This window comes from Neolamprologus brichardi, chromosome 16, assembly GCF_056152115.1.
Source record: "Neolamprologus brichardi isolate AB-2024 chromosome 16, ASM5615211v1, whole genome shotgun sequence".
Taxonomy (NCBI): Eukaryota; Metazoa; Chordata; class Actinopteri; order Cichliformes; family Cichlidae; genus Neolamprologus; species Neolamprologus brichardi.
Window position 1 is genome coordinate 25,822,407 of NC_142119.1, and position 245,635 is coordinate 26,068,041.

General features: G+C 39.9%; 8 protein-coding genes and 1 long non-coding RNA gene across 17 annotated transcripts; 7 read left to right on the forward strand and 2 right to left on the reverse strand.

Moving 5' to 3' along the window:
- Window positions 1-2,594: 2,594 nt before the first annotated feature.
- Window positions 2,595-7,426, reverse strand: tank (TRAF family member-associated NFKB activator). Of its 4 annotated transcripts, none has more exons than XM_006788534.3 (8): window positions 7,240-7,426; window positions 6,153-6,294; window positions 5,790-5,898; window positions 5,513-5,583; window positions 4,797-4,855; window positions 4,587-4,705; window positions 3,702-4,084; window positions 2,595-3,023 (listed from the first exon to the last, which is right to left on the reverse strand). In XM_006788534.3, exons 2-8 carry the CDS (start codon window positions 6,249-6,251, stop codon window positions 2,856-2,858), a joined length of 1,008 nt encoding a protein of 335 aa, XP_006788597.1. In that variant the 5' UTR covers window positions 6,252-6,294; window positions 7,240-7,426; the 3' UTR covers window positions 2,595-2,855. The 4 variants fall into 4 exon arrangements, with proteins under 4 accessions (XP_006788597.1, XP_006788596.1, XP_006788599.1 ...); XM_006788533.3 differs by having other exon boundaries at window positions 6,153-6,306; XM_006788536.3 differs by lacking the exon at window positions 7,240-7,426 and adding an exon at window positions 7,069-7,213.
- Window positions 7,427-17,804: 10,378 nt separating this feature from the next.
- rbms1b (RNA binding motif, single stranded interacting protein 1b) lies at window positions 17,805-41,263 on the forward strand. Its single transcript, XM_006788537.3, has 13 exons — window positions 17,805-18,143; window positions 20,852-21,027; window positions 23,199-23,257; window positions 25,781-25,872; window positions 30,177-30,334; window positions 31,254-31,333; window positions 31,901-32,016; window positions 35,010-35,059; window positions 35,165-35,252; window positions 35,553-35,603; window positions 38,502-38,612; window positions 38,739-38,819; window positions 38,907-41,263. The coding sequence occupies exons 1-13, from the start codon at window positions 18,093-18,095 to the stop codon at window positions 38,976-38,978; spliced, it is 1,185 nt and encodes a 394-aa protein (XP_006788600.1). The 5' UTR covers window positions 17,805-18,092; the 3' UTR covers window positions 38,979-41,263.
- A 2,661-nt stretch (window positions 41,264-43,924) lies between these two features.
- On the forward strand, window positions 43,925-49,915 carry cd302 (CD302 molecule). The gene is made up of 6 exons (XM_006788538.3): window positions 43,925-44,072; window positions 46,933-47,058; window positions 47,179-47,295; window positions 47,936-48,118; window positions 48,237-48,257; window positions 48,361-49,915. Exons 1-6 carry the CDS (start codon window positions 43,994-43,996, stop codon window positions 48,561-48,563), a joined length of 729 nt encoding a protein of 242 aa, XP_006788601.2. The 5' UTR covers window positions 43,925-43,993; the 3' UTR covers window positions 48,564-49,915.
- A 5,500-nt stretch (window positions 49,916-55,415) lies between these two features.
- Window positions 55,416-107,889, forward strand: baz2bb (bromodomain adjacent to zinc finger domain, 2Bb). Of its 5 annotated transcripts, none has more exons than XM_087852918.1 (38): window positions 55,416-55,620; window positions 81,939-82,097; window positions 85,285-85,467; window positions 85,639-85,770; window positions 86,566-86,741; window positions 86,825-87,019; window positions 87,380-88,045; window positions 88,759-88,820; window positions 88,899-89,344; window positions 89,537-89,827; window positions 90,264-90,324; window positions 91,288-91,396; window positions 91,532-91,633; window positions 91,949-92,159; window positions 93,535-93,627; window positions 93,711-93,772; window positions 94,033-94,098; window positions 94,848-94,913; window positions 94,998-95,135; window positions 95,244-95,270; window positions 95,980-96,045; window positions 97,912-98,052; window positions 98,569-98,823; window positions 99,543-99,766; window positions 101,342-101,416; window positions 101,517-101,751; window positions 101,837-101,899; window positions 102,523-102,667; window positions 102,776-103,440; window positions 103,635-103,920; window positions 104,085-104,240; window positions 104,415-104,569; window positions 104,722-104,927; window positions 105,093-105,228; window positions 105,640-105,786; window positions 105,953-106,230; window positions 106,439-106,582; window positions 106,709-107,889. In XM_087852918.1, the coding sequence occupies exons 2-38, from the start codon at window positions 81,941-81,943 to the stop codon at window positions 106,854-106,856; spliced, it is 6,768 nt and encodes a 2,255-aa protein (XP_087709044.1). In that variant the 5' UTR covers window positions 55,416-55,620; window positions 81,939-81,940; the 3' UTR covers window positions 106,857-107,889. The 5 variants fall into 5 exon arrangements, with proteins under 5 accessions (XP_087709044.1, XP_035762634.2, XP_035762636.2 ...); XM_035906741.2 differs by having other exon boundaries at window positions 105,096-105,228; XM_035906743.2 differs by having other exon boundaries at window positions 95,091-95,135.
- A 2,206-nt stretch (window positions 107,890-110,095) lies between these two features.
- On the forward strand, window positions 110,096-126,626 carry LOC102779634 (WD repeat, SAM and U-box domain-containing protein 1-like). The gene is made up of 12 exons (XM_087829652.1): window positions 110,096-110,326; window positions 110,992-111,176; window positions 112,302-112,489; window positions 113,014-113,100; window positions 114,506-114,599; window positions 115,121-115,154; window positions 115,324-115,364; window positions 115,756-115,862; window positions 116,420-116,449; window positions 120,881-121,057; window positions 126,144-126,278; window positions 126,409-126,626. Exons 1-12 carry the CDS (start codon window positions 110,096-110,098, stop codon window positions 126,600-126,602), a joined length of 1,503 nt encoding a protein of 500 aa, XP_087685778.1. The 3' UTR covers window positions 126,603-126,626.
- Window positions 126,627-128,975: 2,349 nt separating this feature from the next.
- On the reverse strand, window positions 128,976-242,390 carry tanc1b (tetratricopeptide repeat, ankyrin repeat and coiled-coil containing 1b). Of its 2 annotated transcripts, XM_087830075.1 has the most exons (26): window positions 242,294-242,390; window positions 230,195-230,288; window positions 209,580-209,786; window positions 198,962-199,066; window positions 185,073-185,206; window positions 182,370-182,559; window positions 177,305-177,631; window positions 168,650-168,772; window positions 165,953-166,234; window positions 165,568-165,722; window positions 162,049-162,280; window positions 161,772-161,938; window positions 156,180-156,787; window positions 153,991-154,099; window positions 153,631-153,753; window positions 152,160-152,396; window positions 141,714-141,899; window positions 140,990-141,068; window positions 136,112-136,245; window positions 135,813-135,936; window positions 135,541-135,716; window positions 135,202-135,334; window positions 134,276-134,367; window positions 133,633-133,779; window positions 132,028-132,128; window positions 128,976-131,938 (listed from the first exon to the last, which is right to left on the reverse strand). In XM_087830075.1, exons 2-26 carry the CDS (start codon window positions 230,253-230,255, stop codon window positions 130,345-130,347), a joined length of 5,826 nt encoding a protein of 1,941 aa, XP_087686201.1. In that variant the 5' UTR covers window positions 230,256-230,288; window positions 242,294-242,390; the 3' UTR covers window positions 128,976-130,344. The 2 variants fall into 2 exon arrangements, with proteins under 2 accessions (XP_087686201.1, XP_087686202.1); XM_087830076.1 differs by lacking the exons at window positions 209,580-209,786; window positions 230,195-230,288; window positions 242,294-242,390 and adding an exon at window positions 203,310-203,990.
- On the forward strand, window positions 134,087-135,487 carry LOC118454028 (uncharacterized). The gene is made up of 2 exons (XR_004843551.2): window positions 134,087-134,447; window positions 135,227-135,487. It is a non-coding gene; the product is annotated as an uncharacterized LOC118454028 (long non-coding RNA).
- On the forward strand, window positions 143,292-145,274 carry LOC148098276 (uncharacterized). Its single transcript, XM_087829677.1, has one exon. It carries the CDS (start codon window positions 143,415-143,417, stop codon window positions 144,726-144,728), a length of 1,314 nt encoding a protein of 437 aa, XP_087685803.1. The 5' UTR covers window positions 143,292-143,414; the 3' UTR covers window positions 144,729-145,274.
- LOC148098277 (uncharacterized) lies at window positions 147,991-149,804 on the forward strand. Its single transcript, XM_087829678.1, has one exon. The coding sequence runs from the start codon at window positions 148,114-148,116 to the stop codon at window positions 149,425-149,427; it is 1,314 nt and encodes a 437-aa protein (XP_087685804.1). The 5' UTR covers window positions 147,991-148,113; the 3' UTR covers window positions 149,428-149,804.
- Window positions 242,391-245,635: the final 3,245 nt, after the last annotated feature.

A 245,635-nucleotide genomic window follows, 5' to 3' on the forward strand; every position in this document is an offset into this window, starting at 1 on the left:
TGCACGCAGCTATACTGTGCATGCTTCTTCCCTCTCTTCCCTACTTAGGAATGACTATAGTCCCCTGAAGCTGGTGACTTCCCTGTCTCCCCGAACTTGCTGCAGCACCGACTGATGGTGCAGAAGCACTGCTGATTAGCATGCAGTAATGATGGTGAGCTGGGCTCCATTGTTCTAACACCTCCCCTCTCCTCCGCACCAATCTGTCACCATTCAGTGGGCTAGAGCTGCCTCAAATGCTTCTCTCCACAAATGAGATGGATAATTAGTTGCCCCTCACGAATGCTGCACTCTTCTCACCCCTGATTGCTTTCACCTTCTTGCTCCTGGCAATTTTGACACCTTGTAATCAGCCTGCTACTTCTCCATCTCAATCCATATCCTTCTCTCTTTTTTTTTTCATCCTCTTCCATTTTTTTTTTATAGCTCTTAAATATATTTCAGATCTACCAGCTCCGTTAGCAAATGCCCCAAGGAGAAAGATGGATCTCGTATTTTTCTGAAAATGATGACAACAACAGTCATTACAGCTAAAGCGAACTTTTCACAAACAGTTCACATTGCTGTATACACCCGTGAGTAAATATAGTGTATGGAATTATCAAAAAAATAAAATAAAAAATTATAGCTGTCAGTACGAGTTTCCTCTTCCAAATAACAATGAATGACAACATAATTATGAGCAAGCAGCTGTTCATGATCCCAGAGAGAAAAGCATGCAGGCAGCACAATGTTCGACTGTTCACAGATTAACCAGAGAGGATCATTAGGGATATGTATTTGCCAAAAAAAGGAGAGAATAAATTCTCTTCTCGGCTCTCATGATGTGATGTGAGAAGAATTATGCGGTTTATATCACTCCAAAAGAAACATGCATTATGTCTGACACATTACGTCAGATCAATATGTAGGTAATATTCACGTTTGTAATACTCCAGTTGGCTGGTCTTTTCATTATTTCCCTCTACAGAAAGGTTGCATTGTGTGAGAATATTGCATTAGTCTAATGACTCATTAGTTTAGGGTAGTTAATATCATTATAACATCACTTCCTTACACCCTTTGGAGCTATTTATATAATACAAAAACAGGCTCAGCAGCAGATATCATTTAACCTCCTAGGATCTGGCGTCCACATATGTGGACATCACATTTTGGGTTATTTAGACCAAAATACTGAATTTTGCTCTACAAGGGCCTGATATCCACTTATGAGGACATTATACTGCTATTGTTCTATCACAATTTTAAATGAATATCCTCATATGTGGCTCTTATTTTTATTAAAAACAAAAATAAGGTAAAAAAATAAAATAAAATCAGGTAATTCTTTGTTTTTACATTCATCGGGCCCCAATGTGACCAAATATCAAAGAGAAATTAAAAATGCATGCCGTGGAAGAGTTCGGGTCTTAGGAGGTTAAATCTGAACTAACAAATCAGTCGGTCTTTTAGGGGTACTTGATTGTTGTGAGTGAGTTCTAATATTCAACACTTGTAAAAAGAGAAAAAAATGTTGTTTGCAGTCTTCACACCAGCTCATCTATCCAGCACAAGTGTTACCAACCCAAAGCTGAAGGTCTGCAAGGGCCTCACTGCACAACAAAGTGTTCCAACACAGTGTCCCCGTTTTCTCAAACATCATCACACTGAATGGTGAAAATCACTGCAATCTTTGCAAAGGTGTGAATAAATGCTGCGGTAGTCATGAGATGATGCTGCTGTTTAAAAATGATTCAGGTTCAGTCAAATGATCGCTACACACTGTAAAATATGAACGTGTATTTATAAAACACCTGTGTTTCCTTGTTCGGTCTCTTTTAACGTATCAAAGGGGGGAAAAAAACTGCCGTTGTTTTCCAGTCACATGACAGTGTAGCGGTGCAGCAGTGTAACGTAATTTAAAACTGGCACATCTTCAGTCACTTTATTACTTTGAATAGCACAGTTGAAATGAAAGAAGACTCATATCACGTTCCTATAATCATTAAAATAAATGCGCCCATATAAACAGTTAAATATTGCCTGTGATAAAACAATAAGTAGCAGATAGCAGGGTAATTTGCCATCTAATGAGTGAGAGTATCTCTGTGGACAATATTAATGAACATATGGTCATAAAAGTATCTGAAAGTTGGAAATGTTTCTACACCGAGATAAACAGCTGTTTCATATTATTCTGGCTTAAGTGTAAAATGGGGAGGAATGACGAGAATTACTACGTTAATCATTCCAGATATCATTTATGTTTGATTAATTTAATACATATGATGGGCATTTCTAATACATAATATATTATTATTCCTTGAGATCCAAAACCCACCATAAATTGAGAGAGGTGTCTTGTTTCAGAAAAAAAAGTGTGTGTGTGTGTGTTTGTGTATGTATGAAATATTATAGCTTTAGAAATGTGATATATCTTTGAAAGTTCATTATTTTTAAAATAAAAATGTATAAACGTGCTAAAGATATAATAGGAAGTAATATCACACGCACTCTTTGCTATGTATGGATGCATATACCAATCTATATATTATATATTCATACTGTATTATATATTTGCAAGTTGAAAACAAATCAAGTAATAAAAAATGTTACGAGTCTAAATGTGTTTATTTGCTCACATATACCATACGCATCACTGTAAAATCTCAGTGGGATTTTAGAAAAATATAATGGGCAAAGAAATGTACCATTTAATTCTTCAGTATTAAATAAATGAATTCAAGTCTTATTGCAGTGTCATTTGAAGTCCAGTACAGCGCTTGTACTTCATGGCAGGCACGGCTACACCATGAAAACAGTAAAGTCTTGAAATAGTTGTGGCTTCTTCCCATCAGTCTCTGCTTCTACTGTCACTTGTCTGCTTCATTCTTATGAGAGAAATGCAAGTAGAGGTGGCTGTTCATTTGGTCTGGAGGGACCACAGCATTGCAGAAAGCACATTCAGGAGTGCTGCTCTGAGGTGTCTCCAGCTCTGTCCCCACAGCAGCTGCATCACACAGATCCGGTATCCAGACAGACTGCAGAGCAGGATGAATCAAAGGGGAAAAAATGTATTATTTATGCTCTAAACTGTCCTTACAGTCACTCTACGCAGCCTACTACTAAAGTAGGCTGGACCACTTGGCCTCAAAATTGCAGTATCTGTTGCTTTAAAGAACACATGTCCCCTGTTAACCCAATAGTTAGAACAAATACTAGGCAGAAAAGTAAAGGCAAAATGCTATTCTCAAGTGTTTAATTAACTTACTATTTATGAATACTGTGTTCAAACTATCCAAATAGTCATACCTATTATTAATGCCTGTGTTGGTGTAATCCAGCGACTGAATCATATAATGAAAACTGGACCAACTTGCAGCCCTTAATGCACGTCATTCACTTTTTTTACCCTATTAGGCATTTAGACACATCAGCAATAAAATCCCTCTTAACCATCGTACTTGTTTCAAATCACATTCAGACACTGTAATGTGCTTCCATCTGGCTCACACTTTCCAGCAAAGATGCCAAATATAACTAGAGCATCCATGCTTAAGTAAAAAAAGAATCAGCACACATTACACAGTAATACGTTTCAAGTTTAGCCAAGGGGATATTTTTGGACTTCACACTGTTTCACTCCTCCATTAGTAAAGACCAATCAGAAACTGATAATTTGCTACTAGTTTTCTCAGACCTTCTCCTGTGATTCTCACCTGCTGGGGTCCCCGCACGCTCTCCTGGGAGAGTGTAGATGATGTTGTGTGGGAGGGGGAGTTAGGGTAGACAAAAGGCACGGACTCCTTCTCTGTCAGTGTGGAGGAGACATTACTGAGAGGTCGCGGGACAGCCATGGGTAGACCAATCTGTCTATCTGGAGCACTGTTCAGGAAGTCATATTCACTGTCCGCAGAGGGCGGGAATTTGACGCTCAGTTTGGTGAGAGATTCTACCAAGTCCTTGTCCTCCTGGCTGGCGCCACGGGATGCCAGAGAGGTAGACATGGGAGAGATATCCACTGTCCTTAGAGCTGAGGAAAAGGGTCCCTCTGAATCTGCGGTACGGTCTGTGCATTGGATGGGCATGGAGAACCGCTGATCTGTTGAGAAGGCAGAAAAATAAAGATTCTTTTTTATTTCCAAGTCAACACGTGGACATAGATGTGGTTTAAGGACATTTGAAATTGGCAACGATTTCACAAGTTACACACATTTTAAAAAATGCCTAGTTTGTTTTTGCATTCCTATTTTCAAGTTGGCCTTTCAGTACTTAGAGGTATATGTTTAATATAACCACATTATTTTTTTTTATGTAGCATTATGCAGAACTTTCATTAAGCATTTTGTCAGTGGAATTATTAAATGTGTTTATCCACCTTTTTTCAGAGGTGGCCAGCTAAGGTTCGTAGGGCAATCAGGTATTCATGTACAGTCCGTGTCATGGTGTCGTTATCCAATTAAACTACAAGACAAAAAGCTAGTAAACTCGTAAGCTGTTATAAACTACACAAGCCTATTTAAATTAAACACGCTTTTTATTTGACCAATTCAGATTCAGACACTGAAAAACAGAAGGTAATAGTCAGTAAATATTAATATTACCATTTGATGTATCACTTCCTCCATGGAATCTTTTTAAGTAATCTTTTTGTCTTTTGGTTAAAGACCGGATCTGTCGAAATTTCCCTTCAATGGCTTCAAACGCTTCCCGCATTTCCTGACTGACAAACAGATAAAGCAGGAGTAAGGAACAAAAAAAATCCATTCTTTTACCATAATGTTCATGGCTTTAAAAAAACGATTGACACATACTAGTCAACGTTGCTGTTGATTGGCATATTAGGAGCAACGGCAACAGAGCCCATATTCTCCTGAAAAAGACACATTAAATTTATAGTGATCATTTACAGCAATTACACAAGGGCATATTGTTCATACATCTGTAGCTTTATTTAAACATCACACATTTATATTTCCTAGTGAAAAATAATAATAACTGTAAAACTCAAGCTGCTGAACTGTGCAGCGATATTATCCTCTAGCACCATCTGGTGAAGTAAAAGTGGATACACTGAGTGAGGAGAGCAACAGAGAGTAGATACTATTACAGTAGCAAAGCAGGCTTGAATGCCTGAACGACAGGAAAACAAATAATCAGAACTATGTAAAATTACTAAAACATCATTTTGATAGGGTTTATAGAATATCTCTTAGCTTTCTTTAAAGTACATGTAAACTTGACACATAAACACTGTCACACAACTAGAGTTGTGTGACAAATCTGAATAAGCAATAGTTTAAGCTTCACAGTTAATACTGTATTCACAAAGTGTTCTTTTAACATCCCTTTACCTTAACACACATGCAACATAGTAAAGCAGAAGTACCATCAACTTCTACATATGCGAGAGGAAGCCATATGCGATCACGTTTCTGATTTCCTAACGGGAAAGCTGTTTTGGAAATACAATATTGTAGTTTTCATAAAGCCTAAATGCAGAAAGAGCATGTTATAACTATAAACATACCGGGTACTGTAATTTCCTATAAGTGCTGGCCCCGTCAAGAAGATGACTACATGGCTCGCATTTCATTTCTCCTGAAAATGAAAACAATGAAAATGACCAGTTTATAAAAGAGGAAATTCAAATGAATTCTCAATATAGTCTGATAGTCCATCGCTTTGTTTACATCTCAATCCACAGAATTGAAAGCAATGTGTAAAGTAAATCCTTACTCAGTACACCAGCTGGGAAAAAAAGCAGTAAAACTAACACATCAATAACAAACTAACACATCACTAACCTGATGGTTGCCTTGTTGCTGACAACTTTGCTTCAAGTTCTGAAATCAGTTGCTGTTGATCTTCTATCTGCTTTTGAAGGTCTCGAGTATATTGCTCATAATACTCAGTCTGTAAAATGGAGGTACTGTTATTTGTCTAGAACCAGCATATCCACTGTGGTCTAAGCGCTGTGTTGTAGTTTCATATCTGGAAGCAGCCTAACTAATAATAATTCTATATATGGCATTTAATAACATAATTAGAATAAACATTATTTGTTTGGAAAGCTAGCAATGTAATTTGCTCTGGGATGTGTTGTGGTATATTGTTAATTCTTGGTCCATTTTGCAGAAAGTTTTTAAAAAGTTGCTCTTCATCATTACCACTTTCTGCAGCTCCTTTTTAGCAATGTCCTTTTCAATGGAGACCTGACGATAAGCTTCAAATGCTTTATTGAGCTGGTCTCCGATGTTCCTTTCCATGCCTTGTGCTCCACAATCATCACTGACACAGCACACATGAGCCCTACGAGTGAAACTACAAAATGGTGTAAAACATGCCAACAAAAGGAAAAACACTCTCAAAAGACCCCGTGAAAACTATTAGACCGGTTATAAAACTAAAAAGATTTCCTTTTTTATCCCCATCCCGGCCATTTTTATAACATTTCTACAAACAACTGTCAACTAGTCTTCGTGCACTTTAAAAATATTTTTTGAAAAAGTCACGAAATCCTTAACGTGCTGCCAAATTGTTTTGGCTGCTTTAAATGAGCTACTGATCCAAATGACAAAACCATGCCAAAACTGAGTAAACAATCTTCAAAATATTTGCTTATTACCAATGAATGTTGGCAGGTCTGGTAGAATTAAAAATTCCCTTCGTATTTCAACCATTAAAGCCTTGTTCTAGTTCTGTAAGGAATTATAAGAGCTGAAGATGAAGATCAAGTATTGTAAAGTAATGACAAATAAAGTTACTCAGTGCATGTGTAATATATGAGTATAACACTGGTGAAACAGACACTCCTTCTTGTTAGTACTGATCATCAGACAGCATTAAGCAATTCTGGGACGGCTGCACTTCTGTCAGAAAGCTAAAGTGATGCCTATCATCATCTTAACTCCTGATAGCAGTCTCATAAAGAGCCGCTCAATTACGGAACAGCCTTCCTAATAAATGCCATAGTAACGCAGTACCTGTTAGCGATACTACACTCCAACAGCTCCTGGATAAGTAGCAGCATGTAGCCACAGACTCAGTAAGTAAAAGGAGAGTAACGCTAATGTTGAAGCCTACCGGGACAAAGCCGTGGGTCATTTTAAAAGAGTCGCTCAAAATCTTCTTTAAACAGTTCCGTATTCTTTAAAGTGTCTGACAAGCCGTAGCTTCAGCCGGCGTCGGATAAAGCGACTGAGCGAGAAGTCCTGAGATGAGTTTACCTCGCTGCCAGTGCGAGTGTCCTCTTACCTTCATTCGAGTAACTGTTGAAGTCGAATTTATTGTTGTGACACTACCGCAGCGTCGTCGCCTAATCTTGAGATGCAAAGTTACCAAGCGCTGGAGAGGATATGGCAATGTATGTTTTACATAGCCTAGTTGAGTTGGGAACTTCCCTCGGGGAATCCCCTCATACTGTAGACTTCCGCCTTTACTCGATTTTAGCCAATCAGCGCGGAGCTCACGGGAGAGCTGGGTGGTTAGCTGGTTGAGGGTTCTTCCAGCCTACGCGTCTGCAAACCGACTGTTGTGCATGTGAAAACTGTGCCCAAACTCGAGTTAAGTTGTGCTCATTTTGCTTTTCACACACACACACACACACACACACACACACACACACACACACACACACACACACACACACACACACATATATATATATATATATATATATATATATATATATATATATATATATATATATATATATTACTGAATATTAAACAGGTTCTGTCAAATGAACCCAGCCTGTTTTGTTTTGTTTTTAAGTCTATAACTAGAACAAAGTTCTGAAGGGACTGCTTGCAACAAATACTGATGGGCCTCTATTGTAAGCTTCCATTTTCTTTATAGGCTACAGTGTCAAATGACACTGTAAGCAGGATATGGATTAAATAGAACATTTAGAGACCCCAGTCCTTTAATAAATGAGTACATAATTGATTCAGTAAACTGGAAGCAGTGGGTTTAGGTTGACCTCTGGGAATCCTGAGCAGTTGCCTGCTCAGCCTGCTTAGTTGGTTATTCTGGCCTGAAAACATGCAATGCATGTGTGTACCACTTCAAACTACAGGCTGTTTCAAAATGCACTGCATAAAAATGAGAAGGAAATGAGACATTGCAACAACAACAACAACAAAAATGCACATTATAATAGTCCTGGAGTATTACCTGGATTTAAACAATGATCAAGCAGCAGTGCTTGTGAAAAAATACATAAACTGGATGTGCTATGAGATATGTAAAGACCTTCTGATCCTTCACCAGGCCCAAAATTAATGCATGCTGGTTATTTTCTAATTAAATTACCATGTTATGTGATGCAAAATTATAGCAAAATCATTAACACATTGTTGAGCCTGGGATAAGAGTTATTCAATCAGGAGTCAAATTTCAAGCTCATTGCTATTTTAACAGTCACTAAAACTATCAAATTCAATTCAATATGTATATATGACATATTTTCAAGTAGGTTCTCAGCGAAATATGACTGTAGCTATACTATTTATAGTACTTCCTGCTGTCTTAAAGTCCCTCCTGTTTGAAGAAAGTACATCCTATAACATTTCCTATTGTTTTGTGTAAACTGCATATGACTGCAGTGACATATTTTTGGAGTAAAAGTTCTGACCTACATTACTTCTAGCCTTGACAAAACGCTCCCAGACTGGCCAAAGGAAAGTGAAGCCAAACAAATACAAGAACAACCAGTAGATGGCAGCTGAGTGTGAATTACTGAGATGACGCTCTTAATTTCTTACTCTGACTTTAATATAAAGTAAGTGAAAATTCTCGGGAGATGAAAGTTCAGTATATTTTGTAACCCAGTGAAGCTGTATACGTACAGTTTTTCTTTTATACTAATGGATACAAGTCCGTAAATTGTCTGCCGGGAGCACCAAGGCATTTCCCGTTGTTCTGATTATCGCCGTGGTCCACAGTGAACAATTCATTTAAGCAGCGATACTATGAAAAAAAACCCAGCAATTTAGTTAGCAGGGCTCTCAAAAGTCACGCACTCGTCGCCTACAAACTATATATGCCTGTGATGCGCAGGTACTCTCCCCAAAGACGCACACAGACACGGGCACGCAGCCTTCCTCTGTCAAATGAAAGGTGAAGCAGGGAAAGAGAGAGAATAAATAAGATGAATACAGAAATATATGTGCCAGTGAAGTCGGATAGTTTTTTTGGTTGTTTGTTTGCTTGTTTTTTTCTGTTTGTTTTTTTTGATTTTTAATGAGTTAATATAAAGATAAGGCTAATTGTGTTGTCTATCTGGCCTGGTGCATTTGTATGCTTTGAGTCTTTGTATTGTTATCGTTTGGAAGGAACACCTATAACGTCACCTTGAAAACTGGTTCAGAACAGGCAGATTTTGTTTCCTTTTCTAATAGTGATACTACTAATAATAATAGTAGTAGTAATAATCTCTTTTTAAAATAGTAAACAGGTTTGTTGTCACTACTGAAGATAACCATGATATTTACACATAAAATATCATGCTAATAGCACACATGAGGTCTTAAAAATTGTACAATTTTTATTTCCTTTTAGTTTTCATAAAGTGAAGGATGACTCTCTTCATCTTGCCTTACTTGTATTTTGGGTGTATTTCATTGGGCAAAGTGATAGAAAACATAGCCGGTCATTTTTTTTTAAATTATTTACTTATTTCATTTCTTTTTTTTTGTTTTTGTTTTTTTGGGGGGGGTTCTGATATAATTTTAGCCAATAAAACTAAGCAGTCTGTTGTTAGTTGAACAGTGTGGTTAGGGCTGGAGTCAGTTCTCAGGTTGACCTTTTTTGAATCTACTGAAGTATCTCTTCAGATATTTTATTTTGGTCTCTCAAGTTTTGCCATAGGTCTAACTGTTTTACTCAAAAGTTATATGTTATTTGACAAAGGGAGGTATATCTTGTCCTAAATGAGCCGTCAAAGTTTTCTCCTTCTTGATCTGTAATGTCTACAAATGACAAAGCAGGGTGACTGTATGAGCATGTCTGCGTATGAACTGGTGGAGACCTCCACGTGACCTGTCCATCACAGCTGGGGTTCCAGTGAATGGACTCCTGACTCATCCAAAAGGTCATTTCCCCGTGACCTTCTCTGACCCTCACTGACATTCCAACCTCCACCTTTGCTCCTGCTGAGTCGCCTTACAGACCCAGACGGCCACAAAAGACCTCAATTCATAGCACCAACTTCCTCTAAGAAAACATCATGTCTTTTTGGTTTTCACATATTTTTTTTTCATGGTTGCTTTGAACTCGTAGTAATCTGACATAACCCTAGTCTTGTGGTTCTGGTAAAGAAAATTTTCACTGAGACTGTGGTATACTGATAAGCAGTGTAGCTACAACGAAATACTGAAAAAAGCATATGACTCATTTCATTGACCACACAATCATTCACCTCAAGTACCATTTTCTCTTTCTGTTCAGGCCTCAATTCACTCTTTGTTCATAATTCCCGTTGAGGAAATTGTATTACTTGATTGGCTGCTCAGGACATGATACCAAAAACATCACAAAATGAAATTAAGTATGAAGCATTTGTACTCTTCGTGACCTGTCTGGGGGTGAAAGTAAACCACGCTTAAAGTGAGAAAACTGTAGACACCGGTTCGTGAGCAGTCAGTTTTCTTTCACATTGCAATTTGCTCTCTTTGCTTCTCTGTTCCTCCAAAGTACTGAATGCACATTCTTCCCTCTCCCTTGTGTGTCCCATAAATCATAATTGCCTCTAAAGGAGCTTCACTGTGCATTGCTGATGGCTAGGATGAAAGGCGTGTGCACCATAATTTATTTCAAATTTCACAGGAAGAATTTCCGTCAACAAGATATGCATTTCCTGGATGGTGAGACCACAGTATTTGCACGTACTTCACTAAACCCACAGCTACTGATAGAAAAGTTTTAAAAGAAGTAAAAGAGGAAAACGCTAGTGTTGCTACCTTCATATCTGTAATTCATTTTAATTGCATGCAGCTATTTAATACAGACATACAATGCATGTCCTTCCCAAGGCTATTTTTACCTAATACCCTGACCTCAGCACTTACACTGTGGTGTCAGTGGTGAAGAGTAACCTCGTAAATTTTAGCAGAAATGATCTCCGGGGAAATGTTTTGTCCTTCTCCACCATCACTAGGGTATATAGATTTTTCTGCCCTTTGTCCAAAATAGGATGATGGTATGTGTGCTTCAATGAATTATAAATGACCTCAGCGAGCAGGATTCGTAGACTGTTGTCTACCCAGTGCTATGTTGTATCAATTGATATAATCCCCTAGCATTACATTACCCAAGCAGACAATCCCATTGTCGTTAGTAATGTGCCATTTCTTCAAAGGATAAAGAGCTTGCTGTTAAAGGGAGTCTTGTTCTACATACAGATGACACGGGAGCCTGGCTTAACAGTAAATCTTGAGCCAGTGAAGGGTCCATCCGTGTTTCCTCCATGTCCAGCAAAATAAACAATCTGCTGTAGGTCTGCAGAAACTTGAGACCAGACTGAGGGCAGAGCCAAGTACTCTGGCATGCAGGAGGTTGGGAAAAGGGGGGTGGGGAGAAACACACAGATCAGATTTCAGAAGTCCGAGAAGAGGTGAAGAGAATAAAAAAAAACTTGTCTTTCAAGAAAACCACAACATTAAAATAACAATAATAATAATAACAATGATGAAACTCTGCAGGCAGTACTCTTCTAACTCCAGGTGGGTCCTTGCTATTTAACATGAAACTGCAAGTGCTGAAAATATGAGATGTCCTAAACGTCCTGGACTAACCTAGGAATGTGATCTAATTTATGTAAAAATCACAGTACTTATTTCTGCACACACTGTGGTCCATAGAACAGAGCAAAGCTCTCGAGCAAATAAGGTAATGACAGGTGGCTCGAGACCTTTTGCACAGTATAGTATAGAAGACATTGGCACCATGCAGAAATGCTGCAACAATACTTTCCTGTATGCTGATAGAATTGCCTGATTGATAGTGAGAGGAAGTTCTCTCCTTGTTCCTGTATACTTCAGAGCAAGAAAGCAAAGCTCTCATTGAACAAAATGCAGTTTGCATTATAGGCAAGTCCCGCCATCCCTGAATATTTTCATTTTAGAGACTTTACCAACTTTAAATATCACTCAATCTGTTAGATCTGGAGTTTTGTTTTACTTTGGATGATATATTTTGACACCACTGTGGTAAACCCAAACAATTATCATATTTTACTTTTATCTATTACTTTTACCTTTTTATTTAACTTTATCCTAAAAGAATTGATCCTGAACAGTCAAGATGAGCCAATAACTTATTGTTGGCTGTGCTCAGACATGTGCATTGATTTCTAATTTGTCAGGTTGAGATAAGGCAATCTGGAAACCCACAATCAATAGTCACGTGGAAAGGAAGAGTCACTTTGGTTTGTGAGAGGGAGCTGTGAATGATATTGTGATACAGATACAGTGGGAAAATTTGAATAACTTTCTTCATGGGAAAACATTCTCAAATTTCTGGGATTTCTGGTCAGAGTATTTGGTTGCATGTACTGTATGTTTTCAAAGGATTTTTTTGGCTCTGATGAGGCATGTGGAACATCCCTGAAAACTATCTGCATGAATTCAAAAAGCTGGGTTTTGATGTTACAGCTGTGATATAAATATAGCATGTCCTTTCATAACATCTTCAAAGGCACAAATCGGTATGATTCATTTTCAGAAGTGAAAACATTAAAGAAACCGACTGAATATTAAGAATCCTGGTGGGAAGCATACAGCTTGTAGCATATAATAGTACAAAGAGTCAGTGTGCATGGAGCAAAACTAAATAAATGAAAGGGCATATGAGGTTAGAATGGCTAGGAAAGTCCCTTGTTGACCTGTGGGCATCTCGGCTCACATAAAGAGCCCTCTAGTGCTCCTCATTACTCAGGCTCATGAAAATTTTATCAGAGACTTAGATTCCAGATGGATATCTACGAGCAAGAGGAAACACAGCATGTATTCACTCTGCTAGTTATCATATTATGAAAGCTGTGAAAATCATGCTTTTAGGTGTATTTGTACATCCTCAAACACATGGATGGCTGGTAGGACTGGTATCTGACATCACCAAAGTGTTTAATAAAACAAAGAACAATGAGTGTGTAAAGAGTGAAAAGGCTATGGTGACATGCAATTGATGTGCAGAATAATCTCTTATTGTGATCTTGATAGAACTGCACCTGCCATCTGTATCCAAGTCTTTGAATTTCCCTAAAATTCATTTGTTGCTTCTCATTTTTCATTGTTACATAATTATTGTAAATGTCTCTTAGACTCCACCAGCCTAAATTTTAATTAGCAAACTTTATTGTCAAGGTGAATGCATGAGGTGCAGCAGTGGAACCGTAGACAATAGTATAATGCAAAGACTGAACAGCACCACACAATGTTTACAATATAGCTTTGAGAGTTGCCTGGCAGCAGAATGCACACAATGGAGCAGCCCAATGGTTATATGAGTATCAGGCATGAAAGAACTTCCTTTTGCACGCTTACTACTGCAGGACATTTGACATTAACAAAATGAAGGTCAAACTCCACGATTTAACCTCACTTGCAGTTACTTCCTCTTAGAAATTTTTAAGCATTAAGAAAAGCTTCGCATATATATGGAAATGTGGCAGATGTGAACACACAAACCCTTTATGTGACGACACATATAAAGAGATGATGCGTGGTCTTTAGGAGGCATGTATTTATAATTCTATCTTTATGATGCTTTTACATCACTTCATTGTGGCTTCTAAGGAAAAGGTCACGGCAGAAAAAATTTCAACTAAACTATAATTTATTTGCAAACGCTATCATTTTTATGCTATTGTTTTTAAGCTATCATGACCTATTAGTACTTTAGATTTAACACTGAATATTTCCCTGAGAAATAGTTGCAGTGACGTTTTTCTTTCAATTCTGGATTCTTCATTCATCAATTGCATTGCCATGCATTGTACAGTGAATGCATGCAGGTCTCTACAAAATATGCAATAAATGTTAAACAACTGTGTCTTTAATCTGTCTCTTTCATACAAAAACAGATGTGTTCTATGATAACTAAAGGATCACCTAACCAAAGGACCTGACAAATAATGGCACTGCTGCAAACTGGGTAATAATCCAAGTCCTTTATAATGCTGTAAGTCAAACACAGATATGTACCATATGGTGAGGGTCACTGAGGAGTGGGGAAGACATCTCAAACATCTTAATGTATGATCTAATGTATGATGTCATTCTTAGCCACTAAAAGGGATCATCCTCAATTTTTCATTATGGAGCGGGTGACTCAGTCATTTTGGGATAACTGATAGGAGTTGTCAGGAATGCCACCCCTACCAGCACCTGAATTAAAGACAAACACACATAGGCATTGTCAGCTTTTCTTTCTTTTTTTTCCTGTGGCTAATTTATAGCCAAGAGTCAGGGGAAATGACTCTATTGCTACCAAAGAGAGTTTGTGCACCCCCACCTCAACCCAAGCCATGCATCCAGGCAGGAAGGTACAGAGCTGTTACTAACAGCTTCCCGGAGCTGCTAAAACTCCATGCAACCCTGATTTGTGCAGTGCCACTTGTCAGGAGTCTAACGCCGAGGGGGAAGTGAGGACAAACGTGTCTCTGGCTTTCACAGGTCGAGTTGTGAGGCTGTAATTATTGTTAGAATTTGTGAGGGCAAAACACTTTTTCTTATATTCCCCTTGTTTGCTGGTACAGACTGTTTTCATGAGTTCAGGGAAGAGCGAGAACAAGTAGCCAAGTAGCACAATGTCCTAAAATAACCTCACTCTCTTATTTCCCTTGGAAATACCCAGAGTGAGTGTGAGTGTGTGTCTCTGCGTGTGTATGAGAGAGAGAAAGAGTCAGAGAGAGAGAGAGTTTGAGCTTGTCTATCTGTGCGTATAAAGGTTTGTATGTGATCTTTTAATCTTTGCTCGTATGCAAGTTTGAGCCTGTTTGAGTGAATCTGCATGTGCAGTCTAGGCTGCACCACAGCTAATGGTGTGACATGCACTCTGGACAACTGTTACCCTACCCTAGCCGTCTTTAACTGATAGATTGGTATAAATAAATTCAGAATAGTTTTCTTATAAATAATGGAGTTGAAGATACAGAGTTAATTTAGGTTTTTTTGTTTTGTTTTGTTTTGTTTTTTTTAGTGCTACACACACGGAGGAAGCTGCATTAACCTTTCTTTTCACCGTTTCATAAAAAGTGGTAATTTAGTTGACTCTCCACCCCACCCCCCTCCAGTGTCCTGAGTAGACTGCTGAATCAGATCCCTCCCTCTGTTTCTTTTACTGCTGAACCATTGACTTCTGTTGGCCTGGCGAGCCTTTTTACATTACCGGTGACCTTTGGTTGGTCTCATTAAGGAATATTTACCGCACATTACATTTATCAATACAGATGCCTTCATTAAAAGGACAGTGATATCATGGATTCAGGATCGCTTCAGTGACTTCAGGCCCTGGGGACCTTTTTCAATATACTCCACCACAGTATGCCTCTCGTTTTTGCAAATTTGCATTTTGATGAGATACTGGTAAAGAATACCATGTGCACCTAATACAAAACAGCTGCTAGCCTAACCCAACTGAAATCTAGACCATGAAAGAAAGCTGTTTAAGCAGCCTATAAAGGCATATCTGTACAGCGGCTATAGCATAACACTTTCTCCCAAAAGCATTGTGTTTTCCAATCAGAAGCTGGTGACAGTTAGGTGGATTGATTTGATTTTATACCAAAACCTGCCCTTCTTACCTCAAAGAAAGGCAGGCTTCTTGTTTTCCATTTTTGTTTTGATTAGTACCTTTTAAAAATACACAGTTTTGGTGTTCCACAGGATCTGTTTGAAAATACCCAATTCCACCTATGCAGTTTTAATAAATGGAACTATTTATTCACCTAATGGGTACAATTAGTCTTAAATTAAAGTACAAACTAAAGGAACACATAGTATCCAGGAGATGTAGGTGCACTCTTTCATTAAAGAAATACTCAGATGCCATTGCTGCTTTCATCATCTGAATGGGGACCTTTCCAAGCTCAGGGTTATCAGAATGTTGGAGATGTTGCTGGATCTACTGTACCTTTGAGAGTTTAGACATGACCTGGTTACGTCGCACACAAAAAAGGAGAGCTGATAGCGCTACAACACGCACCCCAATCTGCACAGCAATGGCCCTCTTGGAAGTGAGGAAAACCACCTGCTGGTGTGACTGTCCAATGCTCAGCTGGATGATCTGCTGGAAAAAGTTGCTACCTTTGGTCCTGAATCACAGACAGCAAAGTATCAATGCAGTCCATCTGCAGCTTCATACTGACCATCAACCTGCAGAAAATGTCTGTTGCCAGATGGGCTAAAATATCAAAAATGTGTGGTACAACCAGTCTGTGGGCTACTCCTGCTTTGCTGCTGTTTGTGCATCAGGTAACCTGGGTGGAGAGTTAAGTTCTGAAACCAAGTGTTAAACAATGAAAAGTATCCACTGCGGCCACTGTTTATCCATTTTGTATTTTTTTATGCTTGCTGGAACTTTGGAGAACTGCAGAGGAGCATTTTTGTGGTGGCTGAAAACCCCTTTCCGTAGGCAAATACTTCTCCAAATGGACACTACCACGGTAGCATAAATTAAGCATAATGGAGACCCCGGAGCAGACCAGGAACATGCGGTAGAGATTACATCTCTGGGCGGCCTGGTTGCATGTTTATTTAAATTACACTGAGGTCAAAAAAGATGGATTGATTTCCCCCTTTAAATACGACACTTGAAATTACTGAAAACTAATTTATACCAGAATCAAAAGTGATGCCAGAATCAAAGAATGGTAAATAAGCTTTTATTTAATAGTATGGATTGCACTTTGCATAAAAGCTGCAAGCTGTATAAAAAATTTAAAAAGTACAGATTTTAGTTTTAAGAAACTTGCAAATTGATTGTACTTGTAAAAAAAGGGGGAAAAAATTCTTTAGATTTCATTATTTGCATATGTGATAATACTTTTATTATTTCTTTTTTTGTTAATTTTGTTTGCTTTTTATTCTTTTGCTCTTATATTTTTGGTTTTAATAGTAAATTCTTTTTGGGTTCCCCGGGGTCTCAGTGGTATTCCATGTATGCAAAAAATGTGGTTAGGTTGAGGGTTAAAGGGTCAGTTTACCAAAATGAGGGAAAACATATTATCTTTAGTATTTTCAAGCCAGATATGTAGCTACAGTGTTTGAGAGACCTTATAAGCTATGATTGTAGGTAGACACAGTATTTTGTTTTCAGGTTTTTATTAGTGTATCCCAATTTCTTCACTGTGACTGGTGGAGTTGGCTAATGGCTAATAAATGTGCTGCTTGAGGTAGGGTGACGCATGACCCTTAAACACTGGGTTTCACTTTGATGACAGATGGCTGCACCTAAACTGAATGCAATTAATAGCACAGATCTTGTTTTGCCCTTTTGTTTTTCACGTAGAACAATACCAAGGTAACACATCCAGGACGGTGGATGTGCACAGTGGAACGTTTGGTATGTAGCCTTGAATACGTATAACGACAACAGAGGGAGAAACAGCGCCTTGGTTTCATGTGTTTAGATAACGAGGACATTGCAGATAGTCTCGCACACATGAAGAACAGTTAAGCTATAATACATGACATATATTTAATACTCATTAAACAAAAAATGTGGTAGCTAGAATTAATTGTGGCTACCTTTCATGAACGCCAACCCCCCTACGCCCAAAAGCATAAATGGTCTCTCCCACCTTAGCGGCGTCTGTCCTGTGCGGCGCTGACTGCAAATCAATGAAGCCCGTATAGTCGCTAAGTAGAAAAGAGACGGGGCTGGGCGACTGAAGTTGGGACAATTTGCGGAGGTTTCTGTTGCCAGATAGTCGACGACAACAAGGATATGTATACAGCGAATATGCGCAGAAACCAGTTTTCTTGTCTTTTAGCGGAGTAAGGAGGATATCTATCAACATATATTCTACTTGTACGTGGAGTTTGGTGCATTTCACCTGAAATCTGTAGCTTTAGCAACAACTAACACCCACTGTCCAGTTGAGGATGATTTTTGCCAATACTGGAAACCCGATAAGGACTCCTCATCGCAAACAGGTAAATAAACAAATATTTACTAAAAACCAGGCTTACGACGTAAAGTTGGCTCGTTGGCAGCCTTATGGAATAAGTCTGTATGAGAGAATCGCACAGCGCACATAAACCGAATGTGAACCGAGAAAACTTTTTTACTTGTTATTTAAAGTGGCAGCGTTCACGTTTTGTGATGTAATCGCCACATAGGCTACTTATGAATAATGAGAATACTTGCTGCTCCTTGGCTGCGGTCCAGGTCCTGTAGTAGGGACAACATGAACTGGCCATCGACACCACTTTACATAAACTAAGCCACGCATAACAACTTCTAGGGTGCATGTTTACTTGCACCAGTCTCTATTTTGTTTGGTTTCTGTTTCATTACGCTCTCTGTCAGCGCAGTAAGCCACTGGCTGCTTTATCTATTCGAGAGTAAATGCATCCGCTGAGTTTACTTGCTGAAGGCTACAGATCTTCCCCTCTATAGCGTATAATTACACAGTATGGATGCCTCATTGCCCGCTGATGGATTAACTTTGTGCCAGTTACATATAGATGTCGAAAACACCCCTTGAGTCAATGGTTTGAATAAGCATATTTACTTTGCGCTGCTCATGCTGTTATCCTGTGGCTAGAGCTCCATGGGTGAGGCCTGTTACTGGAAACACTGTGTATATTTCCGGCTAGGATATGACGGGCTCCGCTGGTCTGTAGCTGGCTGATAAGATGTCGTCCTCTCCCCCATCTCAGTCTCTCCCACTCCTGCATCAGCCAGTTGTCTGAAAGCCAAATTCACTTTCAGCCCCACAGAAAAAGGGAGGTTACAGCCACCTGAGTCCCAGGCTTTGAAACATGAAGCTGTGGTCTTTGTGGCCGGAATCCTCTTTTAAGATCGCCTTGCCTTGTGTGTTGGTGTTATAAACGGTCACCGAGGTGCATGCATATAGGGCGTGTAGGGCATGTCTCACTTTATATTATGTGGCATTTAGAGCTGAAAAGAGTTTTTGTTTTGTGTTTTTAAACAAAACTATTATTTGGCAGTGACTCTGCCAAGTTTAAAGATATAACTTGGAGCTTTTGGTTGTTTTTCTTCATCTCCTTTCCTACTGTTTAAGTTCTTAATATGACAAATATATTTGTTAATTATGTACCCAGAGATAGCATCAGCTATGCTTTTTTTCCAGGATGTGATTCATGTCTGCTTAAGAGTCTGTCTTTTGAGAGACCACGAATTTAGCTTTAATAAGACTTGTTTTATTTGTTATTCTTATTTTTGGGTGGCACATTAGACTGTTGTATCACAGCAAGAGGGTTCTTGCTTTGTGTCTGCTGACTGTGTGGAGTTTGAATGCTCTCCCTGTGCCTCTCTTGATACTTCCTCCCAGAGTCCAAAAATATACTTGTTAGGTTAATTGGTGATGCTAAATTGACCATAAGCGTGGCCGTGTTGGCTCTGTGATGGAGTGGTGACTGGTTCAGGGTGTAGCCACCCACAGGCTTAAGTCCTCCCATAACCATCCACAGGAATATAAAAGGATTACGTATAGTGTATTTTAATGAAACTGAAAATAAAAAAGATACAGGAGGTGTAGTAGCTCGTTAAGATTGAACGTGGATGATACGGTACTTGCAGAATTCCAGTAAGGTAATTATTGTTTACATCTTTTGGCCTGACAATATGTGAAAAATCTGTGTTTGCTGTTATCAAGAGACGCACCATCTTAGGCGATTAATAATTTGACTTTTATCAGTTGTTCCCATTAATCTCATTCTGTTCAAATTGTGTAGCAATCTCACCATGCTTCGAAGAGTGGGTGACTGGTGGTTAAGGGTGAGGGAGATAGAGACTTTTGCCCCCAGTCAGTGGGAAAACAGTAGGTCAGGCTTGTTTCATGGTGAAGGCATGTGAGGCAGGCGACCAGTTGGTCACAAGAGAAGATCCTCTAGGCTGACGTCCAGATTTGGATTGCTCAATCCTGTCACCACTTCGTGCTTGGGATGCCATCAGCTTCCTCTCAGCGTGTGATTCTTTAAAGAGGGGGGTGGGGGGAGGGATTGGAGGTCGGGGGTAATCACTGTCAGATAGTGAGGAGGGAGACAAATCCCCAAGGAGAGAAGTTCTGTCAGACTGGGACATCTGTGTCTTGTAAACACAAAGCTCAAAGTTGCTCAGTCGCCAGAGGACTTTTACTTTTGCTTTTTTTTATATTCCCCGCCTTCGATAAAGAGGCTCAGTGGCTAACAAACACAGTGCTGACACTGAAAGCGTTGGTTCACTTTGTGAAAAGACTGTCATACATATATATTGAAGTCTAAAAAGCCATCCCTAAATAAGTAAAGCATAGCAGAATATTGAGGTTAAAGGGTTTAGAGCTACACCTTAGATGGCTGCAGATAGCTTATTCGACACCCTGAGGCATTGTGACGTTAGTGTGATGCTGATGTCAAAGCTACAGGTGGCTGTGTGGGCTGATTATGCTGACTGCAGAGGTATGTTGGGGATTGCCCTGTATCTATGAATCAGTGGTATGCAAAAAATAATAATAATAATAATAATTCTCACACTGGACATTACATGTTTCCATCCTGGTTTCCAGGGTTCAGACAGATCCTTGTTTTTCCCCGTGTATGTGTCTGTTGTAACAACATGTATGAATGGATAATAAACCGTTTGCTTTTGATGAACCCTTGAAACGAGTCTAACCTATTGTTTCCCTGACGTACAACAGCAACCTGCTCTATTGTCACATCCCATGGCTCCACCCAGCCCGAGCACCAACAGCAGCACCAACAACAGCAGCAGCAGTAGCACTGCAGGCTGGGAGCAGCTCAGCAAAACAAACCTCTACATCCGAGGCCTGTCCCCTTCAACTACAGATCATGACTTAGTCAAGCTCTGTCAGCCGTGAGTACCACCGTCCTGCGCTGTCCTTTATTATCTGCCATTGATCATTCATTGATTTATTTTAGTTTGCACTGGTTGTGACTAATGAAATACACTATATGGACAAAAGCACTCTGGAATATCGCACCATGAAAGCCCTCAGTGCACAATTTTTGTCCTGATGTTTATGCAGGGGAGGTTTAAAACTCTGCCGTTGCTGAGTCAGCAGAGCGTTGACGGCTCTCTAACTTTACGTAGTCCGCCACTACATGGCTGAGTTGCTGTGCTTAGACTTACAGTTAATTGTAGAATATCCAGAAGGAAATAAATTCACAAACCTGTTGCAGGGGGGGTATCAAATAACCAGTTCTTTTACAATTGCTTGTAATTGCTTGTTGCTTTATTTTTATACAGCTGAATTCAAAGATTAAGAGGTGTGGCCCAGTGCTTTTGTTCATATACTGTAAATTTATGAGAATGCAAACAGGTTGATGTAAGAGGTAAATGTGTCATTTTAGCAATATAACAGCAATATTCAAGGCTACACTTCAATACTGATTTAATAGTTATCTCAAGGACTATACATGGAAAGAGATAAATAGAACATAACTCAACTTGACAGCATACAGGGCACAGAGTCAAAGAATTCATATATCGTATGTGTGGGGGGAAAAAAAAAAGGTACGCACTGAGCTCATTCACAGCCCTCTTTGCATCCTGATTGCTTTTTATATACCAAGGAGACAGACCATGGCGCTTCAGAAATTTCATTTCCTTTTCTCTCTGAGGCCCCATCTTAAAAATATGACAGTGAATAAGAAGGAAAAATGTGTGGTTCATTTGTATGCAGAGGCTTGTAGGTAAATTTCGGGTCCAAAAGAAAATTTTTGACCCTGGGGATTTTTTTTTTTTGTTTTTCCGAATCATGTGAGGATGTAGTTGGAATCATTTTATTTGTCGTGGTGTATATAGGTGCATCGCAGAGATCACATCAAATGTGCTGCTTACCACTTCCTTTGTAAATATGGGAGCAAACAAGACTTGACTTGTGCATTCAGAATACCTCACTGGATCACAGCGAATGATCTGAAAGTTGTGATAAGCGGTTACGTGTTAGGTACATGCAAATGTTCTGCATTTTGATGGTTCTGTAAGAGAAGTAACAGGATCTGTAGTTGAGTAAATTAAAATTAATGTTCAGGAGAAAGAGGGGTCATAAGTTCATGCTCTTTCACCCAGTTTAGCATCTGTAGCTTATATATCCTCCAGTTTGTTTCAGGTTACATTGTGTCCTGAAGCAAGGGCATATAAACCCTTCAGATTGGAAAATACTGTACAATTTAAAAAAAAAAAAAAAAAAAAAAAAAAAAAAAAAAAAAAAAACTAAACAAAAAAAAAACGAAATAAAGATTCTGGAGATTTTCCTTTTGTCTTGTTATTCCCATTTTGGTCACAGATTTTATTACTAACCCTTTTCTAGTTTGAAGAGGACTAAACGTTGTACCCACAAAAGCACTTTTTATCTCTATTACATAATATTTGTGACAGAGCAATTTAGGGTTTTGTCTTAAGTAACATGGAAATTTAAAAGGGAAAGCATAGGAGCAATGTAGTGAATGGAAACTGTGGTGACCTGTAAGCATGACATGCAATGCAAAATGGTCAAGTACACCACTTTGCATTTGCTAAACTAATTCAAACTTTCAAGCGATGGATAGGAAAGACAGCTAATGCCAAGAAAGAATAATTTGAATGCGATAATCTTTGTATTTCATGAGGCATGGGTCTGTCAGTACTTTAGAGAAATCTGTCAGTGAAAAAGTCTCCTGTGAAGACAGTTTTAATGTGTATATAGTTCACTAGTAAGCCTAAATATAATCTTGAAACAGCCTGTGACACAGACTTTGCAAGGATGTTGCCCTTCAGCGACCCTCCTTCTTGCAAGAGACAATGAGACTGTTAAAAGTTTAAAACGCTGGTTTAGGTAAAGGGACTATTTGAAATTGGAGATTACTTGTTTGCAGCACTGTGGGGTTTTCAGCACCACATGGAAACCACTTCCTGTTTCTCATGTTTTTACAGTGATGTCATGGATTGTTGCTCAACCTTCTCTCAGTCAAAGTGTTTTATAACTGGCTTTGTCTGGTGCATAAACCTGCTAACAATACCTCGCCTTTCTGCTTCTCCCATAGGTATGGCAAAATTGTATCAACAAAAGCTATCCTGGACAAGGCTACAAATAAGTGCAAAGGTGTGTCATGTTCTTTTCTTTTTTTTTGTCTTACCAGCACTGCCCTCTTTTATCTCTCTTGAGATTCAATATGCATGAAAGAAACCTGCCACGCAAGATATATAGCACCTACACATTCCTAAAATTCTCCAAAAACTGCAGCATCCAGGGTGTGACTTCTGTCATTACAGAAAAATCAAGCAGACATGTAGTTTCAGATCATTTCAGGAAACAGACAGTCAGGCTGTTTAAAGCTGCCTCTCAGCTCATGTTATTTTAAGCAGTGGCTCTTGTCGCTGGTTTGTCGCTATCATGCACGCTGCCTAGGAGGAAGACGCGCCCAACTCTTCCTCTTCTTGCTGATTGACACTGTTGGTCTTATTCCAGTTCTAGTAGATTGCCCACCTGACTAAAGCAGGGCTTGCTGAATCTCTAGGGGTAATGGGATTAAGAGATCGCTTTGTCACTCTCTACTGGATTATAGAGATGCCAGTAAATCAAAGTCCTTCAGTGAAATGAGAAACCATTAAAGACCTTGCGAGGCTCTGACTGAATTTTAAATAGAACAGGCTTTTGCGATGACCTTACTTATCCGCTTTAAAAACGGCCTTATTTGGCTTTTTTACTGTTTTCATAAACTGTCAGACCGGATTCACATAAAACAGTGTGACCCATTTTTTTTTAGCTGGAACTGTTCTGATACATTCATCATGACTCATTTTAAATGTGTTCTATATATCAAGAGCAGTAGAAGCTATAAACTATGTATACACCCTGTTTGTACCCCCATTACAAAGAGCTGAACTGACCCACTGGTATCTGCAGCCTCAGCACTTTCCCACCCCCCACCCCCCCCCCCCCCCCTACTTTCGAAAAACATGCTGTCACACGCACCTACATACACAAATCAAGCATATTTATATGTACAAACAGAAAGAACTATATCATGTAATATACAAAAATACACATTTTAAAGTTACATCTTAAAATACAGAATGAATAGTTATCTCAAGGATAGCTATTGGTGGTTCTATCATTATCTGTTCCTGGTATAGAGAAATTCCTTGTAAGAGCAAGTCCCATCACTTGACATCGATCTTTGAAATGCCTCTGAGTAGTTATTTGGGCAGTTATTGTGATGACCCCTTCTAAATGAATGAGGAGAAGGCTGTAGGTTTAATTTCAGTGTTTACTGGGGCATAAAAACTTCCAGTCAAATCCAGTACAAACTATTAAAAAACCTTTGGCATAAGTTAAACTTTCCTAGTTAAACTTCCAAATTTGCAAGTGTATAATTTCACAGCATTGGAGCTTTATTGATGGCTCAATTCAGAAAGCCAAAATGATTCAGGTCTACAACTTAATTTACCTACAATTTAAAATACATTTTGAAATAAGTGCACTTTCCTATATGTTTGCTCTAATGAGCGAGGGGATACATTGGTGTTAAAGTGTTTGCCCCTTCCTGATTTACTAGTGTTTCACATATTTGACATATCAATAATTTCATTGATTAACGTAGAAAAGTTATCCAAACTTACCTGGTCCTGTATGGAAAAAGTAATTGCCCCTCTTGTTAAGTTGTGAATCATAACACGATCTAAAGAAACACTTGAGAAAGTCACTGTCATCTCTCTGTCTGGGAAGGGTTACAAAGCAAATTGTAAGGCTTTGGGACTCAATTGAACCACGGTGAAAGCTACTATACACATCTGGAGAAAACTTGGAGCACTGTAAACCTTCCCACGGGTGACCAGCTGACCGAAATTACTCCAAGAGCACATCAATGACTTATCCAAGAGGTCACAAAAGAACCCAGAACAGCATTAAAGAACCTCAGGCTTCACATCTCTCAGTTAAGGTCAGAGTTCAAGATTCAACAATAAGAAACAGACTGGGCAAAAATGGCGTGGATAGCAGAGTTCATGTAGAAAATCACTGCTGACCAAAAGGAACATAAAGGCTCGTCTCACATTTGCCAAAAAACATCCTGAGGATCCTGAAGACGTTTGGGGAAAATGCTCTGTGGACTGACAAGACAAAAGCTGAACTTTTTGGAAGGTGCGGAAGGCTAACACAGCATTTCAGAAAGGGAACATCATTCCAACAGTGAAATATGGTGGTGGTAATGTGATCGTTTGGGGCTGTTTTGCTGCCACAGGACCTGAAAGACTTGCTGTAGTAAATGGAACCATGAATTCTGCTCGTGATCTCACGCTGAAGCACATTTGGGTTCTGCAGCAGGACAATGATCCAGAACACACCAGCAAATCCACCTCTGAATGGCTTAAGTGGCCTAGTCAAAGTCCTGACCTGAATCCAACTGAGATGCTGTGGCATGACCTTAAAAAGGTGGTTCATGCTCAAACACTTTTTGTATGTCACACAGTTTAAACTGTCAACAACATGTTTCTCAGTTTGACTGCTGAGTGGCTCAGAGGGTCCCTTGTAGATTTATTCAGACTTTGTTGAGAGCCATGTCTTCTCCTCATGTAATGTCTCTGGTCTAGAATGTCATCCTAATTATGTGTTTGATCCCCTCAGGATATGGCTTTGTTGACTTTGATAGCCCCGCTGCAGCTCAGAAAGCTGTGGCTACCTTGAAGACAAGTGGTGTCCAAGCTCAGATGGCAAAGGTAAGGATTCATTGCAGACTAATCCTGATATCACATCAATACAAATCAGCTTCACTCTTTGTCCTCCTTCTGGCTAGTTGATCAACTTAAAACTAATCCTTAAGGTATTACATAGCAGGATTACATGATATACGTTCCACAACCAGTATTCTCATTGGCTCTGATCACTGAATTGAATCATACAGGAAGTGTGTGCTGAGAACAGTCTCTATTTGTGTAATTACTGTATGTGTGACAAAAGTAACCCATGCACCAGTTTGTGGCAGCCTCTAGGCTGCTGCATGTGAATTATACAATTACTTGTAGCAGGGTTGTCAAACATAAGGGCCAAGGGACAGAATTAGCCCGCCAAAGACTCCAATCTGGGCTACTGGACAGGAACAGGAAAAACAGGAATATGGGACACAATGTGCAGTGAGCTACCAGACCTTTTTTTTCTGTAATTTTATACATTTATCATGTAGCAACACTAGCTTTTATTGTCATATCTCCGGGGTTAAATGTCTTTATACTGCCAGAAAGGGAAGTTTCGCTTGTCTGGCCAAGATCAAAGTGGGCTGTATGTGGCCCTCAATGTAAAATGAGTTTTAATGTCCCTGGCTTGTACGGTGATGCTTTGCAAACAAGATTAGTGGAACAATAAGAAACGGTACTGTACAGTAATACAGGCTGAATATGTACTCTGCAGTTGTTCCATTTGCAGTAATTGTTAATGAACAAAATGGTAGGTTAATGTGTAACAGGTATTTCTGGTGTGTGTGTGCTTTAAACGTGATTTAGGAGTTGATGTTCAGTGAGCTGGGAGGTCATAGTTCATGTCTTGTCAAAAGAAAGTAGTAAGTACTTTTACTTGACTGCTGTCAAAATGACTCTACCAAGACATTTGCTGAATCCTGATTTGAGAAATCCTGTTCTCATATATGGATGAACACAGAGCATTCCAGAAAACTAATTTGTATCTGAGCTTTAAAAATAATCTGAAAGTTTGAGGATTTTAAACATTTAAAGAAACAACAACATTGTGACATGTTTGCTGGGATTGGTCAGTATTTCTTTGACTTGTTTTTCTTCTGTTGAAGCTTGCAATCAGTTGATGCTCAGCTGGATTGGCTCTACTCATCAGAAGCTTGTTCAAGTAGATCAAGTTGCAGTTGTTGCTCAGCTCCTATAAATATGGCTGTGAACTGTGTTGCGCGTTAAGTAGCGCCGTGATGATGGGAAACATGACATCAGGACAAAGTGACTCAAATTGTTCTGTGTCAAATTCTCAGGGCTTGACTGAACGTTTTAAAGGTGCATGAAACTCCAGTGCACTTTGGAGAAACAGTATCAGTTATACTAAAATCGCAGTGACGCAGACCAGAAGTTACTACATCATTACGAAATCGATACATAAAGCTTTTTTCACAGATGCATGATTAGCAAAATAAAAAGTCAAAGATTCCAAAAACCAACAGAAGGCTCTCAGAATGTGAGTAGTGATCTCTAAACTGCATTTAAAAAGAGGAGAAGCCAAATTCTCGTGTAAATATAAGGAGTCAAGGGTACTACTGTGTATCAAATACTTTGTGACACATTGTTTTGGCAGTATTCAAGAAGTTATACTACAGCAGGACAATGTTCCAAAATATAGTCAACACTTTGCAAGAACCATTTTAACACCAAAGAAGACCACGGAGGACTTCACTCCACGATTACATGACCTTAACCCGTCTGAATATTTATGGGGACACTTGGCTACGTCCACATGTACACGGGTATTTTTGAAAACGGAGATTTTCCGTTTTCATTTTTAAAAAATAATCCCGTCCACACGTAAAGGCAGAAATGAAGGAAAACGCTGCTAGGAACATGCCAAAGCAGCAGGTGGCGCTATATTCCTAACCTTGCAGAAATGTTGGCCAATCAAAAGTCTAGAAGCCTCGGTGGGAAATAGTAAACAAAGCTGGGGCATAGAAGCAGAACCAAGTTATATGTGTGGAGGGACAGTAACTGTATGTGTATATGTAAGCATTTAAACACTGCAGAGAGTACAATTAACAGTAATAGTATTGGTGAAATTCATTTCACCGAAACAATAACGTGGCGCACAGTGTGATGTCAAAAAATGCACACACCTTTGACCCACAGGTAAATGCAAAAACGGAGTTATCAAAAATATCCACCCTGCCCGGAGTTTTTAAACATCTCCGTTTTCAGTGACCAAAAACGCCGTTTACGTGTGGACGAAAGGTGCAAACGGATAGAAAAATCTGCGTTTTCAAAAATACCCGGGTACGTGTGGACGTAGCCTTAATTAATGAGAGAAATCGAATACATTCCTCGTATCGTAGGACGTTTTTTCAAACTGTAGTGGGATGACTTGGATCATCAGGCTTTGTAGAGTACATATCAGATCACGTACATGTTATCATTAAAACCACTAGGGGGTCATACCAAATACTAAAATAAAATTATTTGGTGGTCTGTTTGTAACAAACATTATTTTCAGCTTTTATAAATGATGTTAGATTCGTTTATTAGAAAAGGCCCTACTCAATAATACATGAAGCAGAAGCAACTCAGTCTGTTAACTTGAATGAAACACTTAAAAAGGAACTGAAGTTTGTGGGAGTTTAGAGAACAGACCATAAATTCCTGTTAAATTTGAGCAAAACAAAGCAGATTATATTACAGCTCTAAACAATATTTGTGTTTGTTATGTTATTTAATGTTTTATTTGAAATTGCTATTGTCTAAAACAAAAAGTAGTACTGCGAGTAAAATTGGTGATGGTGACACAGCTCGATTATTTTTCATCACTTCATGTATATCCATGTTGATGTGCTCCTACGGTATGTCTGTCCAGGCTGATAATATTCTACCCACTTCAAAGACTTTTCATTAAGTCTCCCAATATAATCGTATATTTGTACAGCAGTTCAAGTTAGAGTTTTGAATATTGTTAAATGAATATACAGGAATATAAAATAACAGATGGTTTGTTGGTGGGCTCTAAAGTCATGTTATTTTACTTGTGGCTTTATATCTTTCAGAAAAGGAAATGAATAATTGAGAGTTGGTTTGGTAACAGTGGATTGTCTGGGAAAAAATAGTTCACCTTCCCACACAACACTGAGCAAGGAGCAAGTGTCCTGTGTCATTTCCGTGTCTTATTTTTTTTTAATAGAAACATTAAAAATAAATGTTTCTTAAGGTTTTAGATACTTCGTCATGTGCGTACCATTGTTATTGTTACTTCGATTTGGATCATTAAGGCAAAACTGAATCCAGATAGAAATAGATAGGCTATTGAAGTCGACTTACTGGATCTTTAAAATGAGGTCATTCACCTCAATCTAACTTCTGTTTACATAAGTCACAAGTAACGGTAAGTACTGGGTCAAAATTCCCCGTGAATATTTACAATTAAGTCATGTCTAACAACCATAAAAAGAAGCTCACTTATTGATTGGTTTATGGGTGTCCACTCTGCCAGCAAAGATCTAACAGTTTCAGCAGAACCTGTGTGAACTTTCGCTTCATTTCCTGTTCTTAGCTGAAAGGAGTACAACCCGCTGTTTGCTTCTGCTGCTGATGTGTGTTTAGAGATGCTCTTCTGCATATGTTGATGATAATTGGTCTTGCTGTTAGTTTAAAGCAATTTGACCGTTTTCCTCTGACTTCTAGCATCAACAGTATGTTGGATATTTTCTCCTTTTCAAACTATTCTCTGTAAACCCTAAAGATTGCTGATCTGCTGGGATTTTCCCACACCACAGTTTCTGAAATACTCAGACCAGCCCATCTGGCACCAGCAACCATTCAGTTTTGAGGGTTAAATCCTGTGTTTGAACACATTGCTATTGTTTGGTGTTGTCTAAGCTGCAGCTAATTTGTTGTCATTCCATTTTCTGTTATTGTTGCTGTTTATGAAAAACACAACACAGATGCCTATAGTGAGAGGCCTCTCCCCAGGGATTCATAGCTATCTCTTGCATTTCTGCTGATGCTCTTAAAATACATCAAGAAGCCAGCTGCGAGCCTTAAGCCACCATGAGCCGCATGCAAATATCTTCTTATCAGTGCTCTTAGCCAACCCCTTATTACTGAAAGCTCCCCCATTACTGAGGATAAATAATATTGAATTCCTAAGGAAGTGGCTCCTTTCCTCTTCCGTCTACACATTACTAAAAAGTCAGTGTGGATGTGATATTACAAAGGAATATTTTTTCAGGTGTGTTTAAGGCATTTCTGGTATTGCAATTACAATGTTTTGATATATGTGCGTTTTGTTCTTTTTCTCTTCTTCTTCTTCTTCGTAGCAACAAGAACAAGACCCAACAAACTTGTACATCTCCAACTTGCCTGTGTCTGTGGATGAGCAGGAACTGGAGAACATGTTAAAGCATTTTGGCCAGGTCATATCAACTCGCATCCTGAGGGACTCCAGTGGAGTCAGCAGAGGAGTGGGCTTTGCAAGGTTGGATTCTTTTGTAATTTATTGTCAGATATAGAACTTGAAATAGTATTGAGAGGTTGTTGTTGTTGTTTTCCCCCGCTGTGCATACCGCACTGGTATGACTAAACCAAATAGGCATGTGAAATAACTGAAAAACTTCTCTGGCCTCTAACTAGCATTGTATATTGTTTGTTGAAAAATTGTTGGTTTGCTTCCTGGCCAAAAGAGGTATATTTACAACTATATCTTTGGCCACTAAAACATAAGTGTTGTCAAGGCCAGGAATAGAAACATGTGGCATGGGCCTTTCCAGACAGGCAAGAAAATCAACAGGAAGTCTGATATTAACTTATTATTAACAATGCCACAGTCTTAATCACATTTGCTATGTTCTACTTGGTTTTTACCAGTCATAAAGTAGAAATAAATCTTTATATCACTAAAAAAAAGATGATTCTTGTTGTAAAAATCTCAATGCCCTTTTCAGAATTTGTTTCACTTCTTAAAAATAATACCTAAAAACAAATACACTGGGGCTGTTGTCGATTAACAAAGAAACTGTTCATGTATGGACAAATGGAAACGCCTTTAAAAATAGTTTCACAATGACTGGTTTATTTAATTGCAGTGATAATAATAGCTTCCGCCAGTCGTACTCGCATAACCTGACATTTAACTAAAATACCTGACAGTCAAAGCCATGGTCACGACGGGCAAAACAGAAATTATCATATTTCATCACGGGAATCTTTTTGTGCATGTCCAAAACCCTTCAAGTTGATTCTACAAAAGATGCACGCTATGAACTTGTAGATAAAAATCACTTATGACAAACCACCGCTTCCACCAACTGATAAAGAAGTCATTTTAGGAAAGCACCTGACGCCTTGTTGCTGCAAATGTCACTTCTGTTGTTTTTCACTCTGTTTTTGGGCTTCAGGATGGAGTCAACGGAAAAATGTGATGCAGTCATTTCACACTTCAATGGAAAGTTCATTAAGACACCTCCAGGTGTACCAGGTAAGAACATACACTATACCTATACTATATTTGGTGGTGTGTATTGTACAAAATACTGCATTTAAGGTTTAACACCTATGTCATTAACAAAAAGATGTGATAGAAAATAAAGTCTATTAGGGCTAGTCTGCATAAGATTGGGTGGAGTTGTATGGGCAAGATGAAGTGACTGGCTCAGTGGTTCATTCTTCCAACAGGAGTCAGTGAGTCTGCTGGTAAAGAGCTCATATACACTCAGCCCTAAGAGGCAGAGCATAGACAAAGAAAATGAAAGAGCTGCTCTGTGTGGCTTTCACTCCCTCTCTAAGCGTTTTAATTGGATTATTAGACTGAAGTAGTCTCTGCTGGCCGTGCCTTGGTCAGGAAGGGGAGGGGATTAAAGCTCCACAGCTGCCAAATTAGATGTCTGTGTTCCCAGGCTGGCTAGTAAATGTGTACTCCTAGGCTTCAGAGAGTGACTGACTACACAGAAAATAATGGCGAACAATGAGTCTGTGCAATAGTGTTTGTTAAACACAAATCTCATATTTCATTCTCTTGCCATGCCTCTTTCTTTTTTCTTTTTAGCGCCAACTGAACCTTTGCTCTGCAAGTTTGCTGATGGTGGACAGAAAAAGAGACAAAGCCAGAATAAATTTGGCCAGAATGGTCGATACTGGGGAAGGGATGGTGACTCTAGACTGGTAAGTTGATGGAATGGGTCTCAGCTACTGATCCATGGGCAGATAGGAATAATAATAAAGGGCAAAAATCTGAGGCCTGTGCTATGAAGCAGGATTTGAAGCTCAGCAATGGGAACTTCAGATTTACTTGGTAGCTTGTTTTTTTTGTTTCATGACAATAGTTTGGTTTTTAAAGGGTTACGTTGCCATAACAATTTAACTTGAAAACTCATCTGCTCCAGAAAATAGTGTCACTATTCCTAGAAAATCCCGTGGATTTTGGTGCAAAGATTCCTTAGAGGGTCTCTTAAGAGAGTTTTTAGAGTCAATCTTGGGTATCTATATAAGAAATCAGATTCTCAGTGGAAAGACTGAGGCCTATTGTTCTATGGGTCTTTGTATAATTATATGACACATTTAAAACACTAAAGTCTTGTATTCATCAACGTCATAAGATTTGCAGATAAACCTACTCGCCAGTTTAAATGTTACATTCTTTTTCTTTTGCTACCATGAAATTTGGATAGTATACCAGCTAGGGGGGCAGCTCAAAGAATAAGACAAAATCTGTGATGCACTATAAAAATACATCTAAACAACACATTATTCATTATTTCTGCCTTAATGGTGCCTTGCTGTTTTCTTCCTTGCTTTAGCTGCTCATTTGCTTGCGATTACATTTTGCTTTTCTTTTTTTTTTGCTTTTTTTTTAATGCAGCTTACAGGTCTGTAAGCTTTTGTGATGCTGTGCCCATCAGTTCACTGATCACTAGGTTTGGGAAGTCCTGGGTTTAATCATGGAGATGGCACTGAGTAAGATAAAGGCATGCAGTAAAAGCTGTCACATTTCACAATGTTGTGTTCAGCTTATTCAGAAAGGAAATGTTTGGCTGCTCCGTTATTCACGAGGGGTCATCACAGCAGGGAGCTCCGCATGTTTGATTTGGCAGACTTTTTTTTTAAATGCCGGATGCCCTTCCTGACGCAACCCTAAAGGGAATTCTGTCTCCTCCCAGGATCAAACTTGGGATTTGCTTGTTAGGGAAATGTCTAAATCACTACACTATGGAGCCACTTCTTTTGCATGTACTGACTGACTTTTTTGTTTGTTTGTTTTAAGCCTGTTAGTAGCCCTCATCACTGCCAGCCGAGGTTTTTTATTCCCCTCCAAATCATTAATGCCTGTAAAATTGTCTGCTCATATTCAGTGTCCACCTATGTCATAGTTCTCTCAGTTCACTGACAGTGCTTCAGATGATGCTTTAGGCAGAGCTGGTAGAGGACAAATATCTGTGGAGTCTAATCTCAATGGCACTATTCTGTGGAGGAAAGCTAAAAAGTAGTACCCTTGGTCAGTACACCAGGTGAACTAGTAGATGAAGTACCTTCATAGATCATTATCAAACCACCTTGCTTTGTGACTATTATCACACAGTCCTTTCAGAGAAACCTGCAGCAGTGTAATAAACACTCCTTGAGTGAGGGAGTGTTTATTGCATTTTGCATTGCTTTAAAAGCAATGCAAAATGCAATAAAGCAAGCAAATGCCGGGGAATTTAGTATTTTGTTATTGAGAGAAGAACGAGAAAGCTTGGTTGTGTCTTATTTTAGAACTGCAAGCATTAAAAATGTCAGAAGTTAAAAATGTATATAGTAGGCTAGGAAATGGAGTTCCTCAATCAGTTTCACAGAGACTAATAATACACATGACCGCACTGCATACTCAAACATGGTGAACTTGTTTGCTCTGTCATTCACCCTTTGCACAGTCACAAAATGTGTCAATTGAGCATTAGCACCATTTCAAGATGAATGTATTTATATATTACGCTGTGAAGATAATCGGATTCCTTGGGCAAGCGCCAGAGAAATGCAAATGTACAAGCATGCTAGTTCTGTCATTCAAGCTCAGGGCTTCTTGGTGATGTTGCAGAAAAGCTTTCTGGTTCTGAGAAGACTGGGGTGTTTTTTTTGTTTTGTTTTGTTTTTTGTTTTTTTTTGGTCTGTTTGTTGTTTTGTTCTGTTTGTTTGTTTTGGGGGGGGGGGGAGTTACCAGCTAGGCTTTTCTCATTAACTGTTGGAACAAACACTGACTGACTCAAAATGCTACAGCTGGTTAGAATAATCCATTTCTTGCAACTCCATGGTATTTAAACTGCAGAGCAAGAAAGATTGCATATTTCGGCTGTCTCTACTGTGGGTACTGCATTCAGTCAGCGCTATATCAATAAGCTCTTTTTAAAGAGCAATTTCCATGTCGCTGATCACCACTGAACTCTTTTGTTTCATCGTATGGGTGTAACACTCCTGTCAGCAGATTATCCTGTCTTCGTTCCTAGACTCAGCATTAACTTGCGCTAAAGGTCTGACTCTAGTTTTAGTTCCTGTTCTACAGGGCATGAATGTATGTGTCATACAGTGTGTGCTATACCAAATGAATGAACTAAAAGGGAATTATAAGTAATGACTGCAACTTCTGTTCCCAAAAAAGAGGAACAAAGTACAACACCACTGTTGGTCTGTTTTTTAATGGCAAAGCGGTTTCATCTGCAAAAAGAAGCCATTGTGAAGGCTGGAGCACACTCATCATCACAGGTTCTTAAATTCTGGGATAGAAGTGTCAATTGATTCCTTGATACCTCATACAATGTGCACCCTACTTCACGGAGCACAAGTTATAGCTATAACCGCTGTAACGTTATTAGTCCACAGCATGTGCTGTTCAAGGCACTGCATTTCTAGTGCGTGGTAATAATTTCTGGTTAGGTCTAGTGCTTTACACTTTGAGAAAACAAAACAAACCACCATCAGCTGACTGTGTTTGGTCAGTCAGTACAAACAGTGTTTATTTATAAAAAACAAAAACAAAAAAAAAACAGATGAACATCTTCTGTTCCCAACAAACAGAAGTGTGTGTATATAGACCCAGTGTCACACCACAGATGATGGTTTTATGTTATTTAAAGTTGCAGACTTCATCTAAGTTGCTTAAGTCCTGTCTTCTTTTCCCTCAGGCTGGAATGACACTCACATATGATCCCAGTTCAGCTGCTATGCAAAATGGGTAAACTAGATTAACATGTATAATGCGTTGTTGTTGTTGTTGTTGTTGTTGTTGTTTCAATATGTTTATGTCATATAATATAATATTCTCAATACACTTTGACAGATTTTTTCCAGCACCATACAGTATGTCAAACAGGATGATTACTCAAACTTCCATGTCTCCCTACATGTCTCCGCTTTCCACATATCAGGTTTGAATACTTTTTCTATTGATAAATATGCACTTTAAAACATATGTATGTAAAATACATGAACATTGTAATAGAAATATGTGATTTGGTTTCAAAACTATTTGTAAAACATGTGTCTTTGAGATTTGAAATAGGTTTTTTTTTTGGGGGGGGGGGTTGGAGATGTAGGTCAAGTATGTGACAAATGCCAGTATAGCCTTTTATGCTTGTTTATGTGCCAATTGCAGTAAGACGTGATTGCTGGAAATAGCATTTGCTCTGAGCCACACTGTTTACAGAGCGTGTTTGTTGATGTTCCAGATGCAGAACCCATCCTGGATGCCTCATCAACCTTACATCATGCAGCACCCAGTAAGAACAGGAGTTCTCCATATTTTGTTCTGCTGTTTCTCTTTTAATCATAATCTGTTAGTCACCAAATATGTCTTTGGTTTAGTGTAAACAGACGGACACATAAAGTAGTAGTTACACACAGATGACACTGATTTTATTTATTTATTTATTTATTTTGAGGACTGAGCAAGGTGTTTGTCTATGGGTGTCTAAATGACTGTTTTGAATAATAATAATAATAATAATAATAATAATAATAATAATAATAATAATAATAATAATAATACATTTTATTTGAGGGCGCCTTTCAGAAACCCAAGGTCACCTTACAAAAAACACAATTAATAAAAGGAACAATAGTCATAAAATACATAAAATAAGTTAAAAATTACAAAACAGAGCGTGACAACAGATAAAATCAGCATTAAAGCGAGTAAGCCAGTTTAAACAGGTGTGTTTTGAGCTGTGTCTTAAATACGGAGAGGGAGTCAATATTTCTTAGTGCAGGAGGAAGAGAGTTCCAGAGCCGGGGAGCAGAGCGACTGAAAGCTCTGTTCTCCATAGTGATAAGGTGTGAGGACGGAACGGTAAGATGAGTAGCAGATGATGATCTAAGAGGGCGGGAAACAGTGGTGATATGGAGCAGGTCACACAAATATGAAGGAGCAGATTTATGGATACATTTGAACGTGAGAAGTAAGATTTTAAAGTTTATCCTGGCTTCTATGGGCAACCAGTGAAGCTGCTGAAGAACTGGGGTAATATGAGCACTTAATGGAGTACGGGTTATGATCCGAGCTGCAGAATTTTGAAGAAGTTGGAGTTTATGAAGGGACCTTTTAGGGAGACCAAATAGGAGGGAAATATAGTAATCAATACGGGATGTAATAAGACTATGGACAAGGATGGCAGCAGCATGGGGAGTAAGGAAGGGATGGAGTCGGTTAATATTACGTAAATGGAAGTAAGCAGACCGGGTTATGTAATTAATGTGAGACTGGAATGAAAGAGTATTATCAAGTATGACACCCAAACTCTTAACCTGAGAGGAGGGAAGGGTGGGAGAATTTTCAATGTTAATGGAAAAGCTGTGGGATTTGGTTAAGATAGATGGTGTACCAACAAGTAAAACTTCAGTTTTATTACTGTTGAGTTTGAGGAAATTGGAGGAGAACCAGGATCTAATCTCAATAAGACAGTCTGAGAGGGAGGGAGGTGGGAGGGATGAATTGGGTTTAGAAGAAAGGTAGAGCTGGGTGTCATCGGCATAACAGTGGAAAGTTTATATTATATTTTCGGAATATATAACCAAGAGGAAGCACATAAATAATGAATAAAAGAGGCCCCAATACTGAACCCTGGGGCACACCAGCAGAAACAGGATAGAGAGTTGAAGAATTGGATTTAAGTTGGATAAACTGAGTGCGGTCTGAGAGATAGGAAGTAAACCAGACAAGGGGGGTATGACTAATACCAATGGAAGCTAACCGGTTCAGGAGAATATTGTGAGAAATGGTATCAAACGCCGCACTAAGATCAAGAAGGATGAGAATGGATAGGAGACCAGAATCAGCTGCCATCAGAAGGTCATTGGTAATTCTTAACAGAGCAGTTTCTGTGCTATGATTGGGGCGGAAACCAGATTGAAATTGTTCATAGAGATTATGGTCATTGAGATGTAAATGAAGCTGGGCGGCGACAACTTTTTCAAGAATTTTTGAAATAAAGGGGAGATTTGATATAGGGCGAAGATTATCAAAGTTATTGGGGTCTGCACCAGGCTTTTTGAGAATTGGGATAACAGAAGCCTTTTTCAGTGCTTCAGGAACAATTCCAGTGTTCAGGGAGGAATGAATAATATTGGTTATGAGAGGTGCTAACGAGGGAAGACAGGCTTTAACTAACACAGTGGGGAGAGGGTCAGGTTTTGTAATTCTACTGAACAATGAATAGAGGGACCTGGAGTTACCTTCATTAGAACTAATTAAACCAGAGTAGTAAGCAGATTTGGCTGAGGCAATGCAGTCCTTATAGAACAAAACATGATCATTGTGAATTTCTTTATGTACAGTAAGTCTGGTTTTCTTGAATAGACGTTCGAGTTGGCGTCCTTTAGCTTTAAGGTGACGCAGGTTGGAGGTAAACCATGGAGCTGAACGGGAAAATGAGACAGTTCGATGTTTAAGGGGAGCAAATATGTTAAGAAGGCTATGAAGGTTGACATTATAATGACAAATGAGTTCATGAGGGGTTGAGGAGCTGTGGATAGATGGAAGGTCATGGACGGCAGATGAAAAAACAGCTGGGTTGATATTACTGATTTTCCTAAAAGTGATATTACGAGAGATACAGGTTTTGGAAGCGGTTATGTTTGCATCAAAAGAAATAAACATATGATCAGACTGGGGAAACAATGTGGCTTTACAATGGGTGGGGGTAATGCCAGAACAACAGACCAAATCCAGGATATGACCTTTGGAATGGGTAGGAAATTTTATGTACTGTAGAAGCCCAAAACTTTCCAGGCAGGAGGTAAATTCTCTGGAAAGAGGGATTTTATTATTGTCCATATGAATATTGAAGTCACCAGCAATGATCAGATTTGGAGAAAGTACAGAAAAATGAGTGAGAAGAGCAGAAAATTCATTTAATTCATTTGATTTAAATTGTCGTCAGCAACTTAAAAAATATAATAAAAATAGTAATAGTAGATGATACTAACCAGTGAATGGACTGTATGAAGCTGTGTATTTAATGACATATGCTAAATGATTTCTAACAGATTTAAAATATGATAGTCTTAGTTTGAAATGAGTTGGCAACAAAATACAAACAGTGTCTGATGCATCAGGCTAGTTGAGATGTTTATAGCCAACTTGCTCAACTTGTAAATTTCACCTTCTGCTACTTCTGCAGGGTACAGTGATATCGCCCTCTATCGACCCATCTCTGTCACTGCAGCCTGCTTCCATGATGGCGCCTCTCACTCAGCAGATGGGTCACCTCTCCTTGGGTAGTGCAGGAACGGTGAGAGAAACCTGCATGAGATTAACTGAGAGATTGGCTCATTATACTTTTGTCTTGGAGAAAAAAAAACTATTAAGATATGCTTATTTTGGTTTGTGAATAGTCTCATTTTCCATTTTCTTGCAGTTTATGGCTCCCAATACAGCTATGCAAGGAGCATATATCCAACAGTATCCACATCTGCCGACAGCCACTGTTCCTGTGGAAGTATGTGCAGCAACAAAATTGCAGCCTCACTTTTAGCAAAATATTTTGCCCCCCCCAAAAAAACTGAGTTATTACTCTTTCTTTCAGGAAAACAGTGGACAGTCACATGTGGAGTCATCCGGCAATCATTCCCCCTATTCCTATCAACAAACCAAGTAGTGCTGAGGTAACCTTTGGACAACAGCCCACACAACAATGTCTACAAACGCAGCGGACGCTAAGGATCTTTCACTGTTTTGCTCAAATGTTTAAAGTGATACTATTTCGGGTATCGTTTTCAGAGCATACACCTAAGTTCATCAAAGGATTCAAAGTTTATTTAAAGAAGTTTTATTTTCATACTAGAACGTTTATTTTTTACTAGGGGTCGCACAGGACACAAGAAAGAATCACGTGTCCAGTTGTGCAAAGATGTTTTCTGTTCACTTTTTTTCCTGAGGATTTTTTTTTTTTTTTTGCCAAATATTTGAAAATGACTTTTTTGTGCTTGCTGTGTGAGTGTTGATATGGTGATGTGTTTAGTGTTGTTTTTTCTTGTAAAGTGATTTTTTTTTTCTTCTTAGAACTCAGTCTTGCTGTCTGAAAATCTGCCTTAATAGTTTTGATACATTTCTTGAACAGACCACCACAAAGCAGCAATAAGCCAAAAAAAATTTGATAAGAGCTCTCACCTGCAGGCGGTCTATTTTTTTCTTTTCTGTTTTTTTTAATGGAACATGTGTTTTTGCTCCCTTCCTCCAAAACCTACTAGAGCAGCAAAAGAAATTTTCCAAAGATGATTTTATTGGATGGAATATTTATTTAGAAAGAAGGCTGTGCATTCGTGTGGATGTTGAAATGTGTTTTTTTAGAATAACTAAAATTAAGCTTGGTGGGGTGGGTGTAATTTTGTTTTGTTGGCTGTGCTTTCACTTTTTAAAGGTGGTATTGGAAATTGTCGTTTTGATGAGGTAGGTATTTTTCACTTTGCAAAAACAGGAAACATGGACGTATGATTGTGGAAAATTAATTAATCAAAGCCTTAAAATAGAACTTGGCCAAATGTTGCAAGAGTCGAAGGGTAAAAATTTGATGAATATGTGTATTTTATTGCGCCTCACTCTTTGATAGGAAACAATCAGACTTGGCACTTTCAGTTGTAGTTTACATCACCAAAGCTTGTGAGGAAATGCCATCATTTGTCTCTTTAACAAAGGTGACCATGCAAAAAAAGAGTGTAATTTGGACAGTGTGCCTTTTTTTTTTTTTTTTTTTTGTACATTTACACTTAGTTCAGTACAGACACACAAGTATGAAGGAAGGCTCCAGCAAGTGCCACAGATGACTTTCATGGTAACAGGAGAAATGGGATGGTACAACACTATAGTAAAGATTCATTTAAAAGGAAAAAACTGATGGGGTGCTACGGAAGCAATCTGATATGAAATAGTGCTTTAAAAATAAGTGGCAATTTGTTAAATAGTTGATTGAACCATTTTAACTAAGGTGTCCTCTAGTAAGCCTGTGATTCGACCTGGTTGTCAGTCAGAGCAGTTATCTACCTCAGTTTTCTTTCTCCTCTGTATTAGGCCGGGTTAGCAGGTCCAGCCCGTCCTTCCAGACCAAATCCCACACTCAGGAGCCTGTCACCCTGAAAGGAAACAGCTGTTTTCCTTTAGGTTGTTTTTTTTTTTTTTCTTAATACTCTTTGATTTTCCTCAAACCTGTTTCTTTTTTTTAATCTTATTATGATGAGTAACATAGTCACTATTGGGGACAGCTCTACTTGCGTTCACTCACTCAGTTTCATAGCCTTTATGGCAGTAGATTCCACAGGCAAATGTAAAGGCTTTTCCGATTATCACTGACAGCATAGCTTTTGTGGTGTTCACTCAATCTGTGCTCATTTATACAAACTTTGTGTTGAATCTACAAAGAGCAGCATTTCCTCTGTAGTTCGCTAGGTTGTGCAACAGATACAAAGGGCCAATTCTACTTGAGATTTTTGTGTAATGCCTGAGACTGACGAGTAATACTGTCCTGTGAGGTTAATGCTGCTAGCGGTGTCTGAACCAAGTGCCATAGTATCTGGGTCAAGAGTCGAAGAGGTGCATCAATAAAAAATTGCTCGTATAAGCAACCACCGTAGTGAACAGACATTAAGTTATATGAAAAAGTTCTAATTTATGAAGATTTTTGTACAGACGGCTTTAGGTAATAAGAGATTTTCTAGAGCTATATGAGTTACATGTTTTGTTTTTTTAACTTGTGCCACAATTGCCAGACTTAACTTGTTTGTACAGTTTAAGGGATCTCTCCTCTTTATTTCTGTTTTATTGTGCTGTTTTATCGTGTTTGTTAAGCCCCAAACTTCCTTTTGTTTTTCCACCCTAGTAGATTGTTGCCCAAGTTTTATTCTGTTAATTTCTTTGACTTTTTTGGATTAAAAAAGAAATCTACTTTTACTCTGCCTCATTATTTCCAAGGAGACCTGATCTTTTTTTTTTCTTTTTTTTTTTTATGGTGAATCTTGAATACAAATCTTAATTGAGTTTACTGGTTGGTAACCTTGCATTAGTTAATTATGTAAAATACGTAATTTGTGCGGTTTGCCAGCACAATATTTTTTTTTAAAACGGTCAAACAATAAATTTTAATATGATGGTTGTTATTGGAGCTTGGCTGCAGCTTCAGAGGGCTGAAATCCAAAACGTCTCTCACTTAGTCTCTCACTTCCAATTGAGGTTTTATAAAGAAACTGGCCTTATTAGAATTTGGAAAATATATATGCGTTAACGAGTTACCTTTTCTCAGACAGCTTGGAAAAAAAAAAGAAAATCTAGCTCAAATTGGCAAACAAAAAAATATACATGCCAAAAGAAGCATATGCATAAATATCCTAAAATTATCTTTATAGTCATTTATAAATTATTGGTGGATTGACATTGTTCAGCAGCCATATAAAATAAAATTTAAAAAAACACGCACGCACAAAATGCAAGGAAACGAACATCTGTTTAGTTCCCCCGTCAACACAGCAGCTGATAAAGGTCACTTTGCTGTCAGTTTTCTCCCAGAAAACACACTCAACTAATGTGACCATGCACATCTCCTTCCTTCCACATTAATCAGTCTTTCAGATATCCACTCACTGAATTAATGAGACATTATTATCTCATGCAGCTGGCTCAAAATATTATGTCTTGGACTATATATATAAAAAAAGTTATGTATCAGAAGTGATCATTTAGGCCTCCAAGATGTGGTGTAATATGAAATATATCCTGTATTTTTATCTTAAGGTAACTGTAAGACAGTTCAGTTTTTTTATTATATTAAATATCCAGGCTAAACTGAAGCTCTGACTTTCTGACACTAATATAAGAGGAAAACAATAGGCTTCTTGTTGAGATGGTCTACCAATATTTATGAATTGCTATGCTTTGAGCCCAGAAGGTTAGGACCTGGTAGGAAAGATATTAACTCTGTCACATGGTATTTCTGACAACATGCATGGCCTGGACGGGGTGAGTGGGTGCACTGGGGCGCTCTAGAAGCTTGGATGTGACTGTCTGTGAGCAGGCCTTGCCATGGCAGATGGGTCTCCGCAGTCTCCTGCAGAGTGCTGAGCCACCCTACGGGAAGCCACCGGCTCCAGACGAGGAGCAAAACTCACGCTCCAGCTGTCTGTGTTTTTGCCACATGCGCCTACAAGCAATGGAGTTGAAACCTTGTTTTCCCCCCGACAACAACCACTCTTTGCCTAAATGAGGCCCTCATATCCACTCCCTCCTTTGCTTACATTGGAGGCATCCTATATTCATACCCATTTTGATGCAGTGCATTGTTTTCTTATACCAGCTCAGGGTGTTAAAATTGCAATTAGATTTTGAAAAAGCCATGGATCAGTAAACTCATGTAGCATGTTCAAGCCAACTTTGAAATCTTCTGAACCCTGTGATAAACAAGTGTAATAGGTATCACACAGAAAGTTCTGAAGTTAACAGTACAAATACTTATGAAACGAAACCACTTATTTAAAAAATTAAATACAATACAATTTTATATGTGTATATCTGGAGTGACTAGGATGATAAATTTACTAGGAAATTAATTTAAACCTCTTTAAGAGGACAGATAGACAGTGAATTGTTCATGTTTACATAACAAAACAATTGCAAAGGCTCCGTCTTCAAAAACTTGTTTTGTTTTGCTTTTGACAAAATAATGGTGATGGATTCTTCTCAGTTTTGAAACATGCAATTAAATAAACAATTAACAATTTTAAAAAATTAATTTAAAAAAAATTAGATTTCATTTAATCTGGTTACTAAGTGGTTAAATACAGAGGAATAATATAAGCATGATACAAACCGTTTATAAGCAGTAAGCAATTTTTCAGATGCAGGGAGGGGACAACAAATCGATAAGAATGTCTGAATAAATGCACCTTTGCCTATATGTGAGCTGATAATTAAAATAAAAGTATGTAAAATAGGAACCAACAACCTTTTGACATTAAAATTTTGACACATTTTGTCACCTGGTGGGTTACTGTTACTAATAATTAGTAATTATCCTTTTTCAAAGGACAATTTGAATACAGTAATTAACAATATCATCTGAAATACTTCACCACATCAGCAAAAAGAGTAACGGAAGTCTACAATTACAGCAATGTTAACTCAGAGAGACCCTTTTATCGTATGTTTGTGAGTAGCAATAGCAGTGCATTGCCCTGTTGTGGAAACTGGACCTGCAGCGCCATCTAAAGGCTAGTATGTGCAAATCGTGTTGCAAAAGCTCTTCCGAGTGGACTACACTTGTTTGTTTGTGACAACACAAACGAATTATATTCACAGAAACACGGAAGATGAAACTTTTCCATTAATTTGCATCCGTTTGCATTAATTGCCGACGTGCCGTATTTTGTAATTACAATGGGCAGGAGATTATATTTATATCGTTCTCCGTGTTGTTCAAGCCATTGAAATAAGCAATAACAACCCCAAAAAAATGCTGCTTTCACCATCTCCCACTGATAACCGCGGTGTTTACTCGTGTTCAGGCCGTGCTGTGACTCGTGCGTTGTGCTTTTGCTGTGGGTGTGTGGGTGGGTGGGATTTCGCTCACGCTGCGGCTGACTGGACAGAGCAACAGTCAGAAAACAAGTTTGGTGCTACAAGATTTCTGACATGGAGTCGCTGAAGAAAAGTCACCGCTTGTTGTTGTGGTGTGTCTTCGTGCTGTGTGTTCAGCTGCCTTTGACGGGAGGTAAGGTCTTAAAACTGAACCTCAGCTCAAAGCTAAAAGGAAGCGATATGTTTTAAAGGCATGCTATGGTTTGTCCGTCGTTACACCGCTGGGTTGAACAGTGCGTAGGCCTGTGTTATTTGCGCTCTCTGGTGTGTGTTTACTTTGGGTTTGGAGGGGTTCGTGTTTTTAGACTGCGGGGAGAAATGTAAATACATTTATTAATGTTACCTAACCAACTTTCCTGAATGTCGACACTGTATTTTGCTTGTATCACGTAACTTGCGAACCAACGTTAGCACACTGCGTACATGCACGTATCCGAGTAAAAGTGCACGTCTGTCGTTTGTTTCGAAAGACTCTTTAAAAGAAAGAATCAGGGCTTCACCTCTTTTTTAACCTCGTCTGAGTGCTTACTGCATTAGCATTCTTTGTATTTCGCCTCAGGGTGGCTAATCACCGCAGATTTGAAGTGAAAACACAAGTTTTTGCGCCTATGCTGTACTAGAACTCCATATTAGCACATAACCTTATTTCCAAAAATAAATTGATAAATAAAATCATGCCACCATTTGCCAGACACAGAATAGAGACGCTAATAAAAGAGGAACTGTGGTCACAAGTTGGAAACAACCAACTGGGTTATGACGCAAAGCGTCTCAAGTTTTATGAATTTGACTGCTGATTTCCCATTTTTGTTCTTATTAATGTGCTTTAAGGGCATCGGTTTGAAATTTAATAATGGACATAGCTTTACAGGCCTCAGTTTTAGTTTAATTAGCTTATCACGATGCCAAAACAATTGTGCTTGCTTGCATTGTTCTTTAAACGGAATACCCAAAAGTAATTGGACACCTGGCACCTAAATGATTGTTTGACATCTATAGCAATCTATTCTAAGCCACATGGACAAAGAGGAGCCCGTGTTGCTTAGAATAGATTGTCATTTATATTGAGGTGAAGTTGTCTCTCACTGCAGGATAATAATCAGACTCAAGTAAAGCATTAGTGTGTTTATAGCAGAGGTGGGTAATTAATTTACCCAGGGGGCCCAGTTTCTCACATGACCCGTTGGGTAAATTAATTGCCCACCCCTGATTAGGGAGCTGTGGAAAGGCACAAGGCTTTTTGTGACTGAACAGCAAGGAGATAGAAGTACATGTTTCCTTTTCAGTTATCTTCATAACCACAATCCTCAGAGGCTTTGCACAAGATGCAAATGGTTTGAGATGTAACAAAAGCAAAAATGTGAGGTTGTTGCTCCCAAAACCTTAAAAAAAAAGTTGTAGTGGGTAAGACCAAACAAGTGGCATCAAAATGGTGAACAGATGAAAGTTGTAAAGCAGCATCAAACATGGTGGAACATGTCTAGCTAGCAATAGCGCATCACCCTGGCATTCATTGATTTCACTGCAGACAGGAGCAACAGATTGAAAACAGAGGTTTGCTGGAGTATAGGTCATGTGATGATTCATGACAGTGACACAAAGTGGAATATCACGAAGACTGAGATTAGTCGGTCAACTAATCTAAGTCTGGCTGTGTACGCCACACAGTGGGCTGCATTAGTCCTGGCAAAGAATGCTAAAGAAGATCCAGAACCTCGGGTAGTTGTAACCAGGGTTTTAATAGTTTTGCAATTTTCATTAGTTTTTATTTTTATTTAGTTTTGACTTCAGATTTTCAATTTTATATCAGTTTTAATTAGTTTTTACCAATTGTTTGCTAGTTTAGTTTAGTTTTTATTTTTTTGAAAATCCTTAGTTTCAGTTTAGTTTTGATTAGTTTCAGTTATAGTTTTAGTTGTGTTTGCAATAATTAAGTGTAACAAAATCCCAGTTTCATCATATCAGTCATTCTCTTCTGCTTATCCTTGGGTATGTTGCTATTCCAGCTACCATACTGCACCCTGGACAGGTCGCCTGTCTGTCGCAGGGCTAACATGCAGAGACAGACAACTCACATTCCCACCTATGGGTTCTTTAAATAAATAAATAAAGGCCGATGAACAACCATTGATACCAGGCAACTATAAAATGTATATCTTGGCCCCAATGAGACTATTAACTCTCGCAGCACCGGGTGTTCGTAATTTTGGTTCAAGTGAATTGATAAACTTTTTGAAGGTAATTGACTCACACAGTTGTGTAGATATCCCAGTCCTGTTGTCTCGGGATGCATCACGCTGCCTTGCCTGGGGTTAGCTTCTGTTATCTGGGGATGAGGGTTGAGTGTGCTCCCTTACCTTCTCAAGGTAAGCTAGGTTAGCCTTCTTGTGTGAGCTTTTCAAGTGCACTTTAAGGTTTGTGGGATTTTTTTCCCTTTAGAAATGTCCCTCATAATTTGTCTGTTTCCACTACAAGACACTTGCTTTATCCAAAACACAGTCATATTCAAAGTAATCCCAAATTGGACTCTGGCGCTTTCTTCCGACTTTTCCTGACATGATTCTGCGCGTGGATGGAGCAGCAACACAGACGACTCGACTAACGTACTTGCCACCTGCTGGCATAATGAGACACAGCAAGAAAAAAAATCTGGAAACTAAACTTCATTTTCACCCTTGACTATTGTATGACACGCACACATCAATGAAAACTAAACACATTTTTGCTATAAATTCAGTTAATTTTAGTTAGTTTTGTAAACACTCATTCCAGTTTTAGTTAGTTTTCCTTTTTTTGTTTTTATTTTTATTTCCGTTAACAAAAATGTTTTTTCACTTCTAGTTTTTGTTATTTCGTTAGTTTTCGTTAACGATAATAACCTTGGTTGTAACCCTACAAACTTGGGGCACTTCTCCGACACACTTCATTGACAGTGTTGGTTTAAATTGTCCTGAACTGTAGGTCTCAGGGTGGCTCTCCATTGTTTCTTTCAGGCTGCCCCGCAGATGGACGAACCTGGGTGCCCTTTAAGGACAGATGTTACCACTTTGTCCATGGAGACGAAGACAAAATCAAAAGCTACAGCTTTGAAGATGCAAAAACTCAATGCAAAGGCTTTGGTAGATGACCGAGCCATGTTACGTTCAAATGTTTCCTGTGTTTAAAAACAATAAGTCAAATCGACTGCATTATCAACGCGTGTGATTACGCGTTCATATTTACTGTGATTGTTTTCCTAGAACTTTTGACGATCCAGAGTGAGGAGGAGAATAAATTTGTCATCGACTATAGCCCCAAAGTGTGGAAAAACAGCCTGCCGGTCATCGTGTGGCTTGGAATGTATTACGACTCAAACAGTAAGTTTCAGGAAAATCTTTTGGCTAGTTTCATAACTAATTAACAGCATTGTTTGGAGGTCACTAGGTGGAAAACTGACAACAAATCTTGCGGAATATTGTGTGTTTGAGGTTTTTAAAGAGCGCTGTATCAAAGTCCATTATATTTTAGTAGCTGTAATTTTCTTTTTCAGTAAGGATTATACATAAATATCAGGGATTGTAACATCTAGTCATTTTACTGAATCAGAATAAATATAACAACAACTTTACCTCTCTTTTTTTTCTAAGCAGTTGTAGAATATATTGTGTCAGCTAAAACTGACGGCTTTTTTCACATTTGACAAGTTCGACATGGACTATAAAACATTGTTAAAGTGACCTAAATTTTCTGCTTGTGCCAGCTACTTTTAAAAGCTTGCATTACAGTACAGCATTGACTCATTCTTTTCTTTACATCCTAGCAAAGTTTCAGGAAATCCTGTGGGGGATGTACCTAACCTAAACGCACATCAGTAGTGAGGGCAAAAAGATGGACATCACTTCTGTGTCTGTCTGTGAATGCTAGAGGAATGCTGAAGCTTAATGAAAATATACTCTTTAACTATAGTTGCCCTAAAACCTCTAAATATGTGAAATAACGATTCATGTGTCTGGTCAGCTCAAAACATGACGTGGCTTCACGACAACGCGGTGACTTTCTCTAACTGGGAGGATGGCTCTTTGACGTCAGATCTCGTGGCCATGGATAAATGTGCAGCTCTGCACACAAACACAGGAAAGTGGGAAATTGTCAGTTGCAGTGGTGACCTGGAGAATGGGGTAATCTGTGAAGCCGCCCAGGGTGAGATTTCTTTTCTTTCTTTTTTTTATGTTGCACTGGAATTTGAATCTGTCACTTCAGAAAACAGGGCTGCGATTGGTGCCTCACATTGTGTTTTCTGTCTTTATTTGCTTTTCAGATAAAGAGAAAGCCAAGCGGAGTAAGTCAACCTTTGAGCTTTATTTGCCCACGGTTTCTGTGGTTTTCCTGTGGTTTTTGGTACTAATTGTGACCTCCCTTATTTTGTTAATCGTCTCCCTCAGAACCTAGCGCAGTGCTCTCTGCCCTCGTCATTCTCAGCGTGGTGGCTATCGTGGGAGTCTCAGCTGTTGTTTGGTTTCTGCACCAGAAGCACAACTTTGGCTCCGGCATCGTCACGGCATTCGAGTACCACCCTCCGTTCCGAGTCCCTGACACAGACCAATCGTGCCTGGTGGAGGCTGAGGAGACTGATAGCACACCATAGGAGAACGTTCGCTCTCTTCCTAAATAAGAAACACCAAACCCTTCCCCATGGGTGGCTGTTTTTTCTTTTTCTTTTTCCTTCCCATTCAATGAGAAGTCCACTCTTAAAATTGTTACTCAAGCAGTTTGGGATTAACGCATGTCAGTGGCATGACTCAGAATAATGTTTGTTTGGGAGACATGTGATGCTAAGCATTTCTCTTTTACATCTACGTGCTTTTTAGTCACCTGCACTAACAACAGATCATTTGTAAATATCTCTGATTGGTGTATTTTCCTCAGCTACCACTGGGCGTTAATGTCAGGTTACACGTCAGACACTACAGAATGGTCAATAGCGGTTCCTATTTTGCAAATGCACTAATGGTTTCCTTAAGTGGTGTGCAAGATTATATGAGGAGTGTGACTTTCATGTGTTTTGTGTGCATGCAGGAATTTTTGTTACAGAGTTAATTCAGCTTGGTTTGGAGTCCCGCAAACTTGAGGGTGAACAAGAAGGGATATTAACAAGTTTTGGGGGGGATTTTTGCCACTTTATACACAAGAGATTTATGTATCTCATGTGTTTTTTTTTAAAAAATGCAATCAATAATGTTTTTGTTTTTTCCTTGTTGTTCAGATTATTCAAACTCCTACTTCAAGCCAAAGCTAAGACAACCTTGTAACCTGGTCAAGGTTACGTTTTATACATTTAAGTGTTAACAGAGCTCCGTATGAGCCATACTGGAATATAACAAATAAAAAGCTTGAAACTTGCTTTAAAAAAAAAAAAAAAAAAAAAAAAACCTACAAAAAACAAAATAGTCCAGTATTTCTTCCAATAGTTAGAGGACTCTTTTAATTGCTTCATCCAAACAAGAAAGCATGAGCAGCCACCTTGTTATTTCATGCACAATGATGTTGCAATTTAGGTGAACAAAAATCCACAAAAATAAAAGCTTGTCCTAAATGACTGTAACTTTATAAGACTTTAAGGTAACTTTATGAGATGTCCTGGCAGAATGCTTTTATATTTGTTTTCCTCTGCTGTTTCTCGTTTATGGAAAGCACATGGAATCCTTTCTGTCCCGACTATACAGCCAGTAAATATTTAAACTGTTAATTCATTCCAGGATTTCAATGTGTATCACACTTTAAAGGGTTAAAAGACTGTGGGATTAAATGTTTACTTGCTGCCCTGTGGAAAAGCCAATCTTACTATTAGAATTTTTAGAAAAAAACCCGAGTGTGAATGATTATAGGGGATTAAAGCATGATGTGAATATGGAATGAGTATATTGCAGAAGAATGGCAGGAACCTTTGTATGATGCTGATTTTGTTTTCTCCAATAAATTTGCACAAATTTATTAAAATCATATTTTGTCTTTGTAATAATGGGTAATCGGGGGAATATGGAAAAGTCCACTCAAATACACAGCACATTCTTTTTAAAGCACTAATGCATAATATATAAGATTCATTTGGTATGATTTTTAATAGTATGCCACAAGTAACCCTATTGCTTTTTTAGTAATGCCATTTCAGAAAATAGGAATACTTTCTAGTCAGTCTTATATTTCCCATTTATGCTAGATATATAATATCTACATGTCCCTGCATAAATTAGACTGGAAGAATGACCTGGACTACCAAAATCAGAGTCTGTGAAAATCATTCTTAATCACTGTCAGCTGAAGGGTGTCTGTCCCTGTAAGAGTCCATCGGTTCTGTTGACATTTTAGTGTGAAGCTGAGATGAAACAGAATTGAAAGAAGTCAGCAGGATATCCTTCACTTTCATGCACGTCTAATTTCAGATTTCCAAGAAGCCTGCAATCCATCAAAGTTTCTTCAGAAATTGTCAGCGGATGCCTCTTTGCTGGGCAAATACACTTTCTTGATATGTTTTTTTTTTAACATTTTACAAGGAATGATTAAAAGCAGTTGTGAAGCAGCATTTACTGATGCAGCACATTGATAGAGAATCTTTGTAAACACCTTTTCTTTTCTTCCTGGCAGTCAAGGTAATTTCTAGATTTGGCCACAAGGTGGGATAGTGGAACAAATGTATCTTGAGTCTGTTTATTATGGTCACTGGAAATAGAACATTTCTTCCACAAATAAAAAAAAAAGGTCTAGAAACATATAAAACAATTAGTTTTAAACAGCTTGTGTTAGTAATTAATAAGAATGATTTCTAGCATGTCTCTTAAGATTTCTATTAGAATAAAGTATTGTTCAGCACAGGTTATGTGTGGTTCTTGATTTTAAACTGTTGTAGTAACAAAACACTGAGAAATTAAAGGATTATTAATTTAATAAATGTTAAATCTGAATACATTTTAATTAAAAAAAACTCACTGGACACTTTATTATGTACACGTTGCTAGTATCAGGCAGGACCTACTTTTGCTTTATGAACTGTCCTAACTCTTTGTGGCAGATTCAGAGAGGTGATGGAAACATTCCTCAGACATTTTGACTCATTTTGACATTATAGTATCACACAGTTGCTGCAGATTTATAGACTGCACATCCAAATTAGAATCATCTATTCAACCACATACCAAAGGTGCTCTACTGGATTGAGATCTGGTGACTGTGGAGGCCATTTGAGTACAAGGACCTTATTGTCATGCTGAAGAAATCATTTTTCATTATCCTGCTGGAAGCAGATATACACTGTAGTTATAAATGGACTGAATGGTCAGCAAAACTACTTGGGAAAGCTTTAAACAATGTTCAGTTGGTACTAAAGGTCTCAATTTGTGCCGAGAAAATATTCCCCACACCATTACACCACTATCAGCCTAAAGTCTGTTATAGAATAGGATGGATCAATGACTTCAGGGTTTTTTTTTATGTTAAATTGTCAACTTAATGCCCAAATATTGCAGCAAAAATCAAGAATTCTCAGAACAGGCAACATTTTTCCAATCTTCTGTTGCCCAGTGTTGGTCAGCTTCTACAAACTGTATCCAAAGTTTCCTTATATTACAGCAGTGGCTACATCAACATGTTGTGTGTTCAGAGATGCTCTTCTGCATTTGTTGGTGGTGTTGACACCTTTTGGTGGATATACAAGCCATTGACATGTCTCCTCCTCTTTATTATCCCAGCTGATCACTGGATCTTGTTCTTTCCATTCAGCTGAGTCCTCAGGACTTACCCTCTGAAGCTTGCAGCTTTCCTAGCGGCCTGTTCATGGTTCCCATTTGCCTGTAGGATTCACAGGTACTTCTAGCTGTCCTCAATGTTTGCAATGTTGCCTTCTGGTGCTCTATCTACCTGCCAATTTCTTTCTGTGCCCCACTCATGTATCTTATTTGCTTCCACGTGGTACTGAGGCAGGTTATTGGTTGGTAGTTGGATCAAACTGTTCCAGGCTTCAGTTCCGCCTCCATTAGCAGCTGGTTCATCTGTGCAGCCAGATGCAGGGTCCCATTCTTCATACTGGAGACCTTGTGATAGTTACTGGATCCTGTTCAAGGAGGTTGCATGGTCTGGGTGATGGTATCACCCCCCCCCCCCCCCCCCCCTTGCCATAGCATTTGTGTTGTACCTCATCAAGCAGTTCCTTCTTCCGAATGTTGGAACACTGAGCTACTAGTTATTTTGACATCCGTTTGGATGCTGGGTATCAAAGATTCCGTAGGTCCCAAGTCCTCTTCATGCAAGCCCTTCTGCTGGGGTTACTTGTCTAGTAGCATTCCATCAACGCCCTGTTCTTGTCTGTTGCCCACTTATGCCTCCTTGTTCCAGTAGCCCTCTTGTCATCAGTGTGTCCTGGTTCCTCAACACCTGACACAAACCTTGTTAATCTGGGCGACATCCTAGCTGGTATCGAATATTGAACTAGTTCATTATTACAAAAGCAAGGGGAGGCCATGTACTGTTTCAGTCCAGTGAAGTATTTAGCTATTGGATAATTCACATTTTGTCAGTAGAATGAACTTAATCTGTGATTTTATTTTTTAATGGCTTTACCAACATATGCAAGTCCACATTGAAGGGTGTGTCGAATCTATAACATGAGTGCACTAGATAACAATGTGACAGCATTAACTGCATAGTCATGGTTTGGTTTCAGATGTTAATGCAGTGTTAAACAGCATCATAAATTTATAGCTCAGGTCTTTCAAAGTTACAGCCCTGTATATCTCTATGTCCATATTCATATGTATTAGTTATCCTACAATCGAGTAGTGAGTTAAAAGCATGCAATATAAGATAATTTATTAGATATATAACTATAATGCAAGTATTCAGCTGGAAATGTGATCTGAATCAGTGTCTTAAATTTTTTAAACAATTATTACAGTAGGATCACTGATCACTAATCTAATTTTTGAAGTTCCAGTTCCAAACTTAGCTTAGTCATACTGCTATATCCTCAGAATCCATCTTTCTAGATACACTGTAGATATTTTGCTGTCATATACTGCTCTGTTTTCTCATCACAAAAGCGGCACTGTCTGATTTTCTCTCTTACAACAGGAAACAAATTGAATTCACACTTCTGCCACACCACTGCTCAGAGCAGGAAGAGGTCAACCCAGAATGATTAATTAAAATGAACACTTGTACGTGTGAATGAAATACGCCATACAGTAATGTGACAGAAAAACACTTGAAGCCAAGAAATATCTGCATCATGCACTGAGTGAACTTATGTATCAATAAAATATGGCACAGAAATGAAATGCATGACTTGCTCATAGGCTTAGTAATACAAATACACACAGCGGAGCACTGACTCTTTATGCATTAAGGCCGTTTCCTGCCTTACGGGTTTTGGTTGAACCTTTTGTCTCTTTCTCACGATTGTGTTGGATATCAGTTATTTCTGTCTGTGCTCGTTTTCTATTCATGTGCCTGTCCTTCCTGGGAAAGGTGCCTGTACACAGAGCATCTGTTTCTCTTGTCCTTCATTCTGGTCATCTCATGTTTCTCCTCCATTTACTATCCTGGAACATGCTCCAATTAACAGAAGAAAACAAAGACTACTATGCAAATGACTGCTTTCTGACCAGTCACTTCACTTATTTGCACCCCACGGGACTGATGTGAATTATATTACATTTTGCATGTCTTTACTCTTATATAAATTTCATGCAGTACCACATACCTTATGATTTGATTTGTTGTGAAAGCCAAACTAAATGCTAAAAAATGAATGAAAATGATCACAATGCAGTTTTAGTTTACACACATAGCTGCAAACTTAAGAGATTAATGTACAGGTTTAGCCCACTTTAGCCCACACTGTGCAATATGCTAAATCAAATGTATGTGCTGGAAGGCTTAGGTGTGAAAAGGATCACAACATTGTGCACTGACATAATTTCAATGATTTAAATATGACAGAAAAACAACAGTGGCAGTGAGTCCAATTCTTGTGTCTTGAGGGCATTCTGTGTTTTCTGTGAAGTGATAATAATAAGAACAAAACAAACGCACATCTTGTTTTCTATCAATCTTTCGAGACATCATCTTTGCTGCGTCTTTGATATCTAATTATACTTTCTAATCAAGACTCTGTAAAGGGGACTGACTACTTGCCCTTCCCCCCGCTTGCTGCTTTGCACCGCAGGCACTGACTGGGATTTTTATTTTAACAATTAGGATGACATTTTAATTTTATGATATGAAAAGCTGTGGCCAGAAAAAGACGTTCCTTTATCGTCGCTGTAAAAGTAAAAAGCCCAGCTATGCTGTGGCTCGGAGGACAAATGTATGAAATCTTTTCAGCGTGTTTGTCCATTTGGTGCTTTCTGTGACGGCTGCATAATGGCAGAATTAAAAGGAGGAAAATCAATGGCCGCAAGGGACGTGGAACAGGTAAAGAAACATGTTATAGATTACAAATGCTGATGAGGGGGTTTGTTTCTCTACGTCTTTAATTCAAACATGCCTTTGTGCCTTAATTATTGTGTTTAACTGGAACTCATAACTGGAACTCATCTCTTTTTCTTTTTAATAAACAAACAAACGAAAAGATAACTACCCATTTTGTGTGTGTGTGTGTGTGAAACAAGCTGAAATTTCAAATCACATGGTTTTATCCTTATTTTTATAACCTTAATCTGCAGTACTAGTAGACATAAGCAGCACATTTCCCTATAGTTACATTCTTTCTAGGGAGTGTAACACTTTGTTTCCTGTTGCCAGTTGTGCGCTGTGATCAGAAAAACTAGAAACAGAGGCAGATGGAGGTACTGCCACTCAGAGAATAGTCTCTGTAAACCCTAGAGATGGATGTGTGGGAAAATCCCAGTAGATCAGCAGTTTCTGAAATACTCAGACCAGCCCATCTGGCACCAACCAGTATGCCATGTTCAAAGTTACTAAAATCACCTTTCTACCGCGTGATGATGCTCAGTTTGAACTTTAGCAGGATGTTTTTAGTCATGTCTAAACAAGCCTAAATGCACTGAGATGTGAGCAGATGGCCACATACTTGACCAAATGCAGCACTTTATTGAATGACAATATCACTTTTCTATACATTTTATTCCAGGAACCATCAAAGTAATAGTACGCTGATATTTTCTTTATAGGAGTCAAGACTTTTGGAAAGTTTGACAAGATGCACATGTAACTACTGGCATTGATACAATTGCAACCCCCTTAAATGAACTGTTTTACTGGGTACCTTACTTTGAATGTGTATTTATTTGTTTATTACTATAATTTGTATCCTTGCTAATACTGATGCTCAAGATCCACGATATGTGATCTTTACTGAGCTTGGTGTTGCATAATGTTTAGATGTATATGTTTGCAATGCTGCCATCTTAGAGACTACGATGCCACACAACTTTGCATGGTAGCCTCTTCGAACCCTGGAGCTGACGTCACTTCGCTCGAGTTGCTTGGAGAGTGAATCAGGAGGAGAGGCTCTTCAATCTGCGATCAGAGATCAACACGTTCAGCAGCGCGTTACCGACCAGCCGGACTCAATCACTGACCACTTCGCCTCTCATCTCTTTCAACAGCCCTTAAACTGACCGGGACGTAAATGAACACCTTTTCCTTTCCGCTTCTCCTTTTTTTAAGGAATACAAGACGATAATCAGGTGAGTTGACAACCTTCGCTCGTTAGGTTCACGCATGTCATGTATTATTTCACTCTTTCGCTCGTCTGGGATGGCTAAGCTAACTTCACCAGCAGCATCCTTTTACCGTACACTTGTCTTCAGTGAAGCTGTGTCCGCTCGGTGAGTTATAAAAAAAACATGAAAAAGTTGGTATTAAAAGTATGTAGAGCGGTTATGAATGCTGCTGCGGTAAACTTTGTTAAGGATATAACTGCTGTCATGTTTACACTGGAACTTGTGTATAAAAAGAAGACTTCGGTAAGCGGTTAATGCTAACAGTGATGTTCAGTACCTGGCGGCGGTGTTGCTCTCCGCGAGTCCGCAAACGTTACTGGAAAGTTAGCTATTAAATTTATAGCTCACTTTAGGCTTCTTGTAGGAGTGTGTCATGTTTAAAAGTAACGTCTGACTGCCCGCTTGTGTGGTATTTGTCGTGGGTTTAAGCTCGTGGCGTGTCATGAAATTGTCCAACAGCTGGATATAACACAAATGAGCTTCCGTAATGTTTAGCTAATAATAAATGATTCTGCATTAATGTGGCAGACGGGCTGCTCGCTCCCCACCTCTTGTCTTCCTTTTTTGTTTCTTCCTCTTAAAAGGAAAAGCACAGCTAACGCTGCAGCTGTGGTCTGAGCTGAAATGTAACCTTTGAGATTATGACAATGCCCTCCATTTTTGTGCCAGCTTTCATATTAACCACAAGACATTCGCCATGTTGGGCCATTAAAATAGCACCCTCTATTTAGACGCTGTGTGTTTATTACAGTAATGGTAGTAAACGAGTCTTAGAAAAAGAAAAAAAACTACCTGTTTTGAGTGAGATTAAAACAGTGCTTTTTTGGAGTTGAGGTGAGTTAGAGTTTTGTTAATGACATTTAATAAACAGTTTCATATATGTGGGAAGTCATAGAAATTGAGTTTGTTCTTGCTTGTTTTTGTTTATTTTTAAATTAATTTAAATTATTATTATGATTCATTTTTTAACCTTGCAGAATGTTATAAATCGGGTGGCACAAGCAAAAACTTGGACTAACTTCCATCACAGAAATCAGGACATTATAACATTGTCCCCATTTGTTTCCTGCAGCACACTTTTAAACACACTTAAATTAATTTTAATTCGGAAAATCTTGTCCTCTTGTGAGTAAACGCAAATGTAGCCTATCTGGAAAAACTACTTACAATCACAGCAGAAATTTAGGAAAACATGAACAACTGTTGCAGATCTTTCCCTTCAGACTTTATCATGATAATATTTATCCCACTTCTTAAAGAACAAAAAAAACCCCTCAATGCAATCCATAGAGCTTATCCTGTCACTGCACATCTTTTGTTTGCCGCACACTTGAGTAGATTTGCCTTCACAGATATAATTGATATTAATAAACAAGGATGTGACCTTCGTGTTTACAGTCTCAGTGAAATGGCAGCGAGCGTTAGATCTGCTAAAGTTCATCATTTAAATGGCTTCAGTAGCCAAGGCAGCGAGATAAATCAGATCACAGCCTTGATGTGTTATGCATGCATCCAGTAACTGCCAGTGAATCAAAACACAGGTAGAAGGTCACTCATTTGGCTCATATTTATTCAGTTCACATGCCCTTGAAGAGCTCTGCACACAGAGCAGTGTTGTTAAGCTCCTAATATGAGCCTTTAACACAGAGAAAACAATAGAGTCAGCAACTTGGCATTTGGGTGCTACGAAGACTGTAGGGCTTTGCTGTCTGGGCTCCAAAGGCAAATTTAGCTCGTGATTTTCAACTCAATCATTCACCTAATTACAAGTTGTCTAAAAGAACTGCTTAGCACACTTAAATTGCCATTAGCAATATACATTAGTGCAAGGCGCAGAGTGAGTTTTTGTATAATTTATTTATTTTCCTAGACTACTAGGTGTACTATATATGATTTAAAAACGCATATATAGTTTTATCTTCCGTTTCTGTTTCAATGGCCTTTTAAAAGCAAGTGTGGAGAAAAACAACAACCAGGGTCTTATAATATTTGCATTTCACCCATTTTCACCCTGTCTCTCCTATTCTTGCCCTTTCCACAAGTTTGCACTCATTAATCAAAGATGCTGGACTCCAGCTGAGGGCTGAGGTGCAGGTTCATCAATTTGGCAGGCAGCACTTTGTAAGGAACAGTGCAGAGGCTCTTAACACACAAGCATAAATAAATCTGTGGTCTTTATATGCAAGCCCCGAAGGTTAATGCTGCATAATTCAATGTACCCTCTTTGTCTGCCGTGATTGATGTTTTTAAGCATGTAAGCCTTGACAGGAGTCCCTTTTTGTAGGTCAGTGTTGACACTTTATGATTGGGTGAGCTCGAGGGGAGCGGCACAAGGGAGGTGGATTATTAGGAATATGTCGGGGAGAATACTCTTTTTCACTCATCTTCCTGGTCTGTTTTTTTTTTTTTCTGCGCCTGGAGATGCTTGTCGCAGTGCTTAATTTGAACCACTGACGCTTCTGGATTTGATGTCTGCCTTCTGTGTTAATTGGCTGATGGCTGTTTAGTATTTATTTACCCCCTCTGCAGCAAAAAATAAAATAAAAAATAGGTCAGCTGAGAATGAATGATTTGACTCCATATTCATACTTCTTGGTCAGGTAGGTGCAGTATTACAAATGAATATAGACCTTTAGATCACTGCTGTTGTGAACTGTTCCACTCTCATGCAAAGACTGTGCTTCAGCAGCCACCTTTTTTATTGATTCTCGTGCATTTAAAATCTGCTCACTGCTGCCACAAATATTTGCCCCTTTAGCTGTCCTAAGCATGCTGCAGCCCTCAGTTTTTCCCCCTTATCATTGTCTGGTCTTATTAGAAACTTGTAAAAAGAAATGCATTCCTGAAAACGTTTGGCTCAGCAGAGGCCAAAGTGAAAGAGTTAGTAAACATAACTGCCTTCTTTAAATGACACTGCTAAGGAAACTACACTCACTGGACACTTTATTAGGTACATTTATTATCACTTGTGTGAATCTCGTTTTGTTTTCAGAGGTGTTTTAATTCTATGTTATTCAACAGGGTGCTGAAAACAGTCCTTAGTGATTTTCATCCATGTTGAGATTTGTCAGCTGTGCATCCGTTGCACCACATCCTACAGCTCTACCGGACTGAGATATGGTGACCATGGAGGTCATTTGAGTGCAGTGAACTTGTCGTCATGTTCAAGAAACCAGTTTCAGATCAGTTTTGTGGCCGGAAGCTGCCATAGGATGATGAGAGGAAGATGTGGTAATAGAGGGATGAATATGGTTATTTAAACAATACTAAGTACGCTGTGGTATTTAACCAATTTTCAGTTGGTAGTAATAGGTCTTAAGTGTGCCAAGAAGGTGAGAATAGGCAGTGTTTTCCAATCCTCTGTTGTCTAATTTTGGTCAGCCTGTGTAAACTGCAGCCTCAGTTTGCTGTTCTTAGCCTAACAGGAGTGGGGCCTAGTCTGGTCTTCTGCTTCCGCCTGTCTGCTTTTAAGTTTAGACATCTTGTGCATTCAGAGATGCTCTTCTGTATTTCTTGGTTGTAACAAGTCTTTATTTGAGTTTTCTTGCCTTCCTATCATCTCGAAGCAGTCTAGCCATTCTCCTCTGACCTGACATCAACAAGCATTTTTGCTCTTTTTTTTTTTTTGGTGGTTCTTTTTCTGACCATTCTCTGGAAACCCTAAAGATGCCTGTGTGTGTAAATCCCAGTTGATCACTAATTTCTGAAAAACTCAGACCAGTCCAACTCTGCCACGTTCACAGTTGCTTAAATCACCATAATTATAATGCTTGGTTTGAGCCTCAAGTTGTCTTGACCATGTCTACTATCATAAATTAAATGAATGGCTGTCATGTGATTGGCTAATTAGATATTAGTGTTAACAAGCAATAGAACAGGTGTAACTAAAATAGTGGCCACTGAGTGTATGCTGCAACATTAAATTAAAATACCATTCAGCTTTAGGCATAACCAGTCATTATTTGTTATTATGAACAGGTGTGATTTAAAGCTTATGCTGTTCCTATAGATCAGGTGCAGTAGATTATGTTGAAGTGAGCCATGCAGTGTTTCACACAGATTTAAAGTCTGTTTGTGGTGTTGTGAAGAGGGGGCGGGGGCAGTTTGTTGTTTGTAATTATTAAGGAGGACTATTTCTAAGTTTCTTCTTATCAAAGATTTTATCTGCCAAGCTTTTTGTAACAAATACACGAGCAATATAATCAGCTACCTCTCTAATAATACTCTTAACCTATGGACGCAATCTTAGATTACAAGGCGTGACACTGCAGCCTAAGTAAGTTGGCATAACAACACAGAAGTCTCTTCTTGATGGATTGCAGAATCTGAATCGAGCTGTTTTTCAGTTTGGCATTGACCTGTAGAGCAGAATAAGAGCAATCACAGCTGCAGTCCAAGACAGTAGAGTTGGAAGTTCATATGACCTCAAGATGAGATTCTCTAAAGGGAGAAGCTGTTGTGAGTTGATATTCTGGACTGCCACAATCAAACACGGCTTGGCTAACGAGTGATACAAAAGGAAAAATATAAGCTGGGAAGGCCTGGGGCAACTTAACTAGCATTGACTGAACTCGCAAAATAAAAGCAAGGGAATTTCCTGCTAGTTAACTGATCACGGATGACGGCATTCTGAGATTAATACAATAAATTGCCAAATATACTTGTGCAAACACAAATACCTCTGGGTGGACCACCCAACTAAAGGGAAGCACTGAAGGAGTTACAGCAGACGTGCAATACACAATCTGACATCGTTGAGAAAATAATTAAGTAATGGGGTTGTTAAAATTTTGAACTTAACAGGCGTTTCCTACTGACAGAATAAAAATTAATACTTTTGAAGAAAAAAAACACTATGAATATAAAGATGAGATGCCACAAATGCCACATTTCAGCAAGCAAATATTTAATCATCAATGTACTCTTTGTTTAAATTGTCAAAACGTTTATCATTAGATAACATCAGCTAAGAAATTATCAGATGGATAATTATATGTAATTAATTATATGTAAATACTTATATGTAATTCTATAACTTTATTTACTTTGGTGATTGCTTCTGGTATTTTCTAATAGGTGCTAACACAATAGCAGTATTTTACACTAATGACATTTTGTCAGCGTAGTTGAAAAGGATAATATATGTGCTTAATACACAACAATGCTTAATAATAAAGGTATAGTACCAGAGGTTATACCAGCAGCATTTCTTTAAGAGTTGTGATATTCAGACATAAACATCTATACTGACAGAGTAGTGACACAAACAGAAGAATAACATATGCACACCATTTGCAGAGCAGATCCTGCTTCCACTATAATTAATAAAAGCGTGCTCAGCAGGCACGAGGGCAGCGAGTAATTGGTGCATGCATGCTGCAGAGGGCTGCTCCTTTAACGTTAAAAAAATACCACCTGTTTTGTTTTCTGTATTTTCTTTTTCACATGGAGGTGGGCACAGTCATTTTAAACATGCACAGTTTAGAAAGTGCTCAGGATTCTTTAAATAAACATGGAAATTGCATCAGTATTTTTAAAAAAAATAATAATTTTTTTTTGCTATTATGGCTGGAGTATGTAGATATTTTACTTACCCATTTTACAAAAAACATCTGAGAAATACCTTCATTTTGACAGCACAGGTCCTAAACATAAAGGCACAAAGCAATCCCAAAGCAAAAGGCCAGCTTCATGTTTTGCCCGTCAGTCACACAGCACTGTGTAGAACATGCACTGCAAGTGTAACCACTAAAAAGAGTGGATACACGCCATGATAATCCAAATAAGCAGCACATTCAGTGTAGGGTGAGGCAAACGCTCATGCTGCACTACATGAATATTGCAAACATAATGATAATATAACTTAATGTTATAAGTATTTAAAGGAGAAAATGATGACATAGAGATGTTAGTGTTTTAGAGCCAAGAGGGCGCACGCTCAGTAGTATGGTTCAGTGCAGGGCAGTTAAGGAGTCTGTTGTTACAGAGGGTACCTGTGACTGTTATTTCCATGACTTAGTAAGCAGCTCTTTGTTGTTGTTGGTTTTTTTTTTTTTTTTAATAAATCATATGAAGCTAAATCGGTGAATAGCTGAGTAACCCAAGTAGCCTCAGGCTTGGAGTAGTTCACATAGTTCCTGCAGAAGCTGTTGATTAAAGTTACCTCTGTCTGTGCACTAGTATTCAGAACACACAGTGGCACAGCTGGTGAGATGATGTGCAGTACGTGATGTACAGTCAAGTGCAGGTGATGAGAGATCTGCTGAATACAGTTCATTTTTATTGGCAGCGAATAGAACTGGAGGGTAACAGCATCTGTATATCTGAAAATGTGGTGGATGAAAGTGACATATTAGCTCTTTCATTCTAGATCTTTATCCACCAGCTTTATTTTAAAGCTTTTTCTGTGTTTTCATGAATGTTTAAAATTTTTGCATTTTGGATCCGATATACCTGTAACAGCTGATCTTCAAAAACAGAGTAGGGAGGTAGCCATCTCCAGTAGGAGTCCACTCAGATATAAAGTAAATAAAGTGTCAGCTTTAAGAACATGTCTTCCATTTTTATTAAGATTAGCCATTAAAATTTAAGTACAAACAAACTAAAAACATCTTCGGGTAAAAATAGATATCTCACCAACATCTGTATCTGGTGTTATAGCTCCATCTTCCTGTTTTGCAGAGAACGTTTATGTATAAATATAGGTTGTGAAACATGCTAGTTAATCCCATGTTACGTATGCTAATTAGCCAATTGAGCTGTGGTTAAAGCACGCTGGTCTGGTCTGCTTGATCGTTCAGGTAGAGTCTGCTTCAGAAAGCAGATTTAACAAACTGATAACTTTTTTTTTAAACTTGTTTTCTGTTCCAGATAATTAGAGTTAATTATGTTTATCTTGGGTTAAGTCTGGCTGGGTAATTAAAAATAGTAGGCCTTCAATACCAGAATTCACCATGGCAAAAGGTAAATTGAGCAGAGTGTTTCTTTTCATCAAATTGTTATTAAAATGTTGGCCAGTTTGGACTGTGACATTTTAAAAAAAAAAAAAAGAAAAGAAAGAAAGAAGTATAGATTAAAACTCTGAAAAGTTGACTTTTGGAACCACAATTATAAAGTTTGGCCTACTGATAAAGATTTACAACTGAAAAGGTGTTGAGGTTCAATATGATGGCTGCTTTACTTGTATTGTGTAGCAGAACATGACTACATTTCAAGTTGTGTAAACTTTTCAACATGAAATGCTGACAGGGCACATTAAGCTATCTCCTGTCTATATTCATAAGTTGCCTGGGGAAACTGTTTGCAACCTGGAAATGTGTTGGTTGCAACGGTAAGACGGTAAGGTAGCAGAGCATTCTTTGTTTCTTATTTGCGTTGCACTTTTTCACGTTTACTACCACTCGGCGAGTAGTTCTTAAATATTTGCTAAAAAGTCAGCATCTTTAACTCAAAACCTCAGGTGACTGCTGTGATCTACTAACAATCAAAGCAATCATCATAAGGATGTTTTTGACGTGGAACCTCTTCAAAGTCAATTTAATTCATATTTTTCCCAAGCAACCGGCGATTTCCAAGGGGCCGCCAACCCCCAATATATCATACTCCTGCTAAATGAGGATAGTATTAGATCCCTCAGCAATTATTTAGATTTTTCCATGGTATTGGTAATGATTACTTAAGAGTTCTAGAAATGTTAGTGGTTTTAACACTTGCCACACTAAGACTTGAAAGGATTTAAATGATTCAGACTCAGGCAGGTCTAGGTCTTCATTTCCTGTACATTCCAAACAAAATGAAGCCAGATGGTAATGCATGAATAGGATACATGTGCTGACTGGTTAGAAATATTTGCAGTTCCTAACATATGTGTGTTAAAACATCTTTGGACCAAGGGAGTGGCTATGTCTCAGTTTCTGAACAGAAATATCAATAGAAGAGTTGGAAAGTAAATCTCATCATTTTCGCTGCTTTGCCAGAGGAGTTTTAGTGTGCTTAAATTAATAACATTGATTTGATCTAATACATTCCTTATTATAATTATTGATTCACTGTAAAATCCAAATGTTGGCACCATAGCTCCAAAGCCACTCTTGTTACACAGTAGGTCATAATCCAATATCTTAAGTGTTTTTGTCATGTCCCATTGCCCTCTGTTGTCTCTAGGAGTAGAAGCTTGATTTTTCTACTGATGCTAAAATTTCCCCAGGGGTCCATATTATCATTTTTATTACATTTTCATGTGGCTGCCAGATAGGAAGAATGCTGAATGGGTAAGTCGATAAAATCAAACAATAAATGACTGTTGTTGTCTTGTATTTAAGGCGGCGAGTGGCGATGTCACAGCAGTGAGGAAAGTCTTATACAGTATTTTGTTGCATTGGCATCCCATTGTTAACGTCCACTGTTAGGCTCTTTGAAATGCTTGTTTTTATTTCTATATTTTTAAATTAGAAAAGCAAGCCTGTGCTTTGTAAAACTGGAACATGTAACTGATGAATGGACATGCTGAACTAGGTGGATCGCCTCATTTTCAAGTCTTATTTGGGGATGGGATTAAGATTTTTCCAATTAGGTTGAAATATAACAAAGTCCTCCTTTATGAAATTAGTCTGTGCTGCTTTATGCTTTGCTCTCATTTTTTGTGTGTATCTAATTAATTCCTATCTGTCTTTGCGTTAAAGTGTTACGGCTTTAGAGCATATTTAAATCTCTTGGGGGAGGGAAAAAAACTTTTTTGATTATGGGGTATATTTAAATGACTATGGTCCAAATAGGGGTAATTGGTGTTATTGGAGCTATTGTTTGCCTTTGTTTTAAAATTTAATTTGGGATTCACATATAGTAGCTTTATATCCTTTTTTTTTTTTTTGAGCTCCTGTAGAAATAGAAATTGCTGCCTTCACAGCTGAAAAGTACATCAGATAGCAAGTATATCACTTAGTACTAATTAGAGGTACAATAAGAAAATGTTGGGTTTTTTTTCTTTGACCGCAATGCCTGATGGTGATTTATAAGAGTTATTACAAGCTTGCAGGTACTTCAGTTTTTCTCTGTTGTGCATCAGTGTTTCATGAGGCAGGCCGCAGGTGTATAAAATCAAGCCTCTAGCCATGCAGTTTGCTTTTAGAAACATTTATGAAAGGATGGATTATTCTGAAGAGCTCAGTGAAATGTGGCACTGTAATGCAACTGCTGCAACAAGTCATTTCGTGAAATTTCTTCTCTCCTAGATATTCCACAGTCAACTGTAATTGGTGTTACGGCAAATTAGAAGAATTTTAGAATTATCACAACTCTGCCACAGTGTCTGATCAAGTAAAGTCACTGAGCTTAGTCACAGAGGGTTGAAGTGCATAATGTGTAAAAGTCGCCATCATCAAAATCACTCCAAACATCAGCACCCAAACTGTGTACTGTGAGCTTCTCAGGTTTCCATGGCTGTAATATCTGCAAACCTCACATTACATCACCCGGCACAATGCAAAGCATTGGATGGAGTGGTGCAAACCCTGCTGCCAATCAACTCTGTAGCAGTGGAAAAGTGTTCTGTGAAATTACTAATCGTGCGTTTCTACCCGATAGTCCGAGTATTGAGACGAGCGAATGCTAGGAGAGCATTACTTGCACGTCTGGGAAGTTCACTGGAGAAAGGATAAAAGCTATGGGTTTTTTTCCTGGTGTTTGCCTCGGCCTCTTGATTTCAATGATGGGAAGTCTTAATACTTCAGCTTACCATTTTGGACAAATTTCACCTTCCAACTTTGTGAGAACAGTTTTGGGTGTGGGAGAACTTGACTGGCCTGCACAGAGCCATGTTCACTTTTGGATTGAAATAGAATGGCATTTGTGACCCAGGCCATGTCACCCAATATTAGTGTCTGCCGTCATGAATATTCTTTTGGATATGTGGGCAAAATTTTCCACTGACACTCCCCAAAATCTTGCAGAAAGCCTTCAGAGAAGACCAGCTCCATAATAATGCCTATTTAGAGGCAAATGCCATGAAGACTCCTGTAGGTGTAATGTGTAGGTGGCCTAATACTTCATATAGTGTATATTCCAGGCTTTTTTTTTTTTATTGTAGTTTTTAATTAATTAATCAGATGTAGTTCAGTGATCAATGCATACCATACACATTTACAGTGGTGTGAATTTAGTTTAGCCTGTCATAGAATTAGTAAAAAAAAAAAAACCCTGAGTATTGGGCAAAATAAAAAATTTGGTCCATTCTTTAAAAAAAGTACTGATAACAACAAAAATTGTCCAGATAACTTCATTAGACAACAAAAGTGGATGATCATTGAATCTCTTTCTTAGTGATACCTATTAGGCTTTTAGCAAACGTCTACAATTCTATCTTCATTAAGTAAATACACAGGCAGCTTAGTCTTTGCTAGTAAACATCTGAAAAGTGTGTCCCCCATACTGATGGATGAAACCAAGATTAACTTGTTCTAAATGATGGCAAAAGGAAAGTATGGAAAAGGAAAATAGTGTCTCATAATGCAAAGGCTTACACACTAGCCTGTTTAAAAATGATGGAGGCAATGTAATAGCATAGCCATGTATAGCTCTCAGTTAAACTGGGGCATTGTTGTTTATTGATGATGTGACTAAAAAAGCAGCATATAGAAGTATACGGCCTCCTTAGATTTAGGCAGATGCTGCAAACTGATAGGATGGTGCATCACAGTAGTACACATTAGTAACGGGCCATGGAAAACAATCCAAGAGCATCTTTAAGCAACATTTGAATGGGTTTTTTGTGTTGTTGTTGTTGTTGGTTTTTTTTTAAATGTCTGATCAGTCATCTGTAGAGCCCAATATTAGTTATTTGCTAATTTAGTGGTGTGGGTATTTCAGGTGGCTGATGATGGCTAATAAATTAAAATTTAAAAAGTAAAGAAGTGCTAGAAAAAACACCCTTCAACTGTGTTATGAGTGTTGATGTTGCATAGTTTTTTACCAGAGGGCACTCTGCAACTTTCTTGTTGGCGGCGTGTATGGAATGCTACAAATACAACAACTAGCTGTTTGAATTGAAAGACTGTGTAAAACAAGTTTAAAAAAAAAAACAAACGACTAAATCTAAAACATTTAATGCAATATTTTTCCCAAACCTCATGAATTAAAACTGAAAGTCTAGTTGCAATTGCACAGAAAAAATAAATCACTGTCCCAACATCTATGGCTCTGACTTCATCTTCTTCGAATATTTATGAGTCAAAATATCTATATATTGAGAAAGTCAACATACCGCACAGACCTATCTTCGTCATGAAATTCATGACATGTACACAGTCCCCTTGTTGATATAGAGGAAATGACTGACTTTTTGTGGCTGACCCTAGAAAGACACGGGTCACTGAGGCATGGCAGACAAGCTGAGCTGAAATGGCAATAGCAAAATGAGCCTCACCACAGGAATCCCATCTTCATCTAAAGCTGATCTCTCTCCCTTTCATCTGTGTATATGGTAGAATCCCTCAAAGATTTATTGTAACAGTTACCAATAAGCTTCAGTGTACCTAAAAGGCCCAGCAGTTAATTTCTTGTATTGTTGCCAGACAGAACGGCTGGTATAAATTAAGATGTTTTGAAAATAGTGAAATGTGTTTTGTATCATTATTTCTTCTGTTTATGCTACATCACATCAGGTGTGATTCATTTGTGGGTTGTGAGGAGGTGAGGTCAGGCTTTTTCTGGGTTAGTGTGAAGTATGTACAGTGGGGCAAAAAAGTATTTAGTCAGCCACCGATTGTGCAAGTTCCCCCACTTAAAATGATGACAGAGGTCAGTAATTTGCACCAGAGGTACACTTCAACTGTGAGAGACAGAATGTGAAAAAAAAATCCATGAATTCACATGGTAGGATTTGTAAAGAATTTATTCGTAAATCAGGGTGGAAAATAAGTATTTGGTCACCTCAAACAAGGAAAATCCCTGGCTCTCACAGACCTGTAACGTCTTCTGTAAGAAGCTTTTCTGTCCCCCACTCGTTACCTGCATGAATGGCACCTGTTTGACCTCATCATCTGTATAAAAGACACCTGTCCACAGCCTCAACCAGTCAGACTCCAAACTCCGCCATGGCCAAGACCAAAGAGCTTTCGAAGGACACCAGGAAAAGAATTGTAGACCTGCACCAGACTGGGAAGAGTGAATCTACAATAGGCAAGCAGCTTGGTGTGAAAAAATCAACTGTGGGAGCAATCATCAGAAAATGGAAGACATACAAGACCACTGATAATCTCCCTCGATCTGGGGCTCCACGCAAGATCTCATCCCGTGGGGTCAAAATGATCATGAGAACGGTGAGCAAAGATCCCAGAACCACACGGGGGGACCTGGTGAATGACCTGCAGAGAGCTGGGACCAAAGTAACAAAGGTCACCATCAGTAACACACTGGGAATCAAATCCCGCAGTGCCAGACATGTTCCGCTGCTGAAGCCAGTGCATGTCCAGGCCCGTCTGAAGTTTGCCAGAGAGCACATGGATGATACAGCAGAGGATTGGGAGAATGTCATGTGGTCAGATGAAACCAAAGTAGAACTTTTTGGTATAAACTCAACTCGTCGTGTTTGGAGCAAGAAGAATACTGAGTTGCATCCCAAGAACACCATACCTACTGTGAAGCATGGGGGTGGAAACATCATGCTATGGGGCTGTTTTTCTGCCAAGGGGACAGGACGACTGATCCGTGCTAAGGACAGAATGAATGGGGCCAAGTATCGTGAGATTTTGAGCCAAAACCTCCTTCCATCAGTGAGAACTTTGAAGATGAAACGAGGCTGGGTCTTCCAACATGACAATGATCCAAAACACACCGCCCGGGCAACAAAGGAGTGGCTCCGTAAGAAGCATTTGAAAGTCCTGGAGTGGCCTAGCCAGTCTCCAGACCTCAACCCCATAGAAAATCTGTGGCGGGAGTTGAAAGTCCGTGTTGCTCGGCGACAGCCCCAAAACATCACTGCTCTTGAGAAGATCTGCATGGAGGAATGGGCCAAAATACCAGCTACTGTGTGTGCAAACCTGGTAAAGACCTATAGTAAACGTTTGACCTCTGTTATTGCCAACAAAGGTTATGTTACAAAGTATTGAGTTGTATTTTTGTTATTGACCAAATACTTATTTTCCACCCTGATTTACGAATAAATTCTTTACAAATCCTACCATGTGAATTCATGGATTTTTTTTTTCACATTCTGTCTCTCACAGTTGAAGTGTACCTCTGGTGCAAATTACTGACCTCTGTCATCATTTTAAGTGGGGGAACTTGCACAATTGGTGGCTGACTAAATACTTTTTTGCCCCACTGTAATGTTGTTTATCCAAGTGTGGCATGTTTTCCATTTACATTATTGATCTTGAGTGCTGGCACGTGGCATATGTTGTAAATGGAAGCTCTAAGTCAGGTTTATCCAAGCCTCTTTTTTTTTTTTAGTTTCATGTGCAGCAATTAAGTGTGTAATTTCCCTCTATGTAGAAAGTTATAATTTGTAACTTTTAGAGGAAACCAAGCAGAAGTTTGCTGTCGTTACGTAATGTGACATGATAGCAAAAAACAGTATGCTCTGTCCGTTCTTCGCTTATTTCTGTTTATAAGTAGTGGTAATGAAATGCTTACCATTCCTGAATAGCACAAATACCACTTAGCAGAATGAGTCTTGTCGACATCCTCCAGGGCCTGGACAGAGGATCTGTGGTGTCAGCGCTCAGGAAGGTTTGGAGGGGACATCAAGGTGAATGCTGAGTTGTAGAATGGTAGGAAATCATTGAAATTCAAACTCCGAGGCTGCAAATGGCTTGGTGGCAGATGGAGTCTTTGTCAGGGAAGAAAAATGGCAGTTAGGGAGCATCAACGCCATTTTCCCTATCAGCTCTGCTGGCGGCGGTGACCTTCTGTCGCTCACGGAGATCCCCTAGCACTTGATCAGTTATCTCTCCTCTAAGCTAGTGGGAAAGGATTTAAATGTCATATTTAAAGGGGGATTAAATGTGTAATCATTAAGCAGGGTGTATGTGCATAATGAGGGAAATTGTAGGCAGTGAACAAGCAAGCACTTGCATTCTTGAAACATTTAAAATGAACTGTATTTTAGAGCTGTCCTGTATGCAACCTGTTTGTCTTGGCAACCAAAGCTTGAGACAATGGCTGAAAAAAAATCACAGAACACATAAGTTAAGGCTTATGAAAGGGTTGTGATTTCAGTTTTATTTTCATGTAAAATGATTGGGAGAAAAAAAGAAAATGCTTAATTTGTTGTTCCTCTCTTACACATTGCTCAGACTCAGTCTTCATGCTGCAGCTCACCGAACAGTACAGTTAGAGGTATGCCTGTCTGAGCAGATGGAAAGATTTGGTTGTCAAGAAATTATTTTGTTTGTTTGTTAGTGTTTTTAACTTGGTGCTGTGTGAAGCTCTTGAATCAAAGTTGATAAACTGGCAAAAATAAGGCTAAATGAAGCCTAAATGATCACTGCGCTGAATATGAGGGATGTCAGGCCAGATCCAAGCTTAATTTACAATATACAATTTTGACATTTTAAAGGATATTTACAGTAAATACCCAAAATTGAAAACCTAATAACTATTCAGCAAATGAATACCTAATTATTTGTGTACAGCTCTATAGCTTCTATATAAATGTGCAGGAGGGGATAGAAGAGCATTGTTGTTATAGAATTACTGAAAATATTTTGACAGTTAATGGGCAGTGATTACTCAGGGGTATGAATGGCATCTATTTGGCGGCTGGTTTTCATTAACATTATGTGACACAAAATAAACAATTTGCTAAGGTGGAAGGGTTTGTAATGATTAGAATGTTTATGCAAATTATATTAATGTGGTAATGGCTCCTCTCATTACTTGAATAACACACATGCACAGAATAAAACTGCGCTATACGCGTATTGTTCTTGACTGCAAACAAATCGCCATAAAATATCGGGTGAACCTGGGGAAAAATGAGGAAAATGAGCAAACGATGCAAAACGCAAATGACATTGAGACACTAGTTTAATATGTATGGATTTCAGCTTGATGGTTGATTTCATTAGCAGATCTCATTGTTATGCATTGACTGTCCTCCTGCAGTAAAATGAATATTATATTCATGTAGCCTGAATGTCCAGGAGGAAATGTTTGGATAAGTGGCATGCTTCGGGAGGGGGGGGAGGAGCAGAGGGTCCATTGCTCTCATGGTAATTATTTATTATTTGATATTCATACATCAAACTGATCTTTCTTCAACAGTTTTTGATTTCGTATACTGAAAATATAAAATCAAAATCAAATATCGAAGACAAATAAAACATCTGTGTGGATTTTTTGAGCTGTGGTGCAAAAAGGCTTTTGGTGTTTTCATGGAGTCGTAAATTTAGTGGATTTTTGTGTGTGATAAGAGCAAATTCAAATTATTTAGTTTTAGTGTTACTTAAACCATAATATTTTTTTTTGTCATGTAGAGATTGTATGTGCATTAATGCTATTTCAGGGGAAAAGGGCACCAAACATCAACCCTCCTGCAGCACTTGTGTGTAGTCATATCGTTGTTTTTGCTTTGCCTGCTTACCTGCAGGAGTGCACTTTTATCTAAAGATTTTTGGATCTTGTCTTCTCTGCACTTCCACAGTTTTTCTTATGTGACAGTGGAAGGCACTGGTATCTTTTTATATCTTTGTCCTGCTTTGTAGGCGTCAATTAGTTTCATTATGATTCCACACCAGTGACAGCTGTGGCCAGAGGCATTATGTTTTCACGTTGTCTGATCCTCCACATCCAATTCCCAGAAACACGATATCTCAGGAGTGCCTAAGGGGAATTTCTTCACATTGGACACAAAATCATCACTTGCATTTGAGAAAGAACTGATTAGATTTTGGTGGTCAAAGGTCAGGGTCACCGAGGCTGCACAAAGAGCTTTTCTGCCATATCTGAAAACTTTATCTCTTAATTATCGGCCAAAATTTTGTTATAATTGGTGTATAAAGTGATGATGTCATGAGACTTCCTGACCAAAAGATCAAAGGTCATAATTACAGTTATATTGTAATGTTCTGCAAAAACACTTTTTTGACATTTTTCAGAACCACAACACTCTCATTTGGTTGGATACAAATCTTTGCTGCCCATCTATTGCATTTCTTCAAAGCTTATATTAAAGTAAATCTGTAAGTCTGGACAAACATGGTGAGCGGGAACTTGATTCGCACACTATCGCAAGGTGTCTTTCTAATTTTGCATACAGTGTCACTGTTGACTCAAAGCAAAGAATCCTGAATCAAAAATTTATGGGGCAAATCAGAGCTTACCCTAAAGAGCCAGAAATCCAAATGGGAAATGTCAGTCATCTTTTTGTTGTTACGGCACGTGCACCTAGTAGAGGTTTGTGATAGTTCTAGCTGTGTGGTGGCAAGCATATACCTCTGCTCCTTCCCATAGTAAAGAAGTAGCTAACTGTGCTTATTCTGTTCGTAACGTGAATTAGCATGTCATTTGTTTAGCGCTGTTGTAGGCTCACTGGATTCAGCTTAGGGCTGTTCGATATAACAATATATATCGGATGACTATATAAAAACGTCTATCGTTTCATTTTACGCTATCGTTTGTTTTGTGGTGTCGCAAAATAAACTCTTTACGGCAATATTTTTTCATCGTTTTGATGGTCACTGTAGTGGCTATATTAATTTCTTAAAGTTCTCTTTTTCTCTTATATTTAATATAACCACACTACAGACGGACAAGCGCCTGTTTGTATGCGTTGTGGTTAGCAACAACGATGGTGACACCATTGCGTGTCCGCTTGTTTATGTTCCACATAAACCTTTCACAATAAAGCTCAAGATCCTGTTGAGACTTTTCAAAAATAAACTGAATCACGTGAAAGAGCAGATTATTTACGGATGAGAAGTAAAAAAGAGCCGCCAGGTACTAAAAAATAAACCTTAGACTCAAACGTTAGAACAGGCTTTTCCCCGCAGCACGCGTGTAATAAATACTCACAAAGAAAACGGCGGCCGTTACAACTTATGTCTAAAAATGTATAGTTTCATGCATCGGTTAAAACACTCGACTCCAGCTACATGACGCGCAGCTGGAAACACTTCCTGCAAGACAAGCTGCCCGAGATTCACAGAATTTACAGAAAATGTTACATTTTTGTGATTTGTATCGGGATATGAGATTTTGGTCATATCACACAGCCCTAATTCAGCTGTTAATGAAGTAACGATATTGTGAAACTTTGCACATGTATAGTAGTTTAAAGGCCTTTTTTTTTAACCTTTTTCAGCTCAAACAGTAGAAGGACTGAGAAGCTGTTGTCACAGCGAGGCTTAACTCAATGAAAGCAACAGTGCTTCTAAACCAAGAGCATGTTTAAGCCCACATTCCAATTATATACTTGTCATATTTGTTAGTTATAGAAATTGGCCACTGGTTGTTGGCACGATTGCTGGTATGGTAATAATTCAGAGTTATTAAACGTTAACCTATTAGTGTTGAGTACGAAAGTCAATGGTGGTGTTATATGGCAGTCTGAAGCAGTGCAAGCAGGTGATGGAAATGTGCAGTCAGCTCCAGAGGAGAAGCTCTTTCTGTGAAGATGGCTCTGAGGCAGACAGGAAATTAGTTATTTTTTGCTGCACATTCATCAAAATAAAAATAGTCTGAGTATCCCAAGTGACACTCGTGGATCTATTGAAGGCACAGCTGCATGTACCGTGAGCTTAGTATTAACTCTCCAATGAATTTCAGGTGTTTTGAGTGCTAATAAAAGAAGCCAAATGTTTTTCTTTTTCCCCATCTTACAGCCATTATCTTGCTTCATTTCACTACAAGTACCATATTTAAAAGAATAAAATGCCCTTTTTAATTTTGTAACCTCTTCCTGTTAATTTTCCTAAAATTATGATGTTAAAAGCCAGGCACATCCTGGTGCCAAGAACAAAGAACTCTGAATGGAAAAACTGTTTGATATTTTCCTTCACCATTTCTCTGATAACCTTTGCTTTAATGGCTCACAGCAGTGGAATGTCAACAGGGATTGTCTGTTTTCAGTCTGTTGCTCTTGTGGAGCCCCAGACAGTGACATGCAGAATTGGTTGAGCATTAGGGAATAAAGTGCATGTTGGCGTGTATATAGAATGTACAGTGCCGTGAAAGAATATTTGCACATATATCTGCTGATTTATTTTTTCCATATTTGTCACAATTCACATGCTTCAGATAATCAAGCAAATTTTAATATTAGACAAGAATTATACCATTTTTCAGTGCTAATAGTCCCCCTCTCTCTTTTTTTTTTCTTTTCTTTTGTTTTGTTTTTTCATTTGGAAAGCTGTACTGAGTTTCCCTAGCCACACCCATGCCTGATTACTGCCAGACCTATTAAATAATGAATAACAAAATTAATAAAACCCCTGACAAAGTGAAGTAGACCAAAAGATCTCAAAAGCCAACATATCATGCAGTGATCTAAAGAAACTCAAATACTGCTGAGAAAGAAAGTCATTGACTAGTCTGAAAAGGGTTATCCAAAAGTGGAGGATTTGGGAAGGTTAACCATTGTTCCAAGAGTGGCCAGCCTACCAAAATTACTCCAATAGTGTGTTGACGATTCATCCAGGGGGTCGCAAAAGAAGCCAGAAAAAAATGTAAAGAACTAGAGACCTCATTTATGTCAGTTAAGGTGAGCGTTCCTGCAAAAAACACTGTTCACCAAAAAGAACACAAAGGCTCATCTTACATTTGCCAAAAAAACCATCTTGATGATTTTCAAGACTTTTGGGAAAAAGTGGACTAACAAGACAAAAGTTGTATCCCTTTACATCTGGTGTAAAACTAAGACAACATTACTGAAAGAGAACATCATCCCAACATGACAAATATGCACTAAAATAAGAAATCTGGAAGTAGGAAAATATTTGTCACGGGACTCTACCTCGGAATTTGGATTACAATAATATTTTGCTTAAATAATCAATCTAATATATAATGAGGCTTAACTCAAATGTCAGCATTCATTTAATTTGCACGGTGGCACGGTGGTTAGCACTGTTGCCGCACAGCAAGAAGGTCCTGAGTTCAATTCCAACATCAGGCCGGGGTCTTTCTGTGTGGAGTGTGCATGTTCTCCCCGTGTTTGCGTGGGTTCCCTCCGGGTACTCCGGCTTTCTCCCACCGTCCAAAGACATGCAGCTTGTGGGGATAGGCTAATTGGATAATCCAAATTGTCACTAGGTGTGAATGTGCGAATGAATGTGAGTGTGAATGGTTGTCTGTCCCTGTGTGTTGGCCCTGCGACAGACTGGTGACCTGTCCAGGGTGTACCCTGCCTCTCGCCCTACGACAGCTGGGATAGGCTCCAGCGCCCCCCGCGACCCTGAAAAAAGGATAAGCGGAAGCGAATGGATGGATAGAATTCCATGTCCCATCTTTCACAGAAGTAGGCAATTATGATTTCTTTGGCTTCATTTTATTCTACATTAGGGGAAAACGGTGCTAGTCCCATTTTGAGTGAACTAAATAAAACTACGTCTTTACTCTTTTCCTTCATACCTAGCAATAAGTCAGAACTCCTGGGCTTATTATGCTCCTGGACTTAGCTACAGCAAAATATACTTAGTCTATCCAAATGCAAAATATAAACACATTTCATTGATGAAATTCAAGTTGGAGGCTCATTCATTACTCTAAGCACGACCAGTTTAGCTACCTTAGGGTCTTTAGCCATGTAAGTTCATATTATGTGATTTAACTGCACATATTTTTATATTAATATATTAATCTAATTCATAACATAGCTGTTAGTGGGTTTTAATTGTCCCTTGTGTTTTTGCTTTGCATTATACAGAGCAAAAACACAAGTGTTGTTAAGCATGTTCTGCAATAAATGACATCATAAATTGTGCCAAACTGTCTTAGAAAAGATGACCTCACCAGTCACCGAGATCTATGTTGTGTGAGCCAAGTCTCTGAGCAGAATCTATTAATCCTGCACTACCCTGTAATCATTTGTGTATTTGGTTTTGAAACACTCCCACCACAGGCGTGGGAAATTTTAGAATTTTCAATCTGTACTCTTTTCTGCATGACTTTGTGGAAGAAATGTTTTTATTAATGGGAAAGAAAACACAGAAATGGGACCAGAGCCACAGCTCAGCATTAAGTGTAATAAAACACAGCGAGGTGATCTGGAATTCTGTAACGCTTTCAAATTCTCTTATTTAATATCGTCACTGCTGAGTCAACACGTAAACAAAGATGATCCTGTCCCCTTTCGTGTTTGCCTCACAACCATACATGAGCGTCATGAGTCTAACAGTTTGACATTTCCGCCCAATTTCAGGCTGCTTTTGTGTTCTGGTTTGAGGAACTAGTTGTTTTTGCTGCATCTGTCTTTCTATCTGTCTGTCTGTCTGTCTGTCCATTATCTGCTGCTTATTCTGGGCTGGATTTCAGGGCCAGTAGTCTAAGTAGAGGTGTCCGGACCGCCCTCTCCTCGTCTACCTCCTTCCCAAGTCAACTGCAATATCTCCAGTGTGTCTTGGGTTTGCTCTGGGTCATCTTGTTTGGACGTATCTTAATCACCTCACACAGGAGATGTCCAGTTTAGTCAGATCACTGAACCAGCTCAAGTAGCTTCCCTTCAATGTAAAAGAGTAGCAACTCTACTTTGAGCTCCTCCTGAATAGCTAAGCTCCTCAACCTGACTACAAGGCTGAGCCCAGACACCCTTCAGAGGAAGCTCATTTCCGCTGCTTGCGCTCACTATCTGATTCTTGCAGCCATTAGCCAGAGTTCATGACCACAGGTGAGGGTGGGAACGTAGCTCGACAATTTCACTTTCACACTCTCTCTTCACCACAACACACCAGTACAGTGTTCACATCATCATAAACATCGCACCAGACATTGCTGGCTATGAAGATATGAATCAAATACCTCAGAGGTGTTTAAGCAAGATAAGTGCTCAAAAAATTGTGGCTCACCACCAAACTTGGTTTTAGATGGACTGAAAAGAGGAAGACTATAACTAACTAAAATAAAGTAAGCATTAACCTTTAGTCAAGGTCCTTTAAAAATAAGAAGCCTGGTTTTTAAAAGGTTGCCGCTTTCTTGTCTTTCCGTCTTTCATCTGCCCACTGCAGTGTCTTTTGAATGTGTGAAAGCTGGAAGATCAGTGCTCTGTTATAAACATCTTAATCATGCTCTCCCTGACATTGCGACATTGAGGGCTCTTTGGTTTCTCTGCATCACTCTAATGCAGAGATGTGTTCACATGTCCATTAGAATGGTGATTTAGAAGATCAGCTATTAAAATTACTGTTTTCATTTTACAGCCTGAAATTTCATTATCGCAGTGTCACATTCTAAGGTTAAAATCATGGATCCCTTTTTGTGACCTTCATATAGGGCATTCAGCATGTGCACAGATGTTGGTTTGAATGTAACCAGAATCATCTGCTTCAATAAAACAGTGGACATACGGACACAGTGTCACTAATGCCTTGAAAGGCACACTCAGGATGTTTTTTTATTGCTTCATTTGGCACACTACAGTCCCACCTCCCATTACGGTTGCCATGTGATTTATGTTGTGCTCTTTGGAGAGTGAGACAGACGGGAGCTGGGAGTGAAAATACTGTGATAGCTTTGTTTACCTTGATCTTGACTGCCTTTTATTTCTTCTTGGACATTGACAGCAAGGAGCAAAGGCTTTAAAAACTCTCTTAGGCCTCATATTTTCACATTTATAAATGCTGTTTCCTATTTAGAAAATGCAGGTTGTTGCAAATGCAGTGTCAAACCATAAAGACTTTTAAAACCTTTTTACATATACAGACAGATTTTGCAAGTTCTTTCTAATAATCCACTACGTGATCCCTTTACAGTTGATTACTGAGTAAATAAGCAATAATCATAATAGCAGGGGAGTCTTTTGTTCAGTGGAATAAAAAAGATATCCGTTACTCTGAAGCAATTATTTTAGCAAGCTTTGTAGCAGCAGTGTGCTCGTGTTTGATTTTTACAGTTGTTTCCTGTTGGATAATTGAACCTGATTTATATTCTCAGTATTTTTTCCCACTCTTTATATGGCTTACGCACCTTTTCATAAAATTAACTGACGGACTGAGTTGGTGAATTCCTGTAAGACTTGTGTGCCAGTCTAAAGCCAAGTGAAATTGCATAGGAAAGCCTTATTTCAAATGCTATTTTAAATGCATGTTCTGCAAAGTATCAACAATTTTTACATCTTTTTGTTATATGCTCACAATATCTCAGTTTATCATAAACAAATAATCATTTTGCACCATTGCTGAAGGAATTATTACAACGATTAAGTATAGAGGATGTGGTTTTCAATAACAAAACAACAGTGTACATGTGACTGTTTGTAATAGGAGTTGGCTTACCTTACAAAATAAAGACATGCATATGTTTGGAATGTTAAGGATAATTAGGCAATGAACAGGCATACTTTATCTTTAATTTTTACAGTTGCCCTCATTAATTGTAAGTTAATGTTGTAAAATATACTGCTTTAACAATCATTTCACAATGGGGAAAAAATAAGTAATTGGATGGCGTTCTCCCTGTCCTAGCCAACAACAGATTAATAGCATCTGAGGTGCATGAAATTATTTGTTCTTTTCTCTCTCTTTACCCCCTCTCTTCCTCTTTCTCTGTATGCGTCTAATTAAAAACTGCAGGCACAGCTACACAGTTTATTGCCAGTGCTTGCTGTTGATGGGGCAGCAGAAGGCAGGAGCTCAGGGAATGTGTTTTTGATGGATGTCAGACTGTGTAGAACATGTGGGACTCCTGTTTCGGCTTCACGTCCCAGCGCTAGATCACTCCTCACGATAATGATCCGCATGCACAGTGTGAAGGACAAATGTATCATTTGAATCGTTTGTCATGCTAAGGCCTCATGCCATTCGTCAGAGTCAATTTGCCACCTTAACTATGACTGTTTCCCATGTGGTATTCTATACTTGTTAAAAACAGTCAAACAGCCCTTTTTTGGCACAGGTAAAACAAGGGCTTCTTGTTTTGTCTGTTCCAAGCAAAATTATAATAAAATCCCTGTGCCTTTTTTTTTTTTTTCTCCTTTTTTTTCCCCCTCATGCATTTCTCAAGAGCAAAAAGTGGATTATTATGCTGTTAGTAGGAGCTCGGGTGGATCTTTTTGCTGACCACACAGACTTTCTGGTGGTGGTGATGGTGGTTTGAGGTGTGTCATCGTAATGACAAGTGCTGCAGTGTCACAGAGCAGTCTGTTCTGGGTTTGTCTCCACTGGTCAGTTTTGTCAACAAGTTTCTCCATAATTGTCTTATTTATCCACACCCACAAGTTTTGTATGAGCTGTTTGTTCTTTATGCCAACTTGACCCTTACTGATGAACACAACATCTGTAGAGCACATGGATTGTTTTGTCTCTCACTATGCCAATAAAAAAAGGGGTCATTGCAAACCTGAGGTGAATAGTAACCTTGCTCTTGCAGACTATTGATAATGTAGCAGTGCAGTTTTTTGTTTTTTATGTACCGACTACACAGTTCCTCTGTCATGATGCCATGCTTAACATATAACATATACCAGTAATGTTTTAGCAGGTTTATATATAGAATATTTTAGATTGGGCATCATAGTAATTTAGTTAATTATAATAATCACCTTATTCCGATGTCTAGACTGCAGCCAAATGAGTGGTGTCGCACATGTACTATTTTCATTGCTTCACACCTATCACAAGAAAAAATTTCTCAGTACTGTCATTTATGCAAAATATAATTTTGTCACTGTTGTGTCAGTTAATTTAAATAATCAGTCACAGTTGATTTATTTCTATTACTTTTCGAGGAGAAAAGCTTCTGTGGAAGCCAAGAAGTGTTTTTTCAGATGATTGATATATTTTTGTACTGTATGATTATCAGACCAAGCAGGCAATCTTTTGCCTCAAACATACTTATCTGCCTTACTGTGTGAGTAATATACTGGAGATGGTGCCATGTGCACCTGATGTAGGTTAGGCGTCTTAGCTGGTGGTATTGGTCACACATGGCGCTTTATCATTCTTCGGGTGGAGTGGGAGTCGAGGCAGGGAACCATAACTTGTATTTAGACGACATGGGTGGAATGAGGAACTGACTGAAACTAATAGGAGTATGGACTTCCAACTGATCTGTGGGTGTACCACTGCACTTGTTATGTACCTACAGTGACTGCTGACATTCTCACATAAAGGTCTGCACAGCATCTCCACATTTTATGTGTGTACATATACTTGGGGTAGGCTAAGAAAAGCTTCACATAACTGGCTTTAATTTATTCTCTACTAATTTCAGCCACTCTCTTCACTTGAAGGTTTCAATCACTCTTGGCTTTTACATTTCCCTATACCCCATGTTAAAAAAAACAAACCCCAAGAACAAACATTCACAAGAAATGTATTGTGCTGAAGCAAAGGATGGCACGTTAATGTCTTAGAAGATGGATTTAACATTGTGAGCTGATGCTAATTAGAAGGGGACCAGAAATGTTTTGTTTTCTTTTACATACTCATTCCACATTCTTCATAGATGGGTAAAGAAAATGTAGAGCACCTTTGTTTTGTTCAGCTCTGTCTCTGGTTAAATGGTTTTCAGGCTGTTGGTTACCTTTTTTGTCTCTAGAGTGTGCCTTCCATTAGCTGAAAACGACACTGTCTCTGCAGTTAGATTACTGCTGATCCATGCTGTTGACTGTTACTGATTTATATTTGTTAGCAGCAGCCATCTGTTGTGCAAAAGTAACATGTAAATAAGGAGTACATGAAGTAAATGCTTTAATATATTTATGTAATTTATATATGCATATATATGTTTTATGTTTGATTTTATGTTTTCTTTGCTATTTGCATTTAGTTAGTGAACCAATTGAAATTATCTGCGTCCATGGAACTTGGTGTTTTTATTTATCTATCCATTTTTGGTACTGTGTGTCATCTCTGGCACTCACACTTAAACCAAATTCACTGTATGGATTTTAAAGGTATGTCATAAAAAAAACAAACAGAATATTGTACTCGCTGCTGTATTGAGGGAAAACACAGGTTAATTCTGCACTACAAAAATTCCTAGTAACAAACAGTATCTGCAGCATGTTGCAGTAACATGAAGAAACAAAGTAATTAAAATCTACTGTTGAGTATTTATAGTAAAACTGCTCAGAATCAACTATGATGTTGAATTTTATATTTTACTTAAACAAGCAATTCATAGGTAATTGGTGGAGAGAATTGTTTTCATTAGCATACTAAACATCATAGAATGAAGGGAAAAGTATAATGTAGCGAGGTCAAAGTAAATGTTTCTTCCCCCCTAATAATGCTTTATAAATATGGAAGCGCCTTTGTTCTACACAAACTCGCAGCCAGCCATTGTAGCGAGCGTCGTCCTTTCCAATGAAGCATGGCTGAAGCTTTCTTGTCATTTATCTCTCATCAGTGCTGTTCCTGGTGACGGATGATACTTGATATTCAGAGGGTCACTTTGTCTCCTTAAATTAATCAGATGCGCCTGAGAACCACCAGGGAGAAATCGTTGGTGTAATGTAAAATACCGTAACAAAGGCTGGCTGTAAAACACAATATGCAAGTATGTATTAAAAAGATTTTAATGGAAAATCCATGCTCTTTGTGAATCTCTGTGGTGTGATTTGGATGATAGGCAGGGAGGGGGGGGGTAACAAAAGTCTATGGGTCATGAGAGAAAACTGTAGAGATTACTTTACCACTCTTTTATTCATCTGTATGGACTTGATGTAAAGGTTATAGAAGGGAAACTGAAAATGGGTTTCCTAAGAGGCTAAAAAATTCAATTTTCTCTCATGATCACAGTTTATATTGCACTAGTTTCACATTAAAGAGCTTTGAAGACCTTTTCAATATGAATGACTTGTCACAAGTATAGTCTAGGCCTGTGTCTGCTTGCAAATGGATTATGTGCCAAGATTTGACTTAATGATACGTCACTGTTAAGGTATCAGAATGCAAATGCAAATTATTTACTGATGTAAGGAATTATATTCCATTTTAATGTATTGCATGGGACAAAACTCTCAAACATATATAGTAATAATTTTAGTCCAGTGTTCTAATTTATTTAAGGTGATGTGGTAATTCTGTCTATACAGTCTTATAAGAGTCTCAGTGGTATGTTGGCCATAAGTAGGTTTTTCTCCTTTGTTTTTCTTTTGTATCTTATGTTGACTAAATTGTGTTTGACAGATATGGAGTCTGGTAGACCCCTGGCTTCATCACCTGAACCGTTCTTCCTTCATATGGCCTCATCTAAAGCCAGCTCATCCCCTGCTCCACCCCAGAAATTCCACACCAAGTCCAGAGCGACCCCTAGTCCTATAGTCAGCTCTCCCGTCACCATTTCTGGTATGTATAGACAGTATAGAGAAAATTTTACATTAGACTTAGATGTGCTCAAAGTAATAGCACAAGGTTACAGTTAGTAAGACTTTCAACATTCATTCAAGTGGTTTAGGAAAAGTATTGCATTAGCTGTGTGTAAAACAAAAAAAAAAACCAAACAAAAAAAAACAAACAAAAAAACCCCAAAAAAAACAAAAAACAAAAAACAATTGCCTTACAGAACAGTTTCATGGCCAGATGAGGCCTGTGTCCCTTACAGTTCTACGACAAATCAAGGAGATAAAACATGTGGAGTCGATTTTGCATTTGGTAGACGTTCACTGAAACTCTCTTTATATCCAAAAAGATGTCACTGCACGTGAAGGAGGCCATCATTAAGCAGGAAGATCAAAATAAACCAGATAAATCAAAGAGAGAGCAATTTTACAAGTGACCAGATCAGAAAAGAAAGGAGGCATTTGCTGGCTTAGCAACACCAAAGGCCATAGAAGATAATTAAAGTACATGTTCACAGAATTATTTCCATGGTTAAGAAAAACCATGGAAACAAACTGCTCTTTATACAGAAAGACAAAATTATAAACATCTTAAAATATGTAAAACACCTTACCCAGTCCTGGTTAACAACAAGAAAAGAAAACTTTGGCTAGATGAAACCAGATGGAAGTATAAAAAGTAGGGAGAAGGAGAGAAACTGCTCCTGATCCGAAGCATAACAGCATAGACTTAAAACATGGTCTAACATGATGGAAGCAATGTAATGGCATGGGCATGTTTGGCTACCAGTGGAACAGAATTACTAATCTTTGTTAATGATGTGACTGCTGATAGAAGTACCAGGATAAATTATGAAATGTACAGGGCTATACTCTCTGCTCAGATCCTGCAAAATTGAATGAACAACATTTCACAGGGCAAATGGACCCAATGTAAACTACGAAAGCAATGCAAATGTTTCTTAAGGCAAATAAATGGAATATTCTTCAATGACCAAGTCAATCACCCGATATTAATCTAATAGAAGATCCTTTTCAGTTACTTAAGACAAAACTGAAGGCTAAGAGATCCACAATCGTGGTAGCCAAAGGCAGAAGATTTCAAGGCAGGAAAAGATCAGCATCTTTTTCCTCAGCATCAGGCAGTAATTGACTGCAAAGGAGTTTCATCCAAGTACTGAAAACAATTCTTGTTTACAATTGTTAGTTTGTGTAATTCCTTCTGAATCTATGTTTATTTTTATTTCAACTATGTATAAAAATTTCTGAAATTGTCAATGCAGTACTTTTGTTAACCCCCTTGAATTAAAGGTTAAAGGCTTACAGACTGGAGCGTAGATCTTAATTAGATCACTCTCAGATCTTAATTAATTATTTATTCAGTTATTCTACTCATATTTCAGACAGAGTAAAAATATATAATAGAGAGGTTGAAGTTCAATAGTGCAGTGCTGCACGCAGAACCCGCAGTCTTCAGTTCACTAGCTATGAATATAAATTTTAAACGTATCCATCATTCTGACTGACTTTTCAGACAGTCCACAAATTATAAATGCAAATTTATTTAAAGGAGCCATCCAGCTAAATTCTGCAGAAGAACTGAATTCAAATTTCACAATGCAGTCGAGGATTTAAGGCACCTTTCCTCCAGTCTTTAACGTGTTATAGTTTTGATAGAAATGAAAAGGCCATGGAATTAATGAATGTCAACAGTTAAAAAGCTGTGTGTGTCCTTGTGGATTTCTTTTGACAACTTTTAGTTCCCGTTTATTTTGTGTGATTTGACACGTCTGTCGGCCTCACACTGTGCGTGCAGCCACCAACATCTCTTGGTTTCTCTGAATACTAATTGTGGCCAAAGCTATTATTAAGCAACAGTGATGCGTAAGCTGTCAGATGCCCCGTGACCGCAAAATAATGTGCAAATTTACATATCTTGGTTTGTAATTATTTTTTCCTTCATGATAAGATGCCCGCAAAACCAGTTGTGGCTTTGGTGTTTTTTTTGTGCGTGTGTGTCATGCTATCACCATGCTATCACAATAAAGAACAGACACTCTCATAAATAATTCATTTTTACATCCTTACACTCAACGTGCATAGAAATTTCCCAGATAATTTATTTTGCACTGAGCAGTAACTGCTGAAAGCGCACTCACACCTCTGTAGTCACATCATTGTTAAGAGTATTAACTAAATTGAGTTCCTTCAAAGATTTCTCATCCCCTTTGGGAGGTATGTATCACAAGCCCACTGATGACAACACTCCTTTGAGCAGAATTATAGTCGAGCATTCCTAAGTTTGTGAGCTTATCTCTGAACTGTTTTATTCAGCACCACCTATTATATTTAACAGTGGAAGAGCAAGTGTCTGATTCAATACTGATATCTAAGAAAATTGCCCTATTTTGGTCATTTTTTACATTTTTAATCTGGTGAAATATTTTATCACTTTGTTGACATATGAAGTCCGAAGCTTAAGACCAAAGAATAAAGGTGTTTTTATGTTATTCAACTAACCAGAAATAAAATTTCTCTCTCTTGATTAATGGAAGTTTGTTCCTGTCTCTGATAACACTTATTAGGCCACTGTCAGTATTCACTGTACTACAAGGTTCTGTTCTTTGTCCTCTTATTTATTTATTTATTTTCAGTCTACACTTAACTAAATACTGAGAGGCTAATTCTGATTTAAGAAAAAGGGAGTTTGTTATTCATGCTTGTGTCAGTCCCAAAGGTGCGCAAAGCCCTAGTTCATTTTCTGAGGCTCTAAGCGATTCTTTAAATCGCTTGTGACCAGATACAGACTCTGGACCAGCAGCTCCTGTGTTTAATTTGATCCTGCTTTTTTCCAGCTTAGGTCTGTTGCAACGCAAGCAGAGATGATGATTAGTCATCCTTTTATTTTAACTCTCTAGTCACTCGTTTTAGTAAGTCAGTGGCTAAAATTCAAAAGTAAATTCAAGTTATTTTTTGTCTTTTATTTAATACGATCTCTGTCTATTGGATATTTTTCTTTTAAATGTCATCATGAAGCCCATTGTGATGTGTGATAATACATTCTTTATTTAACAATATAGTCACTGTATTGGGAATATATTGTATCAACATGTAGGCGTGTAAAGATTTGATAGGAAGCTGGATGGTGATCAGTAGATTCAGTGATTCTTATAACTGTTTACTTTGCTCTCCAGGTCATTCGCTGCGAATAATGGAGGATGACTGTGTAAATATGTCTGTCAGCCCCAATGGTTTGAATTTAGCCAACTCTCCTGTCGCGCTCAACGCATCAAGTTCAAGCTGCTCTGAGTTTGGAGGCCTAGGATGTCTCGGTTTGTCTGCCTTGGCTGCTCCATCACAGCTTGGTACTTTTCCAGGTAATGATGCTTAAGATACTTATATATTTCATATTTTTCTTATTTTGATAATGGATGTGAATCTAGTGAATACTGTGAAATAGGGCTGTTATTAAGTTAAATCCAGTTCTCCACTAGTTCACTAACAGATTATTAATGCCTAACTGTACGATGTCTTTCTCTCGCACTCAGATTGGTGGCGGACATCTGAGACACAAACCAGAGCAGCTGCAGCCTTCTTCCCCCCTCTTTTAGGTCTGCATCCCTTTGTTTTATCAACCTTCAAGAGCCACGATCCTGTTGATTTCCAGTCACAGCCTTCAGGTAAAAGATCTCTTGAGAAATTATTCCCTAGTCTTACTTTTGTGCCCTATTAGGCAATAAAAAGGACGTGTAAATTAAAAGTGATTAACAAGGAAAGCGTATGCACAAATTACATACTGCTTTTAATATCAAACTTGCCTTGTTAAGTGCAATTACTGTGTGGTCGTTAACCTCATATATGTCTGTGAAGGTTCTCAGTCATCCAGGTCATCGTAGTCAAAGGAGCTTGCAAAGAAAAGCGTCTGGACTTCTTTAAATTCTATGATCTATGTCCACTGTGAGCGACCATCTTTGAACAGAGGCGGTGGTTTACGACACCAACTCTCTGCCATCTATAATCCAGTTTTGAGATCCCTTCCCAGACGCCTTAAGGCCCACTCACACCCTGGGCCATCTGACCTCAGGAATTCGCATGATAAGGTGGGGCCAGGTTTCACAATGAACTCACCCGAAACTCTGGCTGATTGGGACCCACACCCAGTTCCACATCTTGGCTCAGGCGATTAGAGGATCATCAGGGGGTCCTTTTGTCCCTCTGTGGGGGGACACTCCCACCAGGTTTATATCTGGGACTCCCCACCATTTGACCTTAGAACTGAAGAAGCCTCTCGGATGAGAGGTGAAATGTCTTCAAGTAACTTAAAGAAGTCCAGACGCTTTTCTTTGCAAGCTCCTTTGACTTAACCTCATATACTTTTCTTGTTCCTTTTAATTGTCCTCTTAACATGTTGATAGTAATATGAGTCATATTACTTGTTCTCATAAGTGTCCACTAAAATAAATGTGTAATGCCAGTTTCTTTAGGTGTTAATGGAACAGTGAATGGCAGGAGTGCTTCCTCTCCTGCTGGGAACGCTCCTGCTATGAACAGTAGTTCATTACTAGCAAAGGGAAAGAAGGAGACACCTCAAGCCAACAGTCATGAGCCGGGCCAGCTCCATCAGAAAGCCATTGAGAAAGCAAACCAAAAGGTTAATATTTGGTCTATTTATTGCTTAGTCCCTCCTCTATAACCTAATGAAAAAAATGTTGACTTTGTATTATTACCATTAAGAAACCCAACAAAAGACCACTAGAGACATCAAGCATGAGTGGCAGCCAATCAGAGTCTCAGTCAGAAATCTCCAGCGATGTTGAGGAAAGCAGCAGCGACCCTGACGATATGGAAGAGGAAGATGATGATGATCAGAGCAGCGACAGTGAAGAGTCCGGTTATGAAAAACAGAGTCCAGCTAAGCAGAAAGTCAAAGTAAGTGTGTCTATTGAACTGCTCTGTAAACAGTGTGTTTAGCTAAGCTCTGAAAATCCATTAAGATCAGTTTTTGCTGAAAACGTTCTCAAAATATTTTCCTTTTAGTCTAATAGTTGATTAATGTGAAAAAGCTTGTTTCAGTTTGTTTCTAGGGTAAGAACAAATAAAGGTTAATTTGTATTTGAAAAATAAAAAATGCTTTCTGTTGATTAGATGGTAGTTGGTTTGTCAATAGCAGCCTCTTTGGTGGGTGTCAAACGAGGCTTTGTGCCAGCTGACAGAGCTGCCACCATGAGGCTCTCAGTAGGAGCTGAAATGACATTCTGTCTTCTCTGTTTGCCTCATCCTCCTACTCAGCGGCTGACACACAACACTCCCGAGAGTAAAAAGAAGAGACCTTGCACAGTTGATGGCAGCTCAACTCAAGACGGACATTGTAACAGTGTTCGTTTGACTTCCTTTTATCACCCCCAGTCTTATTCCAGTCCTGCTGGCCTGCTTCAGTCTGCAGCACTGTTTCTCCAGAGGCCCAGGACTTCACAAGAGGAATGCCAGCAGCACACCAGTGTCATACAGGCCACAGGACTGGCAGTTAGCAACAGTCCCTTACCACAATCCCAGAGAGAGGCTTGTCCTCTGCATTTTAGATCTTCTCCCAGCCTCATCTCCTTCTCCAACTCATCAAAACATTTGGCCACTTTAACATCAGCAAAGCGCTTCCATCCTTCATCCTCACCAAAGCATGCTTCTGTCTCCTCTTCTCCTAAACCTCTTGCCCTCTGCTCCACTAAAAAGTCCCTCTCTCAGTGTTCCCCACTGAAACCTCTTTGTTCACCCAAACCTCCTTTCCCGTCATCATTACCCAAACCACAAACACTGCTGGCCTCAAAAGGAGAGTCCCATATGCCAAAATTTTTGATGCCCTCTAACAAACACAGACATCCCATCAATAACACGAAGGACAGCAGTGGAAACTTCCCAGATCAAAGCCTGTTACTCTTACACACATCTAAATTGAAACAGGTGAGTTACAGTATCGAAGCACATGAAATAAATGACAGCAATGAAGCCTAAAGCGTTTCCTCCTCCGCATCCACGCACACATAATCCTGTTTGTATTTGTTTATCAGCCACCATGGTTTCTGTCATGAAATGATTGTGTTCTTTCACAACAGAGAATAAGTGCTCACGCGCCTTTATCTGGGCTTTTATCATACTTGGTGAGCATCTGACCACTACATCACTAGAAGTGACAGTGTGTTTAGCTCTTGTGGGAAAACTTCACAAAATTGACAAGCAATTAGCTCTGTTATGCTTTGGGCTGTTTATTATCAAGAGAGAGAAACTGGCCTCTTCTGCAGGACTCTGTTATTGTCACTATCCTAAGAAGGAGGGAAATGTAGCAATCTGTAACAAGAGGGGTTTTAATTCGGATGATGGCTGTACATTAAATGCATGCTTTTGATTGCCAGATTTTGACAATGGCAACAAATAGAAGATGACAGCTAATGTCTCATGATGGCTGTAAGCCAAACAATTTGAAAATATTTTTCCCATAGCCGCCCGGGTTTCTTCATTGTTTCTGACAGGCTCGAGCCATCTCTTCATTGTTACTGTCACTTATTACACCTTAAATTCCTTAATTTACAGCCCACAGCAGTGTAATATGAGTGACAGTTGGTGTAATTATTTCCTCCTTTTTGTGTGTGTTCCTTTTTATTTTTTTATTTATAAAGCCCCTCAATTCCACGGATTCTGTGAAGCAAGTTTTCTCTCAGCGACCAAAGAGCCAAAGCTGGTAAAAACAAAAACAGAAAATCACAATTAAACGTCCACTTCACTGTTGCTGACACCACCTGAATTATAGTCGTATCAGTGAGCTGTTTTCTCTCCACATCAGCAGTAGCAACATGTTCCTGAACCTTTATCCTAACGGAGCGATCAACGGTGCAGTTCAGGATGCCCCTCTGGCCCTCATCACTAAGCCCCGCATCCAGAGCAGCACCCCCAACAGCAAGCCTCTCTTAGCAGCCACCAGTCCTCCCTGCTCCATGCCTATCAACTTGAGCACTGGCACCAAGGAAATGTTGGACAGCTCCGCCTCCCCACTTAAGACTTCTGCTTCATCGGAACCCAGATCAAGGAAAACTACCAAGATGGTGCATTCGGGAAAGAGCCTCACCAGAACCAACACATCCTGTCTGCCTGTAGATTTGGTCAGAGACAGTGAGCCTGATATCCACAGCAGCAAAAACTCGGACGACTCTTTAGGAGACGATTACGATGATGATGAGGATGAAGATTCTGGGAGCAGTTTTTCAGGTTAGATTAATTAGACCTGTCTTTTAATTAAATAAAGAATAACATGATCATACTTTATTGCTGATAGAAGCTGTGAAATATGACGTAGGTCCTGGAAATTAGCTGTGCTCAGTGTGGTTTGAATGTGTGTGGACTGTTAATTAGGTAATAATTTATCTCTCTCTGTATGTGGCACACTGGAATCCCCCACAGAGTCAGAGAGCATCCTGGGGAGCGACTCTGATGCCTTTGAGGATGATGTCAAGGAGTCCGTTGAGACAGAAGCAGATAGCGATGCAGAAAGAAGTCCTCTGAAAGTAGCTCAAACCTCATTGTCTACTCAAAAGTCCTCCTCGAGCCTCTCAGCCACCCCCTCCCTGCTCAACATCCAGATTACCAAACCTCCAAGTCTACATAGTAGTTTTTTCAGCCCCACCACCAGCACTGGAGCAATGGGCAAACAAAGTGCACCATCACCACCCTTCACATTTGCTTCGCAGCCAGGTAATAAATAATAAATCCATAATCCAGATGAAATATCAATTTGATATGAAACTCAGCTACAATTTAGGCTTCAGTGAGAGGAGATGACGCATTTTGAAGTAAAATATAATTAACGATCTTGTCAACAAACTTGTGAAGTAAAAATATTATTAGTGAATTTTACTCAATACTGCATATGCTACTTGTACTGCTGAACCACTGGGGCATCTGTGAGGTTTGCACCCTCCTACAAAACATTAAAATGCTGTTTTGTGTGGTGTTGCGTATCGATACCCACATGGGGACTGTAGTTTAATACTGAAAACCGTTAGCCACAACAGGCATCAAATATGTCTCCTTGAAGCAGGATTTATATTTTAACGGATGGCGGGTTTGCGGGTCTGCTCAGGTCCCTCAGAAGAGAGAAAAGCGCTGAGTCATTTCTCCTGTTTTCTAGGATCAGGGAGGAGGAGGAGGGTTACGGATGAGAGAGTTCTGCGATTGCCTCTTGAGTTTGGGTAAGAGATTGAGCCTGCACTTTGTATCAAAAGAGCCAGATAAAGGTTTGATATTCTGACCATGCCCAATTTGTTCTCAGTGTCATATTTGCTGTAGTGTTGGTGTTTAGGCTGTAGGTGTTAAAGTAAAATGTCAGCTCACTGATGGCTGAAGAGTGACCTTTCGCACATCAGCTGCAGCTAACTTTTTCTTGGTGGAGCAGCTTAAATCGCACAGTATGGGCACCAACAGACAGTGAAGTTATATTTGCAGGTCTGCCACATCGGTTAAATATTAGAGTTTTCAGTTAAACCTAAATTAATGACATATTTATTATTTTAACAAATCATTCTCTCCTTTACCATGTTATTTGTCTAATTCGCTTTTAAGATTTTGCTGACTTGTGTAAACAAGACACACTCGAGATTAAAGTGGTAATCGTGGGGTAAAGACTGCAGCTGGTACTCAAAAAAACCCTTCCAGATTTGAATGCGGTGACATCTTCATCAATGTCCAAATAGAAGCAGACCACAAAAATATACCTTCTCTCCTTTGGGGACTTTGTGAGTAATACATCATAGTGGGATGGAAATTAAATGAGGCCTGTCAGTTGGACAGCAGTTGGGATTTAATTGCATCCAGCCTCAAAACAGACATGCAACATTAGCAGCTCCCTGCCCACAAATTCTGCAGGCTTGAACGAGGACAGCCTTTCATCTTGTAGGGATGTTTTTCATTACCAGGTTCACAGGAAGCAGAGGCCGCAAAGCTATATTTCAGCCGAGTTTTGCTGTCTGGGATACGATCCTACATGTGTTTTCTGTAAGCTGTAGTCCAGTGGAGCTCATGGGAACTGCTGGGCTAGCCAGTGACCATTTATTTACACTCTGGTGAACAACAAGGCCACAGACTACACCGTGAGCATCAATTCTATATTAACTATGTTTTACTTGGTGTCTTTTTGTTTTGTTTTTTCCATTCAGGTGGCAGAGAGAGACACGCATCAGGACCGTAGCGGGGCGTCTGCAAGGCGAGGTGGCTTACTTTGCACCGTGTGGGAAAAAGCTCCGACAGTATCCTGATGTAGTGAAGGTAGTGGTATTTTCTGAGAAGTGGATTTAGAGCTTTTAATGATTGCATGTACTAATCAGACTGTTGAAGGATTATGTAACGTTTGGTGGTTCCTACCTATGGATTAATTAGTGTGTGTTATTCTTTTGTCTGCAGTACTTAATCAGGAATGGAATAACTGAAATCTCACGAGACAACTTCAGCTTTAGTACAAAAATTAAAGTTGGGGATTTCTATGAAGCCAGAGAAGGGCCCGAGGTAAAGGCTTCTACCTTTTCATGTTCGTTTCTTACAGACGTGAGCTCACAGTAACAACAGTGATTATTATATGTGCAATCTTTGGTGTACAGTTAGTAGATTTTGTTAATTTTAGCCTCTCAGTGCTGATTTTGCAGAACATTTCAGCTAATCAGAAAATTACAAATACATTTATGTGAAAGTCGCATTTTTAAACCCAGCGTCTTTGGAAGGTTATAGAAATGGACTAAGATCAAAATGACCCTGTATATGGGTTTTATAGCGCTAAGCTAGCCATTTTTATCCTTCTGCTTGTATCTACTTCAAATTACCCAGGGTTTACAGTGGTTCCTACTGGCTGAGAATGAGATTGCTCCCAGCATCATAGCGATGGATGGGAGGCGCAGCCGGCGCACAAAGTCTGAGCACCAGCCGACAGGTGATAGCACTGGGGCTATACAGTGGAAACCTTATCCTCTAAATGGTGGTGAAAATAACTTCCAAGATGTCTCTGATGCCAAGTTACTTCGTAAGCTGGAAGCTCAAGGTCAGTTAACATGGAAAAATGTTTCCATGGCACCTGTTAAAGGTGGGCTTTAGACTGCCAGGAGACTCAGAAATTATTGATAACCTTTTGGGAACCAAGAATTCTTATCAGAAATTTCTTCACAGTAATTTTAATTAACTTCCGAGTTTAAATTATAGTTAAAGTCTAACTAAATTATCAGTTTTCATGCAGCTTTCCATGTTACTGATAATAACTATTAGCATTAGAAGTTGTTTTAAAGTCAGTGCAAGCTGGAAGAAGTGGGTAAACTTTGAACGTCTTCATTTGGAAAATGTCCTTTAGGTGCAAAGGCCTCCATCACGTTTTCTTATAGCTTAGTTCCAGAACAGTGAGGATGAAGTTTTACCATTCCTGCCTGCACAACTGTTAGAGTGACATGGCTTTCCAAAATATGAACATGGTTCTTTTCCATTCAGTCTCTGGTTGATTTACTTAAGTGCCTTGATCTTCCTTTTTCCAGTTGAGGTAGCGGAACAGCTTTCAAACTACATTGCTCCCTTCACCATGTTTCACATTTGGGAGTGTACAATGGCATTTGGTCCTCCAAACATTGGTAACGTGCAAAAAAAAATTTTTTTGTCACAACTGAGACATTTTTGTCTGAGTTGTGCCTTTTCTGCACAGAATGTACACAAAGAAATGTGAAGCATCCAGTTAAGCTTTTTGCACTGCTGTGATTTTATTGGTGTCCAGTGGTTTCATTTGTGGTTTTCTGCTGGTATTACCTGTTACCCTTCGACTGCTTTTTACTTTTTACTGCTTTCAGGGATTGCGTGTTTTGATCTTGGTGTGATCTTCGCAAGGCTCTCATGCCTGGGATGGATGGCAACAGTCCTGCATTTCCTCAATTTGTCCATCTTTTTGGACCATTTGTCTTAAATTTGACAGATTAATATTTCAGGTCTTTAAAAATGCTTGAAAATCTTGTAATCGAGGCAGGCTTCACATCAAAAATTTTGTTTGAAAACAGTAGTCTTTGTCTGTATTTATATGCCTTTATAAACCTGTTAACTGTTCCTACTTCATGCTTAAAGACATATCGAGTGTTTTGCTGTTTGATTTGCTGTCAACAAGATTTGTTGTCTTATTGGACAGCCACAAATGGCTTTGACTCTTAGTCTCCGACCTAAACTTCCAGTTGTGATTACACCTTTAAAATCAGCCTACTCTGTTGTTTGCATTTATGGCAGTGTTTAAATTCTCCAGTTGGTGCCTGTTTTTTGTGACAAGCTGTCTCTGTAGGTTGTTTAGAGTGATTTGTCAGGTATGTGTGGGTCAGGTTTTTCTAATATTTTGAGGACCTTACAGCATGTGTGATTTCATGCTTCATATTTCATATTTCATCATGTTGCAGAAATAGCACGACAGGCAGCTCAGATCAAAATGATGAGAAAACTAGAGAAACAGGCTATAGCGCAAGCCGCAAAGGAGGCAAAGAAACAACAAGGTAAACTTCTGTCGTCAAATCAGACTCATTTGTAACACTAGATGACATGCTTTGTGCAGACCAGATTTTCGTGTGTTTTTCAGCAATAATGGCTGCTGAGGAGAGGAGGAAAAAGAGGGAACAGCTGAAGATTCTTAAACAGCAAGTAAGGATTTATGTTTAATTTTCCACACAGAGCTTGAGCCACTCTGCTCTTTACGCACTCCAAGGTGAAAAGGTTTTAAGCACACTTGAATAGCTTTGAAACCGTACAAGAAAGTTGCTGTTCTCCACAATGCTGCACCTTTCTCATCTGCATAGAGCCACTGTACGTCTTCACCCCCACACCGTGCTCCCCTCCACCGCTCTATAACATGCATGACTTAATAGTTAATTCATTTGATCTCGCCCTCATCCTTTTACCAGGAGAAGATCAAGCGCATTCAGCAAATTCGTATGGAGAAAGAACTCCGTGCACAGCAAATTCTTGAGGTTTGTCCTGAAAGTTATTGCAGAAACATTCTTAAACACTTCCTCTCTGCTGTTGATAGGATTTATAGGAAGAAAAAAAAAAAAGCAACCAAAGGCTATTCCTAAATTATGTGGTCCTACTTTTAGTCAGTACATGTGACTAATGCTTAATTGGTTTTTTGCAAAAAGTGCCATTGAATATGAAAATCTCCTCAGACCATGCTGGAGCTTAATGCAAAATACAGTATTTCATTAAGAAAGAGGTGGACCAGAGTTTACCGTGGCTAGGTGAAATACCTACTTTGCATTCCCTCACTAATAGAAGCTGTGAATATTTTAGCCTTCATAAATCAAATTTCAGTTGACACGCTTGGCAAGTGGCTCTTAACAGGATTTCATTGGGGCTATAATTACTGATAGAAATTTTGCTTAATTTATTCTCACTGCCTGCTGGTGTTTAATAATAACCACTGCCATTTTGTCTTTCAGTCTTAATGGGAGGAAATAATTATCTCATTGCTCAAGATTTCAGTCTGTTAGATTTGATATTATCAGGGAGCCGCTGGCTTTAAGTTGACTGACAAACGGCAATTTTGGATGTAACAAGGAAATCACTCAGTTTTAAAGTTTTCTCTGTGTGATATCTTAGTTGAAAATGAGTCAATATATTAGTCAAAAGCATTTGATAGATATCTCAAAGGTTTGCTTCAGTTAATAGCATCGTTTGTTTGTGCTTGAATGAGTGCGTCGGGTCTGTTTTGCGCTTGCAGGAAAAAAGAAAAAAAAGGGAAGCAGCAGCGAGTGCCAGGATACTGGAAGCTGAGAAACGTAACAAGGTGAGATGAGGTTAATGAGCTAACCTTTGTTTGATTTGAACATCTATCGCTGCTTACGTAATATTTTTGGTCTTTGCCTTTTAGTTTAAAAAGCACTGCATTCCACACGCATGTATAAATGAACACATGATTACATGTGTGTTATGTTTCCTTTCCACTCGAACTAATTTTGTAAAGGAGAGGGAGATGCGAAGACTACAAGCCGTCATACTGAAGCACCAGGTATTGTTGCCTAAGTCACACGCGTTGGAAATTTCTTATATTAGTTTCAATTTTTTTGTAATGTGTAATTTTTCTGTTTCTTAATATTTTGACAACTCTTTCTGCCAGGAGTTGGAGAGACATAGACTAGATATGGTATGAGTATGCTTCTATGTGTTTTGATAACGTATTGTGAATGTCTTGTGTTATATGGCTGCCATCGCAATAATGGTTAACTCCTAGTTTTTGCTGTAGTCAAACAACATCCGTCTGCATGGCTTTTCCAGTACAGTGCACCGCTTATGTCTGCAATATTGATCTCTCAGATACACACATCCATTATCTGCCCAGAATGATCACGAATGAATGCAATATTACTCTAATAAATATTTCTATTGCACTGTTTGTTTTGAAACGATGTCATGTGTCTGCTTTCATCCTTTTTATGCGTATATGATTGTATAGATATGCAGCAATAATAATATATAATCTCCATGATGTCTTGGTACTTTAATATGATGTGGTTCATCAGTTTAGTGAAGATGCATTCATTATTTTGCTCGTCACTGCAAAACAATATCTGCTGCTTGCGGTTAAAACTCTCAGCCTGCTTCTCGCCAACACGCTCAGATTAATTTTGTAATGGCTGTGTCTAACACTGAGCTTATGCTTTGTGTATGCATCACTGCCCTCATTTTCTTTTTGTTTATCGCCGTGTCCCATTTTGTTTAACCGTTCCATAAAATGTACAATGTGCAACACGCGCCGACTGTGACGTCTTTGTGCATGTCATGAGGAATGACATCTGTGAACAAATGTCTTTCTTTGAAAATGATATATAATCTGTGTGTCTGTGTTCTACCAGGAGAGGGAAAGACGCAGGCAGCACATGATACTCATGAAAGCTGTCGAGGCCCGCAAGAAGGCGGAGGTGAGTAACTGCTGATGTCTCACAGCTTGTTTTTGCAGACTTGCTGAAGGAAGGATGAGTGAAACAAGGAAAGTTCAGCAGTCTGCTATGATGGGACATAGTACCATATGTACAGGGGCATAGGCGTGCAACGATACACAAAATTCACGGTTCGGTTCAGTTCGATACTTTGGTGTCACGGTTCGATATCTTTTCGATACAAAAAAATGTTCATGCTTTTTTAATTTGTCATTTATTAAAATTATAAATATATATTTTAACTCAAACGTACAGTTTTTAAATTTAATGTTGCTGAAACAAAGGGATAAAATAATAAATCTATCTGATCAAGAAATCACTCATCTTTGGAAAAGAGTTTATTACAGAGAAATGGCTCTTTCCAAAATAAAAGCTATACTATACGCTTCTTCTGGGCTATATTCTCAGCAGCATATTAAACATATCAGGTCCCCATAAGGAGAATCATGTGCTAACGGCTGTCTAAATGACTCGAGTAAAGTTTGTAGCATGCGTGCTTGTTGTTTTTGTCTGCTTCCACTTGTCTTTGCACTAGGATGATGTCGGTGTAAATGTGCAGTCATATTCGTTGTGTTCCCACTAGTGCTGTCAGCGTTAATCTGAAATGACGTTAACGCCACAACACTGCAAATCTCCGTTAACGAGCTACCGCGGATCGCCCCGTGCGTGGAGCTGGACGGCGTCAACACGTTAACGAGCAAACTGCGCTAACGCACTAGTTCCCACCCATGTAAATGAGCATTGCGTGGCACATCCGACATACTGTTTTACTTTTGTCTATGACGCGCTTACCTTCAGGGTCATACGTCACATGAAAACCAAAATAGTTCCAAAGGCCAGATCTGAATGAGGGTGGGGGAGGTTCAATTTGCCATGTTGCAACGAGCTTAGCTTCTGTCTTGCTAGCTTGCGCTGTGCTCAGTGGATCTGCGCTGCCTAGGCGGAGTAGTCGAACGCAGATCCACTGAGCTCTCAACACAGACAGCATCATCAGAAGAAAAGTTGATCAAATAAATTAAAAAAATTTGTATTGTTCGATACATATGTGTACCGAACCGAAAGTACTGTATCGAACGGTTCAATATCGATACGAGTATCGTTGCACCCCTAGTATCACATAACGCCAGAAGGGCTTTAAAACAAAAGTTAGTTTTGACACAGATTCCCAAAATCTGTTCTTCTTTTAGAGAAATAAAAAAAAAACACCCTTTATTTCCAGTTTCTTCTGATCGTTTCAAATAATAGTGCACAATCTCTCACAGGTGTCCTGTTATTTTGAGATCTGTTGAAGGCCTTACCATCATGGTTAAATTATTTAGTAACCCCTTTTTGACTTGTGGCTGAGAGTGTTATCATCCTGGAAGAGACCACTCCTGTCAGAATAGACATGTTCTTAAGAAGAAGGACGTGGAGAAGTGTAAATGCTGTGTTAGACTAACTGCACACAAAGATGGGTTGAGGAAATCTGTTGAATATGGTGTTGTGGTCCCTCTGTGTGCACATAACATGAGGTGTGACTGAATATAAGAGGTGAAGAATAAAATAAATTTTATTCTTAGACTCATGTGTTTGTTGGATTGTGTTTGTGCTTGTTGTTTTGTTGAGCATCTCGTGGAACATCATGTGCGGTCTGTTTATGACTGAATAATTTCATGAGGAACTGGCCATGTAAATGACCAGACATGAAAATAAAATTATAAATTCATTCATTCACTAATGCAGAACACAGTACAAGAAAGCACATGGTGATCCTAAAAGCATTTCTTTTTTATTTCCTTTTTTGTTCTTCACTTTGTAAATCAGTGTAAATATAAGTATATTGTTTGTAAGGATTTAACTTTCCTTTAGGAGAAGGAACGTCTGAAAAAAGAAAAGAAAGATGAGAAACAGTTGAACAAGGAGAGGAAACTGGAGCTCAGAAGACTAGAACTGGAAAAAGCAAAGGAGCTGAAGAAGCCAAATGAGGACATGTGTTTAGCGGATCATAAGGTATACACGCTCTGTGTTAATGTTGGCTGAGATGTTGGCAAATAGAAATAAGAGTTCATATAGCCGTCTTGAATAGTGTCCATCTGTCTGAAAGATCAGATTTCCCACCAGTCCAGTGATTATTTTGATATAGTTATCAACCAGTATAATCATTATTGGAGCTGTGCACATCCTTAAAGATTAGAACTGCTTTTGGTGATTTATGGTATAATTGTTTCACAATCTGTAACAAAACAGATGTTTAAGTTTAATTTAAAGCATCTGGAAATCATGAAAAGGGTTAAAACAGTGCCACAGTGTGGCTGCTCGTGTTATAACACTGACCAAGTGTTCAAACTAGTCCTTCACTGAAAAATGTCTTGGAACATGCACCCCATTTTTAATTTCAAAATCAGAGCAGTTTGCAATAATGTTTGATAAACTGCAATCCAGTAACTATTATAGTTGTATAGTTTTGTGTATAATTTCTGTGTAGGTTTTATCATACTTTAAATTTTTATTTGCATTTCTTTACAGCCTCTTCCAGAGTTGTCCCGTATCCCTGGTCTGGTATTAGCAGGAAGCACCTTCTCTAACTGCCTGATGGTTTTGCAGTTTCTGCACAGCTTTGGAAAGGTGCTGGGACTGGATTTAAATTCAGACCCGCTCACTATAGGTGACCTTCAAGAAGGGTTACTGAACATTGGGGAAAATATGGAAAAGGTCCAGGACCTGTTGGTGACCATGCTCCTTGCAGCTGTGTGTGATCCTGGGGTACCTGCAGGTCACAAGGTGAATCTGTTGTTGTAATTGCAGTTTTGATTTTTGGAAGTGTAAATGCTTCCTGTGGTGTAAATAACACACACAGACATACAGCACAGACATGCTACTGTGTCCCTTTAAAATGTGGTGTTTCTGATTTTTAAATATTGCATTCTCACTGATTTGGTTATTACAATGCTGAGTGAGCTGTAATAACTAAATAATTGACAGCAGTGACAGTAGACACGTATAAATGTATAAGGAAATGTTGGCAGCGGCTTACCTTGTAAACAAGACCCAAGCTGTTTGCTCCATATGTGTTTTTAACTTCAGAGATCTAAAGTCTTTTGGTGGGTAATTATTGTACTTATGCCCCATTTTAGTTTTAAATCACAAATTTAATTCCTCCCCAGACCATTCCACATTATTGTGTAGTTGGATATAAACATTTCTTTGATTGACTGTACTTAAATGTTCTCCTAAGAAGCTGTGTGCATGCCAAGAGAGATATACAGAGTGTGTCTTAATAATCTGCACATCCCAGATGTGACACATCCTGTGAGACACTTAAGCACTTAACATCAGGAAGGGATAATTGCTTGAAAGGACAGTTCTCTATCAGACACTTACAATATTGTGATTTTTTTTTTTTTTTTTTTTTTTTTTTTTTTTTGCGTAAGGCTACAGAACATAAAAAGGAAGTCTCATGTAAGCTTACTGATTTTGGTTTTTATTTTTTTTTTTTTAAGAGCAAAACCATCTTGGGGGACCACTTGACTAATGTGGAGATCAACCGGGACAATGTGTCTGAGATTCTGCAGATCTACATGGAGGGTCACTCTGAACAGAAAGAGGTGGCCATGCTGGCTTTTAGCCTCAGGACTAAGCCTTTCCAAGCCCACAGTCCATCACAGAAGGCCTCTGTTTTAGCATTCCTGGTAAATGAGCTTTGCTGCAGTAAGGCTGTGATCAGGTGAGTGCCCTGCCTCCAACTGAAATTCATGATGACAGTGTTTTCATTTCACCCCACCTAAAAAAAATAATAATAATCATAAATAGTAAACTTAATAACCACTGAAGTAAATGCTTCCTTTAAGGGTTTGCATCTTATAGAATAGAATAGAATAGAATTCAACTTTATTGTCATTGCACATGTCACAGGTACAAGGCAACAAAATGCAGTTTGCATCCATCCAGAAAGTGCTTTAGCCATGATATAGATATATTACAAATATATATTAGCAATAATATAGATATGTGGGTCTATTATGGTATGTTATAATGTACACGGTATGAACAGGATATAAATATGAAAAACTATACAGAATATAAAATAAAAAAAACTATACAGAAATCTGAGTTATACAGTTATACAGAAATGTGAACTGTGCAGGTTATAAACAGTTGTAGATTTAAAAATTATCGTATGTACAGAATGATTATTTACACAGAATTATACAGTAGTGCAGTTAAGATAAGTGAGATATGTGGATCATTTCTACAGAGGCTATATAAAGTGCTAGTGGTTGTGAGTGGTGGTTCAGTCCATGTTATTATTGTGTGTTTGAGGGTACAGTTGTCCATTGTGTGTGTAGGTGGTTGTGGGTGTGTGTATGTCCAGTCCATGTGTTACGTGGGTCAGATGTTAGGAGGCAGAGTTCAGGAGTCTGACAGCTGTGGGGAAGAAGCTGTTCCGGTACCTGGTTGTCTTAGTCCGGAGGCTCCTGTAGCGCCTCCCAGAGGGCAGGAGAGTGAAGAGTCCATGTGATGGGTGACTGGGGTCTTTGATAATTTTCCCAGCCCTTTTCAGACACCGCTTCCTGTAGATGTCCTTTATGGCAGGAAGTGGTGCTCTGGTGATGCATTGGGCAGTTTTCACAACCCTCTGCAACACCTTCCGGTCCGAGGCAGAGCAGTTACCAGACTGTTATACAGTTGGTCAGGATGCTCTCGATGGTGCAGCGATAGAAGTTCACCAGGATGTCTGAGGACAGGTGGTTCTTCCTCAGAGTCCTCAAGAAGAAGAGGCGCTGGTGAGCCTTCTTGACCAGCTTGGAGCAGTTGATCGTCCAGATGAGATCCTCGGAGATGTGAACTCCCAGGAACTTGAAGCTGCTCACACGCTCCACAGCCGTCCCCTTAATGTAGATGGGTGGATGTGGGTCAGCATTCCTCCTGTAGTCCACGATGAGCTCCTTGGTCTTCTCAGTGTTAAGCAGCAGGTTGTTTGTGTCGCACCACTCAGCCAGACGAGTGTGTGTTAATTTTCTTTCTGTGCCTGAGAGTGGAACATTCAGGCTTGTTTTATTCATGGAGTCTTCACTTTTAATGGAATAGCTGAAGTATTAAAAGGAATATGACAAATTGTGGCCTGATTGACAGTTTCACAAGGTTGCATCAAACTACGTGGCATCAATTTTTTATTAGCTCTACACTTTGAAGCACATCTGGTGCACACTGCAATCCATTGAAAATGCCTCATCCTCTTGCACAAAAAGGTCACCGAAATGTCTGTTTCGACATTTTTTTTTTTTTTAATGTTTTTCAGCGAGATCGACAAAAACATAGATTATATGACCAACCTGAGGAAGGATAAGTGGGTTGTTGAGGGAAAGCTTCGGAAGTAAGTATACGTGATTTCAGCTGTTGTTCAAAGATTCGTGTGCATGCACTTGGACATTTTTTTCCTATGTTGTTGTTGTTTTTTTTTCTTTTTTTGAAAGACTGAGGAGTATCCACACCAAGAAGACGGGGAAGAAAGACAACAGTTGGGCAGGAGAGAACAACCATGCCTTTGTGCTCGCCAGTGTTCAAAACAAATCCAAGAGGAAAGAAGGGGATAGTGAAGAAGAGGAAGATGAGGACGATGACAGTGAAGACCAAAGAGATGACGAGGAGGAGGAGGAAGAAGAAGCAGGTGGAAAAAGAGGAAAGAAAACAGACATATGTGAAGAGGAGGTCAGTGGAAACATAATGCTGTTAACTTGAGCCTCTGACTAAATCTGTGCTGATTATGGCAATAGTCCGCTTTTTTCCCATGTAGGATGACAGTGTACGCTCTGCCAGCATCGAGGAACTTGAGAAACAGATTGAGAAAACATACAAGGTAAATGAAACCCCAATCTCAAGAATGACTCATGAACGTAAAGCGCCCAGGAGTGGTAGAAAAATAATAATAAAAAGATGTGCGCACATCAAGGTAGCATTTAACTACACTGAATGGTTGAAATGCTACTAGGTGAACCCAGGAAATAATTGGTTACAATTTACAGATTAATATTTACTTAACAGTCACATGATGCATTTTATTCTCACATTTTGACTGATTTGTTTGCCAGAAATAAGATGTAATATGAGGATCTATTATAACAAACCAGCATGAAGTGCACAGCATCGACCACTGAACTTCAAACATGTTCAGTGATTCTAACTTAACACAGCAATGACTCATAAGCAACATAAGCAAAACTCTGTTATTAAGATAAGTACTGAGCGACAAAACAATTTTCATAAATTAGCCTTTAGTTTCCTATTAGAACACGGGTCTCCCTGTACACTTGGTTTGCGGTTACAAATTAGAAGAGTCCTGTTGAAATTCACACATGCAATTGGAATTTTGTGTGCTTAGTGTAGTAAAATGTGGCCTTTATAATGTTTTTTTCTCTCTGTTACCACTCCCAGGCTCTGTGTGAGTGGGTTAATAACTTCCTGAACTTTGTGTCTCTCTAGCAACAGAGTCAAATTAGACAGAAACTGTTTGACTCCTCCCACTTACTGCGCTCTGTGATGATTGGCCAGGACAGATACAAGCGGCGCTACTGGGTCCTTCCACAGTGCAGTGGCATTTTTGTTGAAGGCACTGCGAGCAGTGAAGGTGCAAAACAAAACCGATGTCTCCTTTAGTCGTTGTTTGGTGTGTTTAGGATTAAAATGCTTACTGATTTCTTTGTTTTTGACATTATTTTCATTTTATGTTACTTAGGCTGTGAAGTGGAGGAGGAGGAGAGAAGAAGACAGTGGGCTACTGAGGTGATCAGAGTAAAAGGGGAGCAGTTGGAACAGACAAAGCCGGTGGTCTCCAGCTCCACACAGAGCACAGACAATGATACAACCATGCCAGAGAGCCAGCACGACAAAGACAACCTCTTCCTCCAAAAACCTGGCTCTTTATCTAAGCTCAGCAAACTTCTAGAAGTAGGCAAAATGGGTCAAGATTCAGACATCAATACACAGAACAGTCATTCTTTTAAAGTTCCCACCACTGCTTCTTATCCTTCGTATCCTGCCTCACAGATAGTCCCTACTCAGCAGGGTCTGATGGATAAATTGGACACTGCGGTGCCATTTCTGCTCAGTGCTACTCAGCTAAAAAGCATTCACTGGGTGACCCAGAGTCCTCAGTCCAGCCTTCATTATGACCAGCTGTCCAAGACACTGACTGAAAAAAGCAGCCAGTGGTTTAGCCTATTTCCTCGCTCTCCCTGCGACGAGTCTTCAGTGACCTCTGGTTCCAGTCCACCAGTTTCGTCCTCTTCTCCACAACCCATCAGAACCAAATCCCCCTCTTTCCTCTCCACTAATCCCTCAGCTACAGATAGCTACAACACTACTCCTGGGATCAGTAACACAGAATTGCCTATCTTTCAGGTTGGTGGATAACATTAATGCATCTCCATCTCAGATAGAAGGATCAGTTCATGTGTTTTTAGAGCGCTGATAAAAGTGTTGCAAGAATTAGTCCATATTACATCACAATTTTTCCTTTGTTGGACCATGCATGTGGCATTGGAATAAAACTGTAATCTTATCATAATTCTGAGTGTATGCATTTTTATTCTCAGCAAGTAAAGCCTGGCATTCATGAAGGCAGACTGACACAGCATGACATGTCTAGCTCAGTGGCAAGTCCCAGCCTGCCCTTCTCTGGCACACCTCTACCCCCTATGGTGGATCTAGCTTCACAGCATGCAGAGGGTCATGGAAACGAGGCCTCTTTTCTGGAAAATAACTCTATCAACAAGTGCGAGACCTCAGAGTCCCCAAGTGACAAGTCCACTTGTGCCTCATATGCTGCCATAGAGGGGGCCAAAACCCAAGACTACCCTTATCCTCGGCCCATCCCGGAGGGTAAGAACGGCACGCTGCCAGTATGCACAAATCAGATATGCTGGACTGAACATATCTATTGCCCAGACAGCAACAGAATATGCCGTGGCGATTGTCAGTCGAACAAACAAATGTTACTAAAATTGAAAAGCACAGTCACTTCTCCAATTTGTGTGTGTTTCCAGAAATGCTGCATGGCTGGTGGAGTGTGTCTGACATGGAGAACCTGCACAGTCTGGTCAAGACCCTCCATTGCCGGGGCATCAGAGAGAAGGCCTTGCAGAAACAGATCCAAAAACATATGGAGCATATGACCAAGCTCTGTGAGAACAGCAAAGATGGTGGGTTCACATTTCCTTTGAGATTCAGCAGACATTCAGCATTTAATGATTTTTAAAAGTATTGTTATTTGAGTTTATAATGTGATGTGACACATTTGGCTATGGAATTTCTTTTTTAAAAGCGTTCCTTAGAAAGCAGTTTGCTTTAATGTTTTAATACATATTTGGTGGCAGCTATTGGTGTGACAGGGATGGAAAAGCAGGAGGTAAGCAAGGAGGCAGTGGAGAGCTGGTGTGTTGAGGAGAAGGCCATGGAGGTGGACATTCGCCTGCTGCGACAGGTTGAAGCTCTGGAAAGGAAAGTCATCTCCGCCAGCCTGCAGGTCAAGGTAGTGACGAGCCTTTCAGCTGTTTAGAAAACCTCAATGTTTATTCTAATTATTTTCTCGGAAAGGCCATTGAAATTTTCTTTAATATATATATACCTGTGTGATTAAAATAAGGTGTTGTGATGGCCATATTTCCCTGATATCTCTGTCAGGGTTGGATGCACCCTGAGCCCCAGTCTGACAGTAAGGATCTGGTCTATCATGAGCACAAGCCCTTCTCTTCCCTGGCTCAGGAAAACAAAAGAGAGCGAGACGCCAGTCAAGAAGATGTTCCTGGCTCTATGGTGCGGCGGCCCAACAATCCCCTTGACATAGCGGTCACCAGGCTGGCAGAACTTGAGAGGAACATTGAGCGAAGGTACTTTACGAGATCTTAAAATCCCACCTGTCCGACACAGGCCACATTGCCTGTCTTTGTATTAGAAGTAGAAAATAACAATGCAAGATTCAGGACACCAGAAAGAAGAACTTGCAACTTTTTTTTGTACAATTGACTTGGTCTTATTTTCCGTGACCTTTTAAGCAGTGAGGAGGAGGTGGCTCCTGGGATGAGACTGTGGCGCAAATCCCTCGGTCAAGTCCGCAGCTCAGCTCAGCTGTCACTCTGCATTCAGCAGCTGCAGAAATCCATTGCCTGGGAACGAGCCATCATGAAAGTGGTTAGTGTCACCTGATTTCACTGCACGTTTCTCTCTCTGTCTTCACCACAGATTTGTTTACCTTATTTGATCACATATAATAAGAGTCACCATGCAGTCTTATAAGCTGCATAGCTTCTCATTCAGTTTCAAGAAAACTAATTTAAAAATATACAATCCTTCTTAAAAACAGTCAAGGATACCAACGCAGGATGGCACAGATAGCTGGTTAAAGCTCTGGAGAAGGTTTAAATGCAGGAAAGATTTGGTAGCAGTTATATACCTCATTCACAATAAATCACTAATTTTTATAATCTTTTTCAGTATCTCACTAATCTGTTTTAGCTTTAATTAAACCAGTTGGGGTAATCTATTACAATTTTTAAAGAGGGATGCTCATTTGCCTGCACCGTTTGTTGCTGTTGTTTCCAGCACTGCCAGTTCTGTCAAAAAGGAGATAATGAAGAGCTGCTCTTACTCTGTGATGGCTGTGATAGAGGCTGCCACACTTACTGCCATAAACCCAAGATCAATACAGTGCCTGATGGGGACTGGTTTTGTCCAGCTTGTGAGTCAAAGGTACATCAGCGTCCCCTGAGGGATTGATCATAGAGCCAATATTCTTTTTTGTGTGTGTTGTTGTTCTGGGTTTTTTGCTATTCATTTTTCAGCTCTCTGTTCATATCTATCTACCTGTGTGATGTTTAATGTGGCTCCACAGTCCTCTGTGTGTTCTTTCATACAGGAGAGCGGTCAATACCCTCATAGTAGGAAGCAGCAGAGCCGAACAGCTGGAGGAGGGAAGGAATGCGTCGAGGGAAAACGAAGCATTAAGCCATCTGTGGATGGAGAGCTCATCAGTGAGGAGGATGCCAGAAGCAACAATGTGCCAAAGAAAGGTACCAAGGAGGTCAAAAAGAGGAAAGCAGACAACAGCCCACCCAGCTCCCAGGCCAAGTTTGACAGCCCCATCTACTGTGCAAAAAAAACCAAAACGCACAGAGATGAGCTGGGAATATGCCGGTACGCAATTAGATCCTAGAAGCTTGTTAATATAGCTTATGTCATTGTTTAAAATTATTAGGCTCCTGTGACACATTTTTATAATAGAATTCACATTTTAAATCACTAAAGGGTAAACAAATCAGACCGTTGTAGTGAAAGTGTGTTTAAAAAGTCATATATTTGCAATGCAAAAAGCTCAGCTGTGTCTGCTCTTTGTTCCCTGCAGAGTGCTGCTGGCTGAGCTGGAGGCCCATCAGGATGCCTGGCCTTTTCTCACCCCAGTCAACCACAGAGCTGTTCCTGGATACAGAAAAGTCATCAAGAAACCGATGGACTTCTCCACCATCAAGGAGAAGCTAACCAGTAACCAGTATGTGGTGTTGTAGTTTTTAAGATTTTTAGGATGTTTTCATAACATATCTTATTCCTAATTTTACATTTTATGACTCGGACAGTGCTCATGAGTTGAAATTAAACCCATTTCTAATCGTTACAGGTATTTAAACTTGGAGACATTCATCATTGACGTGAACCTGGTTTTCGATAACTGTGAGAGATTTAACGAAGATGACTCTGAAATCGGACGAGCCGGCCACAGGATGAGGAGATTCTTCGACAAGCGATGGACTGAACTTTTGCAGTGAACACATTCCAAAGTGGACATGTCCAACTTTGTCATGGGTGTTGGAGGCCTTCTCTTCACCTCTGACTCCAAGTGACTACACGGTTATAATAAATCAATGTGCAGTTTGAAGGACAGGACTGTGGTCTGTCTGCAAGTGTAGGCAAAACATTTAATGGATTTGTATCTTCAAGTGCAATACTGTTTTGTTTATTGAAACACACTGACTGTTCGGCTCAATGTTGTTTGTGCGAAATACAATATTGAGCAGGGACTTTACTTTTTTATCATCGGTACTAAGTTATATCTCTTTGTGTGCTGTATGTGTATTTATTTTCTCAACTACTTTACATTGCATTCTTTTCAAAGCAGAGGCACGGGACTTACAATGTAACAACTGTTGAATAAATAAGAAAAGCATTACTAACCACACCAACAGTTCCTCTGTCTAAATGCATTCGCGAGTTCACTGAGTAATGCAAAGAGGGATCACTGACACATGAAGTGTTAATTCTTTCACTTAAGTCATAGTTATTACATGTTAAGTGTATTTTTACTCCACGGTCTTGATGAAGATGATATCGTTGCATAAGGATGGTCGTAGCACTTAATCTGAATATCCACTCAAAGCACTCCTCAGAATTGTAGTGCCTGACTCTGAGGAGGATGTTTTTCTTTTTCTATATGCAGTGTGTGTACTGTATGTGTCCTGCACAGTATATCGTAGGAAACATTTGCAGGAGCTCTAATAGGAGCTTTCCTCCTTTTAAATGTGGTGCATAGTGTTTCATCTCCAAGCGTTTCCTTCAAACAGAGCCTTGTCAGACATCCCATGGACTGACGTGACACCTGCATTGGAGCTTTAATCCATCGGGGAGTCAGTGTCACGGACCGCTGGAGGCATCTCAAGACAGCTGAAGTCAGAAGACTTGAAGTAACTGCATTTTATTATGAAAATTGTGTAATGAGTAGTGACTTTTGTAGGAATATTATTTTTGAACACTGGTGTGGATGGATTAAATAAACCCGTTTTTCAAAATAGCAACACTAAGCCCTCACTGCTGCTGCTGTTAATATTTTTCTTAGGTACATTTTTCTTTTATTAATATCTCATATTTTAATTGTTTATTTTCATCAGTTTGCTAAAGCTATAATAAAAAGTCATATGCATGCACTAAATACACACACGTCTGTACCGGCATATTGCCAGCACATTTTTGTCATCTTTGTGGGTTTTGGCTTTTTTTGCACAGTAGATGGGGCTGTCAAACGTTGCCTGGGAGCTGGGTAGGCTGTCGTCTCCTTTCCTCTTTTTGACCTCCTTGGTACGTTTGTTTGGCGCGCTGTTGCTGCTGGCATCCTCCTCACTGATGAGCTCTCCTATCACAGATGGCTTAATGCTTCATTTTCCCTCGCTGCTTTCCTTCCCTCCTCCAGCTGTTCAGCTCTGTTGCTTCCTGCTGTGAGGGTATTGACCACTTTCCTGATTGAAAGAACACACAGAAGACTGTGGAGCCACATTGAATATCAGAGGCAGATAAATATGAATTCAGGATTATCATCTTTGACAGAGCAGGAAACAAGAGGTACAGGCAAATAAAGAGTGTTCTTTTCTATATGTACCTGGAACTTTATGTTCAAGTGACTGTGGGGTAATTTATGACCTCAGCTGTATATTTATATTATAAAGAAAGGGAGGGAAAAATATAGTTTTAATTTAATTTTAGATAAGCAAGATTTAGTGCTGTAGAGTCATTGAGCCTAATACCTGATGTCCAAAGTTACAATGAAATGTGTTAATGACAAGATATTTGTTGTAATTTTTGTTACAAATATGAAAGTTTGTCGATATTTTTGGTGTTAAAATGGCTATATATTTCCCCCATTGTTACTAAACCAGCAAAACTTGTTACATAAGTGACCACATTTTACATAGTTATAAATCTCTGTATCTCTCTCTGTTGTTATCAGTCATGAGGAGGTGGACAATGTTTACATTGCAGTGATTTTATATAATGCAGTCTGAAGTCATGACCTATTACTTGCTTAAAAACACAAAAGAAACCCCCAAAAATCTGTTAAACCTGTAGGTAGTTACATCTACAGCTGGTTTCCTCTGTGTATAGTATGCATAGCTGGATGCTTTCATATCAAGAAAACAAAGGAAAATCGAAGTGTCTTTTGTGAAAATGCTTACACTCAATGTACAGTGTGTAAGAAACAACATGAAAACATCTTAAATGTTACATATTATGTACAAACTCTACCCAAACAGGAGTAGGTGGAAGTTTAACACATATTGAGACCTGCTCGTTTTTCACAAAAAAGAGAAGAAACTCAATATGTTCAGCTTTACTTCCTCTCCATTGATCAAAAAAACAGTAAAGACAAGGCTTCAATTGATCACTGAGAAGGCTATCTATATACCAGCGTGAGTCCAGTGTCTTGGGAGGACTCTCTTTAGAGTCATACTGTTTGGCAAGTGTCACTTGGTAGGAAGAAAATCCTCCCAATGTTTGCAGATTTATGTAGGTGATGTGGTCATTTCCAGAAGGAAACTGTAGGATTTTTTTTCTTTCTCTCCTTTTTCTTTGAGCACCACAATGCGCTATTTCTAGTCTAGGACAAAGAAGACATCTCTACACTCCTTTATGTGGAAACAGAGGACAGGAGATATGTAAACATACATAAATGTGTATATATGCTTAAATATATATTATTTTGAGTCAAAAGTATGGAGTCTTTCCGTCATATAATAGATAAACAGCACTACAGGGCGGAGGAAAAATGCTTACATTATATGTAAATGGATTTAGATGCATCCAAATACTAGTGTTTACATTTTCATTTTATTTTACTATTAGAGGTACTCAAAAAAAGGCTAACTTATCTCACTGCATACATATTATATGCAAATATTATTTATATACATGTATATAAAATCTCAGGTTATAGTCAATTAAATTATACAAAATGAAAACACTTGACTGTAAACATTGTGTAACTCCGTATCACATGACCGATAACAGCGAGATACACAGATTTACAGCCGAGTAGAAAGAGGAAGTGGAGAAGCAGTTGCTGAGCCATAAGGAGCAACAGGTTGTGGTGACAGCTTTGTTACTTTGCTCTCTTTGGGCGAAGCGGGTAGGACAGCAGGGAGAAGAGGCGAAATCAGCTGGTTTCTTGCAGGAATATCTGAGTATTTTGCGCCACCTTGTGAGCGAACATCTTCCAAGCCAACGGCACATCTGTCACAAAATGGAGTCTTTAATTTGCACTCTCAGACATCATACAGATGAGGTCACCTGCTGTGCCTTCTCTCCATCCCTCCTGGCGACCTCCTCCGGTGATAAAACGCTCCGTGTTTATACCACGGCCGACTTCTCGGAGCTTCCCTTGTCTCCTCTCAGGGGTCACGGCTACGGGGTCCACTGCTGTTGCTTCAGCTCCTGCGGCAGCTTCCTGCTCAGCTGCTCCACAGACTGCTCTGTCGAAGGCTGTGTCCCAATTCAGGGTCTGCAGCGTTAAAGGCCGCATTTTAAGGCCGATTACGTCACCGCGACGAAGGCTGTCCCAATTCGAAGGCTGCTCGAAATGCATCCCTCAAATGCGTCCTTAATTTCCCTGAATTTTAAGGACGGCGGTGTAGACTTCGTGGCCCAACATATCTCAGAATGCATAGCGCAGCGGTGGGTGTGGATAATTTTGCCGAAAAAACGACGGATGAAGGGCGCTGGAAGTACTGAATATCATGTCAATTATTTATGTGCAAATGTTTAATAACGAAGAACATTAAAACATTACTGTATGCCACATGTCAGCAAAGTTATGTGACATAAGTGACGTTTGTACTAACTTGGTTTTACAGCCTTTACTTTAAAATATACGCCGTTCAATAGCTGACCTTAATCTTACAGAGAATGATCAAAGCTCATGTAGAAACAAACAAACGAACAAAAGATTTTCTCCTTCACTTCTGTCAAACAAAGCTGTATGAAACGTTTCCAGCTGTTAGAATCATGGTTGCTAGGCAACCTGGGCAGCGCAACGGAGGCTAGACCGTCCCATTTCACAAGCCTCGCACTTCCGGCCTTAGCGGTCTTTAAGTATGCGGCCCTTGGGGTTCGTTGAGGCTGCGTACTTTAAGGCTGCAGATCCTGAATTGGGATACAGCCATTGTGTGGAGCGCCGAAACAGGTGAGGTGAAGGCTACGCTCGAGCACCCAGGCCGCAGTCCTCTCAGAGTTTGCGCACTGGCGCCAGACTCCTCTCTCCTGCTGGCAGGAGCCTGCGATGGCACCGCGGCCCTCTGGGACTTCCGCTCCAAAACGTTACGCAGGTACAATAAACATCACACAGGGTCACGGTGACAATTTTAGTATAGTTAATGTAATCTTCTCCAAATATGAATGTCAAAATGAGCCTTAGTTAATATTAAAATAAGAGCTAAGTAGTCAGACTCTTATCCAATCCGAGGTCATTTTTCTCCGTGTTTCCAAATAGTTTTTTGTCCACGTGACTTGAACAAAAAAACAAACTACATCTTCACACGTGAAAAAAGATTTTCAGTATTTTGTTCAAAACCAATAACTGAGTCAATAAAAAATTTGCTTACTGATAAATGTCAGCTATCTGAACATGGAGTGCTTTCTTAACCCCTCTCTGTGCTGTCTTGACATAACAGTTGTACAAGTTGAGACTGGAGGTTAATAATTGAACTGGGAAAGTCTGAATCACGCTTTCCACCTTTAGAAACATCTCTCAGCCATTATCAGCAGATGGAGTCATCGCACACATCAGTGTCTCTTCAGATTCTCTTCAGATTCTCTTCAGATTCTCTTACTTCATGTTGCACAAAATGTAACTTGAATTTTCTATTAGACACACAAATCAAAACGGTGAGAAGGGAATAGAAAATAGACTAAAGAAATGATCTTGACATAAAGGAAATGATCTCTTAATACATAAAACATCTTTCTACAGGATCTTTAAGTAACTGAGCTCTTATAAAGTTTCGAACCTTGCTTTGTTAATCTTCAACAGACTGGAGTAATTGTCGTAAAAGTTATTGCAGGCTCGTCCTCAAGTTACAGCTCTGTCATCACAGACAGATGGAACAAAATCACAGAGGAACCAGCTAGACAAACACAGAAGCAGCCAACTCAGTAATTCTGATTAAATAAGCCAATTAAAAAAGCATTTTATCAGGATTATTTTGTCTTTTAATCCTCTGATTTTTCACTTTTGTGCTCTGGAACAGCTTTTCTGAGCACCCCTAGGCCTGCTGTGTGTCTCTGATTAATACCCACAGGTGGTTTAAATAATTAAACTCAGTGCGGGACTCCACAGCCTAAACAAATTAAATTTCCCTCCTTCGAATTTTACACACTTCCTGATAAACCTCGAAGTCTAAAACGAGTCACACTCAAGTTGGTGCCAACATCCCCCTCCCCCCCCCTCGCAGATGTGCCACCGTAAGCGAGGCCAGCGTCGTGGCTTGCTGCTTCTCTCCGTGTGCCCAGATGTTTGTGACCGGCTGTACCCGTGGAGACCTCAAACTCTGGGATGCTCACACCAGCCTTCTGCATGCTGAGAAGGACGCCCACGACCTGGGAGTCACCTGTTGCTGCTTTGCACCCCAGTTCATCGTTAGTAAGTTCTCTTCATTTGTTACTACTGTTGTAGAAATTCATCTAAAAAATAAAATATGAGACATCAGCTGCGTTTATTGGTTTTACGTCAGGGTAAATGGGATTTCTATCTATCTTCTCACATTTTTCATGTAAACGGTGCTGGTAAATTGAGTCAAATAATCTTTAGAACTACTCAAAATAAAAGTTGACCATCTCAGTTACTCACCTCATTTTCTGTGGGGCTTTTTCCCTCATCAAAACTCTTGCAATTTCATTGCTTTCTCTCGCCTTCCTCAGTTCCTTTTGCATTGGGTTCATCTTGGGCAATTTTCAGTTTAAAAGCAACTTGCAAGTAATCCTAGAAGCAAAGTACCTGGCTCCAATAAAGACACTCGTTATGTTAGTGTTACTGCTGTATGTGCTGTAATGATTGGGTTGCACCTAAAAAGCAGGCCGTCAGATAATATTTGCCGCCCTCTGCTTTCAGACGCATTCAAGCATGAATCTTAACAAAAAGGGGATGTGGCTTCTTTGGCTCTGCAGATGGCTGCTGTGTGGTGTTTCGACTGGCCTCCTGCGGTCAGGACAGCCAGCTGAAAATATGGATTGTTTCCCAGCGTGAAGGAGCAGGTGGGCCGACCCCTCTGCCCCAGCTTCCCCACCTGAGTGCTCCCTCACTCGATTGCCGAGCGGGAGAGACGGGGAGGGAGAGTGTGCTGACTGCTTCAACCTTGAAACCTCTCTGCAGAATAGAAGAATTTTATTAGTGTGTGGAGTAAATCAGCTGCAGACTGACTCATTAATAATGGATCACTTTAAGACATTCTGCTGAAATACAGCAGCAGCAGCAGAGGACTGTGTGTGTGTGCGTGTGTGTGTGTGTGAAAGAGTTGGAAGGAAATCAGGTGCATGTATCCATGATGACATTTACATCTTGTACAAGCAGCAGCAGAAGAGGAACATTTGTGTATGTTCACACGTACGTACCCTGGCTACAGACTGTATTTTTTGTTATGTATGTGAACACACCATGTTGTTAGGTTCCAATATGTGTTGCTATGGTAACAGCCATTTCTTGGGAGGATTTGATGTGTCCCACGTGGTGACCCAAGTCCGTGGAGATTTTTTTTTTCCCTTTATCGCCGAGGGACACCAGACAATGTCTATCCTCATTTCATTATGCTTTAGATTTTTTTAAAAAAATTTTTGTCCTCAGATGTGAAGGAGGTTGAGCTCTGCCTTTTTTGAAATGTGCACTTATCTTGTCTTGGCATGAGGACTGTGCGCTCGAACCTCTCTTCCACTATTTTATGAAAAAGAGACTCAAGTGTACGTGATTTAGGGAAGCGAGGGGCGCATTTCAAAGCTGAGATTGCTGTCGAAATGGGACATTTTTTCTAGTCGCTTCTTTTTTATGTGTGTAAGTGTGTACAAGCACCATATGTTCACGGAAAAATCTCTCATTCCAGCTTTGCATATTAGCTCCATGGGTCAAGCCTTTAATGCTGTCAGATCTGAAGCATTTCCTTCAAGTCACCTATCAACACTTGCTGACATCTCCATTCCACACATCACATTTGTTTAGTTTATTTTGGTCTCACTCGTATAGTTAAATTGTCGGGTTTAATCAGGCGTTACGGTTTTCTACTCCACTGTGGTGTTTCACATCAATCAGGAATATGCCTGGAAATAACACATTAACCTCCCAGAGAAAATGGTGTGTTTGTTTTATTGCTGAAGAGAAAAAGGGAGGAAGGTTTGACTTAATACATGTGTATTTGCAGGATGATTATATAAATGCTGCTGCAGATCAGTTGGTTTTGACATGAAGAATTAATGCACAGTCGATGTGAGTTTATTGGCAAAAATAAAAATCATTTGTTTCCAAGTAGTTGTCAGCAGGGGGCACAGCTACAAGGGGGGTGAAAAAGTCATCTACCTCTACTTCTTTTTCTGGACTTCAGTCAACTGCTGAGATCGAATACAGACACAATTTAACTTTGGTCTCATCTGGCTTGTGTGTGTTGAACCCCAGCCTGTACCATGAAGCTGCTTCAGACTCTCACCAGGCAGACGGCCCCAGTTCTGTCTTGTGCCTTCTCCTCTGATGGAGAATGGATTGTCTCGGGGTAAGACGCTAATCACACTCTCTGTCACAAACATACACACACATGAAAATCACTTCCTCCAGTATTTTCATCCCATAATTCCCCCTGCTTCGGCAACTAATTATTGATATTTGTACCTTTCAGGTCACGTTTAATATTCTATTTGTGTTATTAGTTCCTGTGAAGTTGCTTCATAATTTGATACAATTCATATTCAAATTTATTTTTTTCTGTCTGCATTTTTTTCCCTGCGCTTTAAACGGCCGTGCCATGGTGAGCACTGATCGTGCTGTTCTCTCAGTCGACCACAGGAGGTGTGCATTTTGTTATCATATAGCTTCTGCTCGGTCCTTCTGTTGTTCCTGGCTGAAATTCAAACACGCTGAAGGTTAATCTGTGCTCTGCGTGGTGGGTTTTCGTGTGTGTGTGTGTGTTTATTTTAGAAAAGAATCCCTTTTTTCTGCTCATTATTCTATAATGTGAATGCACGCATATGCACGCCGCAAATGAAGTTGACTTTGTTTACTCTAAATATTCAACAGCTCCGTGGATAAAAGTGTCGCAGTATATGATGCGGTAAGTAAAGCGCAAACACGCCACCCATAATATGGGGTTGGGGGGGGAGGTTTGTTGTTGTTTGCTGCTATAGTTAACTGTGGTCGAGGACTTCTAAACAATAAATCACAGCGTCCATAAACACAGATGTCAAACATTCCCGTTTCGTGTGTTTGGACTTTGTGTACAGAGCCTGGGAACCGTGCTCCAAACTTTGAAACAACATGACAGGTAAATGACCCGGCCTGACCTCCCACCGCAATGCAATCTCTGCAGCTATTAGACAAACAGCAGAATAGGAGTCCTGGTGTTTCAGATCAAAAAGTGTGATTTTTGCTTGATTAGTTTTTCCCAGAAGCACCGGGTGCAGTGGTGCAAAAGTATATTCCCCGGCACTGCTTTTGCACCGTCATTGATGTGGCACCACAGGTAAGAAGCAGCACACCGCTTTGATGTCCTTGAAAGAGTTTAAGATGCTGCACGATCTAAGGCTAGTTTTTTTTTTTCATTTCATAAGTGTCGAGGGAACCAGATTTTTAAGGCCGCTCTCTTCCTGTGCCAGTTTCAGTCAATTACACACACACACCTTTCACATTCCCGTTCCTCTTGCTCCTTCCTGCAGGTATGTAACCGCCGTTGCGCTATCTCCCACCTTTCCCTGGATTGCAACGGGCTCTATGGACAGACCGGTAAACGTGTGGAGAATTGGAGATGGGGATGACAGCACTGGTAAATACTCAGCAGAGGATTGTTTAAGTTGGCACCAGCAAATGCACAATCACTCCTCTTTTTAAAACAAAATGTTAGCAGTGGTACAAAGCCCAGAAGCCATTTGCAGCGCCAAAGATTCCCAAAAGAGTGTTTTGGGAGTTGTCCAGCCAGAGAAGCTCCTGTTACATGTGTACTCCTGTCTGGCTGCAGTGTCTAGAGGAGGAATTGTGATTGATGTTTATTAGTGCAGCAGGGCAAAGTACCACTGAGCCTTGGAAGGCTGTTCCTATGGAGGCAAGCACTGCTTAAAACCAAAAAAAAGGTTATACCACAACATGAAAGAAAATATTTGGAATACTAAATGAAAACGTGCAATCGTTAGACATCTGGAAGCCTTGAAGCTTCATCATTGCAGCTTCCCTATCTGCCATAAGTCAGGCTGATGTTGACAAAGTAAATTCCATCTCCATGAAGATCTGCCTTTTTTTTTTATGCCTCTCTCTATCTCCCCTTTAATCTTGTTTCTTTCTCTGGTTTCACACATTGAACCTATTCCCTTTTATGTTTTTCGGCAGCAGCTGAATCAAAGGAGACACGGTGCCAAGGTAAATAAATGCATCACACTGTTTTGCCCTTAGAAATCTTCAGTTATTCAGCTACTCTTTCAGCTTAAACCAGTGCTGATTTATTTTAATTCTTCACATGCTTTATGGATGGTCCAGGTCTCAGCATCTAGTACAGCTGCTTGGATAATTCAATTTGTGGATCTACTGTTTTGTTTTGTTTTTACTTGTGATGGTTTTTTGTTTGTCGTTTATTGTGCAGCGCTGTACAAAAGTCTCGAGCCGACCCTCATTTTTCCATATTTTGCTACTTTCAAAGTTCTCTGGATGCTGGCTGCCTTTTGTTCTGACTGATAGTGTCCCATTGTGTGTGTGTTTTATATCTAGGTATGCTTTTACTGCATTGACGGTGTGTTTGGGACCATTGTCATGCCAAAAATGAATCTGTTTTCAATCACACTTCCCAGATAGTATTGCATGGTGAATCAAAATCTGATGGTTATTTTGTTTTTGTTCATAATTCCATCAACAACCCATCGATTTTCACAAGATCTCCAACAACACAGGCTGAAATGCAGCCCAGAACCAAGAAAGAGCCTCCACTGTTGTTTTGGTGGCTCTAGACACTGATTGTTGTATCTCTCTCCCAACCTCCTCTGTACAAATTGACAATGGTTTGAACCAAAAATGTCATTTTTGGACTCCATAAGACCTGTTGCCACTGATTTTTAGTCCATTTCTTGTGTAATGTCGCCCCTTTTGAGACCATTTTTGATGAGTGAACAGGAGACGGCTCAACTAATAATAATAATAAATTGCATTATTTCCGAAACCCTCAAAGCGCTTTACAATTCCACTATTCATTCACTCTCACATTCACACACTGGTGGAGGCAAACTACAGTTGTAGCCACAGCTGCCCTGGGACAGACTGACAGAGGCGAGGCTGCCATATCGCGCCATCGGCCCCTCTGGCCATCACCAGTAGGCGGTAGGTGAAGTGTCTTGCCCAAGGACACAACGACCGAGGCTGTCCGAGCCGGTGCTTGAACCGGCAACCTTCCGATTACAAGACAAACTCTTGAGCCACGATCGCCCTTACAGGACAAGTTAGATCTCTCAGATACTATGTCAGGTCATTTTCCTGTCTCTTAAGGACATGACTTTCAGATACTGTTCATTTGCTGTAGAAAGTTTTTTAGCCATGTCACTTCCTTTGTCTTCCACTGTTTAAGGACTAACTTTGCACCAAGAAGAAATGGGAAAGTTTAAAAATGCATTTTAAAATGTGTCCTTTGCTACGTTGTCTGTTAGGTATAGATACAACATTGATCCGTCGCTTGAAGTAGGTGCTTTTTTTAAAAACGCTTGAATGATTGATAAAAAACACCAAATAAAAATCAGAGCATTCCTCTTGAAAATGGTCAAGTACAAGGACTGGACTAAAAATTTACCAAAAAAACCTCCAAAGAAAATCTTTGAAAGCCCTTCAGAAAGCCCGGAGAACTATTTCTGAAGATAATTTTTTTTAAATTAAAGTGTGCCTTTTTCTAAACAAAATACTGTACAAAGAAGTAAGTGGCTCAAGACTTTTACACAGTACTGCATTTTATATTTTGTGCCCCAAAACAGATACATGTAACTGGAATCCAAAAGCAAGAATATAATTCAGTAATATCTATCTTGTGTGAAAGAATAAGCGTGACATTATTCAGTGTTTTTCCTAATGTTTGCAGCTCATTTCATCCCACTGAGTTATAGAAATAAAAATATTGTTTAATTTTCACAAGAGACTAAGTAATTCATGAGAACAAATAGCCTCTGTAGTGTTTAGCCATGCTAGACTGAAATATCCCTGCGCTGAAATGTGGTGCAGATGTCTGGGCCTTGAAGATTGAGACAGTTTAGTTTTTGAGCAAATACCTGCAAAATAATGCCAATCCTATCAGCCTCTGCTGTGTATTAGCCAATGTTAGCATGCTAACTCTTCTTAACTCAGATGGTAAACAGTGCTATCACTGTGACCATGTTAGTATGCCTGGTGCATTTAATGCTAAGCACATAATTTAAGGTTATCGTCATGGTGTTAGCATTTTTTTTAAACAGAGCAGTGTTTTTATAAAAGACCTAAAAGGCAGTAAGACGAGCTTAGATACGATGAAGAATATAAAACACAAACAGAGATCATTATATTGTAATATAATAATCCTCTTATCTGTAGTTATTTTTATTTAATTTAATAACTGTACAGTACTCTGTTTATAGTAACCATTGTCCTTGATGTAAATATTAAGAAAAAATGTGTATGTTTCTGTTCTGTGTCCTGTGTACTGTTTGTTGTATATGTGTCTTTCTGGCTGCTGTTAAAACCAAATTTCCCCTTGTGGGACAATTAACGGATTATTCTATTCTATTCTATTCTATTCTATTCTATTCGTGTAGACCCAGAGCCACTGCAGGCTGAGGTTTAGACAACATTATAAATAAATGAAAGATTAAATTAAACAATAAAATAAGTGAAGCTGGACATGTGATTTTAGTTGATTATGTAGCAGTTGATCATAAAATGATCGTGCGATCCCTCCAGATTACCGGATTACATTATTAGCCCAAATCACCTGATAGTTCACCTTATACCTTTTGTATGTATTCATATATGGTATGCTTATTAAGGTGGTTTAACATAACCGCTGTTTCTGTGCATCTGCAAGCTGCTTTGCAACCCACCTTCACCTTTTCTTTTCTTTCTGATCTTTTCATTGTTATCACTGATGCCTGCTCTGTTGTGTTGCTCTCACTGCAGCTGGGCTCAGCTTATTTTTCCTAGTGTTTTTTTTTTTTCACAATCATTTCCAAAACAGAGCCATAATGTTAAAACTAAAGAAGTGTTGTTTTGACTATAGTGGCCTGGAGTGAAGTGTATGGTGTTGAATACTTTCTAAAACTATAGTAGTGGTCATAAATGAAAACTTGCTCCTAGAGTAATTAGTCTGTGTTTGCCTCATCTCTTGGTTAATGAGCATTATGAATGAATGAACAGGAAGGTCTTTAGAGAACTGACCTGAAAATAAACCAATAGGTTTTTGGAAGCGAAGAAATGTGTCACCAAGTGTAGATAGTTTGGGGTTTTTTTTTTTTTGAGTAACAATGAGACTCTTTTGCAGAAAAACGTGCCTTCAGGATATGGTTTTGCAGGCTAATGTAGGACTGATTTATTGTTGGGATTTGTTGACAAGAAGAAATGAAGCTCACCAATCTATAAGATGTAGAGAATGGAAATGATGAAGAAGTCTTCATATGTGAATTTGTCTGAGTAATCAAACGCAGCATTCTGAGCTATTTCAGTCAACTGCCATGCTTTGACACAGTGTTACCAGCTCCTTAGACTTGGAGACTCGAGGTGCTGCTGCCAGGGCTGCAGAGAGGAGCTCCTGCTTTTGTGCACGCTGGTTGACCGTCATGGGTTACTCGGAATTTAATGGAGCTCAGCTATCATTAATTTCACCTGTGCTTTCACTACTGTGACGAGTCAAGAATTCAGCTTTGAAAAGGGTCTATGGAAGGTTTTGCATCACCTCAGATTTTAACATTCAGTTTCCAGGAGAAAGCCCTCTTTTTTTCCACAGTCAGACAGAAAACAGAGCTGAAATAATTTACTATTTTTATTTATTTATCATTTATTATTATCATCATTATTATCATTATCATAGCTGTTCTTATTTTATTGTTTGTTAATGTCTAGATTTTGATTAGATTAGTTAAACATAACCCTGATTGGATTTAAATGCAGTCCAGCAACAGACATGTTTTCAGGTGGGTATTAAAGAGCAGAATTTTATGTGGAAGACGTTTTTTTAGGGTAGCAGAGACAGCAAGAGGTGGAGGGGAAAACCTAACACATGGTTAAGGTAGTAATGAGCTACATACCTCAAGTCTTCAGGCTTATCCTGGCTAATGACTGCCAATGTGAACTATGAAGCTGCTGTGAGGTTTCATTAATGAGGCCAAGGCACAACAGGCCAGTTTGTCGCCACGTTGTATGATGAATGATGGCCACATAGTGTCGAGAAGGTTGACGAGCTACATGCTGGCGGAGCCTGAAATAACACACCCCTGGGTTTCATTTTCTTTCCTTTGGGAGATCACATACTTGTGTGTGAGGTCAGGTGTGTGTGCTTGGAATACTCATAATGTGGGGCTACTGTTCAGCAACACTGTGGGGAAAAAGCAAGTCCCCACTGAACTACAGCATGACGACTCAGTGTAAGGTTAGCATAAGATTAATGTAAATGTCCTCAGCATGTTTGAGTGTGCATCAAAGTAATTATCACTCCCATATCACCGCAGAGGGGACATGTCCTTTTACTGTGGAGTGTGAATGGAATCTGTTTGTTTGACAATGGGTATGTTTTGTTGCAGGAGTCAGGGGAATAATCACAGAGCCCTTCCTGGCTCCCTGTTGTGTGTTTTGCAGGAAGGAAGTTGCCAGGTCACTCCGGGTTGCTGCTCACTGATTGGTCAGAGGACGATGTGCAGACTTGGCTGCGTGACGAGGGACTAGTGGAGCTCGTCGGTATCTTTAAAGCCAACAACATTGATGGACCAGAGCTTAGCCAGCTGAACAAGGAAACAGCAGCTGAGCTTGGAATTGGTGAGGATGGAATTTAAAGCAACCACTAACATTAGTGTACACTTCACTGACACACATTGGAATTCTGTGTTTTTGTGAGGATTTACTCCCTGATCCTAACACATAACAAGACTGAATTAGAAAGCATGATGTAAGCTGCTTTTATTGATGCTCTGATTTATTTTTTCCCCTCCAAAAACTCCTCCCAAATAGTGATGTGATTTAAGGGCGTGAAGCAGCATGTCTGTCTGCTTATACAATCGCAAATCACGCTGGGATGACAGTACCCTGCTGGATGACCTTTACCTTGGGAACAATGATAATCCTGCTGACAACAAGATTAGTCCCCTCAGGTTCGACCAAGGTCACAGTGCAGAAAGGCTCCATACAAACTGTGGCCAGAAAAAAAGAAATCACAACTCATGCAGGCAGCAACATCACAGTACAGCTGCAAATAATATGCAAATGTCAGCATTATTATCTCCACTGAAGCAATTAAACATTCATACAAATTCAAAAATGAAATTTACAGCGCCTTTCTTATTTCTTTTTGTTGGCATATTTGTCAAACTTAAATGTTTCAGATCATCAAACAAATTTGAATATCAGTTGAAGATAACCCAAATGAGTAAATACAAAATGCAGTTTGTGAATGATTTCAGTTTATTAAGAGAAAAAAAGTTATTTGGCCCTTTGCGATAAAGTAGTTGTCATCCTGCCCCAGTTCACTAGCCACCGATCTCATTACTGTCAGATCTGTTGAATCAAGAAATCACCAAAATAAATCTGCTTTCTAGCTAAAGGATTTTAAAAAACAACACATCATGCCACAACCAAAAGAAACTTTAGAAGAGATGAGAAACACAGTCATTGACATCTATCAGTCTGGAAATGGTTACATTTCTAAGGCTTTGTGTTATCAGCGAACCACAGTGAGAGCCACACATGGAGAAAACTTGGTACAGCAGCGAGCCTTCCCAGGAGTGGCCAGCCTTCCAAAATGACTCCAGCAATGTATCGACAACTCAAAAGAAAAATAGGATCCTTGGGAGAGTTTCAAGGTGAAAGTCTGAGTCCAGTTACACGTCGTGTAATACTAACACAGAATTTAGTAAAAAGAATATCATACCATGATGGTGGTAGTCAATGGTGTAGGGCTGCTTTGCTGCTTTGGGGCCTGGACGACTTGCTGTAATTGATAAAACCTTGAGCTCTGCATTCTACCAGAAAATCCTGAAGGAGAATATCCATGCTATGAAGGTCAAGCATTGTGCAGTAGATCAATGATCCAAACTGAAAAAAACCCAAAACAAACCAAAACCCCAAATTAAGGTTTTAAATGTTAAAGTCTAGACTTGAATTGAAATGAGCCGTTCATGCTCAAAAACCCTCCACACGTGGTTGAATTAAAACAGTTCTGCAAGGAAAAGTGGACCAAGATTCCTCCACAGCGATGTGAAAGACTGCCAGTTATTTCAAACACTTGATTGTAGTTCTTGCAGCCAAGTGTTGCACAACAATTTATTAGGTTTAAGGGGTGATTACTTTTTAATTTTGGACCAAGTAAGCTTTAGATGTCATCATTTAACAGTATTTTGTATTAAGTGAAGTTATTTTAGTCTAATATTGAAATTGGATCGATGATCTTAAACATGTAAGTGTGACAAATGTACTTTTTCCACACACTGTAAGGTTACAATATTTTAGAATAGGTAGCCAGACAGAGTCAGGCTACCTGTTTCCCCTTTTCCCTCCTATGTATGTCAGCTTAGTAAAGTCCTATCTGGAGTTCTTTTTGTAAACACACAGTTTTAAAGGAAATTTGCAGTTTGCATGCTGAATTGGAGCCATAATGCCCAGAAATCCTGCCTCTTGCCTAATTACGAGTACTTTGTGCCAATTGTAATCAGCTGAATCACAATCTCTCCCTTAATCACTGTAAAAGCACCCTCTTGCCTGTTGTTGGGTTTGCTTTAATTGGACAGTAGCAGAAGCGTTAAAGCCAACTTTCCCCCTGCTTGCTGTTCAGTAATGCAAAGCATGCCTTATGTCTTTTCCATGTGTTTGGTATGGAGGACAGCTCTCATCATTACAACAAAATGAGGACAGAGGAAACGGCAGATTGCCACATTTCGTGGCCTTTTTGTGCTGCACAACCAACAACTATCATTTTCCATCCATGCTGCTTGTGTAAATGTGTGCACATGCATAGACAAACAGTCGCTCACACATGCTGCAGACACACACAGAGCAAATTGGATTCCAGCGCACTTTACTCGATGAAATATTCATGAATCTTTGAGTAAGGGGAGGGGGGAAAAGTTCCTCCAATATAATTCGGCATATCTCTGTGGAAACAGCCTCATTCTGCACTTTTATTGTAGCCCAGCATCAAATTATCTATCTAAATGTAAAGTGGACGCTATAGTTCTAATGGCTTATGTCTCCATGAAAAAGATGTGTGGGAACTTATGGAAATCTTAAATGAAGCATTACCCTGTTAAGTGTAGTTTTTCCATCTAAGAGTCGTTTATTGGATGACTCAGATTGGTTTGGGGGGTTTCAATGTGAGAAGGCGTTTGATTGGACGCTGCAATTTTTCCAATAGGATCTGAACTACTTGTTGTTCCGACAGCACGTCTTCCCTGCTTCATCTGCGTTTCAACTTAAATGCAGCGTTTTCAAGGCACAGACTTAATGGTAAAGGCGAGTCAGTCTGTATAATGTGAGCGTGAATTCTTTCCTCCCTCCATCTCTGCTTCCTGCTCAGTGAATGAGTGGAAAATTAAGACATACTCACAACATTTAATTTCCCCAGTAAGTGAAGTGACTGGTCCCCTGTGAGCATTAGCTGATTGTGAAGACCTCTCCAGTTTGTTGGAGGCTGATTGCATCCTATAAATGGATCAAATATTCACCAGTACATCATGATGTATGATAGAAAAATTTAGAGCGCATACTGTATGAATTCAATTTCAACTATTGCACATGCCGCTATTTGCAAACCAAACTACACACAAACTATCCAGAAGTGCAATCATTAGAAACAACTTTAAGCCACAGTTGTATAAAAGTTGCAAAAATCCTTGCAACTTTGCATTTTTGCCATCCAAACTCAGTATTACATGACCTTGGCACATCAATCAATGATAAACCTCAGTACAGCTCATGAAAACATTTCTTATTCACTAAGGTCAAGTCATTGAATTTTTTTCTTAAGTAAGAGAACACTCTGTATAGGTTATAAAAACAGTATATATATATATATATATATATATATATATATATATATATATATATATATATTTATTTAGTTCAGGCCAGTATATAAATAAAAAAAAAATCATACTTTCCAAACAGAACCTTATTCCAGTATGCAGAATTGATGGCAACAAAAAATATTCTCCAAATTTGCTGAAACAAACATGTCTGGTATGTTGTCTTCATACTGGTTCATTTCCATACAAGGTGTAGATGATTTGCATATCACTAAAATCAGTTTTATTTCCATTTCACACAGTGCACCAACTTGTTTGAAAGTGAGTTTAATTATAGACTTTATATCAAAGATGGACAAAACCAATACAGCAATGGGTTTTGGAGTTACTTTTTGTTTTGTTTTGTTTTTTTTGTTTTAGTTAGTTTATCTCTAGACTTAAATCACACAGATGAATATTATTTATAATTTGTGCTACATAACATACAAATAAAATACTACACTTCTTGGATTGTCTGTGCCACACAGATGGCAATATTGTCTGTAAAGCAACTGGATTAAAGAAACACAAACATGACTGAGAGGTCTGGTGCAATGGCTCAGATTAGCAGAGAGTGTGGTAGTCTGCAGCTACCAGTCACTTAAAACTGTAATGTCCCTAAAAATTCACATTAAGCATTAATATAAAAATGAATTATCCATCCATTCTCTGCTGCCTATCCTTTTCAGGGTCACTGGAGCCTATCCCTACTTTCTTGGGGCGAGAGCCAGGGTACACCCTGGACATGTCGCCAGTCTGCCACAGGGCTAACACATAGACACAAACAACCATTCGCACTCACATTCACACCTATGGGCAATTTAGAGTTTCCAATTAACCTATCCCCACTAACTGCATGTCTTTGGACTGCGGGACGAAGCCGGAGTACCCGGAGAGAACATGCACACTTCACACAGAAAGACACCAGTGGAATTGAACTCAGGATCTTCTTGCTGTGAAGCAACAGTGCTAACCACTGTTCCACCTTAAAAAGGAGTTAATCTATACAATACGAAATAATAACTGAATAAATTTGGTGTTAGTTAAACCATAAAGGCTGCATAAAATTTCCTGAAAATATATTTTTTGTGACGTCAGTTTAAATTTTTTTGGATGCATGCGATGATTTAGCAGTCACCTATAGCGATAGGAAGGAATAAATGAGCTTTTCCTCTCTTTTTGTTTTGGCTGTCACCATATGTGAACGAAATCTTCAGGACTTGTGAAAGAAAATGTCACTGCAGCTGCTCTCTCTGTCTGAATGAGACCTACACCTCCATGGCACTGCCATTATATGCCGACACACCACTAATCATGTGCGGCTGTATAGGTCATCACTCCATTTTAGCTGGTGGTGAAATTTGCAGCTGATGATAAATTCACTGGGTGCTGTCAGTGGGCAGAGACGTGCAGCTGTGTGCAGAATGATTTTCCTCTTTTTGGACCTGTTGGAGTTTAATTTCCGAGCAGGATAATGAGAGACGTTAGCTAAGCAGCCATCATGACACAGCAAGGTGTCTGGCTCTTTGTGTCTCAGTACAGAGTGATCATGTGCAAGTTCAGATTTATCCTCCCTTTTGTTCTGAGAGAGAACAAAGTCAGTGTGTTCAGTGCCTGCTGCCTCACTGCGTTAACCCAAATTCATTGAAATTGCTATTGAATACCATTAACATACAACTGTCTTTGGTTGGTCTTTGTAAGGTAATGATAATGAGGTTTAAATGATGCCAAATGAAATGTTGAGACCAGCCTTTTCACTACATTTGAAAATTAAGAAAAGGTGCACTGTACTCGATATAAATCACCATCATGGCTAAAAAAGGACACTGAACGGCGTTTTGGTTTTTTAGAGTCGGTGGGCCTTCGTGGTCGTCTCCTGAGGAGAATCGAGGCCCTGAAGGCCGAACAGAATGGTTCAGAAGCCCCAGATGAATTCCTGTGCCCAATCACCAGAGAGCTGAGGAAGGATCCGGTCATTGCTGCAGGTTAGTTTACAAATTAAAAGCACTTGGTCCCTAGCATCTTAAACTGAGCCAAAGATGGGGACAGCTTCACTATAAAGATTTTTGTATTATCTCAGTGTATTTGGGATGTCACTGCATGTGTGCTCCACAGATGGCTATTCCTATGAGCGGGAATCTATTGAGAGCTGGATTAGAGGCAAGAATAAAACCAGCCCCATGACAAACCTACCTCTGCAGACAACACTTCTCACCCCCAACAGGTCTCTGAAGATGGCTATAACGCGGTGGAAGTCGAACCATGAGACAGCAGCTCAGAGTAGCTCAACATCTGATAACAAAAGCTGATTGAAGTAATTATGAATTTGTTCAGGGTGCTATTCAAGAGTCACATCTGGCGAAATGATCAGAATTGACTGATATTTATACAGTAAATAACTTTTTTTTTTAGCTATATTTTACATAACTGTCGAATATACTTGTATTTAAAGAGAGAATCTCTAAAGCAACACTGTAACTATGCAATTTTAATGTGCCTTTAAAAAAATAGAGTGAAGTACAACTCAAAATCCACTATTTTTTTTATCCCCATTTAAATTGAATAAAATGGGTTTGCTTTCACAGCCTTATTTGGACTGGCATGACTATTAGCATATCGCTAATGGAGGCTGATGCTAGAACTTTAGATTTACTGCATTTATCTGTGCAACTGGCATCACGTGTTTTTGACTGTGACTTGAGTTAGCATTATCAAAAATCAGTCATTATTTGGCTAATATTCAGCAACCTTTATATAATCTTAGTAAGTAATTAATAACTGGAGTAAGTACTATAGTGTGACATTTTAAAACCTACTGTAGCTTTACTCTGTTACTAACAGCTTGCAGTGGTTTATTCTAGCTCAGTAATCCTGGAAGATGCCATATAAAACTGAACGCTATTGTTTAAAAATCCTCTTTGGGTCATAATGAAACGCCCACGAGGGTAAACCAATAGCTCAACCCACACTAACCAACCATAGACTTAGCTTCTTGGTTTCAGTGGTGAAGATGGTGCATCTTAAACATGCAATAGTTGCAATGCCCAATTTTCAGGTATCTGTATTTTACTTGACTAGTTCTTTTTCTAGCGTCTTTTCATATTTACTCCCTACATTTTCTTTTTAAAGGTAAAGATTGCTCAGTGGTATCTGATAAACTGGAAATTTAAAGCTTACATGCAAATACTCAGTAATCAAATATTATTTGATTATTTTTAACACTACTATCTGTACAGAATGTCTGTACTTTTACAAGCTTAGGTCACCACAGGGAAAACAGCCACTGGAGGCCGTGGCATGACTAAAATTTATTGCAATTGTGTGCAACAAACTTAAAAATCTTTTGAGTTTGAAATGGTTGTTTGGATTCAGGAGTCAGGTCTACACCCACTTGCAGTCAGTTGACGTCCTCAAAGTGATTTCAAGAAGGTGATAAAACGGCCATCGAAAGTTAGTAGCAGCCTGTTATTGGTTTGCAACGTAGTAGGGCCAAGTTGGCATTTGTATGCGATATGTTTGTGATCACAAGTGTGATAAATCAGCAAAAATGATCAATCTTTTGCCCTCTACATGGACAAGAAACTCATATGAACGGTTTAAATTCAGAGTCCAACGAGAACCTAATTGAGCTAAAACAGGAATTCCTGCACAAATATTGACTTAGCTGTTTCAGGATGGTGATTTACTGCAAAATGACACTCACCTTGCTATTACATAGGAAAATAACCAGATTACAAGCAACTGAGTGTTGGCAATCTGTCTGCATTTATAAATTAGACTGCAGTTATTTGCAAACTTTTGCCAGTCTGTCTGAAGCGATTGCAATCAGTCTGAGTCAGACCATAATTGTTTGGAGATAATTGGTCTCCCACCAGGAAACCTGTGCGATCGCCTTGGTCACTCAAGTTAAGCATGCAACACTCTCAAACTCTGGGTGACCGGCTGGTTGCCAGTTGCTTGCAATCGGCACAATTTAAGACCATCACTGGGAAACCGGCAATTTTTTTCTAGTTAGGTTCCCATCCTGTCTTTTAAAAGTTCTTTATTCTAACATTACATACACCAGTCCTACGCACGCATCTATGAAACACTTGATGGACACTGACACATTACAGGTAAAGCTAAGCTAATCCTAGCTCCATTTAAATACATTGCCTTTCAGAGATATTTCACTAAATGTACTCCACATATAAAAAGAAATACTTTGAAAGGAATATATGAATGTTCAATTACCATTTGTGTACAGTAGCTTCCAATTAGAGCACTGCTAAAATCTTACATGCTGCAATAAAAGAATGCATGAAGAAGAAGAAACTTACCGTCCTGAAGAATCTTTTTCTTCTATACGTTATCTTTAAATTCAGTATCGTCATACAACACCGTACACTGGCTTATTTCCCGTGTGCAGCTTCAGTTTTTGATTAGGCTGATAAAGTGTGGAGCTTCTAAAGCAAATACTGCAGAAATTCAGAAGAGGAAAAATCTTCAGCTTCTATGGAAATAGTCTCACTGGCTCTAGTAGCGTTTAATTTTTTGGCTAATGTATGTGGAAAATGGCCTGTATAGTGCAACCAGGACAAGTCGAGCTGCTGAACTGCTTTCAACTGTGACCACATGGTAGAGTTATGTTTACACTCCTGTAGATCTTTATGACAGATGCTTCACCAAATCAGCCCAAAGCATAAAAGTGAACAGAGCAATTTTGTTTCCTCAGTGGGTCTTTATTTCTCTCTCCCATGGTAGCTATGGCAAAAATGTTCAATTACAGTATGTGATCACAGCTAATAAAGCTCACAATACTGAAAACATGGCAACAATTGCATTTAATGTACATAATAAAATAGAACTGATGGCACTGAGTCCCCAAACCATTTTCCTGCTTTTATAGACTTTTTTCCACTCTGTAATATAAACTGCAATTGAAGCATGCACTTAAATCTCAACACTGAGAATCATAAAATGTCTTAGTAGCTGTGCAAAAATAACTATATAAAATATATTGCTTTTACAATTAACCAAGCCATTGGCGCTGTAAATAAATTAAACTAGACAGCAACAACAAGCAGATACAGAAAGGAATTCAATTCAGTGTTAATGGTGATTTTATATAATGTACAAACATATTTAACAAATGCTTTTTTGTTTTAGAACCTTTAACACCATTTGAACAACATTGTGCCTAAAACTCGAGATACAGAAGTCGGAACTTGTCAATACACTTAACATGGACCTTCACTGAAAAGAAGGAAAAGTACATATTTATATAATATACACAACATGAGGATCTATAACGTCCTTCGTAAAACACAGGAATGCCCGTCCCTTAAACCCTCTGAACGTTTCACCGGGGACTACGTCTTCCTTCACATCCATTTATTTTGTGCACACTTTGCTCTTTTGCAAATTTAAACAGATGAATGAGAGGCTTCGGTGTCTGATTTTCAATGAAATTACAAAGAACTCAGCAAATGTGTTTGCACTTTATCATTTTTGGGCTACTGAGTGTAAAATGACAATTTTATTCAAATTGAATTAAAAGCAATTGCAGCAAAGTGTGCAGAAAACAAAGGGTTCTCAATCATTTTTAAAGAGACCGAATTTCTTTGCTCTCAGCACCATGGACGTAAATGAATTATTCTGTAATAACATTAAGCTGTAACTGAATATGTTGTTTAAGCACTTGCTAACTGTGTAAAGTGCTCATTGCCACCGTTTTGTTGATCAGGACTGTAGAGTACATGTCTGGATACTCCCTTCAGTGCTTTGTCTCCAGCCTGGCTGAACGACGACGGACATGTCATGTAACAAAAGCTGACAGCCAGAAGCGGCAGATTGGAACGAGTAAAAATTTGGAGCCTTCTGCACGCTGCTTGGTGCCTGAATTCCCGGGAAAACAAACAGCTTGCAAACTGTACTCCTTATAAGACTCAACGTCAGACTGCACTCTGGGGTTGGTTAAAAAATATGAAACAAGTCCCTCTCACTTTCGATTTTTCCTTGTGTCTGTGCGCGTGTGCGTTAAGGACTGTAAGAGAGATAAAAGACGCGTGTCTACACATTCGACTCTATAAATGATCGCTTTGGTTTCATTGAAGCTACGTGAATGGCAGGATTATCTCGAGCTAGGCCAGGCTGCTTAGGCTTACTGTCCATTAACGTGTGTGGCATAGCCAGTGCTGGCTTGGACTCTTTGTAACAGTTGGCAGCTTGGCAGAACTTCTCTGCAAATTCCTTGGCATGCATGCCATTTTGTAAGCTACTCATCGCCATACCACCCTGAGGTGGTGGAGGTTTGTGCTGCTCCTGGTATGAGCTCGCCGTTTTGCTGTCGACGGACTGCAGGCCCATTGTCGACATGTTGTGACACACGAGGCCGTCGGAGGAGTGGTTCAGCCAGCTGCGACCGATAGACTGCAGGCTCGGGTGACTCTGCAAGCCGTGGTGCTGCTGCTGTTGAATCTGCTGCTGAATCTGCTGCTGAAAGCGGGCCGTCTTGTCGGTTATGCCCATGAAGGGCCTGGGTTTGTACTCGGCTGCGGCGCTGCCCTGTTGGCTGTGCTTTGTTTTGTCAGTGATCTTGGTGCGAACGTCAGGACCTAGCTTGCCGCTGTCTGACAGGCTGCTGCTTGATGCCAGGCTGCTTGTGGAACTAGACACACGCATGCTGCTGCTGCCGCCGCCGCCTCCCTGGGATCCCGCTGCAGCACACATCCCTTCCTTTCCAGACTCAGAGTGATTCCCCTGGAATCCAGGACCAGAGCAGGCCAAGCCATCCAAGGATGATGCGGAGTGGGCAGACAGCCTGTCTTGGCCCAGACCTTTAGAGTTGCTGCAGGATGAGTAAGAGGCTTGAGAGGAGTGGAGACTCTCACTTTCACAACTGTGACCTATGGAAGAGGAGGCAGCTGCCAGCAACACGCGGTTCCCATACATGGGCTCGTCAGCTGGGGGGGGCAGAGGGCCGATGTCGATACCTGGGCCCGGCTTCAGCATGCTGGACATGTGTCGGCTGGGTAACGGACTGGAGGGAGCGTACTGAGATTTGGGCCCTGCCGAGCGACCCCCCACGGCTCCTCCCCCGGTCTGCATGGAACTCATGTGCTGATTGGTCTTGACAATTTGGGCTTGCTTGGTTGGCTGCAGAACCAGCCCCTGTTGAGGCAGGGCATCCCGGTGCTCACGAGGGTACCTGTGAGGAGGAAGCCTGCTGGGGCCTGGGGGTGAGCTGGGGCTCAGACTCTGATTCTGGTGTCCCACACTGATGCTGGCGGCCGCTGACTCAGAGGGTAAGACTTTGTTAAAAGAGTAACTGCTCTGGGACCAGCAGGCTTCACTTGTCCTGTCATGCTGCATGGCGGCATCCTCCTCTTCCTCCTCTTCAAGAATATCTCTTTGGCCTTCTACACTCCTAGCAAGGCTGTGCTCTGAGGGGTCGTCCTGCCCTTCGTCTTGCTCCTGGTCAGACTCATGGCCTCCTGATGCCTGGCTGGATGCAGCTGCAGCCCCACCGAGGCCTCCTTTGGTCTGAGTTCGCTGCATCTGTTTACATTCGTCCTCCACTCGAGCCAGCAGACGGCGGATTTCCCGGTTATTGGGACACAGCTTGGCTGCTTCATGTAAGTCAGCTAAGGCTGCTGTAAACTGCCTGTGAATGGAGAGAGGCATTGTAACCCGAGGCATAAATAAAATAAAAACATCAACACAACGCTGGTCTGGAGTTACTGAACCGCTTACCTGCTGCTTCTTTTAGCTCTGGCACGGGCATAGTAGGCCTCATAGGATTTGGGTTTCAGCTCCAGTGCTTTTGTTGCAAACTCCTCAGCCATCCCAAAATCCTACAGCCGAGGCAAAAAAACAAAACAGATAAATGATTTTGAACCAGTTGTTATTCTCTTCTTGCTATAGTGATAATGGAAACCAGTATACACTACTTAGTTACAGAACATCTGTGACTTACTTCATTTTATGTCACTGTTTTCTTGCTTTGAGTGCATTTTTTCCCCTTTTTGTCTCATCACACATTTCTAAGTCTGTTTTGTATCACACACACAAACAATATTTTCAAACACTATATGACAGCTGACTGCGATCCACGCAACATCTCTCTCACACTTTATACTCCCCATGTGAAGTGATAAAATGCCTGGCAGGCACCCCAGGTAGTTAGAGTTTATTGTAGAAAACGCACAACCTTGTGCCGCCTGTTTCCCTCATATCTTCTTGCTTGCGGCATGTAATTGCACAAACAGCTGGCTCACTACAAACGTCTTCCTGCTAGACTTGGGCTTTGGACTGTAAACAAAACTGAATCTGCAGAAACTATTATCTGGGGGGAAAATAACCCAAAACCTTTCACATGTTCACATTTTCATGATGCTTTCTTTGATGTCATTTTCAAAATGCACGTCCCAGCTTAAATATATAAATAAATAAATATATCCGTACAACATGAGTGAGCAGAGAAGCTGACATTAGAACTGTCTGGGTCTGAGTCACCTACCGAGCACATCTGCAGCCTTCTCCCACCCTACCACCCATGTTACCAGCTAAACACTAACAAGCCTTCTTGTGTCTGCACATACTCAAACCACAGCAGAGTCACAGATTTCCTCCTTTCATTCTATACAGTAATATATACATACAATACTGTGCAAAGGTCTTGAGTGGGGCCTTATTTTTTTTTTTTATATATTTTAATAGAGAAATGTGCACATTGATTGAAACATGTGCAACTACACAAAGAAACAAGCATTGAAGTCAACATTTGGTGTGACCTCCTTTATTCTTCGACACAGCCTGAACTTTCTTAGGTTCAAGTTGTGTTGAAGAATGCAGTTTCCAGGCTTCTTGAAGATCATTCAAAGCTCTTCTTTGGATGTTGGTTGACTTTTGGTCCATTCTCTGTCAAGATGATCCCACGCTGCTTCAGTATTGTTGAGGTCTGGGCTCTGGGGAGGCCAATCCATGACTGATTGAGTTCCACTGGGTGTTTTTTTTCTGTCCAGGCATGCTTTTACTGCACTAGTAAGTTGTTTGGGATCATTGTCATGCTAAAAAAAAAAATCAGGGTGCTGCCATGGTTTACATGGTGGATGAAAACTTGTTGTGACAAGAAAATACTGACTGAAATCCAGCCCTAAACCACGACCCAGCTTTCACTGTGTTTTACAAATACAAATATCCTGACCTCCCACAGATATCTTTACATTGATTTGAGCCCAAAATTGAAATATCGATTAAGGGTTCACAACATTTGCACAGTATATCAATAACAATATTATTACGCATTCATAAATAAATATGAATGAAGAAGAAATCAAAGTCTCTTGAGAGACGTACATTGGTTTTCCTGCGACAGCGGGAGAGGTTGAGGTACAGGGAGACCCTCAGGTCTTTAAATGCCTTCAGTTCATCACCGAAGCCTTCTCTGGGAAACTTCCTCAGGGCGTACTGGTACCTCTGGGCTGCCTCTTTCATCTTCCCTTTCTGCAGGACACATGAAGGGCAAACACGTGGTGAGGAACAGGAGACAACCAGAAGGAAAAGCGGAAAAATGTAGGGGAGGGAAGCAGGCCAAGGCATCCACCAGATACTCCCACAATAGCTGTTCTCTGGCTCAAGTCCTCCCTTCTCATCAATCACACATACAACAAACAGACAAGCTCAGATAAGACGCACACACACACACACACTAACAAGTTACACATGACAGGTTTGTCCTTTCTGCTGCAAACTCAATCTGTTAAATGTCAGACATCGATCACGGCACCTTTGTTGAGTGCTATGAAACATGCACATCGATTCATTGTCTACATTTATCTAAGCAAGAAAAAAGAACATTACTGTGCAGAAGAAAAACATCCTTCTCCACTCCTTTTTATAAAAAAGACCGGAGGAGCCATGTCTGTGTTTTTTTAAGCATTTCATTAAAACAGGAAAATCATCTTTACTGTCGAGGGGAATCAGTTTCTATCTCAGATACCTTGTAAAGCAGGTTTCCTTCCTCCATCAGCTTCTGAAGGAGGATGATGAGGATGTCAGGCTTTGAAGTAGCCATGGCCCAAGCAGCGTTCCCTGTGGAAGCAGAAGGCAATTCATGGTGCCGTTTTCAGCTTGAACAGACGGACATCGTATTCTCTTTAATTTGGTACAAGGTAAAGTTACCTAAAGATTGTACCTGATCGATCATAAGGAGACGTTCTGTAGCCTTAAGTTTATTGAGGCCAGTTAACAGTTAGGAGGAAGAGAGAGCGAAGAGAAGAGAGGTCATGCGACAGGAAGGGTTGTTATTTGAAGCGAAAGGAAATTGTGTTACAAAGTGCAGTGTGACAATATACAATTGTGGCTCACTTAAGTTGAAATGATGTCACATTTCCATCAGTAAATGCATGCTGACTGCGGCGAGGAAAATTTAAAGGTTCAGCTCTATTTTTTTTCTCTAAGACAGCAGAGTGCGCTGAAGATAAGCTGCAGACATGTAGCTTTATGAATGTCATTTGGGTGATAAGTCACATTCTTAAATTAGCCAAGCTGCTCATCAGGGAGAAATGGGACCGACATACTCTTTATAGTTAGGGTACACACACGCACGCACACAGTGAGTGAAAAGCAGGAATGGAAACAGTTTTTCCACAACGTTCCACAAATTTTGTCTGATTGTATTTTTAGTACCATGAGATACAGAAGAGGGCAGAAACGTAACAAAATACTCTGTCTTTCTATGTTTACTGAGATGTGACAGTACTCTGCGGGCACTTTGTAGAAACCACAGGCGTAAAGCTGTCCAAAGAGTGTGGTACTGGTTTCCCTCACTCACTAGTCTCAATTTGACATGTTGGTAATAAATATACAAAATACAGTTTTTAGCAGTTTCACCCTTAGTCAAGGCATTTTTTTAAGAGTTCTTACCCAGCTTTGCTCCTTTCTTTAATAGAGTCACCACCACCGACGTGTTCCTACAACCTATGGCCCGGTCCAGAGGCCTCATCCCACTGTGGTCCACATGCTCTATCACTGCTCCTCTTTCCACCAAATACTGGACCTATAGGAGGCCACAGATGGTTAAGAAAACATGAACAATGCATCCACAGTCATGAGTGCAGCTAACTCACAACAGTATGTTTTCAATAACCTTAGTGGAATGTTAATTAAGACTAAATAAAGATTGGGGCGTGTGGTGTTTTTGTGTCTCTGAGGATATTGGAGGGCGTGTGTGTGTTTCAGCAAATTTAAAACAATTTCACTCACAATCTCTGCGTCTCCATAGAAGGCAGCGAGGTCCAGTGGAGTTCGTCCGTTTTTGTCCGTGTGGTCGATGACCGCACCCTTCTCTACCAAAAACTGCACCACATTCTTATGTCCTTTTAAACATGCCCAGCTCAGGGGCGTCAGTCCCTCCTTGTCCATCGACGTTAAAGATGCACCTTTAAGACCAATGGAAAAAAAACAGTTGTTTCATATGAACACACTGTTGATTACAACTAGCTAACTGGCATATGATGCTTTGGTGCACTGCTCACCTTTAGAAAGCAGAAACTCCACAGTACTCAGGTGACCCTCACAAGCGGCCACCATGAGCAGGGTCCTGCCCTGCTTGTCACTGATGTTAATGTCAGCACCATTCTGTAGCAGCAGCTCTGCAATCTAACACACAGGCGAATAAGGTTCAGCTATACAGAGCTCACACGCAGCGTTATTATAGAAAGCAGGAGACTGTGAGGGCAGGACACATAATGCAATCAAATGCCACACGTTTGGAGAAAGCTGCCACTGTGTAACTGTAGTTGGAAGCAGTGTTGTTATTTGTAACCGCTCTCACCTGCCAGTGTCCCTGTCTGACCGCGCAGAAGAGAGGAGACACCCCCCGCCTGTTGACCTGCTGCACCACCGCCCCCTGCTCCAACAGAAAGCTGCATACCTCCATCTTGCCACGGCCGGCTGCAGCCGTCAAGGCTAAAGTGAGGAAAGGGGACATAGGCACTTCTTCAGACACATTTACTTATTAATATATCGTACAAAAAACACTTTGAAAGCGAACAAAATGTGTCCAGTACACAGTGTTGCTCGCTGCTAATAAAGAGGCATCCAATGTCTTTAGTACCCTTGAAGTCATGTGTACGGCTCAGATAGAAACAGTGACTCCAGAATCTCTGGAAAAATAAGGAGCAGCCGAGAAGTGTAAGCTGCAGCGTGCTACTAATTGACTTTAAATCAGATAATTATGTTTATGCTTATTAAACTCATTAAATTCCTGCCTCAAGTTCCCCCGGCCTTGTACAAAGAGATGAGAATTCAGTCATTTCATGCATCAGCAGACAAACATTAGACAAGAAAAATCAAGCAACTGTGTTAAATACCCGTTCTTGTTTACGTTTTGTATCTTCCTCAAACCGAGATTAACTGGAATTAGCCAATTAATTTTAAAGAAAAGGAACTCAAACGCTGTATTAATTGGTGCTTGTAAAGAAAAGAGATTCTTCAAGTGTTGGATGCTTACAGTTTGTCAGCAGATGGACTGGTCTTAAATGAGTGCTGGCTATCCAAACAAAGAGGGATCCAACGTTAAGAATCGGAGCAGCTTTGCTCTCGCAAAGATTTAAGGTGCCGCTAAGCCTTCTTGTCTCTCTGACATCATCCATCTGGATGAACAGTCATCAGAGCCAACCAATCCCAGCCTCCATCTGCTCAAAATATGGATATCCTCTCACACGGCACAGAGCAGAACAATGACTCTAAGGAACTAAACTTAGGCTGTGCTTGTTCTCAAGGGAGCGGCGTTAGCCAGAGTGGGGATGGTAGTGGCCTACAATGAACATATAATCAGCAGCTCAAGAGCTGCACTCTTCATGTTTTCACACGTTATTCTCAGAAGTTCTTCATCCTCAGAGACCTTTCCATATATTGATGAGGGTATTTATTCGAACCTTCAAAGTAAGAGCTTCTACAGAAGATTATCAACAATCCTACTCACAGAATAAGGAGCTCCTTTTCTAACTTTTATTGTTTTAGAGCGACTTGCGAAGATATCCTTCCTTATCTTGTGTTTTGAAAGCTATTCATCTCAGCTCTCCTGCATTTCACCTCTCCTCTTCCTATTCGTGCAGACCACCTACAAGCCACCTTCAAAGTGTCTTTAAATCACTTTGATAGACTAGGTAAACGTATAATGGCCCTATTCTGCAACCAGGCTGGCGGAGCTCATGACACACCAACAACAGAGAGGTCGTGACCTGACATTTTAAGCTAAGCTTTGCAGATAAAAAAAAGAAAAAAGCTGGAACTCTTTTTTTTTTCTCAAAACAATGCCAAATGCCTTTTTAACCACGGTAAGGAATATTTCAGTTTGTCCATGCTTGTGCCTGTAATAGTTTCAGAACAAGAACTGTTCAGAGTTTCATTAAAAAAAACTGACAGACTGTCAATTTAAGAAAAAAACTGGAAACTGGAAAATGATGAAAGACAATCCAGACAATGGTTTTGAACAATTATCACTTGGTTTTGCCTGTTCAACAGCTTGTTAATGCACATGTCTAATCTGTCAATCACATGACAACTCGATCCATTTAGGCATACAGATGTGGTCAATTGACCTGCTGAAGTTCAAGCCGGACACTGCCGATGCACTTCTGCTTAAAAGCTAATAGGAAGGCAGCTGCAACTCAAATAACCACCCCTTAAAACCAAGGTATGCAGAAGAGCATCTTTAAACACACACCGTGTCAAACCTTGAAGCAGATGGGCTACAGCAGCAGAAGACCACACTGTGTGCCAGCAGAACAGGAAACCGAGGTTCAAGATTCTCACTAAAATTGGTTCTGCTGCAACGTTCAGATGACAGGGTCACAATTTGGCATAAACAACAAGAATGCATCCATTCTTGTATCAACAGTTTAAGCTGCTGGTGGTGTAATGGTGAGACCCAACCCACCGTACATGAGTAACAAACACAGCAAACATGAGTATTGCTGCTGGCCATCCCTTTTATGATCACAGTGCTTCCAGCAGGATGGCATGCTGTGTCACAAAGCTCAATTATTTTCAAATTCTTGAACATGAAAATGAATTCACTTTACTCAAATGATTACAATTTCTTCATGAAGACCGAGCTTGAAAGTGTAGCTTAATTCCTGGCTGTATTTCTTTAAGTAAACCAAACTTCCTGATTCTTGGATAACTGATATTGTCCTGGTCGCTTTTCCCCTACAACATCTTCCTCTGGGGTCAAGAATCCTGCTGTTTGATCTTTGCAATTCAGGGACTAAGACCACAAAATACTAAAGCTTGTGCTAGACAAAAAAAGTATTTAAATAAAGTCGACATAGGGACAACATCATGGTGGATGAAAGGATCTTGCAGGATTTTCACGCAAGGAACTGGAGGTTCACTTCCCAAATAAACGGTAGTATCTACTTCATTTGCAATTATAGAAAAAGACCAAAATATGCAACAAAAATTGCTTTTATGCAAAACAACAATGCTGTGGCTCTTTGCCACAAGCCAGTCCTGCTTACAACAACTAGAATGACTCTTTGCAGGTAAATTGCCTTTCTCTGCATAACAGGGAGGTGTATTGCATCCTAAGAGGGGACTTTAAAAGATAGAGTTTGCACAGATGTACAAACAAATCTTCTTCTATTTAAACACAAGAGACAGCAGGTCTATTTGCAGTGAGATGTAATACTCCGATGAATTTTAAACACGCTATAACATTTCACACATCGTTATGAGAGGAGCGTTTCTGAGGCAACGACAAAAGGCTGGTTTTCAAGGGGATATTTCGGAATTGTATTTTTCGCTTTCGATCTTCTCTGCATCACAGCACAACAATTGGATTAATAAACCTGCAGCTGAATAGCAGCAAAGGGATTTCAAATATTGCTTCATCGCTAATAATTTCTGGTGTTTGTATCTAGTCATTTCTAGACAGTGCAGCCACTCCACCACTAAATATTCAATTTATGTCTGCAGCAAAATTCCAGCTTTTTTTATTCATTTTTTCCCCCCAAGCATGACTGAGTGCAGACAAATCTACATTGTGGTCATAACTGTGTTTACTGTTGTTTACTGATTTAATCCCCTTGAATACAGATAAGCCAGGACCACATTTTTAATGAGTGCCAGGTGGGTGCAAAAATATGTTAATTCAAGGTCATGTCAAGGGATTAAGACTCACTGTGTTTCAGGTCAGCGGAGCCACAGCTCTGACTACTGCCACCTGTGACCCACTATGCTATTACTTTAGAAGGAAGAGGTGAGGTGATAGCAATGATTAAACATCCACTTTGTTAAAAAAAGAGCTGAGAGTCAAATATCGGAAAGCCACATGTACTATTGGATTTTACTTTGCTCCAAGCAGATCTAATCTATATTTCAGAGGGAAAGATCTTTGTCCCAGGCCAGCACTGCAAAATCATCCAAAGTCGAGCAGTCATTTAACAGAGAACACGCAGCAGTTAGCCACACTTTGGACAACCTCTCCACTAAGAAGCTGACCTACATTCTTAAAGCAGCCAACTTTGAATGCTAAATCCTGCTGGGTTAGAGTTGAGACGCACACAAAGAGAATTCTTCTTTATACATATTCTACTATGACTGCAGCAATGTTTTAACACAACCTGCACTAATGATTGTGAGGAATATTGAAGCTCTAACACCACATGTGTCTCATTCTTACATAATGCATCACACGTATTACTAGGATCAATGAAAAATAAAGCATAGCTGTGCTTTTTAACCATCTGTATTGAACATCTGGATCTCTGCACTGTGACATAAAATAGAAAACTTATGTAGTACATAAATCCTTCTCCATCACAGATTATAGATATTCGAAAAAAGTCAAACACTAAGGACACTAAGATTTTTTTCCCTGCCATTATTCAGATTGAAGACTCATGGAACACAAGTAATAACATGATTAAGTACTCACTCTAATGCTATTACTAGGCTCAGCAAAAGTAATGAGGTACCGTTAAAATACTGCATTAGAGACAAAGTAGTAATGCTTTAATGGCTAAAAATTATGATGCATGAACGCTTTCCGGCCAATGCAGCCTTGCAGTCTGCTGTATCATTTCTGTCAGACAACCTTCAAGTAACCCGTCTTAAATCTGACAGCCACCTTCTGCTTTTCCGACTTCATGCCGTTTCCTGCAGCATCACATGGCTTTTTGCTTTAACTCCTCAATCACTTTCAAATGAAAACAAACTGTCCCACAGAGGGAAGGACAAACTTTTAAAAAGTCCAAAATAATACTTTCAGGAAAAACAAAACAGGAACTACTACTCATTCTAAATCCGAGTGAGACTAGCAGCGTATAAAACCAACCGTGGAGTCGAAGCTGTTGTTTTAACATAAAGCACCGAGGGAATACTGTTCCTAAAATTCAGTGGGACAATTTTTCTAAAAAGAGAGAAAATACTGTGTGGACTGAATTCCAAGCAGAAAGCTACACGACAAGAGTAAGTAATGCTTTTACCAGAAAGTACAGCACAGGAGGACTTACAACAGCCATTAAAATGCACCCATATTTGGGTTGAGCGACCTCTGCATCAAACAGAGAGCATTGCTGTGGAGAGCACAGATACAGTACTTTCCACTGCAGCATTCAATTACAGCAGTGTGGTTCAGAATGCAAAAACAGCTGGTGATAGTACAAAAGAGCCGTGTAATGCAAAAAGATTGATGAGAACATACCTGTCTCTCCCCACAGTGTGTCATGACTATCAATTTGCACAGCATGCTCATTATTCAACGCCAGCAAGCCTCTCACAACCTGCCAAAAAAGAAACTTAGATTAATGACATGCTGTTTCAGCAGAAAAAAAACAAATCAAATAAACCTTTGAGAGGTTACAGTATACAAAATGCTAATCTTAAAAAACATTAACAAAAACGCGGGTTCAAATAGTTGAACTTTAAAAGGGTCTTTTCTGCATGCAGGTTGACTTCACTTGGCCCAGTTATGTTATTCTAATCCAGGCCTTGGGAGCCAATTCCAGCTAACGAGGGAACCAAACTAAACCTTGAGTCTACGCCTCACCGGGGCAGCTCAAGGCGCTGCACTGTTATCGATTGTGAATCTACATGCAATTCTGAACAGTACTTCTGGCTTTGAGTAATATTCACAGAGAACACTGTGTGCTCATTGTTATTTTATATATCCGTAGTTCCTTCTGATCTTTAAAAAAAAAATAAATCAGAAATTTTTTGTGAAGGCTGTTGTGAAACCATGAAAGAAAGAAAAGGTTTTGTCTCACTATTAAAACGGGAAAAACCAGGATCCTGTGTGGTTTAACGTATGTTTTTTGTACGCCCATGTTTTCTTTCAAATACATTTCTTTTGTAGCGAGAAACAGTACAAAAAAAGGGCATTTGTGTCTATGGATCTGGTAAAATATATGCATGTGTGTCAGTCAGACCTGTGTGTGCCCCATGCTCGAGGCTGCAATCAAAGCCTGCTGCAGAGCTTTGCTCTTCAGAGAGCAGTCCTGCTGCTGCCCTTCAGCACTCCATTCTAGCTCCAGCAGGTACTGGATAATCTCAAGGTGTCCTCGTAGGGCAGCATGGACCAGAGCACACTGGCCACTCTTATCTACATGATCAACCTGGCAAAAACAAGATTCTTGGTTTTAATAAACAGAAACAGCAAAAACCTGTGAGGTAAATGTACCGTATGCAGGGTTCATACGCATTTTTCAAATTTAAGTAATTTTTACGCACTTTCAAGGTCCATTTTCAAGCTTTTCCAGCACATTACCAAAAAAAAAATGCATGTTTCAATTTGCATTACCTCAGTAAGACCATGTAAAAATTGAAACAAATCATCTTAGGTCGACTTAAAAGTCCTTTGTTCTCCGTTTGTTAAAACAGAGAAAAATGCACCACACGAAAACACTGAAAAAGGAAATGGTTGATTTATATGCATATAGTGTACAAACTGAAAAAACACATTTCTCTTAAAAAAGTAAGATGTGCAAATGTGAACAAATCAACTTAGAGATATTCATCTCCACCTGACAAAAAACAACAACCACACAAAACAAGAAAACTGCACAAATTAATAAGTCTTTAATCATTAATAATAATTAATAATTTTTGTGACATAAAAATAGGAGACAGATGTTTGTTATTTTAACTAGTTAAGCAACACTGCCCCGAAAAATGGGGGCAAAAGGGAGGAGATCACGTTTAATCAGTTTAAATTAAGAGGTCAGAAATATAAGTGCTGACATGAGTAGTGTCCACAGAAACCTCTGAATCTCAGCTAAAAGCTCATGTAAACCATTTCTACAAACATCAAACAAAGCAAAGACACCAGACAGTTAAAAGAGCAGTTACGTCACCATGAATCTGTGGACAGGTAATATCCATATCTTGATTTATGATTTTCTGGAGTTAAATGGGAACCAAAGCATATTTTCAAAGGTTTTATATGCTATAAAATACTTTTAAAAATTAGGTGAGGGAAATAAAAAATCAATTTTTCTATGTTTGAGTCACAGTAACTTTGACATAGTAACATCTGCAGTAATATTTACAGCTCTGATGACATCTCATCAGTGTTAGCTTTATTTTGACACCAAGACTGCTTACACAGAGTTTGTAATTGCAGAGAAATACATTTATTTTGGTCATTTCATGTTCGAGCAGGAAGCTCACCCTTCTTCTTATACCCTTTAGATGAATACAGAGTTTTTTAATTAAATACATATTCTTTGAATAATGTTCCCTTTTATAAAAAGTAGGATAATTTAAAAAAACAAAACATTTATTATAGCTCTGTCACGTAGAAAAAAACTGTCTTTTTTCTGTGGTCTGTTATATAACATTAGGGGTGTTCGTGGCAATTAACTTTGTAATCGACTAAGCGGGTCAAGTAAGAAACACTTAAATATTAAGTTAAATTTGAAAAAGGTTTAAAAAAAAATATCCCCATTCCAAAATGTCATGTGACAATCTGATTGGCTTAGGAGTGATGATGTCACATGGATCTTTGATCCTTTGAAGTTTTTCCTTAAATAGGGGTGAGAAACAGCAATTTTTAGTTCGTTTGTTTGCAGCCTTCAAACGTTCACTACAGAAACAGAAACCTCGCAGAATCATCGGATACAAATGCCAACATGTATCCAAGATTACGGCAACCAAGACAAAGAGATTACGCCGCCTCTCCTTCCTGCCGTGGCCGGCCAATTTCTCCAAATGGCCTCTTATCTATCCAAAGGGCATTACAGGAGAGTAGGAATGAAAACAACCATCTCCAGAACAAAATTCAACAAATTGAGGAAGAAAAACTTCACCTGGAGAAGAAGTGCTTACAAATGGAAGCACAAAACAAACACCTGGAAGAAACACTACAGCGCCAGCCCGACATCAACATTATTAACGAGGGCTGGGGGATCAAGTTTGCTCAAGCCAGAGAGCAGATTGTATTCCTCATCAAAGAAAACAAGAAAAAGAGCGCTGAAGTTAAAGACATGTCCGAGCAGCTTCAAGGCAGGAAAGTGACGATTGATAAGATAGAGTGGGATCTCCAATACATGGACCAAAAGAATCAGCTGCTCCAAAGAAAGCTTGATGAAGCTGAAGAAAAAAATAAAGAAGTCCTCCAACAGAAGGAACAACAGGACAAAAAGCAAAAAGACCTGCAGCACGAACTCCAAGGCATGCAGGAAAAGTACAGAATGGTGAAGGAAAGGTTGGATCAAACACTGCGCCAAAATAAAGACCTTCTTCAAGAGAAAGAGCAACAGCAAGAAAGACTGACAGAAGAAAAGTGCATTATCAAGGACTTTGAGAGTAAAAATCAAAAGTTGCAAGAATTCTGTAATGAACTGAAGGTCAAAACAAGTGAGCTGGAGGGAGAAAAGGAAACACTGGAAAAACGATGCTCACATATGCAGAAAAGGATCGATCACATGGCAAAAAACAACTCAGAGCTCATTAAGGGGATATTGTTGGAATTTAACAACTTGAAGCGGGAAAACACAGAAATGCAGGCCCAAAAGCAAAAGCAAGACAAAACGCATGAAGACCTGCAGTGTACGCTCCGCGACATCCAGAAAAGAAATGAGCAGCTAGAAGGCATGCACAAAGAAGATCAACTGAGAAATGCAGACCTGCAGAAGGCAAAGCTGACACAGGAGGCAACATCCAAAGACCTCAAAGAAAAGCTTGAAGAAACACAAGCAACATTAGAACAGGTGGAACAAACATGCAAGAAACTTGAGAAGCAAAACACAGAAACCATCGATGAGTTGAGAACCCTCATCCTGGAGAAAAAGGCGCTCGTGGAAAAGTCCATGAAAAAGAAGAAAAAATTCTTCAGCTTGTTCCGGAAGAGGGACAATACTGCTTCTTCAACTGATGTAGCCTCGTCTTGCTCCACCTCTGTTCAACCCCCCAACCGGTCCTGGCAGTTGACTGCCCCCTCCTGAGCCTGGTTCTGCCGGAGGTTTCTGCCTGTTTAAAGGCAGTTTTTCCTCCCCACTGTCGCCTAGTGCTTGCTCAGAGGGGATTGTTGGGGTTTTCTCTCCTCTACCTTCTTTCTTTATTTACTTGTTAACTTTTTTGCTCTTACTTCATTTAACCTTCTTTCTTTATTTACTTGTTAACTTTTTTGCTCTTACTTCATTTAACCTTGTTTCTTTATTTACTTGTTAACTTTTTTGCTCTTACTTCATTTAACCTTCTTTCTTTATTTACTTGTTAACTTTTTTGCTCTTACCTCATTTAACCTTGTTTCTTTATTTACTTGTTAACTTTTTTGCTCTTACTTCATTTAACCTTCTTTCTTTATTTACTTGTTAACTTTTTGCTCTTACTTCATTTTACCTTGTTTCCTTATTTACTTGTTAACTTTTTTGCTCTTACTTCGTTTTACCTTGTTTCCTTATTTACTTGTTAACTTTTTTGCTCTTACTTCATTTAACCTTGTTTCTTTATTTACTTGCTTGTTTAACTTAATAAACCAGTTGAATTTATCCTTTGAGTATTGTTCATCTAATCTTTACAGAGTTTTTCCAAAATACTTTCAAACATTCAGATCTGTCTTTCATTTTCTCCTTAAAACCTCATGAACGGTGAACTAAAAACTCTGGAAAATGGTTTGAAACACTGAAATTGTTTCAGCTGAAACTGGCAAAGTCATACGTGTGTGTGTCACAGGTGATATGGTGTCACTAGTCCGGTCATCATGTTTAGGCTCATTCACTCCAGAATTATTTAGGCCAAATCTTTCAAACGGTGTCATGGCACACACATTTCAATCACACAAATGCAGGATTAATTATTTGCAGTATCTTATCTGATTTATTATGAGAATGTAATGCCTGATCATTTTGCCCCCATTTTTACCACCAAAAATGGGGGCAAAAGAGACGAGATCACATTTAATCAGTTTAAATTAAGAGGTCAGAAATATAAGTGCCGACATGAGTAGTGTCCACAGAAACCTCTGAATCTCAGCTAAAAGCTCATATAAACCATTTCTACAAACACCAAACAAAGCAAAGACACCAAACAGTTAAAAGAGCAGTTACGTCACCATGAATCTGTGGACAGGTAATACCCATATATTGATTTATGATTTTCTGGAGTTAAATGGGAACCAAAGCATATTTTTTAAAGGTTTTATATGCTATAAAATACTTTTAAAAATTAGGTGAGGGAAATAAAAAATCAATTTTTCTATGTTTGAGTCACAGTAACTTTGACATAGTAACATCTGCAGTAATATTTACAGCTCTGATGACATCTCACCAGCAATGTTCCCTCTAATTTGTCATGTGTCTGAGCGAACACACAAACTCCCTGAGCGGACACTTGGACCACTTTGAGCAACAGCAGACGTGAGCACTGTGGTCACGCCAGCATCAAATCCATCCAAGTTACATGGTTTATTAAAATAATCAAATTACAGCATTTACATTTATGTTAGACTACTTTTAATTAACTGCTTTAGCCCACTTACAATAAAAATTTAAAAAAATCTTGTTCATGACCTGTGTAGTATGTTAACACTATTGGAAGTAAAAAGAACTTGAACTCCAATTTTGAAAACACAACTTTCTTTCTTTTTCTTTTTTTATAAAGCTCTGACTTGTATTATGAGTCTGTGGTCTGTCCTGTAACTCTCTGTCTGCAAAATACAGTAAATAATGATCAATGCTGGGCAATTAATTATATAGTTACTTCTTCAAAAAAGTTACTGAGTTTTGCAAACAAAGCTTTTTGCAGCTGTTTACCTAAAAATGCAGCCAAGGCGTTTAAAAAAAAATAAACATTTCAAACTATTTACAGAACAGTCAGCTGTTCTGCATCAAATCTGATGCCACACAAATTATTTGTGCCACTCCAAAAAATAATTTCTGTCCACTATGAGATAAAGAAGAACAACAGCCTGATACCTGAAGGCCTGACAACAGGAGATGTATTACTGCTGTAACACCTGTAACATTCAGCAGTCGCCTCATTGTTCTGACACACACAACAACAACTATTGACTACACTATACACTAACTACACAAGATTTGCACTAAACGTCACAAATCTCTCACATCTCAAAACACCGCTGTCACTCCTAAAACTTCCCCCTTGCTAAACAACTAAATGCCATGTTGCCATATCATTTTTTGATTGGTCGACATGGTACATTTTTCGACCAATAGGAAAGGGTGGGGTTTTTGGTTTTCTTTTTGCTCACAGGCGGAGAGTGCTTTCCTTATAAAACGACGTTTTTACAGTTTCTTCCCGCAATAAATATAAAAACCAAACATTGCATATTCTTTTTATCATAACTCTTGTTTTACGTGGCCTATCAACACAATTTAAAAACTGGTATAAAGTCCACACTTTTTCCGTTAATTCTTCTGTCCGTCCTGCTCACATCTCCAATGGTTGTACACATTGTCATTAACGTGGCTTCACTCCACATCAGCCGCTTTGCTAGCTAAAACACCGGTGTCGGCACACAAAGACACTTTCATAGCCTGTCAACGACGTTGATTAGCTGCGTATATACGAATGTGAATCGCATTCTTGGCTGGACTATGGGATAAGGTGGCATCGTTCTGATCCCGTACAGGAGCAGCCAGTCACTTACTGACTAACACTGCAAAACAGAATTGTTAATGTATTTACTTTAATTTCAATTCAGGTTAGATTTTTTTTGTGCGCAACACAGATTTTTTGTGCACAGAGATCGTGCCAGCAGTGCGCAATTGCGCACACACGCAGCTTAGAGGGAACATTGCTCATCAGTGTTAGCTTTATTTTGACACCAAGACTGTTTACACAGAGTTTGTAATTGCAGAGAAATACATTTATTTTGGTCATTTCATGTTCGAGCAGGAAGCTCACCCTTCTTCTTATACCCTTTAGATGAATACAGCGTTTTTTTAATTAAATACATATTCTTTGAATAATGTTCCCTTTTATAAAAAGTAGGATAATTTAAAAAAACAAAACATTTATTATAGCTCTGTCACGTAGAAAAAAACTGTCTTTTTTCTGTGGTCTGTTATATAACATTAGGGGTGTTCGTGGCAATTAACTTTGTAATCGACTAAGCGGGTCAAGTAAGAAACACTCAAGTGATAAGTTAAATTTGAAAAAGGTTTAAAAAAAAATATCCCCATTCCAAAATGTCATGTGACAATCTGATTGGCTTAGGAGTGATGATGTCACATGGATCTTTGATCCTTTGAAGTTTTTCCTTAAATAGGGGTGAGAAACAGCAATTTTTAGTTCGTTTGTTTGCAGCCTTCAAACGTTCACTACAGAAACAGAAACCTCTCAGAATCATCGGATACAAACGCCAACATGTATCCAAGATTACGGCAACCAAGACAAAGAGATTACGCCGCCTCTCCTTCCTGCCGTGGCCGGCCAATTTCTCCAAATGGCCTCTTATCTATCCAAAGGGCATTACAGGAGAGTAGGAATGAAAACAACCATCTCCAGAACAAAATTCAACAAATTGAGGAAGAAAAACTTCACCTGGAGAAGAAGTGCTTACAAATGGAAGCACAAAACAAACACCTGGAAGAAACACTACAGCGCCAGCCCGACATCAACATTATTAACGAGGGCTGGGGGATCAAGTTTGCTCAAGCCAGAGAGCAGATTGTATTCCTCATCAAAGAAAACAAGAAAAAGAGCGCTGAAGTTAAAGACATGTCCGAGCAGCTTCAAGGCAGGAAAGCGACGATTGATAAGATAGAGTGGGATCTGCAATACATGGACCAAAAGAATCAGCTGCTCCAAAGAAAGCTTGATGAAGCTGAAGAAAAAAATAAAGAAGTCCTCCAACAGAAGGAACAACAGGACACAAAGCAAAAAGACCTGCAGCACGAACTCCAAGGCATGCAGGAAAAGTACAGAATGGTGAAGGAAAGGTTGGATCAAACACTGCGCCAAAATAAAGACCTTCTTCAAGAGAAAGAGCAACAGCAAGAAAGACTGACAGAAGAAAAGTGCATTATCAAGGACTTTGAGAGTAAAAATCAAAAGTTGCAAGAATTCTGTAATGAACTGAAGGTCAAAACAAGTGAGCTGGAGGGAGAAAAGGAAACACTGGAAAAACGATGCTCACAGATGCAGAAAAGGATCGATCACATGGCAAAAAACAACTCAGAGCTCATTAAGGGGATATTGTTGGAATTTAACAACTTGAAGCGGGAAAACACAGAAATGCAGGCCCAAAAGCAAAAGCAAGACAAAACGCATGAAGACCTGCAGTGTACGCTCCGCGACATCCAGAAAAGAAATGAGCAGCTAGAAGGCATGCACAAAGAAGATCAAGTGAGAAATGCAGACCTGCAGAAGGCAAAGCTGACACAGGAGGCAACATCCAAAGACCTCAAAGAAAAGCTTGAAGAAACACAAGCAACATTAGAACAGGTGGAACAAACATGCAAGAAACTTGAGAAGCAAAACACAGAAACCATCGATGAGTTGAGAACCCTCATCCTGGAGAAAAAGGCGCTCGTGGAAAAGTCCATGAAAAAGAAGAAAAAATTCTTCAGCTTGTTCCGGAAGAGGGACAATACTGCTTCTTCAACTGATGTAGCCTCGTTTTGCTCCACCTCTGTTCACCCCCCCAACCAGTCCCGGCAGTTGACTGCCCCCTCCTGAGCCTGGTTCTGCCGGAGGTTTCTGCCCGTTTAAAGGCAGTTTTTCCTCCCCACTGTCGCCTAATGCTTGCTCAGAGGGGATTGTTGGGGTTTTCTCTCCTCTACCTTCTTTCTTTATTTACTTGTTAACTTTTTGCTCTTACTTCGTTTTACCTTGTTTCCTTATTTACTTGTTAACTTTTTTGCTCTTACTTCATTTAACCTTGTTTCTTTATTTACTTGTTAACTTTTTTGCTCTTACTTCGTTTTACCTTGTTTCCTTATTTACTTGTTAACTTTTTTGCTCTTACTTCATTTAACCTTGTTTCTTTATTTACTTGTTAACTTTTTTGCTCTTACTTCGTTTTACCTTGTTTCCTTATTTACTTGTTAACTTTTTTGCTCTTACTTCGTTTTACCTTGTTTCTTTATTTACTTGTTATCTTTTTTGCTCTTACTTCGTTTTACCTTGTTTCCTTATTTACTTGTTAACTTTTTTGCTCTTACTTCGTTTTACCTTGTTTCCTTATTTACTTGTTAACTTTTTTGCTCTTACTTCGTTTTACCTTGTTTCCTTATTTACTTGTTAACTTTTTTGCTCTTACTTCGTTTTACCTTGTTTCTTTATTTACTTGTTAACTTTTTTGCTCTTACTTCGTTTTACCTTGTTTCCTTATTTACTTGTTAACTTTTTTGCTCTTACTTCGTTTTACCTTGTTTCCTTATTTACTTGTTAACTTTTTTGCTCTTACTTCGTTTTACCTTGTTTCTTTATTTACTTGTTAACTTTTTTGCTCTTATTTCGTTTTACCTTGTTTCCTTATTTACTTGCTTGTTTAACTAAAAAAATAAACCAGTTGAATTCATCCTTTGAGTATTGTTCATCTAATCTTTACAGAGTTTTTCCAAAACACTTTCAAACATTCAGATCTGTCTTTCATTTTCTCCTTAAAACCTCATGAACGGTGAACTAAAAACTCTGGAAAATGGTTTGAAACACTGAAATTGTTTCAGCTGAAACTGGCAAAGTCATACGTGTGTGTGTCACAGGTGATATGGTGTCACTAGTCCGGTCATCATGTTTAGGCTCATTCACTCCAGAATTATTTAGGCCAAATCTTTCAAACGGTGTCATGGCACACACATTTCAATCACACAAATGCAGGATTAATTATTTGCAGTATCTTATCTGATTTATTATGACAATGTAATGCCTGATCATTTTGCCCCCATTTTTACCACCAAAAATGGGGGCAAAAGAGACGAGATCACATTTAATCAGTTTAAATTAAGAGGTCAGAAATATAAGTGCCGACATGAGTAGTGTCCACAGAAACCTCTGAATCTCAGCTAAAAGCTCATATAAACCATTTCTACAAACACCAAACAAAGCAAAGACACCAAACAGTTAAAAGAGCAGTTACGTCACCATGAATCTGTGGACAGGTAATATCCATATCTTGATTTATGATTTTCTGGAGTTAAATGGGAACCAAAGCATATTTTCAAAGGTGTTATATGCTATAAAATACTTTAAAAAATTAGGTGAGAGAAATAAAAAGTCTATTTTTCTATGTTTGAGTCACAGTAACTTTTAAAGTGTTTGTGCTAATAACATCATGTACAGTAAGACAGGCATGGAGAACAGCACTGACCGGGAGAGGCTTTGAACAGATGACATACAGTTCAATTCAACATATAAGACTTTAAGAATGAACAAGCATCTAAGTAAACTATTTATTTAGTCTATCATCTGTGATATTATTATGTAAAATTATAATGTATTGTTCACCTCCCTTAAATACACAGACAGCCTTAATGTATGAAACATTCATTCATTAAAACACTAAAATTTGTCTGTTGTCTCAGTGGCTGATAGTGCCCCACAAGCGTCAATGTGAGCTTGAAGCCATTTATAATTCTTAAGTTTAATGGGTGGGTGCAAAAAGTGGCTATTCTCTGGGCCCATATGGATCAGTCCCTCTTATTACCATTATTTCCTTAAGCCTCAAGTTGGCTAGTTAAGTATCAGACTAACGTTTAAAGCTTTTACTTGAGTGAAAGAACTCACATTACTGCTACTGCTAAGTAATGTTAGCTAAGTCTACAGCATATTCCATAAATCACCATGCCATAACTAACTACTATGCTATCACACTCAGTGCATTTCTCCAGCACGTTTGATAGCTAGCAAAATAATAATAATAGTTTTAAAAATTAGCATGTGTTATGTACACATACTCGAAAATTATTTACTAGGACTCACCTGTCATGTGACTCAGAGTGCAAATTCCACCAGTGTCGTTTTCCATCAAACACTCATTAAAACAGCAACGTCAAGTTAGTGCACTCATCCCCGATGTCCGGGGGGAGGGGCGGGGTCACACATTGAAACAGACTGACATGCAGAGGTGCAAGGCAGACCAGATGGAGAAATTTTGCTTTCACACTTTGTGACTCATTTTATTTTTCTATCTGATAAGAAAACTATTCGGTCAGACAGTTATTTGTGGTGAATGCAATATGGTTTCAACCACGTTTAAGCACCACTTCTAAAATCCAAGCACTTTTCAAACCTTGAAAAGACAATATTTAAATTCAAGCCTTTTTAAATGATTTCAAGCACCCATACAAACCCTGCATATGAAAAAGCCAGATATCCAGAAAGATGGCCAAATGAAACCAAATGTCTAAGATCACAAGAAAACTACATCAGTATAGTTGTCAAGTAGTCACAATATGAAAAGTCCTCACCTTAGCCCCCTTTTTACAGAGCAGCATGACTTGTCCCAAGTGTCCTGCAGCAGCTGAGAAGCAGAGGGGGCTCATGCTGTTTTCCGAAACAACATCCACGCTGGCGCCGAACTCGAGCAGCAGTGAGACAATTTCCTGGTGACCGAGGTGACACTGGACGCAAAGCACTGGTGCGTTGTTCAGGACTTCTGTGCGGTAATTCACGTTTGCCCCTCCCAGCATCAGGAGACGGCTTACCTGATCATACAAGCAAAAAAAAAAAAAGAAAATGCAGAAAGCATTCACGTTTGTGTTTATTTCAAGGTCTTTGCAAAGAAGTGAATTTTTTATTGCATGTACTTAAAGGTGAAAGAAATCTGAATTAAAAATAAATGTTATTCCCTTAAGAAGAGATGACTGTTTAACTATTTTACTCTTTATTGGCTAAATTATACACTTAAAAATGTGAATTGCCACCCATGTTTGACCCATCTCCATTTAAACAGACTGATTCAGGCAGCAGCAGAATTGTTTCCATTACTCATTTTATGGCTCATACAGAGATCAAACTTCTTATTCTCATCTTCAGATTTTTCAGACGGCAAATGAAACGGCCACATTCTAGCGAATGCAATTATCAAGTGTGGTATTCGCTTTCATTACGAGTAAATCGATAATAAAGGCCTAGTCAAACAGAACCAAAGAGTGAAATGAGTGTTTGACGACAGGAGATGAAAGTGTGTGTTATTTTCTGGATCCTCTGTAGCATAAATTAACCCCCCCACCCCTCCCCCAGAGGAGAGAATAAGGTCATTTTGTAAATGTCCGTTTGACTAATACTACACATTTATACAATAACTCACAAACAGACACCAGGTGATGGAACTCCCTCTGAAACAATAACACTAACGGCAAAGAAGTACGGAGGATAATTTTTCTTCGAGCCAGAATGGATCATGCTGGCAGAACAGCCTTTCCAGGAAAGGCCAAACGATTATCGCCCTTCGAAACACGACTGAAAAGCTGTACACAGGAAGTTGGCTCGTGCGCAAGTTTATTAACATTTACCTGTCAAATTATAATTGGACACATAAACAATATAAAAGGACAGCGGTTAATAATAAAACATTCTCTGCGTGGAGCAACAGTCGGGGATTAAAAGTGTAACTAAAATCTAAAAAAAGTTGCAGTTATTTCTGAGATGCATTTGCTTTAAAATGACCAAACCAGTGTATATGATTATATTACTCCAATGTAACAAAAGTGTTATGAAAATGCTGAAAATTGGATACATATACTGTGTGTTTAATATATAGTGTTTAAAGGTTCCCTATATCCCCTCAAGAAGCTTCTACTTTGCATTTCTACAAAAGCAACCTGTTGCATTTAGGCATTTCAGGTTATCAATAATGTGTTTTTTTCATCGTTAGCTGATAAGCCGATTGTTCTGCATTCAACAGACGTGCAGGAGCAAACCTGAAGAAAGGCTTACCTTGACATTAGGTGTGTAGAGGTTCCTCAGGGAGGCCAGGGCTGCAGAAAGGCCGTCAGTGCTGCAGTTTATCCACAGAGCCTGAAGGACACTGGATGACACGCCTGTCTTCTTGCTCAGACCCTGCACGCACGCCGATGCATAAATGCATGAGTAAATACACAAACACACATATGTAAAAACCAGCAAATCTGAGGGCCATAAGCTGTCGATATTGCTTTCCACATCCCACGGCTTATCCTCTGGTGAACCATTGTCACAGTGCATAAATCAAGAGAAAGTGAACACCAAGAAATTCCTGCAAGGGATGGATTTCAAATAAAGATGAATGCATAGACCACGTAGGTTCCACATCTATACCTTGAAGATGTGTGCTTTGAGTATGTGGTGTCCCAGCTCCATTGTCTGCTGCCGATTCAGTTTCCCCTCTTGGCGCGATAACATGAAAGCCATGAGAGCGTGACCGCTCCTGGGTTAGAAAACAAGGGAACAGATAGGATACTCAGTCGTCAACAGTAGGAATGATTGTTCCTCTGCTTCAAACGACATGAAAGTACTGATTCATTCTGCTGATGACGAGGAGCCTGGCACTATCATGGAGAACTATTGTATTCTGGAGCTAGCGTGAATAAGCTAAAAATGTTTGGCAACGACCCTCTGAACAACAGGGGGGCAGAGTGTCACTGAGGCACTAATTAATGCAGAACTTCATTAAAAAGGCATGCATGATTGCAAATCACTTTGATCTGGATAAAAATCCTCTCTAGTTGTGCCCAGGCACAAACAGAGAGGCAGTGCAGGAGGCTTTTGTCTCTCTGTGCATCTCCTGCGCCAGACTACAAGCCTTTGTTTTTTTTAATGATGGAGCTGGAAGGCTGTGAATGACCAGAATACGAAGCTCAGCTCTCGTCCGTTTGAAGGCATCGCCGTGTGAGCAGAGGTGAGCAGCAGGGAGGAAAAAAGTGACATCATTCAATTTATGAAGTGTGAATGACTGAAATCTCTCATTTGCGTGTGGCTCCAGCATTTCAATTAGGCAAGCACTGCAAGTACTGCTAAAAGAGACAAGCCTGCCTCGCATTGCAACATGCAATATCTACAAAATGCATAGGTCAGTATCACCCTTCCCTCACAAAAAGCACTACTTATTAAAACAGGGCAAATCAGTGTGAGGCTGCAAGACAACAAAAAGAAAGCACTGATCGGGAGGTCAAAAGTTATGCGGGTGATCTACTAACAAAGCACAAATTCATGAGCACAGACGCAGCAGTTCATTTTACCAATGACCAATGCAAGCTGCCAACAGCAGCGCAAATTAGTGGGTTGCAAACAAGCAGATGAGGGAGCGAGTAATCCACTAACAATGCTGGTGCGGCTTGTTATTTGAAATTTGACAATTGTAATGCGGTACAAGCACATGTGAACAATTCAGACCGGGGAGAGGCAGTGGAAGGAGAATCGATGTGTTTGATATGAGGGGGAAGTCTGCAGTCAGGCATCTGAACTCGGATGAATCCCGACAACTCCAAAAGAGCACAGGATTCATCTGCAGAGGTGCTGCTTTATTACAAACAGCTTCACTGTATAAAAGGTGCATTCTGAGATGACCTTTTGAATGTGTAGCGCTGTACGTCGCAACCAGTGCTAATGAATTTAGTGCTGTGATGTGTCTGTAAATGCTCACATCATCACATCACTTTACATTAATTTTTTTTCTGCATGCCGTGTGTATTTTTTCCGAGACAAAGGAAAGACTTTGGCATGCAACAAGCTGACACCAACAAACAGGACTTCAGGGAGTCTAATGTTTCTGCGAAATCTCAAATTACATTCAGTGAAGCCTGAATGTCATTGTTGCAAGATTCGAGCATTAATCTAACATGCTTCACTTCCACAGCTGTATTCTCACATTTCAAAATGTTATGCAACGGAGTCATTATGCAAGAGAAGACGACTCAAAGTGAAACAGCCTGCTTGAAATCTGATCTATGATGTCGCAGGGCTGCGTATGCAAACTGCTGACTAAAGGCATTTATTTACAAATGGAAGCTTTGGTGCAGTCTGCAGTGTTTATTATGGACCGATTTCTGCGCAGATATGTGAAGAAAAACACTGAATTACTGCCTCTAATACATCCAGAGCCAACTATTCTCCCCTTCTGCAGACATATCCCACGTTAAATTCTGCTCTCCTGCATTAAAATTGAGGACCGGAAATAAGCAGGACACTGCTTTAAACATTTTAGGTAAGAACTTTGTGACAACCGACAGGATGGGCACCACATTTAGGCATGATTAAAGCTGCCAGAGACCTAAAACAACTAATTCAGAAGCACTCTGAGATGCAAAACTTCATTCACATGAAGACACATTTATCATATTATTCTGCAGCATTAGTTGTACTTTTCTTACTGTCCTACATGCCTATTTGTGCAATTCAAGAACCTTTTCTAAATGCATTACTGAAACATACGCAAACTCTAAATGCATTACAGAAGCCTGCAAACCAAATTGAGAGCTGCGAAGTTATTGCATTAGCAGAAAACTGACCTGGGGTCACAAAGGAAGTCCGTGCTCTCTCCATCAGCTCTCCACACCAGCCACTCTCTGAAGGAAGGGTGACAAAACATGCGCGTCTTGTCCCTCCGTTTGATGAGAAAGCACGAGAGCAGCTCCATGCGTTGCTGAAAGTCCTCCCATTGTAGCTCCCCCTGGACGAACCCCGCGTTGATGGCGTTGAACAGCTGCTCGTCAGTCAGGGGGTGCAGCGAGGCGAGCGATACGTTGAGGATCGGCAGTGAGCGCTCAAAGGCTGAATTGGTCATGAATTTCATGTTACACTGTAACTGGTACAGTTCTGCCAGTGAAACAGGCACGACTTTGTAACTGGCACTTTTGATCACGAGGTGGCCTCTTTCAAACAGATCCAGGGTGAGTTTGAGATACAGGTAGGACCCTTGGCTGCGGGAGATCAGGTGGCTACTTAGCTTGCCGACTGTGATAGGATCGGCTTTGCCGTTCAGGCTAATATTGTTCATGATGTCCTTGCTGCCGTTGATACGATACTGGATATATGCGTTGAGGTCATTGCTGATCTCTTTGTTGTCAGAAAAGTCATCCAGGGAGATTTTGGAGAAGGGCAGGAGGCTGGTGATCTCCTATTGAAGACAAGATAAAGACAGAGCGTGACATAAAAACATACATCTGAGCTTCAATTTACTATTAAAGTGTCAATGCATGAAAAAAAGTAATTTTGTGCAGTGTTTGCATTACAGACACAGCTGTATTACTCATTACCACAGCCAATAAATAAATAATTGAATTAATTAAAAGCAAAAATATTCTTTGCATCCTGAGCTGCCATTAAGAAAAAACAAAATCTGCCTGTGTGTATTATCAGAGGAGTTTCTTTGAGCAGTGGGGAAGCAAGCATGCTGAGCTATCAGGCCAAAGCAGACACTTGTTACTGTTCGAAATGTGGCTGTGAGGAAAACAGGAGTGGGGAAACTGAGTATTAAGAGGCAGGGGATGGGTGGGATGGTAGCTAGCGGGCAAGCAGAGGTCTGAACTAGGGCTCACATTTCAATCTGTGTCCCAGGGGTTGGAGAAATCAATGCACCTTAATCCGCCAATCCTCTGCCTGTCTGAGGCTAGAGAAACATTGCCTCAGCAAGATAACATTTTTCCTCTCCCTCATCATGAGAAGGCAGCGCAAACAGACAAACACACACACAAGCACATGTATGCACACGCTCAATAAAACATACCGAACATAATCCACAAGATTTGGGGGGAGTTGGTGCAAACAACACCTCAGAGATTGTCCAGATATTAGTCTAGCAGGCAAGGGCCAATATATCGAACCCTTCCTCCGAGGTGAGATGCTATTTGTCTGTTCAAAGCACAAAACAATACCGTGACAATTTCATCTCTATGCACAACTCGGATTCTGTCTGCAAATAAGAAACATTTCATGCCTTCATATTTTCTTGTCTCAACAATGCTATCTTGATTATTCTTCCATGATTCATTTTTGCTCTGCCCCGAGTTAGTCGGGCAGTAAAGCAGATAAGCTTTATTTATTCACTGAGGTTTTTTTTGCAAGAGACATCTGAGTACAAGCGACAAGTACAAATGTACACGCATAATATTACAAGTATGAAGTGATAATGCTTTAAAGTCGATCATTTAGTGCTTCCGATTTCAAGCTAAATTGCAGCTTATACAAACACTAAGCTGCAGAGTTTCTGAACTTAGATAGCAAAGCCATACACACACAGACGCAGGTTTACTGATGGCTTTTGCATATTAATGATGGCCAAACAGTTCAGATAACTTACAAAGCCGAATGTAACCACTGTCTGCACTGAATGGCAATGCTGCTGACTGCTGTGTCCAGAGCTTTAATGTTAGAGGAAACAGTATGAGAATACAGCATGGAGCGTACACAGTTTGTGCTTTTGATCTTTTGTAGGAACTTTCTCTAAAAACTTTTGAAGGAAGTAGGAACCATCATCATCAGCTCATATTTCAATTTCAAGAACCTTTGAGTAATGCAAGTGTATGGTCATTATAGTCTATTGCATGGAGCAGGACTGACAACCATCATGTCAAAACAACATTTTATATACATTTTCTTTATTTACTGTATTTATTTCTCTATTTACTGTATTTTGAATGCTGTGCATGGTCCAGTTATCGTAGAATATCTTCAGTTTATCATTTATTCTGTTATTAAGCATTGTGCTGTCGTTATGTGTCACTGCATGTGGTTGTACGCAGCCCTGTTTGTTCATTGTTTTCATTTTGAATTCTGCTTTCACCATTTGTAATATTTCTCATCACGTCCCACCAGACATAGAGAATTCAATTTTGGAATTTTTTTTTGTGACTTTGCAACCATTTCCTGCGTCTTACCCAAATATGTGGATTCGTAGCCTTTACCCCACCCCCCCCCCACCCCCCCCCCCAAAAAAAAACAATAAAAAGAGAGGACATATAGGGTTTTTCTGCAAAACACGGCCAACTCTCTTAAAAACTATTTAACTGACTTCTGTTACATTTTTGGAAAATTAGACATTTTCAGTGAGCGACTAATAGCCTTTCCATTGCACTTAAAGGGAACTTACTGAACATCATAGGAGCCTGATTTACAAAAACATTGTCAAACCGACTCGCATGCGACGTTTTCCCATGCGAAGTTGTCATATAGCTCCCATTAAAACAACAGTGCCATTCGATTCATTACTGCAGACAACTGCTAAGTGGTTACAGTGGGAATGTGAACAAAACAGAAATATAACGAGAAAAATACGATTACAAGAAAATAAAAGACACATATGGCACATTAACATTAACAATGTGCTATCCTTTGCCACAGACCAGCATGTGCACAGGATTCACTAACAGAGGTTATAAAAAAAAGAAAAAAAACAGCTACTGTAAATGTTGTATTACATATGCCTTAAACCACACGTTTCCTTTCCAGCACAGTTGTTACTATGAAATCCAATACCACACGGACAACAAAAACACATCTCCGATAACCGACTGCAACCTTGTTGTTGCTGCTGTTCTTGCTTTGCCAGCCTCCAGGTGGCTAAAAATGTCACCCTAGCAAATTCACACAAACAGTAACTCCCTCTCATTAAACACTGTTTCAGACATTACAACACATATGTTGCAGTGTAGTCGAAATGTATTACTTTAAGTGCAGTCACCTGGAACATCTTTCCATGTCAAAAAACCAATTCTAATGCATTAATAGAAGAGCATAAGAGGTGAATACAAAATATCAGCGCTACAATATATTGATTCACCACACTGACAGGGCCTTGCCTGAATTCTTAATAGCTAGGCTGAATTCACTGTATAGTACAGCCCACACTGATGGACAACACTCGACCCTGGCTTCTGACTGAGAAATAATAACTCAAATTCCAGATGCCAATCAAAAACCACATTATTATCCAAGGCTCAGTGCTTTCTTTTTTTCCCCCAGCAAGGAAAATAAGTTGTCATGTAGTTCATCAGTAGTGTCAAAGCCTCAGTTGTCAGCAGCGTGAATTTAATCCAAGTCCATAGCATTTCTGGAACTGGTCAACTTAGTGTCAGCTCAAAGAGACTGACTCATCTCTCTCCTGCCCTGCAGGTCATGTGTCTCAATTCTTTCCTGAATGTTGCTGGATATGCCTGACTCTGTAAAGAGTAGAATAACAAGCGGGAGCAGCTCAGGAAACACTTGTCAAAATGTAAAAATGTGCAGGGTCTGGTGACAGTGAGTGAGTGCCTAGAGAGGTGACGGCATGTCCAGCTAGACATTTGTTAAAATGGCATTGAGAGAATTTTGATTCATTTCATTTCTAGGGTTAGATTTTCAGATTCCGGTCAACAAATCAATAAATGTGTTTTACAGTGTTTTATGGATTGGGCCAGTGTGAACTGTAAGTGCAGGAGGATCGTTGGCTACAACCGGCATACTTTTTTTTCCTGCACTATAAGCCGCACTTAAAATCCTTTAATTTTCTCAAAAATCGACAGTGTTGATGCTTTACCAGGTGTAACTATTAAGTTCAACATCCAGGCATCCATGAAAACAAAATTCTAGCTCGCTAGTTCCACCTAAACATGATATACATGACTAAGAGATTTCTGAAAAAAATTAATTGTACAGCTCTGCCGTCCCTTTCGACATAAATGAAGACAGAAAACTAAACAGCAGTGACATTTATAGGGTTACTGAAGCTAGGCTAGCTGGTATAAAATGATATGCTACATGATCGCTAGCGACACAGCTATGTTAGCATAACATAAACACAGTGAAGCTAGAGGATGAATGCTAACCTTTTTTCACACATAAAAGTTAATGTGAGGGTTCCCGAGGGTTAGGGACAAATGCAATCGCATGGCAGGATGCTGTAAACGGACCAAACTTCAATCAGGAGAACAACTGAGGTAATCCATGGACAATACCAGGTTAGTCATTAATATGCTGCAACAACATGGAAATAGAGCAGCTGCAAGAGAATTCATAATCATTATGTGATAGATGACAATCAGCGTGCATGGATATGATCCCGGGGAACAAGGCCGTGCACTGACCTGGTACTAGTTAGCCAAAGGAGCTAACTAGTTAGCTCTGCACCTGCTAGCTACTAATAGTCCAATTCATAATCATACTAAATATAATATAGGGGCAATCGTGGCTCAAGAGTTGGGAGTTCGCCTTGTAATCGGAAGGTTGCCGGTTCGAGCCCCGGCTTGGACAGTCTCGGTTGTTGTGTCCTTGGGCGAGACACTTCACCTGTTGCCTACTGGTGTTGGTCAGAGGGCCCGGTGGCACCAGTGTCCGGCAGCCTCGCCTCTGTCAGTGCATCCCAGGGCAGCTGTGGCTACAATGTAGCTGCCATCACCAGTGTGTGAATGTGTGCGTGAATGGGTGGATGACTGGATGTGTAAAGCGCTTTGGGGTCCTTAGGGACTAGCTATATAAATACAGGCCATTTTACCATTTACCATAATCCGGTGCACCTTATGGTCCGAAAAATACAGTATATTAAATAAGTGAAAACTAGCACTAATAACATTAAAATATATTAAAAGGTAAGACTGTAAAAGCACTTAGTTAAAGATGCTTAGTTAAACCAGCCTGTGCAAATTTCATTCAATTTGTATAAAAAATATAACAACAGAAGTCTTGAGTGTTCAAACTTTTTGATAAGCTTCAGCTCGGAGCGCTTGGAAAGCAGATAGGAGAAGATAAGAGCAGACACAAAACTGGTAATTAAGTTAAGAATCAAGCCCTTAACAGCTTGCCTGTATCTAGTACTTCACTCAACAGTGTAACAGCCAAACTGCACCTGTGTGAGTTCATTGTGGGAAGCGAGTCTCTGAGTGTGTGAGAGAAGCAGCTGCAGCAACAGAAGAGTGAATGCCATTAGCAGTAGTTACTTTAATCAGCCGTAAAGTGTGCGGATAAGCCAAGTAGTTACCGAGAGGGAAGAAAGAGTGATAAACTTTTTAAAACTGAAACTCATCACCAGTATAATGTGACATCTGTAATTCTGACTCGAGGTGATTATAACAGTGAATATTTTGTCATCTGAGTGAACTCAGAGCCATGCTTTATAAGTTCTTGCTTACCACCAAGTTGATTCGAACAGTGACCACCAGTTTTAGCCAGGAGGGGAACTTGGCAATGATTTTTGTGATGAAGGATGCAATGGTGTCTCCATAGTCTGGTTTGTGGAACTCCGCTTCATTCAGCCCGTCTATTAAGATTATGTAATCTTCCTCTGGAATCCTTCGCTCTGCAAAGACATTTACAAATAAACTAAATATCAAAATACTATGAAAGGAGAATAGAGGTCTCATACACGACGAAAATGAAATAGTGCAATATACAACTACAGTGTTTTACCTTTCCGAAGGTTGGCCAACGGTTCCAGGACTCCTCTCCGGAAAGCAGCCATGGGGTCTTGGACACAGGAGCGCAGACTGAGCATGCTCTGGAGGTGGGGCTCTTTCAGCAACAGCTCCCGGTACGCACTCAGTTGATGTGCTCTGCACAGAAGGGCTGCGATGCTGTGCACAAATTCTGGGACCAAGCAAGTGTACGTGTTATCTGCCTGGCAATAATGATAAGCCACCACCTGGAAGACAAAGGAACGAGAACAAACGCGAGTGAAGCCATTGCTTTTTGAGAATCAGGAAGAATTAAAAATATGATTCACTGACTGATGGGTACATTTGATAACTTCAAAGCGTTTACAAACACCAACATCTCTGGTGACTTAAAAACTGCCATGACAAAGTAAGTAAGTGAGGCTTTTGATACCAACAAGCCTCCATAAAATTACATATTAGCTCTACAATGTCGAAGACATGATTTTATCCTTTCATTATTTCACACAGAAGGGATGATGAAGAGATTGGGCAACGGATGAAAAGCTATAAAAAGAAGTGAGTAGATCCCAGGTGGATATCTAAAGGTAGAATCTTCTGTACCTGAGCAGGTTTCCGCAGCATTCAAAGGAGGTCTGATTTAAAAGGAAAATGCAGGGACAGAGGTGGAGAACACGGAAGATGACTGTACTAATTACAGTCCAACCTGGAGGAGCTGACACACTTCCAGGGCCACAGGAGGAGGAGCAGGTGATCAGTTCCTCTGACAGCTCAACCTCAGCTGTTGCCGTTTAATTCTCCACCGAAAACCGATGACCAGCTTCTAGAAAAATGACTAAAGCCTCAAGGTATGAGACTTTTTCTTTTTTTCTTTTTTTTTACATTTAACATCAATAAATGTTTTGGACCCAGACTTCTCCCCACAGCACAGATCTAAATGCATATTTATGGTTCTTTCTTTTTCAAATAATGACATATAACTCACATGCCAATAAAGGCACAATTAAAGCTAGCGCAAATTAGAAAAGAGGGAGACTTTAAAAATTATAGCTGAACTCCCTGGATGTATATAACCCATCTTTAGGAAAACATGTGACATCCAGTCAGAAGATGGACCAACTGAAACAATAGCACAACCACTGATTCACATCTTCTCCAGAAACTGTCAGAAATCACGACCACCAGAATTTGTCTCTGATGTTATGCTTTACCCTAAAAGCAGCAAACGTCTGAGAGAAGTCCGAACACTCCTTTCGGTCATATTTGCGTCACATGTTTTTTGAGCTTCATCATAAATGTGACATAACAAAGCAACAGAGGGAAACTGTACAATAATAGGCATTCAATATATCAAAGTCAAGTAATCTGCTGTGTTGCATGAACACAACTCTTAATAAGCCCCCTACTGCAGTGATGATTTAATTTAGCATACAAGTCACGCAGACTACCGCCTCATCAATGAGCAATACGAATCTCGACACACGATGATGCAACGCTCTGCAGTCAAACCTCGGTAGCGCATCTGCTGGCAAAACAATAAATGCATTTTCAGAAATGTTACCTAAAGGCACGTCTCGATAATAAGAATAAAGGAGAAAGGGTAGTAGCCTCAGTGCTCCTGTTATGAGACCACTTTTAAATCAATGATTAAAAAAGCACTGGCAGAATCTGACAGAAGCTGCTCAGCGTTGCATCACACATCACAGGAACAGAGCCCCCGTGAAGGCGCCTATTGGAAACACTTTTCACCATAATTGGCTCAAGAGATACTGCTTGAGTTTCACAGACATTTACATGAAGCTCACTGCATTACCCTAGCTGTCTGGTGCATGAACTGTCCCCTTTGACAGGGTCACTAATTAGGAGGCCTTCCTGACAGGATAAGAGTATTAAATTCTAAAGGTGTTAGAAGGACAACAGGTTGTTATCAGTGCCATTAAACGCAGCAGAATCAGTAGGAGACGTCACATCCACTGAGAAAGTCTTTCACAAAGCTGCCACCTATTAAATTACCTTACAACCTATCATAACAGCACTATTCAAACTCAACTAAATGCTACAGTAGATCAGAAATCTTCTCTGAATCCCGGTGGCCCCCATCTTTATTAGACCTGCTATAAGGCAATAGCAGTGCCAAAGTCATCAAATGGTGCTTTTAGCAAGCAGTATTTTCAAAACGAACGTGCACCTGCTATGTGACTGAACCCTCAGCAACACAAGAAGAGGTGGTGCGAGTAAAGATGCGGGAGTGAAAAATCGACAGAGAAATTTCAGCGGAAACGGAGCGAACAATTCCAAAACTAAAATAAAAGAGCCGTGGGCAAAAACCGCACACTGCTAGTCGGCGTGCATCGAGAGAGGAGCATTTTAAAGTGGAACATCGAGGACTTGTCTGTCCACTTCACAAGTCTGAAAGAGAAAGATGTGCAGAAATATGCTCAGTGTCTGGTATGCATGTTTGGGGGATTTTTTTTGGTCACAGACAAGTGGTTAACAATATTACTGACGGTGTGGGGGAGTAACAGAACACATGTAAAGCTGTTACCGTGCAGTACTTTATATCTTGTGAAAAATGTTGACACGCTTATACAAGAAAACACTTAATCTTCTGCTCAACAGCGCTGACACGTAAACTTCCCAGAGAGACAGCATTTAGAAGTTATTTTGCGATCCTTGTAACGCCAGAAAAATCAACAGATGGAATATTCATCTGTCAAAAAAGTAAGCACTGTCCTCAGTAGTCAGTGTTGCGCCGCTTCATGGAATTTTGAGGATCCTTATCATGTTCAAACATCCCAGTTCAACACTTGAACAGGCGGCCTTACAATATCTTTAAGCACCTATTTGAAGTTGACACAGGAACGGATACCAACCAGCAATTAAGCAGTAGTAGTGCCATACATGTCGGTATAACTGATAGCCGCCTAGATAAATGGTGTTGCTATTTGAAACGTGTGTTGATGTTTGTAAATTCCTAAATGACGTCTAATATTGATGAAGCTGGCTCTGTTTGACGTTGGTGTGTTTACATTCTGTGCTCTCAGGTCATGGCTGACAGGGCTCGCTATGGGTTGTTGCTCCCTGAGGAGGTTCTAATCACTGACTAGTAAACTGCAACCTACCATTATTGTTATGTATAATTTTATGTATCATTCAAGAGAATATATCACAATTATCTGTAGTCACTATTAAAGAGGAGTTTTCAGAAGTCAGACTGAAGCTGTTGTAGAAGCACTTGGTGCCACAAAACCTGAGACGCTTTTTGGTTAATTTTCCTTCTTTTTCCTTTTTTTTTTTTTTAGAAAAGAAAGAAAGAAAGAAAGAAAGAAAGAAAGAAAGAAAGAACAAATCCATCCATCAAAAAAAAAAATCTACTCACTGTTGAAAATTGTTAAAATTACTTTTTTGATCCAGTGCACACACCAAACATTTTTCCCCTGAGTAAACACCACCATAACTAGTGAAATCTTTTTTCAGCTTCTTTGATTCCTTCTTCTTTGTTACTGTGAGCTCTCTTGGATGTTGAAAGGCGTACCTTTGCAGCCAGGCGTTTGACAGCCTCCTCCCTGTGCCGCTGCATCTCAGGAGTTCCTGGGCAACTACTGGTCCTCAGTGTGTTGGCAGCACTGGATGGTGGAGTGGGCTGTGGAGGTTGGCTCAGCGGAAGTTCTGTGCTTTGTCCTGGGCCAGCTGGAAGACGTGCACGTGGTCACCAATATATAAAGTTATTACATTAATATAAACTAACATCTATATATAGATATATATGTATATGCTAGCATTAATAACATTAGTTGTGTGTGAGGGCATTCTTTTGTAAGGTAAATTTAATATTAGTCAACTTGATTTTATATTGCCAACGAATATATAATTACTTCCCTCCCACACTTTGCATGCTAATGTTGAAATGAATTAATTACTTTTCGGGGAGGCGCTGGGACTGTTGGAGGCGATCTGACGCATGCGTCCTCCATGGCAGCTCAGCGCCACAAGTCGGGAGATGATGGCCGTCTTCCCATAACCCACGCTGCCCACCACCACAGCACCGTGGTTCTCTGTGGACTCGCCGGCCTTTAGGACATCTTCCAGATGCTGAAAGAGCCAATCTCGGCCCACAAACACAGAATCTGTGGTGATGCTGGGAACCTCGAACAGCAAAGGTTTGAGCATGATGTCCACGGGTTTGTAGGGAGCAAAACGCGCTGAAGGAAACGGGAAAAGAAATGAAACAGATTAAAATTGTTTACACTACTTCTATTTTTTTTCCCCATGTCTCCGGGAAGTTAACAAATTATTACTTCATTTAAATGCTGGAAACTTTACTGTAATAAATCGTTTTCCCTTGCAGTTAACCTACAAACATGCATTCTTCTTCACAGAAGGAGCCACATACATGGAAAAACCCTGAACACTGTAGAGGATACATTTTCAATTAAGTGGAATCTGCGTGAAGACTTGAAAGAGGACTCTTATCTGGTCTACTTCAGCACTAATTAGATCTCATAACACTTGTTAACTAACATCACTAAATTACTGCTACCTTTAGTGCTAATGCGCCTTTCAACATTACAACTATCACTGCTGTTAGCTGCTAGTGTTTTCACCTTGTGAGTTTGCCTGTGTTCACAATAGCCTATTGTAATTGGAGGGGCAGTTGAGAGTGTTTATATTGGCAGGTGTTGTCTGTTTATGTTTCTAGTGCCCTACAATGAAACCAAAAAGCGAACGAGCTGGTTCTGAGACTCTTGAAATGATCACCACCTTCTACTATACCAGCAAAATAAGTACAGTGTTTGAAAAACTCTAACTTGAGCAAAAGGAGCGCCAGCTCGAGTATCGACGGGACCTAGAAAAAGAGTTATCTTTTATTAACCTCTCTTTATTGGATCCCCTTAGATTTCAAATCCATCTTCTTGCATATAAAGCCCCTAATGACCATGACTTGCTTTCTCAGTATCCTAAGCCGGAATGACAAGCAGAGGCTAAAGCTGCTTCGCTCCTGTGGAACCAGCTGGCTGTTTAGGGTTGGGAGCCAAACCCAATCTCTAATTTTAAGATTAGCCTCAAAACCTTTCATAGATTTATAGTTAAAGCTCAGTCAGCTAACGTCTGAATCACCCTTTACTTATTATGCTGCGACAGGCCTTTGCTTTCAAGAGGCCTCACATGGTGCACCGACATCCTCACCTCTTCTCCATTTCATTGTTCATGCATGTCAGTTTGTGTATTCTCTCTCCCACAGTTGAAGCTTTTCTCCTTCTCATCTTTTTTTCTTTCATTTCACTCTCCTCTCATGGTAATCAAATGAGTGCTGCTCATCCCGAGTCTAGTTCTGTCGGAGGGTTCGCCCAGTCAAACAGGAGGTCACTAAATGTTGCTCAAAACAGAACTGTAAGGTCCTCGGCATACTAGGTAGTTTCCTAAGATGGCACATGTTGAGATTTTTGCAATATATGAATACAACTGCAATGAACTGCACTGAAATGTTGACCTACTGCTGCAAAATTTAGGTAAAGGTGGTACCATCACACCCAAATCTGAAAAACAAATACCATAAATCATATAGATAGGGCTGGATCAGCTGACCCTGAATCCTCCCTTAGTTATGCTGCAATAGGTGTAGGCTGCTGGGGGATTCCCATGATGCATTGAGTATTTCTTCTTCAGTCACCTTTCTCCCTCAAGATGTGTTAATAGACCTCTCTGCACTGAATCATACTTGTTATTAATCTCTGGCTCTCTTCAACAGCATGTATGTTATCCTGTCTTCCTTCTCTCTCCCCAACCAGTTGCTACAGATGGCCGCCCCTCCCTGAGCCTGGTTCTGCCGGAGGTTTGCTCCTGATAAAAGGGAGTTTTTCCTTCCCACTGTTGCCAAAGTGCTTGCTCATAGGGGGTCATATGATTGTTGGGTTTTCATCTGTATGCGTTATTGTAGAGTCTACCTTACAATATAAAGTGCCTTGATGCGACTGTTGCTGTGATTTGGCGCTGCATAAATAATACTGAATTGAGTTGAACTGAATCTACCATATGTTAATATTAAATTTATAGAAAAGAATCCAATTGTTTAAGATTGTTGCGTATGTACGAATTCATGTAGAAAAAAACCCTGCTCAGAACCACTGACAATACGCTTATGTATCAGCTTCATGTTTGAGAGTGAGTGAAAATGAAAGAGGACATTTTAAAAAGGGAGACTAAATAGTCTGAGTATATATCCAGTGATGACTTATTCAGTAATTCATGTTCCCATGAAATATTTAATCTGCAGGATCTCTCAGAGGATTCAAAACACATAACCAGGATAAAAGTTAGCTGGGAAAAAAGGCATGATTTAAAAGCCAGAAAAAGGCTTTTGAGGATAATGTTAATACCCATAAGTGCTGCATTGTTTACATTGCAGTGTTCAAGTATTTGCACAGTTTTGTTGTTGGCTCTGCACTCAGACGTGGTACTTTGGAAACTTCAGAACTACTGACAGGCTGCCTATTAACTTCAGGGTTTTTCAGAGTCATAACACATAACATTATCCTATGTACTGCGATATTTTACACGTTTATTTTACAAATATCTCCCCTGAGTGCCTACAGCAGTAGTATGAATAGCCCAGTCACCTTTAGCGTCCTGAGGGGGCCTTCCTCCTGTATTATGCCAGGGTAGGCGAATAGATGTCCGGAGGGGGGTATTGCGCTGTTCATCAAGAAAGCTCAGGTCTTCAAGCTTTGTGGAACTGGTGGCTGTAGACAAGAGAGAAGACATACACACACACACAAAGAGTGAAGCTGACAGTCTAGTACCTCCCGAGTACATTTGTCATAACAACTATAAAGAGAAAGACAGAAACACACACTAGAGTAAAACCTTGTGGCACTTATGCCACGTCTGAGGGTGGATGAGTGAGGAAAGAACAAAGCCAGTGCGCTCTGACATTTGCAGGGGCAGTGTGAGCAGCTACCAGCATATACTGTGGCAGGAAGAATAGCAGTATTCTAAAGTCAAGAGCAATATGCACCATTTCTCTTTGATTTGAGCTGACAGCTCGACACGATATAGCAATGAGAGGTCCATCCCCACAAGCATCCCCACTAGGCTGAACGGAGAGGGCGGATTACCTTTACCTTTCATAAAACTAAAACGAGTTATAGAAATGCTTCACTGCGGGTTTGGCACTCATCACTGTCAATCTACAGGACGCACAGGTGTAACCTCAGGACCTTTGTGTACTACAAACTACAATATCTGTAAGTCATTTGACTTGAAATGAAATAATAAAATTAATTAAAACCAGATCACAACTTGAGTTGTTATGGAGTTAAAATCTACTGAGACTTCATTAGGATTTAGCTTCATTTTGAAGCAGAGAAAGAACAAGTCTCAAAGCAGGCAATGATTTCCATCCCCAAACACAGGATATCTCCTGAAACTACAGTCTACAGATTAAAACCACTTGATGAGCCAGTGATTACAACTCAGCTTTTAATTTGAAGTCTAAGACACGGTCTGTTAACATAATAAAAATGTGCATTAGTGCGGCGAGGCCTCTCCTCCAACTGCTGCTCGTTTTTCAACTATGCTATCGCCGTTGCGATCCACGCTCTCCTGGGCTTAGTGAAGAGCAGAATCAAAGCCTCTCTTCTTCTTCTTTATCAATATCAGCTGGGAAAGACTGTCACTAACACTCACAGCGCTCACTTCACTCCCTCACTCGGTCGCTAACTTACTCTCCGGAATGTCCCGCTAATTAAAACCGCTCTGCTGGCAACGGGAACTGAGGAAGCTGCCATCAACGCAACTTTGACTGGAACAGGAGAAGGGCCTGATGTTACTTTTACTGCAGTGCATTGTGCATACACAAACATCTACACTGGATAAAGCTTAAGGAATTGCAAACAAAGAGAAAAGAAAACAATAAAAGCAAACGCGCATGACCTGGGAGACCTTTTGCTGTGAAGCAAATGCCACTTTTCATCAGCTACAACTACTTACATCTAAGACCAAAGCCAGGAAGGATGGTGGGAATTCTCAAAGGCCTCTCCTTCTCCCCAGTGACGAGATACTTGGGCAGGCATACAGTCAAGTAGGCAGGGTGTAAACTCGCAGCTAAATCTCTGGAGAGTGTTCCCAGTGGACGAGGGCACAAAAGCGATTCCTCTACCCCGGTGCTCCCATGCCGGCACTCTGGCAGCCGAGCCGAGTGCTTGGCTGCTTCCTCTCTAGTGTTCAGTCAGTCACAGCACCGACAGCATTAGGTACTTGCTAAATGAATGCACTGCCTTCCAACAGAGCATCACCCTCCCTACAATTTTAACACATATGCGTACATCATCTCTGTCCACATGCTGCACGTACACACACACACACACACATAAATAACTTGGTATGCAAGCAGCAGAGGGGGAAATTGAGAATATTAGAGGAAATATAAACGGAAAAGCAAGAGATTCACTTCGCAGTGGTTGATTAAAGTTTGTTATCTAACGGCTGCAGTATTAATCAACAATCCAGACTGCACAGAGATGGGGTTAAAAGAGGGGAAAGAAATGAAGGCGAAAAAGCAGCAGACTCATAAATGAGTGCAACAAAGAGTATCACGTGGATTTTGTGGGAGGTATGGACAAGACTCAAAAGAGAATAAAGAGAAAAACCAGCTTTATGCAACAAATTGCCACTAAATCCTCATGCTGACATAGGAGGGCCGCAAGATGTCAGTCTATTTCCCCCCCTTCCCTTTCCTTCTTTGTTTTGCATGGAATAAAAGAAATAGCACAGTAGAGCTTTATTCAACAGACACGTAATACCGAATTTGACTTGCTAAAGGAGCTGCATAGCTGCATAGACTGCTTGATTCACGTCCGTGGCAGACAGCGCACCCAGCACCATAACTACATTTGTCTTTTGTTGAGTCGTTATCAACATTTTTTTTCCCAAGGCCAAGAATTCCCACACGATTCCTCCTCATCCCTCAAATCCTCCCCTTCATTTCTTCTCCTCTTTTTACTCCCGAGTTCCCTCCTATTCTTCCTCACCTCTACTCATTGATAAAACATACATATGATACCTTGAAGTCTGCACTTGCAGTCACTTTGAAGCTGCACAAATGTGTCAAGACTGTATTCTGATGAAAATGGGATTCTTTTTTCCTCGGGCAGATCTGCCCTTTGAAAACCTCCTGTTCTGTGTTTCCCATGGCAGAACAGAGAAGAGGACTGAGCTCCTTTGCTCTAACCACCCCCACCCTCCCTCCCCAACTTGACTCCCTCTCGCCTCCTTACAAGGTGAATCTACTAAAGAGGAGAAGGGAGTCAAATACTCCCTTCACATATCTTCCTGTTTTTATAGTAGCCAGTTACACTTTACCCATTTTGTGATTTTGTATGAATAAATCAGTTCTTGGCTGTTCTCGGTTGATAGCCAATGCAAATACCCATTTTCTTTTTATTTGGTTTGATTTTGCTGGCATAAACACGCCTTAATAGCTTTTCATGACGAACGTTTGAACATTCAGACAGCATTTATGTGGCACAAAAGAGAAAACCTGATCCCTCATATCGGTAAACGTTGTTTTATTTGCAAAGAGGCTGATATCAGCACGCACTGATGTTTGGTCCATTTGTCTGCCTATTACTCCCTAAGACCCAAACTCTTCCACGGCATGCATTTTTAATTTCTCTTTGATATTTGGTCACATTGGGGCCCGATGAATGTAAAAACAAAGAATTACCAGATTTTTTTTTTTTTTACCTTATTTTTGTTTTTATGAAAAATAAGAGCCACATATGAGGATATTAGTTTAAAATTTTGATAGAACAGTAGCAGTATAATGTCCTTGTAAGTGGATATCAGGCCCTTGTAGAGCAGAATTGAGTATTTTGGTCTAAATAACCCAAAATGTGATGTCCACATATGTGGACGCCAGGTATTAGGAGGTTAAGGACAGAGCTTTGAAGACTAATTCTGCACATTTAGTCTGAAGCAAAATATTTGGTAACTGTTTTATTACACAGTGCCTGCTTCCCACTGTGGTAAATATTAAGGGATAATTATTATTGTAATAATTGCATAGCCTTATGCTAAGATCAACAACATTTACTTTTAAAAAAAACAAACCACCACTGTAACTGCTCCATAAGCTATTTCATATATATAAATGCCTCTGTGGTTAGCTAACGCTCTGTTCCTTTTAAGATTAGGCATTTGATAAGCCCTAATCTGTCAGTGGAGTGCCAACAAGCACAATTTTAAAAGGGGCTTTCAAACTGATTGATCTGTAACAGATTTTATTTTTCTCCTGCTGTGACAGCTGGACCAAACAATTCTCTGAAAAAAAGGGCACGTTAGAAGATGTCTCTGTGACCTTTTCAGAATGCTCGAGAAAATGAATGGGCTTTCTTTCCTCTTTTTGTTTTCATTTTAAACTCTGCGCTAAACAGATCAATATATACATGAAGCCGGAAGCAGAAGTGACTCCCGTGTCTACCTGGAGACATCGCACACACTGTTGGCATGTCTTTAAACATGATAACACAGCCTAAAACAATACAATAGACCACATGGTCTCAGAAACTACCGGGAAAGACAGCAAATGAGGGCAAATGAGATAAATCAGTGTGAGATTATTACATTTAAGGGCTACGCCACTTTATGAGTTTGTAATTACTGTGTGACCTTTGCAAACATCTTTAAATCATAGGTTGTATTTATGTGGAAAAGGTTAAGATGATTTTAGTTGTTCTAATAAAACACAAAAGCATTCAGATGTTACCTCATCAGTGTTTTAGTAGACAAACAACATATCCTTGAATTTGCCTGTCAGCAGTCCACAGTCTTGGCTCCGTTATCATTCGTAAAGAGAGCCCGGCGCACGAGCTTTGCCAGAGGAATGTATGACTTTGGAGAACAAGCGAGCAATGAGTGCGCCATACCTGACTTTGTCTCAAACCACAAAGCTCTGCTGAATAGCTAAACACCACACAAGCATTGTAGCACCATTCCTCCGCCACGGTGACCCTCACTCAAATCTCCCTGTCTGAGAAACCCAACCACAAGCAGCTCAGGCTAAGATTTCAAAACCATGGAATTCCAGTGGCCAACACGAATATGGCCCTTTGACTCTGTAAGCCTTTATATAGAAAAAAGAAGAAGAAAAAAGCTCAACTCCAATTACTCAAAATTAGGATTCTTATAAACTGAGTATATCACCTCAGAGAGGAGGTGAAATTCTATCAACAACTCTAGTTTATACAGAAGATCTTACAATAGATGCTGAAATTTGGCATCAAGTTTAATTTACCACAGCACTGCTTTTTGGTTTGATGGAACTATTTGGGGGAAACAGGGCAGGTTATCAAAAAATGTGTTAAAGTAACTGCTATGTTTCCCCTCATCTGGCATCTGCTACTGATGGTTATACCATGTAAAACCAAAATGACGAGAAAAAAGATTTAGCCCAAAATTCAATATCAACAACTCGAAAACCACAAGTACAAATTAGCATCATTGTTAAGGAGCAAGTTAGGAGAAAATGCTGGTTGTGGGGTTTAAGCTGTCTCAGCAGACTTTTAATGGTTGACTTTGAAAAGAGGACTGGCTTCACTTTCACAGAAACTGATATAGAGAAGTTCACAAAGCACCTGGAAGCCCGGGAAAAAGCTGTTCCCATTTATTTCAGGCTCTTAGTGCATCTTACATCCAATGCACCTGCCACGTTTGTTAGATTTAATGAACAGCTGTTGTAAACATGATTACACGTAGATTATTTCATGTATTAGATCTTTAAATGCAGTATTTTGATGCCAGATGAAAATCAGTAACAATTTTAACAACCTTTTAAATCTGCCTCAGTAGCAAACAGTTTCCTTTAGGAGGTGGACAGTAATATACAATCCCTAATATAAAGCTCTGCTAAAGACAAATCTAAATGAATTCATGTTGTTCTTGTAACATTTGTGCAATTTTTCACAGAACATGTTGGCACCAAAAAGTGGTGCTCCCACTCAAACCTAGGGACACCCACGCTACATGCTACATCAAGGCAGTGCAAACGACAGTTCTCAGCAATATGCAGACATTCCTTCTACATGAATACGGAGACTTCAAGAGGCCCAGCAATGCATCTGTTGATTGGCATCAGACAGATGGCCAAAATACACTCCGACACTAAGAAAGTGTGACCTTTGTCCGACGACGAGCAATTTTACAAACAACTGTCTGGTGAGTCTTGATTTCTGCTGTGACACTTGAATGCTTAAGGTGAGAATTTAGCTTAAACAACATGAAAGCATTGATCCATTCTTGGTGGTGGTTCTCTGCACTTTTTAGCCTGTTAGTACCAACTGAACATGGTTTTAAATGCCACAGGCCACCTGGGTATTGTTGCTAACCACGTCGATCCCTTGTGTCCAAAGTGTACTCATCTTCTGTCTATAAAAACGAGTTTACAGTACTCACTCTACCTCCACAGTCACCAGATCTCAATCCAATAGAGCACCTTTGGGATGTAGTGAAACAGGAGATTCACATCATGGATGTGCAGCAACTATATCATGCCATAATTTCAGTCACTCTGGGTAATGTTTCTAGCACCTTGTCTTTTTGGTGGAGATAATCATAAGATAAAATTAAAAACTAATAGCAATACTGTAGCATGAAGCAATTATGCCCTAAATGAACTCATGATTATTTGTTTGCTTCTGCCTTTAATCTCTGTGCTCCTATTTAATATCTATCAATAAAATAAAGAGAAATTTATAGATTAACCAGACAGCTCGTTATTTCAAATGCTGTTTCACAAACACAGGACAAACAATAGTCACCAAGGTTCTGGCACACAGAATGAATGCACTAATGATGAATACATATTATGTTTCACCGTGGTAGCTTCTTTTCTCTCATTGCTTCTTTAGACTCGTTACTTTTTGGGTTTTTTTTTACTGAATACAATTTCCTTGAACAGAAACAGAAGCGCCGTCTCTGCTATGCTGTGACCCCAAGAAAGATTTTACACTGTGTGACGAAACCCTGGGAGAGAGCATCAAGGACGCGATGAGACAACTTCATTTATGGCCTGAACCAATCTAAGGTGCGTGTTCTGCCGGTCTCAGAGGGCAACACTGCATAACTATGACATCAGCCCATAAACTCTGGGAGGACAAACAGACACAAGCACACCGGTGCTCACATGCAAACCAACACACATAAACAGCCAAACATTTTCTGGTCTGTTAAGCTTTATGAGCCACTGTGCGCCTGGACCGTCCAGGTTTGTATCACACACAATAATGATGAGATGTAAAAATGGTACGGACTCTTGGAACAATAGAATCATCAGGGAACAACAGATCCAACTGTGGGCTGCAGAAAATATCAAAGCAGTGGCCTCTGTGTAAAATACATGCGCAAGCTATGAGCTATGGTATGCAAGGAATTATCAGTAGCGTGAGCCTACCATGTACTACTCCTTACTTCTTCTATAGCTTGTCCTCATCCCATCTTACTCTATTACTACCTTCACAAGTTAAATTGCTTACCTGCTTCTAATTGTAAGGGCCTAGAGTGGACATTACACAGTTGCATTTCTCTGGTATGTTGAATATGAACTGGGACTAGATTTTATCAAAGAGAGAAAACAGTCTAGAAGTAGACACACGGGAACTGTTACTATATTTCATCAAGAATAAACCCAAGGGAGGCAGGAGTCAAGTATCTGAACTTCAAAACATTGGCAGCTGCTACATACAGACTAAAGAAGTAAAGCAAAACAACATATTCAAGGAAGATTTTAGAGGAAAAAGTCTTATGAGGTCTTTTTTTTAAACTTTGAGTCGTCTCTGTCTAGGCCAGGTGTTTGACCTAAGTCACTCATGTTTTTATGCTTCTTTTCACAGCTCAGCCCAGGTTGCCTCTGCTGTGATTTTCCCTCACTGGCAGAATTGTCTGCTTTCAAAATTCAATGTAACACACATTTCATCTGTGCTCTAAACTGTGTCTTTTCCTCTCTTTCTGTTTGCTCCTTTGAGTGGGACTCTAATGTAGTCTCACTCTTTTGTTTCTACGGCCTTACAGTTAACATACCCACTTCGGTTCGTCAACGCTTATTCAAGTGTACATTCATTCTATCAATAAGCATGGGCAGTCCTGCTGATTGTGGAGTAAAATCATTAGCATAAGTTTGCATTAACATTTGAGCCATAAAATATACTCCTGATTAGTTCAAGAATCACTTACATGTCAAAATACAGATGCACCGAGTCTATGTCCATGCGGAACATGTACACAGCGGTGCAGGCAAATAGTTGCAATCAAACTTATAGCTACATGCTAACATGTTGCTAGTGTGAAGTATGTCAGGGACAGTTGGGTATAATTCTTTGTGCCTCTTTGCAATAGCAGAGCACTTTATTTTCAACTAAGCGTGAGAAGATCTTGCAACTTACTGCAGCTCGAGGGAAAGTTTGATCATGTCTTTTGCAATAAAAATAATATTTTGCATGAAAGGTAATTTTTGGGGGGGGGGGGTCTGCGAATCTCTAGTCAAACCTGTCCAGGGTGTACCCCACTAGGATAAACTCCAGACAACACCTCCAACCCTGAATGGGATAAGGAGTAAAGAAGGGAGGTGGGTGAGTGAGTGGATGATACAAGCTGTATGTGACTCATACTGTCAGCTTAGCTACAAACTGCATTTAGGCAAAATTATATATAGGAAAATGCCAAACGTACTGCTGTTTGATTCACCAAAAATAGGCCAAGGTCAAAAGCAATAAGGTATGAGGAGACCTGGGAATAGAATGGGTGAAAAGACATAAGGGAAAAGGGGGTGAAGGGGGAAATATCAACAACTGTGACAGCTGTGTGGATATGGTAAGCTGAACCACAACAGGGAGGCTCCAGGGCAGGAATGCAGAACAGATCAGCCAGACCGGAGCGTGTGCTTAGGTTTGACATGGCGAGGCAGTGGCGAGCCACACCACACAGCAGCTGTCTAATCCCAAACTTCTGCCTTGATACTCCTGTTCTGAAAAGCACAGTCCGTTCTTTGAACTATTGACTTCTTATTTGTTCTAAACCTACTACAGATGCTCTCACCCTTCGGTGTCTGTCACTCGCTTGGATTAAACTGACATGCCACATGTCAGCCTCTGGCACAGGTCGTGTCTCAGGGTTATCTCGACAGGCAACACAATGCAGTCACAGATGAAAAGTATACAGAGAATTTCCTGTAGACTTCTTGAGCTCCAGATGTCAAGACCTCAAAAACCAAGGAGTCTTACCTGCTACAGAGTTTGGCCTCGGCATCATGAGGGAAGCTGATGTCTGTGGCGGGTATGCAATGGGTCCCTCGGGTGAGTGACTCGGAGGGTGTGGTGGCCCTGAAGCACCCGCAGATATGTTAGGGTGCTGCTGGTCTGTCCTGGATGGGGTGTCTGCAGGTGTTGCTGTGGCACTGCTGGAGTCTTCTTCGGCCACAGGAGAGCAGGTGTCCGCCCGCACGCTCTGTGCCAGGCCATGGCGACCGCTGCCTCTTAGGCTGCCATCTTTACTCCACTCCAGGCTGGAGCCGCTGCGGTCATCATTCTCTGAAGAACTAGTGATGGTGGCTGAGAGCAGATTTAAATATAAAAAAAAAAGAGAGAGAGAGAGAGAGAGAGAGAAGGGATTTTCAGCAAGTGAGGGAGGTGAAATGAGGGGAAGAGGCACAAGATATATCTGAGTAATGGTCTTTATGTGCGATGAACATTTATCCGTCTTAATCTCTAGTGAGACACCGAGCTGTAATGGAACTTTCAGCTTTGAGTGGCTTGGTGGTTTTGCTGATTGCCTTATCAACAGTTCTCAGAAGCTCATTTTATATTTACAGCGATCGTCTTCCTATACTCGTGAAACTCGGAAAGTAATATTGCATAGATTTATAGAACGTAATGTATTGTTATTGTTAAGAATCAGCGTTTGAATGATTTGGAATTATCCAGTGCAAACAGCAACTGCAACAACTAGTCGGAGGGGGAAATGCAAAAGAGCAGGAAAAACGATATAAAACAAAACATGGACATTTTTTTACCCCTTCAGTTTAGACAGGTGTCTCTTCTAGAAGAACTCCTTTAATTTCCCCTCAAGCCAACACAGCGACCTACCACAATCTTAAAAGCTGAGGAATGGACTAACTCTCCATGATGACAGGCAGCTGGACACAGGAACATCAGCACTGTTAGTGGACTGGAGCCGGCCAGCCAGCTGGCCATGTTTGCATCACACACTACTAATCTGGATTTCATAATGGCACAGCACGTTGCATCACCACTAATATTAATACAACAAACACATCTTGGACCCTGTGATTCCTGCGCTGGTTTCCTGGGCAAACATGAAGTCCTCTCATGGCAGCAGTCACAATAAACCCTGCTCGGACCACGGCAGTAAAAGTCATCGTGATCTTAAGGAAGTTCTAGTTATTGCTTAACTGGCTAAACTGCAGGACCTTGCTAAGAAGAATATGTAATTATTTATTTAAGCTTAGTGAAAATTTGAATTTTTATTTTATAAACAACTACATGCAGTCAAGTCCAGGCCCCTCATGAAGGACCTTTTGAGGGAGCTGTTTTGTAAATGTTAAGACATTGCAAAGTCTCACTAATTCCATCAAGGAGCTTTTAATGCAAAACAAAGCCAAATTAATGTGCTTCTGAAATCAGAGTCAAAGTGAAACTTCAAAGAACAGAGAACATTAATCACAGGCATCAGTCTGACTTGTGGACGCACTGTGACTTTGTTCTTTCTTTTCCTTCCTGCACAATTTTATTAAGGAGTGTGGGTGGGATGTTGTAGACCAGTGGTACTTTACACCCCCTTCCCAAAAACACTCCACCCGCCCACTCAAGTACATAGCAGACTAGCATGCCATAGTCACCGATGTAACAATTTAATTTAACATCGCTCTGCTGCAGATTTAAAAGCCCTCTGCTGCAGATACAGCTCAAGAATCTGCTGTTAGCAGTGAAGCAGCCAGTCAGTCACAGCTTCAAAGGATATCTATACACAGCTAATTAGACTCGAAAATTACATGCACATGGCATTTCATAGTTTGTAATGGGTGTGCAATAAAGGGGTCGTAGAGTTGGGGATCGAGAAAGGAAAACAAGCTGACCATAGTTATAGCGCATGCTGCATTTCTGCAAAACTGTGTTCTGTCTGTTTCAAAGTTCAGGTGTTTGATAGTTGCTCATAACGTCTTCATTACTGACAGATTTTGATGCACAACTAGTGTTACTTTCTGCATGTCTGTGTGGGTCTGTGGGTTTGAGTAGCTAATGCACCCTCCCAGCAATCTGTCTGTGACCACAGCAAAGAGCTGAGGGAGACGGAGGCACCGATTTCTATTAAGAACTGGGTTTTAAGCAGCATGACTTTACTTCATGCCAGCTCGTTTCACTAACTTTCCTGAAACCTGCTTACTGAAGTTAACAACCACACTTGCAGAGATGGCATTCTCTCACAAAACTCATTTTGAGTTAACTAAAGTAACGTAATTGCTGACAGCACTGACAGCAACGCATTTGGCACCAATGCACATCTTATCCTGGGTGGTGTCAAAGCTGCAAGCTGGAAGATGCTATATCGCAGCTTACATAAATTATTCAGCACGTTAGCAATGATATTGCTTTGGGGGGCAGAATGACTGAATCATGGTAATCATTTATGTCAACTCTGGAGTATTGGAAATCCAAACTGTTGTGTTGGATCTTGCTTTGGCATGCATTACTTTCTCCTGCATAACTATAATTTTCATCAGCAAGTCTGATATTCTTATTAGTTCAAGAATATCAGACAAATATCAGGGCAAGGGAAAAGTTTAAAACTCTGGCACCCTGTCCTCTAGTCTAGCAGTGCAGTCAGGGAAAAAAAAGGGGGTGGGGGGGGGTTCAACAGTGGATAAATACAACATCATAGAGTTACAATTGCTATTCATTCCTCACTCAGAATGGAATCCCAGCATTTTTAAGGCACTGGAGGCTTTGTGAGTAGAAACGGCAGTTGAATTAATGCATCAATAGACTATGCCATCTTCCTGTCAGCTTGAGTAAATCCCCTGACGTCTTACAGGGCTATTACTACAGATACAGAACAACGTCACACTGTGGCAACTGTCACCTCAACGCAGTCTCATACCGAAACAGCTCTGTCTAAACCCAATGACGTACATGCTGAAGGATGAATATAATGTGACGCAGATGGTATTCGATTCCAAAAGGTTTCACACAATGAGTAGTGACTGACACTGGAACAGGTGTGTTTTCTTTGTTCTAACTCATAGTGCAGATGAAGCAAGTCAGATTGCAAATTAAAATTAGAAGAGCTTCACAGGAAGTGATTAGTGATTATAAGCAACGCTGCAAAGGGGACTGGGTGTCCATGCTAAAGTGCAAACTAATAGACTACTAAGGAATCAGCAGAGCTGTTGGTATTATTAATGTTCTCATCAAACCCAGAAACCAGTGCAGGCACCGGTAAGCTACAAGTGGTAAATCTGAGGCTGGTGTTACATTTTTGTCATTGCTATGAGCTGTGCTACTAGTGCATCTCGCACCAAGCTGCTCAGTCATGCAGGGCACATGGCTGAAAGGGTGAGGTGGGGACTAATTTGCATTATTTCTGAGCTATGCACAAAAGAAATGATTTTCACTGAAAATTTCTTTTTTAGATTTATGTAATTTGGATTAAAAGAGATGATAAGAAAAGTAACAGTTTAATCAAAGACCATTCATTTAAATGAAATTTAAGTGCCACCTACTTCCACCTGTGACCTGTGTATAGCTGCTAGATTATGAACAAAGTAAGACATTTTTTAAATGCATACAGCGCGCAACCCTGAACTTCTATAGACATTACCCCGTAAAGAGCATTCAAATATCCTTCAAAGTCAACATTAAATGTTGTTTAATCTGTCAGATCCTTAGTACAAAGTACAAATGGACTAATCAACTGGCAAGGGATCGGAATCAGACGATATTCAACTTCTCAACATGGAGTAGTGACTGGCTGATCAGCTTCCAGTATGTCTGATTACAAGCCAGCTAGTTTCATATACGTGCACAGTGCCACAGACATATAGGCACCCACTCACAGACACACACACACAGACTAACATGTTGTTAGAGGCAAACCGCCTCACTGTGTTTCCAACATCAAACTCCACAGACCCTTAAATCACCCTCACCCAGCTGAACATTGAATATTTTAAAGAAGGTAAGGAAGAAGAAGATGTTGTTAAAGTTAAAGCTATCCAGAGCTCATAGCCAGCCCCAAGCCAGCAGCCTTGGTATGAGTAAGATCAACACAAAAGAAAAATCCCAGAGATGAGTAAAAAAAAAAAAGAGAGCGAGAGAAAGGATCAATGCCCTGTGATCTGGTGAAGTTCCTGACATTTGTTTTGGTATATGAAACTGTTGTACCTGCTTTACTTGTAAAGATAAAATATGTCAGGCAGTGTGGATGCACAGCAACTCATTATTAGACAATTCTTTCAACTTGTTTCCAGTAGACACATCATGCTCATCTGATCTGATCTTCTTTTGCTTCCTTAAAAAAAAACAGTCATCTTTAATAACTACAATGGTGTTACACTTTTAGCTGGCATACACATTTTTGAGCAACGTTATATTAATTTGCACATTAGTGCAGCCAGGCATCAGCGCAATACCACTTATGCAAACATTGCTTCACAGATCAGCATCAGGTCAAAACTCTACAGGCCACCTTTGAGGACCTGAGTTGTGTCAGTAGGTAGAAACAGCAAACACTCACAGGCAGCAGTCTTTTAAAAAGAAAGTTCACATTAAACTAACATGTTTTTTTTTTTTAAAGAATTCAGTGAATCTTCTCAAACTAAACAATGAAAGAAACAAGTAATTCAATCAACTTAAACAAGATGTCCACGGGAAGGGGAAAAGTTAGCTGTGGTAATGCGACTGCAGGATAAACAGCACGAGGAGTTCTTTTCAAACAAGCAGCTTAGAAATGATTGACTGGATCTACTAATGGCGGGTTACCCATTGTTCACTACAGAGCACAGAAACATGGACATTCAACATTTTCGCCTCTGACAACACAAACAGCTAATCTAAAGTCTAAAAATCCCAAGATGATAGAAAAATCAAAAATGCAAAAATGAGACTTACATTTTACTTGAATAAAATCTAATTAGTTTAAATAAACTGAATTATATTTCTAGATGACATGTATGGTGTGCATTGTTATTAAAAACGAAACCTTTTTCTTGTACCATAAAAGTTGGAATCTGAGAATAATGTGGGATCTATTAAACAGGCTTTTCTTCCTCACCTATGATCCCACTGTCCTTGCTCTCTAGCGTGGAACTGGGGCTGGTGATGGTCCCACAGGGGCTGGAGCGGCTGAGTAGGGGACGGCTCGTGGTGCTGTTTAGGGTGGAACATGGGCTGTCAGTGCTGGGAGACGCCGTGCTGCTTGTTAGTGTGGAGCAGGGGCTGATGCCCTGGCTAGTCAGAGAGCACTGCGGAGAAGAGAGATGAAAAAAGGGGGTTACTAATCAAATATGTCAATGAAGAATGAAGTCAGCTGGCAACAAGTTCACATTTTTTTTGTAGCCCGAACAAGAAAAGACAAGAAAAAAAAAGCAACAAAAAATAATTTTCCAACCTTATTTGGAAGGAGTATTGAGAAAAATCACTGTCTACTTTGACCTGGATCATGTGAAAGCAATGCAAAAAATTCCTTTGCAAATAAACAAGCGCTTTACATGCGAGCATGACACACAAGCCGAAGGCCATAAGCACTATAAATGGAGCAAGGCTTAAAAATTACACACTCATATGTCTAGAGGAACCAAAATAAGTCTGAAGAGTATTTCACAAGGGAAGTAGTCTTTAGTTTGTGTGAACACAATAAACACCCTTTTTTAGGTCATCCAGCCTGTCTGACAACCATACAACAGCTAAATCTTTGTCTGAGATAACCGACAACCGTAGAAATCCAAATTAAAGCTGGTTTGTCCAGTTTCCCCATCTTCCTTTAACTGGATCCAAACACAATACAGTGTAGCCTATCATTGCCCCAATGAGATGCAAAGCAACACCTTCCAACAACTGATTATGACTTAGTAGGTTTTAAAGCAATTTTTGCCCTAGTCTCATAACAAAATTACAAAAACGGAACTTTTCTCACCACAGGCCCATTTATTTAGCATACAAAAGCACTGACTTTACAATTGAAAACACACAAAAGATGGTCCCTAATACAGCTTAGTAGCGCTCCAAAGTTTGTTGGGTTCTAAGCCAAATCAGAGAAATAATTACATGCAGACATTTTATCATTCACTGCATGAATAAAACACTCCTACTGTTGTGAGAACTGCTCGAATTAAATAATAAAAATCAATTTGGTTTATTTCCCATGTAGAATAACCTAAACCCCTTTTTGGAGATTTATTTGTTGCCTTGGGGGGGGGGGGGGGGGGGGGGCATAGTTGGTTTCACAAGCATAATAGACTGCTAGTAGACTGTTATACTACTCACAGTTATGTTACTGTTATGCTACTGCAAGTAAGTGCAAATAACATGTGCATTTCCCCAACTAGGGTTGTCGCAATATTTATACACAACACAATTATTGTGGCCAAAATATTTACTATAATAGTATTTTCCTGATATCTGTTGACAGCAGAATTATGCTATTGGTCAAATTCACAACTAACTCTTTATTTTCTGTCTTTTTGGCAAATGAATGACTTGGCAATGTAAAGGCAATGTAACCAGATCTGTAAAAACCATACAAAAAGAGCAATCATTTATAATATCATATGTTTATCATTAACATGATATTAATATTTGGTTAACATCTGTACTGGTACAGCACAGCGGTTTTTTTATACATGTTCCTGCACTACTGAAAAATGTGGGTGTGGCAGACTGGCAACCCAAAAACATGAACAAGAGTTCACAAAAAAGTAAGCTCACCTATGCTTATCCATTCTAGACCATAGGCTAGTGCAAAGGCAAGCTGATAGGGAAGAAGAATGGGATGAAGAATAGGGAGAATGACTGGCAGCATGACTAATATCTTGAGGAATGCTAATATAACTATATAAAATTTTCTAAGTCAACTTCCAGTCTCCAGGCTGTGTCCCACCCAATAAACACAGTAAGTCTAACACCTGACTGACATTTAATTTTCTGTGAGGCAAAACTAAAAACAAACACAGTTAAAAACACATTGTAAAACAGCAGTATGGTGGAAAAGACAATTGCTGACAGATGACAATAACGTGCTGCTCTTCACATAAACTCCAAGAACACAGATCTACATAGAGTCAGACCGCCCGTCTCCTCTTTTCACATCCAAACTACTGAACACAATTCATAAAATGCGTTCTAAGTCTTTGCATTCCTAGAATTGCTACTTCAGTGTCAAAAACTATCCAAGGCACGAGATGAAAACATAACGTGTTGAGTTCTGCTCTTTAGACAGCCCAGCTTAATTAGTAAAGCCAAACAGACTGAGGCTCAGACCTAACACAACTCTATTTCTGTACCCGGACTCAGACACTCTTGTTACACACTCAAGAGCCCCTGGAATAGCACTCAAGTTACTGGGAGACTAGCATGCCGCACTGAAAAGCATGCACAGGAATAAAATCACATGCAGCCAATTTTGAATAGGCAGTTACTTTTCTTCAGGACAGATTGAACAGTTCAAACAAAACAGTGTGACAGTTACCGTTGCTTGAGGTCCCAAGAAAACAAGTTCCAGAGGTGCCTCTTAAAACCCCGTCCATAATGAACACAAAAAAAAAAAATCAAGCTGCAAAAAAAAAAAAAAAAGAAAAGAAAAGAAAAGAAAAGAAAAGAAAAAGAAAAAAAAATCCATTCAAGTGAAACACTGTCACAACTAGCTTCTCCCCTTGTGCTTTCTCTCTGTCCTCTATCTCTCTGTGTGTGCTGCAGCGATGGCAGCAGCTGCTGTTGGTAGTGCGGTGGGGAGCTGGAGGGGAGGGAGAAAATGAAATACCTTCTTTTCATTCTTGTCGTCCATAGGTATGCGTGCCGTACCCGGGATCCCTTCTCCCAGTAAAAAGCCCAGTCTTGTCATCAGTTCCTGAGTGGCAGGGGAGGAGGAGCTTGGCTGTTTCTCCGCTTGCAGATCTACAGATATGAGAGAGAGAGGGAGAGAGAGAGAGAGAAATGCTTAACACTAGCAGGCAGATTCCTTCTCTACACTGGATGCCCCACACAAGGCCACGCTGCCAGCCCTGCCCTCCTCAACACTGCTCTGAAATGCTATGCTGCACTCTCTCCCAGCTGCTGCTGAGGTGGTGCAGACCCAGAGAAGGTGAGGAAAGAGAGCAAGAGTGCGAGAAAGAGAAAGAGAGAAAAGAGAGAGCGAGCGTGTGCGGCCACGGCTGGTGTGTGAGTGTTCTAAAAGAAAGTGAATACATGTGAATATCCAGCATTGTAAGAAAGCGGAGACTGGGTGTGAGTGAGTGAGTGAGTGAGTGAGTGAGTGCCCTACAACATGCCTCGATCGCCAATTCCAGGGCTTTCGGGTTGTTTACAGCTCTCACTCATAGAGCCTCTGAATATCAATGAGTGGACCTCTGCTTCCTGCAGCACAACTTGAACTGTCTGTGGTCTTCATTCTCAAGCCTTAAAATTACTTTAGATTGCAATTTCAAGCTTGGGGTGCCATCAACAAGGAAGAGACAACTTGTAATCTATTTTCTGTTTACACAAACCGACCTTTTTTTTTCTTCTTTTTTTTACATATTAAACCAAAAACAAAGCAGAGAAATAATAACAGTGTATGCAAAATCCTGGGTTTATTGTCAAAATCCATTGCGGATAGCAACTCAAATGTGGATGCTGCAATTTAGTGATGTCAAAAAGGCAAGCATACACTGATGATGGAGATGTCGGGAGAGAGAGTGAGAATGTCCGAGGTACAAAAAGCTTATTATTCATCTCTCTGGCAGCACCTCTTTCTCCTCCTCTACTTCATTTTCTCCTTTACCTCCATTCTTCCGCAGCTATTAATAATGTTGACCGTAAATCTGATTAAATACAAACAAGTCCAGTGGCATAATGTGCTGCCAAGCCCGAGTCAATTCAAAATCAGACCACCAGACAAACACCACTGGCATGCAAATAGCATACACATGCCAATACACAGATAATGCATTACCTGTTAAAGTAAAGAAATTGTCATAATTGCCAGTCTTGCAATCAAAAGGTCATACAGTTCTCCAACCTGGTGAAATTACTGGGTCATGCAACCCAAAATAAAACTGGAAAAAGGCCTAATCAGTGAAATGTGGGGCTGACAAATCCGCTTTGAAGATGGCAATAAACGCCCTAAATTCAATCTCTCTCTATCTCGTTTGAAGTTCAAGCACTGAGCCTTACAAACAGTCACACAATCCTGAAGTCATACCCACTACATACTTAACTAGAGGAACTCTTTACTGCTCTGTTAGTCGATCAACAGAAAAATAATCCGCTCCTTGTTTTCCTAAAAACTCAATGATGTCATGATAAGTTTCCTGAAGAAATGAACCCAAATTCTGCAAATTTGCGACAGTTTTCACTGTTTTTGACATGTTAAACAATTCACTTTTTTTCTTTTTAAATCATCAGTAGATTAATCAATAATGTAAGTAATGACTACTTCCAATTCATTAACTGGATTGGCTTTTTATCATTGAGAAGAGGCTAACCTTTTACTCCAGACATGCAAAGCGTGCCCAATTAAGGAAAATGCACAAACCGCAGCAATAGATCAAATACAGATTTAATAAACGCTAAAGTTTCTTGAATTTCCCTGGAAATGTAATCATAATTAAAATGCAAGCAGCTGGTGTTACTCTAACTACAAGAAGGATTTAGTCAAAGAACCCCCCCATGCCAGCAATTTATCAAAGGCTTCAGCCAAGAACAAAACGTGTTAAACAAGATATATGCATCGCAAGTACTGCCAGACGAGTTCATACAGTATCCATAACTTTAGGCTGGGCAGAAGATTTATGTTACCCCCCTTAACACATCTGCCCACCGGGTTGTCTTTTTTAAAGTGTATCTATCTTTTATGCATTTATTTATTTTATTATATATTTATTTATTGGCACTGCCTTCAGGAGAAGTTGCTCTGTCCTTTAGAACTACTTTGAATTTAGAAAAACTTAAATACTCTACAAGCCTTAAAATAAATAAATAAATGAATATAAATAAAAATTCTCTTATCCCACAAGCCTATAAGTTCTGTACTGAATAAATTCAAGCTTTTGTCCACATAGTAGCAGACAAGGAATGCTAACCTAATGCGTGCTGTACTTGCATCACCCCATCTCCATTGCAAATGCCATGAAGTGGGAACGCTATGCATTGAAAATCAATTGTTAATAGGGAATGTCACCCAGCTCATTTAAATGCTTGAGGGGAGCCTTTTACAATCGCTCAGGCAAAGACGCCGCTCAGTCCTGAATGCACATCGCAATGATTATATAAGTCAATTCTGAGCCTTCACCCAGCAATATTATCAAGTGTAAAGAAAATAACATACAAGATCATTTCCCACTTTCCCATATCCACAATTCAACTTGATAACCCCACTCTGAACGGGTATCATCAATGCTGAGAGCCTGTTGTGGTCGAATAATTTCAAGCATGCATCCACATATTGTATGCGCTTCGTCAACTTTTAGTAGATGGTTAAAGATATTAATCATTTGGCAATAAAATAGTAATGGGTCTGGGGTCTTTAAAAGGGGGCACCTTGCATATCACACATTTATGGCTACTGTACATTAGCAGGCAGTGACAGGTTGTTGATTTTTTTATTATTATTAGCCTGTCAGAGTCTTGTCTTTTGCTTTTATAGTGGCTATCAACACAGATCCGCAACAGCTAGGAATAAGATGCTATGAGACTAACAGCTTTACAGGTGCAAACCATGTGAGGAAACTAGAAACATGCCAGAGAAAACAACTGTGAAACATAGTTGAAATCTTCGCCTTCTGGAGATTAGTGCAACATTGTCTGGCTGCTGAAAAAGAAGAGGCAAAACTGTATTTTTGTGAGCTCTGGCTTTAATGATGCAAGATCCTTGGGTCAATTCCAGGAGGAGACACAAATTCCTTTGTTTAAATACAAACCCTTGTGGTAACCCCTTGCAATTAAGGTAGGAACCGAAAGTAGCTTCTTTTTGGAATCGATAGGATCTAATTAATTTCTCATAAAATCTGGTTTGATTTTTTACTCAATTACAGACATACATCTGTCAAACCAGCTTATTCAATCAGTCAGAGACTTAAACTTGAGGAAAAACTCATCAATTTAGTAACTTGTAGGATCTCCCTGGACAGCAACAACCTCCATCAGAAATTTCCAGATGAATAACAATGACCAATTTTGGATCATCGCTACCAACAAAAACTGGTTCAGTTTATCAATATATGCTGTCATTGATCATCCGCCTTCAGGTCATGCAGCACTCATCTGTCTCATGGGATAAGGTCAAGACCCTGACTTTGTTATTGTAAAATATATATTTTTTTCTAACCTTCTTGTTATTGATTTTCTTGTATGCTTAGGGTCACTGACTTGTTGCATAATCCAATATCTCCTACGCTTCTCCCCTGACATTCTCCTGTATAATTTCTTCATACAATTTTAAATTTGTTGTTGCCTCAATCGCTCCAAAGGTTTCCTGCCGCGAAGTAGCAAAACAGCCCCAAACCAAAATGTTCTCTCCAGCATGCTTAACACTTCAGATGAGGTTTTGGTTGCTGGTGTGAAGAAACAAATCCAAATGAGATGTTTAGCATCGTTTTGGCCAAATCTCTTGACTTTTGCCTCGTTCACGGCACATCGTCCCTTCATGTGCTCTTTTTCCCGGCACTGTGAATGATTACTCTCGTGTATTTAACACAGACATGAAAAGCACAGCTGTTAGAGTGCGTGTGTGCTTTTTAGTTTAGTGAGATTGTTTGTCCATAACTGTGAGATGAAGAACAGAGTACATGTTATGAGTGACCAATGCTGAAACTCCGGCAATTCCAGAGGGTTTACAAAGTTCTCGTAACCGCAATATAGTGCAGAAACTAATCCAGTTAGTTGACTCAGTTTTTCCTTCGCAACTTTTTCTTTTCCGTCATTGGATTAAATCGATCACCCGGCTCTTTATTACTTTGCCCTGAGAAGACCACTCCATCACAGGTTCTTCAAAGCCACTTAAAACCACACGCCTCTGAGGACCAATCAACATCTCCAGAATGGCGCCGGGGTTGTTAAAGACCTGACATGAATAAATCATAAGAGACAGAAAGACTGACATAATGATACGACATAGCACATACAAATAAAAACTTCACGGGCCAAATCAATAAAGCCCCTTTTAACCCGTGGTCTCTCTGGAAAAATCAATATGCTGTGCCAAAAAATTGTTTACTTGCACAGCCAACTTCACCCACAGCTTGAGACAAAACCTTCGCTTTGCAAGCGCGTTTTAACATCGTCCATCATGTGCATGCATCTATGAATAAACATAAACATATCACATTTACTGCATTAATAAAGCTGAAGGTTATGCTGATTATACTAGCGTGTCAACAACTTCTAAATGGATTCTAGTTGAATGGCCTCTTTTACTCACTTTTCATTCTAAATACGAAACAGGAAATCCCAGCTCCATTTCATTTTCATAGTTGTCATCACCACCTATTCATCATGCTCAACATTTTGTCAATTAACCATTGACAAAGTGACAGACAAATACATGGATACACGAAAAAATGTCAACGAATGTGACAGGCAGGCAAAAAACAAAAACCCCAAACAATTTGATGCAGCTCATGAAAAGAAAAAACGCTGTATGTGCTGTTTTGCCCTTACTTGCTCAACTATAAGCTACAGGGAAGTACTATCTGTTGCTGGGTGTCTTGCTGCAGGGCATCTCAGCTGTGCCACTGGTTTTTCTTCTTGATTTGTCAAGCCTGCTCATGGATGCAATGAGCCACCTTTCAGTTCTAAACTACATTCTCCAATGGCTCTAAGGTTACAGCAACTCTACTCTATATACTCTAGAGTCTCAATGAGCTGACACTAAATAAATAAACCTGAAATGAATGTTATTGGAGGCATAATAAGTACTTAAATAACCACTGTTACTACTGATTATTTCCCATTCATTTCACATGAAATATCTTTAAAGTTCAGGCAGTGGATTGTTGTGACAGCTGTAGGATGCACTTACATACTAGCTGAAGTTAATTAACATCTGCTGTTCAGTAACAATCCAGAATTCAGCTCATTTGAGTGTTACTGTAGTATCTGTAAAATAACGAAGAGAGGAAGAATGCAAAAAAACTGAAGCAATGTTATGAGATAATGAGAAACTGGTGGCACGGCACACCTGAGGAAACTGATCCCAGGCAGTAGTGAGAAATCTGACAACCGCTCCATTCTAGTCTGACAGCAAGTGTAGAGCAAAATAACTCCTGGTTCACATCCTCTGTGACCCCTGCCAAAGGTTTTTAATTTGAGATACTTAAAATCCGTGAAACACAGACAATTTTTGCATCTTATTGTTAATTATGTCATGAAGCTTATTGAATTCCCAAAGGACTTTTTACTGACTAGTTTAGAAGGTCAAAATGTGGTTTGGCAGATTCTCAAGGAAAACATACTGCTATGACTTAATTATTTAAATGCTATCAGCAGCAGAGTTGTTCTGATTTCCATGTCAAGTTGATATAATTAGAAGATAACTGGACTGTTGCTAGTCTTCTTTGCTATTTTCAAATGTTATGTATGGTCTTGTGTAATGTTAATGCTCTTTTGCCTGGTTTTGTGATCTGGGTACACCAGGTTAACCACACATGTATCCCAAATACATACTGAAGATGTACAAATATATAGACAAGTTATTCTTTTCTCCTCCTCCTTACAGAAATATGCCAACACGGCACAATCAGACATAGCATTATGACCACTGACAGGTGGAATGAATAACACAGATTACCTCTTCGTCGTGGTTAGTGGGTGGGCGATATCAGGGAGCAAGTGAACATTCTGTCGTCAAAGTTAATGTGTAAAAAGCAGGAAACATGGGCAAGCGTAAGGATTTGATTTGAGTTTAACAAGGGCCACATTGTGATCGCTAGAATGGGTCAGAGCATCTCCAAAACAGTGTTTGTGGGTTGTTCATGGTCTGTAGTGGCCCCAGTGTGCAACGAGCATGTGAGCATCAGAAATAGACCATGGAGCAATTGAGGAAGGTGACCTGGTCTGATGAATCAAGTCTTCTTTTACAGCAAGTGGATGACCAGTTGCGCCATTTACCTGGGGAACACCTGGCACCAGGATGCACTATGGGAAGAAGGCGAGCCAAGAGAGGCAGACAACCCTTTCATGGAAATCGTATTCCCTGATGGCTGTGGTCTCTTTCAGCAGGATAATGGGCCCCCGCCACAAAGCAAAAATGCTTCAGGAATGGTTTGAGGAGCACAGCAAAGTTTAAGGTGTTAACTTGGCCTTTAAATTCCCCAGATCTCAATCCAATCGAGCATCTGTGGGATTTGCTGGACAAACAAGTCTGATCCATGGAGGCCAAACCTCGCAACTTAAAGTACTTAAAGGAGCTTTTGCTAACATCCGAGTCCCAGATACCAAAGAACACCTTCGCAAAGTCCATCCCTCAGTGGTTTAGGCAGTAAAAGGGGGAGCAACACAGTGTTAGGCTGGTGGGCAGGTGCTATGTCTGATCGGTATAAATCAGTAATTGAAAGGTCAAATAAATGTGTTTTTAAAGATAAGTGTCAGAGTAATACAGGTTATCTATCTATCAGGACACTTTTAATAATCACTAAGCTCTGCCAATTAAAACGTAGGTGCAAAGGCAAGAAAAACCTTTGGAAAGAGGTAAACAAAATGATAATTAGCTACTTTGTTTCAGAGTGCTATAATATTCCAATAATGAGATCGTAGAAGAGTGAAACAATTTGCAGACCTCTGCAATACCCTAATAATCCCACATTACAGGAGTAGTCAAACCCTAGGGTGACAAATGTGCTTTAAAAAAAACAACAACAAAAAACTTTAAAATATAACAAATAATTAGAGCAGGAACCAATTATTCACATTCGATTATCATTACACACACACCTCAAACATGCACATTTTATTTATCCCATCAACTCTACGGTACTTTAAGGGAGAATTTAAAAAGGCTTTGGGGTAATCTAGTGGATGGGACCTCTTCACATTACATTACATTACAGTCCTAATTGGAAGTCTGTATATACAAAGAAAATAAAAAGCTATTAGGAGAGTCCAAGTTCTAACTTTTCTAACAAGGCTATAGAGTGCCTGGATGTAAAATAGTTGGTGAGACGGAATAAAACTGGCTGTAATATAGCAAATATCCTGTAATTTCACACTGGCTCTAATATCACATCCACAAATGATGACTGTAGTCAGTCAGGAACATTACTCTCAAGACTGTTATTAACTCTTCTCACCTTGATTAACCTAGTTTATTAATTGGTACCACCTAGACGGACCTCAGTTTATGATTTTATGTACGAAAGGGGAGCCACACTAGCTCTCCAGTCATATGACAGCTGACATTTTTGTCAGTTACACGTTAGGGGAAATAGTTTTATTTATCTAAATGGAAGGCAGATAATAAGTAAAATGGCTAGCCGAAGAAAACCCTCCCTGTTCTAGGTAAAGCATCAGATTTGTCCTTTACTCTTTACGCTACCCTGGAGTTATGGAAAACCAGGGATGTAGCTGGAACCACTTTGTTATTCCGGTAACTGTACAGCAAATGGAGGCAAAAACAAAACAACATCGTTATCTGCTGCCGGAGGAAGTTTATGAGCAGGTGTGAAATAGCAGCCGTGTGGTTCCCTGATAGAAGAATGAAGACTGAAGGAGGAGGAGGAGGAGAAGCAGAGGAATTTGGGGGGAATCAGTAGAACAGACTGGATCTGAGGAGCTGCCTTAGCTCACTCGCTGCCAAGAAAACAATCCAGTCGGTGCTCATTAGCAGCTGGAGTTTCATTACCACAACAGTGGAGCCCGTTTAATGAACCCTCAATGAGAGCATGCATCCTGCTTCCCCATTTGAGTTCAGGAGTACAAGGTGACGTGCCCCCCTGAAGCAAGTTGAGCGGTCTTATTGCACATTCCAGAGTTAGAATCTGCTGCAGGCGCAGATGGAGCGTCCAGCGAGACATTACAGGAGGTCAAGACTATAGATAACAGCGTATCTGGGGCGGGAGACGGCATAGAGGTAGTAATCATAGTGTGACTGGCATCTCAGCTGGACACCATACGCCAGCTGTTATTAATGTTGCTGCAATGGCAGATACAGATGGCATTTCATTAACTATTAGACCAACAGAGCTGAAGCTTCCTCACGTGGCGATTCAGCCCCTTGGGCCAAAGAGTTTGTGCTGTAAAGATCCTGCAGAGATGAGCAGACCACCCTAATCAAGCTTTACGATTTAGTGCAGGAAAAATAAAAAATAAAAATACGGTGAAAAGGTGATTTTAATCAAAAAGCTTAAGAGTGAATGAACAATTAACATAATCGGCTACAGAAAGGTGCAGAACTATCACTCTGTGCCAGCCAAAACAAAAATCACATCGCATTAATTTCTGCTGCCTCAAAGTTACTATTCTCCTGAAGAGCAAATTATGAAGAAAGACAGGCTGAATATCATTATGAACTGGGAACAATTGGCCATGATTATACAATTTCACGAGCGTATTCATAATTGATTAAATTTAGCCACTGCATAAGCTGGGATTTGTTGGTTTAGTAATAATAGAGTGCAAAGAGCACCACAAAGGGTGACACAGCCTCCAGAAAGTGTTAACAAATGAGTAACACACACAGTGCAGATGAAAAGAGACTAAGATTACTACTGTTTTACTTTAAAATGGAGCAAGCTTAATATTATAGCCAGATGGTTTAGGAGGTGCAAATTCACATAATTCTTAGCCAAATAAGTCTGACCATTGTTTTAACACTGACAAGATAATAAATACATGAACAAACAGGTGTTAAGTGTTCGGACACTGGTCTTACTGGAGCTGTAAAATGAGGGATTTGAAGAGAGACATAATTGTAGGAGAGGACAGGACCTGCGGTTCAGTCTTGACTGACGGAGACAGAGACGGGACTTCGAGAGCACAGCTGAAACAATTCTGTCGACCAGACTGTTGGCTGCCTGTTGCAAACACACTCAAGCATGCAAACACACACGTACATAAACAAAGACAAAGGCAACTGCGGACACTCGGGCAAAATAAAAATACCCTCTGCAGTTACACGCAGGCACAGGAAACACAACCCTTTCTCAAAGACAGTGCCATGCGAGATGACTCCCGAGTAGGTCAAAAGCATGTTTCCTTTCTTAGCCTGCAGCCCATCCTGCTCAGCCACAATGCGGAGCATGAAAAATGACAACGCTTTGAGCCCGACCCAAAAGACGAACAATGAAGTAACCATGCAACACAGGGACAAAACTCACGCTGCATTAAAAACTGTCAAAAGAAAATTTTCTGACTCCGATTCTTCCGGCAGTCTCTCAACAATGTGATGCTGACCTTGTTATTAAAGCAGCGAAGTTGTCTCATCCTGCTTCAACAGTTTACTCTGTCTGAAGTAGAGGACAACACAAGCTGAAAGATGCTCTGTTTAAAAGAAAAAAAGCAATAGTGGGTAATGTCTTTGTCACATGAGACCCATGGTGCATATGCATGATTCTGTCCACATGGGAGAAAGTATTCAAAAGACTGAGGTGGGCCTCACTCTGCTGCATCTGTGCTATCAGAATTAGCCACCATTAGTGCCTGATTATGCACGATTAGTTGATGAGCTGTTATATTCTTATAATTTCTAAGCTATCACATTTTTTAACCTGCCAACTACGGCTGCGAGAAGAACCCGATGGAAAGTTTCTTCTTTCCTATCAGCTGATTGTCTGCAGTATTTACTGAATAATTTTGCGCAGAACAAATAAAGGGAAGAAGTAAGTAGATGTCTGACCTTAAAAACGGACTGGTTATTTCTTCAGCTGCCTGAAAGCTGAGTCAATATTTGAAAAAAACAGAATAAGACAGAAATGCCTTAAATGCCTGGGAGTTTTTATACCAACAGTTGTATGTGGCGCAATAAAAATAAACTACATATGACTGGGCAGTGTCCTAGAAGCAGTCATTTCTAATTTGTCAGAAACTGACCAGATCTCTATCACTGGGAGCAGACCCAAAAAACAACATAATGCAAAATTCAGTTAAATTATCAGATAGTTGTAACTCATTTCTTGCAGTAAAATGATTCTATGCATGCATATCTAGTAGCAAAACTATAGTTTGGAGGCCTGCACATGTACATCTGCCACATGCATGAGATAACAGCTTCAGTACAGAAAGCCCTATCGCAGTTTTTCATCTGTTATTGCATCACAGATGTTTTTTTAATGGTTAAAATGTGTATTTTTGTCATTAATATGCATTTCAATCAGATTAAAATCAAAACCGGGTCCTAAAAAACAACAAACTCTTGAAAGTCTTCAAACCATTATTCAGTACTTGTATTGAGGATATTTTCTGTGCTGCAGAAAACAACTACGGTACATTTTTTTTATGTTAATGGGCTTATTCCCTAAGTGTCAAATGCTTACCAGGGTGTATATAATATACAGACAATTTAAAAAAAAAATAAAAAATAAGGCTTTAAAAAGTTCAGCATATTTCTGATTCATTTTAAGATAGCAGAGCAATATCAGTTTTACAACTACGCAAATGAATCCCATCTCTCTTTCTTTTTGCCACAGACATATTTTTTAATACTACTTTATTCTAAATTGTTAGAGGACAAAGTGAGCGGAGTTAGACTTGAACCATACAGCACAAGCAGAGAACTGCAGGTTTAAAGCCAATAAACAAAATGTCCAACTTCCTTATCTAATCCTAGCATTATGCTATAGTTTCACTCCACAAGCATCACACCCACTTCTGAGAGAACTCTATTACGAGATATTAGAAACAGATTAAAGCTCAGCATCTGGAATGAGGGGCAACCTCTGGAGCTGAAAAGCTGTGGAAGAGAAAGAAAGTGTAGTTCCTCCAGCACTGCTTCAAATGAGAGTCAATTCCTATAGACCCCATTTCTTTACACCAAAACAGTTTTGTCCTCTGTAGATGACTTTGATAAGTTCAAGGACAGCAAGAACACATCCATCTTTAATACTGTCTATGGTTTGGAAGCATCAAAAGGTTCATCTCGTCTCATTGATGTGCTGAAAGGATGTACTATGAGTCTCTGGTGCCCACTTCAGGCATTCATACCTTCCTCAGCTCTTCTTGCCCCTGCCACTAACAGGAACACCCAATCTAATCTGATGCTGCCGCCTTCATGCTTAACCACACGGAAGGTATTTGTCTGCTGATGAACAGCGCCCGATGGGGTGTTGATTGTGGATTATGTTCAGCAGGCAGTGCTCAGAGTTCTCCGTAACGATTTCAGTGTCTGTTTTGTCAGACAGGAGAATCTTTCTCCTCGTGCTCTCAGAGTCTTTTAAATGCCATTTGACAAGCTCCAAATAGGCTGTCATGCCTTTGCTCAAAGTGCAGCTGCTCTACAATAAAGGCCTGATTGATGAACTGCGGCTAAGACGGTCATCCTTTCCCCCCTCGATCTCTGCAGAGGACTGCTGAAGCTCTGTGGGTTTTGCCAAATGACCTGAAGAAGACCCTTCACGCTCAGTGTCCAAGACTGGTGGGAGAGCCAGTTCAAGGAAGCGTCCAGATGGCTCCAAACTTCGTCCTTTTTAAAACATATTGAGATTCACTGTGCTCCTGGAAACATGAAGATCTCTGGAAGCAGTTTTCTCACATTGGTCCACAGACATACTTAGACTTTATTAAAGGTTTTCGTTCTTCCACATCTACAACATAAAGTGTGCTAAAATAAATGTCATATTATTCTCCCATGAAACTGAAGACGAGTCCATACTAAACACACAAGTCCTTTCTGTGATCTGAAGTAGTTTAACATCACCTCCCCTTGAGGGTTTTTTTTTTTCACTGCATCATTAAGCAATGAAGAGGAAGGAGGGTAAGATTAGATAAGGAGGCGTGGGGAATAGTGGAAAGGTGTTGAGAAAAGTAATAGGCGGAGCCGGCGGGCACGTCGGTGCAGCCCCCTCTAGCTTCTGCCCGGTGGCTACTGGGTGACCCCTCGTCTGGGGATCCTCAGCCCTTCCCATGAAGGTGGCACGGATGCCCCTCCGGTGGTCCTCCTTGGGCTCTCGCACTCTGGGGCCTCTGGATGTCTGGGGCCTGGATCTCCTCCATGCCTGCTTCATGCCCTGGGGGACAGGGCTATGGCTCTCTACATCCTCTTGCAGACCATTACATGGGGAAACCATTTGAATACAAGCGCGCCGATCCACACAGGTGTGCACACAGGTGTCCACTGTTCATAGACTTAAATCACACCTTTCTTGGCTGCTACTTCAAAGCACATTGTGCGCTGTCTGTCCTGCGTGCCGCACAACAACATTCAATATTTAGTATTTACTGCTGTTTACACTTAGCTAGATTAATGCGATGGTGTTGTTTAGTATGTTGCTTTGTTTTGGTTTTTTTGCTTGTTTTCTCTTCTTTCTCTCTCAACAGGTGATCCCGGAGATATTTTTTTCCCCCTTTTCTCACTGTCCCTCTCCCCTTCTGTTTTTCTTTTCCTTCCTCTCTTTCTCCCTTTCCTATCCCTCACTCATGTCTGTCCCGTCTGTAACAACTGAAAATAAAATAAAATAAATAATAAAAACAAAGGTCAATCAAATGGACCAATACGGCAATGCCATGATGATCCATTTGGCAAAATAAATCCATTGGGTATCCTTGTTGGTCTTCAGACAACAATTCTGACGGCTAAAGAACCAAATGGGACAGGCAAAAAAGAAAAAAAAAGAAGAAAAAAAAAGAGAAAAGTAATAGGGTGTTGATTTTGGAACGGCATTTGCATTTGTGCTCAAAAACATTGGTTTAGGACTTATCCAGTAATATATTTCTGCTCAGTCACACAAGCAAGGACTCTCTTTTGTAATTAGTGAATAAAAGTAACGGTACGGAAACTGACGAGGTCGTATTTATTTACTGTCTGCTATCTGCTGGTAGCCTACTCTCAGCTCTATGTTAGTTGAACGTCAGACACACCCTCGTGCCTTAGTATGCGACAGTCAGCTGTGCCGAGTTACTAAATTCTATGTACGTTATGTGAGCCATACATAACAATAGAGCTTTGTGCATTGCCTTAAAGATTACACATCTTACATCTCCACTTAAGCCTATGGGAGGAATTTGAGCCCAGTCTTCTCTACTGGAAATCCAAACCGAGCACTTAGGGGAACATTACCCCTAAACACAAACACAACGCCCAACAAAAGTGAGAATAGGCAGTAATAACGCTGAAAGCACATCTCACAAACATGTGGAAGCACAAGAATTTTCATGTATAGTTCCTGAGAAATGAAAGCCCCTGTCCCCATTATACCCCGAAATCCACAAATCCAGCGCTTTGCTCAGACAATATGTCCCCACAAACTGGAGAACTGACTCCTCTGTAATCTAAACACACAGTTTAGAATAAACACGGCACTACCGAGTGTTTGCACGGGGCTCACATGTACTGTGTACTTAAACTGAGTCATCAGTAACTGATGCTACCCTTAAATAACAAAGCCCTGCTCTTAAAAGCCACTGACAACAATGAGGACCTCAGGCAACGACATGCATAATATTCTCTTACGGCAGTTTTTAAGTGCACTTTTCCCCTCAACCCCAGCAAAAACAGCCATTTAGAAAATTTGCAAAAGTAAAACTCACCATTGTGGGACGACTCCTTGTTATCGGTCGCTTTCCTCCGAGCTGACACGATGGCATCAGAAGGCACGCGAGGGCTCTCTACATATTTGGGCTTCCTAACTGGACCTGCCAGCACGAACAGAAGATACAGGGAGAATGAGAGAGTGAGAGAGTGAGAGAGTGCGTGCATCCGACAGAGAGAGAGAGAGAGAGGGAAAGAAATGCAAAAGAGACCGAGGGAAAACAGAGAGAGAGTTCTCACAGGATTAATATGTTCCAGATGGCACTGGAGATGAGAGGTAGTGGTGTCTTAGTTGGACAGGCTTAGCTGCACTCCGTAGCTTACATAAAACTCACTCACACACTCTCAGACAGCTCCCTGCGTTGATAGCAGCTCTGGTCTGTCTGACAACTCAGAATGCTGTCTGCATTGCTGGAGACTCTCGGTAAAAAAGCGGCTAGCTGGCTCTGGGAATGTAAACTACAGCAGGAAACCACAACAATTAGCCTCTAAGTGAACTAAAGATCCTTGCTCAAGCGCACACGTGCATTGTTGGAAATGCAAGAGAAGAAAATTGCCAAACAGACAAAGCATTCCCCCCCCCCCCCCCCCTTATTTTATCTGAAAGTGTGTCCTTCTATTGTGGCAACAATAGTTGCATCTTTTGGCTAGATTGACCGCTGAGTGTCCAACTCTGACGATGTATCTAGGACAATGGTACAGCCCTTAGAGGAACGTCATTGTGAGCACAAGGCGATGACTTTGGCTAGCTGCGCTGTTTCTGCACTCACACCATGACAGTCCTCCGACCCCATTTCCCATAAAAGGTAGGACAATGTGTGAAATGCAAATAACTAAATATTCGAATATTTAATGTAACAATTTTAAATGTTGTACACCACTGGCATACCCATCCTCATAGATGCGCAGCTGCTTGTGCAACATTTATACACAAAAAAAAAGAAAGATATTCAGTAAAAGCTGCCGTTTAACCAGCCCTGCTGAGAATAAACATGCTGTTTGGTGGAGCAGCACTGCAGCAAAGGCCTACTGATCTTTCCTTAAAGTGTCAATTCACTTGTTTAAACACATTTTTAAGTTCTCTACTTGGAACTCACATTTTACAGAGTCTTAAGAGCAGATCAAAAATGTAACCACAAAAAAAAAATAAAAAAAATCTGAAAACAGGAGGTGACTGTGTTATTTAGATCTGTAAATCCATAAAACAGCATGCCCCCACTCTTTGCAACTACTTTGGCCTTGACCTCCTGCAAGTAAAACCTCCTCCCTCCCCTCCTCCTCCTCCAGGCTCTTATCAGATAACTGTATGTGTAACCCCAGTCATAACATGGAGAACAGACAGGAGATCAGAGACTTCCACATTACCACTTTCAGTCACTCCCAACCCCAAACAAGTCCTGTGAATCAAATGGAGCAATTTAAAAAAAAAAAACGCTTCTGCTTGATGCACAGTGCCATCTATGGATATGCAACTTGAAATGCATAGAGAAAAAATGGTGGCTTTTGATACCTCGCATGAGCTTCTGTATGTGCAATCTGGGTGTTCTCATCTGTCACTAGAAGCCACGACAGAGGAGTTAAAGAACTCAAAGTAAAAGCCCAAAACCAAATGGAGCGTCCATTCAGTGAAGCTGAGCAGAAGCTGTCCCATGTAGCAAAGAAACTGTTTTAAAGGCGATGATGATTTTTCTTTTAAAAGCACTATAATCTAAGGATTGGCATTCAAACGCAATGGGATGTTACAGATTTGTGCAGACAGATGGGTTAAAGCCTGAAGGGACTGGGTTAGTGAAGCATTTACAAAAGCGATCAAAGTCAGCCTGTTATTTGGGAGACACAGCCAAAGAGTATCCTGAAAACCTCCATTCATCTGCAGATGGTCAGGCACAACCTATTACCCGGGAGTCACATGGCTCCAATTAAAACGGGACTACAGGGACAGAGAGCGTTGTATGCGAGACACTCACTTAGTTCAGGTAAATAACTTGGATGAAAAGTGAACTGGCTAATATGTTCCACTGACTGTATTTCATATAAAACAACAAGGGGCATAGTTTGAGTAATCTAAACCATATGCTCAAGTTCAGATTCAGTTTACACAAACTGCCAAGAGGAGCACAGGATCCACACGAGAAATGACAAACATGTGGCTGCCCATCATGGATAATTTTAGGCCACATCTAAGGGCTGATAATGCAGAGAAATGGCAAAAGGTCTTCCGGCATGACTCAGATGTCTGCGCATCAGACAAGGCACAGAAGAATTTCCTCTCGGTTCAAAATCTCATCTCAAGATTTAACAGGTTTCCATTAACGCTCCGCACTGATGAAGAAGCAATTGCCATTTATAACAGGCGTGAGAAGGTCACAGAAATTGAGCGCTTTGATATATGACCTCATGAAGGACAACAAGAGAAAGGCAAAAATGAGTTGCACTCTTACTTGCATCAATTTCAAAGGGTATATGATTAATCACAAATGTAAATTTATTAATTGTAAAAAGAAACGGACAAGAAATCATAACAAGGGAAGATGTGATTTTTTCCAGGGAGCGATATCGCCGAGCTATCAACTACGCTATATCTCCACATCACATCTCAGAGCTAGACACAACAACACCTCATGAACCCTGGACAAAAGGAAGCCATCTCAATCCGATGCCCTCGGAAAACAGCAGGGAAAACCATCAGACTGGTGCAAAAGGAGGCTGCAACTAAGGGAGAGAAAAAAGAAACTGGAGTGGTGTGGAAAGTAGCATGTGGCCAACAGCACCCAAAAATAACTATGTATAAAACAGAAGCAGGATGACAACATTTGACCTTCATTTTTTTCAAATCTTGTTAAAAGTGCTTTTTCTTTGTATCTCGGTTGATTATTATGACATTGACACAAAGGCATTCCTGCTTAAAACCGTAATAGTCCAACACATTACAAAAAGAAAGAAATAAATTTGATCCATTAGGATATGGACTACACAAGACTACTGAGGGTACCTGGTAATATCTCACACCAATACTTTCTTTGACTCCATGAAGTTACCAGTGATTCAGTCTACAACCAGTGAACAAAGCTCTTAACAACAAGAAACCTCCACAACAGGTTCATCTGCACAATAAGTGAGTTCATCTCACAATAATGAGCTGGAGCATATCCACAAGACACATACTTCTATTAACTGTTTTTAAAACTGTGTATCCAAGTACAAAGTGCGTGGTTATTAAGGTATTTGCATCTTACAAAAGCCTCATTTGATTAGAAGAAGAGAACGAGCTTGCCTGCGTCTCCTTTTGATGAATGTAAGCCCACGCACATGAACAGAGTCCTTTTTTAAACTTCTTTAAAACTAGCACAAAAGCTAAGGAAATTTGTTTCTGGCCAATAAATGTTATACCGTTGGCCTTTTTCTTTCCCCTTAATGGTGCCACATTTGTAAAGAAAATGACTTTGTGGGTTGAGCAGCAGAGTTGAGTTTGTGCTAATGAAAAACTTGCTAAATCTTCTCTGTCAATGGCAAACAGCTCATTCTGCTGTTGGTGCCATTTATTTGTTTGGATGATTGAAGTCTGGAAAAAAAAAATCTGAAGAATAAATTTAACAATTTATTCATTGAACAAATACGACCACACTGACCAAATTTCCCTACTTCACGCGTATTTGTTGACTGGCAAACATGTTATGTCAGTTTAATTTGCTATATTAGATAAATTGCCAGGCCAGGTTTAGCTCACCCCTCAACAGGGGCGTAATTTCCACGGGGGTTAGGGGGGTTATGACCTCCCCTCAAATAATCAGACCCAACCAATATAACCCCCGCAATAAAATGATGAATTACCTTGCATAAATAGGCTGTTGATTTTGTTTACTCATTTCAGGTATTACGATATTTATTTATTTACACAGAGATCTTGTTCTGATCTGAATGTTCAGCACAAAGTTATGCCGATGCCTCTGAACAAATATAAATGAATGTTGTCTAAGGAGCTTGGAAAGAAAGGCGTTTGGGCGTTTCAACTCTCATCCGAGAAGCTTCTTCAGTTCGAACTGAAGAAGCTTCTCGGATGAGAGGTGAAACGTTTTCAAGCAACTCAAAGAAGACCAGACGCCTTTCTTTCCAAGCTCCTCAGACTACGATGACCTGGATGACTGAGAACCTTCACAGACATAAATGAATGTTAAACAAGCAGGGAAAAGCAAGTATACAGACTGCAGACTGTGAGTGCAGAGCACCCACTGGTTGGTATTCACTATCAGACACAGGAATCCATAACCAGCAAGCTATCAGTCAGCAGGCGCATGCACACATTTATACACATACCAGCCTGTCAAATACCTATCACCAACAACTTACAATGTCCAGTCACCACCACTGAAAGGGAGGATTGTTCATAGCTAGGAAGTGATCAAGAAGCTTTCCCAGCATTCTTCAAGATGGACTCTGACTTCTTCACATTTCAACTTATCAATGAGACAGTGTGTCTTCTTTGTGCAGCCGAGGAGAATGAACTCAGTCCCACAACGTTCGTCTTTATGCTCCAAATGTGACGATGAGCTCAACTCAAAAGCGAAAACTAATATATGCTGGCAAGATGATGCTAGATGGTATTCTGAATTCTGCATGTTTACTCCATGTCTAATGCACCCAGTCTTTTATAATATAGTCTTTTTAATATTCGTACCCAAATCTCAACCAAAAAAGCTGATAGAGTATTAAAAGCATTTTGCTTTAGGAACTGAAATCACAAACTTGTGATTCCTTTTTCTTTTAGCAGTCAGAAATATTTGTCCTCTCTGGTTAATATGATTTTTGTATTGTACTACACAACTGCATGTTTAATCATCACCACTCTCAGATATCCTGTTTCACAAAGTGATTTTAAATATGCATTAAGTGGAATTTATGCCTCTGTGCTAAATCTACACCACAAACTAGAGCCCAACTGATATACTGGCCGATATTAGTCGAATTTATGTCGGACTATGTCAAATTTTTAGATAGTTGTTTTTTGTTTTTTTTTAAAGAATCGGTATTCATCTTAACAGCGTCGTAATCAGTTCATCAGTGCAGCACGAAACAACTGGTTGTTGTGCCATTTAGTACCATCAGTTCTTCCTTTGCATGTCCATCTACTTTTATCTGTTAAGAGTGGATCGACTTGAACAGACACTCTACTGCCAACTAGTGTTCTGGAGCCATATCTGTAGTGGAACAGAGGCATAAAAGGCAATCTATTATAACACACGACGACCTTGCGCACATCTCAGCACTACTGAGCAGCAGAGGAAGCTATGACAGTTTTTCCAGCACTGGTTTCTGGGGCAGTAGGTGAGTTGAGATTTCACTGCAGATGAAAGAAAGAGGGGACTGCATGTGATAAGAAGCTAAACCTGTGGTGTAGTCAAGTGCAGTCAGGTGGAGGACTGGATAGCGCTTCTCATAGGGTGCTCATCAGAAGAACATTTCAAAGGACCCCTGTAGCCTCACAAGGTCTTTTACAGCTCAGCTCTCGGAAAGGCATCAATATTCCCCCAGGGCTGTCTGGTAACTGTCAAAACCCCGGAGTTGACTTCAGGAGAGCTCACCTCAAAAGGGCTACAGCTGGCTTTGAACAGAGTTTCTACCCTCTTGACAGAAGACTGATATATCAAACCTTCACTCGCCTTCATGTTTCCTTTAATATTGTTTGTGTTAAGCTGAAAATAATGTGAAAACTGTTTCAAAATAATCCGCAGCTGTATAACTGCAAACGACAGCCTTCTGTTAGACAAGGTGGTTTTCGCTAAACCAGAAACAACTTGAACATCTTGTTAATGACTGCTTCCTATCAATGAGGCTTTGTGAAAACGTGCAAATGTATGTAGACATCCTGAAGTGTTTTACAAAATTACCATTACCTAATGTCTGCGGTATTTGAGATCTTTCTGGAAAAGACGTTAAAGATAATCTTCAGAACATTTTTATGTGGCCTGTAGAGCTATTATCGCTTACAGCCAGAGCTAAAGTTATGGGACCAACCAAAACAGGAACAAAATATACACACTGCACAATGACTCAAACGGTTAGCCACCACTCAGAGACAGCAGCCTGGATGCTGTTGATGCACAGCTACTGCCACAAAATAGAAATAAAGAGGAGATAAGCAACAACGAGGCCAAGGGATCAGACCACTAGCAATGAAGTCATCAGTTTACACAAACACACACACACACACACACGTAACATGGCGAGGTCTGGCAAGCCAAAAGCTACTGTTCCTCAGTAGAGAAAGAGAAAACAAAGGAGTCTAAGCAGGAATGGTAGCAGCAAGGTGACCTTCGCACATGGATGTTAGAAAATAACGAGTCTCCAAGCTTTTCTAGGTAGAGAGATTATGCCAAATACATGTCATACTCTCTGGCGGTGATTTGCAGGCCTGCACAGCTAATCAATAAATTAATCATCCCTTAAGCCCCCAAAAGGCAACGTTCCATCAGAACAGTTAACCTATTTTGATACACGCGAGAGCCTACCAGAGAACAATCCCCATGGGACCACAGTGCATATTTGGCAATTAAAATGATCCACTGCCCATAAAAGCAATACAATAATGCGAATAGCTGTTTTATGAGCCAGTGCAGGCTGACAAAGAGGTAAAGCACGGATCTACCTGCAGGAAGGTCACACAGCTACCGCACGTACAACAAGAGCGTCCATATCAACTCAGCCTCAATCATTCCTCAGCCTCTCAGTGGAAATCATCGGGACTAAAATATTTCAGCAGCTATTTATGATTTTTCAAACACTTCCTGTGACCGATGCTGCAAGCTGCTGCATATGCAACAAGGGTGCAGGGTTTCCCCCGTAACTCAATCAGCAGCCCATTAGGCTTTTTAATCCAAAAATGGGACAATAACCTTCTATAACCAGAGGAGGTCACTGTGGAGATACCCAGGAGAATGTCACGAGGTGGGGCACAAAGGATTTATAACTACTAAAACAAAAACAAACAAAAAACTCCCCCGAAAACCCAAGAACAAAATTGAACCCAATTTTCTATCTCAACCAGCATGTTAAAAAAAATAAAAATGAAAAGAAGACAGTCGTGTAGCGCAAGAGGGATACAGGCAAGACAGGTACATTCAAAAGAGCATAATCACCTCACGGGCCTGCGAGTGGCTCTTTAAACAGACAGTAAAGTCTAGGTGCTGTACAACACATGTCAGAGCGCTGTTTCATGGCTAAGCTCTGGGCTTAGCTGATCAAAGCCGTGCCACTCAACGCCACCAGACTTTGCGGCTCAGGCATCCGTCACACTCCTAATTAACTCAATGTTTCTCTGTTGTCCCCTGTGAAGTTTTCAAGAAAAGAACAACCACTTAGCCGGGGCCTTCCAAACTGCAGTAGATTATCCAATGTGTCAGGAAATGAAGGCCAGCCGCAAAATGCTTTCTGAATCTGTGAAACCACTTCCCCTGCCCGTGCAGCGCTGATGTGCAGCACGGGAGGGAGACCAAGCAGATGTGCGAAAAAATGCACTTAAGGATTTACTGCATGTATAAATGAATGCGGTGTACCTGAACTAGCTGACAGGAGTAGTTTCACACCATTAAAAAAAAACATTTAAAAATTAATCAACTGCTTTTCTCCACTATTGGCAAGTTATTGTTTTGAAGAGAAATGTCTCTTGGAGGAAAGCAAGAAGCTCTTTGATGGAGCATATTAAGCAACTAACCCTTGCTATCAGACACACCATGTATATATCAATAAAATTAGATATACTGGCCCTTTTCAGTCTTCTAATAGGTAACATCGCTGGATTAATCAATCAGTTAAATGGCAGCGTTGTGTATTCAGATATAGGTCATATACATATGATAAATATTCCTCATGACTTCAATCAAACAATCCCACAGTGATAGAAAAAGGAAGAATAAATGGGGACATTTTGCATCAAGTCAACTATGTAAAGGGACCTAATATAACAGGTCGGGCTTTATTTTATTTAACATGGCACTTATATGTTGATAGCCATTTAAAGATCTTTTATGTAGTTATAAGAACATATCCTTATGCCCTTTTAGTAAATTGATCAGAAAACACGAAACTAATTTTTTAAAAGGGGAGATCAAATGTGTTGGCTCACCTGTCTGAAGCAATATTGTTTTCTATTACATCTAATCAATCTCGTCTCTACACACTGAATAATTCATGTTATATGAAATCACTACCGTTGTGCCACATGAATAAAAGCAACTCTCTCTGTTTAGAGAAGCTTCATGGATTGTTTCTATTACTTTCTGATGAGGAAAAAAAATGAATATCTAGCTTCAAAACTAAGATTATAGCCATTACAAGCTGATCTATGACATGTGAACTATCAAAGTTTGTATATAATAAGCAGTTTATTCTGTAAGAGATGTCAAGCTGCAGGAAATATTACACACTACAAATGAAGTTCAACACAGTCAGGCTTTCTTTGCCCTTCTTTGTCAAGCTAGCTTGAAAAACCCTAAACCCCAGTTGGAGATAACAGGGATCACAACGGTGGTTAGCAACTTTTTCAGTTAAGCCAGGCTTTGTGTTCCAGTGCTTTGCACTCTCATATAAAAATAGGTGTTTCTCAGGTCATGTGACTCTTCCTCTGCTCAAAACGATCCCTATGAGTGTCCCTTACTTAAATGAGAGAAGTTATAACTTGGTGATAAAAATATGTAAATAACACAAAAATACAACAGTAAAAAGCAACAGTTTTACAGAAAATTGTTGCTTTTGGGAGTATTAAAATAAGCGTTTTGATCCAAGTGAACAATTTTATCACTGAGTGCTGCTGTTTTTTTCTAAGGTGACAGCTGCAAACTAGTAATCTCACTTTGCAGTACACCCCTCGCCTTCAAGAAACGTCTGTATATTGTGTATTGTGTCTTGTAGCAAACTTGCAGGTCAAGCATACATTTCCAAAACACTGTTCCTTTGTTGTGAAGTGACTGATCACCACATGTGTTTGCTGGATGAAAACATCCTCTGGCTCTGATTAAACAGGACCAGACGCTTGTAAACGTTATGTTTGTGTCAGAATTTACCAATAATTCATGCTTCGCTGTTACAAACATCTGCATACGGATTACTGTAACTCAGATGAACACATGCTAGTTTCAAGAGTGATCTGTACTAAAGGTAAATTCAGCATTATTGTCACAAAGCTGAGACCCTTCCTGCAGCGTGTTTAATAACTCTCGTCCATGGGTTTTCACAGTTATCTGCGAGGACAGTGGAGGAGAATCAACAGACCCTCCCCCAGCCCTCTCCTGCTGGTGGTCCTCCATAAAATCCTATCTTGTCCCTCCACTTTTTTCCTCCTTTTTCATGCCTCAGAGCACCCCAAGAGGGAATATGCTTTTAATGAGTGTCCCCTTTCCCCTGTCCCCTGGGCCATTTTCTCCTTCACAAACCCAGCCTCATAGCTCTCTTCATCCCCTCGTGCTCGTTCATTTCAAGCGCTCATTGCAAACCCTGAGTCATCCGAGGAAAATGACACACATTTAACTTGAGTGGCAGCTAAACAAACAAAACTCTACTTCGCAGGGCATTTGTGTTTTTTAAACAAGAAAGCACATTTGCAATTGTTTTCAGTTTCCACTGAACATCTGCATAATGCACTGCATCACGGTCTCAGGATTATTTCAGTACTGGGATTTGGGACAATTGCATAAAATGTGCATAACAGTGAAAAATGCTACAGCAAACAGGATTTCCTAAGAAATGCAAAGAAATACGATGCGATCTTCAATCCTTAAAACTGCAGTTGAACTAATTCAATTATTTTTTTCACAGAGACATTCACAACCTACAAACTTCCTATCCCCTCATCTTTACACTAAATAGATCAAAGCTGTAACCACTCTAAACAATGGCTTGATAGCCCACAGATGAGTGCCACATGCGAGTGGGGACCACAATGGCCACTTAAAGGATTTCTCTCCCTTTTGCAAAGTCTCCAAAATACAAAGACTCGGGTTAAAACGAGTTCCGCCACAATTAGGTATTCCTGGCTTTGAAGCTCTCCACAACTGCTGACAAAGATGCCCTCAACGCAATGGACAGAAGCAGCTTTGGAGGATTTGGATCAAATGTAAACACACACCTATTATCAGCCAGCAAAGTGTAAACACACAGTGAAGTTGCAGGAGGCCTCCTCTTCGACATAAGGCGATCAAATACAAGGGTGAAGTGGAAAAAAACAACTCTCTGTAAACAGACTGCGCCCACAGAGTAACTGCTGGGATCCAGAGTAGTCCAGCTATCATTACTTTCGATACAGTGTGACTTAGTTTTCCAAGAGTGACAAAGCTCACAATTTCTATATTTTGAGATAAATATGTTAAAAGCTGTACTAGCACTCCTGGATGGCTGTCAGCAGTTATGCAAAGGAACCTGACGTGTGATCTATTTTAAGTGACTGGATGAGTTTTCAAAAAATAGAAAGACTGAAAATAACCTAAATCACTCAACTTGGGAACATTAAAGGTTACAACAGATCTGAAAAAATATTCATAATATGAAAAATGGCAAGGATCAACTTTTAGGAAAGAGAATTAGACGGTAGAGGGGGAAAAGCAAGCACTGAATTTAATCAAGCAGTACCTGGTGATCGCTTGTTACTGCGCAAGGGCATCATGTAGGACTGCCGAGGCAGCAGAGGTGAGGACGGGAGAGACATGGACACTCCCTTGGCAAGGCTTAACCTGAAAACTTCATCCTGTGCATTAGGGAGACCACTGCCAGGTCCCTGGGGCTGGGGGTTTCCCTCAGTCGGGAATCTTCTTTGGACACTATGGCTATGAACGTCACCTGTTGAGGAGAACCACAACCTTGTTACTGCGTTTACAAAGCTAGACCACTTCTGCATGCCATGAAACAGAAAGAACGACTTGATCTAGGCAAAGTCTGGTATTTTCATAACCCTTTTCAATATTCGTCAAGCCTAATCAGCACAAATCTTAATCTTCAGTGGGATGGACCAGTGAAACTGCCCTTTTTGTCAGTGTAAAGAGGATTTGCTGCACATTTCATCCCTGATATACCTTCATATAAGAAAAAGCAGAGCAATTTCAAATGTACCTCTCAGTTTTTCTGCATGACAAAGACGTGCTGCTATAGTAAATGGAGGAAATCTGTCAGCACGATTAAACTGTAAAAATAAATGTGTAAAATTACTGCTGGCTTGTTGCCCAGACTGCCTGTAACTATTAAACAAAGATTTGGTTAATTAACAGAAAGTGCTCGGTTTTTTAAACGTTGGTGTAGTACGCACAGCACGCGGGGACGTCTGTATCAATAAGAAAAAGAAATACAGTTAAAAAGCTCAAATTTGTGCCCTGCCTCAAGTTTTTCAAAGGCAGGCAGGACTGGACTCTTTGCTGGACTGATTCCGGCCCCTGAGCCTTATGTTTGACACTCCCAACATAGACCCACTGACTTTAGGCTTACCACATTTTCTTACTCTGCTAGTGTCTTTTGGATTTTTGTGTAGGAAAAGATCTGAAGCTTTGAGGGCTACTAAACAACCAATGTATTGCAATATGACTCTTAACGCCGACTATTAGCTGTGTTTACCAATTGGTTTGCTTCATCTTGTCTCACTAATTCACACTTTCTGAGCTTGGGTGGCTTTACTCAGAACCACAGGTTGCTGTGGTTGACCACATGTAGATGTAGTGGTTTTTGTTTTAAACTATACACATAATTAAATTAATGGTCATTAAACAAATCTGGCAAAACCTTGCTCTTAGACCTGAAAAACTCCTGAATCCACTGAATATTCAGTATGTCTGAACTTTTGATCTTCTTAAATTCGTCTGATTAAACTATACTGCTTCGATATACCCCTGTTTTACTGCTAAAACATTAAACACCCTTATTAAATTTATTTTGGGCCAGAAAGTACATGTCTCCTGGGTTTTAAAGACTCAACTTTGCAAAATTTTACAAGGACAGCTCAATAAATGTATTTTTTATAGTTCTAGTTATAATTGGCTATTTTTAAAAAAGTATCTTAGAATGAAAAAAAAAACCTTTAGTGTAAACTTTAGATTAAAAAATAGACCTTGGGGCTGACACAAATGAAATCATGTACCAAAGCATCTCTTTTACTACCTTCCTGACTCTGAATGCCAGAAATGAAAAACCTCAGAGGAAACCTTGGCAACCTTTCCTGCAGCAGAAAGCAGTTTGGTTCCCACAGGGTGGCATTTTTGAATGTCAAAAAGACATACAGCTATCAGGTAAAAAAAGACATCCAAATCCTTCAGCTTTTCACAAGAAAAGCAAAAGTCCATTTTTTTTTAAATCATGACCACACAATTTTCAGTTCACCAAATGAGTTTCCACTTTACAGTACAGAGTCTTTTACATGTATTTAGTGTCTGGGCAACACAGGCAAGTACCACAGGTTTGAACAGAAAAATGTTCTGGTCTCTTACTGATATTTTTTTTTAAATTAAAATATTGAACATGAATGAGGTTTCAAAGACTCAAATACTGTCAGAAATTACATCAAAGGAATGGCAATGCAATGCCAAAAAAAACGCCTAAAACGTGGTCATTAAAAGCCTTTCATGACCCATTCGGCTGTCAGCCTTTCACTATATTTTACTGTCACTTGTAAACAGACCAATAACATGCTAATGGATATTTCATAACAACAACAAAAAACCCTCCCTTGGAACTCAAGGAAAACTGAAAGACACATGTAGCATGGATGGGCAAACACTGCAAGCTTCCACAACCATCGTGCAGTGTTCCTTCCCGATTTGAGATCTGCATCCAAGCCAGCACCCTGGAATGTGCTTTACCCAGGAAGCTGAGCAGTGTAGCCCACCTTCGAGCCCTCTCTTTGACAACCACCACATCTGCTAATCAATAGGCACGGCCTCCAGCCTACAAGCAACACTTAAAGAGTCGTGTCAGCTGAGATATCCCAACAACCTGCAGAGGCTTCGGCATCTCAGGGCTAAAATAATTCACATTTTTTCCCTGGAACTGTAAAACTCAACTATCTCAGAGGCCTCTGGCAAGGATACAGAATGCACATAACATATCAAACAGTCGAAGAAAAATATACGTACAGTTACAGCCTTTCAGAAAATGTGCTGGTTAGAATCCTGATAATTCTCTCTCCACCGACAAACAACATCCCCACTAATAGTAAGTTTTGCTGAACTTGGCCCCAGTTTTCTCTTGCAGTCAAGAAATTTCTGGGGTCCATTCAGGTCATAGTCAGGACTGAAGGAGAAATAGCTGTGGAAAAAAATGACTGCAGAAATTTGGAGACATTAAGGAAAAGAGTGAAAACTGTTGGTTTTCAGTAAAAGGACATCACCGATAAGTCTCTCACAAGGTTGCTGGAACGACAAACAAGGATGTCTGGTAGAGGTGGGGGGAAAAAAGTCAAAACAGACCTGGATGTCTGAAAAACAAGGTCATATAATATATATTTAAACCAGGGATCATGGGCCTGTTAGAATTTCTCACGACCCGGGTACAGATGAGAACATTACGTTAGTGGTGCAAACACTGTTGCGTGTCATTGACCACAGAGTAGAGATAATAGACAATTCACTAACTGTCTGTTGTTTGCAAGTATTTTAGGTATTTTGTGGGAAAAAGCTTGTGACTTCAAGAGTTTCAGCTCTTTATCTGTACTGTTACCTTTTTCTCTCTGCAAGACTATAACACTGATGAATTCGGAGCTGGGAAAGCAACAAGCCTTTATTATTTTTCCATATGTTTATTCTGAAAACAAGTGTTGCGTCCCTCGTCTTGCTGAGATCCTTTCATTTTGCCACTCAGCTAATTACAGTGTGTTTGTTGCCCACCACCCAAACCAGCTATGTCAGCTGAGTGTCTCTGACCTAAGACTATAAAACGTTTAAAACTGGAAGCCGAATCTACTGATGTTGTTTTTAGGCAGACAGTTGTACTAAATCACAACGGGCACAAACAGGGGAATAAAGGCTAAAGAAAAGGACTATATTTCAAGCTGTGGTAACATAAGAAATGAAAAACTCTGCTCTCAAAAGGTTTTAGTGCATTACGCATTTCATTGGATTTTATCTTTGTTTTAAAATATCCAGCCTTGTCAGATACTTTTTACTTAACCCACAGAGCTTCAGTTACCGTGTCGCAGCCTCGTTCATGTGTTTCTAACAGCTTCATAAACTAAACCTGACAAGACTGAGACTTCAAGGAGGTAAAACTGGCTTTTTTACTCTTACCAGAGTCCATGTGCCTGCACAGGTGGGCCCTCACAGGTGCAAAAGCAAAACTGCTCTTTGATGACTAATATTAAAAACACGATCCTCATTGAAAATATATGACTGTACATGTTATGCTGCCTCTAATCTTGATGAAAGTGCATTGTGTACACTTTAAAACAAAATATCACAATTTAAAATTGATCTCAAAGGTATCAAAGCAGCTAAACGTTCACAGAGGCACAAAAGCACAAACTCACTGGCTGTTTAGTTCAGCTTGCAGATTATTAACACCTGCAGCTGCTGTTTGTGCGCTCAGGGTCTCTCCGCAATCCCGTTCAGTGGGGTGTGACGTTTGGCTGTGAGCTTCAACTCTCCATGTGGCTGCCAAGCAACACTCCCAGGGCGTGCACCTAGGGGTCTCCGTCCTGGTCTGTGCATTGTCTGCACCTATAAGACTTTACTGATAGTTTGTCAATTGACGTCGATTTTGAAAAAATAAACTCACACGTAGGCCTAGATATTTCCTTACCTATCAAAACACAGTAATACTGTGCATCATACACAAAAACTGTTTCCCACAATCTCTACCATGACCTTGCTCAGTACCTCAGTAAGAGTTTGATCCCTAAGTGGAAAAAAACAAGTCTTGCTTCAGTGAAAACCAATCCTGCATGGAAAGACCAAACTAGGCACAGCGCCGGCTAATAGCAATGTAATCTATTTTGCAGATTTCAAGTTGCCCACTCATCATTGCCACAAATTAATATGTATGAATTTATCAACCTCAAGATAATACCCAACTAGCAATACAGATCATACGTCAGTACACCGAACGAAATAGAAACTGCCGTTGTGGGGAACCACAGTAATGTCAATTAGCTTTGGTTAAGTTTTCAAGTCTTCAGTAAATTAGCGCTGACTCCTGTCTGTAGCCTGAGGTTTGAAGAAATCACAGAAGACTCGATTGCGAGAGGGGAAACTACTATTAGCAGCCCATGTCTCTCTTTGGGGATATGAGTTCTGCTGGTCTGCTGGGCTAATCAGAAACAGGGACCCATTTACTCCACGCCTCTGCCTTACCAGAGGGGACAAAAAGCTGTCTTGTTTTTTAAAGGGCTCCTAAACAAAGAAGAATGCCAGAGACAGGAAGCAGAAAGGCTGCAATGACACCTCTGCATGCCTGCAGACATGGAAAAAACCTGTGAATGATTCAAAGGTCACCCAGTGAAGGCCAGGACCTGTCGTTACCTTGACCTGAGTGGGACCCACTGCACGCACACTGACAGAGACACTTTAAAGGGTCCTTAGGGGGCGTGTGTTTGTGCATATAACTGTGACTGTGGGTTATGCAAACAGAGATTAGGCGATGCAAGGAAACTAAGTTGATTTCTCCCCAGTGGGGAGCATTTAACACAAACCATATGACAAGCCTTGCATTTCTATTGCTAATCCCACATCAATTAATTACCCCAGTGCGCCTGGGTTTAAGGCACTGACCATTTCCACCACATACATGACCACAGAGCTATCGTTTATTGTCTTTCCTCATAAAAATCTTCAACTTCAACCTGACTGTTAAAGCATAAGATGCGTTTTAAAAAAGCCCCTATGTGAGTGATCAGAAGATTTTAATGTGAAACTACTTTTCATAACATTTGCGTTCTCCTGTGCAGCCAACTGCATAGTGTCTAGAAAATCTTAGGGTTGCAGTGCATGTAATAAAACTTTACTTTTTAAATAATAATAAAAGAACTATCATTTCTGATTCTGCGCTGGTTAATGATAACTGCAGCAAGGCAAGGCACACGCCTGCCCCTATTTAGACGGAAGCACTATTCCAACAAAGTCCGCTCCTGGTTACGCAGTAAAAGCTGCCAGCAGGTCGTGGCCGATACAGATTTCAGCCATAATGCATGTTAAAGAGATTATGACAAAGTTGTAATTTTGGTAGTTGGTTCTGAAAACAAGAAGCGCCACATAAAAGCGTGTCATCCCAGTGCTGGTGGATAAGCAGCAGCGTGTCATGGTGACTGCGCTGCCATCTGAGCGATACCAAGTAACGCAGGAGGACACAAGGACAGAAACTCGCCAGTGCTATTTCAGTTACTTTCCAAAACCCTGGTTGGGGCAAGGCCTGCAATTTCAACCCCTGCTGTGGTTCAAGAAATCAGCCCTTTCTAATTATACCATGCTGGCCCAGGATGATGTAAAAATGATTACAGTCTCTTGCACGTTCTTTCGTCCTCATCAAAGTGAAGGTCCAGAGCCCACGAGGACATGCCCAACCCATAAAAACAGTTCAATATTATTTCAAGATACTGATTTAGATAAATATACATTAGCATACAAATCAATTATTTGACCAGGTCAAACTATGACAACCTTTAATGCTTATTCCAACAAATGTTCCAACTGGCTGACTCCTAAGTTTGCAAGAATGCCATAAAGAAGGAAAAACTATCATTTTCATTAAAACTTCATAAAAGGAAACTCTTAAAACGGAATAAATACTGATATGAGTATGGGTTAAAAGTGCAAAAGTATTTTAATTATGCATGTGGATCATTTAGGCCTTCGTGTTTCTTTCTGATGCAAACTGATTACATTATATAGTCATGCACAAAGGCTAGTATGCAAAGTGATTATCCATACCAAAGTCGTATCACTACAACTTCAAATTAATACTCCCCCCCCCCCCCCCCCCCTTGTGTCCTATCTCATTTCCACTTCTACCTTTCTGTTTACACTGCTGACTCATTTGTGATTACCTGAAGTGAGTCTGTGTAGTGCATTTCTCCTTTTAAATCTGTGCAAACAAATCGGATCCATCACTCCTTGTGAGCAAATGCATTTGCCTTGTGAAAGACACGGGCCTTTTGCATTGTCCTACAAAGGTATACTGCTTATGTAGCTTATTTGCCTCTACTCTGTACTATCCAGTAATTCACTTCACTGTTAAACAGGGTAACTGGACAGTTATCTAACAAAGTGCTAACACCCTTTCTCTTACACCAAATTAAAAGCATGCCCAAACATATCAGGACAGGACAATGACATTTCCACACCAGTCGCTTCAAATTTTCACAGCAACCTTGTCACCATTCACAGACAATGAACTAGATTAAACCCTAATGAAGGGAGGGATGCATACTGACTCATTGGCTTGTGATACTATGTGATGGCCGACACATTTCTCAGTGAACAGTTCTTATACTATATATGCTACACACAAAAAAATAATTTACCAAAGAAACAGTATTGTCTCTATTAATTTATCAACTTGCCTGCCCCAAAAACCTAAAGTTTAAGGTGCAAACTATGATATAAGTCAATGCAGTATGTTGCGATAACAAGCCACGATACGTTTTTCTCCCCCCTCTGCACACACATACTGTACAAAACTACAAACTCAGTCAAGTATCAGCTTCTCGCCAGTTAATTTTAAGCCCGACACACAAAATGAAGAAAGACTATAATTAATGCAGATTCTTTTAGTCAGCACACAAAGCACGATGACCATGGAACAATCCACCAAAGAAGAGAATTCTTTCGCTAGACTGAGTGCCAATGTGGATTTACTGTGTACTTCCGAGACCAAGGTGACAGTCTCACAAAAGCTGTCATGGTTAACACACAGAAACCCGCAGAGAGGAGAGAGAGAGAGACAGACAATAAAGAATACAGAGTGGGGGGAGGGTCCTCAGTGCGAGTCATCTATAGTGACGAAGGACAAATTGGATGTAATATGTTAATAAGACGCAAAGCTTTCTGGTTTCCAACACCAAAAAATAAATAAAAATTACTTGTTGCGGCAAAGTAATGCAACCAATCTGGGAAACACTGAGGAGGCATCATGGCTTTCCCCATGAGGCCCTTCTCATTTCAGACCACTTTACTCAGTCAGTGGTAGCCATAGAAACGGTCAAAATACTGTACAAGGCAGCCTGAGAAAAGGCTGTAAAACATAGACTGATAAAGTGATAAATAATAAATCCCACCGACTTGTTAGCTCTCTTGCTATGGCTTTTTTGTTTCGGCTTTTCCAATTTCAGCCCAGGTTCATTCCTGAAATAGTGTCATGTGTGACATCTTGGCAGGATTTTTCCCACTTCAATGACTTCCTGTTTGCTACATTTAAAGTAAGGCACTAACATCCTCCCCACGGCCACGCCGCAAGATTTTAATTTTGCCTGCAACCATCAAATTTCATTAAGTTTCAAACTCTCTAGAGATATTCTTCTCTTACTTGTTTTCACAGGATTACTTATCTATCCCTGCGGTCCCTGAGGAGAGAAAGCAACTCTGAAAGTGTCTTTAGTTTTAGCTTTTTAGAAACAGGAAAGCTTTGATTTAAATGCATACGTACTTGGCAATTAGGCTGCTTTATGCAATGTTAAGATGCTGCAGGCAAAGTAAGACTGCAAAGGGTTTTGGAGCTAGAAACACCAAGAGTGTGCGATTCGCTCTCTTTCCTCTGAAACACAGCTCTGCAGTAGCCCGAGCTCTGGAATGCCTTCCCCACTGGCCCCTGGGGAAGTGTGACTGAAAGGGAGGAGTATGTGTGGGTCTTGGGGGAAAAGAGGAGGGGGAGGTGAAGGGTAGCACTGGGCAGGCACCATGACATTTCCCATTCCTCTTCACAAATTGCCAATTTAAGTGGGTATGGGAAAAAGATATGAACCAGACAATATCTTTGCCATGTTTTATTTTAAGATTTGTGACAGGGAAGCAACCGGAATGCCAATAAAGGGGCCGAGAAGTAGAGCAGAAAGACAACAACCCACATATTAGCAGAAACACTAAAATGAAGTAGATCTTAGAGTCTCAGAGCTTGTCTGATATCCTGAGGTGGAAATCCAAAATACAGACAATGTTTGACATAAACACAACAGCCAATTTCACAGAGCTCAAACTTTTTTTAAGCATTTTTTCCTATTTTTGTTTAATCATCCAACCACAGAAAAACAGTCTCTGGTCAGTTTACTAATGGAAAATTCAATCACTCTTATTTTGGCCCTTCATATCCTGTGCTTTCCTACAGACAGGCTGACCAGTCAAGAGTCTTTGGACAAACTTTAACTTTCATCATTCTGGACAGAAAGTTATAATTCTAGCGTTTATTCATTGTCCTGCTCTTCTGATTTGCTCTGAGGATGAAGGGAACACTAACTAGAACCTTCAGCAGGTGCAGGACCTCTTCATGTGCCACCAGGACAAGTTCATGAAGTTAGATTGTAGCTGGTAATTAAAGGCTGAGGCGATGCAGGGTCACTGGAGAGGCAGCTGATTATACTGCTCTGTTATTTGTCACAAAAAAATTAGCAATAAAAATATTTATTGAGGTGTATCTTATAGAGATCCTTAATCATCCAAGACAGATTTGCCTACGTTAGTGTGCACTTATGTGCGTGCACGTACATGAATGCATGGTCTGCTCTGCACCTCTACCAGGGATCTTTGCTCTGAACCAAGGGAGGTGAAATTAATTTACCCAAGTGGCCACATGAGAAACTGGGACTGTTGTGGAGGGTCACACCAAGAAGCTTATAAAGAGATAAACACCGTGCGGCCCTCCACAACAGTCCCAGTCTCTCATGTTGCCCGCACCTGCAGCTGAACTCAGTGCTGATAGTAGGCCTGCCTTGACCAAATATTTTCCTTGCCAACTGTTATCTGTTAGTTAATGAAATAAAGAAAAAAGGCACCTGTTAAGGACACAAAAGTGGTAGTAATTCTAAATATAGTGCAACAACGAGTAGGGAGGCCACACTAAGTGGATAATGGTGCACTACTTGCATGTCTGAAATCATGTTTGAAGTCAACAAATTACACATGAATGTGATCTTCCTGTGACTGCCTGGTCCAAAACCTGTACCATATAGGGGTTGGTATGTGCAAGCAGCAATGGCTATCTAGTGTCAGACAGTTGCCACCTTCTGACACATTGCCTAAGAGTTACATGCCTATTACAGGGATCACGGGTCTTATTTCACAGTCTTGATTATCTTTTTCCCCCCAATTTAGAAGCTTTTGTTCCATTAAACAGCACATTTCCCTTTATTCCTTTCCCCAATGTGTGTCTACCTGCCTATATATGAAAAGGGGTGGAAATCAGCCTCCGCACGTGCAGGCAATTTCACATTAATGAAGATTTATAGAAGATGACAATGGGTACACTAGAATTTATGAATACAATGCACAAGTCTGGGTCTCCACAAAGATTTATGCATCTGACAGATTAATGATGGTGTGATTCTGCAAAGTGACTCTGTGTGTGTGTCTGTGTGTGCGTGTGTGTCTGTGTCTGTGTGTGTGTGTGTCTGTGTGTGTGTGTGTGTGGGGGGGGGGGGGGGGGGGGGGCAGAAGTGTTTTTGAGTTAAAAAGAACGTACAGAGAATCTTTGAGGACCTCTGGTAGCACATAGAAAATAAAAGGGTATTTAAGTCAAACCTAAATCCTGTGATGTGAAACATATTGTGTTGCCAAGAACAACAACAGAACCACTTGCAGTTTTCTAATTAGACAAACAGAATGCAGAAGGACGCTACCAATCTATTTCACAGGTGCTCCAGCTGGTTGCGTTTCCTACAAAGAAAAAAAATAATTACACTCTTTCAGATTAGCATAATGCAGCCAAAAGACAAAAGAAAAAGAAAACAAAAGATGTACATGACACAAACGCAAATGTTTTACCATCCATGGAAGTCCAAATGAGCCCAGTGTCCATGCTGAGTTGTTGAGGGTTTGACCTCATTTCATCAGAGCTTTAGAATAAATTATGGTACATCCACTGTTGACAGTCTTGGCTGGAGAGTTATTGATATTCATGCTGGTAGAATCATGTTTGAATGTCTCTCTGCAGGCCTCCTCAGTACCCAGACTAGACAAGTGGGACACTGTTCACTGCCAGACTACAGGGTAAATATCCCTCTCGCCTCCTATCCATCCTTGTATGACTCTAATCAGCCTTTTGAGTGAACATCAGGGAGTAAGTTGTTTTCTGTGCTTAAATTTTTTAAACTTGAGTGGCACTAACCCAGCAAGGGGTGCATTCTTAATGAATTATTTATATTCTATAGGTGCAGCGAAGGACTTGTAAAGAATATAGCTGTAGCGTCAGGGTCGACCAGTCAATTGTTTGGTCAATAGACTCTCACCTGAAACAAATTCTCACTGATCAGAAAAGGTCTAAATCGATAGCTGTGTAAGACTGAACCGATATCTTTGGCAGTAGTAGGAAAAGACCACCTTTAGGGAAAAAAAAAAAAAAGAAAGCATTTTATGAACTCCCCTGCCCTTTTGCAACTTTGGAGTCAACCATACTCAGAAACTCTGTTAAGAGTCTAAGTTTAATGTTTAATTTTACATTACATTGGCTTCAAACTAATTGGCATCATATAAAAGAAGAAGATCGGTGTGTTTGAACTTGAAAAACCAACAAAGCTGACATTATTTCAGCATAAAACAACAATTTAAAAATAATTTATTATGCTGAAAATACAAGCTTTTAATGTCTAATATCAATTTAGGCCAACAAGGCAAGCAGATATTCTACATTTTGTTAGGTACACTATCAAGGTAATGTAATCTGTGCTACACACAACTAACTGGTTAATAATTATAGACAATTTCAGTCTACTGAGATTTTCTTTGGTGGACTTTAGTGTTCTTATGTTTCTCTCTGGTCAATGGTCTAGGTCAGGGGTCAGCAACCTTTAAGACCCAAAGAGCCATTTGGACCCGGTTTCCACGCAAAAGAAAACACTGGGAGCCGCAAATACTTTTTGACATCTAAAATTAACATAACACTGTATATATTGTTTTTTAACTTTATGCTTTGTGTGAACAACTAAGGTGTGTTGCTTATGAAATCCATGAAGTGCTACAGAGAAAGTTACATTTTATTTATGTAATTAACACATTTTGAACTCTTAAAGAAATATGACAAAAGGAAAGACACCCAGCTGAACTAAAATGATCCATGTAGCAAACAAAAACTGTTGTGAGCCGCCACCCTTATATCGCCTTTGGGCTTTTGGAGCCTTGACCTGACTTTTAAAAAATAATTGGAAAAAAAGCTCTATGCTGCTAAAAAATGAAAAATAGATATTTGCAATATTCTGCCTAAATATGTATTTTACCAGGTTAAGGTGTGTGGCGGGGCGTGGTCTGCAGCAACGCTGCAGGGAAGGCGGGCGCACCTGAGCGGCACCCGCAATCACGCCTCACGGCCTTAACGTCTGTGCCATCTATGCTGTTGTTGGTATGTGTCGGGCTGTGAGCTGAAAAGCTACAGCCGGCTGTATGCGTACAGCAACCGTGTATGAAAAGTGGTCAATAAAGAGATGCTGAAAAGCATGTTCATGGAAACATCGTCGGGTCTGCCGTGATATGTTTACAATGGGACTTCTGCTCCTGAACCTCTGCGCACAGCGTCTGCAAATCGGGGCTGTACGAAGTCACTTTCATCTTTACGCAGGACTGTAAGCTGCCATCTGTGAGGTGTGACCTTTGTTTTTTTTTTAACATAGTTCACGGTTGAGAACAGCTGCTGACATAATGTGGATCCGAAGATCCATAATTGGCCTACCTGGGGTTAAAAGTCTCGATAAATGCACGGCATTTCGGCGGGTACACCGGCTTCCACGAGTGTGACACTTATTTAGAGCGATGAAAAAATAATAATATATAATTTTATTTTTATATTTCAATATCACAATAATCTTCCAATTTAGAAGTACAAGTTAAAAAAAAAGAACAAACATAAATAAAATACACTTCAGCTAAATACTTCTAGTTTATTTTCCCAAACCACGCCGAGCCGCAGTATAAGGACTGAAGAGCCGCAGGTTGCCGACCCCTGGTCTAGGTACAGAAGATTTTTTTTTTTTTTTTAACTGATGCAATTAAAAAGGGTTGATTTGCGGTGCTGCTGAGCAACTGACCCATTAATCTTTACACAGTAATACCATAAAAAAAATTCTTGCATGGGTTTTACATGGGGGTTAATTGCAATGGCATCTTCTCCAACTCGAGGAAACAGCTGTCACACAGGACAGATGGACAAGCCTAGCACACGCATCTAAGCTATGATCAATCATTTTAATACTGTGAACAGAGCTCGGAGAGCCACACCGTTGCAGTGTGGTTGAATTACAATGCTGTGTGATGAGGGATGGACGTGACTTTACATCTGTCCCGCATATTTTTCCCCCTTGATACTTCTGCAAAAACCTACAATTTCTCACTTTTATCTGTTAGAAATATTAAGAAGCTACTCTGAGACAAAAGTGGGGTTTATTTTCAGACACAAGTGCAAAATGTGGTCTGGAGACCTAGGTTGCCATGGAGATGTGGTTTAACAACAGATTTAGCTTGCCATTAGCACAGACGATTAGGCACAGCTTTATCTGGGGCCAGGTGAGGTCATGAGAACACCAGTAACCTCTGGACAACAGCCTGTTCGGTAATGTTAAATGGACAAGGATGCTCCACAAAGGCTGTTCACCAAATCCTTGCAAAGAGCCTAATCCCATAAGCAAACAAGGACCAGCGAAAAGCTTGCAGCTTTGTACCCTTCACTGTCAGTGGGAAATCTGTGCAAATTTAGCTTCAATCAATCTTGCCTCAATTCATTCTCAGAACAGAAGGAACTTTTCAACAAGCACATTTATTTTAAAGATTAATCATATATTTAAAAGTAGATAAACCATTCGGGCACCAAGCAGTGCTTTTTTAGGATGATCTTCAACTGCATATACTTCCAAATTCAATTCTATGCTTTTGTCAGTTTTGAGCAAACTCTGAGCAGACAGAGTTTTCAAATAAAAACCGATCCAAAAGTAACACATTTATTAGAAGACTTTTTAAATGTGAAAAGGAAGCACTCAATGCAAACTGCTCCTACTTGAAGCAGTTATCCTCTGTTCCTTTGAGGGTGGGCACAAAGGAACCAAGGTCATTAGTTCAGGCTGCTGCAAACCCTCCTGAGCTAAGGATGGCAAGACATTCATCTGCAGGCACAATTACAAAAAAAGGAAAGAAAGAAAAAAGTCTGTGTTCAGAAATGCAGAACAGAGCAGCGCAGAGCAAAGTAGGTTTAAAAAGAAAGAAAGGGGGGAGCTGAGCCCGGGACTGAACAGAGTTCTCAACAGACACCCACACAGACTTTTCTGAGAGTCAGACACTGTGACAGCATGGGCTGGTGTCTGCAAAGAGATGGCAGCAGATGAGAAGGAACCCAACCCTCAAAACGCTTGGGAAAAATATCAAAGCGAAGCAACGAACAGCTGGCACTTTGTAGTATCTCCTACGGGTGACATGATCATCTACTGCATAAAAGGAACACTTTAGGTACTTATTTAAATCACAGACAATGGCTGAGGAAGGTATGAAAGCAAAACGGAGGAGAGGAAAAAAAAAAAAAAAAAAATCAGACAGAAGGAATGTGTCTGCCCAGGAAGGTCACGCTGTAATTAGAAAAACCTGTGGCCCACTGACCTCTCCAGCCAATGAACTGTCATGACAGCCACTATCACCTCTTCAAAGACCATGTGAAAACACGCGGGCACGTTAACTGATAAACTGTTTTTTCTAGTCTTTGAAGTAGAAAAAACTGTTTGCCGACTGATGGGTGAAGGGTGAGGAGTGAGCAGAAAGAGAGTGGGATAAAGGCGGGGGGGGGCGCTATCCACGCACTGTTGCTGTGCAGTATATGCAACCCTTAGTTTGGGAAGTCATATTTTGAAGTCGTGAGTGGAGCAGTCTGGAGGTTGTCACCGTGTTTTTTGATAATGACTGAATCTGTATCCTCTTTCAGAGGAAAGCTGTGAACGAATGAACGTAAAAGTCACAAAGGCCATACTACAGTGACCTCTTATCACTTTAAACTTGGCGCAAGTAGCATGGGTAGACATCCATGGGACTATGACGGTCCGTGCCTCCGATTTGGATCTTTATATGCTGAAAAAAAATTTTTTTTAATCTCTCTCCAAAAAAAGGCAACTTGTCAACATGAATCTAACATAAGCAACAAAAAATAAAAAAATGCAAAATTTCAAGAACATCGTCACTCTTTGTGCTCAAGTGCTATAATTTGCTTATTGCACATTGAGATGTTTATAAAATACAGTTTTATGATAACAGTTGTTTCGCTGTTAATATGACCTGAACTTAGTTTGTCTTCCAGCTGTTCCTAGAAGTCTTTCTTCTGACCACAGTCACACGTGCACGACAACAGTTTATTACTTATAGTAATTTCCACTAAATGGTGATAGGATTAATGAGGATCTACGAGAAAATGTCATTGTAAAGCAGAAGCAGGTGAGAGCTTTCTTTTTTTGGTCTTTAAAAAAACGTTACATTTTGTGCATTTCAGTGTCAGGGCAAGGAAAAAAGAGAAGCAACAGACTTGAGGTTGTCATTAAAGTACAGGTTGTTAATATGTGCTTTTCCTGGAAAATGTTAGCCAGCTTTAACAATCAAAAATAGCTTGACAATCCAAAATGTATATATATGGAATGTGATCAAAAATGATTACAACTATCACTCTTAAAAGTCCTTCATTATGTGACGCGAAATGTCCTGCTCCTAATGTTTGTTGTAGCAAAAAGTAACCTCGAGGTGGGCCAACCAGGCTCACTGCTTTTTCCTGGAGTCCATATTTTGCTTTTCAGAAGGAAAGACAGGGAGTGTCTAATGTGGATACACCTGAGGTTTGTGGGCATCTATGTCTGCATGTGTGTTTGGGTGTTTGTGCATTTGCACATGAGTGTGTGTCTAAGTGAAAGATGTGGTTTGAGCTACGCCCTGCTAATCGTTGCCTGCTGGCTGTGCAGTGCTTTGATAGCCGTGTAGGTCTGTGCACTGAATGGTCTCCTTTGTAAATCAGGTGCATTCTTTCTCCACCATTTCAGGTCCTACCGCAACTGCCTGGACATGAAAAACTACATAAACATGACTGGGAGCAAAATGGGAAACAAAAACCCATTTCACACCTATCACCAGTTCTCTTTGAAATAAAAAAGACATTAGAGGGGAATTCAAACACAACTGTAGAGGTGTTTTTAAAAGCCTATTTATCACAGATTATTCAGACAAAAGCTGAAGGTTATCACTATAGGCAATCTAGAGCCTCATGTCTGGAAGAGTTTTGTTTTTTTTTAAGTGGTAAAATCAAGAGGTTATGACAAAAGAGACAAATGTAATGTTCTGAGCTTTACATATGATGGGTTAATCCAAGGATATTAACAATGTATTTTCATTGGTTGTTAAGTGGTTGTTCTATAATGGTCACACAGCGAATGAGCTCTGGAAACTACACTTCCTGTAGCTAACCTTTGTTCAACAGATTAACCTTACATATACATATACTCACAGAGGTTTTCTTTAAGCTTTCTCACAACCACAGGCAAAGGAGGTAGCGTTTCTCCAAATGTCTGCGGATAACATGTATAGAGAAGAGCCTGCCACCCAGCTGTTCAGTGAGAAAAATACAGACAGTGAGGTACTGGAACTTGTGGCAGATTCTGCACCCAGTGGTGTTTGTTAATGTCTGAGTGGAGTGTTAGACATCACGAGACGGTGAAAGAATTTACTGTGATCCTAAACTCGCACATGAAGACTGCACCCGAAGCAGCAAAAAACAAAGGCCTCAGAACCTGGGCCTCACGCATCGACATCACACATCCTCTGCAACCAGACAATGAAACAAAATTGTGGTGCGAAAGCAAGTCTGTTTGAGTGTTTTCATTCTGAACCGACGCCATCTCAGAGCAAAGATAACATACGACCAAGCGGGATTTTACATTTCCCTGTAACAAAAAAAAAAAAAAAAAAAAAAAAAAAGAAGCTGCCTTTGTTCGAATGAAGAACCTTATATCAAAAGCTCCTTTATGTTTGCACAAATAACTCAGCCACCTGTGGTTATTGTTTACAGAGGAAAGTCTTCCCCTAACGGTAAAATAATCCTAATGCGGCAGCTGTAACAGAGAGAACTCCCTGGAATCTCTGCAATGCCAGCTGTTCTTCTAACACTGTACCTCAACAGAGAGGTGATACACGAGTATGCAGAGCAGAAAATTCACAATAGATGTGAGATTTTACAACATAAACCAAAAAACTCTTCCCCTAAAGTATGATTCGCTTTTCTGGCGCCTGCCTTAAAAGATTTCATCTATTCCATCATCACAGCAGTATTTAAAAATCAGAAAGCCACCTAAACAAAAATCCTGCTTTGTAAACCAATTTGCTGTTGTCTGACCTTTAGCAACAAATCACTGTTTTATGTCAAAACACCCAAGAAGCGCACAGAAAGTGCAGAGACAGCACGTACCATTCTCCGCCACAGCTGAGGCAACAAAGTTCTTAATGCCCTCTCTTTCTCTCTTTCAAACACACACACACACACACACATAGAATGACCAGTACTTTGAACGCGGGTCTTTTACATCACTTAGATTCCATAAATTTTTCACTTAATCTTCCTGAAATTCAAAGAGGCTGCTCAGGCCGTGAATCGCTTTGAAATGGAATTAAAAGACTTAGAAAGTTTGCAAGTCACTGAACCGGTGACAAATTTGTGTTGTTGTGTAAAGCTGCTTATCGTCATGTGTTTGAAGAGCCAACACGTTCTATGCCGTATCAGACCTTGATGATAATAAAAGTAATGTGACCAAATATTCCCTTGATATCCCTTGAAAAAAGAACAAAGTTGTCACGTTTTATGGGGGCCGTAGTCATTTTCGTATATTGGTTTAACTGGAAAATATAATCACATCTGGGGTTTGCTTTTCCTTCACATTTCAATGATTAGACCCAAAATTCCTCCCAATGTTTGCAAACTAGGGCAAGTGGCTGGCCATTATCTGTGGGGACATAAAGCAGGGGTTGACCCCAGGTCTCAGGTCAGCAACAGAGTAGCTCCTCCCGGTCCAGCCAGGTGCATGTGTGGCTTCTGTCTCCATACTGACAAACAAAGGGAGAAAAGTCCTGGCAACTGCTGGTAACTGCGTATTCGTTGTGTGTACAAGGCTGGTGAATGTGTCGGGAGTCGGAGGAATAAACAGCTGAAACTGTTACCTCAAAGAGTAGACAGCTAGTGAGATTAACACTACATCACCCTCAACAGACAGACAACTGTGTGGCAGCTGCTTCGAGCAGCACATGGAGCTGTAAGCCTAAGTAAGTGGGCATTCATTCAGGTATTACGGTAACACACGGTCACACTCAGCAATTAAAGCAGAGCCAAAAATGCAATTTTCCTGGATATATCAGCACGAACTGATCTGAAGAAAGCAACTATTTACTCCTCTCAGTACAGTAAGGCTTCAAAAGGAGAAAGCTACTGGGGCCTCTGTGAAGGGTAAAGAAATGGGCCACTAAGGCCAGTTTGCCAGAAAAAGCATTAAATCTTGGTGGAAAAATGTAGACTCACATGTCTTAACAAAGGTCCTTGGTATGATCTAAAAAACATGGTGACAAACTATGTACTTTACAGGCTGCTAAAGAAAACCAGCTGATTAATTACTTGACTGAACTCCAACTAAGACAAAAAGTTGTCTCCAAGGAACTCACCCAAAGGAAAGTCACCACCGTGCAACAGCATCTTGAGAACATAACTCTCCTTATTCATTTTTGTTAAGTCCGACTGCTGTTATATTAAAAATTAAAGAACAAAGCAGAGCAATTTCATATAAACTCGTGTCATGGCGAGACAGCATTATTATTTCTACCAACCTGATCTTTAAATAGAGGGATGCACCCTCCCAGCAAACACCAGCTACAACAACATTTTAATCATTATAATGCAATAATTTTCCCAGTGTCCCAAATATCAACTGTAGTGATTCCTATACACAGCATGTCCCTGCTACAATTACCCAGCTCTCAGAAAATGAGAACATCAAAAGGCAACTACCCACAGCAAACTAGTGCCCACTCATGGAATGGCAGACCATAAAACAGTACTTAAAAAGGATTCACATGGTCAATTTCAAACAGATTCCTTGCAGATTGACTACAGGAGAGGCAAGTGGGAAGGAGGAGGAAACGAAGGAGGAAGGACCTAGGAGGAGCACAAGATGGAGAGACTAAATTAGCAAGCTGTGTGTTTTTGTGGTCTTGGCAATGGGGAGATCCCAAAGGAGAGCTAATGACTGTAGTGGTATCTGGCATGGGGGCCAAGTTTCCTTTACTGTTTTAAAGTCGCCTCCAGTCCATAGCCACCAAGTCATGACCAACATATGCTGAGCTCTCGTGCAATTATACGATTATCAAGGTCGTTCCTCCCACTTATTTCCATTATATGCTGCTGAGCAGATTTTACAGACATTTTGTCCTTCTGGATCTTCTGAAGAAAGGAAAGTCTGTAGAGTCCAGCCTCTAAGGACGCGCTTTGAGGGCCAGAAAAAAAACCCAGACTTATAAGACTAATAAATAATCATTTAAAAAATGCATGTACATAATGCGTAGTGTATCCAATCATCAGGTTTTATGTATTCCCAGGAAGGACAAGATTATAAAAAGATGATCTGACAGCAAATTTTTATGACATTTCCTACATTTCATTGAGGTCAAGTAACTAAATAAACTGTTAAAGCCCAGAAAATAAAGATATATAACAGATATACAGGCCCCATGCAGGCACAACAGTGGGGCAAAGGTAGCAGTTCTAGCTGACCTCTTAACCGTAAGAGCCCTAAACAACAGAAAGGAGTGGCAAGACTTTTATTGTCCCAGCATGAGAAAAGGAGGCAGAGCCACTTCAGCTTGATGGATGGGTTCCAACTGGGAAAGTGAGGCTGGGGATAAAGACTTCTATCCCGCCATAAAACTCTGCTGCTCTTGGTCTTCACACACCCAGTAACTTCTGTGTTTAAGTGTGGAATAACAAGAAAACTACACTATCTGAGTGATTCATACAGGCTAGACAGGTTGCAACACCTTCATTAAGGAAAATGTATACAAGGCTGCAGTGCTCAGATCTCAATCCCTTAATGTACTGGAAAGCAGTCGAGGTGATGTGTGTGTGTGTCTGTGGAAAGAAAGTCACGGTTTCCCCTTTAATTTTACCACCGGCTGTTGAGTGAAACAATCACATCAGACAAAGGATGACAGAGCACGATAGATGGAGCTATGAGACATCTACCGTGCACACTGTAGACTGTTTGAACCAGACTTCTGAGGCAAGCCCTCAGGTGCTACAGCAGGTCTAGGCTGGTAGGTGCAGTATAAGCATAAATGGTCAACTTGCTATTTCAAGACACGTCTTCGGAGAAGGCCATTGCACGTACAAGTAAACAATGTATTGCTGAGACTGACTCATGATTAGTCATTTTGGAAAGGCCCGATGCAAGCTTCCAAAGTGAAACATCTGTTATGACACAACGGTCACATTGCATCTCCAGTCAAATCAAAGATAGAAAGAAAGAAGGTATCCTGCTCTGATCTCACAGTTATAGGTGTAGCAATGGCTGCGTGATTTTCGTCTACAGCGCGCTGTGTCACCAGTGACCTACAGTGTGTGGGATCATATAGCTGTCATTTCTTCCCACACCATCTTTTACCAAAACTGGAAAACTCCCTGCATAGAGGACAAGTACAGGAAGAGCTTTAAAGTTCAAGTGCACATCTTTTTCCTCAAGTACCATTCTAGTTATGGCAACAGTGTTTACAGATATCTAGAAATGAAGCACCGGTTTGTTTTTTTTGTTTTTTTATAGGTCAAATGGAAAAAGTGATTTTTTCCCGTCCACCATCAGTTTTGTATATTTGCCAAGAGCACACTTCAGATTTAGCTTTCTCTTCTGTTCTCTTCAGCTCACTTAACTCACTTCGGTTATCACATTCTCAATCTTTAACTAGAAGGCCATCTGTGAAGGGTACTTCATAAAGTTTAGTCAGGAATGAATTTATAAACTCTGAATGTAGCTTTAGTGTCTTGGTGTTTGGGGTATCTGATTCCTGGATCCTAGCTGTTTTTCTTCCAGATTTTACACATACCTGAATCCTTCTTGCTCCCCTTGCCTCCATCTCTGTTCTTCTTCAGCACTGCCTTGAACATGGCAAGATTCCTGGAATCCTTTCTGCAGAGCCCCTGGGGTTAAAGCAAATAAAAACATTCATTAACCCACAGTCACAACAGGATAACTGAGATGCATCCATTGTCAGTCTAACAAAACAGAGGCCATTTTCTGTATTCACGTGCAAATAAGAAAACAGATTAAACACAAGGCCTTTGTTGTTTTTAATCAAGAATTAAGCAAAAAAACAGGCCAAATGTGTCCTCAAGCTTGGAACACAGCAATGGCAAAACAGTGTACTGTATATCTGCATTTCTATCTGTTTAGCTGGCACTCGCCCGGGAGTGTTCCCACAGCACTCCCACTCCTGCAGGTCATCAGTGGAGGGGAGCATGGAAAGAATGCTCTAATATTTAAACAGAAAAGGACAAGTTCTGCTATCTTGTTATGCAGGAAAACAGTCCGCCGAATGCCCTGAATTCCACATGCAATCGACGCTACGGGGCTGCACTTGGGTGTTTACAACTGATATCCATGGTTCCTCCCAACCCTGTGTTCATTTTGAAACCTTAGAGTTAAACGGTATAACATGAACTCAAGGTCTGGCCTGGATGTTCTTGCTTACTTTGGGATTATTTATAGTCTTTACGTAGCTGGACAACAGTAAAAACATTCATAACACAGCGTTGCCTAGAACAGTTAATTGTGTGGGATTTTTGGTTACCATCCCTCTGAACACATTACAGGCTCCTACGGTACTGTATTAATAGCAGCAGAGCAATCTTTCCAATGAAGAGAAAAGAATGGTTTCAACCAAATAAGGATATGCCATGTGCAAACAAAACATAGTTCTTAACCTAGAGGCCAGGCTTCACAAATCTAGGTCCTCTTACTGCTTATTGAAAGAGGTTTCTGAATCACCCTTTTCCCCCTGTATACACCATTTTTTTATTTTGTTTTTTTTAATCCTTTACCTTTTTATACCCCAAACCAAACCTTAACAAGAAATGCACCTGATTTGTCGTAGTATAAGACATGTGCACACTGCTTTTATGTGTAGAGGCAGAGATATTGCAGTTCATGACATCACAGTGCAAAATTAGGAGGAGTTGGTAGTTTCTGTGTGGGAGCTCGCTGCTCATCGCCACAGTAACAATAAACATTACGCAGGTAATCCCAAAGGAAATGAGAAACGCCCTCTTAAAACTCTAAAAGCCAACATGACAAATTCCTTCCATCCCCCCCATCGCAGCCACTGGACACAAACACACACACAAAGTCAGCACCCAGTGAGAGAATGAAGTTCACCTCTTCAGGCATGCTATACAGTTAATCATTCCTAATTCTGAGCTATGCGTCTATCAGCTGTTTGCATTAGGTGTGGAGTTACAATGTACATATTACTTGAAAGAAAGCCAACCATGTGTCATCACTGTCGTAATGACAGCTTTAAAAAAAAGCACAATGATGACAGCATTATTAAAAGTCCATGAGCATTTTAGCTCCGGGAAGGGAAAACGTAGAAAGATTGCTGCATACAGTGTAATGGAGAGTGATTCGAGACACTGGCATAGATACAATCTAGCCAACCGAACACAACTATGACACAAGGTTGCAACAGCCACAGGTGGTCACGGAACAAGATCTGGTAAACTAAAGTACTATGTTACAAACACTGCTTTGTTTAAACTCCCCAAAGCATCAAAAATGAAAAACCTTATAATGATATTGGTGCCAATTAGATATACACTCACTGGCCAGTTCACATGTTCATTGATAAATGCGGGCAGGTAATCGTCCAATCATGAGGCAAGAACTCAATGAATTTGACTTGCTGCCATGAAACTGATACAAACTGTAAATACAGTCAAGATGACCATATTTACTGGGAAGTTCAAACTGAGCACCATTGGATGAAAGGTGATTTAAGTGACATGATATCAGTGCCAGATGGAGTGGAGTGAGTATTTCAGACACTGCTCATCTACTGGGATTTTTTCCACGAAAACACTGAAAAACAAAGAAGCAGTTCTCTGGGAGAAAAATGCCTTACTGATGTCAGAGGTTAAAGGAGAAAGGGACAAAACGCTTTGAGCTAATAGGAAGGCAACAGTAACTCAACTAACCAGTCTTTACAACTAAGCTATGCAGAAGAGCATAGCTCTGCACAACACTTCAAACCCTGAAGCAGCAGAAGTCCACATCTTAAAGCAAATGTTCAGCTAAGAACACTGAAACTGAGGCTACAATTCACACATATTCGCAAGAATTGAACAACATAAGATAGTGAAAGAATTTGGCAACAAGAAAGCACGGATCCATCCCGCCTTGTATCAGCAGCTCAGGCTGCTGCTGGTGTTGGTGTTGGCCCTGGTTAGGAGTAGGGGAGTAAATGAATATTGTTACTGACCATGCTCATCCCTTTAAGACCACAGTGTGCCCATGTTCTGAAGGCTGCTTCAAACAAGAAAGCACATCATGTCACAAAGCTCTAATTATCTTGAACATGACAATGGGTTCACTGGACTCAAATAGCCTCCACAGACAGCAGAGTTCAATCCAATAGAGCACCTTTAGGATGCGGTGGAACAGGAGATTCTCATCATGGATGTCCAGCAACTATGCTCTGCCATGAAAGCCTAAGGCTACTCTGAAGGCCCAACCTAGTACTTACGGGGTGTACCCACTAAGGTGACCGATGAATACACTGTTATAGTATAAAAAACAGACAAAGTAGGATGATTTTCATGACAAACTAAGTTTCTTCATTAAGTCTTCTGGATAATCACAAACAACATTGTGTTAATGCCACCTAAGCCTTGCATTGTTTTTATTGGCACTGGTTGTGGGGAATCCTGAAAAAGGTTAATGAAATCAAAGCCTAATCCCCACGACAGCAGAAGTATTTCGATCAGCATAGCGGGGCTATAAATTTGACATTTGTAAGACAGTCCCCTCAGAGAAGAAGCATGAACCGCATGCTACGCAGAGCGATGGGAATCAATATTCTTTAAGCCTTCAAGGTCTGGTCCATCCCAGTGCACAAAGCTGTGTTTGTATATTAGCATGGCCCCTTACTAGGGGCCTCTCAAAATTAAAACAGAGCAGTGCAAGTCCCATCAAGGCTCAAGGGTCTGCAGAAACACACATTTACCCAGTGAAAAAGCAGTTAATTTGCTGCTGCTCTTGTTTATTTGAGGCAAATTGTCATAAAGTTCCAACAGACCATCTAAAGGGATACACACGAAAGACCGCATCATGATTTTCCCACTGCTAGCATTTTAACCAAACATACATGTCAGCACAAAGACCTTCACACGAGAGCTGTCTGTTACTCTGTAAAAGCTCAAGGCAAAAATAAAACTGACACCAATCTGCGGTATAATGTCAAGGCAGCTTCCCTTTTAGAAAAAAAAAGAAATTGGAGCCTGGGTGGGTTAAAAGGAGCCTCGGGTTATCCATATATTTGTTTTCCAGGTCATTCCCAATGTGACACAGTTCAAATCCAGACAGGTTACGAAACAGGAAAGATCCACACCTGCACAATGCCGACGTGACATGTGGTTAATGGGGCCAGCTCGCTATACCATAGTCATCTGAGAAGATGCCTATATAGAGAACAGAAAGGTGATTGTTTGTCCTGATTACATCTGGTGGGGAAGCATTTAACAAACACTGACGCTGGTGAGTTAGCCTGCTTTGCACTTTATTAAGTGGCAAACAATAGAGAGTGCACCCTCAAGCTCAGATGAGCTTCCAGCATTGGAGCAAACAGCTATTTTCCACCCCATGCGTTCATCTCTTTCCTGTTGATATGCCTTGCCAGCTCTCTTCATCAACTGATTCTACATGAGTGACTGCTCTCAGTTTTCCACCCTGTTGTCATAGCAACATGGAAATTCTCACTTTGGGCTGACCTTCAAGCTGGTTTATCAAACAAGCTAGCCTAGAAGCAAACTAGTGAGACTTCAAAATTCTCATGTGAAATCCATAATTATCTCTTTTATTTGCTGTCCATTCGCTGGGTGCAGGAAACCAGCAGAGCCTGGCCTGTGAGTTCAAGGGTCCATAAACAATGGGGCAAGTTAGCTAACAAACCTTTGAAAGAGGAAGTGCTGGAAGTAGGTAGAGAGGAAAGCGCAGTCTGAGTGTCAGCCATTGTAAACAAAAGGTTGTTATTCACACTAAAGCAACTGGAAGAGAAATAACAAAAGGACAGATATTTTTATGGCACTTCTCTACCGGTTTGACTCAAGTGTTTCCTGCTCAGCCTTTTCCCTGCACCAGCCTATAGGAAGCAGGCCTTCATCTTGTAATTAGGGGGAAATACCTTGAAATATTAATGGATGACTTAACCATTGTGATTAACCCACAAACAAATTACACAGGTGATCATATGGTCTGCTATAGGGCTGTCCGATATAATGATATATATCGGATGACGATACAAAAACGTCTATCGTTTCATTTTACCCTATCGTTTGTTTCGTGGTGTCGCAAAATAAACTGTTTACGGCAATATTTTTTCATTGTTTTGATGGTCACTGTAGTGGCTATATTAATTTCTTAAAGTTCTTTATTTCTCTTATATTTTATATAACCACACTACAGACGGACAAGCGCCTGTTTTTATGCGTTGTGGTTAGCAACAACGACGGTAACACCAGCGCGTGTCCGCTTGTTTATGTTCCACATAAACCTTTCACAATAAAGCTCAAGATCCTGTTGAGACTTTTCAAAATAAACTGAATCACGTGAAAGAGCAGATTATTTACGGATGAGAAGTAAAAAAGAGCCGCCAGGTGCTAAAAAATAAACCTTAGACTCAAACGTTAGAACAGGCTTTTCCCCGCAGCACTCCGTGTAATAAATACTCACAAAGAAAACGGCGGCCGTTATAACTTATGTCTAAAAATGTATCGTTTCATGCATCGGTTAAAACACTCGACTCCAGCTACATGACACGCAGCTGGAAACACTTCCCGCAAGTCGAGCTGCCCGAGATTCACAGAATTTACAGAAAATGTTACATTTTTGTGATTTATATCGTTATCGGGACGATAGAATTCTTATATCGGGATATGAGATTTTGGTCATATCGCACAGCCCTAGTCTGCTATCTAGGTTTTTCCTGAGCTAAAGGTGGTAATATTTGGAGAAGAAAATGGAGTACTAAGCACTTACTAGCCTGCTTTGTTAGCCTGATGGTCTTTACCATTAAGCATACATGAGCACATATAATTTGTGAGCATTAAACATGCTCCAAAAGATAGTAACACCAAATACATGGTCAAGTTACCATCTAGTTTAGGGATTCGAAATAGCATAAATGGTGTCTAGCAGACAAGTAGGGCCATAACTGCCATGGATGAAGGATTACTGTCATTATAACAGCTGAGTTATTTAAAGAAAAAGTCACCCCTTTCACAGCTTTTAGTAGTAAACTAGTAAAGAGATTTTAAAAAATTAAAGTTTCAAAATATTTTTTTTACTGTTCTAAAGTTGAACATTTTCACCAGGACGTCTATAGTAATTGCCTCACTACTGTAAAAGTCACCGCATCACACTGCTATACACAAAAACTGTTCTAAGTCAAACCAAGGCTCTATAATGGGCATGTGGTATCAAACAACTTACAAATGTCAACAAATCAGTATGCATGTATGCATCTTGGAACTCTGAAAGCCAGTATGACAAATGAGTATACAAAAATAATGAGAAACCCAAATTTGTGCCAAACAAGTTATGAGAGAAAAGAAAGAGCAGAAGCAAAACCAATGAGTGCACTCTGGTCACCATTTGATTCAAAGGTGTCTGAATGAATTCAATAGTCTGAATGAATCATGTGTACAAGTTGCAGCAGCCTTAAGGATAACCTTAAGGATACACCAGTGTCAAAGAAATGGACTAGAAATCAAACCTGCTACCTCCCTGTAGCTGAAATGGACTTAAATGCTCTCATGTTCCTGTTATTAGAGCTAATATTCAAGTTTCTGTAGTCAGGAAATGCCTTTAAGCATCATAAAAAGCAGTGGTTTATAGTATCATCTTTCCAATGCATAAACTTTCCCAGAACACAAAGAAGCCTTTGAAGAACTCGGCAACGTGCATTTCTACAGGAAATGAAGGACTACATTTCTAATAATAATAATAATAGGGCAAAGTAATACCATCACATCATCTACTACATGGCTTGTAAGTAATATCATGTGGCTTGATCATTTCAGCAAATTTAAGAAATATCATGGGAAAACGCTTCAAAACTAAACAATGAGAAAAAAGGTCAGTACTCCTTTGTTTGTTTACTTTTAGCCAGTAGAAAATCATCATTTCATCAAAGGCCGTGGCAAATCCAAGGTTCGAGCTTGGGGCAAAATAAGCTTGGTTCTTATTGAGGATGACGAGCCAAATGGCTTAGTGCAAAACTTAAAAAGATAACGAATCTGATCTACTTATAAGACTAGCATGGGAAGCTTCAAAATAGAAGAATATCATTCCCAACAGGCAACCCCCCCCCCAAAAAAAAACAGAAAACAAAAACTAGCAGACACAAAACTTTATCTATTACAGCAGCTGAAGTAACCATTCATTAACAGAAAGTTCAGGTGCGTGCCAAGCTTCAAACTCAAGAGCGTGTTTTACCCCCTTTTGTCCTTTTGTCTATCACCTGAGATTATATAATGGCAATAATCAGTGTTTAACTGACTATAGCATCAGTGAATAAGTAGGACAGTTAGTAAGAATGGAGTAAAAACAGTGCCTTTTGTGTTCGGTTATACCCCTAATCCCTGTGTCAGCAATGAAAATGAGTGAACCTGTTTGGTTTTATCCATGAACTATCTAGAAGCGTTAAGGCATGTTTAATGGGCTAATGAGTGCTCTGAATATAGAGTTACATTTCGGGGTCTGGAAACTAAACCTGGCGTGGGAATGTCAGAGTAAGGCAAGACCATGCAGTGAATTTGCATAAAACAGCACTAATTTAGATAAACAGATCACTAGGTACTATGAATTTACGAATGAGCCAGCATGGTTTCCGCTCTTCGCTCCCAGGTTAGACCACCTCCGATGTAACTCCACACTGAGTAACAATGCTGCGTCAATTTCCGTCCTCATCTCTTGTTCTCAATTATGACTAAACTCTCTTATCACTCTGATACTAAATTGCTGCAGCAGTGAAGTGGAAATAAAAATCTGCAGTAAAAATAAATAAAGCAAAATTGTTGCTACTTAGACTCAGTTTGGTATTCACTTCTGTGAGAGACTGGTATTTGAGTAAGAGTAAAACATTAACAAGCAGTGCGCAAAGTCTACAGGAAGTCCACGCAACACATCTCTATTAAGGTTTTATCAATCAGTGCTATAATTCTTTTTGTGACTCAAAGCGCCAGTGCACCAAACAAAAAAAAGGGCATTACAAATGATAGATCTTCACCGCTGTGTTTGTACTTTTGTATTTCCATTCATTTTCCATAAAAAAGTAATAATGAACAAACAAATACCAATAAACACTTGAGACAGGTTACTATTCTGTAAGCTGGCTATATGGCTCCAAAATGACGAGGTTTTTCAGGTGTGTGTTTTAGCAAAGACGGGTAAACGCTGACATCTCACTGATCCAAATAAGATTTGTTTTCCTAACTCCTTGTTATGACAGGAATACAATTGGTCTGGGTACAAAACATTTGCACACAGCAGCTCTTTGTTGACGACTGGCTCATCAGTTTGTGGGAACCCAAACACTTCCATACTTCCAAACATAACCAATGTATTTATGTAGATCAGGAGAACATAAAAGCAAGTGGAAAACAGCACACGTTCCACAATGGCGACATGTGGCCACAGTAAAACTGCTAACAAACCATCGAGTTTGGCTTTGCCTGCTTTCTTCGTCTACAGCAACCTTCACGGGTGCTTGCTGCAGACTGGTCCAGCCCACTCTACAATGAAGGAGAGCAACAAGCCGCACACAGATGAGACTACAACTCACACAACTATGTGCAATTTGCAAACACCAGTCACACATGCAAAGGAGATATTGCACACAGGTCATCGCACATTCCTCCCACAGACTCTAAACTAGTGTCAACTAAATAATCATCAAATTCATTTGAAATACAAATAAAGTGAATACTCCAAATAATGTGTTGTGCTGTTTTTACACATGTTCTTTTGGTTTATATATATATGACCCTCTCTCTCTTTATCACAGCATCTCTGGAGTTCTCAAAAATAGCTTGAAAATGTAAATCAGTAACAGCTGGTACTAAGAAGCACCTCCAAACAATCACCTGATTTAGACACACACAGCCTAACCACATGCTCAGATATGGGAAAACATACACACTATACTCGCTCTCACACCTGGACTTTCAACTTATACTGCAGGAAATGCCGGGCATTTTTTTATGGCTATTAAATTCTGCAAATGTCAACAGCATTACTAAAATACAAGACAAACTCCAAATAAATGGCTGTGATTCTGCAGTGTTTTATTAGATGACCCGAGGGGAAATGTGGCAATTAAATGGTAAGGAAAGTAATTTGATACACAAGCTGCCATTCCCTTTATGAAACTTGAGCTAATGCAATTACACAGCTTTGCCACTTTGCCAAAAGGTGTGTACATAATCTGTCGTCCCAGCACTGAGAATGCGATAGAATATTTCCTGATGGTGATGTTATGTTGCGTCTGACACATGCACATCTTTTAAAGAGTAAACATAAAATAGGCTGGTATAATACTCTTGCAGGTCCTTATCATAACTTCAACAGAGCGTCTACCCCACAGGGTGGCACGAACTCCATAACAGCCTGTAACAATTTGTGCTTTGTTCAGGTTCCAAGAGCTCAAGGGGGTTACCGTTTCTGCTTTGTGTCATTATGTCACAACATGCCCTAAAACCACTTTAATGGCTTTGAGATGCAAAAGTGTCTCGCATGCGTTTTCTGTAAATTCCACACACAATGCGCATCATAATCTTCCTCTTGATATATAACGCAGAGGGGATTCCTTCCTTGAAAGTTTCCACATTCATCAGACACAAACCGCCGTTAAGCTTTTCAAACGTAGATGGAAATCACATGGCTACGGTCACAAAATCCTGCAATTGGCCTTCGCTTTGCAACTGCAAACAAGTCGACTGGAAGCTGTCCAGCAGTTTGAGTGACAGCTTTGGCACGTCTTAACGCACCAAACCAAAACAGACAAGTATGTGTAACAGGTTAGGGATAAAGTAATCTCTAAAATCAGATATCTGTATATGAAGATGCAGATTCTGAAAGCAAGAAACGAGATTATTGCTACAGGAAAAATTCTGATTTGCACTGATAGTAAATCTGTGCAATCACATTACAGAAGGTTTTGATAGCATGCAAGTAAATCATGTGAGGGAAGAGCTAAACAAAAAATAAGTTGCAATTAATCATGACAACGGATGGAGTTTCAGGGAGACTTATATGTAACACGGTAGCACTCTTAAACTTTTCGCTAATGTAGTTACAAAATAGGGCACTCCCATAAGGCTACACTCAAGCTAATGTGCAGTAAGACCCTTACTCACACCAGATTTTTACACCAAGGCTTTCAGAACCCATCCGGTAGGCTCACATACGGAGTCCTGAACCCTAAAAGCCGCTAAAAATCTGGCTTTCCTGTTGGAACCATGGACTGGGTCCTTTCAATAGGACAAAACCATTATCCTTATTATCAGCACCAGCTCACTGTGTGCTGTCTGTCAGGTCACTGGCTCCAGTAACCTTCCCTCCTCAGCCATAACAATACGACTCTGATGCCAGCATCTGTTATAAGCCAACTGGCTGAGGACCATGGGAACCAGGCTCTGCAGAGAGTGGGAAGCAGACTCTTGAGGGACTTTCAATAAGATGACTGCCCTGCAATTCAAACACCTCATAACAGACAATTGGGGTAGTTCTAGCCTTGGCACAGAGGCATGCAAATCCTCTCTAATGGTTTCATAATCAGCGTAAAATTGCCTGAAATTATGTCGGAAAGTTAATACAGAGCATATTCCCGTTAACTGACCATCAGCATGATTGTCGGCAGCAAAGCCTGTCCCACCTGTTGAGTCTGAAATGGGGGGAAAAAAAATCAACACTAGAGAGGCAAAGTGCCCCGAGAGCTAAAATGAAACAAGCAGCTGAGTGGAGGAAATAGCAAATGTTGTGGCAGCTTCTCTGAAGGCTGAACGCCTGAAGGCTTTAAGGTTATGAAGACTTTATCAGAGACAGTGATCAGAGAGCATGTTGAAACTATGACTTCACATGCGATCAACGATCAAAGCTTCATCCTGACATTTACAAGCAATATCCGAGGAGGTGAAAACAAAAAACTGGAACTTTGATTTTCAAAGCACCTGGCTTAGTTACAGGAGGATTCCTCCACTGGAAATATGCTGAAAGCAGCAGAACTCATATCCAGCCAGTGGTCAAACTTCAATGACTCAATTTATGTGGGTGGAAAAGATTACAGTCCTTTAGCCTTAGGCCTACAGCTATATCTGGATTTGGTTTTGCTTTCAAAACCACCGCATCCAATCAGAAAATACAGAGCATTAGCATCATGCAAGACCACACAGTCATAAGAAAAGTAATGACCTTTCTGGAAATCATCTGTGTCCTAATGAGAGGACAATACAATTATCACTGTTCTTCCTCAGTAAGCTGATAACAGACACGAACCACTATATGAAACTTTCAGAAACGCAGTATAAAAAATAAACACAATCCACTGAACATTGATATGAGTTAATCTTATCACTGGAAATCTCTATGAATAGAACCCTGAATTCAAGTGTTCCTCCTCCCTCCATTTTTTTTAAATGCCCATGAAAACGGGAAAATAACGTTGACTGTGCATAAGATGATGCGCTCATAGTGTTTACACAACACGCTGATGGCCACATCTGGTCCAAAGCTAGCCTCACCTCACTTCTTATGGGATTATTGGTGATAAAGTAATTTAGGTCACTTCAACACTGAAGCAAGCGAATCTGCACCAATTAAATCTTAAATTCCAAATATTTATTTTCATTTGACATTTTATCGACTATACAGAAACTCTGCAATGGTCTTTCTTCACCTTCAATGAATAGTCCAACTCTGAAATGAGTTTTTCCCAGTTATTCTGACACACATGTGGGCAGTTGGATGATTTCCCCCAGTGGATGAATTTTATCTGCTGTATCCGATTAATTTTGTAGTCCTTACATCTAGTTTCCCGTTTCTCATATATTTGCATGACTGACTTTAAGGATTATTATACAAGGGATCCACCCATATATCAACGGAAATACACCATGTGGTGTGGACCAAGGCCATCCCATCCCTGACTCATACTGTATTTCATTCAAAGCCTTAGAATGACACCAGAAAAGTTTAAAATGCTTAGACATGATAAAACCTGCCTGGAAAGTGATGCTTTTCCTACCTTTCTATAATTCTCTCCACACGAAAACAGGAATAAACAACAACTACTGCTACTTACTGAAAACTGTGCTCAGAATTTTGCAATGGAGTCACCATATTTTTAGAGATTTTTGTAGATGAGGCCATTTTAAAAATTATTGCCATCGACTAATCGATTAAAATGCCACCTCTTCGGTCAGTACGAAGTGTTTATGAAACAAATCTTTTTAATTACTTTGATTAAATTTACTTTAGTTGATTTAAAGTTGCTTCCTTTGAGTTTAACATCCAAATGAATGGAAACTTTACCTGCTAAAAAAAAGCGATTTTTTTTAACCCACTAACCGAATAACTTCCCTTAAAGTTGACCTAATTTAGCATCTCAGTAACGTAAAGTAAAAGCAGCAGAGAAACCAACTCGAACAAAGAGACTGAATATGTCTGTGCCACTGAAAATAAAAATCCCAATGACTGCTGTCAGTCCCGTTGGTTTTGAAGACTGCTCAATGGGCATGTCCCGACATTCCTCCCAACAAACTGCCACTAAAACTCTCACGCTTTAACACTACTTCTCCCAACTGGTGAACAAACTAACAACAAGAACAACAACAACGACCACACAAACAATCTGTGAATACGCTTTAAATCTTACCTGATAAATGTCATGGATATTAAAGTCCTAAAAGTTTCACCAGCAGTCTGAGCGTATCTCCACACGACTTCAGTCCCCACTTGCTCCACCAAGGTAGGCTACGGGACGTCGGACTCCTCCTTCTCTCGCATGAGGTCATCTGTGGGAAGGATCAGCAGGAGAACAAACCAGATCTACCCCTCCTTCCTCCTCCTCCTCCGCTTCTTTTCTTCTGCTCTCATTTCTGTGTGCATGCCTCATGGACATGACAGGATGCTAGAGATACAAGCTGCAAGCATTTAGTTTAAGGAGTGTGAAATTCTCTAAAACTTCACATTTTCCTTCTTCCGGATGCTCCCTTTAGAGGTCGCCACAGCGGATCATATGCCTCCATCTCACCCTATCAATGGGGTCCTCTTCTGTCACACCAAACTTTTGCATATCCTCTTTCTCTAGATACATGCTTCTCAGGTTTTTCTCCTGCTAAGCAGCTCTATCTTCAATATCCTTTGTCTACTATATCCACCATCCCTCCTCTGCACACTTCCAAACCATCTTAAGCTCTGCCTCTCCAACTTTGTCTCTTAAGTCAGCTGGATGCAGTTTTTCCCATCCTTATAAAGAGTACAGTTGCACAATGCCAAAATTAGCACCACTGCCTAACACTGAGGCCAGAGTTCAGTTTAATGATTGGTTGGAGAAACTTGCAGTCAGTCTGAGACTGAAGAAGTCACTTGGATGGGAGATGAATCCAGAGGAAGTGCATCAGCTGTCTGTGTTTTCTTCCAGAAGCCTTCTGGGAATATATGTAGAAAGAAGAGAACTCTAAAATGAAACTTTAAGGTGCTTAAGTGAAATTAAATCGTGTGATGAAGTTGGAAGTAGTGAATGGACCTCGGACTGAGATTAGTTTTCCATACAAAGGTATTTGTGTTCCAAGCTCTTTCCACATTGCCAGGAATAAATCTGTTGTAAAATATTGAAGAATCCATTATTTATTTAGGTCGACCAAAAGTTGCAGAACCTAAAATGCTGCAATCAAGCCAAAAGTGTCCAGTCAGATGAAACTTGCCTCGCTGTCCACAACACTGAATCACTGTTATTGTGTATAGCTATTGTATTCTTACAAGCTACGCTTCTGACATCTTCAGGGTGGTCTTTTTGTTTTCATATAATTGGAAGAAAAGCAATAATTGGATGCTTTGGTCTATACAGTCTTTAACAGTTTCTGACAATTTTATATACTAATATATATATTACTATATTAACATGGTTACTTGTTTCAGATCCTAAATGGAGTTTTACTCTGCACTGATAACTGATTGCAGCTATGTGCTACTTTGCAGTTGTCGATTTTACATGTGAACATTAAACTGTCTGTAAAATATATGCATGGCCCCATTAATCCTTCCAAGAACATAAAGAGTAACATGGCAACAGATGGGCTGGCTGCTGCACCAACACACTGCTTTGCATTAATGCTTTCTGGTCATCCTTTTTCAGCAACAATATTCACTCTGGGCACATGTAGGCAATTTAAAATCTCCAAACTCTCATAGTCAGCTGATAGCTAAATACATTAAATTGCCAGTTGTCTCACTGTTTGCAAACTTAGCAAGTATGCTGTGTAATTTCCTCCTCGACGATGTGCATTAGAAGGAGGGAAGTTGAAACATGAGTCAGAGCTTTTATGTAAATGAAGTCTAATTGGTTTAGGTCTGTATTAGTGGCTGCTGAAAGCAGGATGTTGCTCATTGGCTTTGTGCGTACTGCTGAATCATAGTTTGACCATAAACCTGTTGACTTTAACATTTTAAGATTACAGCTTGATCGAAATGCTAGTTTTACATAGAGTAATAAATATAAAAATAAGTATTTCATGAACTACAGCACATGTGTCAAATTAACTGCAATTAGATCCAGAGTAAGGTTTTCCATACGGTTTGACTCAGTCTGGTGTGGCAAGTGAAGTTCGTAGTGCACCTTAGTCTGCGGTGACCTCATGAGGTAACATTGTTTTATGCAGCTTGTTCTGAGTGAAAAACCTTAATCTCAGCGCAATCTTGCAAAAGTTTTTTGTTTTTTTAACACCAATTCGTTAACAGCAAGAATATAAAGCGATATGATGATAATTGTTCTACATTGTGCTGAGGTGACAAGAGTCTGCTGTGAAAAAGGAATGATTACAGAAATCTTAGTTTTGGTGGAAAATGGGGTCTTACATAAAAAAAATCTTTACATTGTGATATTTTCTGCATTTTGCAAAAAAGAAAAATTCCAGATTCCAATAAGACCTGAAAAATAGACTCAGACTTCATCTGATGCACTGAGCACTTCTTCTCCACTCATCTCGTTGCACTCCCCGTGTATTTAAACACCACTGCAGCATGTCATTCAAATGTTGCCTTTTCCCCCGCTAGATTGCGTGAACTCCCGTCACCCTCCAACCAGTCACGGCACATGGCTGCCCCTCCTTGGGCCTGGTTCTGCTGGAGGTTTCTTCCTGTTAAAAAGGATTTTTTTCCTTCCCACTGTCGCAAAGTGGGTTCACTTAATTTCTGTTTACTCCAGAATATTGGACAAAGCACCAGGTGACTTTTGTGATTTGCACTCCGTTGTGTTCCTGCATGGAACTGAAAATATCCAGCAACAAATACATCAATTAAGTCACTTTGGTATTCTGACATGAATCCACACAAATGTCTGTCATTCTTGTGTGTGCTCAGCATGCAGTACTCTGGCTGAGAGAGATTTGTTTACAGTTTTTATGTTATCCAATCTGTTTCAAACTCCTGTTTGACCATCTGTCTCTTGCAGCTCATCCTGAGGAGCAGAAAGTGGAAAGCAGATTAGTTTGTTTTCTCCAGCTTTCTCTCTCTCTCCCATCTACCTTGTGAAATATGGCACCTGCAGTTTGAGTTTACTAGCCTGCATTCAAGAGACATCCCTGAAAATGATTAAAACCCAATAGTCACAGCACCTGTCTGGTTCATCTTGCACAGAGGTGACCTGTAGCACAGCCTTGACACTAAAAACAATAACACTTTTCTGCAATCCCTTTTGACTTTCACTTTCCAGACACGTGGAGTCTTGGTGGTTTCTGCAATTTATCCAACATATTAAAAGAAAGAAAAATCACCACTACGTAGTAGTATTGCCAAATGCATATGGAGATACCGAACCCTGGAAAAGGTTCCGAATAATGGTCAAGATATAGATCATGGACAGGCTCCGAATGGAATCGGGGGCAAAATGTTCTAAAGCAAAGATCAGCTCCGTGAATCCTACAAGACCAAGCTAGCTTTTATGGAAGAGTTTTGTTTTTTCCCTTTCATCCATCTCACTGTTTAACTATGACTCACT

What these genes read in the sequence shown, in the direction of transcription:
- LOC148098276 (XM_087829677.1), top strand. Translation starts at nt 143,415, where the DNA reads ATGTATCCAAGATTACGGCAACCAAGACAAAGAGATTACGCCGCCTCT.
- LOC148098277 (XM_087829678.1), top strand. Translation starts at nt 148,114, where the DNA reads ATGTATCCAAGATTACGGCAACCAAGACAAAGAGATTACGCCGCCTCT.
- baz2bb (XM_087852918.1), top strand. Translation starts at nt 81,941, where the DNA reads ATGGAGTCTGGTAGACCCCTGGCTTCATCACCTGAACCGTTCTTCCTT. An exon ending in AGATTGAGAAAACATACAAG is followed by an intron (nt 101,900 to 102,522) that starts GTAAATGAAACC and finishes GTGTCTCTCTAG; the next exon opens with CAACAGAGTCAAATTAGACA. An exon ending in CAGAATTGCCTATCTTTCAG is followed by an intron (nt 103,441 to 103,634) that starts GTTGGTGGATAA and finishes TTTTATTCTCAG; the next exon opens with CAAGTAAAGCCTGGCATTCA.
- tank (XM_006788534.3), bottom strand. Translation starts at nt 6,251, where the DNA reads ATGGAAAGGAACATCGGAGACCAGCTCAATAAAGCATTTGAAGCTTAT. An exon ending in ATAGGAAATTACAGTACCCG is followed by an intron (nt 4,856 to 5,512) that starts GTATGTTTATAG and finishes TGTCTTTTTCAG; the next exon opens with GAGAATATGGGCTCTGTTGC. An exon ending in GCGTGCGGGGACCCCAGCAG is followed by an intron (nt 3,024 to 3,701) that starts GTGAGAATCACA and finishes CCTGCTCTGCAG; the next exon opens with TCTGTCTGGATACCGGATCT.
- cd302 (XM_006788538.3), top strand. Translation starts at nt 43,994, where the DNA reads ATGGAGTCGCTGAAGAAAAGTCACCGCTTGTTGTTGTGGTGTGTCTTC. An exon ending in TCAGCTGCCTTTGACGGGAG is followed by an intron (nt 44,073 to 46,932) that starts GTAAGGTCTTAA and finishes TGTTTCTTTCAG; the next exon opens with GCTGCCCCGCAGATGGACGA. An exon ending in AACTCAATGCAAAGGCTTTG is followed by an intron (nt 47,059 to 47,178) that starts GTAGATGACCGA and finishes TTGTTTTCCTAG; the next exon opens with AACTTTTGACGATCCAGAGT.
- rbms1b (XM_006788537.3), top strand. Translation starts at nt 18,093, where the DNA reads ATGATTTTTGCCAATACTGGAAACCCGATAAGGACTCCTCATCGCAAA. An exon ending in GGACTCCTCATCGCAAACAG is followed by an intron (nt 18,144 to 20,851) that starts GTAAATAAACAA and finishes GACGTACAACAG; the next exon opens with CAACCTGCTCTATTGTCACA. An exon ending in TCAGCTGCTATGCAAAATGG is followed by an intron (nt 35,060 to 35,164) that starts GTAAACTAGATT and finishes ACACTTTGACAG; the next exon opens with ATTTTTTCCAGCACCATACA.
- tanc1b (XM_087830075.1), bottom strand. Translation starts at nt 230,255, where the DNA reads ATGTTCAAGGCAGTGCTGAAGAAGAACAGAGATGGAGGCAAGGGGAGC. An exon ending in TCAAACGCCTGGCTGCAAAG is followed by an intron (nt 162,281 to 165,567) that starts GTACGCCTTTCA and finishes TTTGTCTTCCAG; the next exon opens with GTGGTGGCTTATCATTATTG. An exon ending in GCTGTCGCAGGAAAACCAAT is followed by an intron (nt 132,129 to 133,632) that starts GTACGTCTCTCA and finishes CCTCGGCTGTAG; the next exon opens with GATTTTGGGATGGCTGAGGA.
- LOC102779634 (XM_087829652.1), top strand. Translation starts at nt 110,096, where the DNA reads ATGGAGTCTTTAATTTGCACTCTCAGACATCATACAGATGAGGTCACC. An exon ending in CGCTCCAAAACGTTACGCAG is followed by an intron (nt 111,177 to 112,301) that starts GTACAATAAACA and finishes CCCCCCTCGCAG; the next exon opens with ATGTGCCACCGTAAGCGAGG. An exon ending in GTGTCGCAGTATATGATGCG is followed by an intron (nt 115,155 to 115,323) that starts GTAAGTAAAGCG and finishes CTTTGTGTACAG; the next exon opens with AGCCTGGGAACCGTGCTCCA.